Source organism: Chionomys nivalis, chromosome 3 (assembly GCF_950005125.1).
Source record: "Chionomys nivalis chromosome 3, mChiNiv1.1, whole genome shotgun sequence".
In the NCBI taxonomy this organism is placed as follows: Eukaryota; Metazoa; Chordata; class Mammalia; order Rodentia; family Cricetidae; genus Chionomys; species Chionomys nivalis.
This window is the reverse complement of record NC_080088.1, coordinates 41,161,837-41,446,415: the sequence shown is the minus strand read 5'-3', so window position 1 is coordinate 41,446,415 and position 284,579 is coordinate 41,161,837. Positions and strand designations below refer to the sequence as shown.

Below are 284,579 nucleotides of genomic sequence, written 5' to 3'. Positions count from 1 at the left end.
GAAGACCGCAGCAGAATGAGCAAGCCCTAGGAAACACCGAAGCACATGAGTCGAAGTCTAAACCTGCATGTCAGGTAAACTCATTTGAGAAGTCAAAAAAACAATAGCCAATCATCGATAAACCTTTCTCACAATATGACCCTGTGCACACGCGTCACTTTGTGTGGCTGTCATAAGCCTTGAATTCTTGAACCCAACTTACCCTCCTACCTCAGCTTCTCCGCATCTGAGACTCAGAGTGCATAGACTGCCCTGGAGCCTGGTGTGTCACCACCACCGCTGCTGAGGCACTGAGGGGAAACTGGTGACAACCACATGCATAGCTCGCAGGTGTTAGTATTTATGGGACCACATCATGAGTGTCACATATAATCCTTCCCCCTCATATCCCTCAAATAGCAGCTCTTGGTCACGTTTTACCGGGCTCCTCAGAAGGTTCTGGCATGACCAATAACCAACCAGCAAAGGATACATCTTTAATTGGATTTCCCTCTGTTAACGTTTCCATCAATGATTCCCATTCCCCTGAAAATTCTTCTAATTATATATAAGCCTTGGCTCAGGCTGTATCTTCAGGAGAATTCAGGCAAAGAGACCTAGATTTCCTAGATTTTTATATATCTGTATGGTTCTCACTATGACTCAGCTAAAGCTTTTTTATCATTTTTTGTAGTATCTGATATTTTAAATCCCATGTCTGCATTCTAAGAATAGCTCTCCTCTTGTCCTAGAGATTTTGTAGCATCTCCATCCTGTCGCTCTCTTGATATTAGAATCAAATAAAGCATATACAAAACAGGCCTTTGGTGTCTGAACTTCTAAATGATAACAGGTTTGCTCAATTTCCACTATAGTACAATACCTTTTGGGAAGTCAATTTACCTCTCTATGCCTTAACTACCACATTTATGAAAATGGAATACAATTCCTACTTCACGGGTTGTTATTAGGATTCAGTGAACTAATATGTGTGAAAATGTCCATTATAGCGCCAGGCAGATAATCAACCTGGCAAGCTAGTGCTGTTAGCTGATATTATTACCATTATCAGCAGAATTCGTTTTACTTGAAAGTCTGCCACCGTGAGGATAAAGTATCCATTTAATAGACTTGCTATTTCCACCTCAAACTTTTCACTGAATCTTATTTTGAAGATGTACATAATCACCTCCATAGGCTTAGTGCTGAGGATCAGAATATCTCCACAGAACACATCGGGAAAATCTCCACGTATGTTCTTGAGAGGCTTCAAAACATTACCATTCTTACGAATACTTCTTCTGAGCCTCAGACAGGTAAAAGCCCTGCCTCCAGGCTGCGCCCAACCTCCCACCACCCACTGGACACTGTCCCTCCAAGACCCAGTCTGCTGCCCAACCCCACACACCTGAACATGCGCCCTGTGGTCAGGCCTCCCCTGCAATCCCAACAGTCCACATAGGCACAGGTACAAACACACCAGTTGGGAAAATAGCAGACTACATAGGTAAAGGTGCAAAATTCACCAGTTGGAAGAACAGGCACAGGCACAAGTCATACCAGTTAGAAGAAAAGATGAGTAAATGTGAATGTAAGAATATATTCAACAACTAAAAGAACAATATAGCACCACCAGAACCCAGCAACACCCGAAGATTCCAAAGCAGCCGAAACACAAGAAAATGAACTTAAAATTTACTTTATCAATATGATAGAGTCTCTTAAAGAGGAAATACAACATTCAAAATTAGAGAAGTCAAGGTAAAGACAAGCAAAAAATTGGAAGAAATCAATAAATCCCTTAAAGAAAGCCAAGAAAAAAAACAATCAAACAGGTGAAGGAAATGGTTCAAGACTTGAAAACTGAAATAGAAAAAATAAAGAAAACACAGAAAGGGAGAATTCTGGAAATGAAAAATCTGGGGAAGCAAAGAGGAACTACAGATGCAAGCATCATCAGCAGAATACAAGAGATGGAAGAGAAAATCTCGGGTGTTGAAGATACGATAGAGGAAATAGATTCATCAGCCAAAGAAAATATTAAATTCAATAAATTCCTAATATAAAACATCCAGGAAATCTGGGACACCATGAGAAAAAAACAAACCTAAAAATAATAGGAATAAGAGAAGGAGAAGAATCCTGGCTCAAAGGCACAAAAAACATATTAAACAAAATCATAGAAAAAAATTTCCCAGCCTAAAGAAGTTCATGCCCACAAAGTTATAAGAAGCTTACGGAACACCAAATAGGCTGGACTAATTCACCTCACCACAGAATAATCAAAACAATAAACATACAGAATAAACAAATAATTCCAAGAGCTACAAAGGAAAGGGCCAAGTAACATATAAAGGCAGACCTATCAGAATTACATCTGACTTCTCAATGGAGACTCTGAAAGCCAGAAGGGCCAAAACTGGTGTTTTACAGACACTAAGGGACTATGGATGTCAGCCCAGACTATTATACCCAGCAAAACTTTCAATCAACATAGATTTAAGCAATACCTATCCACAAATCCAACACTACAGAAATTACTAGAAGAAAAACTCCAATCCAAGGAATTCAATTACATCCACACAAACACAGGCAATAGATAATCTCACAACAGCAAAACCCAAAGAAGGGAAACACACACACTACCATCACCACCACCAAAACCAAAAAATGACCAGGAATTAACAATCACTGGTCAATAACATCTCTTAATATCAATGGAATCAATTCATCAATAAAAAGACACAAGCTGGCTGGGCGGTGGTGGCGCATACCTTTAATCCCAGCACTTGGGAGGCAGAGGCAGGCGGATCTGTGAGTTCGAGACCAGCCTGGTCTACAAGAGCTAGTTCCAGGACAAGCTCCAAAGCCACAGAGAAACCCTGTCTCGAAAAAAAAAAAAAAAAAAGACACAAGCTGACGGAATGGATATGAAAACAGGATCCATCCTTCTGCTGCATAGAAGAAGCACAACTCAACTTCAAAGACATCTCAAATTAAAGGGTTGGGAAAAGATTTTCCAATCAAGTGGTCCTAAGAAGCAAGCCAGTATAGCTATTCTGATATCCAGCAAAATAGACTTTAAACTAAAATTAATCAAAAGAGATGAAGAAGGATATTTCATATTCATCAAAGGAAACATCCATCAAGATGAAGATTCAATTTTGAACATCTATGTCCCAAATACTAGGTCACCCACATTTGTTTAAAAAAATTGCTAAAGCATAAGTCCCACATCAAACCCCACACATTAATAATGAGAGACTTCAACATCCCACAAACAGACAGGTCTGACAGACAGAAGCTTGGCAGAGAAACAAGAGAACTAACAAATGTTATAACTCAAATGGACTTAATAGACATCTGCAGAACATTTCACCCAAACACAAAAGAATATACTTTTTCTCAGCACCTAATGGAACATTCTCTAAAAGTATGACCACATACTCGGTCATAATACAAATCTCACAAGATTAAAAAAAAATTGGAACAATCCCTTGTATTTTACCAGACCACCATGGATTAAAGTTAGAGTTCAACAACACAAACTACAGAAAGCTTACAAACTCGCAGAAACTGAACAACTTTCAGCAGAGCCACCACTGGGTCAAGGAAGAAATAAAGAAATCAAAGACTCCCAGTATTCAATGAAAATGAATCTACAACATACCCAAACTTATGGGACACAATAAAAGCAGTGCTACAAGGAAAGTTCATAGCACCAAGTGTCTACATAAAGAATTTGGAGAAATCTCACATAAGCAACATAACAGTACACATGAAAGCATTAGAACAAAAAGAAGTAAACTCACATAGGGAGAGTAGATGCCAGGAAATAATCAAACACAGGGCTGAAATCAATAAACTTGAAACAAAGAGAACAATACAAAGAATCAACACAACAAAGAGTTGGTTCTTTAAGAAAATCAACAAAAATAGATAAATCCTTATCCAAACTAATCAAAGGGCAAAGAGAGACTATCCAAATTAACAAAATCAGAAATGAAAAGGGGGACATAACAGACAGTGAGGAAATACAGGAATAATTAGGTCATACTTCAAAAATCTAAGACTCAGCAAAATTGGAAAATCTAAAAGAAATGAGCAACTTTAACTTTCTTGATAGGTACCACATGCCAGAATTAAATCAAGACCAGATAAACAATTTAAACAGACCTATAACCACTAAAGAAATATAAACAGTCAGTAGGTCTCCCCCCCCCCCAAAAAAAAAGCCAGGACTAGATGTTTTCAGCACAGAATTCTATCAGTATTTTAAAGAAGAGCTAATACCAATACCCCTCAAAATTTTCCATGCAATGGAAACAGAAGGAATATTGCCAAATTCTTATGAGGCTACAGTTACCCTGATACCCAAACCAAACAAAGATGCTACAAAGAAATAATTACAGACCAGTCTCCTTCATGAACATTGATGCAAAAATACTCAACGAAATACTGGCAAACTGAATCCAAGAATACATTTCAAAAAAAAAAAAAGCATCCACCATGATTAAGTAGGCTTCATCCCAGAGATGCAGGGATGGTTCAGCATATAAAAAACTGTCAACGTAATCCACCATATAAACAAAATGAAAGAAAAAAACACACCGTCATCTCATTAGACGTTGAAAAATGGCTTCTTCTTACCAAGTACAATCTTGATAGAAAGGGAATGACTGAGCGTGTTTGGTTTTTCTCCTCTATTCAGCCCTCATGGTTCAGTTTCTTCAGCCCAGCCCAGGCATATACTATCTACTTAATCTGTGCTCATCCTAATCTTAAAATCTGGTGGTTGCCTCTGACAAAACAAAATATCTCCTCCTTGTGAGCATTCCTGTGGGTTTGTAAATTCAACTTAAAAAAACCTTTAAAACATAATGAAATAAATGGCTCTCAATAATTGTCCATGTGAAGAATTATATTCCTCACCAAGTACCTTACCAGAGGCCAGAAATATATTCTACCATTTCACAATGCACACAAACAGTTTGCCTTCCCGTCTGAAATGGAGAAGGAACCATTAACATCAGTGACAACATGTTTTTGCATCTCTCGTGTCTTCTAAGAAGAGTCAACAAGTAATTTCTTCACTGACCACTACCACACCACTCTTGAGAACACGGGCTTACAAAGCAACTTTTTAAAAATAATGTTTAGGTAGAAAGCATTATCTCACAACGGCTTGATACAGAGTGATGTGATTAAAGGGTGATTTCTTGATCTTAAAAAAAAATCAAGATTTAGAGTCCCTTTTCAGTAAAGTAATGAGGACATCATTTCTTAGTGACAATGAGTAACTGTTCTCACTGGTGGTTGTTAGAGCAACAGGCTACAATTTTAGTAAGTTGCACTGGTAATTAAGACCACAAAACTATGAAGGTGTATTATATATTTCTTTAGACATTAGCTGAACCAACTCTTAGCATTTCAAAATACTACTTTTCACTTCCATTTGTGAATTTTCATTTACAAAATATTTTTGGAAATGGTCTTATGTGGAGTATGAAAAATGTAACAGTGTAACTCATTGGAGGTATTTTCTAGTGAGGAAAATATAACCATAGCTTGATGGTATCGGAAGAACATATAGATACTGATGATGACATCCAATTTCAGATAATAACAAAATTCCAGCTCCTTTGGACCATCTTCTGTGGGCAGCAGGGTAGATGTATAAAAGGGCAAAATACCATTGTTGACATCTTCACAGCAAAGAGAAAACAAACAGGACTAAGGAAAACAGCAAAGTGGGGACAAAGGAAAGAAATCACATACTTGCCACCAATTAAAAAGGTGCTACTTTGTTAACAGTTGCTCACTGTTTCAGGAGGAAATTTTTCACTTCTGAGTCTGTCGTCATGGCAATGAAATTGAGACCTATTTCTTCCCAGCTTTAAAATCCCATATAGCAATGATTCACCCGAGGATGAGACAATTCTGAGAGGAGAGGCAGTGTGTGGGAGGAAGGAACATCTGTGGGGGCTCCTCTAGGTGTGAGGCATAATCTCACTTATCCCCAACATGAACGCACCTTGCAAACACCATATTCAGTCTGCAAAGGAGCTGGCGGGGGCTCTCATAGCAGCTCGATGGAGAGGGCATTGGGACGGGCTGGTGTGGCGGTACATAACTGCAATCCCAGCACTCCATGAACAGTGGAAGGAGCTTGCTAAACTTGATGCCAGCCTGTGCTGCTTAGCAAGGCCTTATCTAAAAGCCGCCCACATGTGTCACCAGGTAGCTAGAATCAAGGAGCTCCTGACTCAGAGCTCATGCTGATTTCCGTTTGACAGAGTTTTTGCAGACAGTCAGAAGTGTTTTTCTTTTCTTTCCTTAATTTTAAGATAGGTAGATGATAGATAGATAGATAGATAGATAGATAGATAGATAGATAGATAGATAGATAGGTAGGTAGGTAGGTAGGTAGGTAGGTAGGTAGGTAGGTAGGTAGATAGATAGATAGATAGATAGATAGATAGATAGATAGATAGATAGATAGATAGATAGATAGATAGACAGACACAGATAGATAGTTTTACATCCCAGTCACAGTTTCCCCTGCCTCCTCTCCTCCGAGTTCCTCCCTGCTCCCTTCTGCGTGCCCTTCATCGACTATTCAGAAAAGGGCTGGCCTCCCAGGAATATCAAAAAAACATGGTATATCAAGTTGCAATAAGACTAAGAACCACCCCTTTTATTAATACTGGACAAGGCGACCCAGTATGAGGGATAGGGTCCCAAAAGCTGGCAAAAGAGTCAGAATCAGCCCCTGCTCCCACTGTTAGGATCTCACCAAAGCAGAAGTGTTTTTCTTTTACATTGAAAGTTCCAAATAAAAATAAACTGGTGTCTTTTCCTGGGGGTTCCTGTAAAGAATTTCTGATAACTGTTCTTTGGTGGAACCAATGTTAAGATGAAACAATATGCCGGGCGGTGGTGGCGCACGCCTTTAATCCCAGCACTCGGGAGGCAGAGGCAGGCGGATCTCTGTGAGTTCGAGGCCAGCCTGGTCTACAGAGCTAGTTCCAGGACAGGAACCAAAAGCTACGGAGAAACCCTGTCTCAAAAAAAAAAAAAAAAAAAAAAAAAAAAAAAAAAGATGAAACAATACGTATGGGATGCTTAAATAGAAAAAAAATCAGTCGAACAAGCCAAAAACCCCACAGCATTCTGACCAAAAGGAACTTGGAGAGGAAAGAGTTTATTTAGTTTTCAAGTTATAGTTCATCATCAAGGAAAGCACAGGCAGGATCCTGGAGTCAAGGGCTCGAGCACAGGCCACGGAAGGGTGCTGCTTACTGGCTTGCTCTCCGTGGCTCAATCAATTAGCCTGCTTTCTTATATAACCCAGGACCACCAACCTAGGAGTGGCACTACCCACAGCGGTCTGAGCCTTCCTACATCTATCACTAGCCAAGAAAACATCCCCACAGACGTGCCCAAAATCTGAGGGAGGCAATTCCTCCTTTGAGAATTTCCTCTTCCCAGTTCACTCTAGCTTGTGTGAAATTGGTAAAATCTAACCAGCATAGCATGGCATGTGCTCTATGCGTGTATCTTCCTGGTGCAATATCATATATGATGGGAACTGTAAGCTAACAATTTGACACAACTGTCAATCTAAACTGGTAATACCGATTTACTGATTTATTGTTCAAGTTAAGGATGACACTTCAAGTCTAATAAATGTTATCTCTGATGCCTCTTCTAATCTACAGATTTCAAAGCATATAGGATCAGTCACAATTCATAACCACATGCCGGACAGTTAACCAATCCTGTGTCTGTGAATTGAGAGACATGAAGCGTCAAAGTGCCCCAGCAGCCTCCTCAACATTGTGGTCCATGGGCAACCCTCCCAGAGGGGTTCCCCTTTCCTTTGGGATGAAGACTGCTAGATCAGTAGAGCTTTAATCCGATGGTGGGGCATCAAGCCCTGGGGAACACTATGACAAGGGAGCGTGAATTTCATCTCTGGTTTCCGGACACAAAAACCCTGGCTGCGAGAAAAGCAGAACCACATACTCAACCCTGGACATAGAACATGCTCTGCATTCTGAGGCCATTCCCCCAGCTCTGCAAAGTAGATCCCTATTCAAAGGCATCCTACCATTGTTAAGACAGATTCTTTGGATGAATTCCATCGGCTGCCCCCCTGCAGACTTCATCTATGAGATGACTTTCTTAGCCAGAAGTGATGTTTCTATGGAAAATGATGACAGTGTTGAGGGCATTCTACAAACCCACAGATGGTAGTTTTGGCAGAAGCACTGTGTAAAGGAAATGGGAAATCCACACAGAGTAAGCAAGCTTTTCAGTAAGAATAACGTGCTGCGCCTCCATGGTGAAAATTGCCTGACACTCCAATCGCCCACCCAGTGGCTCTGAGCATTCAAGGTCTCACCACAAGTTCAGTTTTCCCAGGGGTGGAGGACACGTCCCCTGGACCTTCCAAGGCAGAAGCATCAGTACAATACTTTCACTGCAGCTCTCCAACCTCCCTGCACTTCGGTGCTTTCCCTTGCCATGGGAAAGCTAAGGCCGTGCTCGACTTGACACCACCTGGTGTAAGACACCTTTTGTTCTGCATTCACTCAGGCTTGCCTCTTCCTTGGGCTCCATCTTCCTCATCTCTGATCTGCAGCCTAAATTCCATCTGCAGCCTGAATTCCTCTTCGAGAGGTAGCTCAACGTATTCATAGATTCCAAAGTTCAAACCATACCTGAATTGGCACTGTCCCAAATAAAAACTAAAAAGGGCTGGAGAAAAGGCCAGTGGTAAAGCCCTTGCCTAGCATATGGGCACGTGTAAGACCCAAGTTCAAGGCCCAGTGCTGCATAGAAAAAAATAAGGTCTATGAAGACGAAGGCCCCATTGTGTTTTTATACCTCCATACCTAACAGTGCCTGGTGTACACAAGGCACTCAGGTCTTTATAGAGTGAATCGGCAAAGAAACCAAAGAATGATTGGATGAAAGGAAGAGCAGTCTAGGGGATATTATCCAAACGCAGGCTATAGAAATATAGGATAGAGGAAGAAAACTAAGAGTCACATCACAGAAACCACCGTTGGAGGTGTATGAATTAGCAAAAAATATTCTGCAGCCACACCACCCTGAAGTCATCTCTGAATTGCCAAGGATTAGACCTAAAAGAAAGAACGAAGGGGAAAATTCCATTGACTCGTAGCCCTTTCCCAAGACAGTCCAGCTTGACTGTGGTGGGCTGTGGAGGAAGGGGAAGTGAACAAGTAGGAAAATGAAGTGTTCATTTACCTTTCTCTTCGTTTTTTAGGTGTACGTAGTTATACTGTATATTGTAATAGTTCAACACATGCACACAGTGTCCAGTGGTTAAATCAGGTTAAGTATTTTTTTCTTGACAATTTATAATTCTTCTAGCTGTTTGAAATAAATGTCTTATTTTCTGTAGTAGCATCACTGTATTAAAAGCAGCAGATGCTATTCTTTAGTCTAACTGAAGCTATATACTGTTGACCAACCTCTCGGGGCTCCCTCCTCCCCCAAACCTCTCGAGCTCCTAATACGCATTAGTCTGCTCTGAATCAAGTTCTGTTGTTTTTTGTTATTCTGTTGTTTTTGTTTGGTTTGGGTTTGTTTGGTTGTTTTTAGCTTCCACGTGTATTTGAGATCATGAAGTACTACTTTCTGCATCTGGCTTATTTTATCAAGCATAATGTTTTCTGTGGTAGTTTGAATGTGATTGGCCCCCATAATCTCAGAGGGAGTGGCCCTATGAGGAGGTGTGGTTTGTGGAGTGGGTATGGCCTTGCTGGAAGAACGGTGTCACAGCGGGGCAGACTTCCTTTAGTGGCAATGCTGAAGTGTAAGCCAAATAAACCCTTTCCTCCCCAACTTGCTTTCGGTCATGGTCTTTTATTGCAACAATAGAAACCCTAACTAAGATAGTGGTGTTTCTGATAGAGCTTTGACTTTGCCTTGTCCTGATTCTATGACACTGGGTACCTTTTCCTATACTAACTAGCAGTTGACACATCTTTGGAGAAATGCTTATTCAAGTCCTTTGGCAAATTTTTAATTGGGTTGTCTTTCTGGGCCTTTTTTAAAAAAAAAAAATCGTATGTAGTTGCAGAAATTCTGATAGATCCTGGATATCAGACTTTATCAACTAAATTATTTGCAAATAATTTTCCCTGTTCTGTGGGTTATCATTTCATTTTGTAGCTCGGGGCTAGTGCACATTCTCAGCATGTCTGGAGACCTGCACGAAAAACAAAACAGCCCACAAATATTTTTAGTCCCAACGTAGTCAGTTTATCTCATTTCATTTGTTGCCTGTACTTTTGTTGTTGTAATGAGGTCCAAGGTCATCCTTGGCTATACAATATCTCAAATAAACGAGGAGGGGGAGAAAGGAAAAAAACAGGACAGGGAGATAAAACTTGGGAGGAGAACCGTTCTCTAATCTAAGTGGATGAACACATGGACCTCTTTAAGGCTTTTAGAGCTTTCCCTTTCAGATCTGTGACTGATCTCCGAGTTAGTTTGTTGTATGCGGTATGGTAGAGGAGTCTAGTTCCATTACTTTGCATGGTGCTACCCAGTTGTGATAACTCCCTTTAAAGACTTCTTTTCCAGCCAGGCGGTGGTGGCGCAAGCCAGCACTCCAACATTTGGCAGCTTAGAAAAAAATTAGACCGTATGTATGTACACATTTATAATTTCTGGGGTCTTCAATTAAATTGCACTGATCCTGCATGTCCGCCTCCATGCCGGATCCACGCTCCCTTGGTTCCTGTAACTTTACAGGAAATTGTGAAATCAGGAGGGTGAGCATCCTGCCATTTTCTTTCCCAGGGTTGTCTTGGCTATTCTGGTTCTCTGGGGTATTCATGTGAACCTTAGGGCCCACTTGTTGATTTCTGTCCCCAAATCTCGAAAACTGACTTCTGAGAGGCGCTTGGACGTCTAGGCCAACTCGGGGAGTGTTGCCATTTAAACGGTTTACATCTTTTGAACCATAAACCCAGGATGCCTCTCTGTTCTTGGTTCTACAGTCCTGCAGACTTTGTACAGGAATTCGGGTCAGAACACTGGCAGAAATGAAAAGCTGTCTGCAGTCTGTCTGGGCGGTGCACTTGTGCTCCTTACAGGGAGTGCTCTGTGTTTAATTTGCTTGAAGAGGCTGCCACTCCCTGCAATCAAATGATCCTGGACCAGGGCATTATCCGTCAAGATGAATAAGACTTCTTCAAAAGAAACTATGAAAAATCAGAATTGAGAATTTTTTTTTTTATCATGAGTGCAGCTGACTCCAAAGTCTACACTTTTCCCATTACCACCCTTAAAAGGCCCTTGGGTTTGCCTAGCTGGTTGGCAGTCTTAAGAGTTAGTTATAGGCAGACTAAGAAACGACTTAATCCATCGAGTTGCACATCTGTCTCCTTAGCCTGTTATTCTTCAATTGCTTTTCTAATTTTGCTCTCTATCCGTGCTGCCTCAGCTGTAAGCCCTGGGAGTGTGTGTGTGTGTGTGTGTGTATGCTAAGCTGCTGAAGGTTCAGTTCTTCACATACTGAGCATGGTAGGGGGGTTCTCCCTGTATTCTGGAATATTCTTCTTCTATTAATAATTATAGCAGCAAGCGACTTTCAATAACAACACAATACCACGGTACCTCTCATCTTGCTAAAAAAAAAAAAAAAAAAAAGCCAATTACAGCCATTTGCAAACCACAGCCTTATATCAATCAATACGACAGTGTGGGAAAAAGTAAACACTGTGTCCATGATTTCCACTGGCAGATTTTCTTCTCTTCTTTCTCACTAACAGTTGGAAATCTTCTCTTCTGACAAATAACACTGAAGAGTCAAAGACCACAGAGGAGGAATCGAAGCCTGAGATGGTATATTTTTAGTCATTTTGATTAAATTATGGAGATGTGAAGTTGATAATTTATTGAAGGCGAACAGGGAAGTCTATGTAAATGTTTGCAGATGAATAATTAATGTGACTTTCCAACATCACTAGGCCTTTAATTAGAGTCACTGTAAAACAAAGCAAGAACCAAAGAGCACAGTTATTACTGCGGCTAATTGTAACGTTCCTAAGTAGCATCTGAGAGTCGCTTCTTCTTCATTTGCATCTTTAAGGGAAGATGGCCCATACCTAGGGTGGCAGTTGCTTTTCTTCCTGCTCTAACTACTTCCCTGCAGACCAAAATCTATTAATACATTAATGAATTTTCATCTAGTAAAATATTACCCAGAAAGTTTGGGGCATGTGTATTTTTCTAATGTATTCATTTTCGTGGCAGTGATGCTTGTGCTTCTCAGCTCCTGAGAAGGGGAAGTGAAGGCACAATGATTCCCATACCAGCCACTCAACTGCATCTTCCCGCCTGCTATTTATGGCCCTTGAGGATGCTTTAGGCTGCCCGCGGGGTCTTCTGTATCCTTCCTTTTGCTCGCTTTTCCTCCTCTTGGCTCCATTTCTTGATTTATTTTTTATTTGTTTTTATACTATCTCTTCGTCTTCTGCTTCCGTCTCTGCCTTTTCCCCACCCTTGGAAACCAGAAGCAGTTTAACTCCTTTGATCTCCACGGAACTGACTAAGTCTGTTCGTGACCTCGAGAGTTAAGACACCAAGGCTTCCTCTCTTCATCAGCGGTTGCTCTCTGGGCTCTGATGTCATTTGAGGGAAGCACAGAATCCTAAGGATGCGAGTCCCTTTGGTTCAGGATCCACAATTCATCCTCTTATCTGCCTCATGTATCCCGGCTCACAGTTTCTGATATAAATGGCAGGGCCCAAAGAAGGGTTAACCTGAATTGAATAAATAAATAATTCATAGTGAGAAATAGAATATCCAAGGTCATTTATTCATCAGCTCATCAACGCGATCACCTTCTGAGAGAGAAATAAAATTAAGACCAGAAGACAATCTAGATACAATCAGAAAATAATTCTCTGAAGAGACTTTGAGGGGTGTTTTCATAAAGCTGGGGCATCCTAGAAGACGTCGTCCTTGGATACAGGGTGTGGTAGGGGTGCACTGGCCACACTAATGATAAATTGAAGATGATGGAGGAGTTAGTATGGAAGTTAGTTAGTCAGGAAGATGGGCCGTGCAAACACAGTTCTATCAAGTCAGAAAAGCAACGAGATAGCAAAGTCAAGAGTGCGTGGCATTTATTTAAAAGTTAAATAATAGCTTGTTCCTACAAACCCCAAAACCCAAACAATAGAGGAGAACCACTAAGAGATCCCATCTCCTGTAGACGAGTGTTCATGGAAACCAAAAGAACAGCCCACCAGCACCTTCTATGACATCTGGAACACAATCCTTTCTGTAGTCATTATCTTCTAAGATGTTAAAAGAGAGAGCTTGAAGGGCATGGAGACCAGGACAGTGAAGAGAAGCTGTTGAGAGTGGAATCAACACTGTGCAGAAGAGGAGAAAGCTCCCACATCTATCAGCCAAAACTCTTGCCACAGTGGATAGTTGTTTTCTCGGGCTTTGGGGAAGCCATTCTCTGTCCTTGTGACTCTTCTTCATGCATCTTCCGTGTTCAAAGGTGATGACATTGCATATCCAAGATAGCCTCCCAGTTCAGATGATCAGCAAACTAAGTTCCACTCACGGCCTGCATCCCCCACCCCTTGCCATGTAAGATATTCACCGGCTCCAGAGACTGTGGTGTAGGTGTACAAGTGTATAAAAATTCAACAGCAGGCAGCTGCCACACACTCTGCAATAGGGAGGAATGCAACTCCATCACGTGGGGATTTTTCCTCCCTGGGAAGCAATTTCCTGGCTTCCCTCTGCTCACGGGAGACTGTGCTGCATCTGACTGGTAGATGTAGAAAGAATAAACTGGCTGTATTGGCTCACCGTTCCCTCCTTCCCGGGAATGAGTTACTAAGAGGTCACTCAGTCCTCTTCTACTCTGGGGACTGCCCTACTGGGAGGAGGCACTGGGTGGAGATCTGAGGATGAGGCCCATTCATGCTGAAAATCAGGACCAGCAAATAAATTTATTAGCAGTTCTAAACCTCAGACCTCCAATTCCTCAAAGTCTCTCCGTAATAAAGATGTGAACTTTATTTCCACACTCTCCTGTTCCATTTCTCAAACCATTTAGAATCTAAGTCAGAAAGGAAGTACCTTTGTTGACACTGTCAAACAGACCTAAACAGAGAGTGCCTCATAGACGATGGGGTTTTGTTTGTTTGTTTCAGAACACAGTTTGTGTAGGACACAGTATAACACTGTCGTGAAATGCTGTGTCGGGCTGCCCAAGTTCCAACATCAACTTTGTTGTTTATATGGTGTGATACCCATTCAGCCCCTTTGATTAACTTCCCATTCATAAAATGGAAGAGTTAATTCTTGCTTCTTATAGCTATTTTGAGTAATGAGATAAAGCAAACAGCAGAAAACACCTGCAATGTACTACATACTGCGCCTTCTGCAAGTACGCCACCCCTGGGTTTACTGTGGACATGGTTTGCCATAGGACAGAGCTCTCGGAAGCAGAAACGGTATCTAGTTCATCTCTCAAGCCCAAGACCTGCACAGCTCCCAGCGAGGGAGAGACTAACACACATTTGCTGGGTGCCTAGAAGAAGCAGGGGGTGAGGTTGGAAAACCATGGGAGGAGCCTGTACTACGATGAAGCACACTGTCCTTTAAAAGAGAAAAGATATCGCTTCATCTCACCCCAACTGGCTAGGAAGTTGGTGTGTTTTACCACTAATGGTAAATGTATTTTGGTCAAACTATATTCCAAAAAACGAACCCCTAAGTCTATCGTCCAATCATGAGTCTTTGCTGCCCTCTAGTGGAAGAACAACACAAAGCATACAATGGTGCCAGCCTCGGCAGGCTGGTGATTTGGAGGCATATAATCCAAACACATTATAGTCATACATAAAACCACCAAAGAGTAAATAAAAATTATAAAAGTCCTTTCTGAAAATCAAAACAGCTTTTATACATAAGTGTTTTCCAAGCATTCCATCTCTAACATTTTCAGAGTTTTTCTTTTCAACATTTGGATTAATGTCTCAGATAACTTATTTGCATTCAAAATCTATTTCTCCTGGATGATACCGAACAATTTTCACTGTTTAAATTTTGTATGGAATATATCAAATTTTCAAATAAGCAACATGAAATTTGGGGGAGTTCCGGGTGAAGAATATCATTTAGAGATAAAACAGGTGTCAAGGGCCCTTGGGCTCCATTCTCACTCGAGAGTGCACACTTAATCCTGCCACCTAACTTCAGATTATGTCCCAAATTTAGAATCCTGGGATTCCCCAAGAGGGGTCATGAAGAATTCTCAATTCAACGCAAACATTTTTCTGAGCACTGAGAAGCTTTATTACTCGGTAAAGGAACTGTATTGATACAACTCCCGAGATCAGCAGAAGGGAAGAATTACAGGACAGCAGCTTCCTAGAGTAGCCTGAAAGTGAGTGGGCTCTGGAGAGTGGAGAAGGGATTCAGTAAATAGGTAAAGGCATCTTGGGAGGAGTCAGAAAGAGGACACAGGATTGGAAAATACAGCACCAACTTTGGGGAGGAAGTCCACCCAGGAACGGTTGCCGCGACCGGTGTAGTCAGAAAAACAACTGGACATCGCCTAATCCTACATTTAAAATCTTAAAATCTCTGAGTGATTTTAAATATTCACTAGTAGTTGTACTTCTTCCGTTACAAGCCCCTCTTTTCTCTTCCCTCCCACCCCATGCTAGGGACAGAAATCAGAGCCTTATATACTTCGAACAAGCACTCTACCACTGAGCTACCTCCCAAGACATCCCGTCTTCTCTTTTTACACTGAGAAATAGAATTATCTATTTTTATATTAAAGTCCTTTTATAATATAAAATCTGTGAGGCCTAAGACCTATTTCCTATGCTGTGCCCGAGACCACAGTTATGTTGGGAATGGGCTGATTAGACCCATACCATCGAGATGTCTTATTTAAGGGGAACGTATGGACGATAAAACATTCTATGGCCCTGAGGTAAGAACCAGATGCCTGGTAAAGTTTCACATTAGTCACCCCCAAGTTAAAATGGGCCCGGAGCGAGAAGAGGGGCACGGGTGGGCGGGTTGCTGGTTTCACGGAGGATGGTAGATTAATAGACCAAATGGGGTAGGGGATAGTCGTATGGACGAGAAGAGTTTATGACCTAATGTGTATGTAAGATAACGCAGATATGTCCTTGTACATTAACTGAATAGTTGATGATGATAGACATGGTTGGTTACAGTAATGTTGATTAAGGTGTTTAATGTCTTATATAATTAATGTATAGTACATGCTTATATGCTAGGGGAAAATAATTTAATGTACGATATACATAAATGTATTGTGTACTAGATAAACTTATGTACAGGAAGTAGTTTAAGTAGAATGTCAGCCGGACACACAGCAAGTGTTCGATCACAGACTTTAAATTTAGCTTAATTTTAACTGAACTGTGTTAAAACTCATCTCCCAAGAACAGAGATAACTGGTTAAAAACATCACCTTTGGACACCACATGAAAACCCACAGAATCAACCAACCTGGTCCCACAGGGGCTCACTGTAGCTGAACTGGCAATCAGGGAGCCCGCAGAGATCTGAGCTAGGTCCTCTGTGTGTCTGCTATGGTTGTATAGTTTGGTCTTCTTGTGGGACTCCTAACAGTGGAAACGGGGGAGAGGACTATCTCTAACTCTTTTGCCTGCTTTTGGAACCCGTTTCCTCCTATTAGGTTGTCTTGTCCAGCCTTAATATGAGGGAGGAACCTAAGTCTTATTGCGACTTGGCATGCCATGCTTAGTTGATACCTCTGGGAGGACCGCTCTTCTCTGAAGGGAAACAGAGGCGGGGTAGTGGGAGGTGAGGAGAGAAGGAGCTGGGAGGGAGTGGGGAGTGAAAGCTGAGGTTGGGGTGTAATATATGAGCGAAGACTAAATTTCTTTAAAAATTAAATAAGAAAACAAAACCAAACAAACGGTCACCTTTGGTGTCCCAGCTCTCCATCTCTCTTCATACATCACTGGGTTTGAAATACTGAGATTCAGGTTCAGAAGTAGGAGGATTAACAAAATAATTCCAAGGAAGGGCACTGGACTCTTCTTCCAATGGAGATCAGACTTTTCTCCCACTCCCTTATGAAGTCTGTGTATTTCCATTAATATTTACCTTTTAACTAATACATTAAAAAGGAGACCTATTTACGGAGAACCACGTGATGCTTTGGAACACAGCCTAATGTTTTGATTCAGATTACACATGTGTATTTCCTGGTGTATCATCTCCTCATGGTCAAAACTCCAAAATCTCTCCCCCAGTTTTTTTAAAACATAGAATACATTGGTGTCTATACTTGCCCTGCTATGGAATAACACACTATATCTGCTTGCTCAGAACTACACAGCCATCGATCAACCTGACCCCATCCCAACACCACCACATCCCTCCCCGAAGGCCCTGGCAACCCTCATTCTGTCCTTGACCTCCACAAAAGCAATCTTTTTTTTCCACATGAGTGAGATCATGCGTTACTTGTCTCCCTATACCTATTTTTCCTCATTTAGCATAGTGACCCCTCGTTACCGACAAATGACAAGATTTGATTATTCTTATGACTGTGTCTGCGTTCCAAGCTTGGTGACAAGCTGCTTCTTTTTCTTGGCCACTGACACACATTCTGATGTGTTTTCAGCCCGGATTTCATTTCTGTGGCAATCGCCCAGTGTGGAACTGAGGAGTTGTGAGTGGCTCCCTCACTTTCCAGGTCAATCCCCCTGTGGCTGCCCTAACACTCACGTTAATTTACATTCCCACCAGCACATTTTACCATTTATCTCTCTGACCAAGGCCATCCTTACTGCTGTGAGACGTTGCATTCTGATGACTGTTGATATTGAGCGTTTCTTCAAAAGCTTTTTGGCCATTTTTGTACCTTTTTTTTTTTTTTTAAAGAAATGCCTACTTACATGAATTGTCCATTTTTTTAATCAGGTTGGTTCTGACCATTGAGTTCTTGTATATTCTTGAAACCAACCCATTGACAGATACAGTTTACAAATACTTCCTCCTGGTCTCTGGGTTGTGCTCTGTTTCCTTTGTTATTCAGTCCGGGTGTAATCACATTTCTTGATGTGTACTTTTCTTATACATGCTTTTTGAGTCTTACCAAAAACATCTTTGCCATCCCAATATACTAAAGTATTTTCCTAGATTTTTTTTCTAGTAGTTTCATAATTTAGGGCCTTGCTTTTAAATCTTTACTCCATGTTTAAGGCGACTTTGTAACTATTAAGAGATACGGGCCAGCTTTCATACTTTTGCATGCGGCTATCCAATCCCACAATTCCCTTAGGACCTTTATTTAAAAAAAAAAAAAAAACCACTAAGGCCAAGTGCGGCAGTTCACACCTGTCACCTAGTGTCCCAAGGCTGATTGTTGATAAGAGACCAGCCTGACCACCAGAGTTAAACTGTCTATAAATAAAGAGCAAAGATAACCACTTGACTACAGATGTGTGGGTTTACTTCTTGGTTTTCTGTTCTATTGGTCTGTGTGTGTGTCTTTTCTATGGTCTGCATGTCACCATGCCGTCTTGGTCAACACAAAGACCAGCCTGGTCTACAAGAGCTAGTTCCAGGACAGGCTCCAAAACCACAGAGAAACCCTGTCTCGCAAAACAAAACAAAAACAAAAACAAAAAACAAACAAACAAAAAAAACTAGTACTCCAGTGCCCCCTTCCTTACTCTTTTTTGCTTAAGATTAGTTGTAGGGAAAGAGGTGGAGGAAGGGGCGCTGCATTTCCACACAACGTCTAAGATTGTTTCTACTGCTGTGAAGGATGCCCCTGATATTTTGATAAGAATTGACTGTGTTGATTGTTTTGTGTCGTACGAGTATTTTTAACAATATGATTTCTGTCTAAACACCGTCTTTCTATTTTATGTGTGTATATTTTGTTCATCAATGTTTTATGGTCTTCTCCATAAAGATTTTTTTTCACTTCTTTTAGCAGCTATTATAAATAAGATTGCTTTCCTGTCTCCTATTTCAGACCACTGGCTACTGATTTTTGTGTGCTGAATGAATTTGTTTAATGGGAAATTGGTTGTTTCTCAAGATTAAGAAATGGAAGCTTCTTCTCAATGTTAGGAGGATGTGGAAGGAATGGGTCCACAGAAAGTCTTCACTCAATCAGGCGGTGGGGTAGTAGCCACTAGCAGTAATAAAGACTTGCTAACGTCATGCCTTCATCCAGGCCACTGGGGTAATAACTGCTTATAGCCACCAAGTCACTCACCAGTTCGGGAACAGCAGTCCCACCAGAGCAGAAGAGCCACCACCAGAGACATCTTCTCTTCACATCTGAAAACAGTGAGGAGGTGAAGAAGGATAAAATATTGTGAAGATATAACATTCTATATTTTTTTAAATGTAATGCTTATAGGAAATCCTCTTTGTATACATGATTCAGAGTCATAACAAAATATATATTTTAAATGCATATGAACATCTCCCAAGATGCACTATATGCTTGACCATAAAACAAACCTCAGTAGGTTATAAAGGACTATGTCCCATAAAGCAGACACTTGCCATTATTTGTCTTTAACTCTAGAGATGTGACTTATCTGAACTGAGATGTCCCATAAAGAAAATCACCCAACAGATTGTGAGCACTTCATAGAAGTGTAGAATATCTCAATAATTATTTTAATGCACTGATTACTTGTTGAAATGTTGATAGTTTAGTATTCATTTAAGTAAAATACCATCACAGTGTTCTAATTTTACAAAGTATATTCATAACCTGCAGAGAAATTAAATTAGGAATCAATAATAGGAAAAAAATCAGGGAATTTACAAATTTGTGAAAATTGAATTACATATTCCAGAAAAACAAGGATTTATTAAAAATGTTAATGGGTCTATACTAAGTATAATGGAAAATACGTAGAGATGAATCTAAATGTAAACATAATGAATCCAAATGAAGGGTACAGAAGAGCAATCTACAGAAGGAAAGATATAGTTTACCAACCCAAATCCTAACTGATAACCTAAATTTATATATTCTTCTGTAAGATTACATAAAGAAAAAAACTACACATACACAATACAGTAGGAATAAATAGTAAGTCATAAGAATCAGAAAAAAATATAAAATAGAATATAAAATTAGAAAAGAACATTAAATTGGCTCTTTCAAAAGGAAAACAAAATTGACAAATTTTAATTAGATTGGTCACAAAAAGATGACATTCAAAAGGATAAAATTAGGAGGGGGGGAACAAAAATGGTGTTGTGGTCAGAGGCACAAAAAGAAACTGGGAAAGGAGGGAAGCCAAAGACGTTGATGCTGAGGGAAGAAATACTAAGCTAGATTTCAATGCCCGCCTGATTTCAAGTCAGACCACATGGCCATAGCCACAAACAATACGTAGTTGCATATCTTTGATGCATAGTCAACAGAGCAGAGGAGATATAGACCAATACAAGGTACAAGCCAATTTTTGACAAAGATGTCAAAACCATACATTAGAAGAAGACAGCCACTTCCACAAGGGAAGCTGGGGAAACTAGATATCCACACGATAATAAATCTCTTTCTCTCACCCTGTGCAAAACAGAAATATCAAATAGATCCTGAAGCTCTTAAACTGTTAGAGGGAAAACACTTAAAATATCAGCATAAGTCACTCGGGAAACAATAGCTCAACTCCAGATCTAGGCATGAACAACCTCCTTTGAAGTTATTGGTCAGAGGAGTCCAAGCGATTTAAACTATTGCTGTTGCCCTTGTTCGAAGGTAAGACTCAATTGCGTATCAGAGGATTCAAGCTAGATTTGATCTGAGCGCCTCCTCCTTAGAGACTAGCTGTCAGAGTACCAGAAGGTAGGTACATGCTGGCAAGAGCAGGCGGCAAGCAACAGCCCTACCCAGCAATGATGTCTGGGAGCTACAACAATAAACTAAGAAAGACATCCCTAAAGGTGCGACAGCAGCCCTGATATCTTGATTTTAACCAACAGATGTCCAATTATACTTAAAGCTCACTTCACAGGAGGAAAATCATGCCAGGTACTAGAAACAGACCTAATTCCCAGGGCTAATGGAGCGTGAATCTTACAGGAGAAGCTGTCCTCACTTCACTAAACCAGCATAGTTTCTAATTGCATCCCAATACCCTCACACCCACAAATGAGAATAGTTGTCATCCCCCATCAAAGAAGCGTCTCTTTGCAGAGGATGGAGATTATTACAGAGGTCCACAACTGATCAAAATGCATAAGCCATCTGATAGGGGACTGCCCAGACCCAGTGGATATATCTAAAACATCGTTATTAATCTAAGGCTCAAGGAACATCAGAAAAGTGGGGGTACAAAGACTGGAAGGGCCAGAGGATAGGGAAATCTGTGAGACAATGTCTCCTAGAAATGGAGGGAAAGCTACTCCCGTGATGCTTCAACAGCATGGCTGCCTAAACAGGACCTGAACAGTGACATTACTAGGGACGCTATTGGAAAAAGGAGAAATCTGATTGGGTCTCACTCCTACACAATGAACTATAGGCAACCAAAGACTGCTAAAAGAGGGGAAATTAGTTGTCCCCGGGGATGAGACCCCTAATTGGGTATCCAATTCCAAGTTCTCAGCCCTGAAGTCAAATACACACAAGCAACACTAAATGCCTCAGAAGGGCTGCATTTAAATATTTATGCATTTACACACTAAAGTTACAATAACAAATCAGGAAAAAAAGAGCCCATAAATTTGAGAGGGAGTGAGTCAGGGTAAATGGAAGGTGATGGAGGAAGAGAAGGGGGGGGGATGATAAAATTATATTTTAATTTAGAATCATAATAAAATTTCTAATTAAAAATTAAAAAGACTGCCCTGAGATTCCATCCCAATTAGAATGTCAGTCATTAAGAAAATAACAGATGTTGCCAATGATGTGGATAAAAGGAAGCACACACTGCTTCTGGGAATATAAACTCATCCAGCTACTATGGCAATAAGTATGAAGGTTTCTCAAAAACTACATAGATATTCCACACTACCCAGACTTCTCCTGGATGTCTGCTCACTGACCTCTCTAGGTCAGCGTCTCCCAGAGACCCTTGCACATCAACACTGATCACATCACTAGTCACAACCACTAGGTCACAGACCAGCCTAGGTGCCCATCAACAGGCACATAGATAAGGAAAACATGATCTACACGCGCAATGGACTGACTTCTTCAGCCATGAAGAACAAAGTTGTGTTGTTTGCAAGAAAGTGGATGAAACTGGAGAATTAAGCCAGTCTCGGAAAGACGAGTATTATCCATTTTCTCCCATTTGTGTTCTCTAGATGTTATATACATAAAAATGTGTGCTCGTATATGACATGAAAATAGATATTGCTGTGGTCCTGCAGCCTGGGTTTGGGTCCTAAGACAAGAACGGGGCATCCATATGAAGAAATGAACTGTCTGACCAGCGGATGAGCTTCACACACGTGGCCAGCCCCATATAGCCCAGCCGTCTTTGTTTATACATTAAAAACAAGCATGTTATTTCTATACTAGCAAACAAGCTTTTCCCATCCTCCAACATTAACCTCCAGCAAGAACAAATATGTCAAGTCCAGTTTTCCCAACCTTTACGCCAAAACATCTTTAAGCCAAAACACTTATCATTCTGCTAGCTTGGCCAGTAAGCAAGCCAGGTACATCCTGTCTTTACAAAACTAAAGGTGATAAACATAGACACACATCTTCAAGAACAATATCGCTCAAAACATACTTACAGACTAGGGGTGACCTGCCTCCAAGCCTGTTAGCACTGAATTAGAACAGCTGAAGTGATGCCTGCCATCCCCAGACAAGAAACCTGAGAAGCATCAGCTCCCAAAGAATTTTAGGGGAAGATATTTGAGAAAAAGTGGGGTTTCCAGGAATGATCACTTCTGTCCCATGCATAATTGACAAAATGACACTGAAACCACCAAGAGAATCAATGACATTAAGAGAGAAAAGCAACTGTACAGGCTGTGTGGTCTCTGCAGTATGCTGCATTGTCCCAAAGTTCCTGGGGGCCTTGCCTCACCTAGAGACCCATTGGGCCAGCACTCATGCCCTGATCTGAAGCTAGGCTGCATTTTTCCCAACAATATATGAAACTGTCTATGGGACAAAGGAGAGCACCAGGAGAGTAAGAAAGGAGATGGCAGGGGTGTTTGTGGGGAATACGCTCGAACACATAATACTTGTCTGAAAATGTCCTTAGGCAACTGTTCCGTGTACAAAGACTATACACAATGAAAAACAGTGTTTAAAGAAAGGAGGGAAATAAATAATGAAATATATCTCTATTTTCATGTAATATAAAGGTGTATTTTAAAAATTCTAAGGAATTAGAAGCAGTAAGCAAGTTCGGCCATGGAGCAAGGGACAGATCTGTGTCCTCACCTGAGCAAACAGTGTACAGAAGAAACCGGCAGGGCGGACCTCAGTGTTCAAGCGATGTCAGCAGAGGTCCATGAGCTCCTGTTCCTACCAGATATGCCATGCAGTCACACAAGAGCAGCTCAGGTCCCAGGGGTTCCTGGCTCTCCACCTAACAGGATCACTGCGTTGACAGCCGGCATGGCTTGACAAGCCAATGATAGCTCGTGAGAACCGGAAGTGGGCGAGAGCTGGGGGCGGGAGGTAACTCACCTTTGCTGATGACAAAACCTGCCGTCCACACAGCCCCTCGTGCTACTGTTCCCGGTGGCAAGCGCTGTGTAGCCCTGAGTGAGGCGTGGCGCTCTTCACCACCAAGGCTGAGTGTATGAGACTCTCTCCAGCTGTTCTCTGCTCCGTCTGGGTGATGGCAGCTGTCAAGGCTGTATGGGAGGTCATGTCCTCCAGGTAAGATGGTGGAACAGAAACGGCTAATCCCAGGACAGGGTGAGCTTCAGGGAGTCACAAAGACAGGGATAGGACACTTAAAACCCGGAGTGGAAGATGGATGAGAGGTGAGAGGGAAACAGCTCAAACAATATGCCCCATCAGGCAGAGGAGATCGGAAGACCCCTATGAAAGGGAACCCCATTCTAGGGAAGAGACTCGGGACAAATCCACAGCCTGGACGAGCTTCAAGTTCATTGTGACTGTCTTAGTTAGGGTTCCTATTGCTGTGTCTCTTCACCATGACCAAAACAACTCTTAAAAAAGGAAAAACATTTAATTTAATAAATTGGGTGGCTTACAGCTCAGAGGTTCAGTCCATTATCATGATGGTGGGACATGGTGACATGAAGTAAGCCAATGGTGCTGGGGAGGAAGCTGATAGTTCTACATCTCACACAGGCAACAGAAAGTGAACTGGCTCACTGGGCATGGCTTGAGCATATAGGAGACCTCAAGCCTACCTCTACAGTGAAATACTTTACTCCAACAAGGCCGCACCTCCTAATAGTGCCACACCCTTTGGGGCCATTTTCTTTCAAACTACCACAGTGACTTCTCCATTGGTTTGGTTTACAGTGGACAGAAAGCCCATTTTGTTTCTCTGTATGACTTGGAGGGCAGGGGCCAGGAGCTGTCTTGACAGAGAATCTGTTGCCTGAAACTGAGCAACCAAAAGGGGCGGGGTCTGATCATAGGAAGGAAGAGTTCGGGACAGCAGGAGGGCCTGATGCCGAGCAGCTGGAAAGTGCCAGGAAGCTGACTCACAGACTGTGAGATACAGAGGGTGACATAACCCTGCTAGAGGCTGTAGCTCATCAACTGAGGAAAATCTTGGATAGTTCTGAGTGCCTAGAGTCAGCTGGAGGATCAAGCACTGGAACCACCCTTCTTTTCTTCGGAGTCTGAAAACTCCAATGGGCTACCTGACACCCACGGCTGTGTCTCCACACAGCAGCATTATTTGTCCTAGCCAGAACCTGGAAACAATCTTGATGCTCCTCAACCGAAGAACGGATAAAGAAGATGTAGCACATTTACTCATTAGAGTACTACTCAGCAATTAAAAAAAAAATGACATCTTGTTTACATGCAAATGGATGGAACTAGAAAACACCATCCTAAGTGAGGTAACCCAGATCCCAAAAGATGAATATGGTATGTACTCACTCATAAGTGGATTCTAGCCATAAACAAAGGACATTGAGCCTGTAGTTCATGATCTTAGAGAAGCTAAGTAACAAGGTGAACCCTAAGAAAAACATAAATAGATCCACCTAAAAAGTCTAAATAAACAAGATCACCTGACAAAATTGGAAATTTAAGGGTGAAGGGGAGAAAGAAGGGTGGAAGGGGAAGTGGAGGAAAAGAGGAGAACTTGAGGGAATGGGATAGTTGAGATAGGACAGAGATGAGAGCAAGGAAAGAGATATCCTGACTGAGGGAGCCATTGTAGGGCTAGCAAGAAACTTTGTACTAGAAAAATTCCCAGGAATCCACAAAAAAATGACCCCAGCTAAGACCCTAAGCAATAGAGGAGAGGGTGCCCAAACTGGCCTTGTCCTGTAGTCAGACTGATGAATATCTTAAATATCACTATAGAACATTCATCCAGCAATTGATGGAGGCAGAGGCAGAGACCCGTGTTGGAGCACTGGACTGAGCTCCCAAAGTCCAGCTGAAGAGTGGGAAGAATGAGAATATGAGCAAAGAGGTCAAGACCATGATGGGCTCACCCACTAAAACAGCTTACCTGAGCTAATCAGAGCTCACCAACTCCATCCAGACTAGGAAGGAACAAGCATAAATCCAAACTAGTCCCTCTGAAAGTGGTTGACAGGGGCATGGCTGGGGCACACTGCAGAGTCACTGGCGGTGGCACCAGAATGTATCCCTACTGCTTGTACTGGCTTTTTGGAATCCATTCTCTTTGGATGGATACCTTACTCAGCCTAAATACAGTAGGGAAGGCCTTAGACCTTCTGCAAAGCAATGTGCCTTGCTCTCTTAGAAGAGTGGATGGGGGTGTGAGGAAGGAAGTGGAAACTGGGTTTGGTGTGTATAATGAAAAAGATAGTTTGTTTTCTTTTTTAAAAAAATTAAATACAGCCAGGCAGTGGTGGTGCACACCTTTAATCCCAGCACTCAGGAGGCAGAGACAGGCGGATCTCTGTGAGTTTAAGGCCAGCCTGGTCTACAAGGGCTAGTTCCAGAACAGGCTCAAAAGCTACAGAGAAATCCTGTCTTAAAAACCCAAAATAGATAATAATAATAATAATAATAATAATAATAATTTTTAAAATTAAATACAAAAAAGAAAATATAACAACCATCAGTAGATATTCAGTAAATGTAGCTACCGAGACAGTATCAGTGGATGACTTAACTCTCATACTCAGATAGGTTACACTCAGAATCAATGATGAAACTTTAGAATTAGACTATACCATAGGGCTGGAGAGACGGCTCAGTGGTTAAGAGCACTTGCTGCGCTGGGCGGTGGTGGCGCACGCCTTTAATCCCAGCACTCGGGAGGCAGAGACAGGTGGATCTCTGTGAGTTTGAGACCAGCCTGGTCTACAAGAGCTAGTTCCAGGACAGGCTCCAACACCACAGAGAAATACTGTCTCGAAAAACCAAAAAAAAAAAAAAAAAAAGAAAAAAAGAAAAAAGCACTTGCTGCTCTTACAGAGAAGTTGGGTTCAGTTCCTAGCACCAATGTAACGTGGTGTCTTATAGCCATCTGTAATCACATTTCTATGGGACTGACTCCCTGTTCTGACCTCTGTGGACACTGCATACATGCGTATATTACACATGCAGGCAAAACACCCATACGTGTAAAATAAAAAATATTGTCTTAAAACATAAGAGAGCTGGAGTGACGGTTCAGCAGTTAGACACACTTGCTGCTCTAGAAGACCTGAGTTCAATCCGAGTACCCACAGAGTGATTCACAGCTGTCTGCAACTCCCATTCCAAGGGAGCCAGTGTCCTCTTCTGACTTCCATGGACACTAGGCATGAAAGTAGTACACAAACATATGTGCCTAAAACACTCACACATTTAAAAACTGAATGAATATCATTTTAAAACTAAGAGTATAAAGCAACTTCAACAGATCCCCAACAAGTAACATGATTAAAGGACTAATAGTCTCCCATCTTAAAGAAACCTAGGACCAGATGAATTGACCACAATACTATATCAAATCTTCAAGAATGTGCTAAAAATACATGAACTCACTGAAATGGTGGCAGCAAGCACAGAACCTGCCCAGGTTTCAGCCAGATGATGTCCTAGTGCTGAGACGAGGAAATGGACATGAGCTCCCATCTTGACATCTGCTTACAAAGCAAAATTTAGTTTTCTTCAATGGAGTCTCACTAGTTTATTAATCCCATGACCAGTAGTGGATGGTTAACATAAAACAAACTCAACGGTATTTTTACAAACCTTTTGTTTTGTATGGCTTTGCTTGAACAATTTTTGTCTCACTGGTCATTTGCTTGTATATTATGGTTTCTAGTCTTGTGCTTTTATTGTGTGTGTATGTGCTGTGTTGTGTTGTGTGTTTGTCTGTGTGTATGTGTGGTGTAGGAGTTCCTTCTGTTTGTATGTTGCTTTAATTGGTTAATGAATAAAGAAACTGCCTTGGCCTAGTTGATAGGGCGGAAATTAGGTAGGCAGAGAAGACAGAACTGAATTCTGGGAGGAAGAAAGCAGAGTCAGGGAAAGCCTTCATGGAGCCACCAGAGTCAGACATACAGAATCTTTCCCGGTAAGCCACTGCCATGTGGCGATATACAGATTAATAGAAATGGGTTAAATCAAGAGGTGGGAGTTAGCCAATAAGAGGCTAGAGATAATGGGCCAAGCAGTGATTTAATTAATACAATTTCTGTGTGATTATTTCGGGGCTAAGCTAGCCGAGTGGCCGGGACAAACAAGCAGGCCCTCCTACAACATACGTGTGTTTAAGTATATGTGTTTCTTGTGTTTTTTTAAAAAATCTTGCTTGTTTGGGGTTGTGTTTGCTTGTTTGCCTGTTTGTTTTCTAAAGAGAGAGAGAAAGAGAGAGAGAGAGAGAGAGAGAGAGAGAGAGAGAGAGAGAGAGAGAGAGAAGAAGGAAGGAAAGAAAGGAGGAAGGAAGGAAGGAAGGAAGGAAGGAAGGAAGGAAGGAAGGAAGGAAGGAAGGAAGGGAAGGAAAGAAGATATAGTTGGGTGGTGGGGAGGATCTGGGAGGAGGGGAAACTATAATCAGAATATATTGTATAAAAAATTTTTAACTAAAATATATTGATAAAAATAAAATGCTACCACCAATGCTATGCAAACTTTCCCATTAAAAATGGAATAAAAACTTCCGAACTAAATTGCAGAGGCCATACTGTCTTGGTACCAAAAACATATAAGGACACAATGGAAAACAACAATTCTCAAACAAATTTCCCTAATGAATTTAGTGGAAAAATTCTCCAAAGTGTACTTTCACATCTCAAGGACACATTTAGATGATGGTGTGGTATGACCTATTTGGGTTCACTCCAGGAATGCAGGAGTGACTCAACCTGTGCATATTAATAGCTGTAAAATAGCTCACGAACAGACTTAATAGGTGGCATGAATTTAAAAGTTCATTACAATCCCTGATAACCACTAAAAACAAAACTTACATTTACAAAAAGAACAAAAAGACTAACAGAAGAAAAAGCAAACATAAAGGAAGACAGTAATAGAGCAACTGAGACTATGATGATGAAAGTAGATTGATCACAAAATGGCAGAAGTCCTTCCTCTTCCATGATCAATTTAAATATAAATGGACTTAAACTCTTCAAATAGAAGAAATAGTTTGTCAGAATGGGTTTTAGGAAAAGAAAAATGATACAACTGTCTCTACCAGAGACTCTTTTTGGTTCTGATACTGCAAATGTGTTGAAAGTGAAGGCGTGTGAAAAGACCACACACACAGTGACCAAGGAGAGCTTGCTATGTTAATATCAGACAAAATAAACTGTTTTATAAACTGTTACAATAGACAAGTATTTTATATACTGATAAAATGGTCAACTAAACACAAAGGTAGAAGAATTGTAAACACATTTGTTTTATGGAGTTCTGCTGACTTCAAAACATGAAATAATCTTAACAGATCTGGAGGGGGAAATGGCGATTTTACAAAAGCAGTTGGGGATTTAAATACCTCAACCTTCAACTGTGGTTAGAATAGTTAAACTAGTCAATAAGCAACTACATAATAAAACAGATACCTAACAAAGGAAAACCATCAGAAATACACACTCATCTCATGGGCCATGTTCATACACAATGGTGTATGGGACACTCTTTCCAACAATAGTAAATACACACTCCTCTCATGGGTCATGTCCTTACACAGTGGTGTGTTGGGACACACTTTCCAACAATAGGAAATACACACTCCTCACATGAGCCATGTCTTTACACAGTGGTGTGTTGGGACACACAACAAGCCTCTGTACATTAGAAAAGAACAGCTCATGCAAAGCATCCTCTCAGAACACATGAGGGTGAAGCTAGGACTGAATCAAGAAAACTTGAAAGCACGTGAATGTTTAGAAATTAACAAATTTCTAGATACAATGCCAAGTCAGAATTATTAAGGGAATGTGAGACAATACTTTGATATAGGTAGAACAAAACACAACACAGCAAAAGCTATGGGATGCAGAAAGAGCAGAATAAAATGTGTGGCTACAAATATCTACACTACAAAAGAAAGATCTCAAACCAATAACCATTGGAAATAAGTATACTGACCCGTAGATATGACATACATAGATGTCACACATACATTTTAATAAAAGTTGTATCTTCAATATTAAGGAAGTGTTTTCTTTATGGTACTTTTTCTATGATGGAAAAACAGAAACACAGGCTGATACCTTTTTGAACATTCAAGCCCTAAGACAGTTTATCACTTATGCTAACATGGTGTCCATTTCTTCCATATTGTCTTAAATATGGCAGATCATTTATAAATTTTCATTCAGCATACACTTTTTGGGCTACTAGCTTTTTTTGGGCACTTGTTCATAAATGGCTTTATGTCGACATCCCTGGAGTTCTCTCTCTGTTCCTGTATTCGCAGCCAGGTTCCCAGTTGACCCCAAATATTGGCTTTTAAACTTTAAATCTCTAGTTGTTAAATGCAATTAAACTTATGGCAATAGATGGTCTGACCTCACACGTGCATTATTTAAGGTTTATTTCAGAAGAGGGATGCAAATCTTAAAACCTGGTGGTCACTGGCCACCACTGCCAAGTGCAAATTCTCTATTTGTCAAACTATTTCTTTTGGTATATTTCCACACTTTGTTTTCTTCCTTTCCTGAACTCTGGCTTGGCCTTCTCATCTTAACACTGTTTTTGTTCTAAGACTACTTGACAGTATGCCTTTAGAACCCGCTCTCCCTGAATCTTCCCATTGTCATTCCAGCAATTAATCATTCATCTAACTCGGCAAGAAAATGACTCACAAACTACACAGCATAGCTGTGACAAAGGTAAGTCAGACCCCAAAGCAGTATGAATTTGATGACAATAGTAGTCTACCCTCTCAGGTGTGAGCCCCTCATGGTGTTTAGGGAGAGGTATTGGTTATAAGTGTGGAACCTGAGAATGGTACCTAGGCCCCAAACTGCCTGAACCTACCTGAAAAAAAAAACCACAAATAAAGAAAATACAAAAAGAAGAGTAGCCCTAGGTACCAGTAGAATATTAGTTAAAGGTATGTTACATTTGTTTATGCTGTGGAAAATTTGTTCAATGATGCAAAGATGTGTTGCATTCTTTTATGTTGCATTTGTTTAACTCTGTGAAGCTGCGTTACTTTGCCTGCCTAAAATACCTGATTGGTCTAATAAAGAGCTGAACAGCCAATAAGCTAGGCAGGAGGAAGGATAGGCGGGGCTGTCAGGTGGAGATAATAAATGGAGCAAAAATCAGGGAACAGCAGAGTTGAGGTGCGAGAAAAGAAGAGGAGGACACTAGGGGCCAGACACCCAGTCACAGAGTCAGTCATAGCGTAATAGTAAAAGTAAGATATACAGAAGTCACTGAGAGAAACAATTCAGGACCTCCTGAAACTGAAAAACATTGTAAAACAAAGAACACAGTCAACAAGACAAAATGGCAGCCTACAGAATGGAAAAACATCTTCACCAACCCCATATCAGACAGAGGAATGATCTGAAAAATATACAAAGAATTCAAGAAATTGGTCATCAAAAGAACAAATAATCCAATAAAAAAAAGTGGAATACAGACCTAAACAGAGAACTCTTAACAAAGGAATCTGAAATAGCTGAAAGACACTTAAGGAAATGCTCAACATCCCTAGCCAACAGAGAAATGAAAATCAACTCTGAGATTCCATCTTACAACTGTAAAAATGGCCAAGATCAAAAACACTGATGACAACTTATGCTGGAGAGGTTGTGGGGGTAAAGAGAACACTTCTGCATTGCTGGTGGGAATGCAAGCTGGTACATCCCCTTTGGGTGTCAGTGTGGTGATTTCTCATAAAATTAGGAAACAACCTTCCTCAAGACCCAGCAAGATCATGTTTGGGTATATAATCCAAAGAATGCTCAATCATACCATAAGGATATGTGCTCAACTATGTTCATAGTAGCATTACTTGTCATAGCCAAAACCTGGAAACAACCTAAAATCCCATTGACCAAAGAATGGACAAGGAAAATGTGGTACATTTACACAATGAAATACTACACAGCAGAAAAAAAATAATGCCATCTTGAAATTTGTAGGCAAATGGATAGATCTAGAAAACATCATATTAAGTGAGGTAACCCAGATCCAGAAAAACAAATATCATATGTACTCATTCATAAGTGGCTTTTAGACATAAAGCAAAGAAAACCAGCCTACAATTCACAATCCCAGAGAACCTAGACAACAGTGAGGACCCCAAGAGAAACATACATGAATCTAATCTACATGGGAAGTAGAAAAAGACAAGATCTCCTGAGTAAATTGGGAGCATGGAGACCATGGGAGAGGGTTGAAGTGGAGGGGAGAGAAAGGGAGGGGAGCAGAGAAAAATGCACAGCTCAATAAAATCAATTTAAAAATATACAGAAATAAGAAAAGAAAAAAGTCCAGAGTAAAAGGTAGACGGAATAATTTAAGAAAAACTGAATAGAAATAAGCCAAGCTAAGGTTGCACATTTGCAAGTAAGAATAAGTCCCCTGTGATTTATTTGGGAGCTAGGTGACAGCCCTTCAAAGAATGAAGAGTCAAAAGAGTAAGAGTTTAAAAAAAACCAACTAGACAATGATGGAGCCAGATTGCCTGTCTATGGGCTTCACCTCTTCTCAGGAGACATCTCTTGCTCACACTGCAGTTATCCATGGGCGTTAGTGTTCCTTCTGATAGTTATGGTTGTTCAGTCAGCAGGAAAGCCACCTACCTACTCTGAGCAGCCTCAGCAGAGGCAGAACAAAGCCCAATAGAATCACAAGTTCATGGAAGGTTGCCTAGACAACCAAACTCAGGCCCCACCCACAGTGCCTGGCAACCAGGGCCAGTCAGAGGTGCAGCAGAAAATGGATAAGCCTCCACAAGAGGCTCCAGATGGATCCTTGAACCATGAAAACACAGACAATGGATCTGAACATGCTGGGATTGGATTATCCGAGCAAACTGGTGGCAAAGCATCCAGCCAAATTGCTAATGCCGGGTCTGGACAGACTGACCAAAGAACTCCTGAAGAGGCTTCTCAGTTGACTGAGCACAGAAGAACATCTCAGCAGGCTGACCGCAGATCATCTGTCCAGGCTGACAGAAGAACTTCTGAGCCCCCTAATCAGCAATTGCCCAGTTTGATTGAGGGAAAAGCCTCTGAGAAGGTAGATGACCAAGTGCCATTGCCCTCTGGTGGGAAAGCTTCTGAGAAGACTGACCAAGAACCTTTAGAGTATGATGAGCAGACTTCATCAGACCAAGATGACTATAAGACCTCAGGAAAGAGTCAACACCAAGTCTACAACCAAGATGATTTCCTGGATGAAGATGACACTGATCAATACAGGGTTAGTGAGGACAACACCCGAATTAGCCACGAAACAGAAAAACAGGCTGACCACCGCTCATACTACAAAACACTTGCCCAGGCTGAGAACCGCGCATTGTCTGACATTGGTGACAACAAAGAGATCAAAGAAGCTGACTTTAAAGTACAGCCTTGCAAATTTGAAGACAGCCAAATGGACATCAGATCCAAGGTCTCAACTGGCGAGGAAACAGAAAGTGCAACCACTATCCAAGCTTACAACCTACCTGATACTGAATTCACCAGCGATTCCCAGTCCTCGTATGAAAAACTGCCCTCCATCACCACCAAAGTGTACTACACCTCCAGCCAAGACAAATTGCAGACCACAGACGTCACTACTGTAGGTAAAAGGGAGATCTGATGTCTGCCTGGGAGGTTGGAGGACAGGACAGGACCTGTGGTGTTAGGAACAAGAACACGGGGGTAGAAAGATGCAGGTTAAATCAGAGATGAGGAATAAACGCATGTAACGTCTTATGTGCTATCCATAGGTTTTAGGAAAGGTGTGAAACAAAAGAGATATGTTGCCTCCTGGTTTTCCTCTGGACACTCACGAAGGATCGGTGGAGCCAGGATTTAGGAAACCAATGGTTTCAGGTTCTGCTCCTAACTCTGTGTCACTCAATCACTTCCCACGATGGGTGTCTACCATAGCAAGGACCACTCAATCACTTCTCAAGATGGGTGTCTGTAGAAGGAGCTGCAGGCCACTTCTCACCTCCTAGCTCCCGGCCACCAGCTAGCTTTATAACAACACACAAACTGTATTCATTTAAACACTGCCTGGCTCATTATATCTATCCTCTTCTTGGCTAACTCTCATATCTTGACTAACCCATTTCTAATGAGTGTAGCACCACGAGGTGGTGTGTGTCTTACCGGGAATATTCTTAACCTGCATCCATCTCGGAGAGGAGAGCTATGGCGTGTGCCTGGAGAGGAGAGGCATGGTGTCTGCCTAACTTCCCTTCTTCCCAGGATTCTGTTCTGTTTACTCCACCCACCTATGTTCTAACCTATCAGGCCAAGCAGTTTCTTTATTAATTAACCAATGAAATCAACAGATTGATATATGGCACTCCCACATCAGGTGTCTACCATAGCAAGGACCACTCAATCACTTCCCACGATGGGTGTCTACCATAGCAAGGAGATGTGAAGTTAACTGGAAATCCCTGTGTTGGAGAAAGTATTTGAAGTAGATGAATATAAGATATCCTCCCACCAAGTTTTGAGGTGCTTTATAGTGCTTAAGAATGAGTTGACTCTGCCAAAGAACTGGCTCTGAGGATCATAGCAGTTCATGGTTACTGGGACAGATACATTCTCTTCTTGGTGTAAGCACTGGTAATTTACCCATGCTTCTGTAAATAACCTTTGATCCATGCTCTTGTAAGGAACCCTTAAAGGTCATTAGTCTCTCTCTCTCTCTCTCTCTCTCTCTCTCTCTCTCTCTCTCTCTCTCACACACACACACACACACACACACACACAATGAAAGTAGCACAACTACTATCTTTCTTAATTCTCGGTGTTAAATCTTAATTCTTGGCTTTAAATTTCATTAAATCTAGATCCCACTGATAGTGACAGCAAAAAAAAGTGCTATTACTTTTAAGTTTATTTTCTAAAAAAGATAAATCTTTGGGGGACTATTTCAATTTCAGGATACAGAATTTGAGCAAAGAAAGAGTTCTCAGAGATCCAGCCAAACTTACAGGAGGCGGTTCCCTCCAATCATTTTTGAAGACCCTTATCAAGTTGCACTCCGCTACATGGAAAAGCACAACATTCTTCAGATATTCCAGGTAAAGCTCTTAATTCTTAACTTTTCTTCCTGGGTGTGAGCTAGTTCAGAAATTAGTGTTTTAACCAAAAAAAGTAGATGAGAAATACCAAGCCAATAATACTGTGACATTAAGTTCATCGAAAGCATTGGAGACCATGTAGGATGATCGTTGGGGTAGCATTTGGCCAATAATTATCATTTTAGCTTTAAATAAGTGTATAAGAAAAAAATCAACAACAACAACAAAAAAAAACAACCAAGTTTGAGGGCTTTTTAGAGCTGAGTCTTCAAAAGCAGACTATTCTCAGGACCACCTGAGAGCAACATTCTTCAGAAGGAAATGATAGAAATAACAAATTCCTTTCCAGTTCCTGAATCATAAATCTCACTGATGCCAGGGTTTAGAACTGGAACTTTCTTTAAAGAGATTTCTTGAACAGTATAGAACTATGAGAGATTATTGCACTATGAGAGATTATTTGGTTGTTTTGTTCACCAGGTACATCTCTTTTATCCGATAAGCAACGCACATATTCATCTATGACAGCATGTGTTTGGAGTGACTGTTTAGACAGGTTAAAATTTGAGTAGTTTGCCTCTTGTGAAAGCATCCAAAATAGTAAAGTTTGAAGCAATGTATAGAGGAGCGGTTCTCAGCCTGTGGGTCCCCACCTCTTTGGGGGGTCAAACAACCCTTTCACAGGGGTCACTTCAGACCATCAGAAAACACCAATATTTACATCATGGTTCATTAGGGTAGCAAAATTCCAGATATGAAGTAGTAATGAGAATAATTTTGTGACTGGGGCTTCAGAACAACATGAGGAACTGTGTTAATGTGTCGCAGCATTAGGAAGGTTGAGAACCACTGGGACCGAGGGAGGAACAAATACCTTGTTCTATGAGCACCACCATTCAGATTCTAAGTTGGTCACACATCCATGAGTTGAGGACATTACTATGGCTCTCAGATTCCTCATATAAAATAGGGATTTGAAATATCTATTTCATCTGCTCTGCTTTATGATGTTTCCTTCTTAAAATATCCTCTGGTTTGTACAGTATAAGTGATCAGGTTTCTGTCTTTAATCAGAGAACCAGTAATTGCTAAACAAAACTAGGGAATGTATTTAGGAAAGCAGAGTCCAGGGGCTGGTAAGATAGTTCAGTGGATTAAAGCCCCTTGCCTTTTGATCTACTGAAGGCGTAAGTCACAAAACAATCCCACACCAGTTTGAAATTGTGATTTAAAAATGGGTATTTATTTAAAGGAAAAAAACTTACAGATCACTGTCCCAGACAACAACCCCCTGTGCAATGAGGAAAGGAGCCTAGTAGCGGGAAGTGGAGCCAGAAGCAAGAGAGCAAGCACATGGCTACCGCTGCTTTTTAAAGCAAACAAGACCACACCCAAGTGGGCTGGTATCTTAAAGGCTATTGGCTGAAGGAGCAGAAGGAACTCCCGCAGCACCTCCCCCTTTTGTTTAAGTAAGAGAGTTCTAAACCCAATACAAAACAATATACACTAGGAACAGATATTAAGTATAAGATTAGAATTACAATCCGCATAAACAATATTAAGCAAGGAACATATGTTAAATGTTTTAATAAACATTCTATCCTATGGAGTCTATGTATTGTTTAGGAAATGGCTTGGCTAGATCATAAGAGGATGGTAACTATGACTATCTAATCTTCAACCCTATCAAAGGCCTGAGAAGGGAAATAATATTACTTGAGCAGGCAGGAAGTACAAGCAAGTAGCTTCCAAAGTGAGCAATATATGACACAGACAATTAGCTACCTGAGCAATCACCCAAAGTCTCATTTTGCAACATTGAAACAACCAACTTTGGCTATGGCCTAGAATAACTGACAGACCATTTTCAAAGGCAAGAAATTTTTCAAAACCGTCTTACCCTGTCTTGGCAAGATTTGACAGTCCTGTTTATCCATTTCTGGATACTATATCTTGTCAGTGGTTGAGGCATGGGCACTTCTTTGCCCAAAGGCCAGTTTTTGCAAGAAGAAAACAGGCTCCAAGTGGAGTGTCTTTGGTGGTCAACATTCTCTAGGGAATAGATCGGTGCTGCCAGGAGCAATCATGTCTCGTGTCAACAAAACCCTAAGTTATTTAAATGCCATGTTCCACAGATCCTTGAAGTGGTTGAAGATTATCTATCTATGCAGAATATAATCTCTATGTATCTAAAGAACCTGATTAGTCAAACTATAAGTATGACAAACATAGATGACTATTGATCTATAATTCTTATACCTATCTAAATTAAAGACTAAGACAATAAACAACTGTGCAATAAATCAGGACAATGACCTCCAAATGTAAACAATGTATAAGAATCTTGATCAGAGGTAGAAATGTACACTGTAATATGGTAAATATATATATATATGTATCAATACATAAGAAATGTTTTAAACAGAGGTAGAAGCATGTTTGCATACAATATTCAATATAATTTAACTTTGTATCAATAATCTACAAAGCTTTCTGGCCAGAGTTCGATCCCCAAAACCCAAAGGAGAGAACTGACTCATAGAGCTGTTCTCCAAGCTTCTGGGCTGGACCAAGGTACATACACACACATGCACACACATACATACACACCAATACAACTTTCCTACATGTACTAAGGTACATACACACACACATGCATGCACATACATACACACTGATACAAGCTCCCTGCATGGACCAAGGTATATAAACACACACACTCACACATGTACATACACGCTAATGCAAGCTCCCACATGGACCATGGTACACACACATACACACAAATACAAGCCCCCCACATGAATCAAGGTACACACACACATGCACACACGTACACACACACAAATACAAGCTCCCCACATGTATCAAGGTATACACATACATGCACACACACACATGCATACACATACATACACATGAATACAAGCTCTCTGCATGTACCAAGATACACATAGAGACATGCACACACATACGTACACACTAATACAAGCTCTCCCATATACTAAGGTACACACACATGCACACACATACATACACACTAATGCAAGCTCTCCTCATGTGCCAAAGTACACAGACACACACATGCACACATGTACATACACACTAATGCAAGCTCCACACATGTACCAAGGTACACACACATGCATACATGTATATATACACATTAGAAATAAGTTTAATTTTTAAAAAAGTTTTGTCTATTCTATAATTTTTCAAATTAAAGAAAAAATAATACTTATAAATGGAGTGTGATATTAAAGAAAATAAATGATCAAATATATATATTGTTCAATAAAAATATATATGAAGTAGCTGAATATATAGCTCAGTGAGAAGATACTTGCCCCACAAGCACAAGGTTTCCAGCACTATAAAATCAATTGATTAATTAATTTAATTAAAAACTTCAAGTATATATATTGAATACAGACTTGAGTGATACAGATACATTTAGCATATTTTAATATGTTATTCCTGAAATGAACATGATTGTTATTCCCTGCAAATGAGATGCTTGCTTGCTTCGTGACAGCATTTTGATTTTGAGTTATTCAACAACAGTAAAAAGTATGGAAGTTAATCTCATAAATCTGATATATCCTTCCTCATTTAATACTAAAACTAAACATGATTTTTATGTTTTAAAGTCAAGTATTTTGGACGATTATATGTAAACCCCCAGTGCCATTCTTTTATTCCCTTTTAAGAACTCTTTTTTAACTGTTTAAAGCAAACAATTTATTAACTGATCATCTAGCAACATCACAGTTCTCAAAAGCTTTGCAACTTTCCCACCATCTCTTTGATCTTGGAAACAACCAAAAAGATGCATTGCTCTTTAAATAAAACTTTTAGCCCTTCAAATTTGATCTTGATTTGCCTGATTTCATCCAAATAAAGAAAGTAACATGTTTCTTGGGGATATGGGAATGCCTTTAGAATGGCTAGGGCAGTAGGAGCTGACTGCAAACCTCTTGGAACCAAGTGTGGTGTGTTGTGCTTTCTCTCAGCAGATCACTGAAAACTTAGTCTATGAAAAGCCGGATGACCCTCTGAACTTCATGCTAGACCAGGTATGAGTGGGAGAGAACAAGCCTTCTGCTCTCATTGCCGGAACACAGCACACACAGAGACAGATGGACAAAGCAGACCACGAACAGCTCCAAGCCATCATGAAGGAAACGTACTGCGCTTCCATCCAGGCATTTTTACTCAAGTCCAGAACAAATCTAGGGATGGGGGCTCACCTCTTGAATGCCAGTGCTCAGGAGACAGAAGCAGGCAGATCTCTGTGAGTTCAAGGCCAGGTAGGGCTACATAGTGAGACCCTGTCTCAAACTGGAAAAGAGCGGCTCAGCATCACAGAAGCCTCTCTCCTCGTTAGTTCCCACAAAGGAGTTGCTTATTTTGACCTCTCTAAGAGCTTGTTCACTTTTCTTTACAATTTTACTGTCAAATATGAATCATGAGACCTGTGAGCTCTCTGAACTGTCTTTGCTCAGTGCTGTTTTCGTCTTCCCTCTTTTGCCCCAGATTCTGTCCGGGAGATGGAGCCTTCTGTAGCATGTAGCTATTCATCCATTTTCATCACTGCATGCTATTCATTGGGTAGACTGCTACAGCTGATTCATTCTCTTTTCCAAGGACATGCAGATTATTTCCAATTTGGAGCTTTTACAGAAAACCTTGTAGTGAGTTTTCCCATCCGGGTCGTTTAGTGGTATATCGCTCTTGGCTGTATACTTTAATCGCTGGATTGTAGAACGTATATCTGCTTAGCTTCAAATGAATTGTTTTTATTTTCCAATATGAGTGTACCAGCTTGCACCCCTCCCCGCAACAGCTCTGTAGCTTTACCAGTGTTCATTGTTGCCATCGTATTTAACCGTGGCTGTGCAGGTAAGTAGGTAGTAAAATTTACAGTGTCCTTTTGTCTTTTCCTGCCTGATAGATACATTGGCATGCTTTTCCATCTGTTTACTGGCCATTGGGAAACACTTAGCTTTCTATAGTATTACTTCATGTCTTAGTCCTTAGCAACAGGCTGTTGTATGTTCTGGCTGTGGGTGTTTGGTTAATCACATATGTTTGTATATCCATCCACTCTCTGTCTGACCCTCTAGCTCTTATCTTTTGATGAGCAGAAAGTCTCAAGTTTAATATTAACTGTAACAATATTTTTATTTATGATTAATACTTCCACTGTCTTATGTTAGAAGTTTCAGTCACATTTTACTATAGTTTCCTAAATTACTCTGTGTGTGTGAGTGTGTGTGTGTGTGTAAAATGGAGGGGTTTTTTGTTACCTTTCAAATCTATGTCTATAATCTTGAATCAGTTCTGTATATCATAGGAGACTGGGTAAAGATTCACTTCTTTCAATCATCCAGAAACCAGCCCCTTTTAGTAAAGGTCATAGATTACACATTGACCTGCATTTCACATATTTATTAATACTTGCTTTGAAATAAGACTCTTAATTATTGTGACTGGAATAACTCAGTACCTAGTAGAGAAAGCTTGCCCACTTTATTCTCCTTTAAACATATCTCTGATATTCTTAGAGCTCTATTTCCATATTTGTTTTAAGAATTATTAATGAAGTTACATAATAATGTGTAATGTATACTTCCATATACATACAAGCATACACCAGTCGGATTGTGTGTGTGTGGTTGCTTTTGGTCTCAACTGGGTCATTTTTTGGGGAGAGTGATAGCTTTAAAATGAATGCTTCCCATCCTTCTTTGCCATTCATTTAGGTCCTAAGATCTCTTTTACTATCTGCATACATGTTACACATGTATTTTAGTGGCTTCCTTGTGGGCATTTAATGCTTTTGATGCTAGCATACGTAGAAATTTTTAAAATTTGAGGATCTAACTAGCTGGCATGCAGAAATACGGTTTTGCTATTCTTATAGTCATTAGCCTCACTGACCCTGACTTGGTTCTAGTGAAGTATTTCCAGATCTGTTGAAGCACTGGGGGTTTCCACAGACACATGCATATCATCTGTGAGTAGTCTTTTGACCTTTCCCATCCTTCTTGCTCCCTCGTCTGATCACCTGTGGTGCAGGTCTTCTCTGTGATGCTTCACAGTCATCTTCCTCTCTCCTCCTCCCTACAGAAAGGCTGATCTCTAGGAACTCAATTAGGCTTATATCCTGATTCTCCGCTGGGCTAAGACCATGAGAAACCCTGGATGAGGAGCAGGAAGAAAAAGAAAGGTGTGCTTAGGTTTATTTCTGTGTCCTTCTTTATGAGTACATGCTGATCTGTCTGTCTGGAGGCATCTTATTTTCCATGACTATTATCTTTTGGATTCCAATAATATTCAAATCGTACCTCAGTGTGCAGTGCACATGCACGAACATGAACGCACACACACACGCACACACACACACATTTCAGGCCTAGGGTTACTTCTACCCCTTCATAGAATTCTACTGTGAATGTATGATCTGTTTTTCCATTTGTTGTTGTTTTGTTTGGGATAATGACCAATGCAGCACATGAGTTAGAGATCTCCAGAATAATCAATGCTGAATGCAAGTACCTGCTTTGATTTACCTTATTTGCTCTTTAAAAAATATTTTTTTCACTGCTTCACTATTAAATATGATGTTTATTGTTTGTAACTGTCATCGCTCATTTTAAATAAGTTCCCTTCTCATGTATTTTCTGAGATTTTAAAATAAATTTTATCAAATTCAAAATCCTTTACTTTACCTTTAGATATGATTGTATGAATTTTTTTGTTCTTATTTTAGCAAAAGGGAGAAATTTTTTTTTCACTTTTAGAGCTTTTCAATCATACATACAGAAAACTGCACAGATCTGAAGGGGTCTTCCATGACTCAAAGCTTCGAGCAAAGCCCAGAAAATCAGTACAAATGCATAGCTATTGTGGCAGCTTAGGTGAAAATGGCCTCATAGGCTCATAGGCAGTGGCCCTATTAGGAAGTGTGTTCTTACTGGAGTAGGTGCAGCCTTGTCGGAGTAAGTGTGTCAGTAGGGGGCAGACTTTGGGTTTTCAGACGCTCAAGCCAAGCCCTGTGTCTCTCTCTTCCTGCTGCCTGAGGGTCCAGATGTACATCCTCTCTCAGCCTCTCTCCTGCTCCACATCTCCCTGCAGGCCACCATGCTTCCCACCATGGTGACGATGACTAAACCTCTGAATTGTAAGCCAGCCCCAATTAAATGTTCTCCTTTATGGGAGTTGTTGTAGTCATGGTGTCTCCTCACAGCAACAGAAACCCTAAGACAGCTTTATTGAAACTGAGTGCGAAGAGCACACTCCAACGAGCAAAGCCATTCTCAGGCAAACATATGGCTCTAGAGCTGCCTTGTTTCCAGTCCAGGGGCTTTTGGTTCTAAAGGAAGGGTTCCCTGAAGAGCTGGGTATTTCTTGGACTGACCTAAGTTATATGACCTCGTGCTTACTGAGCATATGCCTGCCAACCCATAATCCTCTCTGTTGGAGTGAGGAAAATGCTATTCAGCTCATACGTGGTAGCCCCTAAGTTATGGCATCCCAAAGGTCACCTTGGGACACTCTACTTCTTTTGTACACACACATGTGTCTCTTGGGAATACCCTCCTAGGTTTCACTTCCTAAATGTAGTCTTATTTTTCCTGTTCATTGAAGGGGGGCATCAAATGATCCTTAGGGTGATCTCCAGCAGTGCAGGGGATGATAAAGGCTTGCCTGGGGTGGCCTTTCCAGTTTCTCTGTTCTAGAGGTAACCTTACTGTTCACAGTTCTGCTTTCCTCCCTCAAAATCAAGACAGCATGTTAGCAGCTCCTCAGAACTCGACTAGGTGCCTTACCCTCTCTCCTACATGAAATATTCATTATTGCTACTTCTAAATTAATGTCCTTTAAAATGCAACATGAGCAGGGGCCCTTAACGAACGAAAAAGTGCAGGAACTTGTGAAAGAACAGTTAGATGCTAAGCACATGGAAGAAACTACTAGTCCTTGAAATTCTCTGGTATTTGTAATAAAAATAATCTAAAAAATAAAAAAATATTTACTGATCTAAAAGCTATTAATAAGATAATTTATGGAATTTTTTATTATTTATTTGTTTGTTTGTTTGTTTATTAATTTATTTAAGATTTCTGCCTCCTCCCCGCCACCGCCTCCCATTTCCCTCCCCCTCCCCCAATCAACTCCCCCTCCCTCAGCAGCCCGAAGAGCAGTCAGGGTTCCCTGCCCTGTGGGAAGTCCAAGGACCACCCACCTCCATCCAGGTCTAGTAAGGTGAGCATCCAAACAGCCTAGGCTCCCACAAGGCCAATACGTGCAGTAGGATCAAAACCCAGTGCCATTGTTCTTGACTTCTCAGCAGCCCTCATTGTCCGCTATGTTCAGCGAGTCCGGTTTTATCCCATGCTTTTTCAGACCCAGTCCAGCTGGCCTTGGTGAGTTCCCGATCTTTACAGCCTAAAATTCCTTTACATAAACAGGATAGAAAAAAAAATTGCCTTTATAGTAGCTACTTAAAGTAAAGCCTAGTCTGTAAAGAGATACCAATAAAAGTACTTTCTTAAAAAATTGTTAAATAGCCCCAAAAAAATAAATAAAATGCAACATGAAAGTAATGAAATATGTATTGATTACTTAAGAGCTTTCTTCCTTGATCAACAACATGATTGAGATTCACTCATAGGGTTCATACTGTCATTCTTTTTTTATTTGTGAATTCTCTATTCTGAGTTATATATCAGTGATCCTTCGTGGGTTATTATGTGTGACACTATAGTGAACACAGAGTTACACTGATTCTTGACACACATACACATGTATTTCTAGTGTTCGCATATCCAAACCTGGGATTTCTGAGACATAGGATATAGCCATAAATTCAACTTTAAACTTTTACATTTTATCTATGCTGGGGTGTGTGTGTGTGTGTGTGTGTGTGTGTGTGTGTGTGTGTGTGTGTGTGTTGGGTCCCATGTACCAGGAAGTGTGTTCAGAATCAGAGGACAACCTGCAAGAGTCTGTTCTTTTGACCCCTCTTCTAAGGATCCCAATTATATGGATTTGGGGTCACTTGAAGTTGTCCTACAGCTAACCTGAGACCTGGTAGAAAGGATAACTGGAAGCCCCATGGTTGAATCTCGTGTCTAGAAACAGTCAGCCAGAGAGGTCTCTGGAATACTGAGTTCTTCACTGTTCACAATTGAAAGACAAAATGTTACCATTGGGAGAGAAATTAGGTGAGATGGTGATTTCAGTCATGGTTCACTGAGCTTCCGATGTCAGGGTAAAGCCACAAACAAAACTGTTGAGAAGCTGATGTAAACACATGGCTCTCCCTCCTTTTCTATTTCTTCTCTAAGTCTCCTGTGATCATCCTTTACCTCAATTCTCTTCCAAAACTGTGATCTTTAATGTCATAAAAACGTGCCATGGGCCAACTGAAAAAAAAATGTCTCCAGCATTCTCTTCCTCAGCCCTGAGACTTTTGACACAGTAATCGCTTCTCACCTTCAACTCTAGTTCTTTCCTAACTCTCCTCCACCCCCGAGGGCCACCTTTCCCCTAGACAGGTGTCCATCCCTTGGGCGATCTCCAAGGTTTAATCTCTGTAGACTTGACTATCTCCATACTAATCACGGAGTATTCTTCTGTCTCTAGTTACCGACACAATGCAATTCCAAAGTCCTCACATCTCCCAGTTATCTCTCAGGGATGGAAATATATTATTCTATGCCTTTTCAGGTTTAGGGTTTCTGATGAGAAGTCTATTGTAGTTCTGAAGAATTTGATCATAAGTTGGTATCTTTTTCCTTCAATTTCCCTCAGCTTTCAACTGTCTTTTCCTGTTCCCTAGTCTATAATGTACTGTGAAGAAATCGGTTTTGGGCTATGCTTATTTAGAATTTTAAATACTACTCACACTTGAATTCCCATCTCTTTTCTTATATTGGGGGGGGTTCTACTATAATTTCAATGAATTGGTTATTTTTTCCTAAATATATTTATGTTTATGTGAGTGCGAGTGAGAGAGAGAAAGAAAGGGGGGGTGAGGATGTCAAAGGAAAACAGAAAAAGGTAAAGAATGCCTTGAAACTGGAGTTCAGGTGGTTGTGAAGTGTCTAACATGGGAACTGTGTGTGCGTGCACTCATCTGTGAGAACATGAGCATTGTGAGTGCCTTGGAGCGCATGTGCAAGCCAGAGGACAACCCGGAGGGTCATTCTTCATCTTCTACCTTGTTGGAAACAGGGTCCCTTTCTTGTTTTTCCCCTGACTATACCAGGCTAACTTGCTTTGAGTGCCTGCTGGGAATTCTCTCTAACCTCCCATATCCCTGTAGGAACACTAAGATTTAAAATGCTCCTGCCTCAAATCGGGTTTTTATGTGTATTTGAACTCAGGCCCTCATGTTTGTGCAGTGAGTATTTTTGCTTTTACCCATCTTCATAGCTCCTTTTCATCACTGAAAGTTGAATTAGAAAAGTTGCTTTATGAGGGCTGAGTCAAATGCTCGCCGTGTAGACGTGAGGACCTAGCCAGCACTTTAATATTTTAGGGAGCAGTTTAGTCCATCTTGTTCTCAAGCCAGTGGTTCACAACCTATGTTGTTCATGACTCCTTTGGGGGTCGAACGGCTCTTCACAGGGGTTGCCTAAGACCATCGGAAAACACAGGTATTTACATTATGATTCATAACAGCAGCAAAGTTACAGTTATGAAGAGGGCTCCTGGAGCTGCGGTTACAGTGCTGGGGACCAAACTCAAGTCCTCTGCAGGAGCAGTCCAAGGACTTTTCATATTCTAAACTTCTACATATTTAACCCCCACAGGAGGTAGTGATTCTGAGGAGATAAAGATTCCAAGTGGAAAATTTGCCTTTTCTTCTTCTCCTTAGGTACAGGAAATGATCCGATACAGAGACCAGCAGAGCAGCATCTGAAGACTGACTCTCGCCAGCACTGTGCACTGTCACCCACGCCAACTCTGTGCTCCTCTCTCCCTGGAAAAAAATGTGTTTTCAGCAGGCCTTGACGGTGACTCTGCCTAAGTGTGTTCTCGGTTTAGGTCAGAGTATATAGAGTGCCTTTGTAAACCTCACATGACTATTACAGGTATCTCTGGATAATCCCACAAAATGCACACGCTATGGCTTCTTATCACTGCCTGCTTCATGCTGCCATTGGTGAATGAGATTGAATCTTCCCCTGGCTTTTGCCTACAGTAAAACTCAGATGTGTGTTCATACCCTACACACATCTGGGCAGGTGAGGCGATGTCACTTCCTCGTCACCTTTATCCCCTAGAGAAATTTATATCAGGTGGAATGTGCAACCAGTCCAACTGGTATTTAGCCGCCAAATGCTTTAACTCTGGTATGAGAGTATCTGGTCAGAAATCATATTTGAGATGATTGTTCGATTCTATTTTTGTATGGCAAACATTTTAAAGCTTTTCTATGTGAACACTGATGTGGACTTGACTCTTGGTATTGTTAGCTAATGACGAGGTAAGACTATGTGACTATACGGCAATGGATTATGCTTGTTTGACATTCACACACAAATCCGCTGTCCTGGCTTTGACAATTTCTTTCTCATAATTGTGCCCCAAGCATTCCTGCATGGTTTCTAGATTGTTTAGCTTTTCCTGTAAGTTGTTCATGAACTGTGCGTGTGTTCAAACTCGATAAACACTCTCTATGCAGATGCAGCTTGTCAGCCTGGAGGCTGAGCTGAAAGCTGACTGACAAGCGGTGACCTGTGGAATAATCTAGAGTGATGTAAACTAATAACCTACAGCCTGAGAGGCCGTCCCTGTTATTAGCGATAGAAACATGGAGGCTTCAAGGCCATGGCGTGTTAAGTGATGATTCTGTGCCGGGTTGGTGGAGCACACTTTTAATCCTAGCATTTAAAAGCCAGAGAAGGACAACCTAAGGTTCAAGACCAATCTGGGCTATCTAACAAGATGATCTCATGTATAAAAAGAAATGAAAAAGGGGCTGATAAAATGGCTCAGTGCATAGAGTACTTTCCACAACAGCAGGTCAACCTGAGTTCAGCCCCTGAATCTCACAGTCAAATGAAGGAACTGACTCTGGAGAAAAAAAAGAAGAAGTCCTCTGATCTCCACGCATATATCCTAGACACGTCATACGCACAGTAATAATCATAAATAAAATTAACTTTAAAACACTAAATTTAGGTTTTTTTTTTTTTATGTCTGGCCCAAGTATTAGATAGTTGACCAAGTTTCTACAGGTGGAACACTTCTGATCCAAACACTCCGGCAGCTGCGACCACGCCCTCAGTTTATCTCCGATGCCTTCCACAGCCTTTGTGACCTTCCATCGTGAGGCAGTGTGGACCAAAGGGGATGAGCGGGCTGTGATGTCTTCTGCACGTAGCCACCTGAGAAAGAAGAACCACGTGCACAACGCTTCCCATGTCGTGACTCAGGCGCTCTATACAAAGGCGTCTGATGAGGAGATTAATCAGCAGCAGCTCCTAAGTGGCAGGAAGTAGGCCCCCCAGGCCAGAAGTAAGCACTCAGTGTGGGAATCTGAGTGCAGCCAGCTGGGGAGCAGGAGGCGAGGGCTTGGAATTTGCCCTCTATGGCTAGATACGAAGAGGACAGAGTCACCACGTAGAAAAAATGTGGGGGCCGAAAGTCTCAGTGGGGAGTAAACTGAGATTTGAACATGTGGTTTATTTTATTTTGTTTGGTTTTTCACACAGGGTTTTCCTATGTACATAGCCTTGGCTGTCCTGAAACTCGCTCTGTAGACCAGACTGACCTCAAACGCACATAAATCCATCTGCCTCTGCCTCTGTCTTGCAAGTACTGGGATTAAAGGCACGTGACATCACGCTTGGCTTGAAAGACCTGATTTCTTGAAGGAAGCTTTCCAGGACGGTTGTGAAAAGAATTACCCACAGGGCTATGAGTTGTGTCTCAAGTATGGCTTTGTTTTGAGATGGAGACTTAAGTAATCCAGGCTGGACTCAAACTTGCTGCACAGCTGAGAATGACCTCGGGCTTCAGCTTTTCCTGCCTCTGCCTCCCAAGTGCAGAGGCTGATAGGTGTGTGTCACCATGCTATGATCCTGTGGTACCCAGGGCCTCGGGCACGCTAGACAAGCCCTCTACCTGCTCTATCTCCAGGCCTGCCACTCTCAAAAAAATATATAAGAACGTGCCTAGAACAGTAACTAGCAATGTTGTATCAGAAGTGTTCTTATCAACAGGAGTAATATTGATTGCACCTGAGCAATGGCCCCCTCACTTTTGTCACTGATTTCCTCACAGTGGCAAAAACCAAATCTTCTCTTTCCCTGAGCTTCCGCATTCCCTCCCTTCCTCCCCCTACCTCTCCCACTTCCCTCCCTCGCCACTTCTTTCTTCTAGGCAGAGTCTCATGTAGCCCAGGCTAGCCTCAAAGTTGCTTTGTAACCACGGATGATCTTGAGCTTCTGAGACTTCTATCCCTACCTTCCAAATGATGGAATTATAAGTATATAACCACACCCAGTTCTGTGAAGTCCTGGCGATCAAACCCAGAGCTTCCTGCGTGACTAACAAGCACTGTGCCAGCTGAGCAACATGCCCAACCCTCCCCTCTGCTATTTAAAGATTTTATTTCCCTGTCCCTTAGCACAGTGGACAATGCATGAGCCTCATAAAGAGGAATTTGAGCATCACTGGCAACTAAGGAAATGTGAGAGTCTCAATGAAGCAACGCATCTCATTTAGCAGAATGGTTGCGGTCAAAAGGTGAGACAGTGGCAAGTATTGGTAGAAGTGGAAAGAAATTAAATCCCCTATATCCTACTAGTGGAGATGCTACAGCTATGTTCTGGTCTAGATGACTCTTGAGAGTGTTGAGCTCAGTAAGATCAGCCAGAGATGAAATATTGTATGATTTTACTTAATGTTCATCATTATTATTAAATAATTAATATTAATTATCAATTGTCAGTATTAATTACATTGATGTCAATAATTAGCATTTACATATTTATAAATATCCAAATTTGAAGAAGCTGAAAGCACACTGTGGTTATTGGGAGCTGAAGGAGAGCAGAAGAATTAGAAGCCACTTGAAGAGTCAACTCGTCTGTTTTGGAAGATGGAGAACTCTGGAGACTTGTTGCATGAGAATGTGCATGTCCTTCACACTTAGCACAACTAGTGTAGCAAATAGTGTGTGCTATTGCTGCAATTGTTACATTTAAAATGGAAAGGTGGTGTGTGAACACACAGTGGTGTTACTCGGCAATGGAAAGGTGGTGTGTGAACACACAGTGGTGTTACTCGGCAATGGAAAGGTGGTGTGTCCACACACAGTGGTGTTACTCGGCAATGGAAAGGTGATGTGTGAACACACAGTGGTGTTACTCGGCAATGGAAAGGTGGTGTGTGAACACACAGTGGTGTTACTCGGCAATGGAAAGGTGGTGTGTCCACACACAGCGGTGTTACTCGGCAATGAAACAGTGGAATACAGAGCGCGTGGCTGTGACATAAACAGGCCTACGTAAAGACATATATGATTTCACTACGTTAAATCTCTAGAGCAGGAAAGTTCATGGTGTAGTCAGAGACCAGCACATGTCAGTTGGGATGAGAAATGCTTCCAAGAGATGAATTCTGTGAGATATAACATATTTTAATACATTTTTATATAAAAGCTTGGAGGTTGACATTTTTAAACTTGCTGGAAAACAGAAAAAATGATTTAAAAAAAAAGCTGTGAAATTCAAGTCTTCTAGAAATATCTTTCTATTCCCCCTATTCCTGAGAGTCTCCCCATCTCACTCCCCTACTCAAGGAACCCTCTAGTAGCCCATTCTTGCCTTCATTTAATCATTCTTCTTGCCCATCTTCTTTTGCTCTTACATAGCCCTATCTTAACTCTGGTCAATGCCCACCTACTTCTCTACCCTGTAGCACAGATGAGCACATGTAAGTACAACTATGCCTGGGAGTTTTGTCTTCTCTGATATCTGTGTGCACAGCGATGTGGACAAGTGTTGTTCCAGGGTACCTGTGCCCCAGAGTTATAACTATACTTTAATCTTCATGTCAGCCATGTGAGGCTGTGGGAAGGGAAATATTTAATTAGGAACTCTGTGAGGGTAAAGCTCAGAGAGAGTTGTGGTTTTGACCTGTGGCTAGGAGCCACTGGGGGACTCTCTTTTCTGATGACAATTACAGTCATGTTAGTCATCACAATGGTCATCACCAAAACTTCCCCACTATAAAACCACTCAGTGGATAAAACATATCTCCAGAAATGGCACCAAGTTTAGAGAGTTTCATAGGAAAGGTTTGTGTCAAATTTTTATAATAAAAATGTGAGGATAAGTGTCAAACCACAGAATTGCCCAGGTATTCATGGGTCAAATACATACAATAACATTGCAGTAAATTAATACAAATACTGTTAGTGTTGCTACTATTTAATATGTATAAGTATATGATCTATCCCACATCATATAATACCTATTGACATACATAATAGCAAACACATATAGAAAAAGACAGTCAAATAGATGAAACAATGATTAACTAGATAAAATAAAGTAGAAAAGTAGGACAATATGAAATCTTGAGTTTAAAAGCCTTTAAATATAATGCCAAAATCAGAAATCATTAAAAAGCTATATATAATTGACAAAAGTAAACAGTACTTATAAGGTAACTAAAAAGCCAAAAGGTAACTTGACATAGAATTCCCCTCTGTATGCTGTAAATATGTTTTATTGCCAATGGCTAATAAAGATCTGCTTTTGGTCAATGGCTTAACAGAATATAGCCAGGCTGGAAAAGATATATAGAGAGAATAAATGGAGTTAGGGAGAAGCCATGTAGCTGCCACAGGAGACAGACACTGGACTTCGGATGGAACCTTAACCATAGGCCACAACCACATGGCGATACACAGATTAACAGAAATGGGTTCATTTAAGATATAAGAGCTAGTTAAAAATATGTATAAACTAATAGGCCAAGCAATGTTTTAATTAATACAGTTTCTATGTGCTTATTTCATGTCTGGGCAGCCAGGAAATGAATAAGCAGCTTCATCTATAATAACTGAAAAAATTAATAATTGCAACATACATAGTGTACCCAGTAACTTGTAAGACTACACACACTGCACTTATAGAAGATGGCCAAGAACATGAAAGAAAATTGACTGTGGTGGATTAAATCAGAATGGTCCCCACAGGCCCACATATTTGGATGCTTGGTTCCCAGTTGTTGGAACTGTTTGGGAAGGATTGGGAGGTATGGCCTTACTGGGAGAGGTGTGTCATTGGTAGTAGGCTTTGAGGGTTCAAACACCCACGTCACTCCTAATCTCTAGGTCACTGTGCCTCCTACTTGCAGGTCAGATTTAGCTCTCAGCTACAACTTCAGTGCTATTCCTGTACGCCTGCTGCTGGGCTGTCTGCCATGGTGGTCATGGACTCCATCCCTCTGCAGCCATGAGCCCAATTAAGTGCTTTATTTTAGAGGCTGCCTTGGCCATGTCATATAAGCAATATAAAATTAAGACATTTGCTTGTGAGAGCATGTGACTGACGAAAGAGAAATTTTAAAAAGTTGAAGACTTTTTAAATGCCTTTTTGTCTTAACATAGTACATAAAGGTGAAGAGAAATGGGGGCGTACACTGTTCCAGGAAACAATCATTTCACAACATCTCTGAAATGCTCATAAGTCAAAATATTTTAAAAATAAACATAGCCTTTGCGCACAAATTTAAATTTTAAGAATGTTACTAAGGAAATGATGAGCATTTAAAGTCCCATGTTTTCTGCAACATTATTATAACAACGGGAACTTTTTTAATGACCTGAATTTTCAACCAGGAAGATGGTTTCAACTTCATAGAGCAGAATACAGTGCATCCATTAAAATGACATTGCAAATAGGCAGCTGTCTCTCCATCTGTGATATGAACAAGGTGGTATAAAGGAAAACAGCTTTAGTTGTAAGCACTGGAAATGTTCGACACTTCTAGGATGTAAGAGCAAGTGAGAAGGGTTCCTCAGCCTTGCTCAGGAATAGGCTTCCGCTATGAAAATCTGTTTCATTGGGTGACCCTCTCCTTAAGACATAGATCATGGGGACACCCAGTGCAGAGCTGACAGGCCTTCACCCTCAAAGCTGCCAGGGCACGGTCTGAGGCTGTCCCGCCTATAATGTGCTTGAGTCTCTATGGACCTGAATCTCAGGGCACACCCTGATGAGCAAACTGTGCTCTAACTCTGTTCCTTGAGTAAGAAGAAGAGCATTGCCTGTGAGGAGATGGTGCTAACCTGTGAGAAACTCCCAAGTCCATTGATTAAAGTGTCCAGTCCTTTCTACTGTCCCTGCCTTTACTTACCCCTCAGTGCTAGCTAGGCTATGTGCTGCTATTTACCCACTAAAAGCAATATTGTTCATGCTGTGTATATATGGCTCATAGTGGTCCTTAAGGAAGGGACAAAGAGAAGAGAAAGGAAGGACCTGGTTAGACATCAAATAATTACTTGATCGTATCTCTATGTTTCTCCATCTGTTTCTAACTTTCTTCTCCTCCACGAGTTGCTGCTCACCTTATGAACATGACTTATTCCTTACTGTCCCTGAAAATATAACCTGTGGCTACAGACAATGAACCCGGCTCCTGACACTGTGCAAGCAAACAGAGAAGGGAGAATGATCAGCCTTCTTCATTATGCAAAAGCTTAGAAGTTAATGATCCAATCAAGAAAAAAAAAAATCAACTCAACACAAAAATCCTGAGTTTGTATTCAAGGAGAAAAGCTGACCTCTCCATCAGAGATGCACATTCCAAAGCGGCAGAAATCTGCCCACAGTGCTTCCTGCTCAGCCGGGCAGGTTCAGGCAGCAGCAGGCTCAGCCCATGTGAGATGTCTCCTCCCAATCACAGACCACTCTTCCCTGGGACTGCAGTTCCAGAGAAGGCAGTGGGGTAGAAAAGCACCTTGGGCTGGTGTGCACTGCAGAGTGAGTCAGTGCAGCCCAGAACCAGCAGGCAAAGGGAGCAGAGACCACCCAGCAGCTGCTGTGTAAGTACTGGAACGTCTCAGAGAAGCCCACTGGACACTCTGGGCTCTCCTGGGAGCTAGGAAGTGGGGTTTGATGAAAGGAGGCAATACGCCCTAGCAGTTAGAGTCTGTCCCATTTGTATTTTGAGATCTTGCAACTCTTCTGGAAAATTCTCTTTCAATAATTACTTGTCCCCTTACCTGACAAAAACTTTCCTATTCTTCTGATGAATCATTTGGACTGACAAGCCTTGAAAGAACAGTTTCTTTGCTGGTCTTCCCTCTTAACAGTTCTGCTTTGATCAGTGTGTGGTCTGGAATAAGTCAGCCAATTAGTTTTATCCAATCAAGGCCACTTTTACTAGACTGATTTTTACTGTTTGCCAATGAACCAGGATCGGCAGGTTTTAGATGCACATATTTCTGTTCTAATATTTTTTACACAAACAAGTTGCTTCAAGTAACACTCGTATTATTAGATTTTTATATTTCTATGATTCTGTTTATAAGTCTAAATTTTCATTTATCAGTAGCTTTAGGCATTTTTAAGAACTTTTATGAATTTGGATTAATTTTAAGGTCTTTATAAACAGTCACAGCACTTGGTTGTGGGCTGTTTCTTGCTGAGAAAAACTGATAAGCACAGCAGGCAAGAAGGCAATATGCTTCTTGCCTGTGCATTATTTCATTGTTATAGGTAATGTGGTTGTTGTGCTTTTCCTAGGTCCTTGAGGAAGTAGTTCTCCTTTTGATTCATCTTCCTATTAAGTGTAAAAATGTCTTTTTTCCCCTCTCTACTTACAGCACACTGTTTTTGCTTTGTGCTATACTAGGCTTCCAAAATCAACTTTCCTGTATTTTTAACTACCGAGAAAGACTCATAAACATTTAGACAGCAAGAGAAGTTAGGCACCAGTTAGGCAACAGCATCAATCAAGCCCAGAATCCCCTGTGCCCTGCTCTGGAATCCAGGCCTGATGGCCCTGCAGGCTGCACACAAACCTGATGAGCCAGGCTTCCTAACTTGAACAGAGACCACACGGATGAGGAGGGTCCTGTTTCATCTTTCTCTTTCTCACCCTCTCTTTTCTTTCCTCCCTCCTGTTTTCCTAATCCAAATTTCCCTAGCATGAGTTTGAGGTGTGGTTTGTGTACTCTCTGGTGCCAAAAACTTGAGTAAGTAAAAGAGGCAATGAACTTGAAAAGACAATCTCATGAGTGGTAGGCGAGCCTCACCTCTCTCCTGCTTTGGACATTGGTTTGTTTAGTGAGCAATTGTTTTTAAACCTATCCAGCATGTCTAAAGGTATCAACACCCCAGGTTTGAATAACTTCATAAGAAAACAAACTTAAAGAAGGCACAAGAAAAGGAGAATAAAAGAAAGAAATACATTTTCAACCTCTTAAAAATCAGCGCTTCTAAAAGCAAAGGGCCTCCCAGGGTGTTGAGCAATGAAATGATGGAGATGCTGGGTCACCTGGACATTCTTCATTAGGGTGGGGGCTCACGGGGCCCCCTTACATGGAAACATGCAAGGTGAGGCACCCAGTCAGCCGACAATGTCATCGCTGTTAGTGTACACAGCTATGTCTCTGCTTCTGCCACTGGACACGTATGTAACTCGCCCCACCTACCTATTTCTTTTCTAGTACTTCCAGGTAGAGAACCTTAACATGGTGAGGGAAGTGGTATGTGAGAATGATAAGAAGAGTTTCAGAAAGTCATGACTGTGAGCCGGCCTCTGATGCTGGGTACTCAATAGAAGGCAAGACAAGAGGACATGTCACATCTCTGGGTCAACTATCCAGAGAGAAAGACCCAAGCCGCAGGTGTGCCCGTGTGCCCGTGCGCACTAGCTCTCTTTCTTCCTCTCCCTCTCTCTCTCTCTCCTCTGTCTCTGTCTCTCTCTCTCTCTGTCTCTCTGCCTCTGTCTCTGTCTCTCTCTGTCTCTCTCTCTGTCTCTCTCTCTCCCCCTCTCTCTCCCCTGTCTCTCTCTCCCTCTGTGTGTGTGTGCCACCCTCTTTTCCCTCCTCTTCCCTCCCTCTCTTTACCTTTTCTTTTTGTCATTGTTGTTTTACATTTTGCTAGGCAGGCACTCTGCCACTGAGCTACATCCCCAGCCTGGTTTTATGTTTTGAAACAGGGTCTCTCACAATGTAGCCCAAACTGGCTTCAAACTCAGAGCCCTCCTCTCTTGGACCCAGAGGGATGGAATTGCAGACACAGACATGAGCCACCACTCCCAGCCTGAGATTCCAGGCTTAGCAAGGGAGGTTTGTCTTTTTAAATCGTACTTTTGTTTGGGGTCTGTGTCTTTCGGGCAGTACTTTTCTTCTTCCTGTGAAGATCAGTAAGAAGAAAGATATAATAAAATCACTCACCGTGAGGCATGACTGTTGATGGCTCATGAGACTCACCGTGTTTCTTCTAGAAGTTTCTGCATTTTAACCAGGAGCCAAGAGGTGATTCTGTATCTATGTCATTTCATGAACTGAAGGGAAGAGAGGAGAAGACTGAGCAGGGGGTGGGACGGTGGGAGGTGAAGGTCTCCCTCCTGGTGGTTTTATGTGCAAGATTACCTAACTGTGAGACAAAAGTTGGGTCAATGGCAAGGTCAATTGAAAGGAAATGACATCTTGAAAAGAAGACACATTACAGCCGGTGGGATGGCTCCTCAGGTAGACACTTGTCTAGCAAGCCTAGTGACTTAAGTTCAATTTTTAGAGCCCAAGGAAGAAAGAGAGAACCAACTCCCACAGGCTATCCTCTGACCTCTGTACACAGGTGATAGCATGCTCATGCCCATATTCACACAACACACATGCACACCCTCCCTCTGTGTGTGTGCGCGCTGATCTATTGGGAGAAAGAACTGGATTGCGTGTCTGCAGAGTAGATGGCAGCCTATAGTTGATCTTTCAGATGGAAACTCGGGCTGGGTTTCTATGCTATGGTTTTAGAAAGAGCTCCTGTTTCTCCAGAGAACATCAGCGTTTGCACTTACAGCCTTCCATTGACTGGGAAGGCCTTCCATGTGATAGAGGCTGAGCCACTTTACTCAGACTCTTCTGATGTGTCAGGTGCGGTGGTATACAATTTAATCCAGCACTTGGGAAGCTGAGGTGGGAGAATCACAAATTCAAAGCTAGTCTGGGATACACAGTGAGACCTCATCTAAAAAAAAAAAAAGTCTACTAACTTAAATGTTACATCTGAACAAACGAGTTTTCATAGCAATACATAGACTGGTATTTTGAGGGAAGAAAAAAAACAAAACAAAATCTAGGCACCAGGTCCTCCCCAAGTTGACACATATTATTAGCATCACAGGAAGCAGAGAGAAGGCTCTTGAGGCTTTTCCACAGGACCCAGGTTACGTTGGATTATCAGCACCCATATGGTGGCCCACAACCACCCCTCCTGTGTCATGAGATCTGACACCCTCTTCTGACTTCAGAGGGCACCAGGCATGCGTACAGTGTGCGTACATACTTGTACACAAAAGATACACCCACGTGACATAAATAAATCTTCCTAAAAATTGTTTAATCAACCCTCACAAGAAGTATATTCTGCATTTCTTTATCAAACATGAAAAGAGAACAATTCGTATCCTGTGTATGGATAAATGCCTATCTGTTCTTCCATACTTCTTTCTCTTCTTGGAAAGGGAAGACATTCATAGTATCTTTTAAAACATAACTACCAGGGGACTGGAGAGATGGCTCAGTGGTTAAAAGCACTGGCTTCACATCCAGAGAACCTCAGTTCTGTTCCCAACAACAACACAGCAGTTCACGTCTGTCTTTAACTCCAGTCCTAGGGGATCTGACCCTTCTGGACTCTGTGAACACCAGGCACGAACATGGTACGCAGACAGACATGCAGACAAAACACCCCCACACATAAAATAAGAATAAAAGGGTTTAAAAAAAATTAAAAATAGCTCTCAAAATAATACTTCATCAAATCTTTTGGTTTTAATCCAAAACATGTACCAGTCAGCCCTTTTCTCCAGAATTTGTTTATTTTGGAAATAGGGTTTCACATACCCAGGATGACTAGGAACTCACTCTGTAGTTGAGAAAGATTTTGGCCTTTGATTCTCCTCCCTCTGCTTCACAGTGCTGAGATAATAGGCGCGTGTCACATCTGCTTTTATGCGGTGCATGGACTGGAACCCAGGGCACTGTATGGGGAAGCAAGCACTCCACCCACTGCTCAAATCCCAGCCTCCAGGCATACATGAGCCTTCGCACAAATACTGTCACCTTCTCTCTCAGTACCAGGAGTGTGTCTTTTCCCAGAGAGCCTTCTGGCTGTGTATGACAGAAGCAAGTTCACCTGTCCATGCTCCAGGAACAATTTCTAGACATCCTGCATTGAATCATGGCCCCTTTGCACAGAGACAGCATGCTGTCAACTTCTGTTATGGCTGGGGCTTTCTCACTACACTCCGTAAATTCTCTGGGTGATTGCCTTCTGAGCTTTGGGATCGGCTTACATCTTTCCTGTTAGTCCAAGAACCCTGGTTTTGGACAAGATGAAGAACGGGATGCTCTGAGGTCACAGACTCCCCACTTCCCTTCCAGCTGAAGAAGATCATTTTGATCTGTTCTAATATATTAGAGTCCATATTGAAATCATATATCTTTATTTCCTTTGAAATGATGGCTGTGTTGTTTCATTTTGTTTTTTTAATGAAGCCACTGCTTTGGTTGCCTTTGATGTTTCCTGACTTGTTAGATCTGGTCTGTCTGCTTCAAGAAGCTGAGGCAAAAGCCAAGAAAATTAAGATTGGCTACGCAGCCAAAATGGTATGAGATCTTTGCATATTCTCACTTAATTTTTACAGAACTCTTGATACTGGGCTTTACAATTCTCATTAACAGATAAGGCTCAACCAGAGTCCTGGTGTAACAGAACTACGTGATTAAACCAAAACTCAAAGCAAGATTTATCCCGAGCCCATATCTCTGCTTCTCCCTCTTCCTTAACCTATTCTGCAACAGGCTCGAGGCAAATCAGCCATTCACACATTCAGCTACATGCTCATTACTTCAAACAAACATTCGTTTACTTTTTCTTTTATTTAGAGAAATAATTGATTACTTCCTGTGTGTCAAACACTATGTCATTCTGGGGCTGGAACAAATATAGCAGAAACAAATGCTTTCCATCTGGGAGACTCTTGTTATAATATACAGGAATCCCTGTGTAGGTGATACTAACAGTAAAAGGTTTCAGAGTGGCGAGAGGAGTATAAGAGGGGCACTGAGGGAATGGGGAGGTAAAAAAAAAAAAAAGGTTTATTGGAAAAATTACTAATGCCATAGTTAGACCTGCAGAGGCAACAGCATGGTGGGGGCTCTACGAAACGTTCAGGCCCCAGGATCAGAGACAAACAACATGACAGGGTCTCTAAAGAGATGAGTCAGAGACCACATGGCCGAAGTGGGGTCTCTTTTTGTACTCATCTGAGGATGTGGGGGCTTTTAACATAGAAGCCTGAAGCCAGGTTCTCTAGAAGGAGACAGAGAAAGTGCTGGCAAAGAGGATATGTAGCCACCAATACCTACCACTAACCTAAATTCACATCCCACATGGCAGATCTGAACAGCAAGAAGTCTGTCAGTTAAAGACTCAGAGACGGTGCCCTTGTAGGGTTCCTGCCAGCATCTATAGATGAGAAAGAGCTCAGCGAGCTATGCCAGCCTGGGCAGCAGCTGGATTCTAATGTGCCGTTCTTACGGAGAAGAAGAACGCAAAAAGAGAAAGAAAGCATCCCCTGTGCAAGAGAAAACCTCAGAGGTCATATCTACATCGCTACAGTCTGAATCAGAGGGTTCAGCAACGGCCAGGGCACAAGGGCAAGAGCTAACTGGGCAGGAATGCTGACGGAATGTACAGACACCCTCCCTGCTGATAGACGTGCAACTTGGTACCTGACACTAGACACACCCCAGCACAGTTAGCAGGCTTTCTCTCTTTTCCCAGGGGAAAGCCAATCATGGAAACAGAAAGACGCACAAAAGGGTAGTGGGTGTGCTGCCTCCAGACCTTAGGGTGCCGCCCAGGTCAGGGGAGAGGAAGTTGATTCAAGGCCAATTCTCGTGGACCTAGGAGCCCTTAACTGTAGGACCAACCAGTCATCGATAGAACCTCCTTCCTATGTTCCACGGGTTGTTAGGGTATTAAATATAACCTTAAACCAAGACCGTCTCCTTTCCAAATATCCCCTGGTCATCATGAACACTGTCTTGTTTGTAAATCATCTTAGTATTTGATGATTGTAACAGTTCTGTGAGGCAAGCTGTATTCTAGCCATTTTATAAATGAGAAAATAGATACCAACAAGGTTGGTCACTGCTCAGAGTAACTCTTGACAGGAAGACTTGACTTTGAATCTGGCATTCTGCTGCCAAGTCTAGCATGCTCACTTTTAGACCACAACTACCGGACACCACAATGAACAACAGGAAGCCCGCATTTGGCTTCCTCTTGACATTTATGCCTGTCTGTGGGGTGTCACAGACATGTATTTAATCTAACCGAGAGACAAAGCCAGGCATCTTGGCACACTTTGGAAACTGAGGTGGGAAGACCCCATGTTTGAGGCCAGGCTGGACTATTGCAAAAGACCCTGTATCCATAAACAACATGCAAGTGGCTGAGGAAATGCTATCAAACATTGGTCTCTTAGACCTCACACTGCAACCCTTTATTTCCAGAAAGTATAAAAGAGTAGAATAGAAAGCTGTGGCTTTGGAAAACATCTATGCAGTTTCCTGGATAATATGGGAAAATATTAGTGTGTTGATGCCCTGTGAAAAGGCTACACCAAGAAACTAGTGAAGGGTGCTTGGAGAAGCCTGGTATTCTTTGCAAAAACAGACTCTTTGTGTTCTCTTTTCCCCAAGTTGTCAGGGAAGCTAGACAGGCATTTCTTTTTCTACCTAAAGTGTTAGCATTGTGCTAGGATTGCTAAACTCTGGTGTTAAATAACTTAAGAGTCAGGGTGACCTGGATTTGACTCTGGGTCCTGGGTTTTCTGGCAGCAAGGTCTTGAGGAAATGAGTCTCTCCAAATTTATTCAGTGCAAAGATGGAAGGAAGCAGGTTCTCTGCCTGGATCCTTAAGGGGTGTTTATCCCATGAAATCTCAGTAATAGGGATCTCAACATAACAACACCAATGCGGATGGGGGAAATCTGACAAAGCCCCACCCCTGGATGAAGAGCTATATGCAGTCAATGGCTGTTGGAGAACCCATTTTCTCTGTGGTCCAGCCCACAGATAGGTCATCCAATCCCAAGTGGTCATGTTCATAGGAGTAACACTAAATGGGTTCAAGAGGGGTGTGTGTGTGTGTGTGTGTGTGTGTGTGTGTGTGTTATAGGAGTCATAAATTTGGGAGGGAGAAGTAGGCACAGGAGGACTTGGAGGGGAGAGGAAAGTGTGAATGATTATAAGGGCAATACTCATGCATGATATTCTCAAAATGGAAAACATTAAAATTTTTAAAAGAAGTGCAGCCCAATCAACACAGATTTTAACCCAGTGACTCTCATTTCAGACTTCTGACCCCAGAGTGCCAGTAATTACATTTCTAAGGTTGAGGAAACCTGTTGCTATAGCAATAAGAAACAAGCACAGATTTTTATTTATTTATTTGGCAAAAATATCCATTTAGGTCTGTTGAGAAGATGAACTAAAGGTGCCTAATGCAGAATAGAGAGCACTGTGGGGCCTGATAGGTGGCAGCTCCAATTCCTTTTGGTCATTTGAAAAGTAGCATGGCTTTCTTTAGAACCAAATAGAGCAAAAAAAACAAGTTATTTATTTTTAATTATGTGTGGGGAAGTGCAAGGGGTACATGGTGAGCATGCAGGTGCCCTTGGAGGCCAGAAGAGGGCCTTGGATTCCTGGAGCTGGAGTCACAGGCAGTTGTGGGCTGTCTAACCCAGGGGCAGCTGGACTCTGGTCCTCTGCAAGGGCAGTACTCACTCTTACCTGATGGCCCAACCATTCATCCCCAAGACAAGCATGGCTTTCTGGGTTACTATTTAAAGAAAAACGGAAGAGCCAGCAGGCTCGGAACACCTTGCCTATTAATGCAGCCCCCTCTCAGGCTGCCAACCCATAAGAGATGTCCCTACCAGGTCACAGTCTAGGTTTCTCTTGTGCCTTTCTTGTCCAAAGTAGCCGCCTACCTTTCCCTTCTCTTCTCCACCCTGGTCTGCATTTTCTGATCCTAATTCTGACTCTTGGGATTCTCCCGTGTGGCACTGATTTGTTCTTTGCCTCTTGTTCTACCTGATCTCAGCCAAGAAGCTAAACACTACCTACCCACTTTGAGAACTCGGTGACAAGAGCATCTCAGGGAAAGCATAGTCAGGCACTGGGGCAACAACCCTTGCTCAGGAGCCTTCAGTTTCCTTCTGGACCAGTTAAGACCCTTTGTTGAACATCTTTCTGGTCCCTTCCTTTCTCTCCACACCTCTCACAACTTCCCCTCTGTTAGGACTGGGTCCAGTTAATGTGCCTTTAGAATCCATGGTGCTACAGTCCCACTTCAGATTCCCTGAAAGAAGAAAATCTCTCTTCTCTGTTCTTTGATTCCAGCTCGCCACTATCAAGAGACTGCTGTATGACAAATGGCCACCAACTCAGTACCCTGCCGGGCAGGGACGATATTGGACTTGGCCTCTCCAGACATTTGTCATTTACTCTCTGTTTCTATTTGAATTTCTACCTTTCAAAGTCCATTTATTTGTGTGTCTAGTTTAGAGAGCGGCCTAACTGGTCAGGGTTAATGTCCGTGCATGCCAATAATGAGTTTTACAATGCAACTAATCCGGCTGTACCAGTTAGATTCTTCCTGGTGGAGCCTTCTAGATACTGCAAGGTTTTACCCTTATGATGTGGAAGGATTACTCAAAATAAATAGAAGGCATTTCTTTTTTATTGATTTTCATTGAGCTCTACATTTTTCTCTGCTCCCCTCCCTGAACAGATGGCATTTCTAAAAAGAAATCCAGAGGTTGGGTGGTGTCGGAAGATGGTGTAACAAGGGCCCAGATTCTTCTGTTTCTTTGACAAACAATGATTGTGTGTGTGTGTGCCAAACCCTGAGCTAAAAACATTCATAAATTTTTAACTCCTTAAATTTTCACAGCCTTCAAGGTAAGGAAAGAAAGAAAGAAAGAAAGAAAGAAAGAAAGAAAGAAAGAAAGAAAGAAAGGAAGGAAGGAAGGAAGGAAGGAAGGAAGGAAGGAAGGAAGGAAGGAAGGAACTAAGAATGTTTAAATTACTTAGGCTATTAATACATGCCTATAGTGCAAGATTTACCAAGGCCAGAGTCTAATAAAAGACTTGTGCTGGAGAAGGTGGCTCAGCAGTTAAGAGCACAAATTGTTCTTCTAAAAGGCCTGAGTTCACTTCCCGGAACCCACATCAGGTGACTCACAACAGCCTGTAACTCCAGCTCCAGGGGATCCGAAGCCTCTGGTATACACAGGCATCCACATACATGTGTGTCATGCAGACACACAAAAACACGCGATTCTAAAAAGAAAAGCAGGGAGGGGAGAAACAAAACAACAAAAGCAAGATGCGCCTCGCCACAGATCCTGTTCACGGCAAATGGGGAGTTCAGCCAAACTGGCAAGCTTGCTCTCTGGTCTTCGCTTTGCTCTTCTGGATCTGCTCCCTGACTTTCCCTCTCCTTGGAACGTCTACCGCCCATGTCACTCTCCTCCTACACACCCTACCTCTGTCTCCTCTCCTGATCCAAATGCTGGTGCTAGAATCAGCTAGGCTGGAGTCTTTCACGCCCAGACCCCACTCATGTGTTTAGCCATCCACTTACGTATTATAACTACTCGAGAACTTAGTTTCTCTCCCAGAACAAAACCTTAGAATGTAAGAACCTTGTTCATGCATCTTTACATGCCCCAACATGCAAAATGTATCATTTAATACCTTTAGATTTGGAGTGTCAATTGGTTAAAGTGTTGAGGCATGCGAACAGCTTTTCTCAAAGCATCTCAAGTGCAGAAGCCAAAATGATTGACCCGAACACTTAACCTTGCGTTCCTTCCAGAGAATCCTCAAGGAGACATGAGGTCCATGTTTAGCTCCATCTGGCATAAATAGTATAAATAGTTTCTAGGAGCTAGCGCAAGCAGCAGGGAAGAGTGTGGGCCTCAGAGTCACATAGACCAAAGATGCCACCGACTCTGCCATCGCTGGTCTGTGTGGCCTCAAAGGTACTGCTTTACCAATGAGTTAGGCTTTGATTTCCTGGTGTGCAGAAGAACCTCCTCCTCGCTACATCTAGCTGGGTTCTGGGACTCTGATAGGCACGAGAAGTCACTAGAGGAGTGAACAGGGGAGCTAAACGTTCCTCTTCCCTGAACGTCTCTTGTATTACAGGAAGCTTCATTATGTACAACCTGTGTTTTTTTAGGATAACAAAATATTTAACATCAACCCACAGGCAGTAGGGACCTCAGCCAACTCTCTTTGTTTACCTGTGGTTGAAGTTGGCCTTGTCCAAGGATGGCAGAGACAATACCAGGGACTCTCTTGTGTCGTCACCAAAACAGGTCTTCTCTTTGTGCCCCTGGTGACCTTGAAGACTCTCATTACTCTTCTCAGAATGAGACTCTGGTGCCCTTCACACCCGAAAGGCACTGGTCAGACTCTGACCACTTTTTATCTTCATAAACCTCGTGTGATTGCTGACCTAGGATATCAGATTTCCACCGTTACTAAAAGCTCTCATGACCTTGATTAGGATGACAAAAAGGAAATAGGTGATGTCATGATTTGGTGACAGTGTAGAAATTGAAGCAGTATTTGCTACCTGCTCTGGCCAAATTCTAACATTTTAACTGTGTCTCCAGCCTGTGGGAAATCCTGAAGATGGCCAAGGATGATTCTACTGTCCGTTGCTTCCAGGGTCTGCTGATCTTTGGACACGTGATTGTCAGTGTAAGTCATGAATATTTTTCAAAAAAAAAAAAAAGTGTTCTTCTTGTAAGCATGGTTTTTAGACGACTTAAAAGTGAAAGTTTAAGAAAATGGTGTGATTGCTGCTCCCTTTATAGTGCCTTCATCTTAAGAAATGTGGAGGGAAACACACTAGCTAGAATCTTAGAGTCGCCATATGTAACTGATCTATTATGACAGAACACCATGACCGGCTTTAAAATAGATATTTCCTTTCCAGTTCTAAGACATAATGAATATTGAGTCATGTTCACCGTGGCCAGTATCCAAACACACCTGCTAAGCATCCCTTTATGCTTCTGTCCAGTTTCACCTTGGCCTGACTTGGAGACTGTGCTATTGAAGATGCTGGGACAGATGTTTTTCTGTACGGAGTGTGATAGTGGCTCAAAACCCAAACGGTGTGGACACGAGGAGACGGGAAGAATATTAGTCAAGGAGTCGAGAGAGCTAGTCCTTGACTCGGTTCTGTCTCTAATTCCCTGTGTATAGCTGTGGATGAGTGGCCATCATTCGGGACCTTAATTCGTCATCCATAGAATATGAGCAGTAAGAAGACAGTCGCTAAGCTTCCAGAACCACTGTGACAAAGGCCAGGACATTTCAAGTATTGAAAGCAAGGAAGATTTGCATTGGGACAGGATGGGGGAATAACTTTCATACAAGAAGACACTGTCTGAGTGGGTCATATCACAGGAGCTTTGTGGATGGTCTGAGACTACCTAAACCTTTCCCCAAATCATAAGCAGACAGAGTGAAATATGGAAGAAAGTATCAAAGACAGAGGGCATATGAAAAGGAAGCAGGGTACAAATAGCTGTTGGGTCTCCTGGCAATGAGGAATCCATTGCATAAAGCCCGTGTAAGGGAAGGGACTTGGCTCTAGGACGTACCCTGCCCGATCCCCTTTCCCAGTGCCCTGCTCTTGGTCACCTGACAGATCCACTCGTGGTTTGTTTCCAGATGTGTGGCATCGCCCTAACTGCAGAATGCATCTTCTTTGTATCCGACCAACACAGTCTCTACCCGCTGCTTGAAGCCACCAACAACGATGACATCTACGGGGCAGCTTGGATTGGCATGTTTGTGGGCATCTGCCTCTTCTGCCTGTCTGTTCTCGCCATTGTAGGAATTATGAAATCCAACAGAAAAATGCTCTTGGCGGTAAGACCTCACAGCACTCTGCGAGCTGGAGGTGTAGCTCAGTTGGTTGAGTGCCTACCTAGCGCACATAAAGTCTTGGGTTCAAACCTGAGCGCCGTATTATTTGGGTATGGCACTGCACAGCTACAACCCTAGAATTCTGTAGGTAGAGGCAGGATGATCAGAAATTCAAGGTGATCCTTGACGGCACAGTAAGTCCAAAGCCAGCCGATGCTACAAGAGAACCTTTCTCAAAATAACAACAAATAATTCTGCTGTTGCTTTCCCGGGTTGATCTCAATGTACTGTTTCTTCTCCATGGAGCACAGAGTTTTGGTTTTCACTGAGTTAAGTGGGAAAAAACAAACAAACAAACAAACCTGGAGATCCCCTGCTGCAAGATCTTCCATGCAGGAAGCAAAGATACCCTCCATAATTACAAGTTCGAGTTCTGTAAGCCACCAAAGCTCTTGGCAGAAGCAAGACAACAGCCAATATGAAGAGGGTTGGGGGGGGGTGTCTCTGGTGTCCCAGAAGGCCCTTTACTAATTTTTTTCAGAAGGGTGGTTGTGTTTGTTCTGTTTTGTTTTGTTTTAGAACCAGATAGTAAAAGCAACAAACGGTCCTGACCTTTGAACCCACAAACACCCCCAAAAAGGGAAGACAACGTCCCCTGTCTTCCGCCACTGGCTCCCATAAGGGCAAACACGCATATATAACAGTGTGCGAGGCAGAGATAAAGTTCCCAATACACACTGTAAGGCATCTGCTGTTCGGCTATTTCCCAGCCAGACCCTGGGGGCGGGGCTGCGCAGAGCTGTTTTCTTTCTCACAGTGCCTTGCAGCATGCACCCTTTAGCACAGTGTAAGCAGCACCCAGAGAGCTCCGCTCTGCCTTCACTAGGACATGGGTTTGTGACCGGAGCTCACCCGTGAGTCTCCACGCTGGAAGGCTGCCTGCGCTGTACCGAGGAGGCTGGGTGGGAAAGACACAAGGCATTAAACGTGTTCTGTCATCTTTTCCCTGCTTCTGTAGTCCGTGAAGAAAATGACTCCCGCTAAGAAGGGATTCACAGCACTGGGCATTTGTGTGTACACGAAGACACTGAAACACCCACACATCCCTTCCCTGCCTATATTAGCTCCCCATGTTAAAATAGAAATTCATGATGCTGGATGAGAAAGCTCTGAATGGTCATTTCTCTAGAGAGAAGCAGAGAACTGAGAAGACCCACCTGCCGCCTTGCTCCAAGGACCTACCACTAGCCCTTTTCCAAGCAGCTGGTCCAAGAGTGTAGAGTTGGGTATTACATTTAGATGAATATGCAGTCATGTGGTGAGATTCCCATTCTAACTCTGTGTTCTCGTCTGGCTCCTTCTCAGTACTTCATTATGATGTTCATAGTGTATGGTTTCGAAGTGGCATCTTGTATCACAGCAGCGACACAGCGAGACTTTGTGAGTATGGTCCCCAAAGCACAGAAGAGAAATGACAATAGCACTGACCCTGTAGCAACTGACGTGCTTTAAGCCCTGACTGTGTGCTGGTCGTCCTAATATGCACATGGTAATACTAATGAGTTTAATACTCAGAACCCTAGAATGGGAGTATTGATTGTCATTTCTAAGTTAAAAGAGAGGGGAGGTTCCGAGAGAGAGAGAGAGAGAGAGAGAGAGAGAGAGAGAGAGCAAAGACAGTTATCGAAAGATGCACAAGTGACAGCAAGATTTCTGCCCCCAGGAAGCCTGGTTCCCTGTGATCCCAGCATTGGTCATCCATCACTCGACCATGCCATGGCCTTCCTGCATGGTCTGCCTTGGGGGAGACACAATTCAGAATCCTTCTTGTTCCATTTCTCACTAATCCTCTAATCTATACCATCTTAAAACACCTGTCTACACCAGCCATATGGTGATTTCTTCTTCTACTATAGAGACCCAAAGCAGCCCCAGCCAAATGCGCCTGTGTCCGAGTTTAGCTTCCCTCCAGCCCTGCAGAAGATGCTGCCTTTCGTGGGAGCAGGAGTGCTGATGCTCTCTCTTGTGTCCTCCCTGCCCCTGCAGTTCACACCCAACCTCTTCCTGAAGCAGATGCTGGTGAGGTATCAGAACAACAGCCCCCCAACCAATGACGACAAATGGAAAAATGACGGCGTGACCAAGACCTGGGATAGGCTCATGCTCCAGGTAGGCTGTGTGGCTCTGCGGTGATCTACTGCACATCTGAACCAGAAAGAACGTGAAGGCGGGTGGGAGTGGGCTCAGTGCCTCCAGGGCCTTCCCTTCGTGGCCTGGCCAGAAAGGCCTCTTGTGTACTGGTGAGGAAGGGGGAATGTAAAACACGTGACTCAGTGAGGCCTCTGGACCCACTCTTTATGTCAAGCTATACTGCTGATTAGCCTGCCTTTATAGAGTGTATGTTAAAATCTTTAGATTAATAATAGGTTCTGCCTCTTACAGTGTTAAGTCTCCCTTATGTTAACAGAAAAAAGGGCCTTCTCACCCCTAAAGCAAACTCAAATAGTGATATGCCCATCTCACCTTTTTATATCTCCTATGAAAAATTCTGCTAAGTACCAGGAGATAGGATTTGATTTAAACACCCATCTTTAAGTGGCCTCCATTCCATATATCCAAACTTATTCCAAATACCATCAGAACCCCAAGTCTTCCAGAATATTGCCCCATTTTGTCTTTTGTGTATAACCTATAAATATGAGCCAACTCTTTATTGGTCCCAATACACACACATATACACACTCACAAACTCTCTCACACACACATATTCTCACATACATACAGCCACTCACACACATAACCAACCTTTCTAGCTAGTCTATTTTCGAAGCTCTCTTGACACACCTGCTTCACTAGAAACCAGGTTGCTGCCTAGTGTCCCCTGCCTGGGCTCTTACCTTCATGTGCCCTCAGACTTAGAAATTGGCTAGGTTTCCTCCTTCTCTTCCTGGTTTCTATATTCTCTCTTCCCTTGATTCCCTCCTTGTTCAAAAATTTGAGGTTCATGCCAGCAGCCTGTGGTCTCTTTATTGTAGTTATTTGACAAGCACCTTCCGTGTCACCAACTGTGCCCTCTTCCCCATACTATCAGCATCCTGCCTTGGACGAGGTTTCAGAAACCAGATGGGGACTTCGACAGCATCTGCTGTCTCCATGCCTTGTCTTCCTGCATCCCACAGATCCCCACCCCCTTCTCAGCCATTGTCTTCCATGGCCACAGCCAATATGTCATCCCAATTACTGTGCCACCAGCCAGCATGTCCCCACCAATGACTGGGCACCCGCTTCCTGACAGCCTTCTATAATTTCTTTCATTGGCTCTACTATCCTCACTTCGTCATTTTATTCCATTAGAATTCATTGATTTGTCTAATCACCCCGTCCATGCTCTCTCTTCTTGCCCTCGCTCTCTCTCATCTCCTTCACTCTGCTGTGAGTCTGTTTTCATCAATCTTTCCTACCCAGTCCCTAGGGAAGTGAATACAGTTTCTGTCCACCTCCCCCCCCCCAGGAGGAAAGGCCCGGTTGTGCTGGTTTAAATGTATGGCTTTAAAGCTCAAATGAGCATTCTCTGTCTCCTGTGTTTTTAAAAACCTGCTTTATCACCACTGCATAGATTTCCCTTTTCACACCTCTGCCAAATTCCTCTCGTCCTCAGCCTCAGCAATGACTGCACCCCATGCCTTAAGAATATAGACGCAAGCAGATGGCATCTGGGTCACCTCTCGACCAGCCAATCTGCCCATCCACTTTGATCTTCAGCTAAGCCTCTTCACTAGTGACAGACAGACTGCCACACCCGATAGACTGCCCACACCCAGGTCCTCGGTTTCCATTCCGGGTTCCTCTCCTTTTCTGCAGCCTACTCCACTCTGACTCACCACTTCTCTCTAACATCAGCCTAATGGGAACACCTTCGAGAACTCTTGCCCACGGCTCACCCATTATTCTGCTCCACTACTGTTCATGGCAAATCTCAGAAGAGAGCCGCAGACCAGACGCTCTCATTGTCCCCCTTCCAGCTGCTCTTAGCCCCGGTGCTCTGCTCACACGACACTATGACAGTCACCAGTTCCTTCCATCCCGCCTGTCTCAACAGCCATGGTACTGTCCTTACTTTTACATTAGTCACCTTGAAGACCCCTTCCTAGTCTCCTTTGTTGGACTTTCATCCCTTTTCAACTCAGGGTTAAAGTGGATCAAAGCTCAGTTCCAGAGCCTTAACTCTTCCTGTCTATACTTACATCCTCACCTGAAATAAACCTGTTCAAACATAACTCAATTCCCCTAGAATGCACACACATAACCACAACACACACACCACAACACACACACCACAACACACACCACAACACACACACACACCACAATACACACACACACCACAATACACACACACACACCACAGAATGATCTTTTTCCTGGTTAGCTATTTCCTATATCTAAGTGGCAAAAATGTACATTATTTCAAGATGGTCTTTGTCCTTAGATTTGCTTGACTATATTTATTCTAAAATTTTAGGGAGGCCTGTAATTTTTCCTTCCTTGCTGAAACATTTTAGCAGAATTTATGATAAGGAAAGGAGGCAATATGGACTCCACAGCCTCTCTCCAGGGTGTGCAGAGTTCTCAGGGCATCAGAGGTGTCCGTTGGCCCCTTCTCCTATGTAGAGGGACAGATGTGTGCCACCAGGTCAGAAATGCTTTTTCAGTTTACTTTCCTTCTTATAAAATGAGGTGGTGGCACACACCTTTAATCCCAACACTCAGAATGCAGAAGTAGGCACATTTCTGTGAGTTCAAGGCCAGCCTGGTCTACAAAGTAAGTTCCAGGACAGCCAAGGCTACACAGAGAAACCCTGTCTCAAAAAAGAAAAAAAAGAAAGAAAAAAACTGAAATAAATAATAAATATATGATAGATAGATAAAACTAATGCATAATTGCTCTAGGAATATATTACAAACACAGAAAAGGAAAACAAGAATAATTGCTAATAATTTCTTTACTACTAAAACTTCTCATTTTATGATTTTTAAATGATAATACTCTCATGTTAATGTATCTTGCTTTAAGTATTATTAATAATAAACGCCAAGTAAGAGTTTACTATGAGCTAGGTGCTATACCAAGTACATTAATTATATTAACACATTTGATCCTCACAAAAATTCTATAAGGTTGGTCCTATATTCATTTCTAATCTATAGTCAAATGGAAGAAGCCTTGGAACAGTGGTTCTCAACCTTCCTAAGGCTGCAGCTCTTTATAACAGTTCCTCATGTAGAGGTGACCCCAAATCAGGAAATTATTTTATTGCTATATTATAACTGTAATTTTGCTACTGCTAAGAATCATAATTAAATATCTCATATACAGGATATCTAATATGCGGCCCCTGTGAAAGAGCCCGCCCACCTCCAAGGGGTCGCGACCCACAGGTTGGGAACCACTGCCTTAGAGACTTACAATGTTATTCCCATTCATGACTGTTAAGTTAATAAGCACAAAAACATTTTTGGAAACCAAGGACAACCGTGAGCTCCAGTTTGGAAATATTTTAGTAATGTAAGATATGGTATGCTTCTAGTACTTTCTCCACAAAGCCTTGGTTGTGACGCTGATGGCTTTAGTATGGGGCATAGATAACGTGGTGTCTCTCATCGGCTGGCAGGACCACTGCTGTGGTGTAAACGGCCCATCAGACTGGCAGAAATACACCTCCGCCTTCCGGGTGGAGAACAGTGATGCCGACTACCCTTGGCCCCGGCAGTGTTGTGTCCTGAACACACTTAAACAGCCTCTCAACCTGGACGCTTGCAAACTCGGGGTGCTCGGTTACTACCACCGTCAGGTGAGTCCCCTCCCCTCCGAAGACCTAGCAGGCAGTGCTTCTGCTCCTCGTGAGGAGAATAACAGTCAGCCGTGGGTAATGTCCACAAGGAAGTCTACCTGTTTCCCCTACACCTCGCATTATGTTTTCTTCTCTGTGAGTGCTCATTTAGAACTGTTGCAATTTTTAATTTACTAAAATTACTGCTACATGAGGATTTCCGAAGCGCAAACCAACTTGGTGTCAATAAAGACAACCCGTGTAATGTTTGAAACCGGGTTTTTTGAGAAATGTTTGCATTAGACAGAGGCTTGCAAAACGGAGATTAGAAAGAATGATATACAAAAAAAATATTATTCAATTCCAAAACAACATCAACTGCCAAGGTCAGAGGTGATAAAGGAGGGTGTTCAGCACGATTAGATTGGTGATTAGGGTGGAAGATGATTTATATGCGTATGAGTTTTATCAAAGTGCGTCTGCGCTGACGAAAGTGACCTGAGGACGATCACGAAACCCTTACCGACGTCTTCCTGAATGCCTGATGTGTCGTGTGCCACACACAGACTAAGATGCCTGGGGTGTTCAAGAGTTGGTGCTGGCTGTCCTCTGTAGTCTACACAGGAGGAATGGAGCTAGAGATGCCAATCGGACCTTGCCCGTGCTTACACAGTTAGTAACTGGCAGTCAGGCTTCAACTGCAAGCCACGTAGCTTGAAAGCACAGATGCCGCATCAGTAAAGGCTTGGAAATAGTCCCCCAAAGTCTTGTTGAGTGCTCTCAGACCCTGTAACCAACATCTGCTGACACAGCACACTGAAGCCCTCTGCCCTGCTTTGGCAGCAGTCACTGTGAGGAAGCGAAGCAGTAGGTCAATCTGTCAAATAATTCAAGAAGCATCAGGCTTTCCCTCACAGAAGTAAATGCCGCAAAACCAGACGTTCAGAGTGAGAGCCGCCTGGCAGGGTGCCTGGACTGGATGCCTCCATTCACAAAGGACAGGGGAGTGATACAGATGACTTCGTGGCGGTGTCCATAGCAACCCTCACTGGGTTTCAGAGCAACCTCGTTATGGCATTGTATTAGCCACTTATATTTGGGCTATAATAAAAATTAAATTTATGGCCTAAAATCAGCATAAATTGCAGCTATCACCCATAGGAGTATGAATATAAAATGTTTTCAGCATGTCCACATTAGAAGTGGCTCGTGCAAACCAGCCTTTGCTGAATTACAGTCACGTACAAGCAGTGTCCTCTCTCTAAGAGGGACAAAGGGGCACCCACCTTTCAGTTAGAGCATAGCCTTGTCTCCCCCCTATAATGCATAGCACTCCGGTGATGAAAATCAACCAAAACCACTTATTCAAGCTTAAAGAGGCCAGTTTGAAGGGGAAACACAAATTAACTCTTTTTCTTTTGACTGTTTTGGGACCTCCAGACCCATCTTGACACCTCCCTTTGTCCTTATCTGCCTTCGGTGTCTCCATCTCCACTTCAGGCAGCTGAACCACAACCGAAACCATCGCCACTTCGCCCCACTCTTCAACCAAGTTCCCAGGCTCTGATAGTTCCTCCTCTATTCCTTTTCCCCTTTGCCTCTACTTTTTCCATTTCTCTCATTCTTCTCCCTGACCACAAGCAGACCTATCGGTCTGACTCTCCCATTCTTGGTCCCCCAGATTCCCACATGTCCCCACTTTATGACATACAGGTGCTGCTAATTCCGCTCCAACAATCCTTTGCTATACAAGGAAACAATCCACCCGAAACCTACTATCACTGGCGTTGTTGTTGCATTTACCTTGTCCACAAATTTCTATGAGCTGCCTTAAGAGCTGTATTACTTAATTCTATATCTTCAGCACTTGGCATAATGCTTGGCACAAGGCAGACACTCAAGAAATGTTTGGTGGGTGCAGAAGTGAGTGAAGGGGTGGATGACTCCCTTTTCATAACCGTATTGAAGCTGTGCAACATTTGCAATGCACCAAGGTGTTGCTGTAGCTATAAACACTAACAGAACTAGGAAAGTTAGCCTAAGTATAATAATGAGGGAAATCAATCAGAATTACACAAAGCAGGTCAAATACACACACACACACACACTTAGGCTTCTTCAGCCTTGAAAATGCTACATGCAAATCTTGATGACTTTACCTCAAGAATATTAAAACATACTAAGAGAGTACAGTCCCAATAAAATGATTAGCCTCCTGAAAACTCACTAATGAGATGAAAAATTGTGGATTTTGACTGTGAATTCCACAAAGACAAGAGTCCTTTCTGTCTTGCTCCAGCTAAGTGCCCAACTCAGGTCCCAGGACCTGGTGTAAACTGGCTTTTACATATAATATTAGATTAATGATTACCTCCCAAGCTTTTCAAGAGAATGAGAGTGTTCTGTGTTTTCTAAGTGGAGACTGTGATCATTACTTAATATCCTTTCATTCAGTCTGTTTCTTGTTTGTTCTTTCGTTCGTTCATTCATTCATTTATTTAAGATAGGATGGCATTCTGTAGCTCAGGCTGACCTTGAATTTATAATCCTCTTGCCTAAACTTCCTGAATGCTGGGATTACAAACTCTCATTCTGTAAATTATTATTAGGTACCTGCTAGATACCAGGCACTCATTCTAGGTTCTCGAAGGCAACAATTAACACGATAAACCCTCTGTTTTTGTGGAGGCCGCAATCTGTTATAGATGACAAATAAGGAACACGCTGCACACAAGCGCACAGGTTCCAGGCTGTGGTGGTGCCCAAAGCAGACATAAAGCGGTATCTGTAAATGAAACATGATGAAGAAAACAGCTTTCTCTGTGGCTGTCCAGAAAGCCTTTGTTGAGATGACATCTCAGAGCCCTGAGTTATGTGGGGGGGGGGGGGAGCTGGAGTGTTAAGGGAGCACTTCTCGGCCCATGCAAATCCTGGAGCATTCTTAGCACCTTGGAAGGGCATCAAGAAGACAAGCCTTACAAGGTTAGAGCAGTTGTGAGACGTCTGGAAGGGACCGGTAAACCTCCATCTAGTGAGTGGACTCAGATCCGCTAGGCCCTGGCCCCATGCATGCTCTTCTTGGAGGGGACTTGGCCCTCAAGTGAGGCCCTGGAGGGGCCAGAGCGGTATGAGGAAAAAGACTTGGGAGTGCTTGCATTTGTGATACTTTTAAATAGACCCTAAAGGATTTGCTTAAGGTTAAATGTTGGAGAAAGAAATTAAGGAAAATTCCAGGAGGTTTTATTGGACATCCGGAAATGTAATGAAGTCATGAGGGAACTATTGAAGCATCAGGGTAGAAAACAGCATGCATGTGGCTTAAGGAAGGGGGACGCTGAGTCATGGAACATGAAGTGCACAGCTGTAGCTGCTGGGTAGAATATGATTCATAAAAACCCAGAGACAGATACTGGGGTTCAACCTGAAGGTCAGAAAAGCAAAACAGCCAGCCACTGGCTCTTACCTCGACCTAGGTCCGAAATGGCGATCCTGCCTCCTGGAATCTCAGAATGAGACTGTGTGTGAGAGCTGTCTCCTCCTGTCTTATATCCCTCCCTAGGGCTAGTATTAAAAGCATGCATTACTACCACCGGTTTCTATGGCAAACTAGTGTGGCTACTAGGATTAAAGGTGTGTGTCACCACGACCTGATATAAGACTGACCAGTGGGGCTGTTTGTCTCTCTGTTCTCCAGGCAAGCTTTATTTATTAAAAAAAGAAAAAGAAAGAAAGAAAGAAAGAAAGAAAGAAAGAAAGAAAGAAAGAAAGAAAGAAAGAAAGATCATACAGCTGGGTGTGGCCTAAACCTCATGGCCAATCTACAATAGTTGCTGAAATTTGCAGACAAATCCAGCACACTTGCCTCTGGACCTTTTGGGGCATGGAATCTGGCTGGTATAATTTCCTGCGTGATCCCTGTGATCCCTAAGGTTATGGTAAAGTCCCTCAGACGGCTACTCATATGGTTGTCAGCTGCTAATCTGACAGCATCGGTTCTTATCTCTGCTCTAGGCTCCCCACATTAACGTAGCTCATGCCATCTTCCCAGGGCTGCTATGAACTGATCTCTGGACCATTGGACCGGCATGCCTGGGGAGTTGCCTGGTTTGGGTTTGCCATCCTCTGCTGGACTGTGAGTATCCTCAGTGCAATATATATATATATACACACATATATTTCAGAAAGGGGCAATAATGAGACCTTGAGATGATTCCTGGTTATATCAACTAATCTAAAAAGTCTGGAAGCCAAGTCTTGCTGCTAAGGGAGTCAGGAGACTTCAGGCACCTGACCAAGGACAATGGGGTCCCTTAAGGTGCGGGATGTCAACCTCCCTCCTAGGGAAAGGATTACGCACTGTGTAAACCCTTCCTCTCGCTGTCCCAGATGAACCCAGCTAGGCTTCTTAGTGAGCTCCAGCCATGCTCCACACCGTGTAACTCATCACAATTAGACTTCGATGCCCCTCCTGTCATCTCTCTGGACAGCTCCTGAGGCCCCACATCAGTTGTCTAGCTCTTTCAACAGCCTGATCACTTCCTGCTGCCTCTGTGAGGTCAGGGTGAGGTCAGAGCTCTGGCTCGCAGCCCTGACTGCACAGTGAAACCTCCTAGACAAGGCAAGGCGGAGCTGGTGTGCACCCCGCTGTGCCTCCTCAGTGGACGCTATGGCTGGGCCTGGGAACTTTGTTTTATTTTGCTTGTGTTTGTGTCTTGATTTAGCAATTTTTTCTAGATGGTTGTAAATTTCTGTCACAGCCGAGAACCATAACATTCATGAAACAATCACAGAGTTTGATTACTATTGAACACCTTGAGATATGTGAAGAATTAAAAAAAAAAAAGCTATTTTTCTCTGGGACCAGTGTCTACTGACATTTACTTCCACTAAGTATAGCGACTGAAAAAAATTAAATAGTTATTAATTTGTTTTAAAATAAGATAATAAGCCAATTGCAAGTTCATATAACAACATAATCCTAAATTAGGAATTATAGAAAAATAATAACTATTTTGCAAAATGAAAAATTGGTGAAGTATTGCACGTTCCTCCAATCCTGTCGAGGTCTGGCTTCCTAAAAAAAGCCGAGCCTGTCACAGGTGCTCCTCCATTCCGTCTATGCTAACATTCACCAGCGCTGAAGGACTGGAAGGAAGTAGGTCTTTCATAACAGTGTGCAGTTAAGAAGAGGAATATTCTGGCAATCTTATTGAAGGTGAATATCTTGAATATTGCTTTGAAACTATGCGTCCTTCTCTACGAGCTTCTTTGAGATAAATTGCAGTATGGAATCTGGAACTAGATTAATAAAGAACTTTCTGCACTATTTGCAGCTTTGATAACAGGAAGGAAGGATTTTCCCAAGGCTATGGCAGTACAGAACTGCGAGGAGCACTTAAGAACTCAGAGACTACACAGGAAGTGGTGGGCACGCGGGGAATGGAGAAATTGCTCTGAGTGGCCTATTATAAGCAATGCTCTCATATGGGATGGACAGAGCAACAGCTGGCCCTTAAATTACAGCTAGAGATTCCGTGTCACCTAAGTCCGAACAAAAGGAATGTCATTGTTTTATATTAAGGTTGATGTTTTTAAGATCCTGTCTTAATCATTTGTTTTCCTTTTTCCCATTTTAATTCTAGTTTTGGGTTCTCCTGGGTACCATGTTCTACTGGAGCAGAATTGAGTACTAAGCACACAGTGTCTCTGCCACACCTCCCTCTTCGGGTGACTCTGGACGTGGTGCTGGAACCTGCTATTTTGTCACGTAATCTCTGTGTGCTCTCCACAGTGACATATGCTTCTTTTACTCAAATGCCAGCTCCGGTGGAATGGGCTCCCTTTAGGTTCTCAGGCTGCTGCGCTCCTCAACAGAAATGTTTCTCGTCCTTGCCTAACACTCTACAACGTATTTATGGACCATGAGACAGAACATTTGGAGTGAGATAGCTCTATCCCTGTTTATATTTACTGTTGGGACACCATGACATTCACAGGAACCTGCCCCACCACTGCAAGCTCTGTCTGTATTTAATAGCAAATTCGAGCAACAGGGAACCCATATTTCTTACTATTTTCTTCAGCCTTACAAGATGCGCTTGTCACTGTGTAGACCGGGCAAGGGGAGGAGGGGGGATTGCAGAACTCTGTTCTGGTTTGGCGATAACGTCTGTCCACAGGAGTGGCACTCCTGACACACCCGCTACCTTTGGATACTTTTTATTCTCCGGGACAGTCCTTGATTTTCATTTAATAAGCCTTCAGACTTCCTCTTCTGCCCCGCGGAGTGACAAGCATTTAGCAACTTCATTCTCAGTTAATTGAAAGTACGTAATCTTTAGGGACATTGACACTCCCCACTTTACATCAGTTCAAAGGTTTGAACGTGGCAGTCCAAGCCAGCTATTAAAATGGGTGATTGAAAAGGACTTTTGTTTGCTGTCAAAATAGTTTGGTCCTGAAGCAAGTCCTGACAACTCACCATTGTTTGCCTATCTATCCATTAAGAAGCCCATAAAATACACTTACTTTCTTTGATTCCAACTGGTACTGCATGAGTCTAACAAAAGAAGAGCCCCAACTGTGGGGGTTAAAGTGGAAGAAGTGGGAGACACACACTTGTGGGTTCCTGCTGACTAGTGCACTGTCACTGTCCACATGGACAGGAAATGGCTGGAATTCTCTCTCCTTTTTCTTTTCCCTCTTGCAACATTGTGCTGTGGAATAATTCTCTAGTATACTGTAAAGATTTGTTATTTGTATTAGTTTAATAAAACACTGATTGGCCAGTAGCCAGGCAGGAAGTATAGATGGGGTGACCAGACTAGGAGAATTCTGGGAAGAGGAAAGGCAGAGAAATGCAGTCACCAGCCAGATTGAAAAGCAGGATGAGAATGTTGCACTATGTTTCTGTTTAGTCATATGGCTAAACATAGACAAAAGGTATGGGTTAATTAAAGTTGTAAGAGCTAGTTAATGATAAGCCTGAGCTAGCAGGCCAAACAGTTTATAATTAATATAAGCTTCTGTGAGTTTATTTGGGATTAAACAACTGCGGAACCAGGCAGGACAGAAACTTTTGTCTACAACATTGTCCTTTGAAGCTATTGCTCCACTAGAAAGCAATGTGTGATGCCTCAGCTCAACTGTGTTCCTTATGCAGAAAACACACCCATCACTTAGAAACAGTCAGCCTAGGCATGAAGGTCCTGCCTCCCCAGCTCCCTGTGGTTAGGCAGAACACTGGAGAGGAAGAGCAGTCAGAGAAGAGAAGTGGACTCCCTTGCAGCAGAAGCCCGCTCTCTGATCCCCAGCACAGCGTGCCTCCAACCTTCCACCTGACTTTGTCTCTTCTGAAGAAGGCATCACTCCGTGCCTGCTAGGTGAGCACTCTACCCACTTAGCTGTATCCCTACCTCCTGGTGCCCGTTGCTTTCCACCATTAACTAGGTTTTCCACTGGGCTCCATTGGCTGAGTGGTTCCTACCCAACCTTACCTCTGCCTTCCCTTCCAGAGATTTATGCTTCGAAATGCTTTCTGCTACAAAACCTTCATCTCTTTGTGACTGGATCTTAGCCTCAAAAGCACAGTAAGGAAGTTCCATTACCCACAAGAACAGGCTTTGCTCCTTCCTAAACCAAGGAAGGATGGTTAGCCCAGCCATCCCAGTGACTGAGAGGGACAAGGCTTCGTGTCCCCCTGCAGCGTTCCGCCATTCCCAAGCCTGAGCTGTGACTACTGCCACCACTCCCTTTAGGTCACCCAGCAATTTCTTCATAGAATCCCACTTCCATTCCTGCCTCTTTCCCTCATGCCCCTGGCTTCCTTCTATTCTTCAAGCTCCTGGAACTGGAAATAGGGTGGCAAGCCTCAGGCTCCGGCACAGCTTAGCAGTGTCCAGGCCCAGCCCTCCCAAACCAGGAAAAGGAGACCAGAAGGATTGGTTCTGGGGAGGAAGAAGGCTGTTGTCCTTGAGAGTCACCCGGACACGATTTCTGTGAAACCTTCCTTTCTCAGTTATTAGCTTGCCCACCAATTATCACTGAAACCCAAACCAGTCAGGCTAACTCTGGGGCAAGTCTGATTGAGTGCAACACAGAAAAGTCACCCTGTCTCCGGTTGGCCTCATCCTGCAGCTGTGGCAGCCTGATTAAATTTAACATTTCAAAGTCCTGGAACCAGAATAAAGAATCTGCTTCTGTCTGAACAGCAGAACAGATGCATTCCAGCTATTCATAGGTAGCATTACAAACTTGAAAAATTACTGCCCCACCTAACCCCGCCCCTACCTGTCTGATCGACAAGCAGTGCTGTGGTTGGGGGTGGGATTAGAAACTAGTCACTAACCTGACTTCTTACTGTAAAGGATTGCTTTCCATGGAATCTCCCTTCTATTTCCTGCTTCACCTCACTCGGCTTCTTATCTACTCCTAGACAAGCTAGGAAACATACAGTAACCATCAGATAACCAGCTGAGTCCGGTTTCATGCATGTTTATCTGTAGAATCCAAGTGGTCATGCCCAACAAAGAGAGCCAGAAAGGTCTTAGACAGTAGTCCTTAATCTTCCTAATGTAGTAACTCTTTAATACTGTCCCTCATGATTGTAGTATTCGCAACCATAAAATTTTCCATTGCTAACTCATAACTGTAATTTTGCTACTGTTATGAATCCTAATGTAAAGATCTGATATGCAGGATATCTGATCTGCGACTCCTGTAGTGGTTGAGAACCACTGTCTTAGAGACAGGGAGTATTGTGAACACATGGGAGATGCTCTCTTCCTCCAGCCCATGGTCCCCATGCCTGGCACAATTGGGTACATGCACTGCATGCACGTGCGCACGCGCGCACGCGCACACACACACACACACACAACTACATAGTTACTAGAGAGTTAAAATTTAAAAACCAAAGGGTGTGGTTCAGTTGTACATCATTTCCCAGTATGTGTGAGGCACGGTACCATAAAAAATAAGGCAAACAAAAATACGACAGAGGAGAGATGGGTCAGTGACTCGGAGAGCTTGCTGCTCTCACAGAAGATTCAGGTTGGTTTCCAGCATTCACATCAGGGCCTCACAACAGACTGTACTTCCAGTTCCAAGGGATTGGTCACTCAATTCTGGTCTCTGTGGTCACCACATTTCTACACACGCACTCACACGCACATTTAAACACACTCACACGCACTTACACACACAGTCTTTTCTTAAAGAGAGAAAGTTTACACAGGATAAACATTACTTGTGTCCCACCTTTCACTGACTTTCTAAGCCCCCAAACTACACATGTAGACACATGCACACTCAAGGCTGAAGATTGATCAGCATTCTCAGCCGTTGTCAATGGACCCTTTGAGTATTCTGGTGTGCTCCCTGAAGGGGGGACCTCTGAGCCACTCACGCGAGTGCATTTTGGAGACCTGTCTGACTCTCTCAGCAGACGTAAGTGCTCCCTATACCGCAAACAATGCAAGTGCTACAGTTTAAACTATCTTGGCAAGCGAGAACTTGAGATTATGCCTAATATTTTCCATCTTATAGCACACATCGATGGCTCTGTCAGACCTGGGAAAAAGTGGAAAATATGAGTCTGGCAGAAAATTACTTTCATCTCTTTCAAGAGTCCACTCCAAGAAACTTCTCCTCCTGGGGTACAGGAGGAAGTGTGAGGTGGTTAAGAGCCAAACAGGTAGGGGAGGAGAGCAGATGAACTCTTAAAAGTCATTTTGGGGGTTCAGAAGATTCCAAATCTCAGTAGGAGTCACGACAGAAATATAGATTCAGGAAAGCTACCCCCAAAGAAAGAAGCCCTGCTGAAGACAATGTGGAATAGTAGTTTTATAGTCAGATGACTTGAGTCTGGGCTTGACCCAGCTTTTGCTCAACTGTGAGATCTCAAGCAACTGCCCATCTGTTCTGGGTCTCCACCCCTTTCCTTAGCCCTCTAATCCCAGGAAATTGTATAAAAACATTACAACCTGTGAGCACCATAAAAAATGAGCACTAGCCCAAGTAATTTTTAAAACAACAATTTAAACCTTGCAAGGGCCACTTGTGGCCATGGGGAATGCCAATGTCCAAACCAATGAACCAGCGCTCCTATGGTTCTTGGCAGCCATGGTGTGCTGGCATATCTACCTTCAACACCCAGAGTGTGTAATGCTATGGCATGGACTGTGACTGAATACATATGCAGGAACTGGGGGCTGGCTCCTTTGGCCAGCCAGCGAGGCATAGATGATAGCAATTAGCAAGTAGGTAGTTCAGGTGTATTTCAATGGTTTCCAACATTTTGTTAATGCAGATTGCCTACGACTAACAACAGTCCGGGAGTTTCTATATGGCATTCACTATACTCTTCTTCCCTTAAAAAAAACTGAGTCTCACCAGGGGGTGGTGGTGGCGCATGCCTTTAATCCCAGCACTAGGGAGGCAGAGGCAGGTGGATCTTGGTGAGTTCAAGGCCAGCCAGATCTACTAAGCAAGTTCCAGGACAGCCAAGACTGTTACACAGAGAAATCCTATCTCAAAATACCAAAAACAAAACAAAAAACAAAAAACCCCAAGAAACCGAGTCTCAAATCCCCTGACACACCACTCTTTCCTGTTACCCTCCCCAACCACTTTCAGAGACCCTGTGCCTCTGCAGAAAGAAGGGAGTGGGAGGGGCTTTCTCACTAGTATAGGCCACCACCAAATCTCCCAAGAATATAACTCCCTTTATAAAGTTTGGCACGAAAACAGGAAAACCATGAGTATGATTTTGCCAAATAAAGAAAAAATGCAGTTTTTACTTCCTATGCAGAGTTATTGATAAACCAGACTAGCCCTAAGCAAACCTGGCAAGCTTATTAAAAACAACAAAAAAAATTCCTTCAAATTCTTCTTCCTCCTTCGGCGTTCACTCCAAACCCTCCTGATTCCTCGTCCTGTCTGGCAGGATTAGGTATTATTTCTACTGAGTCTACCAGCGGTGGAGTCAAGTAATGATGACGGACTGGGAGGCCCGGGACACAGCACACAACACTTAACATCTGTGTTGATGACTTGCCCACTTATCCACCTAAGCAAACGAAGTAATTACTACTCTTCTGACTGAGAAACATCACGGCTTCTTCTGCCTTTCTTCCGTTACCCTGCCCCCTTTGCCCTGCCCCCCCCCCATGAAACTCGGCCCTTCTCTCTCAAATTGCTCTGGTTTCCACCCCAGCACCACACCCCCAACATTACTCCAGATGACGGGGTGGGGGAAGGGGGAGATGGGAGGAAGGCCTGTCCCCTCAGGGGCCTCCTGCACCCTGCCTGAGCACTAACCAGCCAGCAGCACTCCCAAAGCCCTGCGGTTTCCACTTCTGACTTGGGAAGGACACATAGAGGAATGAAAACAGTAGGAATTCGGAGAGGCCCAAGACGGACTAAGACTGAGATGCGGCTTGCTGCAATTGGCTGGAGCCAGAGGCATAGGGTCCCCTGAAGCTGGCAGTTTTAAGTTCCCCCTCAAGGGAGTGCTGGGAGCCAAATTCAAGTCCTCTGCAAGAGTGGTACATACTCCTAACTGCTGAGATATCTCCAGTCCACTGTTCGGTTCTTAAGATGTTTAAAATCAGAGATGCTGAACTGAATAAACCTTTAGTCTAAACAAACAGTAAAAAACAAGACCAAGAGCCAGAAGCGTTTTCATGTTTTACTACAGAGGTACTCTAGAGATGTATTATCAGTCATGATGCAGCTTATAAACTGTTCATTCATATCCTACATGTACAAAATCATTTTATAAAAAATGCTTTAAAAACTAGGAGAGAGTGTTCTCTGGTGGGCTCTTGCTGGCAAGTGCCTCTGAAGAGACTGGGTACATTCAAGGTCGGGTGGTCACAGGCTGGAAGGTGTTTCCGATGAGGAAGCAAACAGCATGGAGGACTGGGGGCAGCAGTCACTGCTGCCAGTTCATGCCACACTCCCCCTTCATCACCTCTTCATTGCCAGGTTCGTGGCGTCTGATTCTTGACTTTGCTCTGCTCTTCTATGGCCTTCTTCTCATCCGGCATCCACAGCTTCTCAGATGGCCACATAGGATACATGCGTGACAGAAACACATCTTAGTACCTTTCTATCTTGGGCCTAGCAGTTCTGGCTCTCTAGGACACGGGGATTTTGTTCCCCACTCTTTAATCCCCTGATGCTTTGCTGGAGTCGATCCTTCAAGGACACGGCTCCCAGGTTGCCTTCATTGCATCCTTTTATCTTTAGTCCGTCAAGTATGTGTGTTACGTTTCACTGCCAGGATCAGAACAACTAGGAAAGCTGTCTTGTCATAATGGCTCTACATTCTCCATGACCAAGAACGCGACTGAGAAAACACAAAATGGAAAAATCCGGCCTAATAATTATCTGGAGTGAGTCCTTAGTGTGCGCTACTATGGAAGTCTCACTTCTCCTGAACTCCATCCAAAGATCCAGGTCACACATCAGTCCAGAAGTCCACTGTGACGTTGATATATAAAGGATTGTGTTCCACAGAGAGTAATCTGTAAGAACAACTTGATAAGCCATCTGTTTTCCAGACTCGTGACATCTGGTTTAACAGCTTCATCCTAAGATAAAAAGAGCAAATGAGAATGATTAAAAAGAGAGAGAAAGAGAGAAGGCAGCATGCATCTCCACTGCTTTTTGTCCTGCTCCAAAGTATAGCACAAGTAGTTTTACAATTTACCATTCCTGTTGAGTTCCCATCACAAAAAAAAAAAAAAAAAAGTGTTTTCCTCACTCAATAGACAGTATTTGTGGATTAACCTCTACACCGGGCCCTGGACCAATAGAGGACATTGCCTCTAATGCGCTCCCAGCTATAGGGCAAAGGGGTTACCGGAACCACTGATAGAAAAGGGAACAGGTTCTTGGCTGAGCATCAAGGGATCTCTGCTCATTCCACTACTGCAAGAAGAAAGCTGTCTATAGACAGGAGGGTGCATAGCTGTCATCCGAGTCTCAAAACTAGTGTGTGCGTGCATATGCGCAGGAGGATAGATTAAGGGGCACCTTATTTCATGAAAGTCTAGGGAGGGACATCGAGAAGGCCAGTTTCACTGAAGCCTAAAGACATGACATTCACAAAGTGAAAAAGGAGAGGTAGGATTCTCTGAAGAAAAGACTACCAGACCACTTGGGCAAGGGGCATGGACCGACAAAAGAACAGCGCGCATTTGAGGAAGGATAACCCACTCCTGTGGCTGGAATGGAGCAATGGGGTAGAGAAGTGAGCACTGAATTGTTCTCTAGGAGCTCAGCCGTGACAACGACAACATGGGTGGAGAGCAGAGGCACAATGCTGAGCTGTATGACGTCAAAGGAGGAACAAATACAGTAGGATTCACTGGCACACAGTTGAAATCATGCAAAACTAATTTCTGTAAACTAAGAAACAGCCCAAAGAATTAGCAGTACGACAAATAACTATCACAAAGTTCAGCAAAATGTCACCTAGGTCAGCGGTGAGTGTGAAGAAGAGGATATGGGTTTAGAGAGGCCACACGGACATACCTAAGGGGTCTGCCTGGGTATCAAGATGTCTCATGCTTGCCAGGCAATTTGTAAGTATTCTCTTATAAATATTAAATAACAAACACAAAAATGCACAGTTATTGACTGATAAAGACTGGAATGACAGAAAAGTTTATTCTTTAGAAACTGTCGCCTGTAACAAAAGAGCTAAAAGACTATTTAACACCATTTTAACATGCAGAACTAATAAGAGGGCAAAAAATGCTTGAACACAGCTTTTCATCAAAGGGAAAAGACTCAGAATAAAAAACATAAATTTTTCCATCAAAGCTGTGTTTATCTGCCAAAGTTCCTCCGTGAAAGGGCCAGAGCTGGGCAGGACAGAACAGGGCCAAGTAGGCCATCACCCCTGTCCAGAGCCCAGAGCAGGAAGCTCCAAAGATGGTAGTGGCTACATCCTCAGGACTTGGGAGCCAGCTTGGAATGCTCCACCTGGACAGAGTCAAGAGGATTTTCTCTTTTTTGTTGTTTTTTTTTTTGTGTTTTTTTGTTTTTTTGTTTTGTTTTTCAAGACAGGGTTTCTCTGTAGCTTTGGAGCCTGTCCTGGAACTCGCTCTGTAGACCAGGCTGGCCTCGAACTCACAGAGATCCGCCTGCCTCTGCCTCCCGAGTGCTGGGATTAAAGGCGTGCACCACCACCGCCCGGCTCAAGAGGACTTTCTTATCCGGAACATGAACTACAATTTGAAGGATGCTCAGGGTACCAGGTTAGTGTTCTGGAAAACGACTCATCAGTACAGGGCTCTCGCCCTTCGGGCTGCCCTGTGCATAGAAACTATACCCCAAGGTACTCAAACAGCTAATGAGACTATGTCCTTCTCTGTAAGGAGATTTAATAAATGAAGATGGGATGGTAGAATCAGGATATCACAGCTTTGCAACCCTTGATTTAAGTGATGAACAACAGGTGCTAAAAACAAAGTCACCAGATGGATGAGATATCTCAAAATGAACAGATCAGGCTGTCAATGCCCATGTCACGGAACAATCCTGACACCAAAAAATGAAAATAAAATAATAATATAATAAAGCAGAGGTCACAAGAACACATCAAATCTCCAGGTGATAATTATCAAAACTTCATAAATGGAGTGATTTTGAATCTATTGGATATGCAGCCTGGTATGTTCAACAATAAACCGCAAAACAAGAAAGAGAAAGGGTAGGGAGTGGGGATATGTACTCAGAGATGAGACAGCTGGGGTCACTTGAGGCTAAAGGGGACTACGTGAACAGTGAAACGCTGTCTCCAAAAAGAATCAAGGAGAACTCAAGCCGAAGAGATCATCCTGACAATAACGTGGACCTTGTTTATTTATCACACTGAACAAACCGACACGCTTTCTTTTTTAAAGGTCCTTATTAGACAATCAGGGAATCCTAAAAGATGATTGGACATGTGGTGACGTAATGAAGTACCTCATTAGTCTTATTTTAAGCATGATATCAGTACTATGGTTCTTCTTACAGGACTTTTTATATTTTAAGGATGCATGTGAAAATGCGTACACAGATGCTATGAAAAAGAATCCAGTAGGACAGAAGGAAAAATCCAGAAGGAAAAAGTGGGACAAAGCAGAGAAGCCCGGAGTTCACGATCGTAGAAATAAGGGGCTTATGTTCTGTTCTCCCTTATTTGGGTTCTGCTTTAAAAGCTCCTTCATCAAAAGGTTTTAACAAGGTGAACGGGCTTATGTGGTCAGTCCGGCCTGGTGTGTTGGCCACACAAGAGACTCAGTACCCAGCCGGAGCCAGGTGGGGCCTCCAGAGCTTACCGGTCCACATTCACCTCGTTGCCCTTGTCTCTGGTGTGGAAGATCATAGTGTATTTGCCCACATCGGGATCAGGCCGGGAGATTTTCATTTTGTGGAGCTCAACCCTAGAAAAATAACAAGGTTTATTTGGAGATCTAGCCCATCTCTTTACCACTGAACACTTAAAAAGAATTACCTGCAATTAAAAACAAAATTCACACACGCACAAACACACAGAGGTGGCTGGAAAACAGTGTGATGCTTCTCACAGCCACGATGAGACTAGTCACTGTGATCTGAAACCAACGTGCCACCAGACACTTGGCAGTCACATCCTGAAAGGCAGGAATTAGCAAACGGTACATCCTATAACCCTATGTGATTGCTAAAACACGTCGCAAAAATTTCAGTGTCCTATTTTAGAAAAAGATCATCCAAACACTAAAAGCAGCTTCGAATGGTGACATATACCTGTAGCTCCAGCAGACTGAGTGGAGATGCTGGCCAGAGGCAGGAGGTGCGGGGAGAAACCGAGGCTAGCCTAAGCCACACAGTGAGTTCCAAGCTGATGTGAAATGCAAGTGAGACCCTACCTCACACACAAAGAAATGACATTTAGCACTCTCTAGTGGAGAAACACCAATGTTGAAACTACAGTTAATTGTTTTTAAAAAGAGGAAACCTGATAAAATGCTAATTTTAATGCATTCCAAAGGGCAAGACCATCAAGTCTGTCAGACTCTAATTTACAATGCTGTCTCGTCACAAGGAAAGGAAGGCCTGTGTAGAGCTATAATCTTTAAAGCCACAAACCGAGGTTCAGTCTCAGCTCTGTAACAGACAAGTGTGTTGGTCAGCTCATCCCACCAGACCTCAGCCTTACGTAGAAGTGAGGCTGGTGGCATAGACTACGCATTTCAAAGGCTCAGGTAACAGGATTCCCTGCAATGTGCTTTGCAGACTAATGCACTCTATAGGAGCACAGATGCGGTGCTCAACCTTAGCAAATCTCAGCCGGTGTTACATCCGGCCTTTCCTAGGGTATCCAGTGCACGAACGGAGATCTGTTCTGCAGACCATGATATTCCCATGAAGGCAGAACAGAAGGACAGAAAAGCAAAGGGACATGGGAAGAGGAAGAACCCCCTCACCCTGGGATCTAGCTGCCTTTCCTGCAAGCAGAAAGGAAATTTCAGCGCTGCTGATAAGGCCAACACTGTCTACAAAGATAATGCAGGGTTTTCCTAGACACCTCAAACTTCAATGCTAAAAACAACAGTGTCTGCCTGGGCCAGAATGTTTATACCCTTGAGTTTTCCCATGGTAGCAGGCCTCTCTCATCCCTAAATCTAAATAACCCACCTCCTGAAACCACATTCCAATTTCATTCACAAAAGGAAATTCTGGGAGAGAAATAAGCAAGTCAGCTCATAGATTTTTAAACTCTACTCAAGCATTAAGTGCTATGTAATCTTTAAACCTTGTTGTGGGAGTGGAAAGATGGCTCAGTGGTTAAGAGTACCAGTGGCCCTTCCAGAGGACCTGAGTTCAATCCTCAGCACCCACATAACCCTCACACCTGTCTCCAGTCCCAGGCAGATTCCAACGCCCTCTTCTGGCCTCCACAGGCACTGCATGTACATGGTGCACAGACATGCCTGCGCAAACAAAACACTCATGTATACAAAATAAAAATTAAAAAAATTCTTAAGCCTTGTAATTTATACCCTTTAAACAATCCAGAAGTGCACAGGATCAAAGATGTGTGCATTTGTGTGCATGTGCTTGCACACGTGAGACAATTTCCCCTAGAGAAGCCCACACCTACACATGGGTGTGTCTTATTCTTTCCCCCAAAAATCCTCTATTTATGAACACCTGCACCTAATCTATATTAAGAACACCTTTAAATAAATTCCAATTCTGCTTTCTACTGACTTGTCCTGAAGCTCTTTTCTACAGCAAGCAGAGATCTCTGAAGAGAACCCTGAGGCTGCTGAAGGCGGCAAACCTACCACTGCTGACATCAAAGGAAACCAAAACTGAGGGGTTCCCTCTCCCTTACAAATGAGGAACAGCAGGAAATGAGACAGCAAGCGTCTATAGCCATAGCAACAGTCTACTGTTCTTTCCAGCCAGGTGGGGAAAGGGACCTAGGGGAGAAAAGAGAGCTGGCTCCCTCTAACCCATTCTGTCCCTACCCTGAATCCAACAGTCTGTGGATCGTGGCTGCTGAGGGGCTGGATGACAGGGAGCCCTTATGTAGGAAAATCTCCCTTTTCAGAAACATGGCAAAGGCTCCCTGCCCACTGGGAACAAGACTAACCAGCATGAGGCCTTAGCTCCTTCCCACCAGCCCAGTGGGAATTTGCTAGTCACATGTCTATTAATTCAGAACTACAGCTGAGAACATACTCTCCAAGAGGCAGTGGGGATGGGAAGAGGAAAAGGTCCCCTGTGATGCTAAGAACTCTGACATATGGGCCATAGGCTTTTGAACAGTAATTTCTGAGTAATGGGAACGCCTTTAACTTTCAAGTCACAGAAAAAAAAAAAAAAAAAAAAAAAAAAGAAGGAAGGGAGGGAGGGAGGGAGGGAGGGAGGGAGGGAGGGAGGGAGGGGAGGGAGGTGGGAACTAAATGAGGCCAGGCATCCTGGGGAGTTTCTCTCGGTCCTCTAGAGCAGAGAGCTGTCTGAAGGGATCCAGGAGTTAACACCAGCAGCCCAGAGTGAGCCTTCCAACTCGGTAGCTCCCACAGCGCATAGCTAAAGGACACCCTTGCCTTCTTTGGGCGTATGTCCCCTCCTTTGAGAAGACAGCACTCTGCTCCACATGCTGGCAACAGTGTCAGGGTTCTGGGGGTCTGAGGAAAGCACAAGACTCAGGCCATTCTCAGAGGGGCAGCCTTACAGACAACCTTAAGTTTGGGCCTTCTCATTCACTAGTGGAACCCAAGGCCCCCACCAACACCTCTGCACCTCACACTCAGCAAGAGACCATCCTCCTTGGTTTCTAGGCTTCCAGTGACAATTACAATGTAGGTCATTCTGCCTTCCTCCCATACCCGGCCCTCCCTTTCAGCCCAGCTCTGCAGCCCTATGACTTGCTGGCCTGGATTCACAGGAGCTACACACAAGCACAGGTTCCCAGAGTCATCACGGAGAGCAGAGCCCCATGCAGGCTCCCTTCTCTGCTGTTCACCTGAGTCTGAGGTCATCGTCTTCGCCTCCCCATCCCCAGTAGTTGTTAGAGAATCCATTCACCTTGAAAAACTGTTCTCTGCTGAGGGCAGTAACACCCCCAAAATATTTATTGTAGCGTAACCTGCAGCAAAAGAGGAAGAGAGAAAGGTGGTGACATTTAGCATTTAGCACAAGAACCCTCTGTTCCCACAGACACTACAGCACTCGCCGGCTCTGGGAATGGTACTCCAGGAACACTTGAGAATGCACCTCCACCCATTCCATTCATTTAGTCTTTTCTCATGTCTACCTCCCTGTTCTCCGGGCATTCGATCTGTTATTGGTATCACTGAGCAAGATGACCCCACTAAGCAAAGTGACCCCCACATCCCTGATATTGATAACACTGGTATCCGGAGACCTGTAAGGATACCTGCTCAAATGTCAGTAGAGATTTCATCCCATATGCCAATCCAACAAATGGTAGCAGCTGCTAAGGGAAACAGGTGGAGGATTCTGAGTCACATCCATGCTCAGCATGAATGAGTGTCATCATAAATTTTTTTTCACCTCTTTCTCTCTTGGGAGTGAAGCAGTGTGGATCAGGAGACAGACAGTTCCAGGCCATGCTACGAGTGTGCTCACTCTGCAAATCTCCATCTTGCAGTGTTTCCTACCAAAGTCAACAACCCACCCACTGCCCTGAACCTTGGCTTGAGCAACTCTAGGGAATGCAGTGCCTTTGATGAAAAGTGAGTACGGAGAAAGTAATTAAGTTCTGAGGGAAAGGTGATGAATTATTCTTAGGCTGAATCTGAGATGCTCCTGGGCCTTTTGCCAACAAGCAAAGGACACTGGGTCCAAGCTCACGAGACACTTGTGGCTACAGATAACTCAGCAGTTGTGAGCACTTGAGGATCCCAGAGTAGCAGAAATCACGGAAAACAAGAATGAACAAGAAGACCTGAGCATGGGTGGAACTGCTGTTAAGACTGACACAGGAGAGCAGCAGCTAAAAGCCCAGGGGAAGGATGAGAGATACATCACGAATCCTCCAGGACACAAGGACTCTTCTGCATTCCAGTGACATCAACAAGCTGAGATGAGGCTACCCCTCCACATAACTGCAGGTGGAGGGAGTCCATGGGACCATAGGACCACATGGAGGATTTCTAACCTCAGCCAACTTCAGTTCTAAATGGCTGGGGCCAACGGCATACTGATGTCTCCCAGACATGAATAAAAACCAAATCCACTGTAGACCTCTCCCACCTAACAAGCGGCATCCCCAAGGCTTCTCTGAGGCTGAGGAGTTTCTACAGTCCTAGTGCAAACGCTAGGCATGCCATTATAGAAACATTATAATCATGGCAAATGTCTGTGGGAAATTTTTATTCTGTCTCGTAGCTCCAATCCATGGCAAGCTGGCTCCATTGCTTCCAGGCGTGTGGCAAGTGAGAATTTCATGATGGGAAAAGTATGGCCAGAGGAGAAGCCACTCACTTCATGACAGTCAAGACACAAACATGAGGAAGGGGAGCGGGATAAAATCCACTCCCAAGAACACACTTCAAGTGACCTACTTCCTCCGAGTAGACCCCACCATCTCTTTCCATTAATGCTATCAGACCACAAACCCATCAGCTAAACCACTGATTAGCTCAGAGCCCTTAGGCCTAACTGTCTCTAGAGATGTCCTTATATGCACCCCTGAGGTACACCCAACTAACTCATTGGCACTTCTCAGTCTAATCAAGTTTGACAACCAAGACTGACTATCACAATTACATTTGTGCACCTAAAATTCTGGGAAATTCAAACCTAAAACCAATTAAAAAATAAAATATTTAGAACACGGCAATTACTGTCATTTTCTAACAGTGACTTATGTCCAAGGTTACCAGACTCTAGTTAATAGGGAAGAGGCTCTTAACTACCAAAAGTAGCAGCTACACCTGGACCCTGTGGATAAAAATATCAGCCCCGGGGACTAGAGAGAAGGCGCAATGGTTAAGAGGTTCCAGAGGTTCTGAGTTAAATTCCCAGGACCCACATGACAACTCACATCTGTCTGTAACTCCAGTTCCAAGGGATCCGACACCCTCACACAGACATACAAGCAGGCAAAACACCAATACACCTTAGGTAAAGAAATAAATAATTTTTTAAAAAAAGAATAAGAAATATTAGTTCCACACAACCTTTCATGCACCAAAGAGCAGTCTCCATGAGAGGCCCAGTATGCAGGCCCTAGAGGGGACTGCCAATACCACCACCATGATGGCTGAGGGCACAGTGCCAGCAACGCTATTCCCTCCTAGAGTTCAGAACTGAACAATGCCAGGGTTCTTAGAAAGAAATCACGGCCACAGCAAGGAGCAGAGCCTGGAAGGACCCGGATCTGCAGAAAAGGTGGGATCTGGTGGTGAGAATCGATGAGGACGAGCAGAAGCTAAGGAGCACCGAGACCACAGCACCTGGGACCAGCTGTGCTGTGGAGGAGCAGCGGATGCTGAGGAGCTAAGGAGCACCGAGACCGGAGCTCCTGGGACCGGCTGTGTGTGGAGGAGCAGCTGAGTGTGGAGGAGCAGCGGGTGGGACCAGCTGTGTGTGGAGGAGCAGCGGGTGCCTCTGTGGAGGAGCAGCTGTGTGTGGAGGAGCAGCAGGTGCCTCTGTGGAGGAGCAGCTGTGTGTGGAGGAGCAGCAGGTGCCTCTGTGGAGGAGCAGCTGTGCTGTGGAGGAGCAGCAGGTGCCTCTGTGGAGGAGCAGCTGTGTGTGGAGGAGCAGCAGGTGCCTCTGTGGAGGAGCAGCTGTGTGTGGAGGAGCAGCAGGTGCCTCTGTGGAGGAGCAGCTGTGTGTGGAGGAGCAGCGAGTGCCTCTGTGGAGGAGCAGCTGTGCTGTGGAGGAGCAGCAGGTGCCTCTGTGGAGGAGCAGCTGTGTGTGGAGGAGCAGCGGGTGCCTCCAGAGAAAACTAAGAACTGCTCTCACCACTGCTGTCAGCAGACGGCTCTGCGTTTGCTGACTTTTGCGTTTGGTCCCTTTTCTGGAAAAGGATGTATTTTAACAGGCCCTCAGGTGAGTTTACACACGTGTTTTAAAGGGCTGTTAGGTCCCCAGAAGGAGGAAAATGTCAAACAGTTACAGTGGAGTCCTTGGAGAAAGAGGGTGGGTTCAGGGGAATTCTTGGCAGTAAAATTCACCATGAGGCTGAAATACTTGGGTAAGTTCCTTTAACTTCATCACGCCGAAGGTGTGGCAAGTGAAAATATTTCTTGTTGTTTGCTTCATTTCCACTGTCCAGGCCGTTTATGCCCTCTTGTACATTAAGCTATGAGTCCACATGGAATGGGCTCCCGCAGCTCAGGCCCTTTCCAGTCCATCCTCACAGAGTGTGAGGCTCTGGGTGGAGCAGGCTGGTGCCGCAGCTGAGCCCAGGTGTCCTTCTTCTCTTTTGCTTCCTTTCCCCTTCCCCTGCTTCAGGAAGCTGTCTCGGCTCTGGGGAAGCTTGATGTGCTCAATCCACACGTTAATTCTCTCAGTAAGAATCTTGCCCTTAACTTGCCTGCTTGCAATGATGCCCAAAGCATCCCGGGTCATGTTGTAGACTCTTCCAGTTTTGCCATTATAACACTTAAGGGACATTCGTTTTTGAACAGTTTCTATTCCCTTGATGTCTACAATATCATCCTTCTTGTAGACTCACTTGTATGTGGCCAAAGGAGCAACTCCGTGTTTCCTAAAAGTCCTGGAAAGCATATAGCTGGTATCCTTCGCTTTCCCTTGTGTTTGCCATTTGGGCGAGTTACTGGAAGATGCCTGCTATGGTCAAAAGGGGCCAGTGAAGAAGCCTGAGCTGACTGAGGCTCCATGACACAGTGATACAGACTGAGTGCTTGTAACTGAACTCACCAGCCGCCGGCAGAATTTTGCCCAGGATAGCAAAGTTAGGGAGAGAGAAGGCCTACTTTTTCTAGGAAAAACAAAAACAAACAAACAAAAAAAATCTGTATGATGGAATAATGGATACAAGAAGACATAAAAAATTAAAGCAATAAAATTTACTTAAGAATATAAACTCTAATTTTGAACAGATGAAGCTAGGATGCACAGGGCTAGTGTAACTCAGTTGTGGAGAATTTGCATACTGCAAGGGCCTTCTGTTTAACTCCATCAACATGCGTGCACATATGTGCACACACACACATACTCCGGTCGGCACAATTTTCAGTTTCTAAAAAAGGTTCACAATTTTCCTTGGAGCTTGCATTTATATCAAAAGATAAGCATATTCAATTAAGTAAGGGAGACAAAGGCTTGTGGAGTGTCTGGGAATAGCAGCAATGTCTGGTCAATTGTAAGGATAAGTTAAGCTGCAAGATTCAGGCATAGCCTGTCTCTTAGCGTGCACAGCATTTGATGGAATCCATGTTGGTGACACCAAAGTGTAAGTCAAAATCAGTTCCCAGCAGGAATGGGCAATCGTCTCTGCCCACTGATGGCAGGTTAGCACAATGATACAATCAGTCCAAGGCCTGTCCTTAAATTTTGTCAGAAGGAATGGGAAGCTTAAGGCTCAGAGTTAAAGAGTCGATCCCAATTGGCTGTATGGACTGTTGACACTTCTGTATATAAGGAGGAAGAGAGAGCATCACTGGACCCTTGCCTCTGTTTCCAGTTACTCCTCCCAGCCACGTGTAGGAAATGCCCTAACTGCAGACGGCCTTGAGGTCTGGGGAGGTGCTGAGTTACATAGGCTAGGGGAGGTTAACCCAATGGACCACCATCTATGTGGGCACAGAGAAGCTGCCCCCGATGATTGGTGTAGACCTTGCAGAGAGGCTGCGTTAGTAAAGTCAACATCCTCCCGCCAGCAGCTCCTCACCCACGCTCTATAAATAAGCCTAGTAAACAGTTGCTCCTCGGGGTAAACTCCGGTGGGCTCAACTTTGCTTCATCACAGGGACCTCTGTTATAAGAGGCCACTTGTTAGTTCCCAGCTGCTCAGCAGAAACTATATTATTTAAATCACTGCTTGGCCCATCAGCTCTAGCTTCTTATTGGCTAACTCTTACGTCTTAATTTAACCCATTTCTAGTAATCTATATATTGTCACATGGTTGTGGTTTACCAGGTAAAGTTCCCATCGTCTGTATCCAGTGGGGCAACATGGCTTCTCCCTGACCCCATCTCCTTTCTCCCAACATTCAGTTTAGTTCCCCCCGCCTCCCGCCTACCTAAGTTCTGCCCTATCAACAGGCCAAGGCAGTTTCTTTATTCACCTATGGTATTCACAGCACACAGAGGGGAATCCCACATCAGACCTCATAAGTAGGAGGCAGGTGTGAGTTACACTCCTACCCTGACAGACATTCTCATGAGAGTTACAAATGAATTCTCTTAAGTAGTCCAAAGTGAGAGACCTATACTGCAGAAGCAACATGGAAGCAAAGACCGAGGAAGATGTGAAGGGACTCAGTTTCCCTTAGCACTCTCTATGCTCTGGCAGAGTCTCCTCCCTCTCTGCCTACCTCACAGTTTAGTTTAGCTTCCTACTGACTTCCTCCCCCTCCCTAACTTAAGTGCTTTCAGCTGTGTTTGCAGATTAATGCATCTCCATAGGCACTTCCGGTCTCCATAGATCAGCACTCAGGCTGCCTCTTTATCCCGACGTCTTGGCACCTAGCCTAGTGCCATAACCGTACACATGAACGGCAGGACTTGGAGGAAGGCACAGGGAAGTGCACATCCTATCAGTTTAATTTACCAGAAGTTATCTCAATCCCTATTTCCCTTTGTTATATTTGACTAGGAGCTGGTATAAAATGCAATTAAAACCATGTGTTCCTCTCCTGGGGACAGAAATAGAGAGGGATGAAGGGCTGGTGGCGTTTTCCCACGGTGGCTTTGAAGGAAATAGGTTTGTCCTGGATATCCTGGTTCCAAGAAGACTATTAAGGTGCACCCCACCTTTCCCTAGAACTCTGGCAAGCAATCCTAAAAAGAGATAACGTCCTGCCACAGATCCTGCAGGGTGAGGCCACAACGATTTGCTATACTTGGATTACATTCTCCTTTCCTTTCTCTTTGTGCTTCTTGCCAAGGTTGTGGGAGGCCTTTTTGCTTCCTTATTTCATCTTTTCATTGCTGTTCGGCACACTAAGGGAAAACGGGTCGTGTCCCCCCCTCCCCCCCAGCTTTCCTCACTCACTCTGGACACATTACAGCCTTGATCACAGCGGAACACCCTGCACAGCCAGAGTGGCCTCACCTGTAGCCAGTGCTGTTCCTGCCAACCACCAGGTGCTTGGGCTGATCGCCACACGTGTAAAGGTTGAAGTCATTCTCCGGCACCAAATCCACGTCGTGGAATATGAAGCAGTCCCAGTTTTCCTCCTTGAGAGCTTCCAGATAGCCCACATTCAGGAGCTTGGCTCGATTAAACTTCTTACTTCCAGTCTATTGAGGATGGAAATAAAAATGAAAGCGCTCCAGAGATAAGCTCTCCGATGTCCTCCCCCTCACACCCATTTCAGAGTGGTACATTGCCCTTGTTCCTTCACAGGACGACACACACTAGGATCTAACAGACGCAATGATAACAGAGAACAGTTTTAGTTTTGTGTTCCACACGTAGTTATAGTCTGTAATTTAAAAGCATCCCCTTGACTCTGGCAAAGTGAAAATGGAGAATAGTTTGCTTAGAAAGACTAAAAAGTAGGTAGGTTACATGGCAGTATATTCTCTTTGTTTTCATTTTTGAAATATTCCTCCTTCTGTATATTAAGCTGGCCTGAAACTCACAGCAATCCTCCTGCCTCAGAATCCCAAATGCTGAGATAACAATATGAACCATCATACCAGATCAGAAAAATATTCGTTTTTAAAAGATTATTTTATTTTTCATTGTGTGTGTGTGTGTGTCTACCCATGTGAGAATATGCCACACGAATACAATAAGTGCCTGTTAAGGTTCATAAGGCGTCGGGTCCCCTAGAGCCTAAGTTACAGCAGTCGCGAGTGGCCGGGAGTGAGTGTGAAGACCCAGACTGGTCCTCTGCCAGAGCATGATGTGCTCTCCACTGCTGAGTCTTCCCACACCCCACCCTGCACACTTGATACTACAGATGAGCGCACTTAAACGGTAACAAGACGGTTTTTAAAAGACTGAAAAACCTGAGATGATACATTTTATGTGGTATTTTAGCACAGAAATTAATGTAGTTTAAAAACACAAATAAAAATAAAGCTACACTAACTGGGCCCTCAAATGTATTAAGATGCTAGAGCCATGTCAAGTGTTCTAAACGCAATCGCTAAAGAGTCTTTACTAATTCCCTATAAAACTACAAAACCTCTTGAAGGAACCTGCTACGTCGATTAGTGTCACGGCTTCCCTGTCAGCTCTCAGCTGATCCCCAGCTAACCTTACTCACTGACACTGAACTTCCAAGAGACGAGGCGAAGAGCTTGCCAACAGGGATCAAGAAACTGTGACCTAACAACAGAGAAGGCTGCTGCTAATACTTTAAGCTACTTAAAACTTTCTTGGAAATGACTTAAGAAAAACTCTCCTTACAACACCAATGGCAGAGGCTGTTCCTCAGTGGCCTTGCAGAGGGACCTCAAGAAACTCGACCTGTAGTGTCATCAATACTTGACATGCAATACGACCCGAGGACTTCTCAGTATTGCTGTGTTCAACACAAACTGAATGTAAAAATGAAGTCTGATTTGACAACTAATCATAACAAGGTTACAAGCAATTTTAGATGTTATCACAACACTTTCCTAAAGAGTAACAGAGTGAAGAGCTTCTCTTTATACAAGTGATACGGAACCTAGCCAGGGGTAGTGGCACAGACTTATGATCTCAGTGCTTAGAGGCAGAGCAGAGGCAAGAGGATGGCGGTTTCATCAGGCTAGCCTGGCCACTCTGGGGGAGGGAGGGGGAGCAGAGAGGTAGGAGAAGGTGCATCAAGAGGAGCAGGGAAAAAAAGGAAGCTTGGGTGACTGCCACATATGCCTAACAACCTGAGTTCAATCCACAGAACTCACATAAAAAGCGGGATGATTCTGTAACCACGCAAGTGGAAGGATTGGGACACCAACCCAGCCACAAAACCTTCAACCTACAATTGGTCCTGCCTGCAAGATGTGCTGCAGTGCAGGTGGTGAAGAGCTTGTGGGAGTAGCCAGCCAATGACTAACCCAACTAAAGAAAAGAAAAGTCATATGAGATGCAAACTCCCACAAGCCCAGCTCCTGCGACAAGGCAGAAGGCAGAAACAGAACGGCCTGGAAGCTCTCAGGGAAGCTACCCTGGAGTGTCAACAGCAGGAGCAGTAAGAGAGACCATGACTCCACGAGGTGGAAGAAGACAAACAACTTGTGTTGCCATGCACAAGCACACACAAGCACACACAAGCACACACACACACACACAGTAACTTTTGAAAACAAACTAAAAATAGTGCCATATTTTGGTAGGTACCCATTCTGTGCAGGAACTCAGACTCAATAAATCATCGTTTTGACCAATGATGTTAAAAACAAAATTAATTCCAAAGCAAAATAAGTGGGCTGGAGATTTAGCTCAGTTGGTAGAATGCTTATCAGCACCCATAAGTCCCTGAGTTCAACCTCCAGCACCAGAGGAACTGGGTGTGGTGATGCCTGCCTACAGTCCCAGTATTTGAGAAGCAGAGGCAGGAAGATGAGAAATTGAAGATCAATCATCCTTGGCTGTGTTTCAGGCAAGTCTGGGAGACATAAGCCCCTGTTCAAAGAACAAACCACAAACAAGGAGCTGCAGGAGCTACAGAGATGGCTCCGCGGTTAAGAACAATTGCTGCTTTGCAGAGGATAATGGTTTTGGCTCCCAACACCCACCTGACGGCTCACAGCCATCTGTAATTCCAGTTCCAGAGAACCCAACAGCCTCCTCTGACCTTGATGGGTACCAGTCATGCACATGATATACTTACATGCATGTAGGCAAACACTCACATACATAAAAATAAACATAAATCTTAAAAATAAACTCTAAAGTTTTATTTCAAGTCTGAAAAACCAGACACAGACATACTAGATAAGCCCCTGGTTATCAAGTCTCTCCAAGTATACACGGAGAACTGAGCTGTCGGTTCTACCCAAAATTGGTGTTACCAGCTACATCCAGTATTAAGCAAGCAGCTAATGATTTTTGTCCATACTCTCATGAGTTTATAAGAATCTAATGGGGCATGATTTTAATGGCCCAGGATGATAGCAAAAAGATTAGACACCAATGTTTAAACTGATGCTCTATTTTTCCTTTAATAAACTTCAATACCAAATAGAGGTATCTTTAGTCACCCACCACCGACCGACCTCAGAGCTGAACTCTTCCGAGTCAGCCTACAGTAGGTTATGTGCCGTTCCTACTAACTGCTTCTGGAAGCCAAACGAGTAAGTCAAGAAAATAAAAGTAAACCTCGTCTGTTTGGCATGATAAATGGTGGTGGAGTTAAAGGCCGGGGCAATTAGAAAGCCACAGAACTGGCACTCCGCGACATCACTCATGCGATCTCTCCTGCACAGTCACACTCCGTAACAACAGGCAGAAGCCCAACCCCACATGGTGTGGCACGGCAAACCCAGAAGGACCAGGAGACAGGAGAGCTCAGGGGTGTGGATGGGCTAGTGCTGGCTAACATGGGAGAGCTTGCAAAAACAGGCTTCCTCCCGAGGTACATTTTAGGATAGAAACACTTCACAGAGTTTGGTCGGTGGCTCCACGTTTGGGATCAGAATTTCCTCTGCTCTCTCAAGGTGAGGGAAGAGCACTCTCCTTTCGAGAATGATCCTTTCACCCAAAGCAGACAGACATGTGGCTGCCTCTGCAGAGGACAGGGCCCAGCAAAGGCCCGCGCTCACCTGGTGGATGATGTAGATGCCATAGTCCAGCTGCTGCCTTTGCAGGAAGGGGTGCAGGTGCTCCAGCAGGTATATCAGATGCTTCTCTCTGTTCCGGTGGGGAATGAGGATGGCCACCCGCTGCAAGGCCTTACATCCCTCCGGACGACACCGGCCTCCGGACACTCTGGGGTTCTCTGCCTCTACTTCCTCCAAAGTGAGGTCTGGTTTAAAAATGAGCTTGCTCTGGCCTCCTGCAATCAACATGAGGCACTGTCATAAGAGGGGCCATGGCATGGGGCTCTAGGGTTCACACGGCTGGTTCGGATGAAGGGTTGGCTCTTCCTGTGCCTGGGCGAGCAACTTGGCCTCTGAGATACCATACTGCTCACTGAAGATCAGAAAGGGCTGAGTAGCTCCTCCACCAAAGAAGGATGGAACAGAAAAGCCAGGAACATTCTATAGACTCCGATTCCCTCACAGGGCTCTTTTCCTACTTTTGCCCTATGCCCCCTCCCATGCTTAGCTCCCTGCAGACAAGGCACTAGGAAGGCGCTGAAGCCCACCAGACTCCCTAGCCAGGGTGACGGCGACATATACTCCACACCTCCTCTCCCAGAACGGCACCAGGGCAGACATTTCCAGCTAACACAGCATCTGCCAGTGAAACTCAAGACTGTGGTAATCGATCCTGGGCAAGGCTTCAGATACCAGGCTGAAGTAACTAACCCCCATTTTCTGACCTGAAGTCAAAGGCTATTCTGACAAGTAGGGGAAGGAGACCTAATTCTGCTTAGGAACTAAGATAACCTTCCCTGTTCCTTACACCCCCTTTTAAGACCCCATAAACCATGGACAAGCTGCTTACAAGCTGTACGTGCGGCCTCTCTCCACAGCCTGAGGCATGCTAAGAGAAAGGGATTGCAGTTTCCACACCAGGCTAAGAACAGGTCTGCAGAGCCCCAGGTCACCCTACAGACCACTCTCTTGGTACACACAGGGAGCCAGAAATGTCTGTCTGGGAGAGCAGCTCTACTACACAGCTAGAACAGGGTACCCAGTTACACGCTGCTTGCTTACTGTCTCTCCAGAGACAGAGACACTAACAGATAAGCACCACACTGTGACCAACACAGCAGGTGGAGCACACGGGGAGCTGAGATTTCCTGGGGCTGGGGCAGATACTTACTAAGGTTTGGAGACACAGAAGGGCAGTTGCCAAGTTCTGCTTTTTCCATGACATCATGGGCCAGAGTTTCTTCCTTCCCCAAAGGAATGACCTTGTGGAAACTAGCCATGAAGTCCTTTGCCTTGGGGATCACTTGAATGGGACCCACGAAGTAGTTGCTGGTGGCCCATCCAACCACAGTCAGGCACAGGGTAAAGAACAACAGCAGACGTAGTCTGTAGGGGAGGAGGCACGGCGAGTTGCAGCCCATGGCTCTTTTTTTGTGGGTAATGTGTGTCTCTGCTTCAGCTGGAGTGAAGAAGTTCCGAATTATACTTTTCCCATCCGACTGAGAACGTGCTGACAACCTAGAAGCTGATGTCTGCCATGGCCCAGCGGTTCTAGTTCAGAAACCACTGAAAGGCAATCACAAAGGAAGTGTTGTTTGGGGTGGAAATCCGGTCCTAAAATGAAAGACCTCAGTACACATTAGAAACCCAATCCCAGTTGAGTTGCAGTCTCAGCGAGATGCTAGCCCAGGGCAAAGTCCCGAAAGAGGTAGGATGGGATAAGAAACACAAGGGGACCCAAACAGAAGATGTCAACAATCTATGAGAAAAACAAGTAAAGATCGGGGACTTCGGGTTCAGACAGAAAACACAGTTCTACCACCTATCAGCCATGAGATCTATGCCCGGCCACTTTAATGAGCCTTACTTCCTTATCTGGAAAGTGGGGGTAAAATGATACCCACCTAGATAACATCTACCTTCCTGCAGGGCTGGACTAGCTTACAAAGTCCTGACCAGCCTCCTGCACACACTCAAGTGGCCACCAGAGAGTGACCATTCCTCTCCCTGCTACCTGAAAGAGGCCAGAGATGGCCCGTGAGCAGATGTACTGGCAGCCTCCTGGACCACCACTGTACCAATGGTGTGTTTCATAGGTGATAAGTTGTCCTGATTTCATACTTCAAGACCATGAGGTGGGACGATACAAATTCACCTCTACAAGGAGCTAGGCTATTAGTTACTAACAAAAATCCAGCTCTTCAGGGTACTTAGGCTCCACCACCAATACTGATAAATTCACTAGATGGTAAGGATACTTGCTGAGGACTTGTGGGGTACACCTTACAGCACCCCCACATCCTCTCTGTGCCATCAAAGTCACATTATTCCTCAAGCCAGACTTAGGATAATTTCCATAGCCAAACCGACAGCTCTAAGTAAGAACCAACAAGGAAAGGTTCCTGGTTAAATCTTAAGTGATAAGAAAGAAAGAGGAAATGCATACATACACTAAGTGTGTATGCCACCCACTCTGAGATGCCCATCAGAGCTGGATGGAGCCCTCCCTGACGTCAACTACGGCTCCCTGTGTACGCTGAGAGACCTGTCTGTGGGGTGACCTGGGGTTCTGTGCGGGCCTGTTCTTATGCAGCTGCACAGATTCCAGCCTGTCGGTATCACCCTGCTTGGCTGTTACAATAAAATAGCGGGACTTGAGCTGTGCCACTTCTGGGATCTTTCTGGAAATCTCAGATTGTGGTCCACTATGGTCAGTCTCTTCTTAGAGCCCCTGGTACTGGTTATATCCCCAGTAGCTTTTCCTTGGTAGATGTGTATGAAAACACACACACAGAGAGAGACAGAGACAGAGAGACAGACATTAAAATCCAAATTTCATATCTCTTGCTCTTTATATATGACTATTAACTCCAACATGAAGGCTGAACCTTCACAACCGCACCTTAACCTAAATGTCCCAAAGGGCAAAGGTACCTGTGCCCCACCTTCAAGCACCATCACATTGGGAACTAAGGCGTCAACACATAAGGAAAATGGGGACAATAGACAAACAACTTCCTGTGAGATAAGAATTTTAGTCTACTTGTTTGTAAAATTACACTTCTGTATGGGGCGGGGCACAAGCACAGAGGTTAGAGGACAGCTTGTGGATCTGCTGTTCTCGCATCTCGGCATGTGGTTTGCCCATGATGTAACTGCCCTGGGGTGAGATTGAGGCATCAGGCTCGTCATAAGCACCTTGACCCACTAAAGTCGCTCACAAAGGACAGCTGACCTGCCCAGGACCGCACACCTGGTTAGAGGGCAGAGCTGCGTGTGAGTCCGTGCTCATCAGTCATAACCCTCAGGCAGACGCTTTGTTTCTTCCCTCATGCCTGGATAGGCCCAACACACTCGACAGAAGTCTCTGGTGGCCCTCTAACTCTCCTCCATCTTCCTGTCCCTCTCCTGGGACGAGTTCAAATGCCTGCCTGGAGGCCTGCTCTCTTCCCTTCAGCTGGCAGGAAGTCATCAGGACTCTGGGCCAGTGAGACAACCTCTCGTGGACTTGGGAACTTCACTTTGGGGAAACTTCAATGTGGCGACTGGTAATCGTGCTTCATAAAAACCTATTGTAAATCTGGCCTCTGAACACTGCTTTTCTAAAGCTATTTATGGGGACAGTGCCTGGAAACGCCCACGGAATTCAAGGAGCCTATGGTCACAAAATGCAGCATAAGCAGCGAGATGGAAAAAAAGAAAAAAAAAAAAAGAAGCAGGAAGGGGTTTTTTTTTTTTTTTTTAAACCACTGGTGTAGGACTCTCATTTGCAGGGTGTGGGGGAGGCTTGACTTAAAGCAATTTCAAACCTGGCTGGGTGGTGGTGGCACATGAATTTAATCATTTAAGCACTTGAGAGACAGAGGCAGGCAGATCTCTGTGAGTTCCAGGCCATTCTGGTCTGCAGAGCAAATTCCAGGACAGCCAGGGCTACACAGAGAAACCCTGAGTTGAAAAAACAAACAAACAAAGAAATAACCTACAGGGGTGGGGGGAGAAGTTCGAAAACTTCATACCTTCAGTTCAATTTCTGTGAACCTAAAATTGCTCTATATATTTCTTAAAGATTTTATGTGTAATTATGCATCTGTCTGCATACGGGTATGCATGTGTGAGTGCAGATCCCAGCAGAGGCCAGAAAAGAGTATCCTGTCCCCTGCAGCTGGCGTCACAGGCAGCTGTTGAGCTGCCCAGTGTGGGTGCTAGGAACGAAATGTGAGTCCCTCTGGAGGAGCAGGAGTCTTGATCATGAGCCATCTCGCTGGCCTTAAAGTTTCAAGAACTCTCCCTGAGAACTGAGGAGCTATGAACAATGATAAACCAACATTCCCGAACTGCAGTATAACAAATCTGTTCAAAGACAAGACACCCATCCTCAAAGCTGAGAGTGTGACCAACGCTTCCTTAGCAATTAGATCTCCATCCCATCATTTATCAATACTAACTCTGGCCCAGCTAAAAACAATCACTTACCCCTCATAAGCCTAAGTGTCCTCCATAAAACTGATGAAACAGAAGAAAGTTCAAAGGCAAAAGTCCTCGTTTCTGTGGTGAAAAACAAGAGAGATGAAAGCATCAGAACACCTCTCTGTGTTCAAGAGAGAGTTGCTACCCCAGCTAAGTGACCAGAGGCTTGGCAACAAGCTCCCTCCACGTTTCCCCAGCTCATGGAAAACGTGGGAGCTCAGAGCACGCTCACTCCATAATGACATCGTAAGAATTTAATGAGAAGGCACGCCCAAACACCTGCCATATTTCCAGAGCTGCAAGTATTTGCTCTCTACCACCGTGACTCATGTGGTATCAGAATATTAACCGAGATAATCAGAATCATACACCAGCTGAAGTACAGACACTTTGGGTTAATAATTTCCACTTTTCTTCCCATGAGTATAGAATACTTTTATGATTAGAAACATGATGACATTTCAAAAGAAAATTATCCCTGGGGCAGGTAATTCCGGGTGGTGCTCAGGAAGGCACTATCAGACTTCTTTGTACTATTCTTTAACTGTGAGACCCTCCCTCTTCCTGGAGCCCTTCTTGTATTTAATCAAGATATTTATATGGAAAATGACGGGGGAATCTGCAGAAAGCCAATTCAGACATCAAGGCATTATTTTAGGGCAGGCCTCACCCACCTTTCCTTTCTAGAAATCTGCCCTAGGGTTTTATTTTCTCTTCCCTCAAGGTAACAACTGTGCTCTGAGCATCTGGCACTTTTAAGCACAGGCTTAGACTGTGCAAGTCAGAAAGGGAAGCATTATTTAGTTCAGTATTTTCCTTAAATGTCTGCAATTTGTTTTTCAAGTATGTTTGCCACTCCAAAGAAGAGTCCATACATGAAAAAGATTGGTAAAACATTGAGATAGGTAAGTGATACTAACCTATGTTTCTAGGTTAACTGTGTTTCTACCCCTGTGTTTTTTAAACTTTCCATAATGATGAAAATAATCTAGCTGGGCAATGTGGCGCACCCCTTTAATCCCAGCACTCAGGAGGCAGAGGTAGGTGGATCTCTGAGTTTGAGGCCAGCCTGGTCTACAAGAGCTAGCTCCAGGACATGATCCAAAGCTACAGAGAAACCCTGTCTCGAAAAACCAAAATAATAATAATAATCATCATCTAATAAGGAAGATAAGCTATAACCAATAGCAACATGACATAAACATCCATTCTTGGGAGATCTCTTAGCAATACACCATCTTCGTGCCTCCAGTGCAGATATGTGGGAACCACATTTATGCACTAAGTGCTCATACACCAGACAGAGGATGTGGTGGCATTCAGCAGCTGGTGAACAGTACAGTCAGCATCTCAGTATCTCACAGACAGGGTGTGTGAGTGGGCACGTAGCCCCAGATACTTGCTGCTTCAGACTCTCTGGGGCTGCACAGAGGAAAAGCCGGTGGCTGGTATTCCATCAGAGCTCCCAGGAACTGACTACTATACAGACTTTCCCACTTTCCTTAGGGCTCGAGTACAAACTCCTAGGGAGCTTCTGGGCGATCACTGTCCTGACGCCTATGACACCTTTGAAGTAAGAATGGGACAGAAATGACAAATAACCATTACCACGTAGGAGTCAGAAAGATGGCTTGCCAGGCAAGGGAACCTGTTGCCAAGGTCTCTAGAACGCACATGGTAGGATAGAACCCACTCCCACAAGTTGTCCTCTGACCTGCACACATGTGCACAGGTGACTCACACACACACACACACACACACACACACTAAATAAATAAACAAAGAAGCTTTAAAAATTTAAGTCACTTCAACTCCCAAACTGGAAGCATTTAATAATATTTTTACTCTGGTCCTGTTTTATAGCATACAGAATAAAATTAATTTCCTTGTGTATATATACTGATAGAAGTGACCAAATAAAAAAAAAAGGGACTGGAGACAAAGGTAGCTCTTTCTCATAGGAAATTTCCAATTTAGGACCCAGGAGGAAAAACGTCACCACTAAGCAAATACTACAGGCATCATTGCTTCTGTCCAGTTTCACCAATTAATGGATGGGAATTTGAGGGTGAACAGTTTTGTCTTCTGCTTAGCTGTAAAGACTCTCCGCCAAGAGCTATCCACAAGCAGGAACTGTACAGAGGAACTAACATTACCAGGTGAGATCTGCTGACCTTGCACACCTGTTGATTGTATTGACAGATAAAGGCCATCAACAGGACTGAGAAATGAAATCTAGGTAGTATTGATAAGAGGTTTTGTGGCTGTGTAAAGGGGGTTACTCATTTGAAGAAGCTAGATGAACTTTATCATTTTCAAAATTTTTAAGCAATCTAAAATTAAAGTATTATAAAATGTTCTAAAAAATCATAAAGTCAGAACCTGAGTAGAGCCCCAATTAACTGAATTCTCAAAAAGATTCCCAACTCTGTGTATTCCTGATGTCTCAAATCAACCTAACACATAACTTTCTAAAATACGCTATATGAATACGGACATAACATAAACAAAGCCTATTGAAGAAAGAGATGCCATATTTAAAAAGAGAAAGAAGCTGGGTGGTGGTGCCGCACACCTTTAATCCCACCACTCAGGAGGCAGAGGCAGGCAGAACTCTAAGTTTGAGTCCAGCCTGGTCTACAGAGTGATTTCCAAGACAGCCAGGCTATGCAGAGAAATCCTGTCTTGAAAAACCAGACAGAGAGACAGAAAGAGACAACAGACAGACAGGGAGAGAGCGGGAGAGAGGGAGGGAAAAGAGGAGGGAGGGAGGAAGAGCGAGGGAGAGAAAAAGAGAGAGGTGAGCATGGAAAATAAAGACTAACAGGAAAGGGGAAGGACTAAACACATACAAAGCATCTTAGGGAAGTTGGACAGTAGAAAAGGCTTGCCCTTCAATTTACCTTTCTAAAGCAGCTCTGGATTGTGCCTGCTACTTCCTCCCCTCTATTCAGGAGGGAGAGGCTGTGACTCAGCCCACCCCTTCTGTGTACTGTGTGAGCTCCTCTTAGCTTTCTGTCCAATAGTGCACATTCTTGAGAAAACCATGTTAGAAAAGAACTATTTTGACTCGCAGTTTGATGTGTTTCAGCCCATGGTCAGCTGGCCTCATTGTTTACAGGCTGTGGCGAGGCAACACGTCATGGTAGGAGGCCTGTAGGAAGCAAAGGTTCTTACCCTGAAGACAACGGTAAGAGGAGCAGGAAGGGGCAAGGATGCACTACCCCTTCAAGGACATGCCTGCAGCTCTGCAACACCCATTTTATGCATTTTATAACAGTTGCCAGGAAACATGAAGAAAGCCCAACAAATGACTGAGGTTGTTTCATGTATTGTATGTTTGCAGAAGTCACAAGAGTTTTTGGCTGGAGTTTTCAGGAGAAGCGCATGGAGTGTTTCTATGTCATGTTCAGCTCTCTGAGAATTCTGTAGTGGGGGTCAGTAGAGTCCACCTTCTGATCATAGAACATGGGTCACAGAATCAACTAAGCAGGACTCCCAGTGCCCGAAGTGATAAACATGGATCCTGTATGGCTCTGAACGAGGGCCTCTGCATATACCTTATGGCTGTGTAGCTTGCTGTTATTGGGATTCCCACAGTGGGGGTGGGGCTGGGGGTGTGTCTCTGACTCTCTTGCCTACACTTGGGACCCTTTTCCTCCTACTAGGTGGCCTTGTCCAGCTCTGATATGAGGGTTTGTGCCCAGTCTTACTGTAACTTGTTAGGCTAAGCTGGGTGGATATCCTTGGGAGGCCTGTTTGTTTGTTTGTTTTTATTTGTTTAAGAGAAAGAAACAGGAGGAGTTGCTGGGGGGGCAGGGAAGTGGGGGAGGGACCGGGAAGAGTGGGGAGGGGGAAACTTCGGTGTTATCTATGAAAAAAGAACAAAGTTTTAAAAAGGTGCACCTTCTGCTGTCATTACAGGTCAGGAGAAAGTTGTATTTCTAATCCAGGGTTATGAGGTGGCTCATTACCAAAAACAATGCTGCTGCTTTATGGTAAAAATAACTAATTGTCCATTAAAATAGTCTAAAAGTTTAAAATGACATTATTATAGACAAGAAACAGTAACATTCAGTTACACAAAGTTGGCGGCAACTTGACTGTGTAAATTTTAAGAGAACCTATTCTAAATATGCCCTCCAAACCTTTATCTACACACACACACACACACACACACACCATCAGTGAACTTCAGAACTAGCCAGAGCACCATAACCCTGTGTACTCTTCTTAAAATACCTATTTCTGGGTCCACACCCAAAGGTTTTGTTTTAATAGTCTGGGGTGGAGCCAAGAAATTTGTATTTTAAACAGGAACCTGGGTGATTCTGACACATACCATTGTTCATGGATGATTAAAAGAAAAAAAAAGGCCAGAATAACTAGGAGTCACCTGTGGTTCATGGCTTAGTTGTTCTGTTCTGGTTCATGGCTATAATATAATCCTGAAAAACTGGAGCGGGAGGATTGCCCCAAGTCCCAGGCCAGTATGGACTGTATCCGCTAGCTCCAGGCCAAGAGTAACTTAACTTGCTTTGGATGTCCCCACTGTGGAGAAAAGGTCTTCACGGAGACATTTGATGGTTGGCTTCCAAGGCATTTGCACTCACCTCTGGATAAAGCACATACCATTACTAGTCCAGCTTAGAGAAGGTACTAAGGACTTACCTCAAGTGGCACATAAAACGTAATTAACAGAGTTGCTGTTATGGCCCTCCCTGCCTACTCTTCCTCAAGCCTTTCAGCATGACCAGCCATTCTTTTATAGATGGTTTTAGCCCTCAAAACTGTGGACTTCTTTCAAATATAGTCAGATACACAAGCGCCTGTGCTATCTTATGGAGTTTTCCGTGTCCACAAAGCCCAAACCTGTTCTTTAAAATTAACTTTAAAAAAAAAAAAAAGGAAGGAAAGAAAACACCAACAAAACACTGTGTCTTTCCCTGCTGGCACTCTCCAGCAGGGTGCTGGAGCAGCCTTCCACACCCTATCTTGAATTTCACTTGCTCAACCTGAACCACGGCTGAGATTCCTTGAGTTTCTTACATCCTAGGAAGATTCTTTACACACACACACACACACACACACACACACACCAGCTCATTGTTTTTAAAATGAGACAGAGAGAGGCCTTTTCTAACTCTCAAATTACCTTCTTTCTGCTCTTTCATCACCAAACCAGTGGGGAGACAGGCAGAGCCAAGGCAGCTTCCTGTGCTCATGACTGTCCACCTCTCTACACCTTGCAACCACAGGCACCCTTGGAGTCCTAATTATCACCCCCAAAGGCCTTTGCTGGGTACTTATAACCCTCACCCTTCAAAACCCGAACCCCAAACCATCAGTTAATCACCCTTATCTAAGAAAAGCCCAGACCATCAAGAGATACGGATCCACAGACCCAAGCGGGATCAGGTGCCCCACTGGCCGCAGGTGTGTCTGAAGTCCTTCAAATCCCCTATGACAACCTCCTGCTGAGGACACTCAGCGCTCACGGCCCTCACGGGCACGGAAGTACAGCTCCGCTGTGTCATCTCCCCAGGTGAAACCCTGTCTAGCCCGGACCCACCGGGATGGGCCCTTTCCAGGTGGAGGAGCCTGGAGACGCCAGCACCAGGACGCGGGACGCTGCGGATGCGCCCTGCATCTCCCGGCTGCGCGCAACATCTCTCCCCCCCACCCCCCACTTCCCTGGGCGCTGAGACGCCGGCACCCGAGCCGGAGCCGGAGCTCCGCCGGGGTGGGCCTCTGCAGGCCCCCAGCCCGCCGGCCACACGCGCTGCGGGACGTGGGACAGCCGCACCGAGGCCTGATCGCGCAGACTCCGCACCCGCCCGGCCCCATCCCGTCGACCCACCAGGCCCGCAGCCGGGCGATGACCGCTGTGAGCGCGCAGCCGCGGAGCTCCAGCCCGGCTTACTCACCCCGGACGCGGCCACCGTGAGGCCGCCCGGGGAAGGGGAGGTGGTGAGGAGCAGCCCCGGGGATGTCCCTCGTGGATTGCGCCGCCAGGAGGCGGCCCTACAGCCCCGGCTCCGCCTCGCACACAATGCCATCGGGAGGCGGGTCTGTCCGGTTCTCCAGAGACTTGGCGCCACCGGCCGGCCGCGCCAGCCCCACAACGCGCTGCAGGGGCTTGAAAAAAAGAAGGGATGCACAACTCAGCCTTTGGGGATCACAGACCTTTCTGCGACTTGCGAGCTAGGCCCCTGGCGCTTCTCACGTTCCATCCACGGGGACGTCACCGGAACCTGGGAAAGAGATCGAAACCCTCTGCTTTACAGAACAGGAAAACGACGCTTTGGACTCGCAGGAATGTGCAACCCTTTCGCTTCTCTGGGCAACAGAGTGAAGTTTGGCCTTAGGCCACATCCTAGAATCCAGACCTCCGCAGTTACGTGTTTATTTTGCATGACATTACTAGGCGACATTGTCATCTACAAAGTTCACGCTTGAGAACCCAGAAATCGCGTACCAAAATAAAAACAAAAGCAAAGCCTTCGCCCTTAATAATGTTTTAAGTAATTTTGCATTGGTCTGAATTCATAACTAATCTGGGCCAAGGGTTGGACGTACACTTAAGCAACTCTAAAGTTCGACAGGTTGCAGCCTTCTCAGTCATGCATTGCTCCAAATTGAAAGCAGAATAATGTTTATGCCAAAAAAAAAAAAAAAAGAAGATTGAAAAATAATGGTGGCCTCTGCATAGGCACAAAGGACAACAGAATACATGCTACCAGCTCTCTCAGAAAATTTATATAAAAGTTACCTATCTAGCTCAAGCTAAAGCAGCGATTCTCAACCTGTGTGTCGCAACCCTTTCACAGAGGTTGCATAGCAAATATTTACGTTATGATTGATAATAGTAGCAAAATTGCAGTTATGAAGTAGCAGTGACGTAATGTCATGGTTGGGGATCACCACCGCATGAGGAACTGCATGAAAGGGCCCCAGTATTAGGAAGGCTGAGAACCTCTGCTCCCAAGGAGCAGACTAGGAAAGAGCCCTGAAGCACTGAGCTTTAAACAGGTCTAAGGCCATTCTGACACCAGGAGCCCTAGTCATCACTGTGATGGGGGAGGGAAATATAGAGCCTGAAGCCTGAGCCTCCTGCACTGGGGAGAAGCCCCCTGAAGGGCACTGGAGAGGTCCCAGGAGGACTGTGCTCTGGCAGAAGTAATGGTACCTCCCCACAGAGGACTGGTTTCGATTTGGTCCTGTGGATACAAGTCAACCACTTTTAATTTTTAATTTATTTCTATACTTACTTATTGTGTAGTGCTGAGGACAGGAATCAAGGCCTGGGCTTCTTGAGACAACCCACCACCAAACTGTACAGAACCAATCACGGCCATCCCCTCCACCCAGGCACGCCTTGAGTTCAAAATCCTTTTAAAAATCAGTATGCCGGTTAGTTTTTGTCACCTTGGTGTCCACTGGAGCCATCTGGGGACAGGGAGCTTCAGCGGGGACTTGTCTCCAGCCTGTGGGTGGGTCTGTAGATTCGTGTTTCTGAGGACTAGGTGGTGTGCGAGGGCCATCTCACGAGAAGTGATGTGACCTCTGGCAGGTGGTCCTGGGTTGTATAAGAGAGTAAAGTGAGCAAGCCATCAAACAGAGCTCCTCCACAGTCTCTGCCTGGGCTTCTCTCAGTGATGGACTAGCACGTAAGAGGGACTCAAAGCCCTTCTTCCCCCAGTGACTTTTGGTCACGGTGTTTATCAGAACAACAGAGAACAGACTAGAACAATCCCCAAGCAAAGGGGCTACCTGTGAATGACAGCAAAGGCAATACCCCATAGAATGAGCCCCCCAAAGAGCTGTCAGAAGAAAACCTTTTAACAAACTGTTTAACATACTTTGAACAGCTAGAGATCCCTTTGTCACACCCAAGGAGTGCAGGATCCTGCTTAGGTTGTTGCTACCGAGAAAAAAGCTAGAGCTTTGAGAAGACGGAACTTCAGCTGGGAAAATGCCTGTATCAGATTAGCCTGTGGTGCATTTTATCAATGACGAATGTGGGAGCGTCCAGCTCACTGAGGGGGGTGCCAACCGTAGGCAGGTGCTCCTGTGTTCTATAAGGAAGCAGGCGAATGCGCCATGAGGAAGGAAAAGGCCGGTAATCGGGGCTCCTCCGTGGCCTGTGCTTCAGCCCCTGCCTTGGGTTCCTGCCTTGACGTCCCTTCACAACGGATGACAGCTGTAGGCTGAAGCAAACCCTTTCCTCCACAAGCTGCTTTTGGGCAGTGTTTGTCACGGCAATGGGAAGCAGCCTAAGAAAGAGACTGGTACCCAGCGTGGGATTTTTACTGTGACAGAATGTCGCTTTGGGAAGGAGCAGTAAGAATGGGGGGTGGGGGGGGTAGAAAACAAGAGACCCTAAGGACTAGAGAAACAATTCTGATCCTTTGCATTGGACTGGAAATAGTGTTCGTTTCCATTACCAGAGTAGAAAACATTTTGTCTAGAGGACACTGGGCGAAACACCCAAAGAAGTCTTGCCTGCCTTGGTAGAAAATTAGCGTACTCTGAGCACTGTTCCAGAGGTGCCCAACAAGACCCCAAAGGAGTAAATTGTCACCAAGAATGTTTATAGAAATGTAAAAATACGGCTGGGGTCGAATCCTCAGGGCAAGGGGGCGGGCGGGAGTTCCTGTGTGTCAATAACCTGCCTGCACCAAGCAAGGTAGGCGCTTTGTTTACGAACTACCCAACCAGCACGGAGATCTGTTCTTGGGGCCAGGAGAGCCATCTTTGGGGTGAGTTTCTGACCCACGGCAGCAGCCTGAGACAGGGAACACAGAAGTTCCTCATCCCCCCCCCCCCCCATACTTCCTGGGCTCCCTGCAGGGGCTCTACTCCCTGCATACTGCCTCTCTCTTCCTATCCCACCCAGCTTGCATCCAGAACCCTCCTCCCCTCTGCCCGCCTTCCCTCTTTGGGCACATAACGCCACCCAGCTCAGCCTGTCTAGGCGCTGGGGTCGAACCCTCAGGGCAAGCGGGGCGGGCGGGAGTTCCTGTGTGTCAATAACCTGCCTGCACCAAGCAAGGTAGGTGCTTTGTTTACGAACTACCCAACCAGCACGGAGATCTGTTCTTGGGGCCAGGAGAGCCATCTTTGGGCACGGAGATCTGATCTTGGCACCAGGAGAGCCATCACTGGAGCACCAGGAAAGCCATCACTGGGGAATGCCATCACTGGGAAGGTACATCAGTAGGCAAGGAGACCTGATCCTGTAAAAGAAGATCCATAGGGGAGCACTCAGTGGAAGAGATGGGCAGGCGCCAATGCAAGAATTCAACCAACAATCTGAAAAACAATATGAAACCACCAGAACCCAGTGACCTCACAACAGGAGGTCATGAACACCTTAATCAAGAAGAAGTAGAAAAAATTGACTTTATGAAAGTGATTGACGCCCTTAAACAGCATGTAAAAAATGCTCTTATAGAAATGGATGAGAAGTATAACAGAAAGTTTGAAGAATTGAGTAAATCAGTGAATGATACCCTAGGAAACCAAGGAAAAACAATCAAACAGATAATGGAAACAGTTCAAGACTTGAAAACTGAAATGGAGGCAAAGAAGAAAACACAAACAGAGGGCCGGCTGGACATGGAAAATCTAGGTAAACGAATAGAGTCTACAGAAACAAGCATAACCAACAGAATACAAGAGATAGAAGAAAGAATCTCAGATTCTGAAGATACCATAGAGAAAATAAACACGCTGATCAAAGAAAACAGCAAGGCCAACAATCTCTCATCACAAAACATTCAGGAAATATGGGACACAATAAAAAGACCAAACCTAAGAATAATAGGAGTAGAAGAAGGGGAAGAAGCGCAGCTCAACGGTCCAGAAAATATATTTAATAAAATTATAGAAGAAAACTTTCCCAACCTAAAGAAAGATATACCTATGAAGGTTCAAGAAGCATACAGAACACCAAATAGGCTGGATCAAAAAAAAAAAAAAAACATCCCCTCGCCATATAATAATCAAAACACAAAGCATACAGAACAAAGAAAGAATATTAAGAGCTGCAAAGGAAAAAGGTCAAGTTACTTATAAAGGTAAACCTATCAGACTTACACCTGACTTCTCTATGGAAACCATGAAAGCCAGAAGGTCCTGGATAGATGTATTGCAGAAACTAAGAGACCGTGGATGCAAGCCCAGACTATTATACCCAGCCAAGCTTTCGTTCACTATAAATGGAGAAAACAAAATTTTCCAAGATAAAAACAAATTTAAACAATATGTAGCCACAAATCCAGCCTTACAGAAAGTAATAGAAGGAAAATCACTAACCAAGGAGTCCAACAATGACCACAATAACTCAGACATCTAGAGACCCTTCACCAGCGCAACTCAAAGAAGGGAAACATCCAAACTCTACTACTAAAAAAGTGACCGGAGTTAACAACCACTGGTCATTAATATCACTTAATGTCAATGGACTCAACTCACCTATAAAAAGGCACAGGCTAAGAGATTGGATACGAGAACAGGATCCAACATTCTGCTGTTTACAAGAAACACACCTCAACCACAAAGACAGGCACCTACTCAGTAAAGGGCTGGGATAAGGCTTATCAAGCAACTGGACCTAAGAAACAAGCAGGTGTGGCTATACTAATTTCTAACAAAGTTGACTTCAAACTTAAATCAATCAGAAGAGATAGAGAGGGACATTTTCTACTCATAAGAGGAGCAGTTCATCAGGATGAAGTCTCAATCCTGAATATCTATGCCCCTAATATAAAAGCACCCATGTACGTAAAAGAAACATTGCTAAAACTCAAGCCAGACATCAAACCGCACACACTAATAGTAGGAGACTTCAACACTCCTCTCTCACCAATGGACAGGTCAATTAGACAGAAACCTAACAGAGAAATAAAAGAATTAATGGAGGTAATGAATCAAATGGACTTAACAGACATCTATAGAATATTCCACCCAAATAGGAGAGAATATACCTTCTTCTCTGCAGCTCATGGAACCTTCTCGAAAATTGACCACATACTCGGTAACAAAGCAAACATCCAGAGTTACAAAAAAATATTAGTAACCACCTGTATCTTATCAGATCACCATGGATTAAAGCTAGAATTCAACAACAATGCTACCCCCAGAAAGCCTACAAACTCATGGAAACTGAACAGTCAACTACTGAACCATACCTGGATTAAGGAAGAAATAAAGAAAGAAATTAAAGTCTTCCTTGAATTCAATGAAAATAAAGAAACAACATACTCAAACCTATGGGACACTATGAAAGCAGTGCTAAGAGGAAAGTTCATAGCACTAAGTGCCCACTTAAAGAAAACAGAGAAAGCACACATTGGAGATTTAACAGCCCACCTGAAAGCTCTAGAAAAAAAAAGAAGCAGACTCACCTAGGAGGAGTAGAAGACTGGAAATAATCAAACTGAGGGCTGAAATCAACAAAATAGAAACACAGAAAACAATTGAAAGAATCAATGAAACAAAAAGCTGGTTCCTGGAGAAAATCAACAAGATTGATAAACCCCTATCCAAACTAATCAAACGGCAGAGAGAGAATTTGCAAATTAATAAGATCAGAAATGAATAGGGGGACATAACCACAGACACAAAGGAAATTCAGAGAATCATTAGATCTTACTACAAAAGCCTGTATGCCACAAAACTGGAAAATGTAAAAGAAATGGACACTTTTTTAGATAAATACCATATACCAAAGTTAAACCAGGACCAGGTGAACAACCTAAATAGACCTGTTAGTCACGAAGAATTAGAAGCTGTTATCAAAAACCTCCCTTCCAAAAAAAGTCCCGGACCAGATGGTTTCAATGCAGAATTCTACCAGAACTTCCAAGAAGACCTAATACCTATACTCCTTAATGTATTTCACAATATAGAAATAGAGGAGTCATTGCCAAATTCCTTTTATGAAGCTACAGTAACTCTGATACCAAAACCACACAAAGACTCAACCAAGAAAGAGAATTACAGGCCAATCTCACTCATGAACATCGATGCAAAAATCCTCAACAAAATACTGGCAAACCGAATCCAAGAACACATTAGAAAAATTATCCATTATGATCAAGTAGGCTTCATCCCAGAGATGCAGGGCTGGTTCAACATACGCAAATCTATCAATGTAATCCATCATATAAATAAACTGAAAGAAAAAAACCATATGATCGTTTCATTAGATGCTGAAAAAGCATTTGACAAAATTCAACATCCCTTTATGATAAAAGTCTTGGCGAGATTAAGGATACAAGGGTCATACCTAAATATAATTAAAGCTATTTACAGCAAGCCAACAGCTAACATCAAATTAAATAGAGAGAAACTTAAAGCCATCCCACTAAAATCAGGAACACGCCAAGGCTGTCCACTCTCTCCATACCTCTTCAATATAGTCCTTGAAGTTTTAGCAATTGCAATAAGACAACATAAGGGGATCAAGGGGATTCCAATTGGAAAGGAAGAAGTTAAACTTGCATTATTTGCAGATGATATGATAGTGTACATAAGTGACCCCAAAAACTCCACCAAAGAACTCCTACAGCTAATAAACACCTTTAGCAATGTGGCAGGATACAAGATCAACTCAAAAAAATTGGTCGCCCTCTTATACACAAAGGATATGGAAGCAGAGAGGGAAATAAGAGAATCATCACCTTTCACGATAGCCACAAACAGCATAAAATATCTTGGGGTAACTTTAACCAAGGAAGTGAAAGATCTATTTGACAAGAATTTTAAGGCATTGAAGAAAGAAATTGAAGAGGATACCAGAAAATGGAAGGATCTCCCCTGCTCTTGGATTGGGAGGATCAACATAGTAAAAATGGCAATTCTACAAAAGGCAATTTATAGATTCAATGCAATCCCCATCAAGGTCCCATCAAAATTCTTCACAGATCTTGAGAGGACAATAATCAACTTTATATGGAAAAACAAAAAACCCAGGATAGCCAAAACAATCTTATACAATAAAGGAACTTCTGGAGGCATTACCATACCTGACTTCAAACTCTATTACAGAGCTACAGTAATGAAAACAGCGTGGTACTGGCATAAAAACAGAGAAATCGACCAATGGAATCATATAGAAGACCCGGATTTTAACCCACAAACTATGAACACCTCATTTTCCATAAAGGAACTAAAAGTATACAATGGAAGAAAGAAAGCATCTTCAACAAATGGTGCTGGCACAACTGGATGTCAACCTGTAGAAGAATGAAAATAGACCCATATCTATCACCATGCACAAAAATCAAGTCCAAATGGATCAAAGACCTCAATATCAATCTGAACACACTGAACCTGATAGAAGAGAAAATGGGAAGTACCCTACAACACATGGGCACAGGAGATCGCTTCCTATGTATAACACCAACAGCGCAGACATTAAGGGCAACATTGAATAAATGGGACCTCCTGAAACTGAGAAGCTTCTGTAAAGCAAAGGACACTGTCATTAAGACAAAAAGGCAGCCTACTAACTGGGAGAAGATCTTCACCAACCCCGCAACAGACAAAGGTCTGATCTCCAAAATATATAAAGAACTCAAGAAACTAGAAGTTAAAATGCTAAATAACCCAATTAAAAAATGGGGCACTGATTTGAACAGAGAATTCTCAACAGAAGAAGTTCAAATGGCCAAAAGACACTTAAGGTCATGCTCAACCTCCTTAGAGATCAGAGAAATGCAAATCAAAACAACTTTGAGATTTCATCTTACACCTGTCAGAATGGCTAAAATCAAAAACACCAAGGATAGCCTTTGCTGGAGAGGTTGTGGAGAAAGGGGTACCCTCATCCATTGCTGGTGGGAATGCAAACTTGTGCAACCACTTTGGAAATCAGTGTGGCGGTTTCTCAGGAAATTTGGGATCAACCTACCCCTGGACCCAGCAATACCATTCTTGGAAATATACCCAAGAGATGCCCTATCATATGACAAAAGCATTTGTTCAACTATGTTCATAGCAGCATTATTTGTAATAGCCAGAACCTGGAAGCAACCTAGATGTCCTTCAATGGAAGAACGGATGAAGAAAGTGTGGAATATATATACATTAGAGTACTACTCTGCGGTAAAAAACAATGACTTCTCGAATTTTGCATGCAAATAGATGGAAATAGAAAATACTATCCTGAGTGAGGTAACCCAGACCCAAAAAGAAGATCATGGGATGTACTCACTCATAATTGGTTTCTAGCCGTGGATAGGGGCCACTGAGTTTATAATTTGTGATCCTAAAGAAGCTAAATAAGAGGGTGAGCCCAAGGAAAAACATATAGTTATCCTCCTTGGCTATGGGAAGTAGACAAGATTGCCGGGCAAAAATTGGAATCTTGGGGGTGGGGTGGGATGGGCGTAAGGGGAGATGGGGAGAGAAAAGTGTGAAGGAGAGGATGGGGGGAACTTGGGGAAACGGGATGATTGGAGATAAAGGAAGGTTGGATAGGGGAGCAGGGAAGCACATATCTTAGTTAAGGGAGCCACCTAAGGGTTGGCAAGAGACTTGAACCTGGAGTGGCTACCAGGTGCCAGGGCAATGTCCCCAGTTATTTCCTTGGGCAGCTGAGGATAGGGAACCTGAAATGACCCTATCCTATAGCCATACTGATGAATATCTTGCATATCACCATAGAACCTTCATCTAGCGATGGATGGAGATAGAGACAGAGGCCCACACTGGAGCACCGGACTGAGCTCCCAAGGTCCTAAAGAGGAGCAGAAGGAGGGAGAACATGAGCAAGGAAGGCAGGACCACGAGGGGTGCACCCACCCACTGAGACAGTGGGTCTGATCTATTGGGAGCTCACCAAGGACAGCTGGACTGTGACTGAAAAAGCATGGGATAAAACCGGACTCACTGAACATGGTGGACAATGAGAGCTGATGAGAGGCCAAGGACAATGGCACAGGGTTTTGATCCTACTTCATGTTCTGGCTTTGTGGGAGCCTAGACAGTTTGGATGTTCACCTTCCTAGACCTGGATGGAGTAGGGAGGACCTTGGACTTTCCACAGGGCAGGGAACCCTGACTGCTCTTAGGGCTGGAGAGGGAGGAGAAGAGGAGTGGGGGGAGGGGGAGAGGGGCGGGAGGAGGGAGAGGGAAATGGGAGGCGGGGAGGAGGCGGAAAATTTTTCTTTTCAATAAAAAAAACGTATTAGATATTAAAAAAATAAAATAAAAAAAAAGAAATGTAAAAATACTCAACATCCAACAGGAAAAAATTCATAATGCCTGATATCAGGTGTACAAAGAGGCAGGAGACAACCACTGTCCAGGACAATCAGCTGAAGGTGATGTAGAACTGGAATCGATACCAGAGTTAGCAGAGATGGGCGGGAAGACAGCTCTACACACATTCTACACATTCAACAAGTTGAGCCGGTTGTAGCGGCTCATGTCTGTATTCCCAACACTGGGAGCAAGATGGATGTGAGTTTGAAGCAAGCCTTGTCTTCAGAGACTGTATCTCAGGAAACAACAAGCCATGTACGGTGTCACATGCCTGTAATAGTAGAAGCTGGGAGGTAAAACAGAAGGATCTGGAGTTTAAGATAATCTGAAACTACCTGGGAAATTCGAGGTCACCCTGGCTGGATAAGTCCCTATCTAAAAGGGTAGGGGAGTTTTGTTATTTTGTTTGTTTGTTTGTTTGTTTGTTTCATTTTGGTTTGGTTTTATTTTCCAGACAGAGTTTCTCTGTGTAGCTCTGGCTGTCCTGGAACTCACTCTGTAGACCAGGCTGACCTTGAAATCACAAAGATCCACCTGCCTCTGCCTCCCTGGGTGCTGGGATTAAAGGCATGTGCCACCATCGCCCAGCTGGGAGGGAGTTTTTTTTAAGTCTCTAACTGGACCTATGGAAATGAAAGGCAGACTGCATGACCACAGCAGGTCAGAGGGGAGAAACGGGGGTACACTCTCATAAGATTCTTTTTTATATTTTATTTTATGTGCACAAAAGTCTTATCTGCCTTTGTGTATATGCACCACATGCATTCCTGGTACCTGCAGAGTTCAGGAGAGGGCATCCGATTTGGAAATAGACTTACAGATGGTTGTGAGCCAGCTCATGAGTACTGGGAACTGAACCCGAGTCTTCTGCAAGAGCACCCAATGTTTTTATCAGGTAAACCATCTTTTCAGTCCCTATTGTAAGGTTCTCATGCTACATGATATATAACAAAATCCCTACCCTATATGTGTATATTATTTTCAGATAGAATATGATAGATAATAATATAAGCTTTGGGGCAGACACTAAAGGAACAAAATGGATATCAGTGGTTGGATCAGGATCAGGGGTTTCCAAGTGCTTGGCCTCTTATTCCAAGAGTTGAAATGAAAGCCCACACAGATTTGCAAAAGCAGCAAAGAACCCTTACTTAAAGCAAAATAATAGAAAAGATCAGAAGACACCGGAAACGAGCAGTGGCCATGCAAATTAAGACACTGACCTGTTATTGTCCGGAGCTTCCTTTTCTGGAGTTCAGTAAAAAGGGTGGCTTTAGTTACTAAGGACATAGTGAGAGTGGTTATGTTTACTAACTGAGAGATTGCCTTATGTAATTATTTTCTGGGGTATGGGTATGCCTCCCCATAAGGCATCTGATTTTAATCACATGCCTGCTCAAGTAGGCGTAAGATGGTTCACTCCTTAAAGGTTCACTTGAGGACACGGTTTTGTTTAATTGTGAGTGAACCCAAAACCAATTCAAGCCAGGTCTTTACATTTCTTGTACCCAGATACACTGGCTATGTATATGAATTTCATGATCCAAGTGCAGAGAATAATGGGACCCTGCATCATGAATTCATCCCCAAGGCTCAGAACCATCACTGAAGCAGAAGACTAAAAGAGGCAGAAGTTTGGGAGGACAATAACAGAACAGCATCTTCTGGACAGAACATGAACTTACAACAGTTGTGGTTATTTACACAAAGCCTACACAAGATCAAGACAGTCGACATTATAATGTGGATTGTGAGCTCTCACCACTAACCAAAGAACTATTAGCACTCTATGGCCTCTAGGGGACAGAGAGACAGTTTTACTGAAGAGTGTGGCCCTGTGCACAGTTGACCATGCTCCATGGATAGCCCCTAGAGTGTATGGTCTGTACAAATTATACTTGGGTTACGAGAGAGAGAGAGAGAGAGAGAGAGAGAGAGAGAGAGAGAGAGAGAGAGAGAGGTGGGGGGACGGGAACGGGACATGAAGTTGAGAGTGAGTCGGAAACCGAGGAGGAAAATCTGGAAACTAGAGGGAGAGGTAGGTGATAAATATAATCAAAGTATACTGTACGGAATTCTCAAAGAATCTAGGGGAAGAGAATTTACCCCATAGATCAGAGAGGGAATGTATGTGTACTCCCTGCAGGTGGGGTCCAGGGTTGCTGGGTCCATTATTCAGAGACTGCTGTGTGGCTGTCAGTTGAATTATTAGGAGGTGCATAAGCCAACCTAAATAGAGTCCTACGTTACTGAGCTGGTTTTTGTGCTTGCCTGCCTCAAAAATAGATTGTAGCTGGTATGGCAACAAAGGAGATAAAGCATAATCGTAAGGTTTAATATGGGGCTGGAGAGCTACCTCGTGGCTGAGTGCTTGGTGCACAGCTTTGATGACCTGAGTTCAGATCTCAGGTCCCATGCAGCCAGCCAAGAGTGCTCTCCCGCCTGCCTTTAGACCTAGCAGTGCGGAAGGCAGTGCCAAGAGGATCGCTGGGCTTTGCTGGTGGCCAGCCTAGTGATAGAAGGGAACACTTGATGCTCGCCTCTGACCCCTGTGCACACGTGTGTATAAACTACACCTCTGCCCCGCACTCCACTCTCACAAACTCTATTAGTTCAAAAAAAATGGAAAAATAATCTTCCCTCAAGGAGCAACCTCTTGATTGGTTATCCAATTCCAAGTAGTCAGCCCTGAACACACATACACGGGACACGGAAGGACCCAGTAGCTTACATCTATATGTTTGCATGTTTATATATGTAACAATAACAGCCAAGGAGGGGAGATGCCAGGGGTTGGAAGGGAACAAGGGAGCAGCGCATGGGAGGAGTTGGAGGAAGGAATAGAGAGAAATATAATTATGTTTAATCTTCTAAAAGTTAGTAAAAGTAATTTTAAAGTGTGCAGAAAAAGCAGAGCAAATAACAGATGAGACAAATAGAAAGCAATCAGAAGTAAATCTGCTTGAACAATATTACTAATTATACTTAAAAAAACACCAATTAGAAGGCAGATTCTTAGATCCAGTGAAAAAGGCAAAACTTTGGAGCTGGAATAGTTAAGAGCACATACTGCTCTTGCAGAGGACTGGAGTTCAATTCCCGGTACCTACCTCAGCAGCTCACAGCCTCCTGTAACTCCAGCTGCAGAGGACCTGGCCCCCTCTTCTGTGGGCCCTGTGTTCACGTGCACACCCCCCCCCACAGACACACATAAACATATAATTTAAACTAAAACATTTACAACCAAGAATCTACTGGACGCTGCCTGAAAGCACACTTAAATGTAACTATAAATTTGGTAATAGCAACAAATTGTTTTTTTAAAAACTGGGAAAAGATAAACCACTAATACAAATCAAAAGAAGCACAAAGGAGCAGGAAGATGTCACAGCAAATTAAAGCGTTTGCCGTCAAGTCTGAAAGTCTGAGTTCAATTCCTGGAGCCCACATGGAAGAAGAAAAAGAGTTGACTTCTGCAAATTGCCCTCTAGCCTCTACATACATACATTCTATGCCCTTCACCCCACCACCAGCCACATACAAATAAATAAAAAGGTAATTAAAAGTTTTTAAAATGAAACAAGGACTATAGTTCAATGGTAGAGTATGTGCTTAGCATGCACAAGTCCCTGGGTTCAATCCCCAGAGCAGATGACAGGGAGGTGAAGAGAGAGAGACCCATATACACACAGACATGTAAAGAAAGGAACAGAGAAAATTAGAGGCCAGTTTTGTTTTGTTTTCAATATCAAGCAAAAAAACCAAATACCTCAAAGCAAAGACTATTAATAGAATAAAGAAGATAGTTCATTTTATACCAGTAAAAGATGGATCAGTTATTAAGGGAAAAAATCCTAAATATTAACAAACCAAATAACAGACCCTCAGTGCATATGCAGGAAAAAAACCCACAAGGTATGTGCTGAGAAGAGAGCACATCCTTGGCTATAGCCAGAGATGAAATATTCCACTCTCAATAACCCTGAACTCCAGAGTTTGTATTCCTCAGCCCTCCAGAACCATAAACTGAAGTCAACCTCTTCTCTTCATATGTAGGTATTCTGTGCAGCAACAGAGCACTGACGAAGCCTCCACTAATACTGGCCAAACTAGAACTCAAAGTGTCCAGGCATGGTGGTATACAACTTTAGTGCCAGCACTTGAGAAGCAGGTGGATCTCTGGGCATCTGAGGGCAGTCTGGTCTACAGAAAAAAACTCCAGGTCAGCAGGAGCTGCACTATGAGGCCTTGTCAAAACAGATAAAGAAATAAATTTACAATCACAACCAAAAATGAGGAGGAAAGAAAAATACACAAGAGGAGCCGGAAATGAAAAGGCGTCAGAAGTGACTGCATTTCCCATCATTTACAGCAGGGAGTTAGCACACACTGAACCGGGTTGTGCTATGGGGAAATTGTGACGCCCGCATAGACATTACAGTCACAGTGCTAATGGCCAAGGGAGCTGACAACAGGCTCTCCACGAGAAAACTTGCCCCTTTTCCAGTTGGTATTACTTTGTACTCTCTGAATTCTGTAGCCAAACATATGCGTTACTTTTAAAATAAATGTCCCATGCTCTGCTTTATCGTCTTGCTGTTGTTCGATTTCAGATTTAAGACAGATGAGGACAGTAGACTATGTCTATTTTTAAAGTTTTATGATCTGTGCATGTATGTTTTCCAGACGAAGCTCAGGCACTTCACAACCTGTCTCCACACGATGCTGTTTTCCAAGGAAACACTAACCCACATCCAAAAATAACAGAAAGGGAACTTAAATCTCCACCTCCATGCCACGAGGACATCAAAGGGGGATTCCCTTCATAAGCCAGAACAAAGCCTTATGACATCCCTGCTCCGGCCTTCACTCAATATCTCACACCACGTGGGGGCTGGTGGGGCTCCTCCTCCCCTTACCATCAGCACACTCCTTGTTGGGGAAAGTAAGCAAGGGTAAGAGAATCCTTCCAAGGGAAAGTCTAGCTTGAAATTCCAGAAAATTTACCCCTGGTGTCTGAGACCTAACCTGCCGGAATCTCTTGCAAAACTCTTGTTTCTAGCTCTGTATGTTCTAAACTAAGTCTTATCCATCTCTGTATTCACACAAGCCAGTCCCCCGACCATGGCAATGCTGCGGGCATAGCAGTGCCTCACACACCAAATGCACATGGAAACTGTCGTTTGGAATACAGCTTTTATAAAAGTGGCCATGAGTGAAGAGGAAGGAAATGAGTGTTTACCGAGTATCTGCTGTGGGGCAGGCACGGTGCCTGTGACGTGTCCCTTGGTGTTCTGTTCTGGCTCAATAATTTTCGAGTGGAGCACGGAAGGTAGAGAGGAGAAGTACAGAGAGTTCAACTGAGCCCTCATGGAACCCGGATACCTTCTACTATATGTGCAAACACACACAGTATAAAACCTTCACACAAGCCAGAACCTGGAAACAACCTAGATGCCCTTCAATGGAAGAATGGATGAAGAAAGTATGGAATATATACATATTAGAGTACTACTCAACAGTAAAAAACAATGACTTCTTGAATTTTGCATACAAATGGACGGAAATTGAAAACACTATCCTGAGTGAGTTAAGCCAGACCCAAAAAGAGGAACATGAGATGTACTCACTCATATTTGGTTTCTAGCCATAAATAAAGGACATTGAGACTATAATTCGTGATCCTAGAGAAGCTAAGGACTTTGGAGCACTGGACTGAAGTCTCACGATCCAAAGGAGGAGCAGAAGGAGAGTGAGCACGAGCAAGGAACTCAGGACCACGAGGGGTGCACCCACACACTGAGGCAATGGGGATGTTCTATCAGAAACTCACCAAGGCCAGCTGGCCGGGGTCTGAAAAAGCATGGGACAAAACCGGACTCGCTGAACATAGCGGACAATGAGGACTACTGAGAACTGAAGAACAATGGCAATGGGTTTTTGATCCTATTGCACATAATGGCTTTGTGGGAGCCCAGGTAGTTTGGATGCTCACCTTAATAGACCTGGATGGAGGTGGGTGGTCCTTGGACCTCCCACAGGGCAGGGAAACCTGATTGCTCTTTGGGCTGAGGAGGGAGGAAGACTTGATTGGGGGAGGGGGGGGAAATGGGAGGTGGTGGCGGGGAAGAGGCAGAAATCTTTAATAATTAAATAAAAAAAACAAAAACAAAACAAAAAAAAAAACCTTCACACAATATAAAACCTTCTTCTACCTCGACACACATAAACTGAGACACGGGACACATTTGCCAATCTTGGACCCCCAAATTCTGCTTGAGCTTTAAGCATTAAGGATGAGAGGGAAAGATAACTAATTTCGTTGAAACCCTGAAGGGGAGGGTGCGCATGTCTCAGTGTACACATATGCGTGTTGCTCGGGTGTTTATAACGCATACATATTCAAAGATGCCCACTAGATGGCAAACCCACATCTCAAATGCTAATGTTGACTGGGATCCTCCTTCTGGAAGTCTGCGGAATTTTAATAAGCCAAGCCCAATTCCTGAAAGTCTGAAATATTGTATATAGTTTCAGACTATGCAAATAAACTTTGTGATGGTAATCTTTTTTTTTTTTTTTTTTTTGGTTTTTTCGAGACAGGGTTTCTCTGTGGTTTTGGAGCCTGTCCTGGAACTAGCTCTTGTAGACCAGGCTGGTCTCGAACTCACAGAGATCCGCCTGCCTCTGGGTATACTTACACTTCTTTAGTCTATGTTACTCGGCACCCAGGCAAACCGGCAATCTTGATAAATTCCCTTGACAAAACCATTGGATGGCACAGCTAGGCTTCAAAACCGATTGTGGGGCTAAAGTTAGTGACAAGACAAAGACAGGACTCCAAGCAGCTTCACTCCTGGGCTGAGACACCCACGGAGCTAGGGTACACTTCCTCTCTCACTCAGGCATGGGAGAGGAAGCATTGTGGAAGCTGTGTTACCTTCCCTGTAGCTTCTTGCATCTCCCCTCCACCCAGGGTTAGCCGACCCTGTAGACCCTGTACAATAGGACCCAGTCTGGACTCGGATCTATGACACACTGGCCTATCCTGTCTAGCTCCTCCCTCGACACAAGCCAGATTTGCCAGCCCCCTCTCCCGCATCCTATATTGACATGAACAGATCCTGGCCTCCTACACCTCTGAGGGTATTTTTAGAAAAGCTACCTTGCTGTCATGAACATAGTATTGACAGGCCAGGCCAGTCGATGAATAAATGCTGAATGTAAAGAGATTTCATAGACTCTCAAAAATGTCAGTGTTCGGGCCTTGGGATAGAGTCACCAAATTTCTCATGGAAGAGTAGGAGCCTGTGGTGACTCAGGGTGGGGAGACCCTGGAGTGGGGACTGGGCCCTTAAAGTGGTTCCACAGAGCTTCTCTTTCTCTGGTTCCCAAGCAAAAGAAAGACTTCAGTGTCCTTCAAAATGTGATAGTTCCCTCTACTGCCATTACCTGGAGCCACTGAAGACTAAAAATACTAGACGGGAATGTGCGATGTTACAAAAATGTTCTAGTATGTTTTTGTTGTTATTATCTTACTGTTCCTAACTTATAAACTGAATTTGAAAATAAGTGTACACACGTACACACACACACACAAACCATTGTATATAAGGTTTGACACTGCAGTTTGAGGTCTCCACTGAGGTCTTGAAACATCTTCCCGTGGATAAAGGGGACCAGGAGATGTGAGAAGACTGCCCCTGACTTCCCACATCCCACCGTCCTCTGGACCACAAGGTCTCTGTCTCTTTTCACAGCAGTCATCCTTGACCGCCTGGAGCATCTTGCTAACGTACACAGTTTGTACACAGTTGTTTAGCTTCCTTCCGTCTGGAGCTACAGACACTGTCCGGAGACTCCGCCAGGAGAGAGTCAGAGGTAACTTAGACTGTTTCCAAGTTCATCATTGGGGTAACAACTTCAGGTTCAGGACCTGGGTTATTTAGCTTACTTAATTATGATATTGGTTGGGCTCCCATAATGAAGTACTGCAAATTGAGTTCAAACACCAAAACTGTATTGTCTCACCATTCCAGATTCTAGAAATCTAAGATCAAGGTGCTCTTGAGAGGGCTTCTTCTGAGGGCTGTGAGACAAATCTGTTTCACACTCTTCCCAAGTGTCTGGTGGTTTTCTGGCAATCTTCAATATTCCTTGCTGTCTTAGTCACTGTTCTATTGCCGTGAAGAAGCACTGTGGCCAAGCATTTAAGTGGGGCTGGCTTCCACCCATGGCCATCATGACAGGGAGCACGGCAGCAGGCATGGCGCTGGAGAAGTAGTTGAGAGCTACACACACACACACACACACACAGAGAGAGAGAGAGAGAGAGAGAGAGAGAGAGAGAGAGAGAGAGAGAGCAACACCATGCCCTGATGTGGGCTTTTGAAACTCAAACCCATTCCCAATGGCACTCTTCCTATGACAAATCCACACCTCCTAATTCTTCTCAAATAGCGCTACTTCTTGGTGACTAAGCACTCAAATATATGAGCCTCTGGGAACCACTCTTACTCAGACCACATTTGCCTTGTTGCAGCATCGTTCTAGTTACCTTCATCTCTCCACGGCATCTTCTGGTGTCCAGGGTGTATACAAACTGGGTCAGAGACTCACCCTGTTCCAGTTAGTTGAGTCTTAACTAATTACATCATAACCGTTCTATTCCAAATAAAGCCACATCCCACAAAACTAGAACTGCAGCAATTTGGGGAGGATGAAAGTCAACCTAACCCTGACTACATTTTCTAAAGGAAAAAGCCAAAAACACCTTCTAGTTTGAAGACAGGGCAGAACGTGTGCAATCGGGACTGTGGGGGACATCTCATCTCAGAAAGAATTTTAAAATATCCACTGGAAGATTCTTAATTATAGAAGCTCTGCTTTATATGTAAGATTAGAGACTAAACCTGTGGATCTTTTAAATTATTAGGAATTATAAATCATAAATCAAGAGGAATCAGAGATGACTCCCATGAAGTCAAATGAATGTGCAATGCATGGAGACACAGACATGAATACAGACATGGACACACACACATAGATCTGTGAAAAAATAACAGTACATCAGACTGCACATGTTTGACTGGTCTCATTTAGGATCAGTATGAAGAGTTCAGTACTTGTGTACTAACCATTGAAAATGCAGAACATTGCAAAATTATTTTTCAAGTGTGATTTTGGTTAATTTGAGCCACTTCCTTTCTACCCCCAAACCCTGCAACTTTGTAACTATAAATATATAGTTTATAAGGAGAAACAACAGGAATATATCATCCCAACTGAAAACATTCACTGTGGGGGTCATGGTTATACGGAGACAACAATGTGCATTTGTGACTATTTTACCTCTTATTTTCATGCTGACTTCTCTATGCTATGTTCCCAAAGTAGTAATGAAAGCGGAGCCTGGGATCGATGAGACAACAGAAGAGAGTGAGCCATGACAAAGTCACTCCCAAAGTACCTACAAAAGGCACTGTACCCCCTCCAGGAAGGGATTGTCTTACCCTTTTGAAAATGCTACCAGGTTCTAGTCACTTAAATATAAAGTAAATTATCTGAACTTGTGTTGGAACTGAGGAAGGTATAAATAAATAAATGTAAATAAAATATGCTTAAGGCTTACAAACCGGTTTATATGAGATAGGAAACCAGGATGCCAAATGGGGATGGGGGTGGGGCGGACACCCCTGAAACGCTGGATGAACTGCAAGAAAATGAAGATTCACTCTGTGTAAAAGAGACCAACAAACAAACAAATAAAGACTCATTTGTGTATGCAAGACCTATGTAGGATCTATGTAGGTATAGATTAATCATCAGGCCTTTCCAATCCTCAGAGAAACTTCATAAGGTGTTACTGCCACCCTCATTAAGAGGAGAGCCCTGAGGATCAGCAAGGTTAGAAAATTTGCCCAACCAAGGGTCATAGGGCAAAAACTCTGCAGTGCCTGACTTAGGACCCAGGTCCGCCTCCGCCAGCAGCCTCTACCTGCAGCTGGGAGCAGCAACCTGGGCTGGAGAGTTGCAGCTTCCCTCAAGCGCCCAACTACACCTGCATCTCCCAGCGGGCCTGAGGAGAAAAAACAAGAAGTGTTGGAGAAGAAGGCTGGAGTGGAAGGGGAGGAGACTGTGGAGGAAGACTACAGGGCGTCAAGGCCTAACAACAACTGTGTACGAGGAAAACAATTTCGCTCAAGAGGACTATTTATAGGGATGTTCTTCCTCAGCAGTCCCTGCCCCCTCCCCTTTCTTTTGTGTAAAACGGCGCCTGGCAGATTGGTAAAGGGTTAGAGGCAGTGTACAGGAAACTGTGGAACACAATGAACGGGGTGGGGACAGATCCCCACCCACCTAAGAAAATCGCTTGCTCCAATGTGGAGGGACCCTGGAGGGAGACAGATGGGGCTCGGAGCCCGGGCTCTGATCCTTCTATAGTTTCTTTTTTTCCAAGTCAGAAAAAAAAAGGCAACGTTCCCAAGGGGTACAGAACCCAGTGAAAGGGAAAACAGAGGCTGAAGGAGGCACCAGAACCAAGCCAGGATTACAGAAATAAGTCAAAGACGGTTTTTATCTCCCAAGTCAATGCAGGATGGTTTTTCTGCTTCAAGACTTTCCAGTTTGAGAAGTCGAAGATATAGCAAAAGAAATGATCTCAAGCTGTAGCTACTGGGAGGGATCAGAAAACACCTCCAGACTCTGGGGGCAGACTCTGGGGCCCTCTTAAAAAAGAACAGCCCAGTCATTTTTCTCTCTGGGCCCCTGATCAAAGGCCTCTAGTCAAATAGATTCAAAGGTAGACTCAGAGCCTAGGGCTAAGCCCTGTGCTGGTTCAGATGTGGGCTGTGTAGGTTCTGATGGGGGCATAATAGCAATTCAGCAGGGACATTTGGCTCTCCTTCTAGCCTTGAAGTCTCTTCTCAGTCCTGGACCAGGAAGGAAGTGTCCTGCTGCTCTTTGGCAACCTCCGGGCCCATGTTGAGTGGGACAAGTGAGTTTTATGCCTGCTCACAGAGTCTGAAATGCTAAAAACCCATTTCAGGGCAAACTGTGCATATTGGTCAAATGTCACAGTGATTTAAAAAAAAAAATCAGGGAACGCAGAAAATCTCCAGACCTCTTAGATTAGAGTAAAGCACGCGCGCGCGCGCGCACACACACACACACACACACAGAGAGAGAGAGAGAGAGAGAGAGAGAGAGAGAGAGAGAGAGAGAGAGGGAGGGAGGGAGGGAGGGAGTATTTAATGTAAAGATATTAGAGCGTGACTAAAATACTGGTGAGAAAATTTTAATTTCTGAACTTGTTTCAAATATTACATGTAGCTATCTCATCTTCCATTCTGTCAGTGTCTACTCACTTGTTTCAAATATTACATGTAGCTAACTCATCTTCCATTCTGTCAGTGTCTACTCTATCTTACCTTTCAAACTGCCAAAGAATATTTCTTCCTAGATGCCTCTGGTGTGGCCCTTGATGTGCCAAGAAGTAGGGAGAATTTTAGCCTAGCCAGCACCCAGTTCTTAGGAACTTAGTTTGGCCTCTGACTCTGCCTTTCTACATCTAGACTCTGTGGAGCAGGGAGAGGAAGGGGGAGGGGAGGGAAGAAGAAGAGGGAGGGGGAAGGAGAAAGTCATTTGTAACCCAGTCTTTTTCTAACATTTCTCTTCCCTTCCATCTTTCCCATCCCCAAATTCCTCCTTACTTGCTTTTTCAATTAGGAGGGTAAAGTGATATGTAGGGCTCTCACCTTGAGTGACGCTGCTTTCCAAGTCTGGAATCCAAAAGAACTAGATAGGCAGGCGGGCACACAGGCAGACTGTCCCAGACTGTATTGGAGATGGGAAGACTCTTGGAATTCCCTTCGCATTCATTCTTCACACTGTTCCTGCTCACTCTTGGAAGTCCTGCTTGGAGCAACACTGGCTTTCATAGTCATGGAGACGGCAGAGCCCTGGAGAATGGACTGGTCAGGATGGAGAACTGATTCCTTTACTCTCATGAAGGAGTTCTTTACTTGTGTTTTCTTAGGGGTTGGCAGTGTGGCTTCGGCAGTTTGCATGCCCTCTAAGCCAGCTTGGTCCACCCCATCTGGACCTTTGGAACTGCCATTTGCAATGTAACATAAACAGGCACTGTGCACAAGAAGTACAATCATGGAGCCCTGAATGCCAGCTTTCTGAAGTCCATTTACCTGGCCATCCTCTGTCCTTCGTTGGCCTGAGAACCCTGGAGTAGAGGGCTAGATAAGACACAGCCGTCATTGTCACGGAAGAGCTTCCCTTGCAGCTGATCTCACCCCCGGATACCATCCGAGCACCTTTAGAACAGGGACAGCTGGAGGCAGGGTGAGACGGAAGTCAGTAAGAAATGCATATGGCGGGACAAAAGATTGAGCATTTAATAGGCTACCTGGAGAGGGAGAGGAATTATGATGAAGTTGCTGATACTAAATCTAGTTGTATGGGCAAACTGGGTAAAGAAAAGGTCGTAACCACAAGTGATGCTAAGACCTATTAATACTGGTTGCCGGTCTTCTGTTTATTAACGGTGAGGAAGACTTGGGTAGCCATTCGTCCTCAGTAGGTGCCAGGTAAGGGAGTCGTAAGTAACCACAGTTGCTTCTTAGGGGCGGGTCTCCGTAAGCAAAACCGCTTTTCCAGTAAATTCATAACTTATCACCAGACAGCTTACTTATTCCTTCAGTGAACATTCCTACCCTATCGCCATATAACCTTGCATCCTAGGAAATCCGCAGTACAACGGAAGAACCTTTTGGAACCCCAATCTGATTACACACACATACACACACATACACACACACACAAACACACACACACACAGACACCATGGTCCTATAAAAGAATCTGCTTAGAGTAAACAAGAAGAAAGAGAAAAAATAAGGCTCTGAAATCCCTTAATGAGGTAAACTGCTAAGCAAAGAGATGCTTCTCTAGAAATAAAAGGAGAAATAAGCCAATATATTAAATAATCCAAACAGCTTACAGGATGCTTAGGAATTTCTGCTCTGCCTACTGGAAACAGAGAGTCATTGATAGGTTTTGAGTAAGCAAGCACATAAACAGCCCGGCTTCAGGAGTGTCCATTAGGTTTCTAGTACTTAGGATGAGGGGGATGGGAAGAGCTGGCCTTAGCAAAGGGGGTGGGGGAGTCTTCTAACCATTGAGGGGTATTTGATTACTACCAAGGAGGCATGACCATGAAGAGCCCCCCATCTGTGCAGCACTCTGAAGGACTCATTCTTTTGGGCTGGGCTAGCTTGGAAGGAGGAGGAGGGAGAGCAATGAGTCAGTGGTCATCAGGATGACTGAGCCAGTGGTGGTGTCATTGAGACAGATGGTCATGTGGAAGGCAGGAGTGCTTGGGGACTGGGCACAAACTCGGAGTGGCTCCAGGGGCCAGGCAGGTGTAAAGGCTGGAAGACAGGCTGCGGGGATGGGGGTGGGGGCTGGGGTGGGAGCGTGGGGCTCCAGATTAGAAGGCTCCTCTCTAAAGGAAGCTAACCTAACGTGTCTTAGCTCTCGCAGTCCTGGCTATGTGAAAACACGCTTGTAGTATAATCAGAGCTTCCATTTCATAGGAGATGACAGAAATACAGATTCCTAACAGAGAAATATCTTAATTCTTTAATATTAGCTGCTATTTTTTTGAAAAAAAAAAACATGATATGTTACACACACACACATCTGTAGGCCAGATTTGGTAGTCTAGCTATCAGGTTATGTCCTGACATACAGAAAAGGTCAGAGTTCAAAGTTCATAAACTGTCATGGTGAGGCATAAGTGACTTTAAGCGGAATCGGTAACTAAAATACTACACGTAATGGTTTTTTGCCAGCTATATGACTATCCCTTCCCTTTAAGCCTATATATGGATTCGAATGTATGCAGGAAGTTTAATCTAATCTTCAAATTGTTAACGCACAAGACTTTGAGTGCTCACTGTGTGCTGAGTACACAGAAGTCAAGGAATTTCAGTGAAGTGAAGGAAAACATGCCCTCCTGAAGGCACATGCCTCGAGTTTTAAAACAATCTGGGAAACTGTTCTCTGTGTGATGGCAGAAATGGCAGAGCACACTTAAATCCCGGATTCTTTGCTCAAATCTCTTGCATTTAGCAAGGCTGGCAAGCGTGTATGTGTGTGTGTGTGTGTGTGTGTGTGTGTGTGTGTGTGTGTGTGTGTGTGTGTGTGTCTGAACTTGAGTTTGTAACTAGAAATATAACTTCCTGGGCAGTGGTTACAAAGCTGCACCTTTCTCGCCCTAGGGTATCCTAACCTCAGCGTGGGAGAGGAGACGTCTGGGCTTCAGGGACCTCAGACCCTGGCTAGGAGAGATGGGAGTGGCCAAAAAAAAAAAAGGTTCTGTAGGTCAGGTTTCTGGAATCCCAGTCCTTGTTAATGTCACTATCCTTGTATGTGTTTGCGGAGGAGAAAGGCAGGCACTGAAATAGAAAGTGTCAGAACTAGGATGACAAGGAGGATAACTTCGTGAGCACCCATCCCGCGCCCTCTTTGACGAGTCCGGCGGGCGCCGCCTCCTGCGCCGTGCAAAGAGCCGGGCTGGCGGCAGGAAGCGGGCGGGAGGCCGCCGGTCCTCGCGAGGCCGATTTCCTCCGGGGCGGCCCTGGGCGATCTCTGGACTCGCAGACCCGCCTCGGTCGAGCACGATCTCTCCCCCAGCCCGTGCCGCTCAACCCACCCACTTACTTCCTTCGATCGCGCGCGCCCTCGTGTACACACACACACACACACACACACACACACACACACACACACTCAGAGCTGCCAAAAATTTCCAACCTCCGCCCCCCTCCTGAGCTGACTTCCTTCCAGCGCTTCCTGAGCTGGACGATCCTGGGATTTGTAAGACAGGAAAAAAGGGACGGCGCGAGGGCGGGCGAGGGGACGGGATGCTTGCTGTTCGCGGTCCCCAAGCGGTCTGAAGAGAGAACGCGGGCCTAGGGCGGAGCACACTCACTGCCCCGGGGCGGTCCCCTCGCCGCCGCGCCCCGGCCCCTGCTCCTCGCAAGGCTCAGCGGAGAAGCGCGGGGGAGACGCCGCGGGAGCCCGAGGAGGGAGGTGACACCCGCCCTGGGCGGTGCACGACCCGATCTGCTCTCCCATGCCGACCCGCGGCGCGGCTCTGCCCCGGTGACCCGACCCCGAAACCCTCGTCAGCGGTGCGGAGCAGAGAGCGGAGACGGAGGGTCAGCCTCTGTGGGACTAACTCATGAAGAACAAGGGTGCCAAGCAGAAGCTGAAACGAAAGGGAGCCGCCAGTGCGTTTGGATGTGACCTGACAGAGTATCTGGAGAGTTCGGGACAGGATGGTAATGTACCCCCTCCCCCTTTTTTGTTTAAGAGCGGTGGATTCTCCTGGGGTATGTTGGATGCCGTTCACAAGTTAATGTGTTCCAGGCTCGTGCGCTCACTGTACTTTTCACAAAAAAAAAAAAAAAGTACACGGTACTTAAGAACAACCCTGCCACCCCGACGTTCAGGAGCCTTGTCTGTCCTTCCGACGTGTCATAGGAGTGGTTGAGTGGGGTGTAGCTGTGGCAGTAGAGGCTCTAATCTTAAACTTCGGGTGTTGGGAGAGAAAGATGGGGTGGGGGGCGGTGACTGACGCGTGGAGCGGTCATGGGTAGGTTTCTCTGGATGTGCCACTGTGACCCTCTTAAATGTCCCTCCTGTACTGTCCGGTTTCACTCGCCCACATCCTTTTTTTTTTTTTATTAATGTGGTAGAAGGCAGGGTGATGGGAGTGGGATGGGGAATCCTGGCGGGGGGAGTGGTTGCACCAACATTTTCTATATTTCTGAGTTGATGCCAAATATATCGTACCTCCCCCAACTCTGTCCCTCCCCCCCCACCACCACCACCAGACCCTTTACCTCCTCTTGGCTTTCAGATTAGCATTCGGTGTGTCATGGAAGAAGTTTTCTGTAAAGAGGTCAGAGGGCCTCGGCTTTAAAATAGTTTGGGCTGTAAAGAAAAGTCAAAGTCAGCTTGGAAAAAGAAAAAGAGGAGCCAGCAGAGACAATTTAAATGTTTGTTGGGTGAGGGAGAATGAAAACTACCCTAGCTGGGCGGTGGTGGCGCACTCCTTTAATCCCAGCGCTTGGAAGGCAGAGGCAGGTGGTCTCTATGAGTTCGAGACCAGCCTGGTCTACAGAGCTAGTTCCTGGCAGGCTCCAAAGCTACAGAGAAACCCTGTCTCAAAAAAACAAAACAAAAAAACTATCTACAGTAAAAGTTCTTACTATAGGAAAGTTGGGGAAATTGAGCATTAAATAACTCCTTTTGTAGGGCTGGCTGATTCCGCACTTAGCCATAACATTAAAAAGCTTCTTTGGAAACTCCAGAGAAAGAGAAAAGAGCCCACTCCGTGTTTACGGAGAGATAGGCACAACAAAAGAAAGCTTAGGGCTATGCAACTGGACAGAGTAGTTCTGCCTCCAGGAAAACTGGTCCCCAAAACAACTTGGTTTGTCTGTATCAAGCACGCATCCCAGAAACAGTGCAGGGCTTTTGTTTCATTTCCCCTTTTTGAAGACTCAGCATCCCTAGCAATTTGCAGTGGTGTGATATTCCTGTGGTATTCGGGAGTCCGGAGTCTGCTGTGTCATTAGGACAAATGGCTTAGTATTTTAGAGCTTGGAGGAACCGCTGGTTTCAAAACCGCCTCTGAACCAGAGGCATAACTGAAGTCAATTCATTGAATTCTCCACAACACTCTGGAGAGGTTGTTTTGAAATAAAATCACTTAGGCTGAGCTTTCCTGAACTTGACAGAAGCTCAAGGACACATCTTAACCACTGTGGCCTGAAATAACGAGTGAAATATTTGTCTCCACTTGTATTGGCAGGGGTCCTCACGTTAACCTGTAGGGACACTGGGCATGCTCCTGGGATGCCACTCCTGTCACGTGGGTGTTGTTCTGAGACACACACACACACGCACGCACACACACACTCACGCACGCGCGCACACACACGCACACACACACTCACGCACATGCATGCACACACACTGTGAGAGATGTATAAAGGCCCTGCTAGCCATGCCCCAGTCTTAAAAAGTCACAGGTTAAGGACGAACCTAAAAACCCTAGGGCTCTGGGAGAGAACTTCAGAGGCCCCCTTAGGCAGCTCCTCTCTCAAGCCTGTTTTTGTATTCTGGACTTCTGTGTGCTTCATATGGGAAAGGACAAAGGGAACTGATGTTCAGTGGAAAAAATGGAGGGCTGGTGCTCCGTGCTCTCCATCCTGCGAGGGAGAGAGGAGTAGAGGCCCAAGGCTCGTCACCACACAGGATGGGGAGGATCCAGGATGGAGAGGATCCAGACCTCTTTCTGGCTCTCTCTTTTAATGATCTCTGCCCCCAGATTGACAGCAAACAGCCCTGTCACAGATGAGACAGTTTAAGACTGGCCACACCTAAAAAGAGTTCGGTTCTGAAGTGGAGGGCAGCTGGCACTCTTGATCCCACACTGTCGTACGATGTGGAAATTAGCCACAAATAATAAGCAGCTAATATAAATTAGACTAAATAGAACTTCTGCCTCAAGACAGCCAAAAGTCATTGCTCTCCTTGTGTGTGTGTGTCTATGTATGTGTGTGTCTATGTGTGTGTGTCTATGTATGTGTGTGTCTATGTGTGTGTGTCTATGTATGTGTGTGTATCTATGTATGTCTGTGTTTGCGCACGTGTGTGAGATGATAATAGAATTGATAAATATCTTTTTCTAAAACAATGCAGAGACATGTATTAGTTAATAGGCAAGGCCTGGATTCTGATCCAGGTGAGGAAGGGCTGAGCAGGGCACTACCCCTTTGTCCATGACCTTGGAAGAGCATCTCGGAATGTTGGGGGTGGTAAATCAGAGTGGTAACCAGGAACCAGGAAGCTGGAAGAGGCCTTTCAATAATCATGTCATGGTCATTGAACTTTGGGGTTAAAGGACAGGGCTCTAGACCTGGAAGGGAGCACAAGAATATAGAGAAAGAGCAGAGACATGAAAAACCAAGAGCTCCTGTGTTGCCACGGGGAGCAAAGTCGCCCGCCAGCTGGAGTGGAGGACAAAGCTGGTGATCACTAGCTGAGCCTGGCGCTCTGGATATGGGGGAAGCTGCAGTGAGTGAGCGCTCGCTCCAGGGAGACAGAGAGAAGCTGAGCACAAAAGGGACGCTGTGAGCTTCTTCTCTAGTTCAAGTCCAGCCTGGCTACCTCTGACCGGACAAATTGGACAGGGTAGGGTGAAAAGCGACCTCTTTTTTTTTTTCAGCCTAGAGTGAGTATTACTCATGGCCAGCTATCACGCTTAATCTTTGGGAGGCTGATGAAAGCTGAGCTCCCTTTCCTTAGAAACATGCACATTGAACATGCAGTTCCTGCAGGTAGCCACATGGAGGATGGGTTCACACCCTGCTGGGACCATCCCGAGCAGCACAGAAGCCTTGTGTGACAACTTCCCACTTCTCCCTTCAACCCCCAGTGTTGTGAATCAAAGCAGGGGATTCCCCAAAGTAGTCAAGTGTTCTAACCCTGAGCTACACCCCTAGCCTCTGGCCACGTTTCTGTCACCTGATAAGCAGGCCACAGCAGGCCATAAGGTGACTGCTGAGAACGTTTTTTTTCACTTACCCATAGGCAGAATGACTCTGCCCCAATCTGAAGTTCGTCCCCTGGGAACCGGCTAATTCTCTCAAATTCTCTCTTCCTATCTCGGATCACCTCCCTACTGCTGCTGATGAGTCTACTTCTCTCTTCTTTTTGATCGCTAAATGTGGAGGTTTTTTTCTCGTAGCTATGTGTTTGAAACCCATCAGATTATTGTTACCCATGGCACTAGGGCGTGAGTGAAGCCCAGAGATCTAGAATGTGGGTCACGGTCATTTCCTGTAACTCCCTTATGAGCCAAGTAATCTGGGTCTTCTAACATCTTGGGGGTGATGGGACCAGGGGCCAGGTGCTAGGATGGAAACCGTCTTATCCTCTGGGCTGGCCACACTTTAAGAGCTAAGACTTCCTTGCCTTTCTGATCCGTCATTATTCGTTTTACCTACTCCTTGGTGGAAAACGAGACTGATCTCACCTAGTGCCTTAATGGCAGGCAAATGATGGTGACAGATTTTTAATCAGCTAGGAAGTCCTTTAAAATGTTGAAGCCACTGCACATAGCACACACCTGTAGTCCCTGCACTTGGGAAGTTGAGGCAGGAGGATCAAGAGTTTGAGACTAGCCTGGGCTACATTGTCAGATCCTCTTTTCATCTCTCAAAGGAAAAAAAAGGCAATGCAGGGGCCCATGAGAGACCAACTAAATCAAAATCTCTCCAAGATGGTTTTGGTACGTGGTTGGGGTAGAGAAGCCGTGTGCTGTGCTTAGTTTGTAGGCCATATTCCCTGCATAAGTAGAGTCCCCTCTGGATGTTCCATAAAAAGTGTGAACCTTTTCATTGCTGAAGAATTCTTCTCATCCTTATCAGGCTGAAAATGTGTAAATTAATATAAAACAAAGATTTATAGGTATAACGTCGATTTAGTTTGAGAGGCGACAGAAGATTCAGAACAAACCACTGGCCCACGCCAATGTAATACTGCCCTTGCTCGGAACTTGCTAGTGTTTCGAAGGATGAGGGTGAGCAGTGGGAACATCAGTTATCACTTCTTTTCATTTCGTTTCTGAAGCTAAATAGTTCCCTCACTTGGTTTATTCATTTCCTTTATTTATTAATCCAATAAACAAAACTCTATCCCAGCCATGTTTTTGGATGCAGTGGGGAAGAAAGATGGGCTTTGGCTATAAGAAACGCATAGTCTCAGGGATGTGAACCAGCCAACCTTCGGCACTTGTTGACTTTGAGGAGGAGAAGATGTGAAAACTTCGGTCTCCCGTGAAACAGACAAGATACTGTACAGACATAAACAGAGCAAGGTCATAGCAAAGGAGGTGAATACTTTTTTCTGTTTAAGACTTAGTGCTGAGTGGAGACATATTAATCCTTGTCTGGTGCATCATTTGCACACCTTCCCCAGCTAATTCCTCACCAAGTGTGTCTTGGCTATAGAAAGTTCTAGAAGCGTTCCCTAATCCAAGTTAGGGGACTTTGCTGGTGCTTGCTCTAAGACTGCTGGAACTCTCCTGCCTGCCTAGAGTCTCAGCTTTGCTTGTTCCCAGATGACTGACCCTGGAGAGAGTTGCTTCCTGCCTCTGGGTCTCAGTTTCCCCTCTTGAGAAATAGAGGTAACAGGACAGATGTGAAAACACATGGGTTGATATGGGTAAAACACCTGTCTGAGGACCCACACTTGTCACTAGCAAAATAGCCTGGATTTACCCTCCCACAACCACGAAGACTGAATGAGGCCTCCGTGAAGTGAGGGCGTTTGTCAGTCACCCAGAAGGAATGGAAGCAGGATTGATTGGCACACTAGTGGGGAGTCCAGTTGCTGAGAAGACCTTCAGCACACAGGCATAGAAAAGACAAACGTCATCCTGAAACAAACGTGCTTCAGTAGATCTGAGAGCCGGGGTAGGCTCAAAGATCTCAAGTTAGAGACCAGCCTATACAGCAAGTTTTTTAAAGACCAGAGATAGCCAATTCCTTCTAGGCCTCAGAAAACTGAAAGAGAACTTTCAGTTGGGTTCTAGTTGGGGACATTGTGAAGACAGAACAGCAGCCTGAGGGGCTTGCGCGTAGAGAGGCATCCCCACTTCAGAATGCCAGAGTGGAACTGGAAGAGGCAAGAGATGGGTAAAGGCATGAAGCCCAGAGCAAACGGCCTGGCCAACCCTTTGTTTCTGGGTATAACAAACAACCCACACAGAGAATGGAAACAGCTACTTCCACCTACCACATGGCTGCCTTCTGCAGGCTCTTCAGAGCTCTGCCAAGAGCTCCTTGACCGCAGGAACAGCCCTCCCCTCACTTCTCCCATGTCAACCCCTGGCCACCTCCCAGGTGCCTCCTAGTCCAGGAAGTCCCAATGCCATGGCCTCTAAGGAAGCCCACTCCCTCCTCCCCAGCCCCGACCTGGAGTCAGAGACCCATCTGCAGGACAGGGGAGAGCTTGTGGCCCCCTCCTAGACTGGCGCAGAAGAGAACAGACAGAGAAGGAGCACATCCTACCCATAGAGAAACGAGCCCCCCACCATCCAGACTGCAGCATTGGATGCGGCTGTCTGTCCTCCCCTTGATTGTGGGTTTGAGGCCAGTCAGCGCTGTACAGCCTCCGTGAGGCAGCTCTGAAAGCTTTCTTGTGAGGGAGGGAAACAGTGAGAATTCCAGAGTTTGGTTGACGAAGACAGTTCTCAAGCACTTGCTGGGACAGTTTGTTCGCAGGGATGGCCTGATGGCCTCCCTAACAAACAGCCTTTCTGGGATTCGATGCCGTGTGTGTGTGTGTGTGTGTGTGTGTGTGTGTGTGTGTGGCTCTGGGCAGTGGGTGGAAGAAGTGGGTGGGACTGAAAGTTCCAAGACTCAGGCTGGGCATGGGAACCTTTCACCACCACCCACTCTGCCGCTGGATATTGTAGCTAATGTTTCTGGAAGAAAGTAGTGATAAAACCACCTGGTCAGGGCTTCCTATTGCTCATTCCCTCCAGAGCAGACTGCCCACGCTGAGCTGCCTGTCTTCTCTGGCCCAAGGGTCTCAGGATCTCACTTCCTTCTTGTGGTTCCTACAGGCCAGTCTCGGAGTCAGGGACATGGAATGAGTTTTTTCCCCCACATATTGTGTGCCGCACATTTAAATCAGATGCAGCATCCCGCCCCTCCAGCTTCTCCCACTCTTCAAATTAATCTTATTAGTGCATGTGCCGACCAGTCCTCTTAAGTATTTCTCCCAAGGCTCCAACACAAAGGCCATACTTGAGTTGAACTGATCTTGGCGCCTCTCTCTCAAAAGGCTGGCCTCAAGTACTATGGAAGGCAGGGCTCCAGCCTGCTGGGACTCTAGGAGCCTGGCCCTTGTTGGACTGCTCTTCCCTGGATGCAACCTTAGATAAAGGTTAAGAGAAGGAACTCTCCTCCACTGGAAAAAGCCGGCTAGCTACTGTTTGCTAGGTGGTTGGAGGGGGAGGGGCAGGGAGGTTTCTTGGAAAGAGAGAAGGGACCCAGTGTGAAGGCCGAGTTCCAAACCAGACCATACTGCCATTGTTATCATTAGCAGGAGTGACCATCAATATTGTTTTTTGTTTTGTTTTTGTGCCAGCCGCTTTGTTCACACCAAGGAATATTTTCAACCTCTTTAAAGATTGACATCTTCACATCCACCCTTTCTACAAAGGAGAACTGAGTTCTGAGAGGTTAAATTATTCACCAAGATTATCCAGATCAGAAATGTAAGGTTTAAACTCAGCTCTCTAAGACACCCAAGGCCACAGTCTGGAATCATATCTCCCAGAAGAGAATAATTCATAATTTTTACTTAACCTATTTTGTTCCTCACAAAACCTAAATATTTTGCCTTTTGCTTTGCCTTCTCCCAGCCCGACCCAGAGACAGTCATAACAATTGGGGAGTGAGAAGTGCTTTGTCCCCTGCAAGCTGGTTTGTGAACAGCGTGTGCCTGCGTTTGAGCAAACACACACTCACGTCTATCCAAACCCACCAGTTCTCGGTCCTCCTAGGTCCTTCCTTCCCCACTGTAGCCGCAAGCCGCCTCTTCCTTCTGGAAATACCCGTGGCCTTAGACAGTCAGAGGCCCCCAGTTCCCTCTCCATTCTGCCCACCGTTCTGTGTTGTTCCTGGCTGTATATGTATTTCTGGGATCCTGTGGTAGGCGCATGATCGTTGCTTGGTGTCTATCTGGGATCTCTCTTCCTATCCGGGAATTGGTTATTGGAGCCCATTTAGGTGGTTGGTGACGAGGACTCCACTCATGTGCTGTGTGATCAGGACTCCAAGTCTCTTTCATGGTCCCATGGGGGGTTTGTAGCCAGACCCGGATAGAAGACAGCCCAGATTTTGCACGGAACTCTGCAGAAGCTGCTTTTTGCCACCTCAATCCTTGGTGTGAACCAATTGAGTTTCTGAGATCGAATCGCTGGCACTTTCTGTTCTGGCTCAAGCTTGGCTGGTACGTCATGCTCTGGTACCACACCCATGGTTTGATGCTGGCCCAGGATGCCTTTGGAGGGCAGAGGGTTGAGTGCTACTCATGCCTCTGAAAAGAAGCATATACCAGCTCACACTGTTACAGATGCCAGAACACATCTGGAAACGGCTGGCAGAGAAATGAGTGCACAAGGGTTGGGAAAGAGCCTTTGCAGAAACTCATGTGAATATCTCTTCCCCCGGAGAAGAGATATTTATAATTTTACTTCATGTTTTGTTCTGCTTTTTTAAAGACAACTTTTAGTGTGTGTGGAGGCAGGGGGTCAGTACTGAGTATGGGACCCATGACCTTGCCCTTGCCAGGCAAACACAGTAGCCCCGACCTCCACCTCCAGCCTCATCCGTAGACTTTTCATCAGAAACTACCTCGGTGGGACTTCAAACTAAAGCAACAAAAATGGAATGGAATGGTGAATGCGCTAGACCCTACTGCAGCGCGACTCAGCCGGGGTTACCTAAGAGCACTGGAAAACACAGATATTTACATTAGGATTCATAACAGTAGCAAAATTATAGTTATGAAGTAGCAACAAAAACGATTTTATGGTCAGGGGTCACCACAACACGAGGAACTGCATTAAAAGGCCTCGACATTAGGAAGGTTGAGAACCACTGCCCTCTTGGTGTTCTCAAATTGGTCTTGGCCTAGAGGTGATCAAAAGACAAGAAATCGACTTTCTACAAATTATAAAGAAGCGTGAAGTGAGGGCTTTAGAGAATGCTTAAGCAAGGGATGCTAACACGTGTGGCGGCTGACTGACGGCCACTGGACAGAGGGTTATTTGTAGCTGGCAAAGTCAATAAAACCAAGATCCCTGACTGTAAGGGACAGCAGAGGAACTGGGAGAGGGGTGGCTGGAGTCGAGAGGCAGGAAACTAGGAGGCTTTGCCTGATCCTTGGGGTTGGTCACAGCCTCTGCAGCCTCGGGGGAGTTTGAACTCTGGAAAGGCCGCTAAGAGATGGGGAAGAAAGAAGCGTGTCTCCAGGGCAGACGAAAGATTCCACCATTAGGTGTACACACAGCAGCTGCAAGGATAAGAACGGCCTCTGGTCTGGCTGGCTGGCCCTCTACCCGTTTCTTGCCTGGACCCAGAAAAATAAAGCCTTTTACAGAAAGATAAGGCTCCCCCCCCCCAAAAAAAATGTTAACTGTGCAGGTCCTGGTGGCACCTACCAATAATTCTAATGCTCAGGATACTGAGGGAGGAAAGCTTGTAGTTTTGAGGCCAGACCAGACTCTATTGTGAGTTTGAAGGCAGCTAGGAAGCCAACCAGAGCTACATAGCAAGACCCCGTCAAAAGAAAGGAGGAGGAGGAGGAGGAGGAGGAGGAGGAGGAGGAGGAGGAGGAGGAGGAAGAGGAGACAAACAAGCAACTAGGATGTAAGAAAAGCGAAGGGAGGAAGGAAAGGAAGAAGGAACAGGATAACAGAAAGAGAGGAGTTCTGAGGAGACAGCTCTATCACGCTGTGCAAGCAGAAGGACCCGGGTTTAATCCTCAGAAGGTCCATGTGGATCCCTATGGCTCGTTGGCCAGCCGGCCTAGCCTACTTGGTGAGTTCCAGGCAGGTGGTAGACCACCTCTAAAAACAAGATGGCCAGCCCCTGAAGAGGAACTCGTGAGGTTCTCCTCTAGCTTCCACACAGTGCCCACACACATACCGGTGCACCTGCACAAACACACGCGTGCACACACACGCTCAGAGAAAGAGAAGATACTGCCCACCCCGATTTCGTTTCTCTTTTTTAAATTATTATCGTGTGTGTGCATGTAGCGGTCAGAAGACAACTTGTGGAAGTTGGTTTTCCCTTTCCACCATGGAATCTGCTCATCCAATTCAGGTTGTCAGGATTGCACGGCAATCCTTTCCCCCATTTTTAAAAAATAATTTAAAAAAAATTTTTGAGACATGGTCTTACTAACCCCAGAAGACCAAATATTATTAACCTTGCTGGTCTCTGCTGCCCAAGTGCTAGAATAAAAGGCGTTCGCCAACACACATGGCTAACTGGGTTTCTTAGGTCTATAGCTATAAGGCATAAAAATGTTCAACCTCAACCTCATCTGTCTCTGTTTGATAGGTGAGGAGCAACTCTGATAGTCACTTGTCAGGGTCACCTGGCTAGGAAGTAAAAGGAGCAGGACTCCAACCATATCTGATGGACACTCTGTTTCTCCCAGTGGCTTTGTCTGCTCGGGTTCCAGATAGCCATGGCTTTGCTGGCAGTGGGCTATGCAGAGTTTTATTTTCACATGTGTGCTAGACTAGCTTCGGTGGAGTCTGAAATAGCTTCTTAAACCCTGAGAACAGAGTTCCCACTCCTGGTTTTTCCAAGAAAAGGTTCCTAGGTAGGTTCCCAAAGGCAACATTGGAAGCAGTGCAAGCCGCCATTACCCTAAGTAGCCCCTCCCACCACTTCTTAGCCATCTGTTTCCTGTATGCCGAGTATCACTGGGAAACAATGATGTCAATCCTTCCATAGAACTCGACACCTCCCTGTTGGCCCCTCCCCTTCAATGCATATTTTTGTTCCTCTTTCTGGCTTTTGTCTTGCCGTTCACTTCAGGACTCGGCGTTTGACATCAATTGTTGGCTTTCTTAATAAGCTCTAGCTGTTTGAGTTTCAGTGTGGCCTGCAATGCACACATGTCTCTTTGGGTCCATAATTGGAAAATCCTTTGTTGTTTGGCTGATGGCTAGAACATGGGCTTGGTGTTAATGGAGAAGGGTACTTTTCCTTTTTGGAGAAAGCAGTGTTAAATGCAAGATTCTAAAGTAAGCTCAGGGCCAACAGTGGAACCCTGCCTGGGGCCCCAGGGAAGCGGCTTGAAAACTGTAATGACCTGGGCACCGGGCCTACAGCTTAAGGTCAGGAAAATACACCTATGACGTCATCTGTGAGCATCCTGTATTCCCCCATCTGAAGCGGGACTTCTAAATGAAGCAGAGGTCCCACCTCCCTTTCCTTTATGCCCTTACAGACGATTTGGCTCCAGAATGAAAGGGATAGAGTCCCCAGGGAGAGTATGAGTTTTGAAATATGAATCAAAAAAAAACTTCTAAGCCACAATGAGAAAAATACAGTTCCTTCAAGATTTAATTTTAAAGACTGGCAGAGTGGTGCTCTAGTAGCGCTTGGAAGACAAAGGCTCTGTCTCCTCTGTCTCTGTGAGTTCAAGGTCAGCATGCTCTATGTAGTGAGTTCCAGTGTGGTCAGGACTACATAAAGAGACCCTGTCTCCAGAAAAAAAAAAAAAAAATTTCAAAATTAATGTTAACTGGAGATTAGTCAGATCGTCTTTAACTTCCACGTGTGCATGTTTGGATCTCTTGTAAACAAAATGAACATGGAATAGAGGTTTAAACAGCTGTGGCTCCATGTGGAACACATGATCCCATCCAGTAGGCCCGGCCAGTTGGTAGGAGCCATGCTGGCTGCTCCTGCCCGGGTCTTCCTCAGAGATCTGCTTTCCAGGGCTTGTTTTGATGTGCTCCGTCCAGGTGATGCCATTAGCTATGGCCTGCAAATCTCAGGTGTGGCCACAGTGAGTAGGCAGCTGGGAGAAGCCGGTAAGTGAAATCACGTGACTTGATAATCCTCAGAATTTCTTTGCTGTTGCCCCCAGTGTCAATGGGAGACATGAATTATTACTTTTTAAGTAAGAAAAGGAAAAAAAAAACTTTTAAAATTTTTATGGGAACAGAGTGTCTGGAGTTGTTGAGTTTTGTTGCCGACTTTATTTGGAGGAAGTCTGTCAATTTGCTTTCCTATGACGTCAGACTTTTCCTCTGGGTCATTTTCAAGCATGAAGGAACCAGGGCTTCCTTAGTGGACTCCGGGAGATGTGAGCGACTGTGTGGTGTCAGGAAACCATACCCAGGTTCAGCCTCGTCACTAGGAATGTGATTCCAGAGCTGTGGAAGTCGAGAGCGCCGAGAACAAATGCTGCTTTTTTTTATTCTCTTAGATAAACAAAATTATTGACTTCTATGGTTGGCTGTATTAAAAGGCCAGCTTTAAGAATCTTATCTGTTGGTAAACATAGCTGGGACGGGATCATGGCAAACTTTTCAAGGTTCACATTTCTTTAATAATCTCCCAAGGAAACGAGCCTTAAAACAAAACCCGAAGTGGGGCCATGGGTTGTGGTTGAAGTTTGTAATTACAGGGACAGCCATGTTTGTATCCGGGCTTCAGAAGGGAAAATCTGAACAGAAAGCCTGCATTGCATCCATCTTTGAAGGAACAGGAGGCCAAGAGGCCCTTCACACGTGCCTGTCTGTCTGTCCCACAATGTCAAGGTGGGCTGAGCTCAGGATAGTGATGAAGTAGCTGCAGGAACAGACCCGCACTCTGGCAGATAACAGACTTTTCCGGCAAGTGGTCTGTGTGTTCTCTGGGCTTTGGGAGGGGGACACTCCCTCCAGGTGATGTAGGCAGCGATGGGCTGTGAATGCTGCAGGTGACCAACATTGCCCAGGGTGCTGATTGTCATGAGCAAGTAAAGCAGCTTCACGCACCGCGGAGGCCTTCCTGCCTGCAGCCCCTCCTGCTCGTTTCCTGTTGCCGCCATAACCACTTACCACAGACTTAGCAACATAACATAAATCTAGAGCGCTACTTCCCAGGTCTGGAAGTCCAGCACGTGTGTCACCACGTGCCAGCAGTGTGTTCCTTTCTAGGGAGCTGGCAGAGAATCCATTTCCTTACCTTTGCACCTTCTAGAAGCGCCTCGCACTCCTTAGTTTCTAGATCCTTCTTTAAAGGCAATGACACTTAGCTTTCTGACCATTCTTGCAGTCACAGCTCCTCTTTCCCACAGCGGAGAAGATCCATGGGATTTGACTTAGCCTGTCTCTAGGATGCTATCTCCACCTCCAGGTCTTAAGCGCAGCTTACAAAGATTCCAGGCGTTAAAGCTGAAGGCTTAGCACCGAGTAGATTCTCGCCCCAAACCAGCTCTGAGATCTTGACCAACTCCAACACCAGATAACTGGATGATGGTAATTCAAGGTCTAAGCTGTTAGAAAATACCCTTCCCTTCTCCATGGAGGATTCCTGGAAACAGAAAACCTTGTTACAGTCTGGGTCTGTGAAGCGCTAGACAGTCTGCTGGATGTTGTGTCTGCACACTGTACCTCACATGCTGCCTGATAAGGCTCTGCTCTGCCAGAGGTGTGGGATTACGGCTTCTGTTTATGGAGACGCTGCCACTCAGCAGGCCTTGCAGCGTTGACTCATGGGTCTCTGGAAGCAGCTCTGGGAGGCAGGTATTATGATGTCATTGGCATATAATGACTGCACACATTTATGGAGTACAGTGTGATATTTCAATACAATGAGTAACGAGCAGATGAGGGTAAGTGGCAGGTCTATTGCCTCAAAGATTGATTAGTGTCTGTTTTAGAAGCATTTAAAAATAGTTGTATTAGCTCTTTGAAGTTTGTAGTCTACTATCAATGGTAATACCCAACTTACTACTAAACACTAAGTTAGTCCTAACCAGCTATACCACTGAGTATTAACCATTCTCTCCCAGTCACATCTCACCAGGGTGCTGGTAAGCACAATTATCCTTTCTATGAAATCAGCTTCTTTAGCTTTCCACATATGGGAATAGTGGCATTTGTCTTTCTCTACCCGACACATTTTACATTGTTCCCTAGGCATATCCATATTGCAAAAATGGCAAGATTTTCTTTTTAGTGGCCAAATGTTATTGATATTCCTGTGTGTGTGTATCTGTATGTGTGTGTGTGAGAGAGAGAGAGATCCATCAACAGATGAATGGCACACATACATTTACATATACACACAAACATATATATGGCATTCATATATATGGCACTCTATCTTAATTACTATGAATAGTGTTCTAAGAAATGTAGAACTGTAGAAATCTCTCCTATGCACTGATTTCCTTTTCTTTGGATATAAACCCAGAAGTGGGATCACTGGATCATATGGTAATTCCATTCCTAGTCCTCTGAGAAACGTCCATACTATTTTCCATAATGACTATACTAATAATTTTCCATCCCCCCTTTCTCTGTATACCCACTAGTGTTTGTTAGTGTTGATTGTTTGATGGTTGTCATTCTAAGTAGGGTGAAAGGATAGCTTATGTGGCTTCGATTCATATTCATCTGTGATGTTGAAAGCTGTTCCATACACTTTTATCTGTATCTCTTCTTTTGAGATACAGATAATCAGATTTTTGTGCTTATTTTGTTGTTGTTTGAGACAGGGTGTCATGTAGCCTTGAACTCACCGTGTAACCAGGGAGGATCTTTGACTTGTGATCCTCTTGCCTCTACCTCCCGAATGCTAGCATTACAGAGGTACATCTTCATGTCCAGGTTATTCATTGTGGGGACTTGAATCCAGCGCCTCTTGAATGGTAGGAAAACACTCTACCAGCTGAGCTATATCCGCAGCCCTGGGATATGTTCTAATAGGAGGGTTTTGTTGTTGAGATTTTGCAGTGCCTTGTGTGTTCTGGATATTAATCCCTTTTCAAATGAGAGGTTTGCAAATGTTTCCTCCCATTCTGCAAGTCGCCTCTCCCCATGTTGAATACTCCCTTAGCTGAGAGTTCTTCAAGCTTTTGCCTCTGGATTCTGTGCTTTTGGGGTCCTGTCTTAGAAAGCCTTGCCCAAACTAGTGTCCTGAGACATTTCCTCTGTGGTTTTTCTTCTCTTTGTTTCATGATTCGGGGCCTTACATTTGTCTTCAGTCCTTCTTGAGATGATTTATTATGAGGTGATTTATTTATTATGGGTGTGGTTTCATTGTTAAACATTATGCATCTAGTTTTTCCAGCACAACTGATGTAAGAGACTGGCTGTAGGGTCTCGGTGCCTTTGTAAAGGCTTAGCTGGCTGTAAGTCTCTTGGCTTGTTTCTGGAATCTTCATTCTGTCTTGTCTGGGTTGTTTTCTTTATGTCCAACATGCTGCTTTGGTCAATATAGCTCAGTAGTATGGTTGGATATAATAACGAAAAGTAGATATTATTAATAACTTTTCTCTTTAGGCCCTAAAGCATGCTAGGTGAGCTCTCTATCACTGAGCTATACCAGCAGTTGTTTTTAATTATGGCAAAATATGCATAACATAAAATGTAGCATTTTTACCATTTTAAGTATACGGTTCGGCAATAGTGAGCACATTTGCATTCTTGCACGATTGCCACCATGTCCATCTTCTGATTACTTCACCTTCCCTAACTGAGCCCTGTCCCCGTTAAATGCTAACTCCCTGGTCTCCCCTCCCACAGACCCAGAATCTCCAATCTAGTTTCCATCTCCAGGGATATGACTTCAAGGATCGCACAGGCATGGGAGGGAAGAATTTGTTCCTTTGTGGCTGGGTTATTTCATTTATAATGCAACCATTTTCAGTGAGAAAAGGAAGGCTCAGAGAAGTGATGCAGTCTTGGCGAATCCAAGTTTAAAGCGAAGCCCATCCCACTCCGTCTCACTGTGTCACCCATTCTTAACTTACCCAGACAGAGGCGAACTTCACCTGACAGGCAGCTACAGAGAAACAACAACAGTGGGGAACTCAATGTCCTCCCCTTCAGGCAGCCCAGGTTCAGGCCACACGGCCACAAGAACAAACTGGAACCACAAATGGTACCTAAATAGTTCCAGCACTCAGAGGCTGAGGCGGGAAGATCTCAAGCTCGAGGCTATCACAAGCTATAAAGTATAGCAGATTCCAGGCCAGCCTGTTTGTACCAGGAGACCCTGTCTGGGGAGAACTGGTTAGACTAGACTTGGGAGGAACTCCAGGAGAACAGTCAGAGATAGTGAAAGAACATCCCAGGACCACCAGGTAGTATACAGAAAAGGAGATGCTCTTAACCAGATGACTCACCAGGTTAGAAGGCCTGGCCTTGGCAACAGGGTTTGGGGAACTTCACTTAGGGAGACTCCAGTTGTATAATGCCTTAAAGACTCCAAAATGCTGAGACCTGGGGATTAAAGGCACTATCAGCTGTTTGCATCTCAGTGGGAAGGGGGATCAGCTTCATTCTTCCAAACACAATTTAGATTTAAAGAGACAGCTCTGTAGAGCAGAAAAGATACCTCCGAAGGACAGACAGAAAGACAGACACTTGGATGGATGGGGGGGATGGGTTGTCTGGCATGTCTTAAAATTCAGCCAGGCAGAAAGTGGTAGATGAAAGAACCTGGCGTGGAGAATCCAGACTCCCCACCTCTACCTCTAGCCCCCAGCATTCCTGTCCATTCTAACCCCAGCACAGCCCCAGCTGGGCACTCGTTCCCACTCCCAAGGTCCCTGCCCTTGCATAGACCTCCACTACCCCTCACCTCCATCAACTGTCAGAACTCCCTAAGTTATTTCCTTTCTTGAGTCAAAGCAAATGAGTTCCATGCAGACTGGGACCATTGACTCCTGCTCTGCATTCAGCCTGTAGGGTCAGCTTCTTCCCTGAGGCTCTAAAGCAGAAGAGTCAAATCTATGTCCAGCTTCTAGAAGCCATCCCTATGCCTTGACTTGTGGCCCCCAATGTCTCATTCGTGTTCATCCCATGCCTCTCTTCTCAAGTCTGCATCTCCCACCTCTATTATAAAGACCTCATGGTCACAATAAAACCACTCAGGTGACCCAAGCAAACTTCAGCATCTCAAGATCAAGATCTTTAACTTGGTCACGTGTGCGAGGTCCCTTTTGCCATATAAGGCAGCAGTCACAGATTCCAGGAATAAGGATCTCTTTGGGGGAGGGGAGAATTACTCAACCAACCACAGTCTTTTTGTTTCTTCCTCCTAGCACATATGGTCAGTTCAAGGATAACAGTAACTGGGTGTTATAGGTGCAGAATGGACATCAAATGCCACCAACATTTATGAAACTCTTACCACGCATCAACCACGGAGTCAGAAGGAACAAAGGAATGAACAAGCATTTTCTGTCCCCAAGGAAGAAGCCCTATCTCATTCAAAAGAAAGACTTGTCCCAGGCTGATCTTCGTACACATCCCAGTAGGAAGTGGATAACATCAGGTTCTGACTCAGAGGAGTGGAATCCTGCAAGATGAGTGGGCTCTCTCCCTGAAGGGGAGATAGTCTAGATTAGAGGCACCGGCTACACAAAGGCATAGAGGTATAACACAGCCAAGCCAGATCTACATTCTCAGGAGAGTACCAGGGAGAGGGTACCCCTTTCATGGGCGGTGCTTTCAGGAACAGGTTCTGACTGCATGAGCAACTCCTCCAGGGAGAAGAGAATGGTCAGGACAAAACTGTCTCCTTCAACTCTAGTGGTAAAGGAAGAATCTCAAAAGACCCGCACTCTAAAGCCACCATGTCCTTTTTGTGGTTTCTGTCATTGCTGTTGAGAAAACTGTCCCCAGTCAAGGGATGAATTTCTTTCAGTTAGAGGGAAATTGAGATCTATCCCGAGCAACTCTAAACCAGAGTTTGAAAGTTTGTCCCATTTATTTATCACCTTAGGAAATGTTGTTTCACTGTGTCTGGTGGATGACAATCAGAAGGATGTTTAATATTTCAAATCCAAGCTTCCTCGGAGGTGAAAAGCTGTGTGATGTTTCCTGCCATCTGCTTCCTGGTCATGCTTCTATTCCAGCCCACCTCCTTGTCTTCCAGTGCTTTTAGCAACTTTTGTCATCTGTTCATAAGCAGGTATTATATCACTCTACCCCGTTCCACTCAGATAGCTGTCCCCACATCAAAGCAGTGTCCTTTCCCCCATCCCTGTCTTTGTCTCATGGGGGACTTCAGATTTCCTTGGAAGTGGACCTCTCAGTCCAGCACCCCAACTCCTCCTCTAGAACTACAAGAATGGAAAGTAATGTAAGTTGTACTTTGCCAGAGGGCAAGTATCCTGTGTTATTAAAAAACAGCCTAGGCGGGACTGAGATGGGGCGCCGTGGTCACCAGGGCCTGGTAAGCTGCTCCTGACACTCTAGAGTCTCATAGCATCTTTACCAGAAGGGCTCCTGCTCGGAATGTTTCACTTCCATCCCAGGTTTCATGTGTCTGAGTCCCCAGGGTATTCGCAGTTAGATGTGGGGGCAGGTCCTAAAGCCAGCTGAAGGTGTTTTCCCTCAAGGCATCATGGGGTATCAGGCTCTTTTGCTTCCTGCCTCTCAGTGTGACTTGATCTCTTCCTCTCATGCAAAACCCTATTATCACATTATGAGGTCCTTACCAAGGCTGAGTCATTGCGAGCACCATGGCCATGAACCTCCAAAATGGTCAGCAGCCTGGGGTGTTTCATTGTTCTAAAACAAAGACCAATACAACTCCTTTGGTAACTTTTTGTAACTCTCTTGGCTTCTGAGTGAATGTTAAACTCTCGGTGTCTTAGGGTTTCTCTTGCTGTGATAAATACCATGACCAAAATCAACTTGGGAGGCATTGTTTCAGCTTGCATGTTTCAATTGCTGGTCATTGTGAAGGGCAGCCAGGGCAGGAACTCAAGGCAGAACCTAGAAGTAGGAACTGGAGTAGATGCCTTAGAGAAGCATCGCTCACTGGCTTGCTTCCCATGGCTTGTGCATCCTGCCTTCTTAGAGCATCCAGGACCACCTGCCCAGATGTGGGAGCTGGATCTTCCCACCCAGGACCACCTGCCCAGATGTAGGAGCTGGGTCTCCCCACCCAGGACCACCTGCCCAGATGTGGGAACTGGGTCACCAGTAAAGAAAATGCACCACAGACCTGCCACAGGCCAATTTTATGGAAGCATGTTCTCATTTAAGGGTTCCTCTTCACAGATACGTCTTTAGCTTGCGTCCTGTTGACATAAAACTAGCCAACATATAGGAGAAAAAAATTCAGGGTATTGTTTTAAAGAGAAATGAATAACTGCTACCGGAGAAAATCATCATTTTCCTCCTGTAAAATTACAAAAGTAATTTTTTTTGGGGGGGGGGCAACTATCAGACGATGAGAAGAATCAGAAAATATAAAGTTCCATCTCACAAGGCTGTCATTCTATTGGTCAATTACCAGTCTGGGCTGGTTTGTCTATACTACTCTTACCAAGCCAAACTTTTTGCATGGTGGAAAAGCTCCCTATATTCTGTCTAATGTCGCAGTCACCCGTCACATGTGAGTATTGAGCCCTGAATGGTGCTGCGCTACTGAGGGGATGAAGTTTTGGCTCTCACTCATTTAAATACACAGAGCACGGTGGCTCCTTGCCGTGTGCTGTGCCGTGGCACTGATGCTGTCCTTTGTATGTGTACTAAAAATAGACATAGAAACCGATTTTCATCATTTCTTCACCAAAAAGTTATAGGATGCTGTCTTAGTCAGGGTTTCTATTGCTTCAATGAAACACTGTGACCAAAAATCAAGTTGGGAAGGGAAGGTTTTGTTTGACTTGTACTTCCATATTGCTGCTCATCCTCAAAAGAAGTCAGGACAGGAACTCAAAGAGGGAAAGATCCTGGAGGCAGGAGCGGATGCAGAGGCCAGGGAGGGATGCTGCTTCCTTGCTCAGCCTGCTTTCTTGTAGAATCCAGGACCACCAGCTGTGGGATAGCTGGTGGGATAGCAGTACCCACCATGGGCTGGGCCTTCCCCCATCAATCACTAATCAAGAAAATACTCTACAACCCTGCCTATAGCCAGATCTTACGGAAGTATTTTCTCAAATGAGGTTTCCTTCCCTCAGATGACTATAGCTTGTGTCAAGTTGACATAAAACTGTTCAGCACAGATGCATGTGTTTTGAAATATGCTGATTTCAAATAATAGTAAGTCTTGGAGAGCTGTCCATGTTTACAATCCTGAGTTCATATTACTTGTTTTTAACTGCATGGAATTCTGTTGCACAGTTTTTAAAAATATTTCAAGTACCACATTCCTGTTGTTGAAAACATAAAGGATCCTAAAGTGTATGGCAAAAACAAAACAAAACAAAACAAAAAAACACTCTCCCTCTCATCCCTGCCCATAGCTTTCCTGTTCCTTTCCCTAAATGCAAGGACTGTTGATTTTTTGGAAATATTTCCATGGGTGCCCTGCATATATGTGCAAGCAAATATAGTTTAGTAAAAATATCACCATGTGTTTATCTAGTTCTTTATGTGTGGATCACTGTTTTATAAGTACCCTTAGGCTACCTCTCATTGATTAAACATGAATAAATAGATCATTTATTGAACATGTTGTATGATCCACGCATCATTCATGTAAGTGGTTTCTATAAGCTTTAGTTTATTGGATATTAATGCTGTTTCACTTTGCCTGGGATGAGGGTAAAACTTGCTAGCCATATGCTTCGAATTATTCAAACTTGCTTTTCAGGATTTGTCAGGGGTGTTATCTGGTCAGTCGGTTCTCTGTCAGCTAGAGACTAAGGTAAAAGGTCAAGGCAGAGGCTGAGGAATAGCTGGAAGCTCTTTGGCCCCGATTCCCATATCCACGGTATCTTAATCATACTAGTTATCTGACCTAACCTGGCCCCAACCACAGGGACCCAGCCAGAGTGACAAAGGCAGGTGAAAAGACGTGGCGGCTTGAACTGGAAAAGTGCACTAAAGTTGGTCAGTTCTATCTTTGCAGAAATTACAACCAGAGTGGGTTTTAATAGGACACCACAAAATGGCTGTACGCCTAGATTCTTACTTGGGCAAAATGAGAGTGTCTAAACAGACCGTACTAGTAGGCCCTTCAATGGCTTCCTGACATGCTCAGAAGAGACCCCTGACTCCATCTACAGCAGACACGTTAGCCCTTCACTCTCAAACACTGCCTTCTCAGCAGCCTCCGTGGATACTGCCTCCCACCTGAACATTAGTCTTAGCCACACGGGAGCAACCACGGGTGTGCCAAGTGCCATGTTCCTCCCACGCCCTTCTTTGTCCCCTCACCAAGCCTCTAAACCTCAGCTTGGATGTCCGTAATGCCTTCCCTCGCTGCTCTAAGAAGGAGTATCTTGTCCATGTTTTCCCTTTTACCCCCACACTTCACCAACATGGCTGTTGGTATTTCCTAACACTGCCTAGATATAAACATGCTCGCTCCAACCTGCCCCTACCTCATCCTATACCCTAGAGATGATCTTGGTTCAATTCCAGGATTCCAGAAGCCATGTGGCCTGAGTCATCACCTGATCCAAAATACTTACAGAAATGCTTAGAAATATTGGTTGGACGAGTGGCTGGACCCAGGAAAAGACCATCCTGGGTTAGTCCTGTGTGTCAGTGAGGTGAGGGTGGAGGTATCTGTGTGAACATTCTGCATGTATGCATGCATCTGTGTGTCCACGTATATCCCCGTGGAAACTGGAGGCTGGGGAGGAAGCCATGGTTCAACACAGGCTGAGTCCTTTTCAGCGTCGGTCATCTTACCTTAGGTGGGTGAGCACTTCTGAATCTTCACTTCTTCTGTGGCTCAACCTGGAAACAGTACTTGGGAGGTAGAGTGGGAAAGACTGAGACTTCAAGGCCATTGTAGGATGCATACTGAGACTCTATGCTCACCCCTCATAAGCGAGTAACTAAAAAGAGGGTGGAAAACTAGATGATATAGGCTAGGCGCAAGACTTGGGCTTCCAAAACAGGGAACAAGAGCCACAGCTAGCCTGTAGTTTAGACTTTGGCTCAGGAAGCGCTCCCTGGCCCCAAAGGTTGTACTTATTTCTGTGCTATGAGTGTGATGCCTTCCACAAACATAACTGTGGAAGTTAGCAGAGTCGCTTTCCCTAGTATAACCGTGCACAGGCCTCTACCTCCCCGAGCCTCGCCAGCTCCAGCTGTCTGCTACCAGCTGCACTTCTTCAGGGCCGTGAAGTAAAACATCAGGTGTGCAGCCAGTGCTTCTGAGGGACCGCTGCTTACACTGTCCTGGGGTTACCCTGCGCCAAGACAAACACGGACCCAAGTGAATGAGAAGCTAACGTGGCACTTTGTAGAGCTGAACGAATCCCAGCAAATTGCTATCCAAGTCTCTCCTTTAACTCGAGGCCAACCTGAGGCCCTGGAGGGTGAAGTCATTCGCTCGAGAAGAAGCAGCTGCTTTTTTGGCTGCCTGTTGGTGTTGGCCAGAAATAAGAGGTCAGCGAGTTGCTCATGAGCGCCAGGGTCTCAGGAGACCGGGCGTCAGACTGTGGTACCTTTCGATGGAAAGAAAGAGTTCTCAGCCTACCTCACAGCTTGAGAAAAAAAAAAAGTCCTTTTGTAATATAGCTAGTTATAAATACGACACATTTAATGGAATATCCCAAAACACAGTATGTGTTTTAAAAAGGTAAAGAAAAAAAAAAGCTTGCAAGCACCCTATATAGTGTAATTCTGTTTTTTTGTTTTGTTTTAACCAAATACTTAGGAATATCTACATAAACATTACCAATACGTTCCTTTGGATGGATGTTTCTCTCTTCTGTGTACATCAATGTGTTTGTGTGGCCTGTGGATTTTCTGTTGCTGCTGCTGTCCCCAGGAACGCGCATAATGAAAACTCCAAGAAAAGTTGTTTTCATTTTATCAAAACATACTTATTCCTAACATAAAGAGAAATGCGTGTTGTGCATGTGCCGAGGGGCGTATGTGCTCATGTTTGAGGAGGGCAGAGAAGGACATCAGGTGTCCTCTGCCATCTCTCTCCACCTTATTCTCATGAGATGGGCCTCGTGGTGAAGCTGGAGCTGGCCATTTTTCAGCTAGGCAGGCGGCCAGCAAGCCGCAGTATCGTCCTGTCTTCACTCCCATCCTCCACTGCTGTCACCGTTAGCGGTTCAGGTGGGCACTAGAGATCCAAACTCAGGTTCTAATTACTTGCATAGCAAGCGCGCTTACTCAATGAGCCGTCATCTCCCAACCCAAAATTAGGCAGCTTTCTCTGTTCTGAGATGAGCTCTGCCGTTTGCAGCAATGCTCCTCAGGGAAGCCCTCGTCTATAAAAAGCCAACATCCAATTTTGAACGCCTATTTTTAAAAAAAATGATTAAATTTCCATGTGACTCTACAAAGTCGTGTCCCTCTGAACTTAGCCGCAGAGAACAGATCCTCTCAGGTACACTTGCCAAGTTCAAGTTCTGAAGACAAGACCCTGGCCTGGGATGACTCCACAGAGACCCAGTATCCCTTCTGCCTGTTCTGAGGCCCTTCCTAAGACACCAGTCTGACCCATGGTCCCTAGAGCCATTGCCTGGGACTCCTGGTAGAGCAGCCTCGGGACTTTTGCCAGGGCATCGTCACATCCCTAATGAGGGGAGAAAAAGAGCTTTGGTTTGAGGTTGTACAGAAGTTGGGTTAGCTGGCTGCTCTGGTCAATAGCCAGCTACTGACATTAATAAGAGACTTGCCCAATACCTACAGAATGTAGGACAGATTGGATTGGATGAGATCTGTAAATGTGAGGTCCAAGTTAATAGAAGACTAGAGAGCCTGCCAAGGTGTTGGGGTAGGAGGAACAGAAAAGTAAGCCTTTGCATGTGACTAAGTGCTTGCTCTGAAGCTCATTTGTTCTTCTAAAGTCTGTGACGTAGGCAAGGCAGGTAATTATGAGACTTAGTATACAAGGAGGACCCCCATTCCCCAAGGACACGGTGCTGCCAATACCAAATCTGTGCCCTAGATTCACCCTAGGAAGTGAGGTCTATTTATGTAGTGTGCACATTTAAAGCTCTTGTAGGAATCCGAAAGCCTGTACACCAGTCCCGTGACTTTGAAGGATTCTTTCCCTAAATCTCAGCCCCAGCTTCCTCATTTGCAAAATGAGATAATGATAGCTTGCTTCAGGAGGTCGCAGGATCTGACAAGATAAAGGCACAGAACCGAATACCGTGTCGTGAAAATCTTGAGTTGCTAAAGGACTCTGAAACGCGAACAGTTTCTTCAGTGGCCGGGTGGAGGGAGATGTTTGGGGGAATGATTTTCTCCATGCAGAAATGTTATTTTAAGACTGGATAAACTTAATACAGCTCACAGCAATCCAATACCCCCCAGCCATTTCACTAGGAAGCCAAACCTTCTATTTTCACACCCCTTGCTCTGGTTAGGGCAGACTCAGCTCTGAAGAGAAATAATCAGGTTTCCAAGAAAGCGTGGAATTCTTGGCCTGCTGCCTTTAGGCTTGGCAACCTCTGGCTCGCAGTGGGCTCAAGTCAGGGGCTTGGAGGGAGTAGGCACTGTGGGGCCCTGCTCTAATCTTAAGAAATTGGTTTTGCCTGTTTATGTTGAGGGATATTAAGAGCAAGTAATTTTATTTCTGAGCTAAGCTAGGGCCACTAGAGGTACCTGGTGGGAGGACTTGGGGCTCCTCAGCCTGATTTGGCGGGAGAGCCCTGTTTGTCGGTGCTCTTTGTTTAAGGCCTTGGAAACATACATCCGAACAAGGTATTATATGCTTTCCGTTAGGCGGTTTGGAGATCACATCCTGGCTCTTTAAACAGGCAAATCAGATGCAAAACTTCTTTTTGTGTGAAGGTCACCCAGCCAGCCAGCCAACTCATCTCCCAGCCCTTCTTGGTTTTCCTCTACTCACCTCTTCAGTAACTCCTTCTGGGGGGTCTGTCAGACTTAGGGTTCACCCTACAACCTCTCTTTCAGACACACAGAATCAATGGTTGGGGGGGAGGAGAAAGAAAAAAAGAAAGAAGAGAGAGAGAGAGAGAGAGAGAGAGAGAGAGAGAGAGAGAGAGAGAGAGAAACAGCACATAGCACCAGTCTGCAATGTGCTAGCTTGTGTTTTGTATGATGACGGAAATTTTATTTTCAATGGAAACAAGAAAGAAATAAGATAGAATTATAGAGCTGGCATTAAATGACACTGTTCATTTTTATCATTTTAAATATGTGTCTTGTGGGGGTATGTGCCCATAAGTGCAGGTACCCCTGAGGTCAGAGGTAACAGATCTCCTGGAGCTGGAGTTAGAGGAAATTGTGAGCCACTCGGCATGGATGCTGGGAACCGAACTTGTGCTTTCTGCAAGAGCAGCATCGCTTAGCCGCTGAGCCATCTGTCCAACCCCCAACTTCTGCAAGCAGCAAATATTCCTTCCCTCTTCTTCTCCCTTCTTCCATCTCCTTTGGACTGGGGATGAAAGCCAGGGCTAGGTACTTGCTAGGTGCATGCTCTACCACTGGACTGCACCCCAACCCTCTCTTCATGTGCATTCTTAGTTTTAGACAGATTCCACATTGCCCAGGCTTGCACTGAACTCACTCTGTAGCCTATCGTGGCTTGGAACAGGTGATTCTTCTGCATCAACCTCCAGGGTGTCTGGGATTCGAAGGCTGTACCGTCAGGCCCTAAGAAGACACGTGTCCCTTATGAGAACATTAGTGACACAGGGTGACTTCTGTCACCAGAGATGTGTCACAATTAACATGAGAGGAATGGGAAGAGCTAAGGAAGGATAGAGGGAAAGAAAGGGGGACAGGAACCATGGAAACTGGGAAATCAAATATAGCTTTAGATTACTAGAAATGGTCAGCTGCGTGGGAGGGAATCCTGCCCTTGTTAGTGAAGGTTGGTGTGAGATAACACAAGACTCTTCACTAAACATCATTTCCATTTTTCTTTCTTATTTTATTCGTGTCTGTATGTGTGCACGCATGCGCGCGTGTGTATGTTAGGTACTTGGGAGGAGTAGCTGCTGGTGTTGTCTTTGTCTGGTCGTCTTGTTTTGATTTTTGGCTTGTTTTTAGACAGAGTCTGTGTCTTTCAAGGTAGCCTTGAACACCTGATGATCTTCCTGCCTTGACATCCAGAGGGCTGGGATTGTAGATGTCCACCCCAATGCCTGGCTAGACTTCAGTCCCTTTATGTTTGCTGGAGACTGGGAAATAATTCAGTTGGTAAAGAGCTTGCTGTTTGGGAATCTAAGTTCCATCCCAAACACTACATTCAACCAAAAGGTGTGGTGGCACATGCTTGTAATCCCAGCAGTGGAGAGGCAGAGAGGAGTGGCTCCCTGGGGCTCTCCAGCTAGCCAACTGAGCCTACCTAGGGAATCCTAGGCCCCACTGGTAAATCCTGTCTCAAAAAACAAACAAACAAAACAAAAAAACCAAGGTATATAGCTCTATAGAAACAGCACCTGAGGTTGTCCTCTGGCCTCCAATTACACACATGAACTCGCAGGCATATACACCCACATGGGAGACCTCACAGGGACGCTTTGAGGACATCTTAAATAATGCATAGAACAGAACTTGCAGAGTTCACTGAGGAAACACTGCTTCCCCAGACCAGGTTCCTGCCATCATTTTCTTCACCGTTCTTTGAACAGTTGGTCTGAGGGGTTAGGATCGTGGCTACTTTCATCTCTCTCTCTTTCTGCTCTGAAACTAAACCCAGCTGTTTCTACAATTTTAAACACTAGGTCTCAATGGTATTTCAGTGGATAAAAATTTAAAATCACAATACATTACCTCCATTAGAAATCTTGGGCATATAAAAGAATATTTTTAGAGATAACATTGATGACCAAACAGTCAAACTTTAATATTTCTTGAGATTGTCAACCAATAATTTGAATTTTTAGTTAAATGAGACTTTACTCTGAAAATGTGGCTTGGCTTAGCTTGCCTTCAACTTTGTTGTAGGTATCTAAGGAGATCTTTTGTTTTCTTACCAAATAATTCAGCTCAGCTTCTTGGAATTGAAGAGGTAACCGTTCCCTCTTTTCTTGACTAAGAGAAATTTTAGAAATTTCTAGGGATTTCAGCACTTAACTTACGCTGGGAGATTGATTTTTCTGGTTCTAGAAGCTTTTAATTCTTGCACACTCCAAAAGAGATATTGAAAAAGAAATCTCAAAATTTTGAGATAAGCATTCAAATTTCCAGACATTCAAAAGGTAGGCTTGCTGGTAGATGATACAGCAATATTTCAATGAAGAATTTCTGAGCGAAAAATTTGAGAAATGGTAAAAACAAGTTAAACTACATTCCAGCAACAGATGGACACCCATCCCTGTTCTAATGACTTGGCCATTTTTTTTCATATTCAGGTCAGATGGTACCTAAAAAAAATGCTTTTTCAAAATAAGCATTGCCGCTGGTCTGATCTATCTTGGGACTCATTGTTAAAAATTCTTCTCTTGTGCTGCCGCCTTTGGGCCAATACCAAACAAACTTAAACAACTGGGGAGCAGATGTTTGACTAGAGAGAATTCCACAGCTGAACTCAAACGCATTCCCAAACAGAACAAGACACCGACCACAGGGATCGCTCTCTGCCAGGCTGTTATAAGATAAAAGCCACCCCCCCCCCCGCCTCCCGCATTTCACCCCATATTTTCAAAAAGTGATCTTTTTAGAGAACTGGGCTGAGGCTTTATTTATTTATTTTAGGTCCAAGTCAGAAAACTCCTTAGTTTGGTTGAGTCCGAGTGTCCATGCAAATGCTTAGGTTGGTATTTTGATTTTTTTTTTAAGCAAAATAAACAGAAATCTTTTCTGTTGTGATGGTTAAAAAGGTTCCAGTACCACCTTTTAAAAATTTTGATGGCGTTGTTAAGAAACCACTGCACGTGGCAGCATCAGGAGGCATCTTAAGAAAGTAGCATCTCTCTGAGTTCCGTGAGTTGCTGGCTATCTGGGAAGACCGTTTCCATCTTCCATCTGGGCACCAACACGAAGTCATACCCAACACAAAATCAGGATTAGTATAGAGCATAGTGTTTTCCTAGTGTGAACACATCCTGGCTCCTGTTCCAGTACCCTTTCCTTTCAAAAGTGGGACAGCGACGGGTGGTTCCTGCTGCCGCTTGTCATCTCTTCCAGGGCCTGGAAAACAGCATGGGGAGGATGGAACCGACAGCCGTTCGGAGAGAGTCCGTGTTTTAGCTGAAACCTAGTGCGTCCTCCTGGCTTGTCCCTAGTGAAAACAGTACAACTTGCTGAAGACCCAAGGGGGAAAAGGATAAAGGAAGAAAAGAAGAAAGGATCTTTTGCCCCTACATATATTGCACACACATGCACTGCACACACACACGCATGAACACATACAAACAAAAAAATGATTGTACAAAGAAAGAGGAGAGAGAAAAGATAGACAGAAAAAAGAAAAGTAAGGCAGGCTGGCTCACTCTTGCTGAGATCACTGTGAGATGGGAAGTCGGTAAAGGGATTTCCCTCTTCCGTGTGCTCTTTTAAATCATATAAAATTGTTTGAGTAATGGGGGAACCCTTCAAGTACAACTTCTCCTCTCTCACCCAGGAGAAGTAAGGTAAGGGAATTGGAACCACCACTGGGAGTTCCTGAAAACCAAAAGAGAACTCTATATATGGCCTGGTAAATTCTGCATGCACCACCCAGAAACTCCGAGACCTCAATCCCATTCCTGAAACACAAGCCTTCAGCACAGTGTATGCCTCATAAATCACTCAAAGTGCTACCCATAATGTCAGGTTACATGAAGGACACACTCCATTCTCCGTACACCGTCCAATCTTCACAAACGATGAAACAGTTCTTAGACAAGGTAAAGCGCATCAAGTTGTATCTGCTCCTGCGGCTACTCTGGTGAGGCCATCTTGATTTCTCCTTTCCCTCCCTGTCAAACAGGAGTAGGTCCTAAACAGGGCGACCACTTGATGGGTAGGTCTTTTTCCAACCTCAAATGGGCACAACAATCATCTCGCTTGGGTTGAGATAAAAATCCTTGAATCCTGATTTGGAGAAATAGTTCAGTTGGAAGGACAAGTACCTGAGTTCAGATCCCAAGCACTCCCTTAAAAAGCTATTTGTGACATCTTAAACCTAACACTGAAGAGGCAGAGATAAAAAAGATCTCGAGAGACATCTAGCCAGCCGGTCTAGCCACGTCAACGAGCTCCAGTTTTAGTAAGATTGCCTGTCTACAAAAGTAAGGCAGAGGACCCGGGAGATTGCTCTGCTAGTAAAGGCACTTGCTGAGAAGCCTGAAGACCTGAGTTTCATCCCTGAGCCCCACGTGGTAAAGGGAGAGACCTGAGTCAAGCAAGTTGACCTCTGACCTTTACCTGCAGGCCATGGAAGGAGTGTGCGCGTGCTCTCGCACACCAGGAAAAATATGTGAAAGAAAAAAATAAGAAGAAAAGTTAGAGAGCAACTGAGGAAGACACTTGACAGGCACCTAGACCCAAGAACACGTGTGCAATGACAACAGTAACTTCTGGTTAAATGTGAATTCATTAAGTGAAGTATTTTGAGGTTAGAAAGAATTCTGGATTTTTTTTTTTTTAAATCTTCTTCCGATACCATCTCCTTGCTCGGCATACCCCTTCTTCCTTTCTTAAGTCATGTGTGTGGTCTCTTCTTTGTCATTGGCGGCCCCACCCCAGTCTCTCCTGCTCAGAACTCGCCACACCCTGGCCAATAAGGAGTCCACTAGTCTCACCATTTCCTCTTTATGCAGTTAAATCTCAAAGATCCCCCCATGCTTGGCACCCTGTGCCATACCCTTCCTTTTCATTTGTGTCTCAGACATGTAAAACCCAACATATCCTTCTTAATGCCCACGTACTCTTTCAAGATATAGAAAAACTGCTCAAAGACAAGTTCATTTTTGCACGAGGATTAGTGAGGTTTCTTTTCAGCAGTGATTTCAAGTATATATTTTTTTAAATCAGACTTTTCTATTTTAATTAGTAATACATACTTACCCTGAATGTAGAGAGCCTGAAAAATATATCATAAAAAGGAAAAGTGGATATAATTATATCGTTTATAGTTGTAATGAGGCGCAATTCTATTACTGTTTATTTGTGTGTGTGTTCGATGTATTTTGTGATTGTGTTATATAATAACATGTAACTTATTGTTTTGAATCTATGTTTTTTCAATTATGACCTGTCTTTTTTTATCAGATCGTACATATAACATTAAGATCTTGTAATAGTTTTATATAAATAAAATATGTGCCTTTTTTCTCTCTGTTATTAGATATTTCACTTGTAAATCATTTTAATATCATATATAAGGCCACAGCAAATATTTTGTTAAGTATGTGGCTCTTTTGTTACAATAGTTCTTTAAGATATATTATCCCAAGAAAATTACTGGATTTAAAGTTGTATATTAGTCTAGACTTTTCTTGATTTTGGATGAAAGAATTCTAACATGAAATATAACGGGTGAAGACAGGTGGTGGTCCCAGCACTTGGGAGGCAGAGACAGGTGGATTTCTGTGAGTTCGAAGTCAGCCTGGTCTACAAGAGCTAGTTCCAGGACAGGCTCCAAAATTACAGAGAAACCCTGTCTCAAAAAAGAAAAAAAAAAGAAGAAAAAAAAAGAAAAAAAAGCAAGAAAGAAAAGAAAAGAAAAGAAAAAGAAATAACAGGTGATAGTGGTCACTAACAGAGACAATCCCTTGGCATCACGGGGTCTTGGTGTAGGAAGATGGGACCAGAGACCAGAATTTAGATTTCTCTTGTCTCTACAATGGAATAACAGCATTTATCTCAGAGATAAGCGGAAAGTAAGAGTATATAGAGTGCAAGTGCCCCAGCCAGGTGAGATTTGGAAAAAATCGCTCTTCCACGCCTAGTTCCCATACTGCCCTGCTTAAGCCCGAGGGTTAGTTTGGGAAGCCTCCCTATGCCAGGGGGCACCCAGCACCTTATCTTTGTCCCCACAATTTTTCAGCCCAGCCACCCGCCCTCCCCCCCCACACACACCCATGGCCCTGGAGAGGCCCATGGTGAAAACAAAATAGTTTCTGGTGGAGAAGCGACTGAGGTAGGAAAGTTGGTGCTGGGCTGAGCGGGGTCCCTCAGCCTGCAATGGCCTGTGCCTCCCTCTTGATACTCAGGCCATGCTTCCCCTCACCCTACTGTGCCCAAGCATCTGTCCAAAGCCAGGGTTGGGATGGGGTCCTGTACCCCAGAGGCCTTGTCTGCTGCTCCGCCACTCCACCACGGAGCTGGCCTTGCAAGGCTGCGCGGCAAGAAAGTAGAGTTTTGACTTAGGGTTTTTTATTTGTTTTTCGCCATATCCGAGGAGAGGCGAAACCTGCCTAGTCAGAGAAAGAGAGAGGATGCGTCATAATTTAAGGAAATAGTTTAACTGTCTCATGGGACGTGTGATGAACTGCCGGAGAGAAGGCCAAGGGAAACCCCTAGAGTGGCCTTGGGAGCTGAGGCTGGGGCCCAGGCAGTGAGCTCACCTGGTGCACGGCCTGGAGAGGGTCCTGGTCCTAATAACTGCAGTCTCCCTGCCACAGAGAGATCGTCTATACCAGAGAACGTTTTCTGCCCCCGCCCCCCCCCCCCCGCCCCTTCCCGGACAGGGATTCTTTTCATTGTGAAAGCGTCCGCGTTCAGTCTGTCTCCTCCACCCTTCCTTGAATGAAAACTGCTTTTCTAGTTTATGTTGGGGCTGTACCCTGTTTCCATTTCCACTTCCCTCCTGGGTCCTGGAAGAAAGTGAGCCCTGAGCTCATGAATCAAAGACGAGTCAGCATGAGGGCGCTGCCCCTGAAGGTTCTCTTTTTTTTAGGTAGTAGGCTGTGGGGCTCCTGTCAAACCTGCCCAGTAATCAAGGGCCGAGAGCACTTCTGCCCACACCATTGCGTTCTGTAGGTGATCCTAGGTAAGATCACTGTTGTGGTTTTGATTTTCTGCCCTTTCAGAATATGCCTTTAACAGAAGTTAAAGGTGCCAAAGCCCTGGTACTGTCTGTTGGATGCCAGACATTTTCAGCTCCATTCAGCCCCTCCTGGACTTTTGAACAGTGGCTTTCAGATACAGACCTCTAGACAATCTAGACAATCTATCACATGCTCACCTAACTGTGTCCTCACAACTTTAGGTTAGGGTTCCCTCCCATAGAAAGAGCAGCTCTTTATGCTAAACATGAGTCTTCGTAGCTTTATTTATCTTGAACTATTACGAACTATTACAAAATGGTGGTCATTGACATATTATTGTTGGTTGATGTTTTTTCTCAAAAACTCAAAAAAAGAAAAGTCTAACAATTGTATGTGGGTCCCCCAAATCTTTTAAACTTAATTTATGGAATAAAAAAGACTTGAGGACAGTGGTCCGCTCACCATCTGGTTCATATGTAGGCAGAAGAATCTTTTTGTTACCTTCTCAATTACTTGATCTAGATCATAGATTCTTATTTGTTTGTTTGTTTGATTTCTCTCTGTTTTTTGAGGCAGGGTTATTCCGTGTAACAGCCTTGGCAATCATAAATTCTTAAAACGAGGTCATATAACTGAATCTGGGGGGAGGCCCCAGAAACTTTAACAACAGTGTAAGGTGTCTGAACACACAACCACCAAAAATTAATTCAAAATCAAACATGTCATGAACCCGAAGTGTTTCTGGTACCACTCACGAGTGTCCCATCAAGGGACTCCATTGCAGCCTTGATACTGAACACATAGCCTGCATGGTACGGCTTACCTGAGTACCACATTAAACAGAACCAAGGAAGGCTGCCCAAAACCCTTCACCTCGAACTGTAAGGTGTGAATTATAGTGTTCTTATGAACACAGCACAGTCTTCTGTTGTTATAGAAATACAATGGCTTAATTACAGAAAACAAAGTGTTTTTATATGTTCCTGCTGTCGTTCTTCAGCATGGAAATATCAATGTGTCTTTGGATGCATTGTCAAAATGCTTGATTTTAAAAAGAAATATTCCTTGAATTTCTGACTTGAGTTTTATACAAAAATTATGAAGGAATGTTTTGCTTGGATCAGGACAGAATTTCTAACAAAAGATACCTCTGCTATTCTGTATTTACAAAGAAGTATTCTCAGCATTAATAACTATAAAATAAATCTCAGTAAACTTGAAAAACGAGAGAGACTCTGTGTCAGGCAATATTAATATTTAGCCAAGATTTAATTTTTCATGCAAAAATAAGTACACCAAATCATTTGTATGCAAATGTGCTCCCATCTTTAATAAATGGTGAAATTGGGGCTGGAGAGGTGGCTCAGTGGTTAAGAGCACTGACTGCCTTTCCTAAGGACCTGGCTTCAATTCCCAGCACCCACATGGCAGCTCACAACTGTCTGTAACCTCAATTTCAGGGGACCTGACACTTTCACAATGACATGCAAGCAGGCAAAACACCCATGCTCATAAAAGTTTAAAAAATAAATATTAAAAAATTGTGAAATTACTTTTATGATAATAATTGTTTTTAAATTATTAAATTACCAGTCAGTGGTTGGTTTGTATGCCTATTTTATATACTTAGATATACCTGGAATCATGTAAAAATTTCTCGGGCAAAAAGGAATCACAAGTAGAAAAAGTAATTCAAGAAGCCCCCAGTCCTGGATCTCTGGGAGTTCGAGGCCAGCCTGGTCTACAAGAGCTAGTTCCAGGACAGGCCCCAAAAGCTACAGAGAAACCCTGTCTCAAAAAACCAAAAGAAAAAAAAAAGAAGCCCCCAGTCTAGATTAAAGTAGTACAGCTGTAGCTGTCCTAACTTCTAGTATACAGCACTGAGAGATGACTTTCTTATCCTGTACCAAGGATTGAATCCAGAGCCTCAAGCTTGCTAGATAGACAAGAGCTCTATCACTAAATTATACCCTCAGCTTTGAGAGGTAAATTTTAACAAACTACTGCTTGTAGTAAAACAGAAATTCTGCGTTGGACAAACCAGGGTCTTTGGATCTTTCAGCCAGCAGATCAACAGAACGACTAACTGAAAATGGGCTTTTCCTTAAAAGGAGAAACTAGGTGATGTGGGTAAGCAGTCAGTTCTACCCCTGCTTCAGTAGAGCAGAATGAGAATGATATGATGGCATTAAACTGGACCTCATTGGTTATATTGACCACTCTCCTAGTGTGGGATGCTAATTTAAATCGTTCTCAGGTCATATAATTACTTCCAGCTAATAATGGGTGGATGAAGTAACGACTCTTGCATGGCTCCTAGTCATACCAATACAGAGACCACACATACACAGTTCTTCTTTGAATGCTACAATAAAATTTTGCCTAAAATTCTTGCTTCTACTTCTAGGGTAGAACCTAGGATGGTTTTAAAATTTGAAAGAAGTGTCTTAGGACTAATAGATAAGAATCCGCCCAAACTTCCATGTCTGTTAATGCTCTATTAATAAAAATAAATAACACATTCATATATGTCCGCTACTGCTCTTCCCCAAGACTCTGTGTTCATGAGGAGAACTGGAAAGACTGTCCTTCCTTCTTTATGGAGAAGATATTTAAGTGACTTGCCAGAGGCTGTGAGTCTACTGCCTGCTTCTGCCCATTGCTACTCGTCTTCATTCTGCAAAGGCCTCTATGAGAAGAGTCTCAGAGCCTCGAGCCAGAGGAGGAAGGGTGGGGGGAAACCAGCCTCTGCTACCATATACCTAAGACTCTAACTCAGAAGAATAAATGGCGTGGCTTTAAGACAAGCTGTTTGACAGCCTCGGCAAACAGAGGTGGGGAGAGTTGAGGGAAATGAAAGAGAAGCTACTGGTCATTCTCAGACTTTGCTTGCAAATTGGAATCATCTGGAAAGTTTTTCGGGGGAAAAAACCTCGGTGCCCAGTTTCACTGAAGCTCATCGGAATCTCAGAAGGTGGGAGAAGACATAGGAATTTTGACAGTTTCCCTGGGCTTTACCAGGGCAGTGACATTTGATGATGTGTGCCGAGCTTCTCAGACTGCAGGGTGCACATCTGATCACTTGTGGGTGTGTGCACTTGGAGTTCTGACTCTGTAGACTGTGGGAGACCCGCTACCTCCTAAAGTCAGAAAAAAAAGAGAAACACTGGATGCTGTGTGGTCACAAAATGCTTGACATAGCAAAGATGGACAAGTTTGGGTGGGCTTCAAAGGGTACCTGAGATCTAATGCAGAAGTGTGGGAAGGGCGCTCTAGATTAGGAGGTGTTCTGGGGGTTCCAAGTCCTGGGGGTGGGGGCATGTGAGGAGGGGTTCCTGGGACAATGGCTGCTCTAGCATAAATAAACTGATCTGATCTGCCCAATTTAGCACTTGGCGGTGAAGTGCCTATTGTGTGGGGTGCAGATGTGTCCTTTCCTCTTCAAGATCCTGGTGTTCAGGGGCGGGTGTTTCAGTTCTGTTTCTGATACATGATGCTAAGCACTTGGCAGGCCTTCAGAACATGGCTGCAGCTTTGCTTTTGCTGTCCCCACTGCGTGATGTATGCTGGGGCTCCTTTAAGCCTATCACCTCCTAGAGGGGCTCCCCGCTGGTTAAATAAGAGCTCAAGGGATTTGCTCAACCAATTAAATGACGGCATCCTCTTTCTCTTCCTTCCCTCCTCCCACACACTTCTCTCTGCTGGAGCTTTTCCTTCTGAGCTTGTCACCATCAACTCTAGGTTTTGTCTTGTATGTATTTACCTCATCATCTTACTTACTGCCTGTCTCCTCCAATAAATGCAGCTCCATTTTATTGGTGAGAAAGAATTTTGTTGGGGATGTGTACTGCTTTCCCCAGTGCCTGGAACAATCTGGATACTCTTTACCTGTTTGTTGAATGAAACAATGAATGAATGAATGAATGAATGAATGAGTGCCTATATATATGTTGTTGTCAGCACAAGCAAATCAGCATTCATGGGCAGAAGCCAAGAGACTCCATTTTGCAACTGTTCCGTCAAAGAAGAGGAAATTAAGACAGGAATTGGTCATTAGGGAGGAACATTTGAAACAGCAAGTGCATAAAAATAAATTGCCCTCCCCGTGGGCTGGAGATTTGCCTTTAAATGTTCTGTGTTAGAAGCCTGATGCGTGATCAAAGAGCTTTGCTATTTAAAACAAATTACTTCAGCAAAATCTTATAAACCCCATCAGTGATTAGTATTAGCATGTTTTAAAACACAATTATGTTTCAAATGAAGAGAAAAGGTAAAGGCCTCCAAATACAGCAGATTATAGTTAAATGAGACCTTAGAGGGAAAATGGGAAGGGAGGCAACATTTCTCATGGGGAAGTAACTCATGACTGCGGAAGTCGGGTTTGGAAGTCCTGGTACTTTACTGTGGTTAACCATACATCACCCATTCCTGCCTCTGCTTGGACACCTCCAGCTCACTCCTCACACAGCTGACTGTTCCCTCATGAACAGCTCCAAATACCGGGGCAAGTCCTTCCCTTGAACAGTTAGCAGTACCCTTAGGCAGGTGCAGGACTGTTCAACCTACCCCACGAGAGGACGTCACTCTTGGGACAATGTTTTAAACTTTGAAGATCGCCACTTCCTCTCTCCCAGCCCACCTTAGCCACAACACAGCCTCAGGCATCAGGACCCTTGTTGAAGCCGAGTAACCTCGGCTCCTCAGTTGTTTCAGCACAGGAAAGGGTTCTGCTTTGTGTGTCTGCATGGTTTGCTATCGAAGTCAGATGCCCCTTTAACATTTCAAACTGCTCTGGATGCCAGGTTGTCTGTTCCTCTCTCTAACTGTGTCACCAAGAAAAGCATCCTGAATGGTGCAGGATCTCCCACTCCCTCTTCTCAGAGCCTGCATTTCTGTGGTAATGCCACTGAAGATGTAACAATATCTTTGTCAGCCACTCGTTTTAAATATAGTGTTCTTGTAACTACTTTCAGACAATAGTTTGTACCTCAGAGACAAAGGGGTGATAACAAAAGTTGAATTCACATTATGTGACAATAAGAGGTCCATGAAGAGTTTCAAATTGAATTTAGTATTTCCTTACTGCTTTTGCACCAACATATAATGACAATACAAGCTTTGGAAACAGACAGCCCCAAGTGGGGAAAAAAAAGATTGTTACTGTTTTTATTTATTAAAGGAAATAATAAATCCCATTTTAAGATTGCCATTAGGAAGTTATGAAGCCATATAAGCAATAACATATACAGTGTATGGGTGATTTAAACAGATGTCCAGAAGATAATAATCATTAGTACCATCCCAATAACATGTTACTGGGCAATTGCATTGCCCATGCTGGGACCTCAGGACATGATCATCTACTTTGGAAGGAACCTAAAAAGTCTACAGAAAAGCAAGAGAGACAATATAGGTGAGCCTAGAGCACACAGTCCCGAGTGAATTCCAGGAACAGGACATTGGGGGCCCTGTCACTCCGTTGTCATTTAGGTCATGGTGGCAAACAGATTCCAAGCTTGTCTTTCTGTCTCCCCTACCCCCATGAGCCACATGTCAACCCAGCCTGCATCATGTCACCAGAGCTTGCCTATGTACTGTTGCATAACCAGGACCACGCACACTTGCCACACAACAGCAACGGTGTTCAAGGGGAGCTGGGGAGCCTGGGATGTCTGCTGCAGTGGATCCCACCTGGTTCAGCTCCTCACCGTCCCTTTCCTCTCCTTGGCGGGCCCAGAAGCCAGCTGTCCATGGCCTCCTTCCACAGAGTCTCGGGGGACAAAGGCCTCTCACAGACCTCCCACCCCCACGCGGCCGTATCCAAGGCTACCATGGGGAACTTGGGAACAGGCCTTGGCTCTCAGACAGAGGATGCCCTGCGTGCCCGCGCACAGAGCTGGCGCTCATTCCACCGTGCCATGAAAGGGCAGACTGTTCTGTGGCAGAACATGAGCGGATTGAGAGGCGTCCATCCACAGCGCCCTCGCTGGAGTACCGTCCAAGACTCATTGTGCAAGGCCTCCCTAGCGCTGAAGAACGGGTAAATGAAGACCCTGTCTGGGTAAACAGGCAGACACTGGCCAGTCAAAGAGGATAAGAGAATGGGGCTGTGTCCTCGCAAGGCGGCTTTTTCGCCATCATCTGTGACTCAATGAACCAGTTGCTACATATAATCGGCTCGGGGGAGGGGAGTAGATACTTGAATTATCTGATTATTCCAGCTGATGTCATAGTTCCAGCCAGTGTTGTGATGAGGAAAAAGGCACAGGGTTCACTCGGGGAAAATGTAGGAGACAGGATTGGTGGTTTCCCTGTGCGCTGTTTCCTCTCTTCAGAGAGTCCAGAGACCCCCAGGGTGATGAAAGACGGTGCAGCCATTTCTAGTCCTCATGAGACTGCTGGCTTCAGGAAAGACACAGACTGTCACCTGCCCCACTGTGAGCACCCTCTGGCCTGTGTTGCATTGGTTCAGCGTGGTGCCACGTGACATCTGAGAGATGAACCAGTATTGTCCAGCCACCAGTGGCTTTGGCTGTCTCTAGGGTTGTTTTGTCGTGATTTAGTGCAGATATTTACTTCCTACAGCCACATCATCAACTCTAGTCAGAATCAGGAATTCTAAACCTAAGTGTCTGATGACGCTAAAGAAGTCATCTCCCCTCTCTCAGAACCCGAGTTTCCTTATCTGTAAGAAGATAAAGACGAGACAGCCTCCAAGTACCTGTGCTTGAACCAAATATCTAGACCAGGAAGGAGGGTTTGGCTTCTTGATGTCTTTATCTTTCCCACACTTAGAAGAAGTCGGAACTAAATGGGTGTGCTGCACGCTCGTTAGGCACAGCAGCTCTGTGGTCTGTGTCTCAATGTGTCTGTGGAGTGTGTGCCTTTGAAAGCATTCAAAATAATCTTAGCTGTCAAACTCTCGCCTGGTTGGGGCCCTGCAAGCTGCCATCCTTATCAATGACTCCTTCACATCCGTCCCACTGTGCATTCCTCGGGAGGTGGCATGGCCAGTGGGAGGAGGGCTGTTGTCTATAATTTTCCAGATTAAAATGTCATTGGGTGCGCCTCTGAAACTGCTCACATGTTTCGAATGTCCACTTCTGATAGTCTACTCTTAACGAAACAAGCCACGGGGTCCTCAGACTGCTCCAGGGTCCCTGGGCTGAATAATGGAACATTGTGTCTGCCTTCAGTCACATTGCTAAAGGGCTCCACGCCTGACAAGAGATAGCCGAGGCAACATTCACGGTTGTGTTTGTCAGAAAAAGGCGCTCAAGAGGAGTCCTTTACTGTTTCTGTCTGCGGTGTATCTATATCCCTAGGTCCATGAATGGTACTTGTGTACGCGCTAATGTGCGCTGAACTTCATGAAGATGGGAGAAAAAACAAAAAACAAGAAACGGAAGGAGTTAAGCAAAGTGATATTAAAGACTTTACATAAAGCAAAAAGACAAGCACATAATTACATTTTAAACTATTTTCATTTCGGACGAAGCAGTAAATAAACAGGACCAGGACTCCGGGCTGGGCTGGGGTATTATGAACAACTCCTGGGAACTCGTAAATATTAGTTCTGTACCAGTGACAATTCTCTGAAGTTTCGGAATCTACCAGTGATGTTCAGAGGTAGCCATTCACCTTGAAAAACCAGCTTGAGAAACTTGGCATTTATAAAATATGATTTAACAGGGACCAATTTTGACAGGATTATAGAACCTAGGATTTTGTTAAGAATCAATGGATACAAAGACACCTCATAGGGTAACTGACCCTGGGAGACATTTTGGAGTCAGGAGGCCGACAGCCTTGCTCAGTCATGTGTAGTTACAGGGTGCTGACCACCTGAGAGCAGCTTATGCCCAGGGGACCACGGGCGAGCGGGGGGGGGGGGGGAGTGCCACCTGACTGAGCTAAACAGCAGCTTCATCAACTCTGCCTCTGAGTCCTGTTTTGAGTTACAGAGTCACAGATAATATAGCTTCACCTAGTTCTACTGAAAACCCTCAAATATTTGAAAGCAGTTTTCTACAGTTAGAATTCTCCTTTTCCAGGCTAAATTTCCCAGACTCCTTCGTCCTTCTCCACATGGGACTGTCTCTTAGTCAGTGGTTCTCAGCCTGTGGGTTGTGACCCCTTTGGGGGTTGGATGACCCTTTCACAGGGGTTGCAATTCAAATATCCTGCATATCAGATATTTATATGACAATTCATAACAGTTGCAAAATTACTGTTATGAAGTAGCATTGAAAATAATTTTACGGTCAGGGTCACTATATGAGGAACTGAACTAAAGGGTCACAGCATTAGGAAGGCTGAGAACCACTCACTGGTCTCTTCTGGATCCTTCAGTATTATATTAAAAGAAAGCTTCTTCAAGCAGTGAAAAGGATTTTGCAGGCATTTCACATATAACACACACATGGGGACACACACCCATGTGCATACACACACACACACATGTACATTCCAGACCCTGTGTTTCTATTAGTGTGGATTGGCTCCGTTGGCTGTTTTAGCTTCCTAGCCCAGCCACTCACTCACACTGATGAGTAGCAGAGAATTACCCTGGTCTTTGTCTCTGACGTCCTGGCAATCCTAGACAGGAGGTCAAGGCTCTTCCATTAGGATGATGAGAACCTCCATTTCCCCGTGTCCTCTTCCGTGTCATAGAAAGCGGCAGATGTTGCTCCTTGTAACCCAATAGGCCGACACAGTTGACTCCATATTCCACATGAGGGCACAGGGGATGAGGGAGGCCCTTGCCTAAGGTTTTACAGAACCAGCTTGGAGAAGAGCCAGGCTCATCAGCTTGCGGAGCTCAGGATTATTTTTGTGAAACACTATGATGCCCTGGTGAAAGGCACTGTTTGGTCAACATATTGGAAACCCATGACCCAAAACAACACATCCTAGTGTTCCAGCTCAAACAAGATTTTCCCTTCTTCTTCAAAAGGAGGCTCTGATTTTTCCGCTCATATTAATACCCAGTTGGCTGGGGAAATGGTTCACTGGGTAAACTGCTTGGTGTGCAGCATGAAGACCTAAGTTCAGATCCCCAGCAACCCACATGTAAGTCGGGTGCAGTGGCTTGAACTGGTAATGCAGTGCTGGGGCAACAGAAAAGGTGGGACCGCCAGTTCAGCCAAAGCAGCCGAATCAGGTTTAGTGAGAAACCCTTTCTCAAAAATTAAGGTCGAGGGGCTGGAGAGATGCTCAGTAGTCCAGAGCGCTTGTTGCTCTTTGCAGACAACCAGGTTCAGTTTCCAGCACCCACATGGTGGCTCACAACCACCCGTAACTCCAGTTCCATGTTCCAGTACTCTCCCCTGTCCTCTGTGGGCACTGCGCACGCATGTGATGCACATACATACTTGTGTACAAAACACTCATACACATAAAATAAAACAAATATTTAGGAAAGGTAGAGAGTGATGGAAGAAAACATCCAATGTTGACCTCTGACCTCCACACACATGTGCATGGGTGAGACACCTGCATATATGTATGCACCTCTACATCCCTACAAAACATATTAATATGGCGCTATCATCCACATAGCTATACCACCTTTCTGGTTGAGATTTGTCTTTTCTGTTTTGTATTTACAGAAGAAGGCAGAATTAGCAACTCTCACAAACACACTACCCACAATTTAAAGAGATAATTTTTCGACATTTGGAGAAATATTAGAATGTGTTTGTCATAATTACCCGGATTGCATTCTTTTAAAAATATAATGTGGTTTTTTCTGGACCTTTGTCTTACAAAGGAGTGACGCTTTGTTCCCTGCCTGTGTGGGGGCATCGTGTGGCAGCCCCTGTCTCTGGGATGCTTGCATATCATCCTGTACCCTGTCCTTGACCTCAGGACAGTGGACATCTGGGTCAGCAGGTGAGAAAATGGCATGAGAGAGTAAAGGGATGCAAAAGCTGATGGGACCTTGCTCTGCCTCCAGCCCCTGTTCCTTGTCCTCCCAGATCCTCACACCTCTAATGGGGCTTTTGACCATTGCACTTCCCTTGTGAGAAGCGATTCACTGCGGTTGTTTAGTGAGAATTTTGATACTTGGATAAAGCTGACATGGTCCTCCCACTCTGCTTACAGAATGTAGCTCTGGCATGGATGGGAAAGAGTCAGGCCACGGGAGGTTTAAATGGCTCTGCCACTTAGAGCTTGCTCCTTCTTAGCCCAGATAGTCTCCTTAGCGTCACTGTTCAACCCTGGTACACGGACACAACCTCATCTAGAGAGTGTACCCGGATATTTGCTAGACAATGACTCAGTCCTTTTAAAGATGAGGAAGGATGGAGCCAGGCCCCAGCGGAATGACTGATGCCCCGAACTAGTGAAACCCTTCGGGCACCTCGCTGGCTTCCCTGACTAGTGTCCCTGACACCTTGTCTCCTGGCTTCCCTTCACCTCCTGTTTGGCTTTCTGTATTGGCCCCCATTCCCCCTCCCAACCCTACCATTACGACCTGGCTCCTTGACAAAGCTTCTGCCTGACCAGAAACTGTGTGACCGCTGGCTCCTTTGGCTGGGCTCCCTAGACCTGGCAAGCTCCACCCTGGCTTCAGACTCTCAACGGGAACCTGGGCACTGCTTCTGGAAACATCCAAACAGTAGCTCTCGGCTCACTGGCGATACTCTTGACAAAAGCAAGATTTCGCCGCTGTTCTTGGGTCTATGTTGTCCCTTTGAAGTCTCAACTCTTGGGACCTGCCAGTCACCCATCTCTTGGTAAGGAGACTGTTTAAGTCACCATCCATATCGCGGAACACTAAGAATAGAAGAGAGTGCTCCTAAGAACCTCCCACAACACCGCAGATAAACAAGGGCAGCTCACTGGGCGGGTTCCAGGTGATTCTTACAGGTACATATTTCCAGCCACTCAGGTGGATTTCCCACTTTAAGCAAGAGCAGTATTCCACACTCACTGCAAGCTGATCTTGAACTACGTAAGATGCTTAGGACAAGCAGGCATTATTTCTGTAATCCTTACAGAAATTTTTTATAACCTTGCCTAAATTCTACAGCGGAAACAGGGGCTCCAAGAAATGAAGTAGCTTACTTGATAATGATTTTGAGTGTTCCTGACATAAAAATGAAGTCGTTTAGACCACTAGATATGCCTGTTATCTGAATCTGATCACTACCCATTTCTTACATGCACGGAAATGTCACATTAGGTCTCATAAATATGTACAAACACTGTAACAAAATAAATATAATTTTAGAGATATAATAAAATGGTAAATAATCTTATTACACTTTAATTTGTGTGTGAGAGTGTATGTGTACGTGTGTGAACTCGTGCAGGTCATGGCGTCACAGGCAGAGAACATCTTGAAGGAGTCAGTTCTCTCCTCCCACTGTGTGGGTCCCTACTTGGTCCTCCTCTTTCACCGCATGGGTCCCAGAGATCAAACTTAGTAGCCGGCACCTTTCCCTCCTGAGCCATCTCAACCAACCTAAGAATATTTTTAATAGAGTCAATAAATATTTATCAAGGACCCATTACTTCTCCAACACTGAGATAACCCAAACAAGAGAAACTATATACTCTAAATAAATCTTTCATTTAAATAATAAAAAAGTAGCTTGAAGAAACATCTCATCTCATGAGGCCTTTATTTTTGCAATCCTCCCCTTGGGCCTTGACCAGTATGATAATGGAATCGATAAAAATCAACTCTTTAAATGAGAAACAACAGACACAGTTCCCAAATTCAAGACTGCTCTGCTTGAGAGGAATATCTGTATGTTGTTTGGGACCTGAAATGCATTTTCCCATGGTTTAAAATTTAAAAAAAAAAAAGTAGTGGTTAGGCTCCAAGCCCAACTCACAAAAGTTTGTGCAGACTGTAATTTCCCTGAGGTCTGCTCCTCTGTGCCATCCTAAACCGGAACAGGAAGCGAAAACTATGCGTAGTTCTCGCGGTGATTGACTGAGTGCCTTGAGACAAGTTCTTTAGAACTCTCCGAGCCACAGACTTCTCAAAGCCGAGATCAGGTCTCACTTCCAAAATTTGCATGACTCATAGATAATAATGAACGTAAAAGGTTCTCTTAAAACAGCATTTGGGGGTTGGGGACGGAGTTCAGCTGTAGAGATTTTACCCAGCATGCAATGAAGCCCTGAGTGTGGTCCCTAGCACTTCTTTGGCATGGTGGTGCGTGCCTGTAAACCTAGCATTCAAGGGCTCGGGGGAGGAGAATCAGAAATTTAGGTCATTTTCACTATAAAGTCATATAAAGGGATAAGCAAGGCTTTGTCTCAAGAAAAAGAATAATGGTGTTTATGATGTTATAGGAACTGGCCAATGTTTACGACATTGCCAAAGAGCAAGTAAGGTTTCCAAGAGTAGAGACATATACTTCCCTAGCCAATGAGGTTGAGGGACAGAGGGAAGATGACAAGAATGAGGCAGGGTTGGGGAACTCTAAGGAAAGGCGGCCTTCCTAGGTAGGGGAGGTGAGTGAGGAAAGAGGAACTAAGGAGAAAAGGGACTTGTGGAGGAAGATTCATGGACTCCAGGCAGCGGCACTGTAGAGGCCCCAGATTCTAAAGCAAGGGCACTGGTCTGTGGTGGCTCATGACCTTCACCGTTGCGGGCACGGGAGTTCTGACTGCTTTGGAACTGGAAAGATCCAAAGCTTCCCTTCCAGCACACGCTTCCCAGGTCCTGAGCGCAGAGCTCACGGCTCCAAGAGATCTAGACCCTGGGTTAAGTGTGCTTGCATACAGCGGTTTCTAGATCAGTGACAGAAGCCTCGCTGGTTCTCAGCTCTTCCGCTTTCAGACAAGAGGATCACTCTTTTTTGTTCAAAATGTCTTACAGGTCTTGAGTTGAACTTCTCTCTGCGTGAAAGTAACTTCTATCATGCCATCACTAGATGAGCCATGAAAATGATAATATGATGATAGTTCAAAATGTAAGCGCTGGGGAGAGCCTCCCCACGCACCTGAAATAAATAATACCCACTTGTCTGTAAGGACATTAAATATGACAGTGTAACCAACCGGGAAAAGCTCCACTTTCCGTAATCACCCCTAATCCAGTCATACCCATGATAAAATGCTCTTTGTCTCCAAAACATTTTATTTGTCTCAATTCTGAACAGTTGCACTGTTAACTATTGTTGCTTTTAAAAGAAGTTGTGTTGAGTATAATTTACCCACGAACGTGTACGGGAGTCCATGGCTGTGCAGGCCCCTACTGCGGCTGTTTCAGACTGTTTTCACTGCCCTCACAGGGACCCCATTCCTGCCTGCCCACCTACTATTTTCCTCCTTGTGTGACTACCAACGTGCCGTCTCTCTCTATAGATTTCTTACTCCGGGCATGTCGCATGAGTGGGATTATATGGTGTGTGATATTCTGGATGTGACTTCTTGCACATAACATACTATTTCCAAAATCCATTTGTGAAGAAGCATATATTGGTCCTTAAGTCCTTTTATAGCAAGGTTGAATTCTACTGTGTGGCTATGCCAGAGGATATTTATCCATCATCTGATGGGCATATGAGGTTTTCCTACTTTTGCTATTAACATTTATTTATTTATTTATTTATTTATTTATTTATTTATTTATTTTTTGGATTTTTCGAGACAGGGTTTCTCCGTAGCTTTTTGGTTCCTGTCCTGGAACTAGCTCTTGTAGACCAGGCTGGCCTCGACCTCACAGAGATCCGCCTGCCTCTGCCTCCCGAGTGCTGGGATTAAAGGCGTGCGCCACCCACCGCCTGGCTGCTATTAACATTAATGATAATGTTTTATATGAGCATTTGGTTGGTTTTGGTTTGAGTTTTATTTTATGAGTTTCTAGGGACCAGATCCATGGCCATATGCAGGCTAGGCAAGCACTCTCCCCACTGCCCTGAATGTATGTTTTTATTTCTCTTGGATGGAATTTCTAGTCACGTGTTAAAACTAGGTTAGCAATTTTGGAGCCCATTAATTTCAATAACATGTGCAGATAAAATTAGCATATTGGTGTAGTTTTACTAGAACTTTGGTGAACAGATGAGTTGGGCTCTTAGCATTTATTCCTTAATAAGCTTTGCACTCTCTTCGACTGTGGTTTGCAGACCTGATTGCAATCCTCCTTGACACACGTGGATTCCCATTAATGCTGTGCTCATTCATCCTGGCATAAGTAGTTTAACTTCACTGTACGTATGCTTGGTGCTTCCAGTCCCTGCCTCTATATAGATTACACTCAAATAATAATTGGGAAATTAGTCAGAATAGTACAATGATTATAAACAGAGAGGAAAAGCAGAACATGAGGCTGGGTGGTGGTGGTGCACACCTTTAATCCCAGTGCTCGGGAAGCAGAGATAAGCAGATCACTGTGAGTTCAAGGCCAGCCTGGTCTACAAGAGCTAGTTCCAGGACAGCCAGGGCTACATAGAGAAACCCTGTCTCAAAAAAAGAAAAAGAAAAAGAAAAAAGAAAAACAAAGGAAGAGAGAGAAAGAAAGCACTTGGTGTGGAATTACCTCTAGTGTTTTTGTAAGCCAAAGACTTGGAACAATGACATGTTGCCAACCTAGAGACGCCATATCTTTATTTCACAAGTGCAGATTTTACTTCACACACAAAGTAATTATTTTGCTGAATTTACATAACTTTAAAATAGAATTTGGGGGCCGGTGTAATGGCTCAGCCAGGAAAGGCACTTGTCACAAAAGCCCAGCAACCTGAAGTCAATCCATGGGACCCACAGAAAGGTAGATGGAGTGATCCAACACCATGAAGTTGTCCTCTGACCTCCACACGTGAATGTGGAAACAGCGCTCACACGTGCATGTCGGGCACGTGCACACAACAGCAATGTATTAATCAGTTAAAATAAAACTATATTATTTGTTAGCCCATTTTCTTAAGAGTAAAAAATGAGATAATAAAATTTCAGTTCCTACTGCTACTGTATGACATGCTTGTTACAGAGCATGAATCCGCTTCCCAGGGAGAGCAGTCTTACAAATGGCCTGAGCTAGCCTGGCATGGTTACACACTTGTAATCCCAGCACTTGGGAAGTGGAAGCATGGGATCAAGAGTTCAAAGTCAGCTAGTAACAAGTTCAGAGCTACAAAGAGAGCTCATGTCAAACAAAGATGTAAAGAAATGACCTGCTCTGGTGACAGATGTTCTGAGTCAAGCGCTGTACACAGACATGCACAAACCCAGCAAGTTGTTTCCTAACTATTTGTTGCACTGAGTAAGCTTGGGTTGGAAGGCAAGATACAGTCGGGAATTCCTGACCAAGAAGGTGTAGAGTCTTTCCGACTGAGAATTAGAAGCTCTATGAGCTTAAATACAAGGGTAAAACCAGGCCCAAGTCTAGAGTAGAAAGCAGTTGGGGATTCCTAAATAAGAAAGCACCCTTGTGGAGGAGAGTTTGAGGTAGAGACAGGAGGATCAGGAGTTCAAGGCCATTCTTAGATACAGACAAAGTTTGAAGCTAGACCTGGCTATATAAGATCCTGTCTGAAAACAAAACAAAAAAGGTCCACACTTAACATGAGAGGAGACAGCAGAAGACTACAATCCAAAGTGTGGCTATAAGGCTGACCAACAAGTGTAGGCATTAATTAGTTATGTTTTCTTGCTGGGTGGTAGGGTTTCGTTTTTGTTTGTTTGTTTGTTGCCTTTTGGGAAGGGTTCAAGACAGGGTTTCTCTGTGTAGCTTTGGAGCCTGTCCTGGTGCTTGCTTTGTAGACCAGGCTGGCCTCGAACTCACAGAGATCCGCCTGCCTCTGCCTACCGAGTTCTGCGATTAAAGGCGTGCGCCACCACTGCCCAGCCAGGTCGGTAGTTATAGGGATGGAGAAGGAACAGATGAATGTTATAAATTAACATAAGATATCAATTTTCCCTGAAATTGACCTACTTTGTTTAATACAGGCATTTTTACTTTTTGTAAATAAACACAATCTTATTTTACAATTCATGTGAAAAAACACAAGCAGGGAAGGGTCTAGAACAACCTTATACAAGAATAAAGCATGAAGGATCAATCTTCTCAATATGAAGGCCTAGTATGTAGCCACAGTCTAAAGACAGTGCTGTATTAGCAAAGGGTAGATAATGGATCTGTGGAGTGGAATGGAAAATCTAGGAATAGCTGCCAAAACCAGTCCCACCAAACAATTTTTATAAGAGTATGTAAGTAACACACAGAGGAAGGAGACCCTTTCAAGAAATGGTGCTAGAGAAATTCACATTCATGGATTAAAATTAAGTGTGAGCTGGGCATGGTGGGACAAATCTATAACTTAGAACTTGGGAGGCAGAGACAAAAGGATCAGGAGTTCAAGGCCATTCTTAAATACAGACAAAGTTTGAAGCTAGGCCTGGCTATATAAGACCCTACCTGAAAACAAAACAAAAAAGAATCTTTGTTTTTTGTTTGTTTGTTTTGTCTTGTTTTGTTTTGTTTTTTGAGACAGAGTTTCTCTGTGTAGCTTTGGTGCCTGTCCTGAAACTAGCTCTTGTAGACCAGGCTGGACTCGAACTCACAGAGATCCGACTGCCTCTGCCTCCCAAGTGCTGGGATTAAAGGCATGCTTAAAATAGAATCCTAATGTATACTTTATGCTTTATATAAAAATTTGTTTGAAAGTGATTACAGACATTTTTAAAGATTTTATTTTTAATATATAACATCTGCGTGTCTCTGTGTGGGAATGTGCACCTGCGCACAGGTGCTGGAGGAGGTCGGACAGGAGCGCTGGATTCTCTGGAGCTGTAGTTACAGGAGGTTGTGAGCTGCCATTGTGGGTACTGGGAACCAACTGAGGTTCAGTGCAAGAGCAGTTTGAGTGTATGAGTTTAACCACCAGCCCTGAAAAGTGATCATCGCCTTAAATATAAAGTGCAAAACCATAAGTCTTACAACGTATTAAAGAAAATCTTTGGAATCCATAGCTAGGCAAAGAAATTCTTAGAGTTGGCTCCAAAAGCGTCATCTATAAACAGAAACACAGATACATCCGGTTTCACTGAAGATAAAACATTTTTGTTCAACAAAGACTATGCTAAGAGATGAAAAGATCATCTACAAAAGGGGAGGAAATATATGCCAACCACGAACCGACAAATGACTGGTACATAGAATGTGGGAAGAAATTTTCGACCTCAGCAGAAAAAAAAAAATAGAGCAATCCAATTACAGAACTGACAAAAGATACGAGCAGGCGTTTCACTGAAGAGGGTGTCCAGATGAGAAACCCCAGAAGACATGTGCACCATCACTACAAAATAAAAATTAAATCCACAATGAGACACATGTCCTCTAGTATTTTTATTTTGGTTGAGCCATGCATTTGGAGCACTTCTGTGGTGTGTCTGATATGTAGAAATTAGTAATTTTTCCAGTAAAGGGGCTGAATTGAGAGGGGGCATTAAGCTGTTAGAGCTGCAGACTCTGATGGCCATGCTAAAGACAGTTTATTTTCTTTTTCTTTTTCATGTAAAATAAATGCTCTAGTGGCATCCCACAGCTGGAGAGTCATAGGGGTCTCCCAGTGCATAGCTTTCAAAACATCTCATTCCAGAAAAGCTTGGTGATTGATTAGACACAAGAGTACATTTAGTATTTGTGAAAATGGCACCAATTGACCCAATGAGCAGTTGTGGCAACCATGTAGGATGGGCAGAACCTGGGCCACTTCTCAGCTGTGTGGAAGGACAAGGAGCCCACTTTGTTGACCATTTTCACCTCTGAAAATGAGAACAATAATTCTTAGTATATAAGGTGCAGGGAAGAGTGCATCGAACACCATGGAGATGCGAGAAGCCTCCAGATGTCCGTTGCTTATACACTACTTCTACACAAAAGCCAAGGGTGTGATCTTCAGAGAGAAGTTAGAGTCTTTGTGGAGAAGTTTAATTTTGTTGACCATCTTGGTCAATAATATCTAGGATAGTCTCAGATGTATTGTTTCCCCCTTGCTGTTTTCACAAGACTGCTCATGCGTGTCTGGGTACGTATCTTGGTTATTTTTCAAAAATGTAAGATCTCTTTTATACCTTTTTTCTTCCCTCGTTCATTTAGCTGGTGGATGGAGCTTTCCGAAGGTCTACAAGGACTTTCCTTCAGTGTGTAAACTGTATAGGAACATTAAAAGATTTCTTGCAAGTGCCTAGCAGGGCTTGTACACAGCATGTACCTGTAAATACTTGTGGAATGAAAAAGAAAAGTTTGGATTTTGTAAAAGACTAGAAAATGGAGAATGAGAAGACATGGATGTCATATTAGTCGAGAAGCTTTTGGGGATCAAAGGCAGCCAAGGAGTAGGGAGACAGGGCACATCCAAACAGCATTTGGTGAGACTGGAATCAAATAAAAAATACCTACCAAGCAACTACTATATGCTAGGTACTGAGAACAGAACAGCAGTGCTGTTGATAATTGTTAGGGGAAAGGGAAATGAACAGCAAGGATGTGAGAGAGTTTATATTTGGATGGAATAGGAGAGAAGACTGCATCAGGATAGAGAGAGAAGGGTCATCTAACTGGAACACAGGAAAGATGCACAGCATTCAAGAGTCACTTTAAGTTACTGCTTCTGCCACCAGTGTTGATGATGATGGTGGTGACGATGATAATGATGATGGAGGTGGTGGGGACAATGATAATGGTCATGATGGTGACAGTGATGATGGCGGGGGTGGGGACAATGATAATGGTCATGATGTTGACAGTGATGATGGCGGTGGTGGGTGATGATGGTGGGGATGGGTACAATGATAATGGTCATGATGGTGACAGTGATGATGGCAGTGGTGGGGACAATGATAATGGTATGATAGTGACAGTGATGATGGCAGTGGTGGGTGATGATGGTGGGGATGGGGACAATGATAATGGTCATGATGTTGACAGTGATGATGGCAGTGGTGGGTGATGATGGTGGGGGTGGGTACAATGATAATGGTCATGATGGTGATAATGATGATGGCAGTGGTGGGGACAATGATAATGGTATGATAGTGACAGTGATGATGGTGGGGGGACAATGATAATGGTCATGATGGTGACAATGGTGATGGAGGTGGTGGGGACAGTGATAATGGTCATGATGGTGATAATGATGATGGCAGTGGGGACAATGATAATGGTCATGATGGTGACTATGAAGATAATGATGCTGGCAGTGGTGGTGAAAATGATGATGATGGCAATGATGGTGGTGGTGGTAGCATGGATGATGATGGTGGCAAACCTGTCTATAGTGCTGTGACATGCCAGGCACTCTGTTGACTCAGCAGCTGTATGAGATGGTTATGTTCCCCCATTTGGCAAATGAGGATACTAAGGCACAAAGAGGTCACACAGATAGCAAAAAGAAAATATTCCCAGCTGAGCATTGCTAACCTTTCAAATGTGGTTCTAATGATGAACAAGAAGTTTCATCTACTGAGAACAACATGACTCTTAACCCTTCAAAAGCATATTCCTACGAACATAAGCACTGTCTTTTAATTTTTTTAATTGATAAACTTTATTATTTTGAAAAACTTGCAAATAATTTTTTTAAAAAATCATACATAAAAATTATCCAGATCCAAAGTCTATACAGCTTAATGGACTTCTATACAGTTATATTAGGCATACAGAATAGAAAGTGTGGGGCTTCGCATTAAATTTTACACCTTCAGTGTTGGTTGTATTTTATCTAACACCAAACTTTAAAAAAATATGACAGAATTAGAATTAGAAAAACAATTAGTTGTATGCCCTCTTTCATAACTTGTGACTATTACCTGCTTTCAGTCCTTCTTTGTCTACTTATATTTAGCCTTTCTGGCAACATCTTTTATGGGACCACTCCGTGGTGGCTGTGCACTTGCTCTGGTGGTAGGGACATGTCCATCACTGGTATCATGAAACAACCAGAAATCTGTGTGCAATCCATCATTGCAACTCTCCAGGCCCTCCCAAGGGTCCTGTCACTTTCTGTCAAGAGACTTGGGAATTGTAAACACTCTTGGAATGTTGATCAAAACCATCCCAGACCTGATGTCACAGCTTGTAACCAACCTGGTCCTACTGCTTCCTTCTCAAGATGGGCTTGTTTTCCCTATTCCTTGTCATATATATGTCTTCAAAGTAGACCTCTGCTTCACACCCTGCTGGCTTGGGATCTCTCTCTCTCTCTCTCTCTCTCTCTCTCTCTCTCTCTCTCTCTGTGTGTGTGTGTGTGTGTGTGTGTGTGTGTGTGTGTAAAACAGAATGTGTACAAACCGTCTGAGCTTTGAAAGAGCAACTGTAACCAAGGCCCCCGGTTCAAGGGTTTCCATTAGGAATCTCTACATCTTCATCCAGTCCTAGCTAAAAGCAGACTGAGGTCATTCGTGTGTAAATGGAAACACACCAAGAAAAAATGAATACCAAATGTACAGCAAGATCAAAAGAAGAAATAAGTTTCTCAGTGGGATACCCATAACTGTGCAGAGACCATGGTTACCGCTGTTTTGCATAAATTGAAGGTCAGAATATGTCTCAATAAAGTCCTTTAAAAATGGAAGGGCCAGCCAGAGGCTCTGAGTTAAGACTCCCAAAAGGATGAACCCCCTTCAAAAACAAACAAACAAACAAACAAAACAGTGACTCCCGAATTGCACAGAAACACTTAGGTGTGAAGTGTTCCTCTTAAGCACTGCCGTGCGTGAAGTAGACACTCGAGCGCATCAGCTGTGGTGCAGGAACTGCGAGCAGAGCATGCAGCGCACCAAATAGTGTCACAAATGGAGCAGACGTGAAGCCTCTCATCACAGACGACTCTGGTAGCTGTGAATGGTGGTCATACCTGAAACTCCACTTGGGAGGCTGAGGCAGGAGGATTGCTTCAAGTTCAAGGACACTCTAGACTATCTCCAAAAAAACGTTACTTTGATGAATTTTCAAAGCCAAAAATATGGGCTGGCAATATGGCTCAGGTAAAGGTACTTGCTGCCAAGCCTGATAACCTGAATTTGATTCCCCAGGACCCACATGGTGGAAGGAATGAGCCAGCTCACAAAACTTATCCTCTGACCTCTACATGGCCAATGTGCACACATGCGTGTGCACACACACAAACACATATTAATTAATAATGATGTTTTTAATCAAAATATATAGATACCCTCTAGACAATTATTCTTTTGATAATTACTGTCAGACGAGCCTACAGAGGTAAACATCCCTCCCCTGTCTGTTTACATTCATTTGTACATTCAATTGTGCATTCACTCAAGAAATATTTACTGATTACTTAATCAGGACCTGAGTGGGTACTGGGAAAGGGTGGAATAGCAGGCTGGTATGGCTTGGGATTGGGAGTCAGAGAGACAGCCTTAAAGACCTGCTGTTCTGTTTACATATGAGTGCTATTCAGCAGGGGCGTTGAATTCAGTCAGCCTTTGATTTCTTATCTATAAAATGAAGATAGCTACAGTTGCTGTATCATTTACACTGTAGTCTCCTGACATCTGACAGTGATTATCAAAGGAATGATTGATTAGACTGTGTGTGGTGTATGTATGTGTATAGTATTGTGTGTGTGCTGTGTCTGTGTGGTGTGTGTGGTAGTAGTACGTGTGTGTGTGTTTATGTGTGTGGTGTGTGTGTGATTGTGTGTGTAGTATGTTGTGTAGATAATGTGGTGTGTGCATTTGTGTGTGTGGCGTGCATATGTGCATGTGTGGTTTGTGTATGTGTGTGAAGTATTATCTATCAGACACTTAGCCCAAGTTTAGCACTTTATTAATATATTTTTTAAATATTTATTTATTTACTTATTATGTATACAATATTCTGTCTGTGTGTATGCCTGCAGGCCAGAAGAGGGCACCAGACCCCATTACAGATGGTTGTGAGCCACCATGTGGTTGCTGGGAATTGAACTCAGGACCTTTGGAAGAGCAGGCAATGCTCTTAACCTCTGAGCCATCTCTCCAGCCCCACTTTATTAATATTTTAAGTGGGGAAGGAAGGAAAGTACTTCAAAATGTAAGCTCCTCCAACTTAGAGATAGCTTGGTATATTCCTCCTCAACCCTTTTCTAAGATATATATGTCGGTCTACACCCTCCTATGATCAAATACATGCCTAGTAGCCAAGAAGAAACAGAAGCATGGAACACACTGGAACAGGTGGAAGGCAGGGATTCCACAGGAAGCAAAAGCCTGCTTGGGATGTCAAAGCTGTCTTCATCCTTGCTTTCTCTTTTCCTGGAACTAAGTTCAGGATAGCTTCCCCTTCTCTGGATGGGAGGGGACCTCAGACTCATCTGGGCACCCCGAAGGCCTGCACACTGAGCGTGCGCTCACGCACACACACACACACACACACACATATACCCACACCACAACACCATGCACACATACCACACACCACGCACACACATACACACACCACACACACCACACCACATACACCACACACACCACACACATATACACACACCACACCACACACACTCACACACACCACACACCACACACACATCAGTCCTTGTACCTGTCACTCTCTCATTTCTTCAGTTCTTCTGGGAAGGAGCTCAGGCATTTGAGAGGTGTGGAGTGCACAGGCTTGGGGCTAGCCTGTAAGGCAAGTAAAGGTCAGTTAGAGTTCGGTGACATGAGGCTTCCTGGGAACACGTCCTCTAGCCTGAGGGCAGTAGAGGAGAGGGGACTCAGAAATGGGGACATAGTTAGGAGCCAGGAACACTGGATACCCAACTAAATTTGAACATCAGGCAAACAACAAATCACGTCTTAACAAAGGGTCCATGCAATACTGGGGCAATACTGAAACCAGTGATTATGTACTGTCTTATATGGCAGCCCTACTCTGAAAGGGAATGAGGGACCTCCATGGTCCTGTGTTTCTGTCTGGGACTGTGTGAGACACAGCTTCCCTGGCCAGCCCACCCACCTGCGTTCTTACAGGCTCACCCCACTATGACAGACTCTTCCATGAAGCCCTTTGTAGAGACATGAAGACCCTGCTTGTAAGGGCAGGTGGAGGGTGTGAGGGATACAGGGAGAGGCAAGGAAGTTGTTCATATCATTGGAATTCTAAGACACTGTTTGGTTTATTATTATTGTTGTTATTAAAAATAGACTCTTTGCTCTATACTATCCTGTTTACTGTTCCCCTCCCTTTACTCCTCTCAATTCTTCTTCACGTCCCCTCCCTTCTGGATCCACCCCCCTTCTGTCTCTCCATAGAAAAATGCTTAGGAAGAGCTTCTAAGAGATAACAACCATACCTGACAAAATAAAATAGAATAAGATAAAACAAAAACCATCACATCTAGTCTGGACCTGGCAAACCAGCAGACGGAAAGGAGCCCCGAGAGCAGGTACAAGAATCAGAGGCCCCTCGTTCACACTCAGGACTCCCATAGAAATATTAAACTGAAAGCTGTCAGACATACACAGAGGACCTGGTGCAGACCCATGTCGGCCCTGTGCTTATTGCTTCAATCTCTGTGATTTCATATGCGCCTTGCTTAGTTGACTGAGAAAACCTTGGCTCCATCCTTCTTTGGCTCTTACACCCTTTCTGCCTTCTCTTCCAAAGGATTCCCTGAGATTTGATGGAGACATTCTTTAGAACTGTGAGTTCCAAAGAGACTCTGTGTGTGTGTGTCTCTCTCTCCCTCCCTCTCCTCTCCTCTCTTTCTCCCTCCTCTCCTCTCCCCTTCCCCCCCTCCTCTCCTCTCCTCTCCTCTCCTCTCCTCTCCTCTCCTCTCCTCTCTCTCCTCCTCTCAGTTCTTCACTCCCCTCTCTTTTCCTCTCTCTCTCTCTGCATAATGTCTGGCTCTGGGCTTACACACTGTTTTTCCCTAAGTCCCTCAGCTACCCTTAGGTAGATTTTTATTATTAACCCCAGTTTACAAAACAAGCAAGTCAAACCTTCTTAGTAAGGTGATCATACAAAGTCTTTACTCCAAACAAGAAACGTTTTAAAGGGAAAGCAAGCTATCATAAACTGGGCCTGCCCCTGCACAGTAGGAGGATGATATTCTACCTACAGAATGCGTGCCCTGATCACAACAGTGGAAGGATTAAGACCCAAGCAGATGGGCCCCATCCGCTTAAGTAGAAACCAGAGAAAGATTTATGTGCAGGGATTTCTTCCTGCAAAACACCAGGCTTCCTGAAGGTGAGGATCCCACCCTTGCTTCCGGCTATGTGCTACTCAGTCCCTGTGCACGGAGCAGGCAAGAAGTACTTGAAGGGTGAATACACCTGGGAAGCCTTGGGGAAGGGTGGGATACAACCGTGGCTTGTCTCCTGTGGAGGACCTAATCAGTAAACTCATTTGGCCCTGTTCTGTCCCCTAACCAGCTGCTTAAATAGCATTACAGCTGGTCGCTAAGGGAGACCAGCACGTGGCTGCAAATCACAGGACAGAAGCCAGTGGCTTCTTTCCTCTGGCCAGGTCACAAAGGCTGTCAGTCCTTGGACATCTCTCCTATGTGCTCACTCGAGGGCTCACCGCCTCCTCTCTCTGGAGGCAGGGAATGGGTCACATCTCCTGGGGCCTGACCAGTCCCCTTGAGCCTCCATTGGGCCCTTGGCCAGGGAATGCCCCATCTTCCCTGTGGCGCTGGTGCCCAGATGGTCTCTCTTTCAAAGCCCCTAACCTGAGTCCCCTCCCTCCCAACTGTGACCACACCCTGCTACTTCCATCTCTCTGCAGGAAATTTAAGCCTAGGACAATCTATTGCATGCCTGCACCCTCTTCAAACAGGAATCACCAGAGCCTTACAAAAATAAATGAGCCCCTCCTCTCTGCACGGGATCAGGGACTGGGCTTTTTTTTTTTTTCCAAAATATTGCATATTTACAGAGGCGAGGCAGTCTCTGGCAGCCCACTCCCTTTCCTCTCCAGAAAGATATCATTAAGTCCAATGACTCTGGCCCACAGCTATAGAATGAACAAGGGTTCTGCCTGATATTTTTGTTCTACCCATCATTTAGCGGCATGTAATTGAATTAACTTGCAGGTCGAGGTCACGGGCAGTATCTTCTGAGGTATATCTTTGAATCACAAGGACTTTACATGTGGAGATCAGATAAACATGATTAATTTGATTTGACCACTAAGGGCGTGTCTTAACTTAAACACCCTGAATTATGATGCCATCAAAGCATGTGTTAGTTTGGGCACAAAGAAACCTACTGGGTAGTTACGCCTTCATTCTGAAAATTAGAGAGAAGGGGAATTTGAGGCACTTGACCAAGTACACTTGCCCTTTTCAGTCTCTCTCCAGCTCGGGGCTTGGCCACTGTGGAGCTGGGTGGCCTTGATTAGGGCCCTAGACTTCCTGGGGCCTCAGTTGCCTGGCACAGAGTCAAGTATGTTTATCAAAGTTCCCTCCAATTCATAATCTTTCAGCCTTAATTCTAAATATATCTGGCAAAAATCACTTCTGAAGACAGCCCTGATGTCAGGAGAGACAGAGCAGACGAGGAGGGAGCTGTCAGGGTCCTCTAAGGACGGGTCTCTGGATGGGTGCTGGCCTTCAGAGGGTACGACCGATCGCAAAACTTCAGGACAGAAGCCTGGAAGTCACCATCCCGGTTTTAACAAATCATGGATTGCTGCCAGCGTTTGCCCGGTTTTCCATGAGATAACGCGCTGTCTGCTGAGGCGCAGGGGCGACCCCTCTGCAGAAGCACATTGAGAATGAGTGATCTGCGAAGGGGGAAGGGCACCGGCTGCCGCGGTCACCCGGAACCCTCAGCTCTGTTCCCTAGGGCCACAAAACCAAGGCTCAAAGGACTCAGGTTCTCAGGACTTGTAACACAAGCGAGTGCTTCAGCAGTGCTGGGGGACTGGAGTCACGTTGAAAATGGCTTCCTCTGAAGTGGCAAGACTAGCCTTAGGGATGGCGTCTCTCAGATGGTTGTTGAAGAACACAGTCCCAGCGTCTGTTAGGGCTCTTTCAATCAGGGAAAGGAGTGGGGGTGGTCTCCGGAGTCCTGAAAAAAGTTGGCTGTAAATTAGAGAGTGATGTTGCAGGAGGGAGCTCAAAGTTCTCTGCTACCTCAAGAGCAGGCAGATCGGTGTCTTAAAAAGCTTGGAGTACCAACTGACCCATTTCTCCTTTCATGTCATACATACATACATACATGCATGCATACATACATACATACACACACACACACACATACATACATACATACATACATACATACGTTATTTTAAAAAGATCTTTCTCCAAGGGTGCTCTTGAGATCTTTCAAGGGATGCTTCCTAAGTGTGTATTTTCTGTCAGCTCTGACTGAGGAGATGCTTTTGTACCCTCATAATAGAGAACCTTCAGAAGGCCATTCGCTCAGGACGCTGGTTCTGGACAGATATCTCCCTGCCTCATTTAGACTCTTGGGAATGTCCCTGAGACAAGGCCCAAGTCCCGAGGTAAACTGTGGCTGTAGACACATTTCTTAAGTCACAAACACTTGAGGAGATTTCATTGCTGTTGCAGAGCATGAGATTCGGTTGACTTTTTTCTTATGTTCACTTGTAGCCTCTTTCTAGTGATTACTTGCACAGTAATGATTTAAAAGTTTGCAAATGCATTTTATTTATAATACTTGGGGCTTGGAGGGTTTGGAGGTCAAGGACGGTAGTTGGTTCTTTCCTTCAACGGTTTGCTGCCTGGGGATGGAACTTAGGTCACCAGGGTTGGTGGAGTCGACTGCTCGGCCTCGAATAATAAATTTTAAAACACTTTAAATGGAATAAGTGTACTGAGCACCCCGTGTTTCCCATCACTGAACAAGCTTGCGCACAACATGAGTTGCCTGAAAAGGGTTATGGGGCTGCAGGAAGGTGCCCTTGTTTTCAGCAGGAAAAAGAAGTCTTGTAACAACAGGAAGCGCTGGGAGGCCTCAGTACCAAGGCTTCCAAGCAGAGCTGTTCTGGAAACAATGGTTGCCTGTGGCTCAGGAATATTGGGCAGGAAATGAAGAGATGCTGGGGTGGGGGTGGGGCACTGAGGAGCTGTTACCTGGCAGCTCTTCACAGGGTCTTAGCCTGCTCACAGGGATGAAGTCACATTCTCTGACTTCTTCCCATCTCCCAGCGACCAAACTGATGTCAGGAAAGCTACTGACCTGGCAGAAGCCCCCAGTGCCACGGGTCTGGAAACCATTAGGAAGCTGCACCGCCCAGGAAACCAGAGGGCACAATAAGCAGAAGAAAGCGACAGTGACATCAGCAGAGGGCGGGCCCTTAGGTGAACTAAGAGCTACTTTACAGTTAAGTCCCTGGAGGACTCTGACTTTGGCAGAGTAAATATAGCGTTGGGGTTAATGGGAGTCCAGCCACACTGAAGCAGATGCATTTAAACCTTCTCAGGCCAAAGTTTATGTTTTATTTAACAGAAATTTCCGTTCATATGGGTGGGGTGAGTTGGAGAGTCATGAAGAATACAAACGAGAAACAAAAACCCAACTAGCAAACAAGAATAACCGCCCTCCTTTGTCCAGGAAGACCTGGATGTAAACCACCATGAGCAAGGACCCAAACATCGGCAGGTGGACTGGACTCCTAGGTTCTTACCCAGCCTCTCCTCCCAGCTTCATCCGGGAAGCTGACAGACCTTGGGACGTTAGTTCAGAAGGGAACATTGGCCCTCATTCCGTCCAGAACTGGCTCCCAGGAGAGAGAAAAGTCTGAGAGTGGAGGAGCCGATGCCCCAGGACCTCTGCTGGCCCATGTTGCTGTCCTAAGTAGCTCTTGTCACAGGTCAAAGAAGGGGTGAACTGCTATCCTCAAAGGTCTAAATCTGATTCCTGGGGAGCAGGAAGAGACCAGGCTTCCTACTTCCTCACCTAAGCCCTCATGACTTGGGAAATGCACCTGTGTTGTTCTTTCTTCTATCTTCCCTTCCTTAACCTGTGTCTAGGTTTCCCTGAAGTGGGGTTATGCTTATTAAAGCCTATTGAAAAGTTCAAGAACCTTAGTGCATTCAGTGCTACTACTAGCTCTTTGGTCTGCCATAGTCTTCGTTTCCACCTAGAAAATAAGAACCATAGCCTGGGGAGGTGGCTTGGTGGGTGAATGCTTCCTGGAAGCATTGATCTCCAGGATCCATGTAAACATCGGATATAATAGCAAATGCCTGTAACTCCAGCACTGAGGGGCGAAACTGGTGGATCCCAGGAGATCACTGGCCAGTACGGCCGAAACAGCAAGCTCCAGGCTCAGTAAGAGACCCTGTCTCAGAAAATAAAGCAGAGAAATTAGAGAAAGGATGAGGACATCCTGAAATCAACCTCTTTCCTCTACACAGGACCACACATGCAATCTCTACCGCCAGGTAAGGCTTCCTAGTAAAGCATCAGGATAGTAACATTCTTCTTTGTCAACAAGCTCCAGGGCTTCCCCCAGAGTAAGGTCTGATCCAGGAAGCTCTGGGTTTAAACCTGCTGCCACCTCCTGGGATAGATAGACTCTGAAAGGACTGAACACGCATGTGTATGCACACAGACACACACGTGTGTGCACGCGCACACATACACAGATACACATACATAGAGTTTTCTTGTTTTATAGGAAATAAGAATAGCAACACCTCCTCCTCAGGGTTATGAGAATTAAATAAAATAATAGCAAAGCTTGTGGTTCCAAGAACATTTGGTCAGACCTGCCCCGACTGCCCTAGAGACACACAAATAACAGTGGCCTGGACACATAACCAAGGGAGACGCAGGTTTCGTTGTCCTCCTGTGTAAGGTGACTGATGTCAGTGAAGTATCATTTCGAGAAACAGATTTATTTTCTTGTTCACCTCTCGCTGACCTTCTGAGTTTACAGTCCTCCTCTTCCTGAGACTTTTTGTCTGTAGGTGTGTATGACCGTCTTCTTTGTCCATGGCCAGGGAGGGGTTCTGCCCACAGGTTCCCTGAGAAGCTGGTAGCAATAAAACTACCTGTTTCAGCAAAGATAGATAGACAGACAGACAGACAGACAGATAGATGGACATGATGGATGGATAGATGGATGGATAGATAGATAGATAGATAGATAGATAGATAGATAGATAGATAGATAGATAGATAGATAGATAGACAGACAGATGATAGATAGAGACGGACGGACGGACGGGTGGGGGTTCTCCCAGGCTAGCTTTGAACTTGACATGTAAACAAGGATAACCTCTCGCCTCTATCTCCCAAGTGCTGGGATTTCAGGCATGAGCCATCAGGCCTTGCTTACAAAGTGCTGGACTAGGCAAGCCCTCTACCAGCTGACCTATATCCTTGGTCCCTGCAAATACAGCCCCTGGCTGCAGGCTCAGGATGATTGTGTCCTAAAGCAGGGAAGCTGGGGTGTTATGCATTTTTAAATGATCTGTTCTTGCTCACAAATTGGGCTTGGGAATGTGCTGGGGGTTGACAGCTCTCTGTTCTGTGAGCCTCCCCTGGCCTGATAGAAGGGCAGCCTTCTGTAGCATCCCTTAAGAACAAAGCCTTATTCTCAGGCAGATAGTGAGAAGGATGCTTTAGTCTTTTCAAATTAAACACAGTCTAGCAGCCTCCACTGTCAGTAGACAGCAGTCCCGAATGACCGTGTGCAAGGTGAACTAAGCCAGCTCAAGGCCCCAAGCAGGATACTCCTTGTAGCCTCATCCCACGCCACACTTTCTGCTCAGCACCATGTGTACACCCACCCCCACCCAATGCGTACACCCAGAGGCACCCTGTGTCCGTCCGGTCCTCTCAAGAGTCTGCCGGGAAAGGCAGCTGCAGATCTAGCCAGGGAGCCAAACTGACTCTAGAGAAGCCACGGGGCATGCGCGCAAAGAGGAATCCTAGTATCGCAATCTTCCCTGGCCCTCGTTTCCAAATTCCCTCGTTAACCTACACCCTTCCACCAGACTGGTCTAGGCAGCATTCCTGGGATGCGCCGCATTATTTCTCTGGTTCTACCTTGTTTATGCCGTTCCTTGCTCACGATGCACCAAGCTCTTGTTATGGGCCAATTGACCAAGCACTCATCAGACACATAGTGCGTATCCCCTCACTTCAAATCACTCCTGCCCCGGGTTAGAATTCCACTGCGCGGCTCTGACAGGGTCTCCCCCTGCGTACACCTTTATCCATTTGTCTCACAGTGAGAAGACCCAGGCTCAGCACTCTCTAACACGGTCCCTCTCACACAGCTGGAGTACTGCAAATTGCACATTATTTCCTGTAGTTGACCAAAACCCGAAATTCCTGCCTGTACCCCAACACTGTGTGCAGTCTTTGTAAATAATAATAATAAAACAAAATAAAAATAAAAACACCGGTTACGATTTTTTTGTGTCTGTCTAAAGCCCTTAATGGGTTTTGCTGGATGTTTTCCCATTGGCCATGTTGCTCAATGCCTCTAAGATGCCTCCTCATTGGTATAACAGGGTGAATACCTCCCTCATAAGGTGGTTGTTGGGACTGCACAGGGCACAGCAATGGATGAAAAAGTCACAGTATTAAGGCCCATGTGGCTTGACTTAGCATCTGAGACCTGGGAGGTGTAAAGAAGGGAGGACCCGGGGAGCCCCCTGGTCCCTTAGCTCTAGGGACAGGCTCATGACTGGAGCCTTTCCTGGGAGCCTGAGCTGATCAAAGCCAGCCCTTGGAGGCCGTGCCAGCAGGTTAGGCAAACACTTGTGCTTAATGACTGCAATCGCCTCTTGGGATCACGGGAAAGGACTTCCGCAAACATTGCATTGCCTCACTGATCTCGGAAACCCCTCCAACTTCTTTTAATTCATCTTGCTCTTCAGAACCCCAGGTTTAGAAAGCGCTGCTCCTCCAGAAGACTCAGAAAAGCAAGGCATTTATTCTCCGCCATCTAAACTCTAGATACAGATCCAGTATCTGGCAATCACTGTTTGCATTCCAATAATGTCCCCGAGTCACGTCCCAACACCCCCAGCACCCCCACTTAATATATAAACAAGGTATGTTTTCCTTTGGTCGGTTGGTTGGTTGGGGTTTTGTTGTTGTTAGTTGATAGATACTGTTTCTCATATTCCAGTCTGCCCTTGACCCTCCTCTCCAGCTGAATTACAGGGGTGTACCACCACACCCCGTTCTGGAAGTAGTTCTCATTTTTTAAAAGCCACTTGTATTCTTTTGTAACCTTTTCAAAGACACTTTAAGTGGTGTTGTTGAGGAGAGATGTTTAACACCTAGGTCATAGAAAAGGCATAGCCTGTGGCATCAGACAGAGCTGGGGTTGGAGCCCAGCTCAGCACTGAGTAGCTCCGCTGTGTGGGGCAACTCGTTCAACCTCTCTTAAATAAACTTTCTTGTTTCAAAACAGAGAGGAGCTTCATCTGTTTGGTGGGCTGGCTCTGCTTGTAGAATAGAAAATGTGGCAAAACAATAAATGAAAGGCCACCTAAAAGTAGTGCCTGACACGCGAAGTGTCTCCGTCCCTGAAGGTCCCGAATCTCAGTGGAGCACAGTTAGAAATGGGGACGGCAAAGAGATGGACAGTACCTTGCCCCTGGACAGTAGTCTTTTTTCGTATTTATGAAATAATTTAAAGGTAATGTATTCTGGAGGAATATACTTCCCCTGTTCCTTTTCCTATCGGTGCTGAATTTACGACTTTCTTTTATATCCTTCTTGTTATTTTTGTTTTATTAGATGAATGTAACAATATACTAACTAGCATCTGTTTACTTTATAGAATGAAAGAAAAAGCATGTATTCACTTGCATATGAGTTAATATATAGGGAAGGATATAAAAGAAAGTCATAAATTCAGTCATCAATAGGAAAATGAAATTTTGGTAGTCTTTTTATTAATTACATAATATTTTGCAATCTGAATGTTCCTTTTTTATGTTAGTGATTTTTTTTTCCTTTTCTTTTTTTTTCTTTTTCTTTTCTTTTATTTGCCATGACTGGCAAAGCTATTCTTTCCAAATGTTTGCCAACATAGTTTGTAAGAAAACATATCAAATCTCTGCCAATACAAGAACTGAAAAATCATTTATGTGTGCATGTGTGTATGAAAAAGTTGTACATAATATATAAGTATAATTTGAAGTTGAACTGAGCTAAGACAGTTCTAGGGAGTGCTGTCAAGTCAGAAGGTACTAGAGGGATAAACTCATGTAGGAAGCTCTGCCTTAAGAAGGCATCAGAGCCAAGCTAGGCAGGTAGAGGAGCCCCCATGGAGAAGAGGCAGTAGGCCAAGGCAGGGATGTGCCCTCTGTAAAGCGCAGCACCAGCATCTGGGAGTGCAGAGTGCATTGAGGAAGCGGCTGTTTCAAAGTAGCTAGAACCCAGGCATTCCTGGCCTGGATCTCGAACTCATGGCTGTTCCCCTGCCTCAGCCTCCTGTGTACCGGACCAAAATGCCTGAGCCTCCATGCCCAGTTCATATTCTAGTTCTTTATGAGCTGAACATGTACGGCTTCTAATAGCTTCCTAAGGCAGGTTCCAGAATTCCTGGAATGGAATCACAACTTAGACACCAAAGGACAACTGGCCTCTGCATTTGTGTGCCCTCATCTGTGATGAGCAGCAACATGCATTGTTGACAGCTTCGCGCGACAGCAGAGGACCGAAGCATATAGACAACATACCAGAGATAAGTTTCTTCCTGATACCAAAACCGCAAACAGCAAAAGAAAAGAAAAAATAGATAAATTGAAATTTTAAATTTTATCCAAATTTAAAACCTATCAGCTTCAAAGAAAACCATAAATAAGTGCAAGTGTTGCCAATGACAATTTGAGTTTTAAAATTTTATATAATTAAAGGTTTTGTTTGCTAGCTTAAGGCATTAATTTTATCTATTTTATCTCTGTTTATTTTTTATTTGGTTTTGGTTTTTGTTTTTTTACTGTGTGTGTGTTTTCAACACAGGGTTTCTCTGTAGCTTTGGAACATGTCCTGGAACTAGGTCTTGTAGTTTAGGCTAGCCTCAAACTCACAGACATCCACCTGCCTCTGCCTCTCAAGTACTGGGATTAAAGGCATGCGCCACCAAGACCACAGTTTCTACTTGTTTATTTTTAAAGACACGCCCTCACTGTGTAACTCTGACTGTCCGGGAATTCTTTACATAAACTAGGCTGGCCTTGAACACACTTGTCTGCCTGCCTCAGCCTTCCCATTGTTGGGATTAAAGGCATATACCACTATGCTTGGAAACACATTCATTTTAAAATGGAATAAATCAATTTTTAAAAACTTAAGCTACTCAGTGCTCATGAAATCATGGATCTTGGAAGAGATCCTACAACCACTACTTTACTAAACCAGCAAAACCCCTAACCACGCTGTAAACATTTATCATTATACCCACGGGTAAGTGTAGTTTCACCCCTCGTCAAGGAAACTTCTCTTTGCAACAGACAGACCACTACAGAAAATCTCAACCAATCAAACCGCAGAACTGTGGAGGCCAGATACATCTACAGGACACTCCCACACCTAAAGCTCAGGGAACATTGTGGATGAGAGAGGTTAAAGTTTCCAAGAGCCAGAGGATCAGGGATTTTGCAGTGATACTGGAGTTCCCTGTAATGTTAGAAGCTATACACATATGCGTGACTGCCGAGACAGGAGTTGGACCAGGACGACACCAACAGGCATGCTGAAGTGAAGGAAGGGACGACCAGGAGGCTTCAGCCCTACCCAGGGAACTAGAAGCAACGAAGGAGGGCTGCGAGTGGGAGAAATGGCCTTCTCTGGGGAAGAGCACGCCAGGTGGCCATCCAATGCCAGATGGTCAGCTCTGAACACATATGTGGGAGTACCATCATACAGACCGAGGAGGTTATATTTAGGAATATGTATGTATATACATATATGCATGTAACATCATATAAATGAAAAAAGAGCCCATGTATTTGAAAAAGAGCAAAGAAAGGAATGGGGTGGGGGCTGGTTATGGAAAGAGGAAAGGGAAGAGGACAATGATGTAATTATTATTTCAAAAATTTGAAATTTAAAAAAAAAGTATAAAGACAGCCCATCATTTAGAAGAAAACATTTGCCAAAAGCAGATGTGATGATAATCTCCCATCCTGAGTATTTCAAGAACTATTACAACTGCACAAAAAGACAAGCAACTCAACTAAAAGTAAAGTTGAAAGAGTCTCCAGAGAAGATACACAAATGGCCAGGAACCCCAGAAAAAGACGCTAAGCATCATTAGTCATCAGCAAAATGCAAATGAAAACCACAGTAAATGCCAGCGCATCCCAGGAGGATGGCCGTAAGGAACGATAGACAATAACAAGTGTTGACAAGGGTGTGGAGTGACTGGAATCCTCCTAGATTGTCCAGTGGGAGTTATTTGGAAGAACGGCTTGGCCGTTCCCCAAGAGTGAAATGTAGCGTTACCCTCCCATTCCTAGATCGATAGCCAAAAGAATAAAAAATCTCTCTGTCCACACACACAAAAATATGTACATGGAGGAATCTTCTTTGTTCACATTAGCCAAAGAGTGGAAACAGATGAACTTTCCACCAACTGCTGAAGGGATAAGCAAAATGAGGAATAATATCAACCACGGAAAGGAACAAAGGGCCAACACATGCTGCGGTGTGAACGGGTCTTGCGAAGGTTATGCTAGGTGGGAAAAAGGCTCTTCGGGAGACTACACATTGTGAGATTCCATTTCTGTAGAATGTCTGAAACAGGGAAACCCGTGGAAATAGAAAGCTGGCTGAGGGCTCCAGGGAGGAGAATAAGAAGGAAGTGATCATCAATTTTCTGGGGTTTTTTTTGTTGTTGTTGTTTGTTTGTTTTTTGCGAGGGGAGGGACGGTTAATGAAATGCTCTTCAATAAGATGTGTGGTGGTCCCTTAAGTTGTAAATGTACTTTCAAAAATCCTACTTCATGGGTCACTTTAAAAGATGAGTTTTATGTAATTTGAGTTATAGCTTAAATTTTTCACATTTATTTATCTTATTGTTTAATAGTCATTGGAAAAAAAAATGGTACTCAAAACCACAGTAAATACCAGTGTGTCCCCAGGAAGGTGACCAGAAGAAAAAGAGACAACAATAAGTGTTAAAGGCTGTGGAATGATCAGAAGCTTCCTCCGCTGGGGGCCCTCAAGCCCCTAGGAACTTTTTATGTATGGAATCGTGCCTTATGAACTCAACTGGCTTCTGTCACCTATCCATGTATCTTTGAGATATAACCCCATGTTTGCCCCTTCTTACCATGCTGAGTTTTGTTCTTTTCATATGTTGGGGTGGGGGGACCTGTGTGCACCACAGCAGGTAGGGTCGCGCTCAGGACAATTTTGGGGAGTTCTCTCCTCCTACCGTGTGGTAGCTCAGACTGTGAACCTTAGCAGCAAGCCTGCTACCTGCTGAGCTATCTCTCTGCTTCAGTCTCAGTGATGCCCAGGCTGGCCTCATAATCCTTCTGTAGCTGAAGACCCTCCTGCCTCCACCTCCCAAGTTCTGGGATCACAGGTATAGACCATTCCAAAAAAAGTTTTTTATTTGTTTTTTTTTTTTTTTTTTTTTTTTTTTGGATTTTTCGAGACAGGGTTTCTCCGTAGCTTTTTGTTTCCTATCCTGGAACTAGCTCTTCTAGACCAGGCTAGACTCGAACTCATAGAGATCCGCCTGCCTCTGCCTCCCAAGTGCTGGGATTAAAGGCGTGCGCCACCACCGCCGGGCAAAAAAGTTTTTTAAAGAATATTTTTTTCCTCTAAGGCCAGACTAAAACCACATATTTTTAATTTTTCCTTAGGAAAGTAGGAAGTAGTTCATTTTTTTTTTTTTTGAAAAAGAAAATATACTGTATTCTGTTAACCAAATACCACAAATTTACACATCTTTAATTTTCCACCTTAGGCTAGGAGGAAGAGAGGAGACAACAAAATGAGAATCAGAACGATGGGGACAGGGATCTGCATGAGGAGCCTCACAGAGGAGAGGAGGGGACAGAGACAGTGCGTGAGGCTTAGGGGAAACGGGAACTGTGGAAGAGCGGGGGCTGATGGGACAGAGACAGTGCGTGAGGCTCAGGGAAAAAAAACAGGACCTGTGGAAGAGCGGGGGCTGATGGAGACAGAGTCATGGGGACACTGTGACTATGGCTCTGGGATTCTGGGGAGGAAACTCTAAGGGAGTTCTGGGTGATGGACCAAGAGGTGGAGGATGTTGAGCCTGTCTGCATCACTTGGAAAAGGCACAAGGAGGCCTCAGTTGCTCGGCCATCCCCTGCCACTCACAATGATGTCAAAGGATTTCTTCCCTGCGCAACTGGTCTCCCTCCTGCTCCATTGCCTTTCAGGCTTCCTTAGTCTTCACTAACCCGAGGCACTGGGAATCTTCCTAAGGTCTCAAACAATCCAGCCGCCCCTTAGCCTGTCCTGCCTGCCTAGGCTCCACCCCTACATTTTCCTTCTGCAAGCTCATTTGCACTCCCTGCAGTTTTTGTTTTTAAAGATTTATTTATTTATATGTGTGTGAGTGATTTGTGTGTGTGTGTGTGTGTGTGTGTGTGTGTGTGTGTGTGTGTGTACAATGTGCATACCTGGTGCCCATAGAAGCCAGGAGAGAGTGTTGGCTCTTCTGGAACTGGAGTTATGGATGGAGGTGAATTGCCATGAGGACGGTGGGAATTGAACCCAGGTCCTCTGCAACAGTGGCAAATGCTATTAACTGCTATGACATCTCTCTAGTCCCTATTTCCTGGAGTTTATATATGTGGAATCATGCCAGGTGAACTTGAATGGAATGGCTTCTGTCACCCATCCTCATGTCTTTGAGATATAACCCTGGGCTTGTCACTTGTTGCTATCTGAGTTTTGTTCCTGTGTGTATGTGTTTTATTGAGGTGTAATTCGCCACACTTTACATGAAGGTCAGGAATACAGAACCCAGAGAAGGATGACATCTGACCAATAAGAAGTAAGAACAGGGAAGGAGCACACCTGTGCCCCTAACAAAGGTCCGAAAGAATGTGACTTCATTCACACACCCCCACAGGACCAAAGAGAAGTCTGCCTGCTCCCATCTACCCCATACCCTAGCCACCAGGAAACCGAGGCTATTCACAGAGTCACGACTTCTGGGGGGACATGGAAAACTTTCCTGTGGCCCTTTCTGCTCTAAACACTTGGAGGAGTCAGGGGTTGCAGAGACCCACCGCATGGTTCATCAGGGCAAAAGTGTGTTTTCCTGCACCTGCTCAGAGGCAAAGAGACAAGGGACCCTATGGGGCTATGTAAATAGGGCAGGTGGCAGGCTTTCTGTTCTGTCAGAAGCCATCTGAGGAAAACCTCTGTGCCGATTAGAAGTTAACTATCAAGATTGCTGATCCAGGAAAAACAAAAGCAAACCAGAAAAGGGAGTTGGAGAAAAGTGTCCGTGAAACAACTCAGAGATGATACCGTCCTATCCTAGCCAGCAACCGTGTGGACCCGTGTGGGAGAGACCCAGATAGAGCCCACAGACCAAGCTCTGTGACTCCGGCCTCCACAGTCACTCCTCCCCATGTTGACAAGGGAGGCTTTCTAGCCGTCTGCGGTTACTGGGCTCACTTCTATCAGCATTCCACACTGAGGAGAATCCTAAACTGTCCTTGATGTCGCTGGACTCTGGAAGCAGCAAGGAATCCTGAAACTTGGAGACTAAACTCTTGTTGAAGTGTTTTGGTGTGTGTGTGTGTGTGTGTGTATGCCATTTTTGTGAGGATGCCCACAGAAGCCAAAAGAAGGTGTCAGATCCCCTGGAACTGGAGTTGTAACTGTAGGTAGTTGTGAACCACTCAGCGTGGGTGCTGAGAACCAAACCCAGGTCCTCTGGAAAAGGAGGAAGTTACAGTGCTTGCTAAGCCATCTCTCCATCTTGGTGGCCCCAGCAACACCATCCTCCAGTACCATCTCCCTTTAAGCCCTCACTGCCTCGAGTGTCACCGCCGATTGGCAGCACAGTCTCACCTCAGAATTTGTCCAAAAAGTAAATTCCTTGACACTCCCTCCCCCAGCTTCTTACTGAACTGGAATATGGAGGTTGACAAGGTCCCCGTGGTCTGTATGTACATCTGCATTTCACAATTCTAAGCTGGCCCAGTGGCTTTTCAGCTCTGGTGGCTAGGGGACACACATGGCTGCCTAAGTCGGGAGATGAAGAGACTTCTTTCCCGCTGCTGGAAGTAAGAGAGACCTGCACCTTCCCACCTGGTCCAAAATGGGAATCCAGGACGGCTAAGTTCGGGACTAGGGCTGTGCCCCCTTTCGGGGAGGAGTTACACTAGTCCCCCTCTCTCCCGGAGAGCTGTGAACAAGGGCTTCCTGTGTATTTCCCTATCTCTAAAATACGCGACACCACTATTTGGGGTGGTGCGTGCTCGTAGGATTTGCTGAAGGAGGCGAAGGCAAGAAGATCAGGAGTTGGAGGTCAGCCTGGACTACATACTTAAAAATAAAAGAATAAATAAATAATAAAGTAAGCAATGCATTTGTGCCCCCCCCCACAGAGTCACCTAAGGACACAGAGACCACACAGAAGCACAATTACTCTCAAATAAGACCGGCTGTCACTCCAGGGAGTAGAGATGGATTTTGACGGTTCATTGGGAAGGGAGGAGCTAAGCTCTGTTGTCATCAAGAGAACGCAAACTAGAAATGCATGTCCTACATAAGCCACAAACCAGAAATAACAGCTGTCATTCCAGAGTATGTCTGATGTCCAGGATCTGGGATAAATGGGTAATTTCAGTCCTACCATGAGGGTAATGTCATTGATGACTTCATTATGTATTCTAATCCCAGGCCACAAAGGCAGCTTGGCATCTCTGTCTGAATTCTCAGCCACACGCCACATGTCACACGTTACAGAAGAGCTTTGAGTGGTGTTGCAAGAGTCAGTGCTTGCTTATATGACAGAAATTTAATCTCTCTCTCTCTCTCTCTCTCTCTCTCCTTTCTGTGTGTGTGTGTGTGTGTGTGTGTGTGTGTGTGTGTGTGTGAGAGCAATGGCATTCTTTGTGTTTCTCTCTTTAGGGTAAGACACACAGACTTAGCAAACTTCCTATGCAATAAAGCAGATCCAACTGTGCCTTTTCTGCTCAGAGATGGGAGAAGGATCTGGGAGTCTGGCTTGCTCCCACACCCCACCCCTGCCCTCGACTCACTCACAGGAAGTAGATCCAGCTCTTCGGTCTCTGGCCTCTGATATTTCCAACCCCAAATCCACTCCCTGACCTCTTTGTACCTGGGTTAACTGGAAGCTTCTCCCCAGTTCCCGTCTTGCATGATGAGCCATGGACAGAATAAGGATGTGTTGTTGAAGGGAGAGGCCCTGGTATGCATTTGTCTGTAGGGATGGGCAGGGTATTTTTAAGAATGATGGACTTGAGTAAGGGCCTAACTTACAATTATTTGAAAGCAGCAAGAGAAAGGAAATGCTTCAAAGACGTCATGGAGAACTCAGCGGGTGAGGTTGTGGCGTAGTGACAGAGTTCATGCCTTGTATCCAAGCAGCGCTGGGTTAGATCCTCCAGCACCTGTAGCAATAATGAGACTATTGAAACCAATACCTTGTGTCTAGGTAGGATGTTGGATTTGAACGACTAGTACCAAGACAAAGGTTCGATCTAAGCCAGATGTGGTGGTGGTTGCCTAAGCCCAATACTTGGGAAGCTTGGTGAGTTCAAGGCTAACCTGGCCTAGCTATCCATGCCCTATCTCAAAATGAGAAAGATCCAGTCCAGTATGAACTTGCATTTAGGAGGAAGTTTGTGCAATAAACAAGAATGAATTGGCATTAGTCCAATCCAAGAAGGGATTGGGTGTGTGTTGGGAGTGGTGGCACAACACTAACCAATCCTTAGTTCGTGAAGGACCTATGTCAGTCACCCTTAGGTATCCAGCAACCATAAAACACTTTAGTCTGAGACTTGGGCTATCCCACACCAAGTCACCATTCACCACACTCTCACAAGGAGACCTCAGGCAGACTGGTCAAGGGGCTCAAGTAGAAATAACTTACTGTGCATCTCAAAGGCATGTGTCATTCCGTCACTTTGACTGTGGCCCTTCAACGTCAACCAGGGAGAAAACTCGCACAGCCATTCCCTACCACTAGGGGGCTCTAAACCTGGGGAAGGATGCAAGTCCAAGAGGCTATACATAGCAGACCCTTTTATAGATGACCCATTTAAATAAACGACTAGAAGAAGGACTGGGGTTCCCACCTTTCAAAGGAGATGCATCAGTTACTCACAGGATGGAAAAAAAAAACATTAAGACATATGAAGATGGGGTGTTTTATTTATTTGCGTGTTTGTATGAAACAGGCTATCCTCAAATTTATTCTGCAACTGAAGATGACCCTGGACTCCCCAGTGTTCAGATTACAGATGTGCACCACCACACCCACTGGGCCTCAAACACATGAGAATTTGAAGCCTTATTAAGCCTCTGAGGAGCAATTGTCCCCACTTGTAACTATCCTGAATCCCAACCTGTTTCTCTTTGAATTTACCTGCATTGTGAGGGCGAAATCTCTACAGGACAGATTTACGTCTAATATCGGCTGTTCTTCTCTTCTCGTCCGCAGTTCCATATGTACTGAAGAGCTGTGCCGAATTTATAGAGACTCACGGCATTGTGGATGGAATCTACCGTCTCTCGGGCGTCACCTCAAACATCCAGCGGCTAAGGTAAGCCAACAGGAGAGCCCAGACTCCCGCAGTGAGCCTGCCTTTGTTGGGTCCCTGCTGGCACTTGTTGGGAGTCGCTGGAAACGGAAAGATGGCCTCCGTGAGGCACGGCCTGGCATTTCACCAGCTCCCAGCCTGGTGAAACTCTTTCCAATGAAAGCGCCTCTTTCTTTGTCTTGGGTAGGGTTTGTGCTTCTCTGGTGGATTGGATTTGCCTCATGTGATCTAAATGACAAGTTAGGAAACCCGTTCTCTCTAAAGCCCAGTTAGATTGGGGCCCCTCACACCGTACTCAGAACTCTAAGGCCCTTAGGGGAGATTTTCTTTAGATACATTCGATATTTCAGGTGGTTGTGAAATTAGAAGTAATTGCACATGTCTTTAATCAATGCTGACGTTTTGAAGTTACTTGGGGCCAGTGATATGGCCCCACAAGTAAAGATGCTTGCCGGGCAAGTCCTGTGATCCTACATAAGTAGAAAAGAGACTCCACGAAATCATCCTCTGATCTTCATACACAACCAATGGCAAGTGTGCCCTCCACCTCCCGCATACACAAGTAATTTTTTTAAATGGATGATCCATAAGAACCTTTAAGTTAAAAATTATATATAGACTATATATAGAACATATGAAATATATTGAAATATATATATGTTTTCTGTGGTTAACTTAATAGACATTATTTTGCTCATTATTTATAATACCAAAAGAATATTTAGTGGTTTTTAAAATATATTTATTGTATGTTTGTTTAACATAAATATTAATTTTAAAATAATAAGAATTTATATTTTAAAATTTTTTTGAGACAGGAACTTAGTCTGCAGCCCAGACTGGAACTCAGGGCAATCCTCCTGCTTCTGTAGAGCACTCCTATTGCAAAGTCAATATGCAAATTTTGATACATTATGCAGATTATATATTATATAATTCAGGTTTTGTCTTCCCCCTTTTCTTTGGTCTTTCATCTCCAATATCACTTGTAATTAAATTATAGAAAGAATAAAACACTTTTATGGATGCTAAGAAAATAATTGGTTTATTACAAGTATAGATTTTTTAAATTTTGTGCTGCTGGATTGAAACCTATGAGCGTGCTAGCCACGTGCTCTACTGCTGTGCCGTACCCCAGCCCTGCTGTGCTTTCACGGATCTGTGCCATGCAATTTAATTTCCAAGTTTGCTTTTTGTTATTGTTGTTGTTAGGATTTTGTCTTGTTTTGTTAAGAGACAGGATATCACTTTGTAGACTTAGGCCGGCCTTAAACTCACAGGGACTCACCTGCCTCTCTCTCACAAGAGCTAGGACTAAAGGTGTGTGTCACCACACATGGCAAGAGGGTGCCTTGATTAAAATTTTATCGACAGCAATTTTTCTTTCTTGCTGAGGATCAGCAGGGGCCTTGAGTCTGCAAGTCAAAGGCTCCCACTGAGCTTCACTCCCAGCCTCTACACCCAGTAGGATTCCCAAAGGATTGACTCTTGGTCTGAAGTGGCTGCCATCCCAGAAAGACACCTAGGTAGAGGGAAGTCTTTTTTTTTAATTGAAAAATTGCCTTAGCCTTGACCAGGGAAAATTTGGACAAAGTAAGTGAACATATTTTAGAGTCTTCCCTTCTCTCAGAAAAACACAAGCACATGTGTCCACAGATTCACAGGACAGTTCTTTTCAAGGCTCATGGGTCACTCTGAGGTTCTTCCGGTGTTGGAGATTTCCCCACACTTCTTTGAGGAGACAGAATCGGAGTAGGGTGAGCAACGGCTGCTGTGGAAATGTGGACTCTCAGAATTTACCACTCATTTGCTGGCCAAGGAACACGCTTAGAAGCCTAATTTCTATATTAAAACTAAAGCTTGTCTGCTCAATAAATGCTGACGGTCGTCCCATTGTCTTGCCCTGTGTTCAAGTGTTACTCATAGAATAGCGGCAGGTAGGATGATGATGGACTCCCTAATCAAGTCCAGAATTTGGACCAACCACTTAAAAAGAGGCCAGTGAACATCTTATAAGACATTCAAGCAGCTGTATGTGAAGACTTCGTAATTACACACTGGATGTCCTGGTGACAGTCACCATGAAATGAGGCTCTCTGCCAACAGTCAGGGAGAGTGGCCTCCCTGGACATGGGTCACAGAGTGTCGGCTCCCAAATACCCACGATTTCAGAAGCAGAATCATCAGGAAAGCCTCACACAAATTCTTACCTAACTGGGAGAAAACTGATGTGTCCTATTTCAAGCACTTAAGTCTTGACGTCTCCTATGATGCCTGAAACAATGGACTCTATATGCTGAATTTCCTTTATGTTCATACATATTCATGAGAAAAAAATTTTATATATATTATATATGTATATATATTCATAAGAAAGAATTCCTTATCTATTTTTGAGAATTCAAATACACAGTTTACTGTTTCTTTGTCACACATAATCAACAGTACCGCTGCTTTTATGCTTTGGAACTATTATCAACTGAAATATAGATCTCTTAAATGTAGAAAAAAACCCTAAAACTTGTCATTTAAAAACCATATTTTTAGTTTACAAGTATGTATTGTTTGAGGCAGTGCATTCACGTAACCTTGATGCCAAGCCTAAACAGAGCTGGTGGCACAGGCCGGTAACCCCAAAACTCAGGAGGATGAAGAAGGAGTGAGGTGAGTTCAAGACCAACCTGGCCTACACAGTGAGTTCCTGCTTCAAAAACACATGGAGGAAGAGAAGAGAAGAGAAGAGAAGAGAAGAGAAGAGAAGAGAAGAGAAGAGAAGAGAAGAGAAGAGAAAAAAGAAAAGAAAAGAGTTAGCACGGAAGCTTAAGCCGGAGCCAGATGACCTTGGTGTTCCTGCAATCCCACTGTGAACTGCTTAGGATAGTCCCACACTTGTGTGACATGCCGGAGTCACCACTAGGCAACCTAGAAAGTTCCACTGAGCATCCGAGAGGTGGTTGATTTAGGTCCTTAAGCCTTGAGTTTTAGTATCCAGATGAAGAAATTTGTGACATGCCTGTGGAGGTCTGTGATAAGACATGACACCCTCCCCACCTTGGCCCTCCCCACCTCACCCCACTTTCTGGTTTTGGGTATCACTGGTTTAAAAAAAAAAAAAGAGTTTGATTTTGAGTAAGGTTTAGGGGAAGCTGAAATCTCAGTAGGCTCTTCTGGCAAACTTTTCATACCCTCCCAGTGCCTGTGACCAAGGCACGGATACAGTACCGTGGGTACGTCTGTTCTCAAATGAGTTTTCTGACTTCAGGTCACAGCTTACTTCCATGCAAGCTTCAGCCTCTGAAAGTGGTGTCTCTCCAATCTCCTGGTGCCTGGAGTAGAAGGGAGGTCAAGAGTACAGGCAGATCAGCCGTGTAGGCTCTTTTTACCCCGTGCCTCCGAGCAGCTGCTGACATCGAGCGCCTGTTCCCTGAGATTGTTATGTCTCCGTCTGTGTTGTTTCAGGCAAGAGTTCGGCTCAGATCAATGTCCAGATCTGACAAGGGAAGTGTACCTCCAAGACATCCACTGTGTGGGCTCCCTGTGCAAGCTGTACTTCAGGGAGCTGCCCAACCCCCTCCTGACCTACGAGCTCTATGAGAAATTCACGGTGAGTGTTTGGATTTTCATTGTGGTTAGCGGGTGGGATGCATGGACGGCCAAGGGCAGTTTCAACACTGAAATAACAATAATAAAACTCACCAGCTGGTTGGCATTATCTTAGCATCGTGGTGGAAGTAAGATGGCAAGGGGAGGAGGGCAGTTTGCGAACTCTTTCTTCCTTGAGTTTTCAGAATGGTGCTGTTTGTTTTAAGAGCTGACTTAAATTATTTCTTTGTTTATTCAACTGAATGTGCCTCATTGTACCGGGAGGAAACTGAGAACCAAAGAAGTAAAGTGGCTGGCCCAAGGTCACACAACAGAGGCAGGGCAGGAATCTGAGGGCCCCCCAGCGCTTGCTATGTGCCAAAAGGGTTCATTTTCAAAAGAGCGTTCCTTCTGGTTTTGTTGGGAGATTGAGGACAAAGACCAGTAGGTAGAAAAGAGAGACCCCCAAACATCAAAAGATAGGTCAGAAAGATAAGTAGAGAAGGGAAACAGAAAAGCACCTGAACCAGGGGGAGAGAGGATGGGCCAGGCCAGTAGGCTGCTGATAGCTACACCCAAAAGCAGAAGAGCTACACTCAAGCAGCATGGCCACCAAGTGAGGCACCCATGGGTGAGCAGAAAAGAGAATAATAGCCCCAGACACATGCATAAAGCAAACAGTAAAGTCAGGTAACCAGGTGCAGGGAGACAAAGCCTGGATGTTTTCTCTCACATTCTGATGCGAGCTCGTGATGGTTGTGTGTATGTGTGTGTGTGTGTGTGTGTGTGTATACACCAGTGTGTGTGTGTATACCAGTGGGTGTGTAAGTGTGGGTACACGCTAGGACACTAGAGTGTAGACCCAGAAAGGGGGAAAGGGTGCACAGAAAATGGAGGAGGGCCACAGGACACATGTAACATGAATGTAAAAAGAGACTTTGGTGGGTGGAAGGGGACAAGAGGAACTCAGACAGAGGCCAAAATGGAGGGCAGACTCGACAAGAACGGATTTTGTTCTGACAGTGTTATAGTGAAAGCTAATACCAAGCATGTCAATTAAAATTTTTTAACAAATAAAAAGACTAAAATAGGGCGTAACACGTCTGCCTACATAGCTAGATTATAGAATAGGTGGTTTAATGGAAAAGCAAAAGGGGAGAGGGATGGGACTTGCTAAGATAATTGACCACAGAACTAAGTCTGGAGAGGAAAGAAATTAGAACAAGTCAGAGGGTTACTGAGGAAGGTACACTGAGCACTTACTCGTCCCCACAAGGACAGTGGAGTGCGGGAGGGCAGGAGTCAGGGGACTGCTCGAATTAGCGTCGGAGATAGGAAGGAACCAGATCTGGGCTCTAGTGGTGTGACAGGATGTTTCTCAATATCCCGTAATAAACATGGGACCACGTGAAAAGTTCCTTCATTCAAAGTCATGCACAAATAAATGGATAATTATTCTTTTTTGGAGGGGTAGTTTTTTCTTTTTTTCAAGACAGATTTCTCTGTGTAGCCCTAGCTGTCCTAGAACTCACTTCGTAGACCAGGCTGGCCTCGAACTCACAAATTCACCTGCTTCTGTCTCTCACGTGAGAAGATTAAAGGCGTGCGCCACCACTGCCTAGCAAGAAAAATTATTCTTAAGAATTGGGCTTGGAACCTCCCAATAGATTTAAGTGTTTTCACTGATACAGGAACAAGGTTACAGTAATAATTGAAAAGTTGGAAAAAACATAAATATATATTAAGAAAGACTTGGGAAGATCGAAGAGATGGTTCAGTCATTAAAATTCACCTGTAATTCCATTTCCCTCTGGCCTCCTTGGGTATCCGGCATACATGTGGTGCACATCAACTCACGAAGGCACAATTACATACAAATAAATAAATCTCAAAAGAAAAGCAGGCTTACAATGGTAAAGTGGTTCAGCTGCCCACCCTAATGACCCACGCTCAAGGTCAGTCTCTGAGACCAACACAGTAGAGGGAAAGAGCAGATGCCCACAATTTGTCCTGTGATGTGCACACACGTGCCGTGGCACACATGCACACACACACATGCACACACACACACACACACACACACACACCACAAGTAATATTGTAAGAAAAAGTAATTTTTTAAAAGGAAGGAAATTCAAGGGTGGTATTTATCTTAATGGTATGTAGTATTTTCTCTTTTATATACTGATTTCCTTAACCTCTCCACAGAATACATGATTGTTAGTGAAATAACAATAGCTCAAAGCACACAAAAACTTATAAATGTTGGTGACTCCACCAAACTGTAGCTGCTGATGTAAAGCTAGGGGAGTTCTTGATAAGAAACTTCAGAAGCCATTTCTTCCTATTTTGTCAACAGCCTTGGGTCAACTCCTCTGTCCCCACTCCTTCCCTGACAGTATTCATCTTTTGGTCCTTTCACAGGGACTGGGAGAATAGAAAAAAAATAAGAAAATAAAACCCAAAAAGCCGGAAGGCAGCATTTGGTCAGCTTTTCATCTGATCGAAGGAAATGACTTGAATTTAAACAGTTTATGGACACTAAAAAGTCAAAGGGGAATGTGTTGTTTTGGTTACTAATCTCTTCAGAGGTAGGACCTACTGATATTAATGATGTTGCAAATTTATTTTTGGTGGATTTCTTTGACTGTAGTAATGAAGGGGGTGACGTTATGAGCACCCCTTTGGAAATGTGAAAATTACAGTGTTATTACACTGTCACAATTTGTTCAACTTACTTGCATGGCTGAAGCCAAATACTACCTCACTGGATTAATACAAGGATTTAAGATATTAATGGGAGAGTAATGTTTAATAATGGTAACAACTGCCGCGTAACTGCATGGTTACTCGGTTAGGATCTCTCCCAGTTCCTTACGAAGCTGGTCTTACTGTCGCTCACTCACAGACGAGTACTGCTCATAGGTGGTGATGAAGACTCAAGTTCTGCTTGACTCCCACACCTTTCAGATACAGTGTGGGATCTGGAAAGTCTCAGCTACTAAGTAGCATAGCAGGAGACCCAGTGAAGGACGAAGTTCACAATCCATGCTGAGAGCCGACTAACTACCGGGGAAAACGCCTGCCTTCTTACCATTTGCTGGTCTCAGAGTGCTGAAGAATGTCCGCACAACAAAAGCAAAGGGAAAGATAACAAAAGCCAAATTTGACAAGCTGAACCACATATGCGTTATCTTTTCCTATGCTAAAAAATACGTCGATAACATTAAAATGCAAATATTAATTATAAAAACTATTTTAGGTTGCCAGAGAAATGGCATACACACACACACACACACACACACACACGCACACGCACACACAATGATTTTCTTCCCTTGGGCTAGAGAAATGACTTAGTAGTTCAGAGAACCGGCTGCTCTCCCAGGGGACCCACATGCTGGTGGTGGTTAAAAGGCATCTGTAACCCCAGTTTCAGGGGACTCGACATACTGTATACAGTCTTCAGCAGGGCATGCATGGTGGTGCGCCCCTGTAACCTCAGCACTGGGATATGAAGGAAAAGGGTTGAGAATTCAGCGTCAGCTGCAGCTGTATGCCAAGTGGGAGGCCAGTCAGGGCTATGTGAGACCATCTGTTAAAAATACTCCATTCGGGCTGGAGAGATGGCTCAGTGGTTAAGAGCACTGCCTGTTCCGTCAGAGGTCCTGAGTTCAATTCTCAGCAACCACATGGTGGCTCACATGATACCCTCTGCTGTCATGCTGGTATATATGGAAATAGAGCACTCATATTCATAAATATCTAATAATTCTTAATAAATGACAAAAAGTAATATTCCTTAATTGTAGAGAACTGCTACAATAAAAAGAAAAATACACAGCATCTCACTTAATAAATGAGTAAAAAATTTCAACAGATGATTCAGAAAAACATAATTATGTAAAAACTACTAGAAAAATATATTTGCATGTTAATTTTTTGTGTGTGTAACAGTCCTGGCTGTCCTGGAACTCTCTGTGTAGACCAGGCTGGCCTCAAACTCAAAGAGATCTGCCTGCCTCTGCCTCTGAGTCCTGGAATTAAAGGCACGCACCACCACTGCTGCCCATGAGTTTCTGTGCATCATACACATGTGGGTGCCCAAGAGGGCGCTGGAGCCCCGGAACTGGAGTTGCAGGTGGCTGTGAGCTTTGTGTGATTTCTGTGAATGTTGGGAAACAAGCCTGAGTTCTCCGCAAAACCAGCATGTGCTCTAATTGATGATCACACTCTTAAAAAGAAATTTCAACATTACATTTCATGCTGGCAAGTCTGTGAGAAAACCCACTTTTTATAATCTTCTCCTGGAAATGTAAATAAGGTGGGCACCCCAGGGAGTTATTTGAAATTATGATCAAGGTTATAAACATGTTGTGCTCTTTAATCCAGTAACTCTAGGACCCAATTTGAGGATAAAATTAGAAGTTAACTCGAATAATTGATATACAACTATATTCACTGTGGTATTATACATTGCATCCCAATTTTGGAGAATAGCTACATCGCTACCATCGAAGACAAATGAATGGCAAATCCATCGTTTCAAAACTGTGTAGGCAGGAAGACTGCTCTGAAGACTGTTTACTGACCACGGTACAAAATTAAATAGAAAGAAAGCAGTTTGTGAGGGTGCATAGGAAGGCAAGACAGTGCTCATATTGGGGCTGGAGGATGTGGGGTGGCGGGGCTTCTCTTCTGCTTCTTGGGTAAGTAGGTTGATAGTGATCCCTTCTAAGTAGTAAAAAAAAAAAAAAAAAAAATTTCTGAAACTTTCAAGTTATTTCAAGTTATCCTGTAACAGAATTACCACAAACTGACTGTCCTAGTTTTATTTCCTGTTGCTATGACAAAAAAGACTTGGACAAAACCAGTTTAAAGTTGAAGAGGTGGCTCAGAGGCTAAGAGCACTGTCTGCTCTCCTGAGGACCTGAGTTCGATTCCTAACACGCACATGGCCGCTCAATCTTTTAACTTTAGGGGCTCTGATGCCTTCTTCTGGCTTCCTAGGGCACTGAATGCAAGTGACAAAGACATACATGCAGACAAAATACCTGCGCACATAAAAATAATAAAATAAGACATAAAAAAAGCAGCGTTAGGGATTTTCGGGAGGCAAGCGTAGGTGCTTGCCACCACACCTAACCATCTGAGTTCAATCCTTAGGACTCATGTGGCGTCAGAAGAAAGTTGACCCCTACAGATTGTCCCTTGACGGTCACATGCACCCGCAGTGCTTCCCACATTCAAGAATGGTCTTCCCCGCTCAATTAAGAAAACCCTTCTGGCAAGGCGGTGGTAGCACACGCCATTAATCACAGAACTTGGGAGGAAGAGGCAGGTGCATCTCTGTGTTGATGCCAGTCAGGTCTCCGGAATAAATTCTAGGCTGTCCAGTGATATACAATAAGACCTTGTTTGTGGGAGGGGGAGGCGAAGGAAAGAAGGGAGGGAGGGAGCGAAGAAGAAATTCCCACAGAGATGAACCACAAACCGATCCACTCTAGACAGTCCCCTCGGTGACGTGCCCTCGTCCCAGGCAATTCAGATTGTGTTCATTGTTGACAATTAAAACCAATCATGACGCTAATCTATTCTGTCACACCTCTGAGAGCCAAGAATTAAAAACAGTGTCCTGGAGGTGGCTTCCGGGTTCCCTGTTCCCTCCAGAGGCATGGAGAAAAGGGCAGTCCTTGTCTCTTCCAGCCCGAATAGCTGTTGACATTTATGGGCTTTTGGGCATGTCCCTCAATTTTGCCTCTGAGGTCGAATGGAATTCTCTCCTGGCTGTGTCTCCCTCTTGTAAGACAGAGGAGATTTGCATTTGGGGATGAGCTAGAGAATCTAAGATCATTCCCCTCCTCAAGGTTCACAATCACAGCCGCAAAGACTACCCCCCTTTTTTTTTTCTCTCTCAACTAAGGTAGTGTTTCCACATTCCAGGATGCAGAACCTGGCATCTTCGGGCATAATTAATCAATGTCCCTTGTTTTGCAGAGGGAAAAAAAAATGCAACATTCGTTTTAGGAAAAATTCAAATTTTCTTCTCATTGATCCAATTAAAATTATTAAACTGAAATGAACATTGCTAATTTGGAGGTCCTGGGGAATGGTGGCTTAATTATTTATTGCATTTGTAGTAAGATCATTTTGGGAGGGGGGCTGCACACATCTATGTCCCTAAATGCAGAAGGGCCTTGTGTGTTGCTCTCTCTCGCCCTCCCCTTATTTCCTTAAAGCAGTCTCACTGAGCCTGAAGCCCAGCATTTGGGCCAGGTGAACTAGCCAGGAGCTCCAGGGACACACTGTCTCCACAGTCTCCTTCCCAGTGGTGGCCTTAAAGGTATTTGGGCCAGGTGAACTAGCCAGGAGCTCCAGGGACACACTGTCTCCACAGTCTCCTTCCCAGTGGTGGCCTTAAAGGTATTTGGGCCAGGTGAACTAGCCAGGAGCTCCAGGGACACACTGTCTCCACAGTCTCCATCCCAGCGGTGGCCTTAAAGGCATTTGGGCCATTTCTTTGTATGGGGTCTTGGAATCCCAACTCAGTCCTAATACTTTGATGGCAAGTGCTCTGGGCCATCTCCACAGCCCCCTTTAAATCCGTTCTTTATGTACTAATCTCCTTTGTTGAATTAGAATTCCACCTAAGGCCAGGACCATATTTATTTAACTCATTATCCTGTGTCTTCCTTCCAGCGATAAGAAAATGTCGGAATGATTACTCAGCAAATGTTTGCTCACAAGTTTGTTGACTCAAATAAGTCGCCAAAAATACAGCTTGGGGCTAATCAGAAACTCACAATGGCAAGTGGGTTATGAGCTCAAGATGGCTCCAGAGCCGGAGTGGAAGGCAACTGTCTTGGCTTGCCAGGGACCTTTTTAAAACTGAAAGATGCTTGGGACTGGAGAGGGGGCTCCGCAGTTATGAACTAGTGCTTCTCTTCCAGAGGATTAATGTTTGGCAGCTCACGGCCACTTGTAACTCCAGCTCCAAGGGGATCCAACATCTCTGGCCTTTGTGGGCACTTTCATTCATGCACATCCACACACACGCGTATGCACACATATGTGTACGCGCGCGCACACACGTGCATACAGACATGTATGCGTGCATGCACATCATACAAAATTAAAAATAAAACAGGAAGGTGAAGCAATGGCTCAGCAGCTAAGAGCAATTACTGCTGCTCTAGCAAAGGACTTGAGCTTGGTTCCCAGCACCAGGCATCACGACCACCAGATGCAGGCGACCCCATGCCCTCCAGCCTCCTTAAACAGCCAGTGCAAGTGAGATACATAACTCATGCAAGCACACACATGCACATAAACATAAATAAAAAAACCCGAATCTTTTAAAACATCTTTTTAAAAATAAAAAGGAAAGACCCTTGATCTCAGAAACTTTTAACCTTGGGGAAACCAAACTGGTCTCCCTGTCAGGGGCCTAGGTCAAGGGGCTGATCCTAGCAAGACAGTGCTTAGCATTGTGGCACTGTCCTCACGGTGTGGCCCATGTGTGGCTGTCAGCCATGTTTAAGCATAAAGCAATATTGACTGATTCGGTTGTTTATTCCATTCAAGGGCTGTTTGTTAGGACCTTCTCGATCCAGGGCCTGGAGAGCTAATGGTGAAGAAGACGGATACAAGCCGTACTTATTGTTACTTTAGTTCTATTCGGATGAGAGAGAGAGAGATGGCAAACTCTTGTAACACAGAGATGCTTCGTTAGAGCGGCGACGGACTATGAACATAGTGTTACTAACACAGCGAAGAAAAATAGCCCCAGGCTGGAGAGATATGAATGGATCGGGACTGCTATTTTAGGGTCAGAATCGTTCTCTCCATGAGGCAGAATCTGAGCAGATAGAGACAGAGTGAGGGAACAGATTACACCAGTATCTGGTGAAGTGGGTGACAACAAGCAGCAGGTCCAGAGGCCTTGGCTTGGGGGTGGAGAAGATGCTGAGCTTGTAGAGACCAGGGACCAGCATGGAGCGAGCAAGGTGGCCGTGATGGGAGATGAGACAGAGGAGTCACAGGAGGACGTGGTCACCCAGGGTTGATTACATCCATGATGGAACGAGGACACACACAAGGACTATCTAGAAGCCACACAGTAATTGCCCCCAGAGACTGACGGTCTGTAGTTCTAAGGAAAATGAATCTTTTTCTAAAATTTTTTCTGATTATCACTTTTTTAAAAAATGCAGTTATGGTGTCAAATAATCTAATAAAATGATTTATAGTCATTTTTGACTAATTGATAACACTTAACACTATAGCCAGGGGACCTCAGCAGGTAAAAGGCATATTGTCCTCTGGCTTGCACACACGTACACATACACACACACATACACGTATTAATTTTCTAATATTCTCCCAGGGTTCAGTTAGAGAAAGTCCCTCTGGCTCATTTGTGTTGAGCCACCCTAGTGATGTTGGCTGTCTGGGCAGGAGGACCTGAACTATAGGGCAGAGGTAGCTTCTGAAAACCAGAAACCTAGAATAAGGACTCACCGCCAGAAAGAGAGCCCTGCCTTTGCCTGACTCCCCCAAGGTCAGGAAGATGATCATCTGGACAACGAAGGAGGGACCAAGCAGTGGCAGGGCAGACTCATCCCAGATCTTACACCCCAGAGACTAACATTCATCAAATTGGCCAGCTCTCTCTTCCAGTTCACACACACACACACACACACACACACACACACAAATTAGAGTGTGTTAAACTTAAACTCTTCTCCCCAAAATGCCCACAACAAGATCTTCTGTCTTCGTTGGGACATACAAACCCAAAGTGAATTTGCAGTGGCCAGATCTCCCGCTAGAGAAAAATGGAGATTTAAGTCAAGCTTGGTATCACCTCCCATAAATACCACCTCAGGGGAGGCTGAGACAAGAAGACTGTGAGTTCGAGGCCAACCTGGCTTACACAGAAAGACCATGTCTGGTTAAGTAATTAAATGGAAAGAAAAGGAAAGTGAGTTTCTGGATAGAATGGGGGTGCAGTGGGGGAGAGACTGTGAGTAAGAAAATAAAAGGTAATTCCCACTGGGCCCAGCAAGCATCAGGGGTCATCCTGCCCCTTCACTTAAGACAGTGGTTCTCAACCTTCCTAGTGCTGTGTCCTGTCCCTTTAATAAAGTTCTGCATGTTGTGCTCACCCCAAACATAAAATTATTTCCATTGCTATTGCATAACTGTAATTTTGCCACTGTTGTGAATACAATGTAAATGTCTGTGTTTTCTGATAGTCCTAGGCGACCCCTGTGAGAGGGTCGTCAACATCCGTAACACACACACACACACACACACACGAGTCACAACCCACAGGTTGAGAAACACTGGCTTTAAAAATGACAATGACTGAACTGCTCCCTAAAATATTGAAGAACTTTCCATGAGGGCTGCTATCTCCACCTGTGCTATTATTCCCAAATATGTCTTTGAGTTTTCCATTGCTATTATTGGCCAGGGTCCCAACATTCAGCGCGGGACACCTTTTATAAAGAGGGGAATGGCACAAAGCTCTGCAGACCCTGGTCCTGGCTGTGCAAGGACAGTCCTGCAGCCTCCCAAACTCTCCCGGGGTGTGCTGCTCCGTGAAACCAAGCTGTGAAGACCCATGCTGCATTCTGCAGCCCTGGCTGCCTTCTCCTGTGAGCTTCCCCCTGCCTCCTGGGAGTGCGGCCCATGAGATTCTGATTTCTAAATAATGCTCCAGGAAGAAGGCAGGGGTAGGGCTCAAAGACCTGAGTTTGATCCCTGGGATCTGCGTCATGGAAAGAGATAACCAACTCCCACATGTGGTTCTCAGTCTTCACATATATACCATGTGCAAATACACCCATACACAAATAGTAAGAATAAGGACAGTGATTTTTTTTTTTTTTTTTTTTTTTTTTTTGGTTTTTCGAGACAGAGTTTCTCTGTGGTTTTGGAGCCTGTCCTGGAACTAGCTCTTGTAGACCAGGCTGGTCCCGAACTCACAGAGATCCGCCTGCCTCTGCTTCCCAAGTGCTGGGATTAAAGGCGTGCGCCACCATTGCCCGGCAAGGACAGTGATTTTTGAAACAGGATCTTGATATGTTATTAGGGAGGCCCTGGAACTCACTCTATAGACCAGGCAGGCCTTGAACTCATGGCCTTCCTGCTTCACCCTTCTGAGAAGCTTTAATCACCACCAAATCCTACAGTGCCATTTATTTGTTTGGGTGTTTGTTTATTTGTTTTGTTGGGCTGGCAGAGCCTTGTGCATGCTGAGCAAATGCTCTACCACTAAGCCACACCCAGCACCCCAGAATCACAAGCCAGAAATGCCTGCTTATATTTGTTAATAAATGTGGGCAAACACAGTGTACAAAGCCCACAGATTCAAATCTTCCTTTTTGCTTCCATTGCAGCCGCTACCAGTGGTGATTATGCAGGTAAATGCAAAAGTAAGCGGCAGCTAGTCGCATTGCACTGAGTCAGGCAGCAGCAGGGATGCTTGAGGCCAGCTCTATGTCTCCTTTGTATTCGGGGCACCTAGGGAACAGTGCTGCCCGTATTTAGGACGCATCTCCTAGCTTCAGTTAACCTAATCTAGATAGTCCTCCACAGGCAAGCCAAAAGACTTGCCAGGGCTTTGGATTTTATCAAGTTGACCATCTGCTGTAATCATCGCACACAGGTAGGATCTATGATTAAGATAGGAAACAGTTTGAGACTGAAGAATCTTCAGGGATGTTAGTGTCGCGCGGCAGCCTCAGGCTAGTGGGAGATGGACACGAGCCAGGCTGTCATCACACTGTCCTCATGGTGTTCCTGCCTCCCCAGCAAGGCCCTAGACTGATTGAGAACAAAATGCCCACACAGGATCTAAGCAGATAGCAAATCAGGGCAAGGCCACCAGATCCTGGGGACAAAACTCTTATCCCTGATAAGGAAGGCACGTCTTCTCTGCTTCTTGGCAGTCAAAACAGGCAGCAGCTGAGGACTGGAAGTCATAGAATAGTCCCAGGCTAGGTGACAAGTGAGTCACTATTCACACCCAGAAGGGCTGAGTAGACTTGTGTGCCCCTGGGACGTCTCTGTTTAATGCTGTCTCTCTGAATGTGACTCTCTATGACTCTTGGCCTTGCAGGACACTTTTAGATGCTATCTGTTCTTTCCCAGACACCAAACAGCATCTGAGGGCACACGGAGCCCCACCCACTGCTGTGTGCAGATACAGAGTGGAGACCCTTGACTCGGTGAAACTCAGAAAGGGCATGTGGCTGGCTGCTGCCACAGACCAGAATGCTTCTGGGATGGGATCTGCAAGCACTCAGTTGTAAGGCTGGAGGACCTGAGTCTTGAGTAAGACCAGCACGTGCAGGAAGGGTGCTGGTCCCTGGGTGCTCACCAGCTATTTCCCGTTCTTCCCCACAGGAAGCAGTGTCTCATAGCCCGGAAGAGGGCCAACTGGCCCGAATCCAGAATGTTATCCAGGAGCTCCCCCCGCCCCATTATAGGTAAGAAAAAACCATCCAGACTCTGGTGTGGTAAAGCATCGAGGAGGTGGGGATGCATAGCAACTGAAATAAACAGATGGTGACTTCCTTGGACGCCTTTGGAAATTAGTGAGCAGTCAGTGTTAGCGGATGGGCAGGTGTCCAACCAGGGACAGTGGCAGCCAAGGGAAACCTGTCTCCACTTGCAGGGCACTCATCCCAAAGAAAGTCATTGTCCTGGTTGTCACACAAGCAAGCCTCTGGAATTCCAGATGCCTTAAATCTGTGGGCCTGTGATTCCTAAGCGTATTATCTCTTTTGGCTCCTTAAAATTAGCCCAGGCATCACCCCCTCCTTTCTAGTCTCACAGATGAGCCCAAGCGGTACTAACTTTCCCAGTGCCACCTACATCTGCCCACTTTTCAAAAGGGGGCAAAGTTTGACGTGGTGTTAAAAAGAACTTCTCTGTGGTCGACAAATGTCTGTCTCTGAGATGAGCCTGCTAGCAAGTTAATCTGTAGCCATATGGATGTCCTCAGGCAATCAAGATGAGAACCTCTTTGAGGATTGTGGGGAGGTGAATTTTTTCCAGGGTGGAAAAGAAGCAAGTTGTTCACTACCAGCTGAGGGTGTGCAGGGTGTTTCCCTGGTCCTGTCTATGGACCTGCTCCAGCAGCTGAAGCTGACATCTGACGACACTGACACCTGTCCCCATCCCAAGTCAGTGGCCCTGGGGTCAAGAAAGCTTCCTTTATCAATCTTGATCTCTTCCCACTACTCCTTCAAAGTTCATAATTTAGGGTGTCTTACATCCCAACTTGGATGTGACCTTCTAGTGACAGGCTTCCACACGGGTGCTGACATTTCTTACTTTGCCAAGCATCCAACCAACACATGAACCGTTTCAGGACCTTGGAATACCTGATCCGACACCTGGCCCACATCGCCTCATTCAGCAGCAAGACCAACATGCACGCCAGGAACCTGGCCCTGGTGTGGGCCCCGAACCTCCTCAGGTAACTACCATCTGTGGGCTCAGAGCAGCCCATAATACTCTGAGTGGAAACAAAGCCTGGGTACTTCAAAGTGAAAGCCTTGGAAGACAGCCCTAAGGCTCAGTGATTTTTTTATAGCATATATGAACTAATAGTGCCTTAAAAGCTAAGATATTGGCTTGCCAGCTTAGAAACTGGTTTCAAAGGCATCTGTTGGCTGTCATCCCAATGTCCCTAAAGTTATGGGTCTCTATGTTTGCTACCATTTCTCGAAAAGGCCTTTTTTTTTTAATTTTTTTTTTGTCTCTGGGGCTTATTGGCTTCTCTTGGCTTTGGTGAGGTCACTGATGCCTGTGACTTGAATCAGTTGCTTCATGTGTGACTCACATGAGACAGCAGGATAAAGGTGTAAGGGAATCCCATGAAGCAAAAAGAAGTCCGTGCTGTGCATTTATGGACAGTGTCTATAGTCTTGTGATGTAGAGCGTGTGACAGTGACTTCCCATCTATTCAGTGGGTTGGGCTTCGCGTCTTGTTGGGAGACACTCTCTGATTGGTCATGAAAAGCCAAAACATGTGGCCCGGACAAAAGACCCGCCGGCTGTGCTCACTGCCCCCTATTGTAAGGCACAGTCATTCTGGATGTGCTTCTCTCACGCAGGTGTAAAAAAATCGAAGCTACTATTTGCAACGGAGACGCAGCCTTTCTGGCAGTCCGGGTCCAGCAGGTGGTGATTGAATTCATACTGAATCATGCGGACCAAATCTTCAACAGTGGTGCTCCAGGGCCTCTGCAGCAGGATGGTAATGGCTCCCCGCCCCCCCCGCCTACACCCCCCATCCTCCTTTATTGTCCTAATCATAGAGCCCCCAAATAAGTGAGTTTGAAAGTAGAGGCAGGAAAAGCAAGCATTCCAGGTCAGGCTAGGCTGCATAGACAGTGTGGGACCAATCTCCAGATGTCACCAAATGTCCTTGGGTAGGGTGAGGGGAGGGTGTGTAAAACCCCCTCAAGTTACCGTCGTCAGAGAAGGGAGACCCTTGTACATCACGTCCACCCTAAAGGGAACACCCCATAGCGGGGGACAGTGACTGTAATACTGTAATAGAAGCACTTCAAGTTGAGGCTGAGGAAAGAGCCACCCCTCTCTGAGGAAATAGTATGCTACATAAATGCTCTGTCCCTCTAGAGACAGATGCCTAGGAATAGTAGACTCCAGACACCCATGGCCTTAAAGAATGCAGTCCTCGGCTGTGGGGGGAGGGGCGGCCTTCTCCTCCATCTTAGTCTAAGCCACCTTCTTATCTGACCACAGCACTTAGCAGAGTTTTGGGGATTAAAGAACCATTGCCGAAACTCTGGATCACAGTAAGCACCCAGTAAGTGTTGTGGGATGAATGAGCGAGCCTATGAAGAGTCGCTTCATGGAAAGTCCAGAAAGCAGGAACCTCCCGATGCCCCTCTCTGCCTTCCACCAGCTGTGAGCTGGAGAGCCGACAGTTTCCATGCACAACCTCTGCCCTAGACTCCCCTGTGGAAAAAAAAAAGCCCCAGTTGGCATGCAGCGTTCCCCCTGCCCCCGCCCCAGTCAGGGAGTTCAAGTGGAAGGGTTAGAGATGAGAGCTCTTACCGGGCCTGAGCTCAGACCTGCTCCCGAGCTAAACTCTTTTCTTTGGTGTCCAGAAAGCCGTGTCATCACCAAAAGCCTGACCTTGCCAGCCCTGTCCCTGCCCATGAAGTTGGTAAGCCTGGAGGAGGCTCAGGCCCGAAGCCTGGCCACAAACCACCCTGCTCGAAAGGAAAGAAGAGAGAACAGCCTGCCTGAGATCGTCCCTCCCATGGGCACCCTCTTCCACACGGTCCTTGAGTTACCAGACAGCAAGTAATTGGCATTCTTCCAGAATTCTGAAGGATTTGCGGGTGGAGGGGGAACAAAGGAGGTGAGGCGTCCGATCTCGGGGCCGTGAGTGATAGCGGTATGGGTTGGGGTGCAGTCCAGGTGGGGTACAGAGAGATGTGCTCAAAGGGAAGGGAGCCGGCTCCTCAGGTTTCACTATCGTTTGTGGTGATACTTTCACCCACTGCCCCAGAGCCCCGGTGAGCTCTGGTCCCCTGCCAAAGACCCGAGGTACCAAGTGAGTTGTGAGTCTCTCCTGACAAAGAGTAGACAAAGCAGGCGAGCAGTTTACAAAGCGAGTTGCCAAAACTGAATGCTTGGCTCCCTCCCCGTGACCTCCACCCTTACCTGACACCGAAAGGACCGAGAGATGAGCCTACGACAGATACAGGTTGACAGATGGTGCCGCTCTAGTCTGAGAGTTCTCAGTGGCAGCCCTCAGGGATGGCATTTCTGACTTCCTCGCTTCTCTTCCTGCCAGAGAACACCCCTCATGTTCTTTCTGTGTCTGTCTACGTGTGTGTTTGTATGTGTTCACATAGACATGTGTGTGCAGGTTTGCAGATGTGTGGCTAGGGAACAGCTTGTTCCTCAGATGATACCTACCTTTTTTTCTTTCCTTCCTTCCTTCCATCCTTCCTTCCTCCCTTCCTTTTTTAAAACATTTCCATCATTGGCCTGGGGTTCATGGAGTAGGCTAGTCTGGCTGGTCCATGAGGCCAAAGGATTCACCCATCTGTGCCTTCCAGGCACGGGCATTACAAGCGTGTACTCTGTTTACCTTAAATTAATAATGCTGTCTGGACTAAACTCAATATGGTGTGTGCATGAGACTGGACACACAAAGGACTGAGCAGCCAAGTTGCCCATTTCCCATAGCCTGTCGGGTAATATTCAGCTTTTTACTTGCGATTTTGGATCCAACTCAGGCCTTCAGGCTGAGTGGCAAGCACTTTATCGACTGAGCCATCTCCTTGGTCCTTCTCCCTTTCAAAGTAAGTCGTCATTGGTACCTATAGGGTCTCCTCTTTCCTTAGTTCTTCTTCTGCCACATCCTTAGTTTCCACCTCCTCATTGTACCCACCACGGAAGAAGGCAATGACTGCAGCCAGAGTCGCACACCCTTAGCAGGCGAAAGGCGAGGGCATCTTCTCATTGGATGGTGTCATCCTTTCTGCTTCACAAGCCAGTCCCTTTCCCAAGATAGTGAGCTGTTTAAAAGGAGAGAAATCTGCCACCCTGGCTAACTAGAGGAGGCTTATTCTGTAAGAATGGCATGCCTCAACTTCCCTGCAAAAGCGCTGCTTCCTAGAACGGACAGATTGTACCCAACGAGAGCAAAATGGCCAGCACCTTTTTAAACCAATGCAGAATAAGACTGCCTCCCGGGGGTGAAGAGGGGGACCTCAGAGGGACCATCCACTGCATTGTCTCTGCTTTCAGCCCCAGCGCCATGCCAGTTTAATTGATGCTGCCCTGTGTGGTACAGCCCAAGGCTAAGCGCTCAGGCTATCAAGCTGAGCCAGGGAGAAGGCAATGAGTTTGCAAGCTTGTCTCTTACTGATCCTGAAGACCGCTAAACCCGAGACCCAGTGTTCAGTGAGAGCCCTGTGGATACAGGTGCCTTGTGAGAACCCCAAGTTGCAGGGTTTCACCCTGAGCTTCACTCCAGATCCTGGCTGGGTGGATCCCAAGGAGGACCTGCCTCTGTGGTGACCCCTGGTGGTACCAGGTTCTCACGAGCCAGCCTAATGCTGTGTCAGTCACCTACCCATATCCCAATCCCCAAACAGCCTGGTAGGAGGCTGAGCGGGAGGTGTGCTGACCCTGATGCATTTCTTTACCAAGACCCCTGACCCCGCTGGCAAGCTACAGCTCTCCCATCAGCACGGGAACGCATTCTTTACCACCCCTCCATCCTGAGTTATTATCAGCCTTCACCTCACCGTACATACCGTAGTCACATGGCCACCAGGCAGAAAGCACAGAAATGGGGTCTGTGGCCCTAGCTGTTCACTCCTGTTTGTTTGTTTGTTTATTTATGAGAGGGTGTCTCTACATACCCCTGGCTGTCCTGAAACTCACTATGTAGACCAGGCCAACCTCGAGCTCACAGAGATCCTCCTGCCTCTCCTTCCCTAGTGCCTGGATTAAAGGCATGCACCACCACCTCTGGCTTGTTTACACCTCTTTTTTTCCAAAAAGACTTGGGCACATTGAAGAGCTGGGACTACGGTGCTTCATGGACTTCCTCCAGGGTTTCAGAACTGTGTGTTTGCTTGTGATCTTGGAGCGTTCCACTGACCGCTGCCTCTGTTGGCCTCCCATCCCTCCTTTGATAGACAACAATCTTTGGCTGTAGTTCCGAGGAGAAGGGTCTCTGCCTTCACTTGCTTGATCACCTAGGGCATCCCCAGATAGGCTATAGTCAGGTGCATCTTGGCTTTTAGAGGGAAACTTCTAGAACTATCAAAGCCACTCATAACTATGACGTTCCCCCTGGATTTGCAATCCCCCTTGAGAGACTGAGTCAGAAACGAGCATGAGTTTGAGCCAGCCTGGTCTACTGTGGACCCTGCCTCAAAAAAAAAAAAAAAAACACTGCCTTGAAATGACAAGTTCAACTAACTTGTAACTAACTAATGTATGGCTTGGTTGTTTCAGGAGAAAGCTTTCCAGTAAATCAAAGAAATGGAAATCAATATTTCACCTGGGGCGTTCTGGGTCGGACTCGAAATCCAAGCTGAGCAGAAATGGGAGTGTGTTCGTGAGGGGGCAGAGGCTCTCAGGTGAGGAGCAGCACCATGGCTTCCGGCAAACACACTGTGGTTCTTAGCTGGGTTTTACATTTGATCACTTTACATTAACTAGTAAAAATAAATCATATTCACTAGGGTTTTTTAAGATGATGATGATAACGTTTTACTTACAAAAATGTTCAGTGTCTGCACCTTCCATGAAATCTAATGCTAACATCACAACTATAGAACCACTATCAAAACAAAAAGATAATATGCATACAATTCTATTGACTGATTTATGTAGCTTGAGTCATACTTAACCAAATGTCCCACAAATGTCCTTCTTCTGGTCCAAGCCCAAACCTGGGGTCCATACTTCATTTGGCTGTGGTACGTCCTCAGTCTCCTCCACGGTGGAGCTGTTCTTTAGTTTCTCTCACCATGATTCTGGAGCTATGAATCCACATAGGCTGTGCGCTGCCTGCCTCTGGGTCATGTCAAGAGGCACACCATGCCAGCGCCTTATTGTTTGTAGTGCTTGTTTGGGTTACTTGGTTAAAATACTGTGTGTTGTGTATTTCAGCAGCGCTGGCTAGATCTTGCCTGCAACGGTTGTTTCTGTAATTTTCTCAAATAGCTCTGGTCTATTAGTTGGAATTCTGCTGTAGAAGTTCTGTCCCTTCACCCTCAGTGCTGTGATTTTAATGGGGTGCTTTCCCATGGATTTATTCCTGAGCAAAAGAAAAGAATTGAGGGACCCACTACATAATGCAGAATCTGGTCGGCCCATCCTGAATATTGTCACGGAAGGCCAAGAAAAACCTCCACAATGATTTAGTTCATGCAAAGTGCGAAGGCACAAAGACAAATCTCATCTGCATCCTGGTTTGTTTGTCTGTTCGTTTGTCTGTATTTTATGAAACCTACAAAGACAATTTTAAGGCCCAATTTTAAGGAAACTGTGGGTATGCACTGGCTACTAGGTGATTTTGAAGAAGTATTAAATTGTACAGTATGTTAATGGTTCTTAGGAGGTTACGCTGTAGTTGAAGTACTTAAAATGAAATGTCAAAATAACAAGATTCACTTTCAAGTGATTCGGGGAAATGTAGGTATAAAATGAACAAATCAAATCAATAGGAAGATGCCAACAACCATTGAAATTAGATGGTAGGTTTAGAAAAATATTCAATTTTTATGAATGTTTGAAATATTAACTAAGTTTTGGGAAGAAATGAACTTCCATAGAGAAAATGAGAGACAATATCTCTAACTTCTTTATGCAGGCAGAGTGATAATTTCAAGACAAGGGACAGAATGTAGAAATACTAGAAACCTGAGTTGTGTTTACCTGCTGCATAGGTGTGTGGCGGATAGCAGTCATGGTGATTTCTGTTATAACTTAGAATAAATTCAGTTCAGTGGCAGCATCGGACATTCCAGTAGTAAGGAGGCTTAGGGGTGCCCTAACACAGAGGCTGTCTCCATTTCATCCTGTCTTCCACGGCTATTCTGTCCTCTTTGTATCAGTACCGCTCTAGGCTGACTTCTTTGGCTGTGGTAATCAGAATCAGCTTTTCTCCTTGAGCATCGCTGTCCCCCAAGGGCAGAAGGAATGTCACTCCGGTAGCTTGCTCATCAGTTCTCATCAAGTGAGTCTTCCCTGGTCTCAGTAGCCTTCACTGGACCACAGGACCAGGCTCTGTGGCCAAAGGAGTTCCCGGGGCTGATTAACCTGGGTTCTGAACCAACCACTGGCACGAGGAAGGGAAATTAAACCATCCAATTTACATTTACAGAAGTACAAGAGCTTTGTAAATAGGTCAAAGGGAGAGGGATTGTGGGTAGATATCTGTAACAGTTGTGCGGTTAACATACCTTTCATCAAATGCTAAACTGGTTCAAGTGAGGAGGACAGAGTGTCACAGGATGCCGAACTCATACAAGTAAGAAATTAGGACTCTCCACGGACAGTGAGAGGAAGAGTGAGTGCCTGGCAGGAAACCCCTAGTCTATGATGAGAGACTGCCTCAGTACAGCAAAGAGAGGATTTGTTACGGAACGGAAGAGGCCAGAAATAAAAAGACAAAAACCAAGAGAACAAAATAAGATGAAAAAGATGAAATAAACAATGGACTTTGATCTCGAAATAGAAAGAGTTCTGTGGTTTTTCAGAAGGCACACATCCGAGGTGCTGGACCAAATGGTGGTTGAGTTCATGGGGTGTCGTGTGCCCAGCAGGGTAGTGTCTCAGAGTCACCCAGAGAGTGTCCCACAGCCACAGCAGTTTCTCCTTGAGAGTCAGTGACCTTTAAAAACTCCCTAAGTGGGCTGGAGTGATGACTCAGTACTTAAGAGCACTGGCCTGCTCTTCCAGAGGTCGTGAGTTCAATTCCCAGCAACCACATGGTGGCTCACAAATGTCTGTAACGAGATCTGGATCCCCCTTCTGGCATGTGAGCATACATGGAGGCAGAATGTTGTACTCACAATAAATAAATAAATCTTTAAAACAAAACAAAACAACAACAACAAAAAAACCTTCCCTAAGTAGTTCTACCATTCAGCCAGGCTTGAAAGCCTGATTGGAAACAGAACCAAGCCAGCTGAACCTTGGTGGGAGATGGGAGTAAAGTGACATCAGAGGATGACATTGCGAGTGGATCCTCCAGTGTCGCCAGAGTAACTATGGCTAGAGGGGAGGCTGCTTTAGCCAGAACACATTGCTCAGGACTCCAGACTCTGAAGCTCAGGACCCCGATGTGTGGCTAGTGAACATAATTCCAACAGAATCCCTCCTCAAAGGCAGGCCACCGAAGTCCGTAATCTTCCAGTGTGGTCTCTGTGGCACCACGGTTTGCAATACTTTTGTGAGTGACTTTTTAAAAGGGGAAATCAGTGGATTCACATATGTGAACAATATGTTAACATTTCCATGACAGAGGGTATTTGGAAATTTTGTATGTGTATGTGGAGTATGTTTGGGTGCGTGCATATATGTGTGCAAGTACATGTGCCCACGCCCGTGGAGGCTAGAAGTTAATGCCAGGTGTCTTGCTATACTGCTCTCTCCTTGTTTTGTTTTGTTATGTTAAGACATGCTCTCTCACTGGCTAGACTGGATGACCAGAAACCCCACCCCCAGCACACACACACACAATCTGTGTCCACCTCCCAACCCGTGCAGCTAGTCTTGACTTTTATGTGGATGCTGGGAATCCAAACTCAGGTTGCCATGTCACAGAGCAAGCACCTTACGTGTTGAGCCATTTCCTAAGCCCCATAAGGGCATTTAAAAATGGATTAGCCATGAATAGTATTGGGAGTTTATTGGCAGCGGAGAGAGGGACATGTTCAAGCACATTTTAAAAAACTAAACAGATGCAAAAGCGTAAGAAAACAAATGAGGTCGTGACAACACAGATGCCTAAGCTTTGAAGAGATTCCAGACACTGGTTTCAATATCAAAATAAACTTCTGAGCAGAGGAACCCCAAAGTCATAGGGCTGGAGACTTTACCTTTGAGTGAAAGAATCATCAGAAGAGACCACAAAGGTTACCAGATGACTGGAGGGCGACAGCTGAGGACAAGCTCAGGAGAGTTTTTATCTGGGATGCAGGAGGCCCAAGGTTCAGTCTTCCAACACTGCACAAACTTGGCACGGTAGCGCCTGCCTGTGATCTCAGCACTTAAGAGGTAGAGGCAGGAGAATCAGGATCTTAAGGTTATCCTCAGCTATATAGTGTGTTCAAAGACAGCCTGGTTTGCATAAGATTCACTTTAAAAAAAAAAAATAGGGCTAGTGGGTGGACCTCCAGGAGGCCAGATCAGCACCTCAGGCAAAAATATCCTCTAAGTATAGGCATGAGTCAATGGGGCCAAAGCAGACTCTTAGTGACTATGGAGAGAAGATGCTTTGGAATGCTTCAGAACTATTGCTGAAAGTACAGAGCTTGGGCGGACGGAGGGGGCTGACTCGGGGTTAGTTCATGATTACCTGGTCCGGGCCCCTTAAGGTCACCACATGAAAACCAGAGCCCAGAGACAGAGAGATACAGAAAGCAAGGCAAAGCCTGTCTCAGAATACACAGACGGAGGGACGCCAGCCAGGCAGCTTTGGGATGATAAATCAGTTCATGATCCTGCACAGACAGCTGCTCTCCAAGGGTAAAAATCTTGGCATGCCGTTGAGAGTGAGGAGGTTGGAGGCACTCTGAGAACTTGCGTGAAGCCGAGGCCAGTCCTCCCATGTGGCCGAGTCAGAGAATCCCCAAGCACAGGAGGCCAGCTGTTTAATTCGGAACCTCTTAGAGGAGGAGAGTTTGGAACAAGGGGAGAAAGAGGGGGAATTTTTAAAAAGAGGAATAAAAACAGGCATGAGTTATTGCCCAATTTGAGTTCGTGCCAACTCTGACTGCTTCTTGCGGAACAGCCTTCCATTTTCCCCTGTGGTGAGAGCACTGGCTGATCCTAACAGACACAAAGAGTATGTTTTGTTTGTAAGACAGGTTCGCACTATGTGGCCCTCGTTGGTCTGGAACTCACTACTATGTGTTATTTTTAATTGAGTATCTGTTCTAGTTTAGGACAATATAATTACTTTATAGTCATTTCTCATTTAGTCTTAACACCTCTCTTTTCTTTTATTCATGAAAAAGATACAATCTGCTGGGCTTGGTGCAGCACGCCTTTAATCCCAGCACTCGGGAGGCAGAGACAAGTGGATCTCTGTGAGTTTGAGGCCAGCCTGGTCTACAGAGTGAGTTCTAGGACAGACAGAGCTACACAGAAAAACCTTGTCTTGAAAAAGAATGAAAAGATGCATAACCGCCCCCCCCCCAAAAAAAGAGTTGTGTGTCTGAGAAGTGCAGCTGCAAAGTGACAGAGGTAACTCAAACCCAGATCTGTGCAAATCCAGACTTACCTTAATGGCAGTTAGTTCTACACTCCTTAGCCTCCAGGTTCTCGTCTTCCTCCTAGCAAGCTTGACCGGGAAGAAATACTGGTCCTAATCCTGTTTCCTTTACTGTAAGAGAATCCCTGAGGCTGGGTAACTGATGGAGAATAGTGATTTATAGTTCTCCAGGTTAGGAAGACTAAGATCATGGCCATGCGGGCACCTCCTTGACTTCTGGTAAGAGTCTCATGCTGGACTGGAGAAAGTACAGACTCTCACTGTAGCTATCCCAGCCCAGCAAGAGAGTCAATAAGCCATTTACGAGATCTCTGCCCCCATAACCCAACTCCTCCCAACCCTGACATACTGAAGAGTTAAGCTTCCAACCTATGAATGTTTGGGGGTCAAACTCTACCACAGCTGTTCCTGTGCTAGCGATGGGCTCTTGACTCATTTAAACCAACACTTCCCAAGTCCCAGCTATGGTAGCTTGTAATGATGCATAAAGTATACCAGGTTCATAGTCTGAGTTCAAAGGGACTCCATTTTGTGGGAATCTGTTCACTGCGGAGGTTGGTGGGTGAGGAACAACCAGTCCACAGATTCCATGGAGCACAGCCCCTGGGGTAAAGCTGACGGCGGCACCCCCAGGCCTGCTCACTTGTACCAGATTCCTGGTGCGGCTCGATACGGTTGCAGCCAACAGTCCTGCTCTCCAGTCTGCTGGATAAGAGGTTTCCCAGGTTCCTTAGAGTCTACCCCATGAATCCATTTTGAGTACTTTTTAAAATTATGTTTATTATTTTATGTGTATGGATGTTTTACACACCATGTTTATTATTTTTATTATTTGATGTGTATTTTATTATTTTATGCGTATAGATGTTTGTCCACACCATGTTCATGCAGTGCCCTGGGAAGTCAGAAGAGGGCATCAGATCCCTTAGCACTGACCTTATGGACAGTTGTGAGATGCCGTGTGGGTTCTGGGAATCAAACCCAGGCTCTCTGAAAGCCTGGCTCTGGGAATCAAACCCAGGCTCTCTGAAAGCCACTGAGCCATTGCTCCAACTCCCTGAACACTCTTTGTTCAGCTAAACTGGATTCAGGACTTCTCGTTTGATGAAATTACAATCTAACTTTACTTGTATTAATAAACCCAGTCTGTGCCCTCTTGTCATGAGGTCAGTCCCAACAGGAAAGTGGGGAGGTGTAGAGTGGAACAGGGCAATTCTGTAAGGAGATAATATGTTGTAATACTTGAAACCATTTACTGGAGTTTTTTCTCATATGCTTATAGCCTAACGTATTGTTCTGAATGTTTCTTCTTGATATATATTCATCCGGGGTATTTTTTTCTCTTATCTTTAGTGGAAAAAGCTACTATCCGACCAGCTAAAAGCATGGACTCACTGTGTTCCGTGCCTGTAGAAGGTGAGTGTCTTCGTTATTACTCTCTTGCTGTGAAGATACACCCTGACCAAGGCAACTTATAAAGGAAAGCATTTAATTAAGGACTTGCTTACAATTCTGGATAGTTAGTTATCGTCCGTTATCATCATGGCAGGAAACATAATGGCAGGCAAGCAGACATGTGGGCTTTGGAAACCCCAAGCCCATCCCTACTTATGTACTTCCTCCAACAAGGCCACACCACCTAATCCTTCTCTAATCAGTCCATTAACTAGGGACTAAGTGTCAAATAAATGAGCCTATGGTGTGTGTATGGGTTCCTCTTTCAAATCACCACAGTGAGATGTCACAATTAGTACCCAGTTGCTTACCTGTGGTTATGTTTATACACGACCACCTAGCCTCAATTCACTCCCTGGCTCATCCCAAACAAGATCTAGAACTTTCCCTCTCTCCAGCTTTCCTCTAGCCACAGAGGAGACCACAGGGACTTTTCACTCAAAATTAGACCACATTAAAGGTCAACAAACTAAAAACTAAGATAGAAGAAACCTATACAGAAAGAGCCAAACACTGGTTTGCTTATTCCAGGGTAATCATGTGTCTTGAATTTGTGAGCTTCCTGGTCATGAGCTTCACAGAGTTTCCGTTGTCATTTTGAACTGATAGACTTGTTTATCCCAGTAAATAGTGTTTCTATTGCTGTGATAAACCCCAGGACAAAAAGCAGCCTGGGGAGGAAGGGGTTTATTTACCCTGTAACTTTCTCGGGGAAGTCAGGGCAGGAACCTGAGGCAGCTAGCGAAACAGAGGCCATAGAGGAGAGCTGCTTACTGGCTTGCTCCTCGTGGCTTGCTCTATCTGCTTTCTTACACAACCCAAGACCACCTGTCCAGGCACCACCCACAGTGAGCTGGGCCCTGCCACATCAAGCACTCAATTAAGAAAATGTCCCACAGGCTCGCCTCTAGGCAATGTGATGGAGGCATCTTTGTCAACTGAGAGCCCCTTTCCCAAATGTGTCTAGGTTTAGGTCAAGTTGACAAAGGCAACTCAGCATAATGGCGTATTTGCTATGTATTACCTGCTGGTGTGGGTCACATAAGAGTTGATTACCAACGTCAAACAATGGGGGATTGACATTTGTTCTAGCAGTTCTAGTATCTCGTCCACTTTTTGTCAACCATCAGACCCATTTAAGTTTCAAGGAAAGCGGTTCCCCCAGGCATAGCCTATGGACACCCACGATGCTAACCACGGCTTGTTCTTCTTCACCAGGGAAAGAAAGCAAAGGAAATTTCAATCGAACGGTCACCACTGGTGGATTTTTCATTCCAGCCACAAAAATGCACGCGGGCAGCGCCGGCAGCTCCTGCGACCTCAGCAAGGAGAGCGAATGGGGTCAGGAGGGGATGCCGGCTGGGGCTGAGGGGGGCTGTGAGGTGGGCGGTCAGATCCGACCCCTACCTGAGCAGCTGAAGGTGTTCCGCCCCATCGGAGACCCTGAGAGCGAGCAGTCGGCCCCCAAGCTTCTGGGGATGTTCTATACCTCCAGCGACAGTCCCGGCAAATCCGTCTTCACCAGCAGCCTGTTCCAGATGGAGCCCTCACCGCGCCACCAGCGAAAGGCGCTCAACATCTCCGAGCCCTTCGCTGTGTCGGTGCCACTGCGCGTGTCCGCTGTCATCAGTACCAACAGCACCCCGTGCAGAACGCCCCCCAAAGAGCTGCAGTCTCTCTCCAGCCTGGAAGAGTTTTCTTTCCAAGGTTCAGAAAGTGGAGGATGGCCAGAAGAAGAGAAGCCCCTGGGAGCTGAGTCTCTTCCAGGTAAAACAGGGGCGGGAGGGTCTCCCTCCATTGCAAGACAGGACACGATGTTTGAACTGGCTTGAATAGGATTTGCAGGGTTGTGTGGTGAGGCGGTTAAGATGGTGGGCTCCAGGGCCAGAATGGCTGCTGCAAACCCATGCTCTGTCTGAGTCTCAGTTTCTTAATGTATAAAATGCTGGTGTTGATAACTATACCTTGTTTGTAAGTTTGTGTGAACATTTGGTTGGCACATGCAAAGATCTCAGAGCAGTGCTCAATAGATACTAAGTACTCAGGAAATGATACTAACTACTTTATTAGCATACATGGTGAGAACTCAGGAGGGAAAAGACGGAGGCTGAGCTAGAGAACTGGAATTGACGGGCTTGTATTTCTGGATGTATTTTCTATTGCCCATCCCTCTTCATTTCTACCTCATATCTGCAAAGAATAGGGCTAGCACACCTAGCCATGAGAGAGTGATTCCTTCGGGTTGACCACAGCAATCTCAGATGGGGTCTCCCACACTACGGCCAATACAGTCTTTGAACTGTGTCCAGGGTGAGCAGGAGTTTCTCCAGGCTTCTTCCCTTGTAAGCAGGCTGGTCTCCAACAACAGATCCCACTGTGTCCGCCTCCCTAGTGCTTGGATTACAGGCATAAGCCACTTCGGAAGGACTCTTTTTGACCAACAGTCCTAAAATGAAATAGGGAGAATCTCAACAGAAAGGTTTGCTGACAGTCAAGCCGACAGAATGTTTCTGTCTCAACCAACATTTTCAGAACCTCCTATTGTGCCCAACATGTATAATCTCACTTCTCAAGACAAACTTCTGAGGTAGGGGCAATTATTATTAGATAATCCCCATTTGCTTGTAGAGGAATTATTTTCCCTAAACTTCCAAGTAAGTGGGGGAGCCACCACTTGCTAGCACATTATTAATCTCAAATCTGAACCAATGTGCCGGCCAGTATTTGTTGGTGTTGCTTAGCAGGACGGCAACACGGTGTTCAGAACCAAGACTGCCACGAAGCTGTGCGATGCAGCCCAGGTGAGCACTGCAGTGAACAGCTAAGATTCGCTGTCGGTTCGGTTTTGAATTCATCTTGGCTGCTGTTTACCCAGACGCCTTTCACTCGTGGCAACATTTTCACAACCTGCACATTCAGTTACATGGCCTCTCGTGCGGGCACAACCTATGGTTTAAAAAGCTGTGCTCGCGGAACCAAAAGAACTCATCGCCCCCAAGGTCGTGACAACCAAAAATGTCCTCAGAAATCACCAATGCCCCCAGGGGGCTGGGGGAGTTTGGAGCAGAATGGCTCCCAGTCAAGAACCCTGGAGTAGCTGATGGCCAGAATCTGAGGCAGGAATGTTGTCAAGAAAAGCATAAAGAATTGGGGGGTGGGGTTGAGTCTCTGTGAAGCAGGGCTGGGAGGCGGGACAGGGATGGGAGGGTGCCACAAGGGCCTTTGGGAAATGAGCCCTTTGTACTGATCACGCCCATCCTTCTCGCAGCTTCTGTGGCTAAGAAGGCAGCTCCCGAGGACACGGTGCCAGAACCCGAAGCCCTGGTTACAGCAGAAGGTAGCCAAGGCCCTCCCCTCGACCCAGGTACCCAAGTGGAGAAGAAAACCTTGGAAATATCCCTGGGCTCTCAACTTTCAAGGGACCCAGAGAAGACGCCAAATGCCGAGAAGGTGGTGGAGGAGAGCCAGGGGGCTGACCAGCTGAGAAACACGGCTCCACCAGAAGGCCTCAGGGCCAGGACGGAAGCAATGCTTCTCCACGAGATGGTAAGGTGGACTCTGCCTGCTCCAGTCACAGATGGTACAATTTAAAGCAGATTCTTAAAGAAATGTTAAGGGTTGCTGCAAGAGAGATTTAGTTACTTATTTTTTTTAGGTTTTCATTTTATAAGTGTGATTACTGCTGTGTGTGTAGCAGAGTGTGTATATGTGTGAGTAGGGAACAACTTTGGGGAGTCTCTTCTTGCCTTATTTGTTAAGGCAGTGCTTTCTCTTTTGTTGTTTCTGCTACGCTATGAACTGCAGGATGACCAGATCCCAGGCTTCCAAACCTCGTACTTTACCACAGGACCCCTGGGATTACAGATGAGCTTTTTACATGGGCTCCAGGGATCAGGCGCAGACCCTCAGGCTTGCAAGGCTAATGCGAAGGAACCATTCAGCTCAGATTCCCAAGGCAGACACAGCTCTGAATAGTGCTGGCCCATAAACCACTGCATGTCCTTAGCATGTAATGACACTCAAGCCCAGAAGCAACATGAAGCCTGTTCCTTATATCCCAGTTCCAAGCAAGATGACCGCTCGTGAACCCCATTCTCTTCTCTCAGACATGGCAGCCTGGTGTTCGTCTCGGGCTCTCTATAAAACCTGAGAAGTTCCCAGGCTCTAGTCTGTGCTTCTAGAGAAGGTCAAATCCGATGCCAAAGCTGACAACCCTTACCCGTTTTTTAAGGGTGGCGTTTTCCACAGGTGTTTTTATGAAGTGTCTTTATGTAGAAGATGTGAGGTTTTCTGGGGACACCCAGGGAGAAGGCCTGCATTTGTAAGAACTGTGATCAGAGGCATGGGCCGAAGGGTAAAGGAAGCTACAGCGTTTTAACTTGCTTCCAGAAGACACCAGGAGGACCATATGGGGAGAGTTAGGGCAAAGCTGAGTTAGGCAAGCCTCAGGAGGGTTTAGCAAGGGTTCCCATAAAGCATGTTTGCATTGGCAGAGATTCTTTGGGGGTTGGAGTCTCATGAGGAGAACCCCAGTACCAACGACAATACCTCAAGGAAGACGGTTAGTGCTGGAAGAACTAGGGTGACTACAAGTTAGCAAATCAAGGCCTCAGGTCACTCCTTCACTGGGCACATGGCCTAAATCCCCACTCTGTGCTAGGCACTCTGCTGGGCTGTGTGACCAAGGCTGTCACCACTGTCCCTGCCAGCCTCACAGGGAAAAGTCAGCATCCAGGGCGCAGTGGAGGTATGGAGTGGTGAGGAGACATAACGGGGTTTCTGAGTAAGAGATCTGTGAAGGGAAACGCTGAGTCAAGTAAGGAAACACGAGAAGGGCAGAACTGTTCACACAGGAATGCAGGGAAGTAGAATCCAGCTGGTTTTGGCCCAGTCGTACTCGAGAGCTTAAAGAAATAAAAGGGGCCAGGCGGTGATGGCACACGCCTTTAATCCCAGCCCTCAGGAGGCAGAGGCAGGCAGATCTCTATGAGTCCGAGGCCAGCTTGGTCTACAAAGTGAGTTCCAGGACAGGCTCCAAAGCTACACAGAGAAACCCTGTCTCCAAAAACCAAAAAAGAAGAAAAAAGAAAAGAAAGAGAGAGAGACAGGAAGGAAGGAAGGAAGGAAGGAAGGAAGGAAGGAAGGAAGGAAGGAAGGAAGGAAGGAAGATGGAGGGAGGGAAAAGCACATGTCGAGACCCTGGATTTAACCCTCAGTACTCTAGACCCAGAGCCGGGTGAAGAGATGAAAGGTCAGAGGCATATCTCGCAGAATGACGCACACCTCTATTGGGCGGGGGGACCTCCCTGAGATGCTTCTCCTTACAAGAGAATTGCATTTTGATATGATAAAGGCAAGGAATGCACTACAGTGGGAGGCTGGGGACATAGCTCAGTGATGGAGCACTTGCTGGGCTAAGCACCTGAGTGTGCTAAGAACTGACTGAGGAGGGTCAGCGGCAGACTGAGTTCCTCTGTGGACAGGGCTGGATTTCCATCCCAATCTATGGTATGATTCAGGTCATTTGTTTAATCTATTTAACAAGCCTATACCTGGTATCATCTTAGGACGTTGAAAAGGTTAAACAGGAAGACACAACCTCTTCCAGACACCCACGGTTATGGCTGGGGCTGCCTCCTTCACTGGCTGGAATACACTTGGCAGACATCAGTCCCCAGAGTTCTGGACTCCAAAGTAACCAGGGTCCTCTTGTTTTTCAGGATGAAGATGACCTAGCTCACACCCTGATCTGGCCTGAGATTCAACAGGAACTGAAAATCATTGAATCAGAGGAGGAGCTCTCCTCTTTGCCACCCCCTGATCAGAAGAGAAGTCCAATAACTGAGACAGATCCAGCCCCATTTCCCTTCCCAGAGGCCTCTGTGAGTTCGCCCTGTAGCTCTACACCTCTGCAAGTGTGGACAAGGGACTCAGCCAATCAGAACACACAGGAGGCTGCCATCCTCGCCAATAGAGAGAAATTGGAGCCAGTTGGCAGCATCCCTGGGTCAGAGTCTGAGCAGGTGCTCAGCCCGGACCCAGCCGGTCTGGCACCTCTGCAATTACTTCTGTTTGAGAAGGTGTCTTCTCCAGCTAGGACAGACACAGGAGGCCCAAGAAATCTCTCTCCTCCACTTCCTCCTGCTCCTCCCCCTCCAACACCTCTGGAGGAGGAGCCTCGAGTCTTGCTGTCAAAGGAAAACCCTGACAGAGACAAATCATCCGTGGATTCCAGGACAGATGCCTACACAGAGCAGCCAAAACCCAGAGACAATCCTGGCGTCCCTAGCCTCTGTCAGAGAGAAGAGGCCGTTGCCAGCTCCAACGAGAAGCAAAACGCCAAGTGCGCTGTTCCGAGCCCAGCACAGGAGGTCGAAGTCTCCCCTCCAGAAGAGGGGGATGCACCCCACGCAGCACAGGAGCCTTCAGACTGTGATGACGACGACACGGGGACAGACACTGCTCAGCACGGCCTGGAGATGGTAGAACCCTGGGAGGAGCCCCAGTGGGTGACCAGTCCCCTTCATTCTCCCACCCTGAAAGAAGTGCAGGAGTCGCAGGTGCAGTGCGCCCAGGCCCACCGACTGGAGAGGAGACTTTGCCACAGGCCCAGCCTTCGCCAGAGCCGCTCGCTGGATAGCAAAAGCACTGGTCAGAGTCACTGGACTCTCGAGATTTCCTTCTCCAGCAGCTGTGCCGACCTTGAAACGGAGAGGAATTATGAGTCTCTGCAGCCCCCCATGGCCAGGAGCAAGATTGCTGGGTGGGAGGAAAAAGCCCTGAAAGCCTTCAGAGAGTTCTCTGGCCTGAAAGGGTTAGAGGCTCTTCCCAGCCAGAAGGGACTGTCTGGTGTACCGCCCAAACCAGTGGAAACCAACTTCAGCAGTCTGGAAGAGGGAAAGGAGCAGGAATCAGAGCAAGGACTCAGCAACCGTCAGATGGAACACAGTCATGTCCCCGGGCCTGAGAGCAGCACAGAACGTTCACCTACGGCTCCAGACAGCACCTTGCCTGGGGAGCACCCCCTAAAGCTACAGCTTAAGAGCACTGAGTATGTACCTTCCAAAGGGAAACACAGGCCTTCCTCCCTCAACTTGGACTCTGCCACGCCCATCGCTGACCTCTTCCGACTTGAGAACGGGGCTTCATTTAGTTCACCTGGCATAGAACTCTCTGAACTAGGAGACGCCAAGGTTTCCTGGGTGACCTCCTCTCACTGTCAAGCAGCCCCCTGGAACCCCCAGGACACTCAGGACCTGAACATTGTTGCCCATGCTCTGACAGGCCGTCGGAACTCAGCTCCTGTGAGCGTGTCAGCTGTAAGAACCTCCTTCATGATCAAAATGTGTCAGGCCAAGGCTGTCCCTGTGATCCCACCCAAGATTCAGTACACGCAGATCCCACAGCCCCTGCCCTCTCAGAACACAGGGGAAGGGGGTACTCAGCCTCTAGAGAAGAAGCAGGAAGAGCCTGTTTCAACCACTGAGACCCCTCAGAAACTCACCAAAGATGATTCCCCCTCCTCCCTGGAGAGCCCAGAGGAAGAGCAGCAACCAAAGCAAGAGACAGGAGCCTTTGCATCCCAGAGGAAGGACAGCCCTGCATCCTGTGCGTGCGAGGGATCCTTCTGCTCTCCGGAACCAGGGGCCTCCAGTCTGCTCTCCACACAGGATGCGATGGTGCCATGCAGGAAACGCACATCAGAGACAGAACCATCAGGGGAGAACCTTCTTTCTTCGAAACTGGAGCGAGCGTCTGCGGGTCCTAAGTCTTTCCACAGGTCAAGGCCAGGAAGACCTCAGAGCCTAATCTTATTCCCCATCATGGACCACCTACCCTCCTCATCCACAATGATAGATTCCAAGGTCCTGCTGTCCCCCATCAGAAGCCCCACTCAGACAGTCTCCCCTGGCCTTCTCTGTGGAGAGTTGGCGGAAAACACGTGGGTCACAGCGGAAGGGGTTACGCTTAGGAATAAGATGACCATCCCTAAGAATGGCCAGAGACTAGAGACGTCAACAAGTTGTTTTTACCAGCCCCAGCGGAGATCCGTGATTCTGGATGGAAGAAGTGGGAGGCAAATAGAATGAGACCAGTTGGCCCGATGGCGTCTGCAAAAACGTCAGGTTCATCTGGAGGTTATTATAGGACCAACTGGCCATTTTTCCAGGCACAAGTTATCTAAATGGAGGCTTATTTTGGCCTCTGACCACCCCCATCTCCCACTTCCCCTGTCTCTCTCTGTCTTTGACCATGCATGAGTCCATTTGTCAGAAGAATGGTCAAGACAAGGACCAAAAAGTCAGATTTAAGTAAGTCCACAGGAGCAAGTTGGGAAGGTTAGGCAAGGGAAGCGGATGGAATGCTCGCCTCCAGTGGAAATTGGGGGTCGTCTGTGAGTCACAGCATTTCTCTATCACCACTGTCTGTTACTGTTCAGAGCTGGCTGTGTTAGTATCCCTTGAAAGAAAGAACAATCCTTTGCCTGAGTCAGAAAAATATCCCTGTTTCCACTGAAGGCTTCTTCGTGCTTTGTTAGGTTCTTTAAAGCATGTGTTCTTTTAGACCAGTTTTCCGTAAGCTCTGTAAAAATGTATTACCCCCAAGTAGAAGCAGATCTGAAAATACAAACTAACATGCACTTAAGGTATCCAGGTGGGGGAACTTTCTTGCGCTCTCTCCCTGGGATTGCTGCAAACCTGTCTGAGGTGATCCATGAACCACAGAGAAAGTCACAATCAGTACTCAAGAGCAGAGCCCCAGATTGGCACCACCCACAAACGCTTCCTGGTGCTGGCTTTGTGACTCCCTCCACCTGCCCTGGGCTGAACTCTGATGAACAAATCCAGCAGTTAAGGCGACTGAGGACTGCAAGTCATATAGTATGGGAGAGGAAAGTCATATAGGTCTGCAGGAGTGACGTATCTGCTTTCTTAATAGTACCAGAATCCAAATGCCACATGTCATAAGGAAAAGCCTCAAAGAAAGGCACAACTTCATAGGGCCCTGATGTGTCTAAGTTGGCCAGGCATCAGGGAGAAAATTCTAGCTCAGCTTGACCATCCATCACTAAGCTGTCTGGACCCGGCATGACAGGAGAGGGGGCAATGAGGCGCCCCAGCAGTGGCTGTCACTGTCATTCATGGTCCTCAAAGGGGCGTTGCCTTTAGCCAGTGGCTCCCTTCCTTTCTCCTTCTCTCACTCAAGGGCAGATTTGAGACACCTCTCTCTGTCTTAATTCCCCTTCACCATCCACCTGAGCATGCAGACTTGCTCTTTGACATTGTCTGGAAACAAACAGATGCAGTAAACCAATCTGGTGTTCCTTACACCTGCTGGAAGATACCTGGTGCTTCCATTAGAACGCTTAATGGGGCACTTTTCAGACTCCAGCCTGGCTGAGCTCTGTCCAGAAGCTCAGTTTAGAGAAAGACTAGCAGCACCCGCGCGCTGACCCCAGTCAGTACTGGACTGGACTGGGTAGGGCTCAGCTGAAGTCATCTCCAGTGGAACTGTGGAAGCCGCAGCACAGATGTTATGCCCTCCTTTTCTCCCTCGTTAACCTTAAGGATCTGAAGTCCTGACCTAGCCCTTTAAGTAGGGCCTGGGCCAAGGCTAACTAGTAAGTCAGCTAATGAGAGTGAGCCCCCGTGAGGGAGCGCAGGAGCAGTTACTAGGTCTTCAGCCTTTGCTTTCTCGGTAGGCGAGGAAACCACTGGACCAACAGCCATGAGATGTCAACCCACGAGAAGTCTTAGGACACAGCAGTCCCCCTAGTCATAAAAGGTGAAGAAACATGGTGTGGAGAGATGAGAAAGGCCGTGTTCTGAAGACCTGAAAACGCATCCCTGCCTTAGCAAGCTCTGAGCCAGGCTCAGCACACTCATGGTAACGCCTTAGCAAAGACTCGTTCCAGTGGGACGTGAGAGGGAGAGAGCCAGGCACCGGAACACTGAAACTAATTAATTACTGTTTTAAATTTTCTGATATGTCTAGGATGTATTTGTACTGGCAGGTAGACAGAAAAGCCGTCATCTGTACACTAACAAATGACTTCAATCCCGAGGGCGGGTTCCTAAAATGATTGCCACGCTCCTTTAGATACCATTCATTTGCTACACCACCTTCAGAAGGATGGGCATGTGCGTGTCCCCATGACCCTCTGATACTTATTTGGAAATCTTCCTTACTTCAAGTTTTCTTAGCCAGTCAACTCCAGAAGGGTTTGGGGTTTTCCCATCTCAGAGTCCTGTTTCTGAAGTGGTCCTTTTTTGACGGTCTTACAGCTATCAACTGTCACATACATATTTATACATTTTGTGGGCTGGATAAGCCTGCATTGATGAAACTCATTCCATGGCAAAGAACTTTTTCCTCAAGATGCCCCGGGTCACCATTTGGCCACCACCGGGGGCAGAATGGCAATCAGAGTACTTGCTTCCATCCAGTGAAGTAGCATTGCTGTCAGAACTGCTATTATGCCAAAAAGAGCAGGAGTCACTCTTCGGAGCAACTGCCAGTCCCCAACCCAGGGTAGCTCATTTTCAAGACTGAAGTTCAAGCAAAATGCTTACATGTACCCTTTTTTTTTTGACATATTACTGTTGCTTAAGTCAATGATCCATATTTATTTACAAAACAGTCCTCCCAAGATGTCCCCCCCCCCTTTTTTGCCAAAATAGAGTGGAGAAAGACCATTGAATTTTTGTTCTTTACTCTTAGAATATGAAGAGATCTGACCAAGATGTCATAATGAAGTACACCACTGGCTTAACATAAGCCTTAAAATTCAAAATTGTACCCAAGATAAAATTCTGGACTCTGGAGACACTAAAAATGTCACTGTCAGCATCCTCATCAAGCTGGTGAGAGGGCACTAGTGACCTTGGCACTCCCCCACTGCTGAGGAGTCGGACGAAGAGGAGGGACGCTGGCAATCCAAGAGCCCGAAACAACTGGGAGCAGGGTGAGAACCACTAGATGCCAAGAGAAGGCAGAAAGCGGGACTAGCACCTTTCAGTAGGGATGGTAACAGTATCAAATGACCTACTAATTTCAAATAATCTAGTTAATCAGAATTGCAAATCCAATAAAATGTACCAGTAAGACACTTGGGTGTTGAGAACTCTGTTTTTAAAGATCAAAGTGAAAATGAGCTACTAAGTATTTCTGATGGTTTGCACGGCCCTTGTTGGCTGTAAGGTCTACCTGTTGGATGTCTACTTATAAACCAAGTAGGCTCCGATCCCACACACCATAAGAAAGGATTTCAGAGACTTTGATCATCAAAAAAAAAAAAGTCAATTTCTGCAGTTGATAAAATCACAGATAGGCCCAAGACGAACTGTTGATTAAGAAGGCCTGGAAAGCCAGGTAGTGGTGGCTCACGACTTTAATCCCAGCACTTGGGAGACAGAGGCCAGCCTGGTCTACAAAAGCTAGTTCCAGGATAGGTGCCAAAACTACAGAGAAACCCTGTCTCGAAAATGGGGGGGGGGAGCGGGAATCCTCTCGAGACTGTAAGATTGTTTGTCTCGGACTGGGATGGAAGAAGTTTCTAGTAAGCCCAATTCCTACTTCCATAAATTAGGACTACCTTCTATCACGCTGGTCCTGCTTGATGACAGCATGCATCTTGGGGTTTGCTGGCCAAGAGTATTTTCAGGCATTTCAAAGAGGCAGGTCAGCTCAGAGTGTGTAATTACAAAGAATGAACCCTCCTTTCCTAGCCAAACAGTGGTGGAAGGAGAAAATAACAAAAGGAGGGGGAGACGGCAGAGGGCGACTGGCTGAGACCACGCCAGTTCAGGAAGTGCAAAATGATTGACACACACAGAGATCACTTAGGTTGGGGTACGTGAGCAACGCAGGGCTGGGTTCTCAATGTGGGTAAAAGGAGGTAGCTAATGTAAGAAGCCATGAACCCCGATGCTTTGAATCGACATAGTGCCGCTGTACTTTCTGGCTTAAAATTCTGCAAAGCAAAGCACTTTTTTCAAAGGACCCTACTGGCAGCCATATGATCGATTGCAAGCTGTTTTTGAACTCTACAAGTGTTTCCAAAGATATAATCAAAATGTTTTCTATTCATTAAAAAATATATTAAACATACCCATAGAGAAATTTAAGTATAATTAAGAGATTGTTATGCTTTAAAATGTACTCTAATAAATCATATAAAATATAATTCTTGGGGTGGACTATTGGTTAGAGGACATGGGGGTCACCAAAATCAACACACGGACATAAATCACAAGGTGTCATGCTCACATTGCTAGTTTGTTGTGTGACATCAAGGTCAGATTTCACAAACCTTCCATAAATTTTGGGTTTGCTTTCAAGAACAGTTGATGAGAGGGGCTGCTAGAGAGATGGTTCAGCAGCTGAGCACTGGCTGTCCTTCTGGAGGACCTGAGTGGATTCCCAGCACCCAGCTGTTGGCTCACAACCTTCTCTAATCCCAGTTCTAGGAGATTCCTCCCCTCTTCTGGTTTTCACCATGCACACACATGGGGTATAAACACACACGCAGGCCAAACACCCATACACATAAATGCGGTCGTGGGGAGAGAAACTTATGATGGGGTCTCACTCTCTGGATCCAACTGGCCTGAAGCTATGTAGTCCAGTCTGGTCTTGGACCTGCAGCAGTCTTGCTTCAGCCTCCCAAGTGTCAAGATTACATGCACGCGTCACCATGCCTGACTTCCATTAGCTTGTTTTTGCTAATCAACTGTTTGCAACTTCACTCTCTTACCACAGTCATTTAACCAAACACCCAGGATAAATTGACATCCTGTACCAAGTACAAGCTGTAACAACAACAACAACAAAAAGACAGTCAACTCCTTGAAACTCTGTAGCTTAAACAGAGCTATGAACCCTCTGCGTAGGTGCAGGCTCGGGTTCCTTATAACTTGAATCAGTTGTGGGCTTTTGTTTTGGGGGTGGACACTGATTTGTTCGAAGTGTGCGGAGACCAGAGACTGATGGACGATGTCATCTGCAGTCGCTCTCCGTGTTATTTCCTAAGGTGGACTCTCACCAAGCTTGGAGCTTGCTCAGTAGGCTAGTCTAGCTGGCTTGCCCTTGGGATACTCTATCTCCCCTGCCAAGGACTGGGATTAAAGATAAACTTGCCACACCTGCACAGCTTTTCTGTGGGTGCTGGGGATCTGAACTTGCACAGCAAGGGGTTTGTCCACTGAGCCAGACCCCACCCTGAGGACTGAGCGGTCATCGGTCATCCAGTGTACGTTCACTATCCTAGCATTTATCACCACACACACACACACACACACACACACACGGGAATTGGGGTGTGAAAGGAACATTTAGACTACTCTCTCAACTGTTCACTTCCTGACTCTGAGGATACTTCTACTCCACCAGACTTCTCTGCTCCTGCACCATTGCTCCTCCCTGTCCCCCACAAAAGCCCTATCAGAATGTATGGTCCCAACTATTTCAACTTTTTCAGGTGTGATACAGTCAACGTGCCAAATATCCTAGATTTAGCACCAGGCTCCACTTCCTACTACCACGTATCCCATCAGCACCTGGAAGAATTTTGTTCTCAAGGGAAACTTACCAACACCCGTGCAATACATGGTTCTTCTTACTTGGTATTACTAAGCCCTCATATATGCCGGGCAACCACTTTACCGGACTTACCTATCTCTCTAGTCCTCAAATTTTCTATTATGTGTGTCTTTTGCCTGCAAGTGTACTTGTTACCAATAGAGCTCAGAAGGTACCAGGCCCTCTAGAACTGGAGTTACAGGTGGTTGTGAGGCACCATGTGGGTGCTGTGAACCAAATCCAGGTCCTCTTCAAGAATAAGTGCTCCTAACGGCTGGGCCACCTCTCTAGCCCTGCATCCATTTTTCAAAATGACATTTATCACGTGTGTGAACATGATGGGGTTGAGGCGTATGTGGAGAGCAGAAGGCAATTTTCAGTCAGTTCCTTCCACAAGGGCCAGGAACCAAAAGCAGAGTCCACACTGACAGCAAGTGCTTTACCTACGCCATCTCACCACTCCCCAACCTTGCACCCCTACGCCATCTCACCACTCCCCAACCTTGCACCCCTACGCCATCTCACCACTCCCCAACCTTGCACCCCTACGCCATTTCACCACTCCCCAACCCTGTACTCTTGGCTTCTGATTTTGAGACAGGGTTTTCAGACTAGTCTCAAATTTACTCTATGGTTAACTAGGCCTTGGATTTTGACCCTCCTGCCTCCAGTTCCTCAGTATCAGAGATCATGGGCTTCCTTCAAAGGCCTATGTTTACAGTTCTTTATTTTTACTCACTTAGAATTGTGTCTCTGTGTGTGTGTGTCAAGTGCCAAAGTGCACATGTGGAGGTCAGAGGACAAGCTACAGGTCTGAAAGTTTTTTCCAGATTCCAGGAATTGAACTCCGGCTGTCAGGCTTGATGGCAAGTGCCTTTACCACTGAACTACCTTGCTCTCTGATGACTTCTATGTGCTTCTAGGGTTATACATACATCATTTCATACTCCGTATTTTGTTATCCTAAACTCCTGTCTTTACTCTCTGGAACCTTCTTTCTGTTCTTGTTTCTCTATTTCATTTGTGGAAGACTGCTAATACTTGACCCACCATTCTAACAGCACTATTATCAAATCTGAAGACAGCCTCAGACTCCTGAGTACCGGGATGACAGGTATACACCTCCACACATGGCTTTATGACGTCCAGTCAACCTGCCTGGTACCTATCTGCTCTTCTTGTTCCACACCTTTAGAATTCAGCCAAACCAGCTCTCAACAGAGGCAGAATCCTGTTTATAAGACGAGTCTAGGGGGCTGGAGAGACAGATCAGATCTTCTCTTCTGCAGAGAAGAACATGGGGGTTCTTCCAGAAAACCCAAGTTTGATTCCCAGCCCATATGGGGGCTCATAAGAATCTATAACTCAGTTCCTAGGGGATCCAACACCCTGTTCTGGCTTCCATGGGTATCAGATGACACACTGCAGACATACATGCGAACAAAAGACTCACATTAAGTTGTTTTTTAAAAGGCCCATCTTCTCTAATTATCTCAACTGTTTCTGTACCCAAGAACCAACTTGGGACCTTTTGTTGTTGCTGCTGAGACACAAGAGTCTTATTACGCACCCTTAGCTGACCTCAAACTATAGTCCTCCTCCATCAGGTTCCTGAGTGCTGAGATTACAGGCATGTGCCACAAGACCTAGCTAAACTGTCAGCCAAGAAAAGGAAAACTAGATTCCAAGGAAAGCAAAGCTAGATGGCAGCTTCCCTGCCTTCCGATCCTCAGTTATATTTAGCTGAACCACTTTAAATGGCAAGAAAGCTAATATACTCTGCTTTCCTTTTCTTCTTCCTCCACTGTACAAAGTGATTCCCCATAAAGTCAATGCTCTTGCTGCTACAAAATGAAGTTTTTGGGTTTGCTGGATGGCTTAGTGGATAAGGCTTTGCTACCAGGCCAGACAACCCGAGTTCAACTCCGGCAGACTGTCAGCTGTATCTTCACTATAGCTTTATCTTGCTGTGTCTGACTTTTGCTGAGAAATCAGATGCGAAGGCTGTGAGATGGCTCAGGAGATGAAGGCATTTCCACACAAGCCTGACACCTGATTGCAACACATGGATCCATGTAAAGTTAGGAGAGAACTCCCCAAAATTATCATCTGCCTTCCAAAGACACACTCACAAACTAAATAATTTTCCTTTTCCTGAGACAGGGTTTCTCTGTGTAACAGCCTGGCTGTCCTAGAGCTCACTCTGCAGACCAGGCTAGCCTGGAACTCACAGAGATCCGCCTGCTTCTGCCCCCTAAATGCTGGGACTAAAAGCGTGCACCACCACCGCCTGGCTGACAAAATCACTTTTGAAAGTATTTTAAAGGTCTAGAGAGACGGCTCAGCAGTGAAGAGAAATTACTGCTCTTCCAGGGGACCTGAGCTCAGTCCCAAGTACCCACATCAGATAGCTCACAACCACCCGTAATTCCAGCTCCAGGAGATCCAATGCCTCTGGCCTCCAGACACAGAATTATACATCAGCCCTGAAAGGAATATGGTAATGCACACCACTACTGTGGAGACTCAGATACGAGCAGCACAAGCCCAGGGCCAGCCTGGACCACAAGATTCTTCCTTTAATCTCAGCCAGGCATGGTGCACGCCTTTAATCCCAGCACTCGGCAGGCAGAGACAGGCGATCTGAGTCCAAGACCAGCCTGATCTACAAAAAGAGTTCCAGGATAGTTAGGGCTACGTAGAGAAACCCTGCTGGGGGGGGAGGGGGGTGGAGGAAGGGAGAGAAATAAAGGGAGGGAGAGAAGGAAGGAGGGAGGAAGAAAGGGGTGTCTCCTCAGAGATGGTGATACACACCTGTAATTTACCATTCCAGAGACCAATACAGAAGGGCTGTGAGAGCAAGACCTTTTCTAAAAGGAAAGAAAACAAAAGCATTCCTTAGAGACGCCTTCTAACAGCTGGTGGTCGTGAGCCACTTCAGCCATTCTATAGCTTTCCAAATTAAGTCCCGCTTTCCTCTTTAAAAGAAGCCGTCAACAGGTGCCACTTCCTGTTCCCTGGTGTTGACTTCCGTCTCTACTGCACTCATCACTACCGCCAGAAGGACTACAGTCTTGCTGACTATAGGGCTCAGCACACGCCCTCAGGATGAGCGCCTGCCTTTCCTACAGCCCAATGCCTAGAGGACACCTAGGACACCTGGAGAACAACACTCATCTGCTGAATGCTAGCAGACTGGTTGTCAGATACTCAAATGTTAAGAGCAGCATCCACATCAAACTAAGAAAGCCTTGGCTAGCTGCAACATGGTGGGCAGTGCACAGACCTATTCCTAGAATATGCTTCCTTTTGAGAATCCTTCTTCAAGGACTGTTTGCAGAGCTAAGTTTTTGAACTATCAGGTTGTTTTTTGTTTAGTAAGTCCCATCTGGGTCATCCAAAGCTTCAAAGTCTAAGCAGGTAAGCCCAGCTCTATTTCTTCTCTAAAACAAGAAGCTGTAAGCACATAACTCTCACAGCAAGGACAGTGGTGTCCTAAAGGGTTAATGCACAAATATGAAGGTTCTAAAGTATGGAATTTATTTACTTCTCTTTGTAATGCTGAGGAATGAAGAGCCCTGTGCATATGAAACAAGCACAGTGCCACGGAGCTGATCTGCAGCCTTTGCGTATGAAATTTAAAACACCAGTTTTGGATACAGGTCAAATTCTGAGGACAGAATAGCAACTTCTCCTATTTTTCCTTCCCGAGAACTCCAAGCACAGCGCTACTATAAAGAGGTAGCAGCGAGACTGCACCTAAGGCTGTTTCTGCCGAGGGCTTGCCCATCCTCCCCACTGGTTGAGGGTTTTCAATCTCCTCACACTCTAGAGACCCGCGTTTCCACTCATCCTCTCCCTGGGATCCAGCTTCACATCTTCTTCATGAACGTGGGCACACTACACACTTCCTGTCTTTGAAAAGCACTATTACATATATAACTAAGAGTAAAATGGAAATCTTTGAAAGCAAAAGCCATGAAAGTGACAGCAAACCCCAGAACACCAGGTGAAATGAATCAGAAGTATCACAAGAACAGGTCAGCAAAGACGAACTTAGGATGGTCTCCTCCCAGTAGGCAACAAAGAGCACCTGACCCAAGATTTGAACCCAGCTTGCTGAAATTACCTCAGCACTATTAGCATGTAAATTAGAGGGCACTGGGTGCTGGAAGGCAACCCCATCCATCTCTTTTTTTTTACAGCAATTACTAGGGCCAGGGAAGGAACGAAAGCTAAGGAAAGACTGGAGAGACAACAGACACACCTAAGACACCGTGTCAAGAGATATGCAAGATATGTTTCTAAGTGAATGCTACTCCAGAGCCAGACAAACAGGTTAACCTTTTACTGAAAGGGCGACCTCCCATGTATAATATTCAAATATACTAACACATGAAAGATAACATCACCTTGTTTATGGATACATTTAATATCCCTTGCCCTTCCCAACTTTCAAAACATAATAGTATACAAAATATAAAATATCTTAAATATTTATAAAAATCGCAAGAAAAAAATAGATCGTATGAAAATATTTTTATCTCAGTTCTCCCTCGTGTTGAGAGGCAGCTTAATTTGCCTTGAGTTCGTAACTGTTGAGGGGGTAGGAGTACGCCCTGCCTAAGACGATTCTGTCCCGGAGGAGCTTAAACAGAACATAGTAGTTGCAGAAAAGGATGAGCGCCATGGAGAGTGTGTGGTTCCACTTCTCTGACCGCAGCAAGGAATAGAGCTGGTAGGAGACGACACTGCCCTCGATGAAGATGAGCAGGTTCAGCAGCCTTAACGGGCGATGAAACAGGAACTGTAGGAAACAAATTGTTGTATCATGGAAAAACTGAAATTACTGAATTCATTTTCCTAAAACTGCTTCATAGTTCTAAGTTCACATAACCAATATCAAGCACATCTGCATATTCAGTGTCACCATTTCTGAGATCTGAAACCTTTCTCCTTTTTCCTCATCAACTATGAAATAAATTCTACTGCAATGCCTCTAAAATGTAAGAGACGACTATGCCCAATATGATTTTTTTCTAACATGGTATCGTGATGTTATTTTATCTAAGACATTCCAAAGCATATTTATCTAAGACCAGATTGGTAAAAAGACCACATGGAAATAATTTTAGAATTTGTACCAGACTCAAAAATTAAAAATTGCAATGTAGTAGCAATATAACTACTCAAAAATGTATTGTTAAGCCGGGCGATGGTGGCGCACGCCTTTAATCCCAGCACTTGGGAGGCAGAGGCAGGCGGATCTCTGTGAGTTCGAGACCAGCCTGGTCTACAGAGCTAGTTCCAGGACAGGCTCCAAAGCCACAGAGAAACCCTGTCTCGAAAACCAAAAAAAAAAAAAAAATGTATTGTTAATCATTCTTAGCTTAGGATCTTAGGGTCTAATGTAAGGCATAAATACCAATATTAGGCAAGTCTGGGGAAAAAGAAAAGTATAACAAATTGAAATATCAGTATGACAGCTTCTTAAATTCTGCAGGGTTTCTATGTAGCCCAAGCCAGCTGACACTAGCCATCCTCTCCCCTTTGCCTTGTGAGTGCGGGATTACAGGTACGTGCCACCTTGCCAAACTACAACAGTGTCGTAATCTTCCCTTAAACCATTTGCCAACTATGATCACTGACTGAAATTCTCTACCTCGTATACGTCTGCTGAGCATGTTTTCCTTCCCCCAATATGGAAAAATCAGGTTCGAAAAGGCATGCAAAGAAGAAAAATGGGGACTGAACAGGCATCAGAGCCACACTAAAAACAGGACTTCTTATTTTCCCTCATCAGATTTTTTACTCTACAGGGCTAATCCTAGTTTATTAATAAAAAGGTACTCTGAATATGGAGACACAGATTGTAACATAACATGAACCCACAGAGCCCTACATTCAAATGAAGACAGATGTGGTCTATACTGGTATGTCATCTAAAAACAACTAATGTGGATGGAAGTTCAATTGCCTTGGCTGCTCTCAAGGACACTTAGCTTCTCTGGGCAGTCTTCAGGGGAAAGGAAGTCTTGAACTTGAATCATATTAACATATTCAGCAACTCCATGTATAAAATGGCTCAGAATTACTGTTGTAGAAAGATTAAGAATAGTCATTTCCCTTTGTTAGCATTAAAAAAAGCCATTTCAAATTCTACAGCAAAGTGTAGTTAACTGTACTAGTAACCTAGAAACTGATCAGGTCATAAAGGTTTTAAAGTGTAACAGCTACTGCTAATGGACAGGTTTCATTAGGTTTGATTTATTGGAGGTTTTTCACACTGTAGCCAAAGGCTGGCCTTGAAACTCTGATCCTTCTGTCTCTACTTTCCCAAAGGATAGGATTACTGGTGTGAGCTGCCTTCTACGTACACAGAGCGGTTTATATGAAGTTCTAAATTCCTGGGCTCCTCCAGGGATTGACTCAGAAGTCTAGAAAAGAGGCCCCATCACTGTTACAACATGACAATCTAGACAGCACTAGGATCACCTTTGAGAAGTAGTGATTGACCTATTTGGTTTTGCAAAACCAGCAATTAGTTCATCTTTCTTATATGAATTTGGCTTGGTTTTCCAGCTGTCCAACATGAACAAAAAAATTATAATAAAATATCTAATTGGTATAGCTTAAGGGACAGCACTGGTCAAAATAATTCATTCCCAAATATGCAAGACTGCACTGGCTGAATTAAACACTTATGGAGAAATCAAAGCTTATGGAGCTGTGACATGATGCACTCCTCATCTTAAGGCAACCCACACGTAGAGGAAAGGCTGTTGTCTCCTTCTCAAGGCCCTCACCCTCCTCAAGCTCTTCTCTCCCACAGCTATTTCCAGGCATCTTGCCCTAATGTCAGTTCCTAGACGTCAAAAGCCTCCATAACCAGAAAGTCTGTGGTACTCTTACAAGGAACTGGGAGGGAAAAGGGGGGAAAAAGACTTTTAAAAACTAAAACCTCTATTTTCTAACAGAATTCAAAGGCACTACACCACACACCTCTACATATCCATTTCCCCCACCCACCCTGGTCAGCCCCTGCCCTTTCTTTAGAAGCAGAGACTTCTGACTCCTAGAGCTGGAGTTGCTAGAAAAGCGCTCAGCTCAAGGTTAAGTCCAAATGGGATAGGAGCTGAATTAATAAGAGCCTACTGCTTTTTCCTCCTCAATTTTAACTTTTTTAACTTCTTTCTTTCAAACTCAGGTAAACACTTCAAAAGACCCCATTATTACTGCATTAAATAGTACTTTAACTTTAATGCTCAGATCTCGTTAGTTCTTGGACAGGATCAATATAGACAAAACTGACCTTGAGTTCTTGATCCTCCTGTCTCCACCTCCCAAGTGCTGGGAATACAATATGCCACCACGCCAGGCTCATATACAACATCTCTGAAGGATACCCCAAACCATACCACTACCAAATTAAACTATGAAGTGAAAAAGGAAATCACATAATTGCCTTGTTTTGAGCAATGGTATGTGGATTTCAGGCTGCCTTTCCAAAGACATTTCTCAAGGTCACGGGCCAGTATCAACTTCCTATAGTGTATTACATACTGTGCTAGATGCTTACACACAGAGTGGCCTCCTAACAATTTTAAGTTTACTCTTGAGAAATAAGTAAGTGGTACTTGCATAAAAGCGGGCATGGGATACATCTGAAGGCACTGCCACGTTGTAAGGTCCCATGGCTCTATATAGACATCTGCTGTGCCGCACCAGCACCCCTTGAGGCCATATTGTGTTTTCTGACCAACTATGGGAGAAAGAAATGCACTGTTAGGATACTGAGAATTAGGGGAGACAGTGTTTTGAAAGGCCAGCTATATTTCTATGGAAATCAGATTAAGCATTCAAGGCTTCATCTGCCTGCATTCTGAACATACACACAGTAATTCCATAGCCAAGCTCTTAGGAGTTAGAAAAGATTTGTTACGATGACTACATTGTTATACAGTACAGAGAAACTACCGAGTGATACAGTTGACTTGGTGTTGAAGGACTTACGGGCGTGGGAGAGTGAGCAGGCCAGAAAACAAAGTGTAAGAGGGCGGACAGTCATCTGGATCCCAAGTGAGCAGCGAGAGGATACAAACAAGAAGTGAAAGCCGATGACAACAAAAGCAAGAAGACATTTGCTGCGTCACACACGCCACACAGGATCTGTTTGCTAATCACGTAACTCAAATGTCTCACAGATGGGAGAAGCTATACAGCAGAACACAGAACACACGGTACTAGTACACAGACATTCCTCTTTACCATCTTCTTGGTTCATTTCTACAGAGGTTTCTCTAAGGAAAAGAAATTAGGGAAGGAAAAGCTTGTTTCTTTCCAGCATCAATGTAATGGAGTTGTAGAAGGATGAAAATCTTCAACTTTTTTTTTTTTTCACTTAAATCTAAGTTAATTTATCACTTCCTGATTTTGGAAATGTTAGTCTCCTAGGATAAGAACTGGGACAGCAGTTTAGATGTTAAAAATAAAAATTATTCTAGCACCCTGAAGCGTTCCCAGTTGAGAACACGTTCCACCGGCCTTGCTCACACTTACCAGCATTAAGGTGATGATACACCTCATGGCCACGTGCCACCAGTAGCCTGAAGATGTACAGTACTAGGACTGGACTGTGCTTTCAACTGTTATTGAAATCTGTCCTTTGCCCACATTCAGGTTTCTTTCAGTTCCTGGGCTTGAAGGCCTGTGCTAATCTGTATCAGACATCAAGGCAGATAATTGAAGGGAGAACTCTGAGGGGGGAGAGGGGAAGGAAGGTCACCTCAATCTGTCCCATTTCATGAGAGGGAAACTGGTAGATGAAATTTGCGAAGAGGGTCCATGTTTGAAGATGGCCCAGGCCTGAGAGACGGTTATGCTCAGAAGTGACAGAAGGAAAGCATTTGGGAGTTAGGCATTCTGAACCATGCACAGAAACGACTAATAAAGACACACAATCAGACACAGGGAGATAAATAGTACAGAGATTAGGAAGAAAAAGGAAAGAAATATAGGCAAGAAAAATTACTAGACCAGATTTGTACTTATTAGAAAAGTCAAAAGCAGCAAATTCCAGCTACACAGCTGCAGCAATGGAGATGAGAAGACAAACCTCATGTCTTACAGTTAAAATACACACACATATATATATTCCCAAATATGCTTGCATTTGGGCAAAAGGTAAAGACTAAAAGGAAAATCCAGAGTATAATGCACTCTGGAGTGGCTGGGCAGCTGAAATGTGGACCCATTCGAGGAGCTGGTGATGGTGGTAGAAATGAGTTAATGCCCTGTATTCTTTTTAGTATGATGACAAGCACACACATAAACAAAAAACAAACGTTTAAAGCGACAACGAGAATGACACACAAAGCATATAAACATGACCAGTATCATGAAGAGAAATGTTACACGGTTACCCTCTAACCTACTCACATGTGCTGTGGAGCATTGCTGTAGAACCCATGTTCCAACTTCTGCCACTTGCCCAGGTGAGCAGCTGATTTATGTAGCAAATCACAGTATTTGGAGGGCAGCAGCTGCGTGGTGAGCATGACAAAAGCATTGATCCACACCATAATGAGGTGCTCACATGACCAGCGCATGTCGTAATACTGGGTACTCTGGAAGAGACCAAAAGAGAAACGATCCATGCACTGGCAGTGAACTGAGGCAGGGAAGGCTGTGGACATACACCCTGCAGACAAATGCCACTGAGTCAACATGCACTGGTTGTCCTGCTGTCCGTGCAGAAACTTCAGGAGCACAGTCCTCCAAAACCTGACTTTCTGGCTGTGCGAGTTAGGGCTGGGAGGGAGAATTATGTTCTGTGTTTCCTCCTGGAAGCCCCGAGTGCTTCTGAAGGGCCAGTCCAGCTGCAGCGTGCTTCTGATGGGGAGAGGAGGACACTACAACATCTCAAAAGCTTTGGGCCCCATGTGATATCCAGACCATTTATCTTTTCTATTAAAATAAATTGATTTTAGATAGAGGTTAGGTTAAATTCAAGATGACCCTGTTAGTATCAACCACAGCAGGCTAAATTTCATTGAAATCTTGGTTCTCTTAAACTGCTATGTAACGATTCTATTGTAAATTCACTCTTTATTTTTCCCAGAAACTTTTTAAAAAAATTAAAAAAAGAAAAGAAAAGAAAAAAGGAAGAAAGGAAGAAAGGAAGGGGGAGCTACTATGGGGTGCATCACATATATGGAAATACCTATCCGCCAACCAGGAGCGGTATTAGTGCACTCCAGATGCAGCCGAACTCCACCATCCAGGCTGCCAAAGGGGAGACAGAGAAAAGGGGGATTAAACAAGAAATACCCAGCTTATGTAATTGACACACAAATCCAGGGAGTCCAGAGAGCAGGCCACCTGCTTACCTTCACAAAGCACAGCGGGAGAAATGCAACGTAGTAGGCACTGAAGAGGGAGTTGAAGAGAACTTCCTTGATCCTGTGGTTGAAATCTGCTTTCAAGCATTCTACTTCATTGCGAATGAGATCGGGAGATAGGGGGCAGCTGTGGGTGGGGATGGGCGTGGCATTATTAAACTGTTCTTTCAGAGACTCCAGCAATAAGGAGAGGAAATCTTTGGATTTGGCCAAACTGCCCACATTGGAAGCACCTTCCTCTACTGCCTGGTGCTGAACCACATAGTCTGTGAGAAGAAGATGGGCTCTACTATCTTGGTGGAAACAGCAGAGAGGAACATAAACACCGAACCTGTAACACAAGAGTGAACGCAAACATGAGACGACTCTTAGACGCCATATAACCATCATGGAGCAGTATGTATGCATTGTAGAATGAGACAGTACATAAAAAGCCCAATGACACTACATAAAACCACCGAGAAACGATCATTTTTACTGAGTGAACCGTTTTCCAGAATGCAACTTTTCTATACGGTGACTGCCAGGGGTCAGGGTCTGAGCTGGGTGTTGCCAGGTTCTTGGACTCCTACTCAAAGAACTGAAATAAAGGCTCACACAGATGCCCAAGGCCCAGATTACTCTTCAGGGATTCTTTTCTGGGGTTCAGGGAGGGTGACTTTAGTTACTCAGGATTGCAATGAGGGCGATTCTCTCTTTTGGCTGATAGATTATGCCATATAATCATTTTGCTACTCTGCACATCCCTTCCCATAATGCATCTGATTCTAATTACATAGTCAAAATTATGCATTTGCATAATATGATAAATAGAAGATTTCCCCCCAAAATCCACTTCAGGACTGTGACTTAATGTTTACCTAACCCAACAATTTAAGGTCAGCTCAGTCTTTGCATTCTTTGTTGGGAATATATTTGAAAAGAAACTGTGTAAATCTGATAATTGTTAGGGGAGAAGAAATCTATTCCACACCTGTGGGAGGAGGCCACTTGTTTATTCCCGGCTGCTCAGCCACACACCCGGCTCAGAGAGGGATGGATATGAAGCTGATTGAAGTGGTGGCCACGGCTGCTAGATGCATTATTCAGAGAAGGCTGTGTGCACAGTGCACACGGGTAGAGGAGCTGGACTGTCAAATACCTTATTGGGGCAGGGACAAAACATAACAAAACCACGTGGAGTCCCATAATACTGACTCATTTCCTTATTATTTTCCATAGACTTTACTACTTCTTGTGCATTTAATAGATATATTATTTGGGGATGGTATTATTTTCTTGGATTACTTTCCCACGTTACCAATTTAAACTCTACAAAACAATTTAAGTCTGGTTAATTCACTGATAACCTTGGTGCCTAAAATAGCTGATGAAACGAAAGTCTCACAGAAAATATTTGGTAAATTCACAAAAAGGTTACAAGGACAATAAATTTCTACACACAGTAATATTTGGTTGAAGAACTAATTTTTTTGAGAATATTGGCAACTTTTCTTTTGATCCTGGAGATTAAACTCAGGGCTTAATGCTAATGCTTTATGTTTAATACACACGTTAAGAAAAACCTACCTTGAGCTGTGTACACCTCCCAACCATCCATGTGAATATTTTAGACTTACTCTAAAGCATTTTATTTTGTTGGTTTTTCGAGACAGGGTTTCTCTGTGTTGTAACAGTCCTAGCTGTCCTAGAACTAGTTCTTGTAGACCAGTCTGGCCTTGAACTCACAGAAATCCACTTGCCTCTAACTCCTGAGTGCTGGAATAAAGGTATGTGCCATCACCGCCTAGCTCCTTAAGTATTTTAAATACTCCCAAGTCTCCATTAGGTAACTGCCATAATATGAAATATTGTAAATAAAATGGTTCACTGACAAAAAATACCAGTAAAAAAGCATGTCACTTATTTCATTTTAATAACAAAACATTAGTTATTAAAATGCCATTTGTTAAAATGACATCTGCTCATAATTTTCTATGGAAGGAAAAGGATGAACTATTTACTGATTGAGGAACGGTTTGGGATAGCTCCAGGATCCACTGTGAAGATGCCCTTGAGAGGGTGGGATGGCATTAAGAAGCACAAGAAGCAGGTAGAAAAATCCCGTGCACTTGGAACCATCAAACAAGTATCCTGCCAAAAGTCTGAGGTCAACCTTGGCCACATAGTACATTCTAGGCCACACAGTGAGACCCTGTCTCAAAAAAAACAAATAAAAAAATCACACAAAACTATGAAAGCTATATATTTCATTAAATTCGATATTGCTGAAACATACCAGGTAGTGGTGGTACAAGCTTTTAATTCCAGTACTTGGGAGACAGAGGCAGGAGGATTGCCGAGTTTGAGGTCAGCCTGGTCTATAGAGTGAGTTCCAAGACAGTCAAGAGTTACACAAGAAATCCTGTCTCAAAACCTAAACTCAACAAAACAAAACAAAACAAAGCAAGAGGCTAAATGTACAATAAAGTGTGATGGGGACCCCAATTCTTCAGTCTTCCTTGTTATATCACACTTCCTATGTGACTGCTTGGCTTCATCCTGTGCTATCATACTCTCTTGATTCTCTCTCTTGATACTCTGCCAAACTCATGTAATCATACCCAGACTAGCCTGCTAGAGGATGAGGCATGGGGAACAGAGAGTAGCATTACAGTGGCCAGTTAATCCCAAGTCTGTGGATGAACCCAGGCAGGCAGTTCCGGAGAGGCCTCCGATTCCAGCTAACCTCAACACCCATGCAATAAATATCATGGTGATATGTCATGTGGTGAAGTCCTATGGCAGCAAATAACTGACTGAGGGTAAGATGAGAGGAAGCACAAGAGAACATCAGACCACAGAGGACTCTGTAAATGAAGGGATTCAGTAAAGCATTTTTAAGGGTGTCTGTGTACTTGCCTGCATGTATGTATGAGAACCACCTGAGTACCTGATGCCTGTGGGGTCAGAAAAGAGTGCCAAGATTGCCTGAAGACGGGCGGCGGTGGCGCACGCCTTTAATCCCAGCACTCAGGAGGCAGAGGCAGGCGGGTCTCTGTGAGTTCGAGGCCAGCCTGGTCTACAAGAGATAGTTCCAGGACAGGCTCCAAAGTACAGAGAAACCCTGTCTCGAAAAACCAAAATCAAAAACAACAACAAAACAGATTGCCTGAAACTGGAACTATAGATGGTTATGAGCCACCACCAGGTAGGTTCTGGGAACTGAAACAAGATCCTCTGGGAGAGCAGCCAGTGCTCTTAATCATTAAGCCATCTCTCGGGCCCCGCAAGGAAGGATTTTAAAGAAGGGAGCGACAACACACTTCAAATTTGAGTCTCAAGCTATATAGTTCAAGATGACCCTGAACTGATGCCCCTCCTGCCTCCACCTTTCAAGTGCTGGGAATGGGCAGATTCAGGGCATGGTTAAGAGCCACAGTTGTCAGACTTGGACTGATTTACTAAGAATCCACTGAACTGAAAACCGAAGGGAAGAAATGAGGGTGGCTTAAAAAAAAAAAAAAAACCTTATGAATAAATGGAAAAGATGTGGTGGTTCCAATACTCAGTATTTTAAATTTCTCATGCCTTTTTAATGCTTATACAAAAGGTAGATTATACAAGTTTCAAAACATAAAAAAGGTAAATATATTTAAACCTAAGATTTGTCTATATTACATGTTTATTACTATTGTGTGGAATGTAGAGAATAAATAAGCTTTTGGAGGGGCAGGGTGAAGCAATGTCTCATCATGTAGCTCTGGCTAGTCTTGAACTCAAGAGATTCACCAGCCTTTGCCTTTCAAGTACTGAGATTAAAGCCACGAGCTACCATGCTTTTCAGTAAGCCATTTAAATTAAAAAGTCTGCTGGCCGTCTTGATGATCGCACTCCTCTTAAACTACAGACCTTTACTAGGTGAGCAGTGCCAACTGAAATTAATTCTCCACTGGGAGAATAGCCACGTATCTCAGTTTCCCCAGAATGCTCTTGGTTTATACCTGCTTCCCCAACTACCCTAGTTTAGAAAATAAATTACAGGGCTGGAGAAATGGCTCAGTGGTTAAGAGCACTGACTGCTCTTCCAGAGGACCCGGGTTCAATTCCCAGCACCCATATGGCAGCTCACAACTGTCTGAAAATCTAGTTCCAGGGGATCTGACACCTTCCCACCAATGCACATAAAATAAAGATAAGTAAATCATAAAAAATTAAGAAAACAAATTAGATCTACTAGCTTTCCAATTTTCTACATTCTTACTTTATGTATGAAGAATCTCATTTTCCCCTCCATTATGTCATTTGCATAACTCAAATAACTTCTAAAGGTTTGCCAATAAAATGTAAAACTGAAATACTCACGGATATCCAAGGAAGAGGAGATTGAGGACTGAATGGCTTCGGAAAAGATTAACCAGGGTCCAGCAAAGCACCCATCCACACAGAGTAAGTAGCACCAGGCGGGCCAGTATCAGAGCCGTGTAGTGAATCATGGATGCTGCACCTGCCTTAGTGGCCTGCAAGTGTGAAAGCACGGAAAGAAACTTGTATACATTTGTACACCAGCTACTCGGTGCCTCAGAGTAAGAGCTGGGATTTAGAGAAAACTAAACTCAAAAAAGTAAAACTTGCCCCATCCACACCTACCTTCCTAATCGTTGGAAATTCCGACTTCTCTAGGCACTGTTATTTCCTTCTTTTAATGCATACCCCTCATGCGGACATTCTGCAAGTCTGTACAACTATCACATGCTTATCCCTGGCCCAGAATTGGTCATCAGAACACCACCAACTGCTTATTAAATGCATCAATACCTAACAACACCTAACAACTTTCTTGTCCAGAAATATGCAACAAGATTCTGAACCAAGGAATCTCTATTTCAACAACCTACGGGATTTTATGTACAAACAAGATGGAAGGTGCTGGGCAAGGCCTGGAGTCCCAGCTATGCGGAGGCTGAGGCAGGAAGGTCACAAGTTTAAAATCCGCCTGGACAAGCCCAAGACCACCTGGCCAAATTAGGTTCAATAGCGCCATGAAAAAAAAAGAAACAAAAGATGGAGAATCGTTGACTCTTCTCTCCTAATGTCCTACCAGACAACAAGGGCCTCAATAGTTCTTTTTTAAATCTTTACTTCTGAACTTTCTGCTGGGTATTTTATAAACTACTAAAGTTCCATAATCACATCTTTGTGATTTCTTTTTAAATTTCTGCACACATGGAAACAATGAATTACCACATTTGATTCCTTTTACTCCAGCTGCTCAAATATGCCTTCTTAATCCCAAAAACGTAAAACTAACTACATATAGCAAAAAAAAAAAAAAAAAAAAAAAAAAATACTTGTTACTTATCAAAAGTTGAAGCTTCACATGTCATGTTTTCTTGTTTGTTTTTTCTAAAATGATGTAGACACCATGAACAAACTGCAGGGAAATCAGCAGGTCCCCATTCACCTCACATCAGTCCTTCTGTATGTTCTGTTGTCGCTTTTCTCTCAGAGACGAGGCCTCATACTCTGTGGCCCAGGCTGACCTCAGACTCGTAACCCTGTCTCAGCCCCCTTTGGGGTAAAGACGCGCACCAGTTCTCAACAGTAGTCTTGGACCCAGTAAGGGAGTGAAGTGATCTGCAGTCCCCAACACAGATTGGGAGGTAGTGTCGTCTCTCTTCACATCTACACCTTAAAGATCATGGTACTCAACACATATAATGTACAGGTACTACACACTACAGTAATGCTCAACATCTCAGCTGACTGAATACATTGTAGTGCTTGAATAAAATTAAGGGAGAGTTGTATGCTATTTTTATCACATGCCTTCATACCAGCTGCTTGGGGTCTGGAGACTGAAGTCAGTCTGAGCAATATAGCAAGACCTCATCTCTAAAGAAACCATTAAATGGACTTTAAAAACTCCTCTTGTCAGTGACTTAGCTGTCAGAATGTGACAGTTCCTAGTGTGTGTGTGGGGTGATGCCTACTATACTCCCAGTTGTATAAAAGTACAACACAGTTACATACAATAATGTTTGATAAAAACTATTGGAGCTAGACTACATATACTTTTATCATTGTCTTAATGTTATTCATTATAAGCTTACTGTACAATAGTACACAGTACATCTCTGGCAGCATCACCTCTTAACTACATCAAGAAGTCACACAGGGTGACTGACAACCATCATCCAAGTTTGTGTAAATACACTATGCAATGTTCACACAAGAAAACATTGCAATGCATTTCTCAGATCTTTCTGTGTCATTACACTATACTACATTACACAACAGCATTTGTACGTATACTCACACAGACACACTGTAGATACACACAGCATATGCAAGTAAAAATGCGAGGTATCACTAAATGAATGCTATACCTCTGCTTAAGCATCAAACTGTGGGAAAGGCTCAAAATATTTTATGCTATAGTAGGAAAAATAGCTCCATTTCACTCCTGAATACATACCCCACACCAAAGGACTTCATGTGTAATCCTGGGGAAGTTATTTAAGCCACTGGAGCTACTCCACCATCTCCATTCTCAATTTAAAATTAGAAATTTAAAGCTGGGCAGTGGTGCTGCACACCTTTAATCCCAGCACTCAGGAAGCAGAGGCAAGGGGATCTCTGTGAGTTCGAGGCAAAAGCCACAAAGAAACCCTGCCTCAAAAAACCACAAAAAAAAAAAAAAAAAAAAAAAAAGATTAGAAATTTAAAAGAAGGCAAGCTAGTACCGTGGTACATACTCATCTTCCCAACATGGAGAAGCTAAGGCAGAAAGATCAGGAGTATGAGCCAGCCTGGACTACACGGAAAGACTCTGTATCAAAAACTAAAATAAAGACTGCTTCCGTGTAGTGGCACTAAAGTGGATTTGTATTGCTCAGTGATTTTTGCCTTATTCCAGAACCCAAATTCCTAACCACTGTGATGAAGCTACCCAGTCAAGAAATGCAAATACTAAACTTAAACTTCAACAATTATTTTTAAAGTATGATGAGTGCTACAGGAAAAACCTATGCTACCAGAAGAGCACATGACAACACTTTTAACGGCAAGTATTTAGTGCCTGGTAGTGCAGACCTGTGATCCCACATACTGAGTAAGGCAGGAAGACTGCAAGGCCAAGGCCTGCCTGGGCTCAGAGTGAGTTCAAGGTTAGCCTGAGCAATTTAGTGAAAGAGTCTCAAGACAGAAGGTAAAACATAGGCTATGGCTACAATGTAGTAGGAGATCTCTAGGTCTCTTGACTGGTGTGTGGGGAGGCCCTGTGTTCAGTCCCTAGGACCCCCGCCCCACACCATTCTCAAGTGATAGTTATATTTAAACTGAGACCTGAGGAAAACGAAGGAAGGCCAAGGAAAGGGTAGAAAAATATTTGTAACACTAAGTGACAAATATATAATGTTCTCAGAACACATGAAAAATACATAAACACAAACACACACAGACACCAAACTTTTATGTGTATATAATGATTAGAAGGAATTTGGTTCTTTATAATAGGACTGTAATTTTTAATTTTCTACTTTGCTTTTAGTTTTTTCCAATGTAATACCCTATTTTCTTGCTTGGAGAAATGTTTAAAGAGAATTGGTTCAAAATGGTGAAAGCTGAATTTCTGTTTAGTCTTGTGGAGCAATAAAGCAGATTTGGCCTGGAGGTGAACAGAGTCTACCTAGGGAGAGAGGTAGTCCCTTCTGAGCAGTTCAGCTTTCTGAATTAATTACCTCCAGCCTGTCCTTAAAAATGACTGGTCTTTCTCAGGTAGGGATCCTTTCTGTGGCATAAGAAAACAAAAGAAGGCAAACATGTTTTAATGGAAGGCTTCTAGAAAAGATGTTTTATGATGAGCTTTACCCACCTAATTTAGATATTTTAGGAGAGAATTATGATACAGCTCTAGAGTTTTAATTTTTTAATAGGTGATAGCCACAGCACTCAGATACAAAAGATAAACACAGTGTTTTTGGTGGGAACCTGGTACTGTCCCGAGACACCAACAAGTGCCTGGCATTAGTCTGCATATCCTCGCAGAGACAAGCTTTCACATCAGCAAACGACTTTGTTCCTTCAACTCTTCTTTCTGTCTTAAAGCCAAGGATGATGGTACAAGCTCGGAAACTCAGCACCCAGGAGACTGAGACAGGCAGACAACTACGAGTTCTAAGGCAAACTGGGGTTACACAGTTAAGTGCCAGGCTAGCCAGGGTTACATATTAGGAACTTCCGTCAAACAAACCGAACAATAACAACAAACCCATGCTTTTGCGCTTACTTGAACGTCAACAGCAAACACCCTGCTACCTTTCAATATCCGCACATAGATCCAGTATGTGAATGTGCTGTAATTACTACACACTCCCTTCGTGTACAATAACGTACAATTTCAGTCTTGGATTAAAAATCTGCTTAAATTCAGCATCTGTTTCTAGTAAGAATGGCAGACAGCTCTGAAAACAGTTAATGCATACTCCTTACACACTGCAGAAGTTGCTTATTATTACGTCACCAACAAAAGCAGTAAGTGCTTCAAGTTTTAGTCTCTGCAGCAACAGGAATTCTCAGTCACTAAGGCTTCACACACAGCACAGAACATATGCAAAGGATCTCAGGTACCCTAGACTGACCTCAACTCACTGTGTACCCATGGACAGCCTTCTCCTGATCCTCCTTGTCTCTGCCTCCTGAGTGCTGGCATCACAGGTAAGCACTACTGCACCCAACTAACAAATACCATTTCTAAGTAACTGAAGGATGGAAACAAAACAATGTTTAGTTCAATCAAAAGAAGAAAAGAATTATTCTAAATAAGTTTATTTCTGGAACTATCCAAACTAAGCATCCAGTAAGAAAAAAAAACAATAAGTGTGGGGGGGGGCAATCTAGGCCAGACCTGTAATCTTAGCTATTAAACTCAAGCAGGAAGACAGGAAGTTCAAGGTTTGCCTGGTCGATAGAGTGAGTTTAAGGCTAGTCTAGGTAATTTAGTAAGACTCTATCTCAAAATAATAAGCAAAAAGAAGGCTTAGGAATACAGTTCAGTGTACAGCACTTGCCCAGTATACATGAGGTCATGGTTCCATACCTAATACTAAAAAAAAAAAAAAAAAAAAAAAAAGGTTCCTTTTGAGTATATAAAAAGGCTGGCCTGGAACTCACTGCTTTCAAGACTAGTCTTAAATTGCTAATCATATGGCCCTTTCCTCCCAAGTGTTGGTACTTCAGGCCTGTGCCACTGCATCAAGCTCAACATCTACTTTGATCACCTAAACCAAACTTGGTGAAAGGTTTCCCACTGTGGAAAAAAAGCCATCTTACTACCACAGCTTTGCAATTAAATCCAACCACTGCGTTCACAGAAATCCACTTCTTCAGTTAGAACCCACACATACAGATGTTTATGTCTGCTCTGGAGGAAAGCACTGGGGCTTGAGACATGGCTTGGTGGTCAAGAGCTTGAAGCTCTCTTCCAAAGTAACAGAGTTTGGTCCCCAGCACCCACATCAGGTGGCTCACAAACCATCTCTAAGTCCAGCTCCAAGAGATTTGAACCTCCTCTTCTGGCCTCCATGGGCACCAGCACACACGACATACACTCACACAAACACATACATACAAATAAAAAAAAATCTTTTAAAAAGAGAAAGTTGAGTCTCAATTACCCATGATTATAGCAAATATTCATTTAAAATTTCACACTGAAATACAATTTTCCAAGATTAAAAATAATCAACCACTTTGGCTAAGTTACCATTTTTGTTTGAACATCATTTTCATGTTAGATATAGCAGAAGTCATGAAAGCATTTTCCTCCCTCACCAAGTGTACACACATCTGAGAAATGATACCAATGCCAACGCTACCATACCAATAACAGTAAGCTTTTAAAAGATCCTTATGCTGCAGTTCTTTCCTCCTCGGTCCACTAAAGCTTAGGTTCTGAAAATTAATCACACCAAAATTTAACACTGTCTTTTCAAAACTGTAAGTCCTAAAAACCTCAAATTGTTTCTTGTTAGGAAATTTCACAAGTGGTATACAAACCATTTCAAGTGAATGTTATCTAAAACAGTATTTTAGATATGCATGTGCAAGTAACTCATTACCTGAAACACATCCTGTATTTAACTAGAACTTCAAAATTAAAGATTGCATTTAGAAAAAAAAAAAAATCTACCAACTAAAATAACCTCAGATCCTACAATCCTACAAATTAGATTTCAAAGATTTCTCTTAAAATACTTCACATTTGGATTTTAAACAATGTAGGAAAACTTTTTTCGTAAGTATCAGAACGCATACAGAAGCAATTAATTTGTAGTTGTACTAAAATTCTATTTAGTCATTTCACATTTTGAGTCTGATCCCATTCTAGCAACTAAGCCCAGCCCCAGGTGACAGAAGAAGTGAACGAGCCAATATACCTCTGAAATGAGGGCCCAAACGAGCCTCCTCGCAAGCATCACTGTGATGAATGCTGCCAGGTGATAATCAATGAGATGAAAATTCTATAAGAGAAACAAAGAAGTGCGTCAATGAGAAGCACCGTGTGCTCCCAGCTCACTGTACAGCGGCAGCAGAGCCCGCCCCGAAGGTCTTCTGAGACCACTACAGAAAACGGGGATTCAGATGCCCCAAGACTGCCTACCTGCTACTTCTCTTTTCATGACAAACTGCCATATCTTTCCAAACATTAAACAACTATCTAAAATGCATTCCCTTTTGCTTTTGAAAAGAGCTGAGCATGGTGATGATGACACACGCCTGGTCTAGATAGCAAGACACAATCTCAAAAAAAGACAACAATTAACAAGTAATACCCTGCAGAATTATGAAAACAACGGATCTACAGTGTGTCCAATTACACAGATCATCTGGGACTCCGAGTGTTTGAGGAGTTACTAACAACTGTTCATCTCTGTACACATTAATCTGAGTGTCTACGCTAAGCCTCCTATTATTTGTTATTCTCTCCTGCTCATTTGATTTAGAAATGTGTCTTAGAGCTCATCTCTTCTATAAAACAGCCCTCATCCAGAGTCTAGTTTCTTCTAAGTCTGTTCATATTACTGTGACAAGAACAAAGCTTTAGGAACAGTATCCTAGGAACCGAAATGTACATTTGCTTAAATATGTATCTAACACTCAAATTATGGCAGGCACCCTTCCCAACATCAGGGACACTGTGCTGAGGAAGACAAATATTTTGTGGTCCTCAATACACACAAATTAAGTGACCAGTGGGTTCTGGCTTGGATAACGTGTATGTCAAGCACTCTGCCTAGAATCAGGAACGTTTTATACAGAACCTTTATGGAAAACTCTCTCTGCTTCCTAACTGTCACTGCCGCCCCTCTAAATAACGGAGGAGGCAAAAACAAAAAACAAACAAACTTACAGTCTGTCTTTTAAAAATATTTTCTAATTCTGTGTTACGTGCATGTGCATGTAGATGGAGGACAGAAGACGGTACCCTCTGGACCTGGAGTTAAGGTAGTTGTGAGTCAAAGACAGACCAGGTGTAGGAACATAACTGGGTTTTCTGGAAGAGGAAACACTCTGAACTGCTAAATCATCTCTCTAGTCCATAATGTGCTGAGTACTCAGCACACAGAACTAGTTTTGTTAACAGAATACAATTTTATTCAGATTAACATATGGACATTCTAGCCTCCCTTACTGTTTGGAGCATACATATGAAAATGATAGAAACATGATCCATAAGGCATGCTCCTTTAAGAACTGGGCTAGGGCTGGAGAGATGGCTCAGTGGTTAAGAGCATTGCCTGCTCTTCCAAAGGTCCTGAGGTCAATTCCCGGCAACCACATGGTGGCTCACAACCATCTGTAATGAGGTCTGGTGCCCTCTTCTGACCTGCAGACATACAGATAGAATATTGTATACATAATAAATAAAAATAAATATTAAAAAAGAATACAATTAAAATATATATTTAAAAAAAAAAGAACTGGAGTACAGCTCAGTTGATAAGACTACTTGCCTGGCATGCATAAAACCCTGGGTTCCAGTTCCAGCACCGCCGAGGCACCGATACCCCAGCTTTTAGGAGACAGAAGGAGAACTGGAAATCTACCATCTTTAGTACATGTGATACATGAGGCCTGACTCAAAGATAATCTTTTTTTATTTTCCTATTCACACTTCCATTTCTGGATCACAAAGTTCAACTGTATCACCTTGAAGGTCACACATTAAAAGATGGTCGTTTCCACCCAAGTAGGTCCCTTGATTAACCATCCAAAGAACTGCCTCAGACTGCCATGTGTTAGAAACATCACATAATTAACCAAATTCAACTTTTAAAAAGGTAAAGTTGGTGCTGGAGACACAGCTTAGTGATCAAGTGTATGTCTAGCATGCATAGACCCTGAATTTGCTTTCCATTACTACCAGAAAGGAGTTGCTGGAATACAATCATAGTGACATCTGCCAATGCATTTAGCATGAAGCAGAGGAAGCCAAACACCAAACACTTTTTGATATGTTACTAAACATTTCCTGCATTTTAATTTCTACTTTCATTTCCTCTGGCAATATTTGTATTTTAACAATTCAGGAAGCTTTATTTCTGAAAATCTGAGTTTTGGTATCACAATGCCTTATTAGAGATTTATTTCTAGATAGGTGGTAGCACTTTGGAGGCAGAAAAAGAAGAATTAACAGTTCAAGGTCATCCTTGACTACACACTCAGTTCCGGACCAGCTTGGGCTATGTAAAACACTGTCTCCAGCTGCTTTCCTGCCTGCTGACAATGAACGTTAGGCATCTGAAGACTTACCAGTGAAGTACAAGATGCAGGATGATTGTATGGGTACCACCACACAGTCTTATAGATGTTGATGTACTGAATGAACAGAACAATCAGCAGGTAGATGAAGAAAAGAAATTCAAAGAACAGGTTCCCATCTACTGGTAAGTCAGGAATTTGGCAATGACGAACAGGACCTGGGGTGATTAAGGCTGTGATAGGTGGGACTGGAAGGCCAATAGCACTACCATTCCTGAAAAAGAAATTAGAGTTAACTCAAATGGTGATAGCCTTCATTTAGTGTCACAGTGCCTAAGAACCCCGTTGGCTCTTCCACCCACCTCTAACTGCTGGTTTCCCGTTTTTCTTCTCTTCCTACACCTTACATCAGTGATAAAATGTAGCCATGCTTTCCATTATCTCCTGGGCATGGAGACTAAACCACAGAGCACCCTTGAGTTTGGTCTCATTACCTAGTTGCCTTCTGGACATCCGTGCCCCCCACCCCACAGCCGTGACACCAGTCCATGGCTTACTCTGCTGGCCACCCAAGGAGAAATCCAAGCTAGAACTTCTCCTCTCCCTCTCCATATTCAACCACTCTCTAATGGACTGGATTCTACTTTATAAAATTTTCTTTAGCCTCACTTTCCCCTCTCAATGCACTACCTTGGCTCAACCATTTACCAACTTTCACCTAAATTACTACAACAAACCCCAAGTCTACCTTCATCAAGCCCTCTAACCTGCCTTCAAGGATCTTTCTAAGTGAAATCCTGAGATTATTCTCTTACCTGAACCTTCAAGATAGTTCTCCATTGCCAATGAAATAACAGCCAGAAATAACAGCCAATTTTTTTTTAAGTAAGTCATACATGGGCCTGTCCTTAACAAAGTGACCTTACCACCAGTCCCTTCTCTACCTGTAGCACATATGACATCCACGTATATGCTGTCTGAAACATATGCATTATTCCCTTTGCGCACTTTGTTCCTTTTAAATGCAGTGCCCTCCCTCCATAATCACCTTCCTTAAAATTTTTCTAGATATTCTTATTTTATTCCTTCTTCAAGACTTTTAAGGGACTTGGGCAGGGGGGGGGGCTATCCCAAAGATAGAGTATTAGCTTAGTACATACAATTATCTGAGTTAGATCTGTAGAATCACAAACAAAAAACGAAAAGAAAAGCTAACTAGCTGGGAGAATGGCTCGGTGGGTAGAGGTGCCAGCTGCCAATACTGACAACTCAATTTTGAACACTGGGACCCATACAGTAAAAAAACACAGACTCCTGCAAGCTCCCCTCTGACCCCACACATGCTATGGCACTATATACGCTCTCCCCACACGCACAAGAGGAAAGCATGGGAATCACTTGGGGGACATTTCAAACATATCTATCCTCTGTGGAGTTCACGCTAACTCAAAACTGACACCTCTCTCATCATCAAATTTAAATTATGCCTTTATTCGCATATCTTTTAATTCCATCACATAATTTATATAGATTTATGTCTTAGCTACTAAATTACAGTCCCAAGGACCAAATATGCTTTCTTTAATTCACTGCTGATACACACATTTAAGAAGACAGCAGGTCAATACAATCATAAAGAGAAAGATCTCTTACAGCACAAAAGTTAGAACTGTTAGTTCTTATCTTCTTGTTCTTCCGCCATGCCTACTTACAGATCAGGAAGAGCTCAGCTATCCCAAGTGAAAAAACAGGAATAGTTACAGAGATCGAAAGGCTGATCTTATTTACATGACGAGGAAAAACAGGATTGGTTTTAATACCAAGAGAAGGAACAGTATTAGTGTTACCACTCTAAAATTTTCAAATATAGAACCCTAGCTGGCATGTGGCATTTACGGTACTTTAAGGGACTCCTGGGAACATGAACTTTGCTCATTCTGAATAATGAAGAACACTATAACTTGAATGCAAAGGTTTGGCACCCCAGCTACTACCTCACTTCAGTTAGCCATAAATGTCGAAACTAAAAATGTTGATGAAATGTAACAAAGTCAGGAGCCTCTAAATCTAACAAATGAACAATTCTTGTCCCCTTCAGTAAAAGTAAACGGTGAAAGCATGTGCAATGCGTATGCTATTTATGAGTTTAAAAGGTCATAAAAATCTCTCCAAGGAAAATAGATTGAGATACTTGTTCCACTAAAGAAGCCAATTTCCAAAGTATTGATTGACACAGAAGATCCACACTTGTGATGCTTTCTGCAGCTTTAGTTTTTACACTTCAAGCCAAAAGACAAGAGGTAAAGTAAGCCTCAGCAATACAGGACCTCAGAAGGAAAAAGGAAAGTCATCCCATAGCATCTGTCGGATCAAGTCATCTGATAAAGTTGAAAGCTAGAGGGGAGATATATCCGAAGTCTTACAAACTAAAATCATTCAAATAATTGTACAATGCAAATACATCAAAATACTTTGTTACAGTCCATATACACTAATGAAAACTAAAATTCTAAGAAGTTTAAAAATAAATACATTTAGTGAATACACGTGAGAAAATTAATTGCAGAAGTAATATTTAGGAAAAATAAAAGCACTATTTCTAGTCTGAGGGTACAGCTCAGGGGTAGAGTGTCTGCCTAGTATGTGGAAGGCCCTGGGTTGCATCCTAACTGGGGACCTTTTAATAGGATACGCACACAGACTTAAGAGCCTCAACTTCTGTGCTGTTTTGGTTGCTGTTGTTTTCAACTCCTAATCCTCCTTATTTTGCCTCTGAAATATGGAAATTACAGACCTGTATGCCCCCACCTGGCTCAACAGTTTGCTGGAGACCTAATTCAGAGTCTCTAGCATGCTAGGCCTACACTCTATATGAGTTATATTCTTTAGCCAGATTTAAGAATTCTATTTAGGATGCACTTAATTCCAGTAGTGTAACACCAATTATAAAAACCCAGAGACATTGGGGTTCCACCTGAAGATCTAGAAAAGCCAGCCATTGGCTCTTACCTCTACCTCACACCGAAACGGACGAGATCCCGTCTCTATAAATCCTGAAGACTCCGCACACACCACGCCTCACACTCCACTGAGTTCCTGTCTCTTCCCCTTTATACTCCTCTCTCCACCCAGCCATATTAATTCTGCCTCCACCTCCCTAGTGCTGGAATTAAAATCATGTGATCCCAAGTGCTGGGATCAACTTAGTGAGCTGTTTCTCTTTTAGACAGCCTTGAACTCACAGAAATCCATCGGCCTTTGTGTCCTGGGATTAAAGGTGTGTGCCACCACTCCCAGGCCTGTATGGCTATTTTGCCCTCTGACTTTCAGGCAAGCTTTGTTTATTAAAACACAATTTGTTTGCTTTTTGGGTTGTTTTTTTTTTTTTCCTGAGACAGGGTTTCTCTGTAGTTTCGCCCTCTGATCTTCAGGCAAGCTTTATTTATTAAAACACAAATAACACACCACTATACAATAGCAGCAATTTGTTACAATATATGCAAGGTATTATCATCTACCAAGAATGCTTTTTAGAAACTCAAAACCCTAGATTTTTCTTTTCTTTTTTCCTTAAGGCTCTATGTAGCCCCTGGCTGGCCTAGAAATCCCTGCATAGACTAGGTTAGTTTTGAACTCCAAAGTTCTCCTTGCCTCCGCCTCCGGAGTGCCAGGATTACAGGCGTTCACCACTATACTGGGCAATGGCTAAGGTTTTCTTTGGAGACCAGCCACAAGAGCCCTCTCCCCTAACACCAAACTTCCCTAGAAAAAAGATGGCATTCACCTAACTTGACTGGATTCTCCCCCTCAGTAGAGGAGACGCACCTCTGGGCCTGTGTGAGGGCTTTCCCGAAGGATTACTAAGAAGGGAAAGTTCACTGTGAACGTGGGTGTCACCATCCCACCGCCTGAGATGAAATGGAGAAGAGGAAGCACCGTGAGGCGTAGCATAGCTCTCATGTCTCCCCAGAAGTGGAGTCCAGCTGCATACCCCACCCCCACAGCCTCTACCACACATCCCCACACTGAGGGGACCACACTCTCTTAAGCTGTGGACCACAAGAAACCCTTCCTTCCATAAACTGTGTTGGACAGACTTGGATACCGCAATAAGTAATGTATACAGCTGTCTTCAAAGACCTGCTTAGGAGGACTGTATCTAGTAATGTGATTGGTAAACATGGCTCTCTAAGGATTAAACATAAAACAACTTCCCCTAGGTAATAAAAATGGTACACTGTGCCTGAACTGTATGTGGAATGTTTACACTGAACTCTTACTATATTCTTGCATATAGTTCGTGTGTAAGAAGGATATAGCAAGCAAGAGATTGGTCTTCATGGGGCCAGGAAGCAGCAGAATTTAGGTAAACAATGAATAAATGGAGAAAGTTTCAAGGGGAAACCAGGTGTCGTGGCACACACAATCCTGGCACTTGGGAGCACAGGTGGGGGAATCTCGCAAGGGATCTGGAAAAACTTTTTTTTCCAAACTAATCTCTTGAGGTAAACATCATAAAAAAATATTTTTTTCAAGACAGGGTTTCTCTGTAGCTTTGGAGCCTGTCCTAGAACTAGCTCTTGTAGACCAGGCTGGTCTCGAACTCACAGAGATCCACCTGCTTCTGCCTCCCAACTGCTGGGATTAGAGGCATGTGCCACCGCCGCCTGGCAGTCACAATGATTTTTAAGTGAACTAAATACTTCTTTCATTTTAATCAACTGAAAAACACATTCTTCCATCCCCTCAACTAAAATTGCAAAAATTACATGCATTAAAAGTAGAAAAAAAGCTGGTTGGTGGTGATGCACGTCTTTAATCCCAGCACCTGGGAGGCAGAGAAAGGCGACCTTTGTGAGTTTGAGGCCAGCCTGGTGTACAAGAGCACTATAGTATCAGGACAGACTCAAAGCTACAGCAAAACCTTGTCTCGACAAACCACAAAAAAAAAGGAAGAGGGCTGGAAAATGGTAGATCAAAATAATACATGACTGAAACCTTGAAAGTCAATAGGAGCTACAAAAATAGGAACATACAAAGAAACCCCCTATTCAAAATAAGGAGGGGTGCTTTATGAGAACTGCTAGACTCAGTGTCTATCAACTATCTATCTATCTAGTAACTATCAACACTGTCAGCAGGCTTGGTGGCACGTGCCTTTAACCCTGTATTTAGCCCTGCATCTCTGGGATGAAGCCTACTTGATCATAATGGATAATTTTTCTGATGTGTTCTTGGATTCGGTTGGAACTCAGGACCGCGAGGGGTGCACCCACACACTGAGACAATGGGGATGTTCTATCGGGAACCCACCAAGGCCAGCTGGACTGGGTCTGAAAAAGCATGGGATAAAACCGGACTCACTGAACATAACGGACAATGAGGACTACTGAGAACTCAAGAACAATGTCACTGGGTTTTGATCCTACTGCACGTACTGGCTTTGTGGGAGCCTAGGCAGTTTGGATGCTCACCTTACTAGACCTGGATGGAGGTGGGTGGTCCTTGGACTTCCCACAGGGCAGGGAACCCTGATTGCTCTTAGGGATGACGAGGGAGGGGGACTTGATTGAGGTAGGGGGAGGGAAATGGGAGGCGGTGGCGGGGAGAAGGCAAAAATCTTTAATTAATAAGTAAGTAAATAAATAAATAAATAAAACAATGGGTTAGAAGAAATACAAAAAAAAAAAAAAAAAAAAAACCCTGTACTTAGGAAGCGAGGCAGGCAGACCTCTGTACATTTGAGGCCAGCATGGTATACACAGTTTGTTTCAGGCTAGCCAAGGCTTCATAGTAAGACTCTGTCTCAGCCAAAGATGGTAATACACACCTTTAATCCCAGCACTTGGGAGGCAGAGGTAGGCAGATCTCTGTGAGTTCGAGGCCAGCCTGGTCTACGGAGTGAGTTCCAGGGCAGGTTCCAAAGCTACACAGAGAAACCCGTGTTGAAGAAAAAAAAAATCTGTCTTAATAAACAAATAAATACTAAAGTATCAGCATTTTCAAATGTTCCTCTTTCCTACCACTACAGTGTTTACAGAATCCAAGTCTAAGCAGAACTACCTAGGAATGAAAAGCTCTGGTCACTTTTGTTTGTTTGAGATAAGGTCTCAACAAGTAGCCAAGGTTGGCCTTGTGCTCTAGATCCTCCCAGCCCAGCCTTCCATGTACTGGGAATACTGGTGTGCACCACCAAAGCTGGGTTTCAACTCTTTTGAAATAGCAGATTGCTTCCTTTCCTTAGCCTTAAAGGTATTTTCAACATCCCAGTAATTAAACATTAAAAGTTAGTCTAGGGGCCTAAAGTACCACATGGCTCACACTGTAACTCCAGTTCCAGACAAGCTGGCATCCTCACACAAACCTGCATACAGGCCAAACACCAATGCACATAAAATAAAAATAAATTGGAAACAAAGTTAGTCTAGCTGAGAGGACTAGTAAACCTGGCCCAACTTCCAGGATTTCCTGGCCACCTTTTCCTTCCAAGCTACCTAGAGCAGATCAGGAAGAAGCAGGCAGCAGCTCTGAGAACACAATAAGCTAGAGGAGCCAAGGAAGCCAAGGAGGAAGAAAAACAGGGCTGACTCAGCTAACCTGAGTGGCTGGATGGGTATCCTGTCTATCCTCACAGCTCCAAGCTGTGCTCTCCGTCAAAGAGAATGACCTTCCATGAATGGAAGAGGTCCAGTGTTAGGTCAGGAGTGGCTATGCTCCTGTGCTAGAACCTCCAAACAAACTCTCAAATATAATCAGGAGAGCCTGAAAGACAGGAGTGGTACTGATTGGTAACTCTGGAAACCAACATTAAAACAAGGGAAAACAAAAATATTCAGGAAAAAATTATCTTGACCAAACGCATGACTAGGTAAAAGCATCTCTGTGCTGCTCCATGATCAAGCCTCCAAAGACACGAGTTGCCCTGGATACAATCAGCACAAAATATCGCATCCTGGGCTGGGTATGTAACTCAGTAGTAAAGCACACGCTTAGCATGCTTTTATCTGTGGGTGTGTATTTTAATAATGGGGTTACTCCACACAGGGTGACAATGCTCCCACTAAGAGCCTTTCACTATCTAACAAGACCCCACAAGCATGGGAAACCTCCCTTCCAGCTGTTGGTCAGAGGACTACAAGAGTCTCCCCAAAAAATATGACTATTAAGCCGGGCGGTGGTGGCGCACGCCTTTAATCCCAGCACTCGGGAGGCAGAGGCAGGCGGATCTCTGTGAGTTCGAGACCAGCCTGGTCTACAAGAGCTAGTTCCAGGACAGGCTCCAAAACCACAGAGAAACCCTGTCTCAAAAACTAAAAAAAAAAAAAAAAAAAAAAAAAAAAGAATATGACTATTGCTGCTGCCTTCCAGAACTTGAAGGTAAGACTTTGTTGACGACACCACACACTTCAGACACAGTACTTACAGAAACTGAGCTGAAACACCTCTGGAATCCTCCAGGTTATTTTATGAGGACAGTTCTCCTAAGAGAAGATGTACGCAAGCAAGCTGCCAGCAGAGAGTAGCAATCTTACCCAGCTTAAGCCTATGAACCACAACAATGACAGGAGCAGAAAGATATCCCAATGGCACAATACCATTTTTATATTGGGGGTAGCTAGTAACTGTCTAACTGAACTTAAAGACCACTCAGTAAGAGGAAATTTATTCCTGGTACTAGAAACATAGTCAACTATCCACGTCCAGAGAGTTCACAGACTGAGAAGAGAACCTACTGCCATCCTGCTCCCAAACCTGTGTTTTCCAACCATAACCTAAATCCTCATCTTTAGACCCACAGATAAGTGTAGCTCTCGGGCCTCATCAAAGAAGCTTCGTTTTGCAGCAGATGGAGAGGGCCACAATTGGTCAAATGCAGTTATAGACTGCAACTCCAACTGCTCCATTCTGCAACACAACCCCTACACCTGGGGATTGGGGAAAAGTATCAGAAGGGCAGGCAGAAAAGAGTCTACAGAATACCTGTTGGCAGACAGTGTCCCCGCGGCATGACAGGAAAAAATACACCGATGAAATCTCATGCGTTATGGATGCAGAAAAGACCAGCATAATGGGAAAGCAGCTGGCTTGTCAACACGGACAGAGAAATTCCTTAGTCCCAACCACAGATGAAGAGCTGCAGGTGGTCAATGACTGCTGGGAAAGGGAAATGAGTTGCCTCCAGGGATGAACTCCTGTCTAGGAGGGGTCAGCTCTGGACGCATGGGTATATGAGCAACAGTAAATGGACTTAGTGGGTTGTTTACACATATACACACGTATGTATGTACACATGACAATAATAAAGAGACCATGAGGAACTATGAGGGAGTGATGTAGACATAGTGCTTATGTACAAAGTTCTTTAAAAAACTGGACATAATGGTCTACACTATAATTCCAGTACTGAGGAAAAAGCAGATGCCTGGAGCTCAACAAGCCGAGCCAGCCTGCCTGGCGACTTTTTGGCCACTTAGAGCCCTTGTCTCAAAATTAAGGTAATGAGTACCTGAGGAGTAGCACCTGACCTTGCACACACAACACCCCAAACAAATTCTAGTATCCTATCTAACACGGCACAATTCTTAGCATTTCCTGTTACAGTTGACAGCTATTTTTTTTTTTTTTTTTTTTTTTTTTTTGATTTTCGAGACAGGGTTTCTCCGTAGCTTTTTTGTTCCTGTCCTGGAACTAGCTCTTGTAGACCAGGCTGGCCTTGAACTCACAGAGATCCACCTGCCTCTGCCTCCCGAGTGCTGGGATTAAAGGCGTGCGCCACCATCGCCGGGCCAGTTGACAACTATTATTAATATCAAATAACATTTGCCTGATTAACTTTTAATAATAAAATGTGGGGAGGCAAGAGCAGAGGAAAGGGCTTGTGAGCCCCCATCCCTAAAAGGAGCTATGGAAAGCTGATGGCTTCTTTCTTTAAAGGTGTGGCACCTGGCAGGCCAACCACACTTCAGTGAATGGCCCCACAACCACAAGTATATGAGCGGCACAAAGTGGACTCAATGGGTAATTTTTTCAAAGGGGGTTGGGACTTGAGAGATGGTTCCATGGTTAAGAGCATTGACTGCTCTTCCAGAGGACTCAGATATGGTCCCTAGAATACATATGGTGGCTCAGAACCATCTGAACTCCATCCAGGTCTAGGGGATCCAACAACCTCTTTTGGCATCCGTAGGCACCAGGCATGTAAGTGGTGCACAGACATACATGCAGGAGAAATACTCATACACATAAAAAATTTTAAAATATTAAGCAAGAAATAAAAGAAAAAATACTCGTCCACTTTGGGGTCCCTGTGAACCTGCAAAGTACTTTGAAATAGTAAGCTCTCAGTCTTCAAAGGTAGAATTTCCACGTTAGTGACAAGAACCAAGTTTGATAAGCAAACATTTGAATAGAATGACTTTTATATTAGTCTTACCAATAATATATCACAAGTTATGCAAATTATTATGCACACACTCATTTTTTTCTTTACCTGTTTCTCAAGCCTGTTCCATTGCCACAGCCGCCACCGACCAACGTCTGTATAGAGGGTAAAGCTGAACGGCTTAGCTGCTGCCGACTAGGACCCCTCCTTCTACTGGGCATGTCCAGGACCCAGGCAGTTTCCAATGCCACCTGCAGTTGCAACCCAGGCTAATGGTCGGCAACTTACTTCAACTCTAATAATACAAGAGGAAAAAATAAAACCCTAAATAACAGTTAACTGCTTAAAGAAGTCAGTGTAACAAGCAAACATTAAAACTAAGTGAGCAGATTTTGTTTGTCATGTGTGGATACTGTCTGGACCTTGGGGTAAGGCCAGAGGCTTAAAATCTGATCTAAGCTTTGCTCGGCATCGGGCAACTCACAACTGTCTTTTGTTGCTGACTTCTCATCGTATAAAACATAGACAGGTGAAAGTTGACATGAGACAAGACAACTTCTGTCCAATTGAGTATTTCACATTAAAGGCACCTGAAATACAGGAAGCTTATCACTGCCCAAAATAATAGGTTGTTTGTTATCCAGGGATCTGCCAGAGATAAGATGTGCCACATATTATCTGACCTTGACCACGCCATTTAACCCGTGCTTTCTTCAGTTCATTCAAATGGTTGCCTGTTTCAGAAAAGCTACTGTAAAACCACTTTTTAAAAAAATTAATGAAACTGAAAGATCTTCACTGGGAGAAAAAAAGAGATTTTCCTCAATTTAGGCAAATATGGTTCTGACAATATATGCCAAATATTTTTCAAATACAACTAAAAATACTCCGGAAACTATACGTTGGGGCGGGGGGAGATAAAAAGAAGAAAAAAAACCCGTTTTCGAAATGTTACTACTGCAGGGGAATCCGATGTTCCCTATTCCAGATCCTCTGTCTGCAGACTAACAACTAACGCCAGATGGGACAAAGAATCCAAACTGTTAGACGCAAGGACAACTGATCCTTACTCAATTAAAGAGAAAGCAAGGTAAGGGGGGAAAGGCTGAGACACAAGAGCGTGGGGTGGGTTAAGGTGGACGGCCAGAAACCACAAACTTGAATAGACTAGCCCCCAGAAGAAATCACCAAGCAGTCCCAGCCCAGCGACCGAAAGGCCCGAAGCACGCCGGGGACAGCGGGACGACAAAGCAGGTAAGGGAAACTCACGCATGGAACAGGCCGGCCACGGAGCAGGATCCCTGGGAGGAGGCGGTGGCTTCACAGACCCGACCCCAGGCACCCGAACTCCCTCCCTTCTTTGAAGCGCTCCAAAACAGCTGCCGGGACGCAGGCCGGTACCCACTGGAGAGTCGAAAAATCGGATAGGGTCTCTAGATTACCAGACCCAGACCGGGAGTCCGTGCCAGAGCCAGAGCTAAAGCCAGAAGCAGAGCCCGACCCCATCACCACTCATCCTCAGCCTCCATCGCCCAGGAGCTGAGGAGACGTGGCAGCGCGCAGCGATGACGTCAGCTCCGCGTCGAGCTGGCCCCCGGAAACTGACTTGCAGCCAGCAGAGCCGGCTGGCCAGCCTCCCGGTGCACCTGCGCAGTGGGACGCTCCCGCGAGCCTGGGGGCGGGTGGCTGGGCTTTCCCGCCCACACGTGGCTTGCGGTTTCGTTTTGTTTTTTGTTTTTCTTAAACCTCCCTGGCTTCAGTCAGCCAGTTTCTAGAGTGGTACCCTCACAGCAGGAGGAATATTCGGAGACCCCACCTAAAGTCACATGCATAAGCAAACGACTGTTGAAATTGCTTGAGCCTCCAGACTTCCCCTTGCACGAATAAATAATGAACTAGGTAGATACTAGAAATAAAAACCGAGATCTAGAAAAGTTCAATCTAGTAAAAAAAAAAAAAAGAATGCAGCAGCAGGCGCAGTAATACTGTTAATAACAATAAATGCAAGATCAAAAATATATCCGAGGTCCAGGTATGGCATACAATAAGGTAATAAACTCTAAGACGGTGCTAGTGTCAATATTGAAAAAGGTTTACGGAGAGTTTGGCATTTTAGCGGAGGCTCCAGAGATGACTAAGCTGTTTTCCTGTGGACAGAAAGTGAGACATAAAAAGATAAGGTGGACTAATGGTAGCGCTTACCTTGCTGAGTTCAAGTCCCGACCTTTACCCCAGCAAAAAAAAGATGGGCAGCTCAAATATGAGTTCCAGAACTGTCAGTAGTTTGAAATTAAAATACCATCAAAATGCAGCCTGGTGTGTTGGTGGGGGCCAAAGGATCATGAGTTGAAGGTTATGAATTGTATTGCAAGCCAGTGCTATATAAGACCGCCACCCCCCACACACACACAAAAAAAAAACCCTGAGAATTTGAAAAGTTAAATTAAAACAACCTACAAAAACGGCAATCAATAATTCAGACAATGAACCTGACTTGATAGTTGTCATGAGAAAAAAAATCAAGACCTTTCATCCCAGCACTCAAGAGGCAGAGACACGCAGATCCCTGAGTTCCAGGCCACACTGGTTTATGTAGCGAATTCCAAGCCAGCTGGGACCGCATGGTATTGTGGGCATTCACAAGAGACGACTGCTTGGACGTGGATTTAAACCTGTTCGGGATCCCAGTGTAACACTGAGCCTTTCTCAGCATGAGCTTTTAAGCACAAAAACCATGTTCTTGGTTGACATACTTCAGTTAGCAAGAACAGTGAGCCAGAAGTGGAACCACAGATGCCAAAAAGCAAGGTTAGTACATTTAGAGACTTCCCCAGAACTATGGGCTTTGTAGGTTTTTGTTTTAGTTTTTGGAATGTGGTGCTGTCTACATGTTGAGCTTTACAGCATAAATGGCACTTCCATCATGGAGTCAGTTGTACTAAGGTCTCAGGGCCTACAAAGGTCTGGGACCCTGTTATACTTAGTCAGACCCTGTCTCGAAGAAAAATGGCCAATAAATGATTTTAAAAGTGTTCCACTGGAGCTGGAGAGATGGCTCAGTGATTAAGAGCACTGGCTGTTCTTCCAGAGGACCCAGGTTCAATTCCCAGCACCCACATGGCAGTTCACAACTGTCTGTAACTCCAGTTCCAGATCTGACACATTCACTCCAGTGCACATAAAATAAAGTTTAAAGAAAAAAAAAGAGCTAATAGAGGCATCTTTTAAAAAGGTGTTCCACATCCCTACCTCTTATAGAAATGCAAATTAAAGCCACTTTGAGATTCCATCTCACCTCAGTCAGTGCCGTGCCAGCACAGCTAATGTCCTTCTTCTGAGCCCTTTTTCTGAGCGAGGGACGGGACGTTGGGACGTCGGGATTAACACACAGCACAACTTCAGGTGGAAAAACAGAAACCTTTATTTTGCCCAGCAACCTTTTATACCACTACTCCTTCTGTGGAGACCCACCGGCCAGAAAGAACACAAACATCCTTGTCAATTACAGACCACAAGGAAGTTCCGCTGTCAGTCAAGGGGAGTGAGGGCAGCTGGATCACAACAAGTCAGAATCAGAATTCTGATCTCATCTCGATCAGAATTTATCAAGAAAAAAAAATGCTCGCTAGGAAGGGGAGAGAGGGGAAAGTCTCATTCGCTGTTGGTGGAGGTACAAACATCTGCAGCCACTGTGGAAATCATCAAGGAGGTGTCTGAAAAGGAAACAAAAATACTGATCTATGATCTAGCTGTACCAGTGTCTGGACCTATACCCAAAGATGTTTGCACATCCCTGTTTATTGCTGTTCCATTTACAATAGCAAGGGAACTGAGCCAATTTACAGATGAATGGATCATAAAATGCAGTTCATATACAATGGAATTTTATTAAGCTGCAAAGAAAAACAATAATAGCCAGAAAATGGATGGAACTGGAAAATATTACATTAGTGAGGTACCAGGTTTGAAAAGAGAAATGCCACATGTTCCATCTCATATGCGCATCAATTTTTTATATATGTGTATGTGATGTATGTATATGTGGGTGGGGCATATGGATGCCTGGGGAGAAATGTAGAGGTGGTAGAACAACCTTGGGTATTGGTTTTTGCTTTCTACCTTGTTTGAGACAGGGTCTCTAATGTTGGCTGCTTCTTCTTCTTCTTCTTCTTCTTCTTCTTCTTCTTCTTCTTCTTCTTCTTCTTCTTCTTCTTCTTCTTCTTCTTCTCTTTTTGAGACAGGGTTTTTCTGTGTTATAGTTTTAGCTGTCCTGGAACTAGCTCTGTAGACCAGGCTGGCCTCAAACTCACAGAGATCTGCCTGCCTCTGTCTCCCACATGCTGGGATTAAAGGTGTGCACCATCATGGCCCAGCTGTTGGCTGCTTCTATGCCAGGTTATGAGCTGCTATAATGAGCATCTGGGGAGTCCCTCTCTCTGCCCCTGCTCCATCTTATCATAGGCTTGCTAGGATTACAGATGTGCACTACCACGTCCAGCTTTGCATAGGTTCTGGAGAGCATTAACTCCTGCTTCACCTTGTACAGCAAGCACTTTATCCACTGAGCCTCCCCCCAGCTGGGCATCTTAATTTTTACACATGTGTGTTTGTGTAGGAATGAATATGGCGAAACTACATATTTCATTGACTTCACAACCAGGCTGGGGATGTAGCTGAGAGACAGAGCATTTATCATGAGTGAGAACCAGAACTGAGACTCCCCAGCACTGAAAAAGAAACAAAAACTGCAAGGGGTGGGCACACGTGCCTGTCTGTAATCTCAATCCTTGAGAAGTCGAGGCAGGAAGCTCAAGAGTTCAAAGTCGTCCTCAGCTTCATAGAGAGTTCGAGGCCAGCCGGGTTACAGAAGACCTGGGGACTGTGGACCCAGACCCTGTATTTCCTGTAAACAACCTCTTATGCTTGCAGCTGCTCTGAGAAAAACAACTT

The 284,579-nt window shown here is 44.5% G+C and overlaps 5 protein-coding genes across 7 annotated transcripts; 3 read left to right on the top strand and 2 right to left on the bottom strand.

Moving 5' to 3' along the window:
• The first annotated feature begins 32,560 nt into the window (after nt 1–32,560).
• Nucleotides 32,561–45,813, top strand: Tex55 (testis expressed 55). Its single transcript, XM_057763963.1, has 4 exons — nt 32,561–33,409; nt 34,737–34,877; nt 38,894–38,953; nt 45,769–45,813. The coding sequence occupies exons 1-4, from the start codon at nt 32,561–32,563 to the stop codon at nt 45,811–45,813; spliced, it is 1,095 nt and encodes a 364-aa protein (XP_057619946.1).
• A 7,019-nt stretch (nt 45,814–52,832) lies between these two features.
• Nucleotides 52,833–77,973, top strand: Upk1b (uroplakin 1B). The gene is made up of 8 exons (XM_057765076.1): nt 52,833–52,959; nt 63,849–63,936; nt 64,918–65,118; nt 66,481–66,555; nt 67,162–67,284; nt 70,788–70,967; nt 74,995–75,078; nt 76,589–77,973. Exons 2-8 carry the CDS (start codon nt 63,868–63,870, stop codon nt 76,637–76,639), a joined length of 783 nt encoding a protein of 260 aa, XP_057621059.1. The 5' UTR covers nt 52,833–52,959; nt 63,849–63,867; the 3' UTR covers nt 76,640–77,973.
• A 4,655-nt stretch (nt 77,974–82,628) lies between these two features.
• Nucleotides 82,629–110,046, bottom strand: B4galt4 (beta-1,4-galactosyltransferase 4). 3 transcript variants are annotated; one of them, XM_057766137.1, is made up of 8 exons: nt 110,013–110,046; nt 103,833–103,904; nt 100,531–100,925; nt 99,363–99,595; nt 95,716–95,903; nt 89,467–89,589; nt 86,285–86,389; nt 82,629–83,542 (listed from the first exon to the last, which is right to left on the bottom strand). In XM_057766137.1, the coding sequence occupies exons 3-8, from the start codon at nt 100,778–100,780 to the stop codon at nt 83,410–83,412; spliced, it is 1,032 nt and encodes a 343-aa protein (XP_057622120.1). In that variant the 5' UTR covers nt 100,781–100,925; nt 103,833–103,904; nt 110,013–110,046; the 3' UTR covers nt 82,629–83,409. The 3 variants fall into 3 exon arrangements, with proteins under 3 accessions (XP_057622120.1, XP_057622118.1, XP_057622119.1); XM_057766135.1 differs by lacking the exon at nt 110,013–110,046 and adding an exon at nt 109,687–109,809; XM_057766136.1 differs by lacking the exon at nt 110,013–110,046 and adding an exon at nt 109,754–109,806.
• Nucleotides 110,047–133,584: 23,538 nt separating this feature from the next.
• On the top strand, nt 133,585–244,185 carry Arhgap31 (Rho GTPase activating protein 31). The gene is made up of 12 exons (XM_057764275.1): nt 133,585–134,461; nt 206,359–206,461; nt 209,918–210,062; nt 221,456–221,538; nt 222,426–222,533; nt 223,174–223,316; nt 224,197–224,395; nt 227,075–227,199; nt 233,421–233,483; nt 234,741–235,289; nt 236,791–237,068; nt 239,243–244,185. The coding sequence occupies exons 1-12, from the start codon at nt 134,362–134,364 to the stop codon at nt 241,610–241,612; spliced, it is 4,266 nt and encodes a 1,421-aa protein (XP_057620258.1). The 5' UTR covers nt 133,585–134,361; the 3' UTR covers nt 241,613–244,185.
• A 7,262-nt stretch (nt 244,186–251,447) lies between these two features.
• Tmem39a (transmembrane protein 39A) lies at nt 251,448–281,168 on the bottom strand. Its single transcript, XM_057766157.1, has 9 exons — nt 280,899–281,168; nt 279,738–279,924; nt 270,299–270,521; nt 267,922–268,005; nt 261,848–262,002; nt 257,492–257,834; nt 256,542–256,729; nt 254,745–254,865; nt 251,448–251,910 (listed from the first exon to the last, which is right to left on the bottom strand). The coding sequence occupies exons 2-9, from the start codon at nt 279,848–279,850 to the stop codon at nt 251,677–251,679; spliced, it is 1,461 nt and encodes a 486-aa protein (XP_057622140.1). The 5' UTR covers nt 279,851–279,924; nt 280,899–281,168; the 3' UTR covers nt 251,448–251,676.
• Between the last annotated feature and the right edge of the window lie 3,411 nt (nt 281,169–284,579).

Excerpts from the sequence above, each read along its gene's own strand:
- Tex55 (XM_057763963.1), top strand. The coding sequence starts at position 32,561 with ATGGATAAGCCTCCACAAGAGGCTCCAGATGGATCCTTGAACCATGAA. Across the intron at positions 33,410-34,736 it reads AGACCACAGACGTCACTACT|GATACAGAATTTGAGCAAAG; the intron begins GTAGGTAAAAGG and ends TTTCAATTTCAG. Across the intron at positions 34,878-38,893 it reads ACATTCTTCAGATATTCCAG|ATCACTGAAAACTTAGTCTA; the intron begins GTAAAGCTCTTA and ends TTCTCTCAGCAG.
- Upk1b (XM_057765076.1), top strand. The coding sequence starts at position 63,868 with ATGGCCAAGGATGATTCTACTGTCCGTTGCTTCCAGGGTCTGCTGATC. Across the intron at positions 63,937-64,917 it reads TTGGACACGTGATTGTCAGT|ATGTGTGGCATCGCCCTAAC; the intron begins GTAAGTCATGAA and ends GTTTGTTTCCAG. Across the intron at positions 67,285-70,787 it reads GGGATAGGCTCATGCTCCAG|GACCACTGCTGTGGTGTAAA; the intron begins GTAGGCTGTGTG and ends ATCGGCTGGCAG.
- B4galt4 (XM_057766137.1), bottom strand. The coding sequence starts at position 100,780 with ATGGGCTGCAACTCGCCGTGCCTCCTCCCCTACAGACTACGTCTGCTG. Across the intron at positions 95,904-99,362 it reads GCATCTACATCATCCACCAG|ACTGGAAGTAAGAAGTTTAA; the intron begins GTGAGCGCGGGC and ends CATCCTCAATAG. Across the intron at positions 86,390-89,466 it reads GACGATGACCTCAGACTCAG|GGTTGAGCTCCACAAAATGA; the intron begins GTGAACAGCAGA and ends TTATTTTTCTAG.
- Arhgap31 (XM_057764275.1), top strand. The coding sequence starts at position 134,362 with ATGAAGAACAAGGGTGCCAAGCAGAAGCTGAAACGAAAGGGAGCCGCC. Across the intron at positions 206,462-209,917 it reads TCAAACATCCAGCGGCTAAG|GCAAGAGTTCGGCTCAGATC; the intron begins GTAAGCCAACAG and ends GTGTTGTTTCAG. Across the intron at positions 224,396-227,074 it reads CTTGAGTTACCAGACAGCAA|GAGAAAGCTTTCCAGTAAAT; the intron begins GTAATTGGCATT and ends TGGTTGTTTCAG.
- Tmem39a (XM_057766157.1), bottom strand. The coding sequence starts at position 279,850 with ATGCCCAGTAGAAGGAGGGGTCCTAGTCGGCAGCAGCTAAGCCGTTCA. Across the intron at positions 270,522-279,737 it reads GGAACAGGCTTGAGAAACAG|GAATGGTAGTGCTATTGGCC; the intron begins GTAAAGAAAAAA and ends TTTCTTTTTCAG. Across the intron at positions 256,730-257,491 it reads TCCCGCTGTGCTTTGTGAAG|AGTACCCAGTATTACGACAT; the intron begins GTAAGCAGGTGG and ends GGTCTCTTCCAG.